The 278,375-nt window shown below is 40.8% G+C and overlaps 9 protein-coding genes across 16 annotated transcripts; 5 read left to right on the forward strand and 4 right to left on the reverse strand.

The window, feature by feature from the left end:
• Positions 1-2,950: 2,950 nt before the first annotated feature.
• On the reverse strand, positions 2,951-64,460 carry SLC66A2 (solute carrier family 66 member 2). 2 transcript variants are annotated; one of them, XM_056482889.1, is made up of 6 exons: positions 64,362-64,460; positions 63,688-64,043; positions 54,633-54,766; positions 50,393-50,446; positions 25,141-25,357; positions 2,951-5,668 (listed from the first exon to the last, which is right to left on the reverse strand). In XM_056482889.1, exons 2-6 carry the CDS (start codon positions 63,888-63,890, stop codon positions 5,461-5,463), a joined length of 816 nt encoding a protein of 271 aa, XP_056338864.1. In that variant the 5' UTR covers positions 63,891-64,043; positions 64,362-64,460; the 3' UTR covers positions 2,951-5,460. The 2 variants fall into 2 exon arrangements, with proteins under 2 accessions (XP_056338864.1, XP_056338865.1); XM_056482890.1 differs by lacking the exon at positions 50,393-50,446.
• A 10,859-nt stretch (positions 64,461-75,319) lies between these two features.
• Positions 75,320-77,993, forward strand: HSBP1L1 (heat shock factor binding protein 1 like 1). Its single transcript, XM_056482894.1, has 3 exons — positions 75,320-75,478; positions 75,566-75,632; positions 76,593-77,993. The coding sequence occupies exons 1-3, from the start codon at positions 75,434-75,436 to the stop codon at positions 76,703-76,705; spliced, it is 225 nt and encodes a 74-aa protein (XP_056338869.1). The 5' UTR covers positions 75,320-75,433; the 3' UTR covers positions 76,706-77,993.
• Positions 77,994-79,725: 1,732 nt separating this feature from the next.
• On the reverse strand, positions 79,726-88,299 carry TXNL4A (thioredoxin like 4A). 2 transcript variants are annotated; one of them, XM_056482892.1, is made up of 4 exons: positions 88,199-88,299; positions 87,915-88,088; positions 81,143-81,246; positions 79,726-80,461 (listed from the first exon to the last, which is right to left on the reverse strand). In XM_056482892.1, the coding sequence occupies exons 2-4, from the start codon at positions 88,065-88,067 to the stop codon at positions 80,290-80,292; spliced, it is 429 nt and encodes a 142-aa protein (XP_056338867.1). In that variant the 5' UTR covers positions 88,068-88,088; positions 88,199-88,299; the 3' UTR covers positions 79,726-80,289. The 2 variants fall into 2 exon arrangements, with proteins under 2 accessions (XP_056338867.1, XP_056338868.1); XM_056482893.1 differs by lacking the exon at positions 88,199-88,299 and adding an exon at positions 86,628-86,705 and having other exon boundaries at positions 87,915-88,002.
• LOC130248862 (glyoxylate/hydroxypyruvate reductase B-like) lies at positions 88,254-103,349 on the forward strand. Its single transcript, XM_056482891.1, has 9 exons — positions 88,254-88,379; positions 89,996-90,231; positions 92,292-92,676; positions 93,886-94,057; positions 94,495-94,673; positions 99,603-99,777; positions 101,796-101,974; positions 102,150-102,246; positions 102,966-103,349. The coding sequence occupies exons 1-9, from the start codon at positions 88,268-88,270 to the stop codon at positions 103,120-103,122; spliced, it is 1,692 nt and encodes a 563-aa protein (XP_056338866.1). The 5' UTR covers positions 88,254-88,267; the 3' UTR covers positions 103,123-103,349.
• A 3,664-nt stretch (positions 103,350-107,013) lies between these two features.
• Positions 107,014-112,258, forward strand: LOC130250170 (probable 2-ketogluconate reductase). Of its 3 annotated transcripts, none has more exons than XM_056485603.1 (7): positions 107,014-107,118; positions 107,518-107,569; positions 108,619-109,003; positions 109,741-109,912; positions 110,867-111,045; positions 111,525-111,621; positions 111,990-112,258. In XM_056485603.1, the coding sequence occupies exons 3-7, from the start codon at positions 108,622-108,624 to the stop codon at positions 112,141-112,143; spliced, it is 984 nt and encodes a 327-aa protein (XP_056341578.1). In that variant the 5' UTR covers positions 107,014-107,118; positions 107,518-107,569; positions 108,619-108,621; the 3' UTR covers positions 112,144-112,258. The 3 variants fall into 3 exon arrangements, with proteins under 3 accessions (XP_056341578.1, XP_056341577.1, XP_056341579.1); XM_056485602.1 differs by having other exon boundaries at positions 107,095-107,118; positions 107,502-107,569; XM_056485604.1 differs by lacking the exon at positions 107,014-107,118 and adding an exon at positions 107,136-107,310.
• Positions 112,259-112,669: 411 nt separating this feature from the next.
• On the forward strand, positions 112,670-120,023 carry RBFA (ribosome binding factor A). 2 transcript variants are annotated; one of them, XM_056485363.1, is made up of 7 exons: positions 112,670-112,836; positions 113,760-113,802; positions 114,371-114,547; positions 115,810-115,922; positions 116,585-116,669; positions 118,291-118,358; positions 119,304-120,023. In XM_056485363.1, the coding sequence occupies exons 1-7, from the start codon at positions 112,727-112,729 to the stop codon at positions 119,722-119,724; spliced, it is 1,017 nt and encodes a 338-aa protein (XP_056341338.1). In that variant the 5' UTR covers positions 112,670-112,726; the 3' UTR covers positions 119,725-120,023. The 2 variants fall into 2 exon arrangements, with proteins under 2 accessions (XP_056341338.1, XP_056341339.1); XM_056485364.1 differs by lacking the exon at positions 113,760-113,802 and having other exon boundaries at positions 112,748-112,836.
• A 15,078-nt stretch (positions 120,024-135,101) lies between these two features.
• Positions 135,102-154,644, forward strand: ADNP2 (ADNP homeobox 2). 3 transcript variants are annotated; one of them, XM_056484798.1, is made up of 5 exons: positions 135,102-135,226; positions 140,118-140,275; positions 142,644-142,763; positions 146,703-146,792; positions 149,349-154,644. In XM_056484798.1, the coding sequence occupies exons 3-5, from the start codon at positions 142,656-142,658 to the stop codon at positions 152,316-152,318; spliced, it is 3,168 nt and encodes a 1,055-aa protein (XP_056340773.1). In that variant the 5' UTR covers positions 135,102-135,226; positions 140,118-140,275; positions 142,644-142,655; the 3' UTR covers positions 152,319-154,644. The 3 variants fall into 3 exon arrangements, with proteins under 3 accessions (XP_056340773.1, XP_056340775.1, XP_056340774.1); XM_056484800.1 differs by having other exon boundaries at positions 140,118-140,271; XM_056484799.1 differs by lacking the exon at positions 135,102-135,226 and adding an exon at positions 137,934-138,019.
• Positions 154,645-167,435: 12,791 nt separating this feature from the next.
• Positions 167,436-211,027, reverse strand: RECK (reversion inducing cysteine rich protein with kazal motifs). The gene is made up of 21 exons (XM_056484488.1): positions 210,845-211,027; positions 208,734-208,792; positions 205,287-205,361; positions 203,184-203,220; positions 196,711-196,796; positions 195,241-195,288; positions 186,191-186,224; positions 185,171-185,368; positions 184,485-184,752; positions 182,878-183,057; positions 181,730-181,942; positions 180,798-180,934; positions 180,182-180,322; positions 178,539-178,727; positions 176,863-176,985; positions 176,213-176,384; positions 173,981-174,173; positions 172,629-172,839; positions 170,720-170,793; positions 169,656-169,811; positions 167,436-168,692 (listed from the first exon to the last, which is right to left on the reverse strand). Exons 1-21 carry the CDS (start codon positions 210,921-210,923, stop codon positions 168,474-168,476), a joined length of 2,892 nt encoding a protein of 963 aa, XP_056340463.1. The 5' UTR covers positions 210,924-211,027; the 3' UTR covers positions 167,436-168,473.
• A 21,471-nt stretch (positions 211,028-232,498) lies between these two features.
• On the reverse strand, positions 232,499-266,891 carry TGFBR1 (transforming growth factor beta receptor 1). The gene is made up of 9 exons (XM_056484301.1): positions 266,668-266,891; positions 259,452-259,712; positions 258,846-259,088; positions 252,761-252,991; positions 245,610-245,777; positions 244,943-245,099; positions 238,928-239,052; positions 238,188-238,318; positions 232,499-236,871 (listed from the first exon to the last, which is right to left on the reverse strand). The coding sequence occupies exons 1-9, from the start codon at positions 266,771-266,773 to the stop codon at positions 236,746-236,748; spliced, it is 1,548 nt and encodes a 515-aa protein (XP_056340276.1). The 5' UTR covers positions 266,774-266,891; the 3' UTR covers positions 232,499-236,745.
• Between the last annotated feature and the right edge of the window lie 11,484 nt (positions 266,892-278,375).

Genomic DNA, 278,375 nt, shown 5'->3' on the forward strand with positions numbered 1-278,375 from the left:
AGAATGCATCTCCTCAAGGTGGGGAAGCCCACAAACTGCAAGCACCCTTACCCTACTGCTAGAACAGCCACGTTGGAATGGATATCCGTGCAGAACACAGAGTTTCACACTTGCAGTGCTAGCAAATAACCACAAATCAATGCAGCTTTTGGCCTTGCAGCATGAAAAAAACAGTGCTGGGACAGCAAACTGCAGCTCAGCAGCTGTGTAGAAAAACAGACTGATGACACCATATTATTGCTGTTCTCCATCAAGTTGCTATTGTCCTACAATAGTGAGTTCTTTGTATTTTTCAAAAGGCACATAATTAATTCCAGCACACGCAGAGTTTTAATAAAGTGACAAAACCCACTCATTTTGTCTCCTAGTCAAAGCCTGGCTTTTAATAAAGTTTCATTTCATCTATTTGGATGACAGATGAGGAAACAAATATAAACCAGGAACCTTTTAAACAAATTATTTTTGGAAGCTGTATGAAGTTGTGATGCACACATTGCCAGACATAAAAGACACTCGGAGGAGAACAAATTTCACCCAGGGCAGCTGTTGTTATGAGTGATGCTTGCTACTTTTGATCAGCTGCTGGAGAATGTTGATTTTGTTGTGTATGGTATTTGGGGTTTTTTGTGCAGCACAGAGATGATTTTAAGGCCATCTATCTCTAACTATAATAAATGCCACACTGCTGTCTGCAGGCACATCAGTGCCAGCAGGTAGTTATGCCTGTTTCTTTGAACAACTAAGTGCTTCATGATTGTAGCACATTAGTTTTGCCTCAAGGAAAAAGAAAAAAAGAAAAGGAAAAAATATTCCTCTCTCTCATATGGGATAAAGATTCTATACACGTGAGCAAAGCCACATCTTCTACATGTCCACCTTGGTGGAAGCATGCATGGATCCTACAAATCCTGGCAGCTGGCAACACTAGTCATGAAGACCCTAACTTAGGAGAGTTAAGGATGTGTTAACTGGTAAAGAGACAGAGTTAAAGGCAATGGCACAAACGCAACTGCAGCTCATACAGAGCATTTGCACAGCCACCTCCTCCTGCACAGCAGCCTCAGTGAAGAAAAAGCAGTAATGCAAAGAAAAATGTGATGCTGGTGCCACCTCAGCTGTAAGCCAGACAGAGGCTGCTGTCCCACTCTGCTGAGGCCAGAACAGGCTATGGCAGCCTCACAGCAGATGCCTCAGGGGGCAAAGCACCCTTGGCCTTCCCCTTGGCACCTACAAGCCACAGCCTTAGAGGACTGTGAAGCCTTGGTGTGGGAGAAGACCCAGGCACGTGGAAGGGCTGATGGGTCGAGAAATCCAGGGTGGTGTTGCTGGTCCATGTGCAGCTGAGCAAAGCCCCTCAGTGCCCCAGCCAGCACCTACCAGAGCCAAGTGCACGTAAGCACAGAAGGGGAGGAGCAGGAGGGGGTCTGAAATGCTGTGTTTGCTGTCAGTGCATTTCTAGATGCTGACATCCACTTGGGACTGGCTGCTTTACAAGGCTGTTTACAGGAAGGCCTGCCCCTGCCCCAGGGTGAACATCACATTATGTTCTAGTCCCCATCTTTTATTTACTGCTGTTGGCACAGGTATCCAGGCAGTGTTTATTTACTGGCACACTGTTGACTTGATGTCTTCTTTCTTAAGAAAGCCTCCAACAAAGCTACAGTTGTCAGTCAGGTCCTTGAAGCCTGCTTGGCTCTCAAGCCTAAGGTTCACAATCAGATTTAACAAACAGAACCTGTGGGCCAGTTTTCACTTAATACCCAGTACCAAATGTGAGATTTATTTTATGTCTTAAAATGTTTTTAATTGCACCTAAGGGCATGTATCTCAAACAACTAACCATGACATTTCTCCCTCCATGGAGCCACAGTGCAGACACTGCCTGCCATGCACAGCAGAGGGAGAGGCCTGGGGGAGCACTGCACCAGCCAGCAGGGCTGCTGCCCTGGCTGCTGCAGCACCCAGAAGTTTGGGTTCCCCATTGCTGCCTTTGGGGCCAGCCCCACCATTGGCCTCCCCACAGTGAATGCCAAAGCAGCAGCCAGTGACACCAGCACTGTCTGGGAGAGAAGGTGCAGCACTGCAAGTACTGAGCAGGCTTGGCTGCTATGAGACCTGCTTGGCTCTCCCCTGCCAACAGACTGCAACAGAGCAGGCAGGGTTTACTCCCCACCCTCACATTCCTCCTCCTTTCCCACCCACTTTGCTGATTTACCTACCTTTACCTTCATTTTTGGAATATCACCCTTCAGCCCCTTATTTGACCAAGCTCAGTCTCCCCCATGTCTCTTCCTGCCCCTTCCAGCCCTCTCTCCTCCCCAGCTCCCCTTCTGCAGCTCCAGCAGTCACTGCACACAGCAATAGCAAACCACCTCTCCATGCCAGAGCAGCCCAACACCCCAGATCAGCAGCCTGGCAGGATCCAGGAGGTGCACAGTGGCTGCAAGGCTGCTCCTGACAGTCCTGGCTTGTTTTCCCATCCGGAACGAACAGGGAGGGTGGCCAAGACTTCTCTTGGGGCAGCAGCTGGCCAAGAGATGACAGACTCAGTGTCCTCATCTTCTGTGCAGAGGCTGCCAAGAGCACATCCCTCATCTGTGTCCCATCTTCAAACTCAAGTCTGCAGTCTGCATGACACAGAGTTCTTTTAAAGCAACATAGTAATCTGTTAGTAATTTGGCTTTTACTGTGAGCACTGCAAACACAAACAAGTCATGTGGTCTCGATGGGTAAGTTTACCCTGGTATGTATGGAAGAGCAGGGGACAGAAATCCAAAATACCTACTGTGCATCATGACTTCAGGACAATTTATTCCTTGTGCTTACTCACTCATCAGAAGGAAAAACCATGCTGGTTATTCATATTCAACAACACTCCTGACAAGATGATTTATAATAAGAGCTAAGAGCAATGCATTTTGTACCTGAACAAAACAAAGCAACACTGCAATTTATATATAATAGGTAATTTTTATTAAAAAAAACATTGCAACTGACAGAAAAAATAAAGTCCATGAAATGTGCCATACATTCAAAGAGATGGATTTAAAGTAAGCAATTTCTTACTCTCTGAGGTGATCATTGAAACAGATACTTCCTGACAATTAGAGAACAAAACAAAAGTTCTGTAACACTTTGTCCCTAAAGTACCTTGCAAGAAGTTCTAGAATTCCTGGCCAAGAGTCCTACTTGCTAAATGCCACATACAGAAGATGACTCGGACGTGGTTTCACTGGCTTCTCTTCCAGCATTTGCTGCTCTGGTGTAAATGAGACTGGTCTGCACAGCTGGTTTAGGTACTGATGACAGACTCAAGAATCCACCCAATGAAGAATCCCAAAAGGAAAAAACCAGTAATTGTTTTATCCTAGTAATATCTGTAGGTCAAAGCCAAAGAGGTGGCCAAATGTGTGCACTCCCAGGTGAAGCTATAACATACAAAAGTATGTTTCTAACGAACCATTAATTTCTTACATCCCTGTTTTGCAGAATATTAGAAAAAGACCACCAAATACAAAAATCTTACCATTACAAGTTATTAAAAAAACCCCTTCAGACCATTAAAACACACAAGAAAGTGTTTGATTCCAAACAGTAGAAATACAATCCTCATTAAAGCAGCATACCAGAGAAGCCAGTTGTTAAGTTTTCCAATTAAAAAAGACAAGAGCCCAGATGTTCTCGTAACACAACCAGAACACTGGAGAAAAGAGAGGAACAAAACATTCATAGTCTGCCATGCTGAGTACATTGTCTTTGTAAGGTCACTTCAGGCTAGAAGGGTATGGTATCAAACACAGAGTGTGGAGTCAGTGCCTGGGCACAGTGTGATTCCCCTCCACTGGACAGTTTGTCACCAATGAAGACACTCCAGACTCAAATCGTGAGGTTCCCACAGAAAGCATGGTAGGGGAAGTATCTGATTTACACACTGAAGTTATCAAACCTCAGACTTGCTGCCACTAGGAAAACAAGCTCTTGGGCTATTCTTACAGAAGAAAATATCCTGAAAAATCTGTCCAACACCTTGGCTGTGGTCAGACAGGACTCACCCAACAGAGGGAGGAAGCCCCATGAAGGAAGCAGCACAGGCAGAGCTGTTCCTGGGACCAAGGGCCTTGCTACAGCCTCCTCACATCACCTGGGGCAGTTTCATGACAGCAGTGTCACAACAGGAGCCCAGGGGCTTGGTCACAGCAGCAGCTGCACAGCACAGACAGAGCATGGTGACCAGTGCTGGCTAACAGCCTTTAGAGACAACATCTGCATAAACTCTGCTCTTTCAGCTTTCTCAGCCCCTCTCAGTACAGGCTGCTGATTCTTCTAAAAGAGAAGAATCTCTTCTTTAAGAGCCTAAAAGTTTACAACAGTAAAAGGAAAACATGGACTCCTTCCTTGTTGGGCCAAACGCCCCAAAACATAACCTGGTTCTTATTTGGCATTGAACAACATGAATACGAATCTCAGCCTCAACAAATCAAGCTGTCCTACTGGTCCTACTCCAGGGGATACAGCTTTGTCTCTGTCTCAGACTTTTTCATTTCTGAGCCAATAAAAGTGGACCTGCTTCTATCTTTGTGGCTCAGTCACCATCTAGAAATACTTGCCTGGCAATACTGGCAGCACCCATCTGCTGGCCCCTTGGGAAAGACACCATACCCTACAGCACAGCTCTGTCCCATGCACTGCAGGGACACTGCTGCCCCCCAAGTGCAGGGCAGGCTGTTCCCACACTCCATAGCTTCAAAGCACAACTACCTAAGTTCCCTGCAGTCTCCTGCTGCCTCCTCCTTTTGCCTGGATGCTTAACTGGCTGTGCCAGCTCTCAACGTGACTCCAGCACCATCATCTCTCCTCCATGTGTCCTCCTGCAGCAGGGATGAACACCTGCTCCCTCTTTAGCTTTACAGCCTCTGTGGCTGGCTCATTTCTGGCTGCTCACCTCTTTGCAGGGCCTCCCACCCCCACCTTCTCTCATCTTATAGAGAAAAGAGAAAGCTCCTGGATTTGCTCTTCAATACTTCTTCCTCCATCATGGAGATACTGAATGCTAGTATATGCCACAAACTTCCCACCAATATACAGACTTTATATTTTATAAATAGGTAGAAGTTTCAGACAAAATATCCTATAATTTCTGTGGTGTAACATTTTTAAATATCATTAAAAACACAAACCATCCAGCCCTTGTGATTAAATATACAAACATTTGTGAATTAATAAGGCTCATAGGTACATATGCAAAAATAAAGTGCCCCTCCCCCCACCAAGAAACAGTTCTGTACAGCTAAGTCTGAAAACAGAGCAAGTTATTTAACACAGAACCTCCCTAGCTGGACATGCAGCTGTATTTTCCATCCTCATTTCTGCTTTCAGCTTGGCAACACAGGAGTATTTACAAGTGGAAGAAGAGATGCCATGGCTGACTCTGCTGACCAGCAACCTGCCCAGCCAAGTTCCTCACAGGGCCTTGGTGCTGGCTGGGTGTGCAGTGTGGGACACGGGCTTCTGAGGGTAGTGGCTGTACAAGTAAACCTGCAACAGGATGGCAATGTCCACAAATACCTGCAGGAGTCCACAGATGGAGAACTGGAAAGGGGCCTGATTCAGGATGAAGTAAACAGTCTTGAACGTGTCCCCACTGGTCCACATCAGCACCATCTTGATGCTAAAAGACAGAAAAAAGGGAAGCATTTACTGAAAAGAACCTGGCTTTGGATTAGAGCTGCTGTGCCAGGGGATCCCACCTAGTGCAGCAAGGATTTATACCCAGCAGTGGGCTGGGACTGCCCTTGACAGGAGCAGGCAGCATGCCTGTCCCAGACAGCAGCACTGGACTTGGAAGGGAGGATCAAATTCTCCGTTCCACACACTGCAGCACTCTTATCTCAGCAATTACAGCTCTGAACACCTGTGGCTAGGAGGGTATCCAACATTTTAAAATATCCAGTTAAGACATTTGACTCAGTGGTGCTCTGTAAACATGACTGCCACATGCTGACAGCATTGACCATAAACCAAAGTAAAACAGTGCATGGAAAAGAACAGCAGTTATTCCTTGTGTGTGCCATTCTGTGCTCATGCAAGGTAAAGTAACACACAGATTGGTCTCCCATGCACGCACACTTTTAGCATCTGCTGAAACAAACAAAACAGGTAAAAGAAACCCCTCCTTACTGCAGAAAATGTATAACCAAAAAAAGCAGACAGACAGATTGTCCAGTAATACAGAAAGAGGAGAAATTACATGCCTGCAGCTGTTACTGGAAGGATGAACAGCACTAGGGATTTTATCAAGGACACAGATCAAGAGCAATGCTCAGAGTTCTTTTCAATAATCAAACTTGCTTTCATCTCGCTCTTCTGCTGAGCATTCCTTGTCCTGTAGTCCAACTCCTGCTTCCCCACATCAGGAGAAACTCCGGGGAACAGAAGCAAGTTCTTCAAACATACCAAATTATTTTCAGTGTCCTCAACAAAATGTGAACAACCAAACCTGGAAGGCTGTTTCTGAGCTTCATGCACTTTATCAGGAGAGCTTTTTAAGCAGCTGGATAAGCAGCAGTGGACAAAAGCTTTGTAGTTCACAGTATGAACGCTGCACGTGATTTGCCATAATTACAAGCAATTTACGTTTTGCCAGCACGGACTCCAATTCATCACACACAGCCAGGCCCATGCAGCAGGGCATTTGCTGACTTCATGTGCATTTTTCAAACACTCAGGCAGGAGCTCACAGGGTTTGTGTTTTGGGCACAAGAGCACACACAGTGCCACTGCAAGCCAAATGCTGCAGCCCACTCTTTCCCCACATGGGAAGGGTGGCCAAGAGCATCAGTCTGTGCAGCCCCATCACACTGTGGAAACAGGAGCCTTTTGTAATGCTGGTCATGTGGCCCACAGCACAAAACAGGTCTGCAATCAGGACCTTCCACAGAATCTCTGTGGAACTGCAAGCAAGGATATGGGGTTGAGTGAGCAGTCATTTCCCACCCAAGGTCATTGTAAAAATGTAAATAAATAATCAGAGAAAGAAAACAACTGCTGAACTCTACACATAATTTGTGCTTGGTGCAAACAGCCTCCACCACCTGCCCTGTGTACGTTCCCAGTCACACCAAGTTACCTTACATCACACTTACAGGACATTTGTAGATACAGGTGGTGGTCAGAATTGACTGAGATTTTAATTAGGAGGGCAATAAACTCTGAGGGTAATAAAACTGGCACCTTGCTTGCTGGCAGACAATATTTCTCCTCCTTTGACTTTAATGTATTGTGTTTGCTGGGCAACTGATGACAATTTAATTGTGAATCTGTCCTGGCGTGGCTAGGCACCCTCACTAAAAGCACATGCTCAACCAGGCTGATCAAACTAACTGCTCACTCTTGATAGAAGAGCAATTCAGGGATACCAGGAGATAGCTGAATAGGAATTTAACAAATATCCTTAATACAAAGGGTATTTGCCACTGTTTCAATGGAGAAAGCCAGCTGGGTTGTTCAAGTGACCTTACAGTGCACTGCAGTTGTGGAGAAGAAAATACAGAGTCAGAAGATGTACAGCCTACAGAAGAGTTAACGCCCTCAAAGAAAGAATAAACAATCACTGAGGGAAAACTTAAGGACACCTGCAGTTCAGCAGCACCACAGGAGCCAAGCACACCTCTAGCTGTGTCACATGCTGTGCCAAGTTTGCCAGAGCAAGTCTGTGTTTTGCTAGGAAGCCACCTGTGAACTCAACAGTCTGCAACACCGGCTGGAAAACTTGGTGCATGTTCTGCCAGCCTCTGCATGTTCCAGAGCCTGCACTTCAGCTCATACATCTGACACTCTAGGACATCATCATCATGCCTGGAGTTCTCACTAGGACATGACAATCCTCCACACACACAAAAATCTTAACTTGTCCTTGACAAAAATGATCTTAAAAAATGCTACAAGTAATTTAAAGAGCTAGTGCCACTGGTCTGTGTACTAAAAAATCCTTCTCTGTCCAGTAGCTTGGACAAAGCACCAGAGAAAACCTGCAAATCACCAAGGTACAACAAAAATAAAATACAGAAAACACTTGACATCCCACAACACTCAGTCCTGCAGATGCACCAAGGTTCTCAGGCTGATGCAAAGTAGTGACTGTGGGAGTGCTGGCTGCCCTCCCAGAGGAGAGGCTGGGACTGGACAAAAGGAGCACATCCAGCAGAGACCAAAAGGTGCATGGAGTAATCACAAGGAACTTAGCAAGGAAATGGGGACAGTGTCATGCAAGAGATGAGAAAGGCAATGCAGGGCTACAGAGGAAAGCAAAGGAGACAGCAGAGGAGCCAATAAGTTGGTCAGATAAGAAGAGGATAGAAAAAAGAGACTGGAACAGGACAGGAAATTACAGGAATGGAAGAGAACTGGAAACTTCCTACACGAGTCCTTGAAAATGACCAGCAGACAGTTTGTGTGGCAGGGTTTTGGTACCAGGGCCCAGGGAGGCAGGCTACAAAGTGACTTCTGTAAGAAACTGCCAGAAGCTTCCCCTAAATCCAAGAGAGCCAATGCCAGCTGGCTCCAAGATGGACCTGCCACTGGCAAAGGCTGAGCCCATCAATGACAGTGGTAGCACCTCTGGGATAATGTATTTAAGAAGGGGGAAAAAACTGCTGCACTACACAGCAGCCAGGTGAGAGAAGTGAGAACATGTGAGTGGAACAGCCCTGCAGACACCAAGGTCAGTGAGAAGGAGGCACTGGTACAGAGATTTCCCTGCAGCCCACGGTGAAGCAGCTGTATCCCTGCAGCCCATGGAGGTCCATGGGGGAGCAGAGATCCACCTGCAGTATGTGAAGGAACCCACCCTGGAGCAGGTGGGTGCCCAAAGGAGGTTGTGACCCCAAGGGAAGCCTGTGCTGGAGCAGATCCCTGGCAGGACCTGTGGGTCCATGGAGAGTGCAGCCCAAAGCAGCAAAGCTGGAGCAGCTTTCTGTCAGGATTTGTGACCCCTGGGAGGACCCAGGATGGAGCAATCCACTCCTGAATGACTGTACACCATGGAAAGGACACATGGGGACCCACACTGGAGCAGTTCATGAGGAACTGCATACCATGGGAAGGACTCACATTGAAGAAGTTCAGGAAGCACTGTCTCCCTGGGAAGAATCCCAAATGGAGTAGGGAAAGAGCATGAAAAGGACAGAGCAGCAAAAACAACATGTGATGGAACTGACTGCAGCCCTCATTCCTTGTCCCTCTGTGCCATTTGTGGAGAGAATGTAGAAAAGATAAAATAAAATTGAGCTTGGGAAGAAGGGAGAGGTCTGGGGAAGCTGTTTTAAGATTTGGGTTTATTTCTCATTATTGTACTCTGTTTTTGATTGGCAAGAAATTAAATTAATTTCCTTCAGTGGAGTCTGTTTTGCCTGTGATGGTAACTGGTGAGTGATCTCCCTGTCCTTATCTCGACCTGTGAGCCTTTCATCGTATTTTTCTCTCCTTCCTGTCCAGCTGAGGAGCAGGAGCAGTAGAGTGATGTGGCATTAGCCAACACCAATCCACCATGAGGGCAAAGCTAGGGAATGAGCAAAGAGGTGTGTGCTGGCCCAGGACCCCCATCTCACCACTCCAAGCACCCCGAAATGCCCCCAGCACCCTCTCTAAGTCAGCACGTGTCTCACTCCTCCAGTGCCCACTCCAGGGAGGGGAAAAGCTACAACTGCTGTTGGCTCTCCCCACCTCAAGCAGCACTGTTTGCACACACAGCCTCAAAGTTTCAGCTTGCTGAGAAACCTATTGAGTGTCCCTGTGGCACCCTGGGGAAAACAGAGCTGACCCTGCCCCTACTACCACACCACAGGCCTGAGATGGGCTGGATGAAACTTACACCATCAACACAGCTTCTGTCAAGTCCCAGTTTCCAGATTCTCAATGCAATGGTGATGGTCCTCCCCCTGATGTGGGATTTGCAATTCTCTGTCCTTGCTGCATATGCAGATGTCACCGCAGATGCAGCGGTGTGTGTATGACTGTGAGGGATGGATGGCATGGACACACTGTCACTGTTCTCATATCTTCCAGCTATTGTGTCACTTCAGGGTGCCACATGGCACAGAAAAGCCAGTTTTTGTCTGCAGCTTCTCAACTTTACCCAGTCACCTGGGGAAGAGAGGTAATTCTTATATTTATTCTTACTTTTGGGGTAGACAAGAAAAACACCATTCTAGCTTGGGCAGATAGCTGCCCCTTACGTGCCCTGGTGGAGAAAAGAACAGTGTCTGTGAAAAAGGGAGCATTTTATTGCCCAAAAGAAATGGAAATTTTCAATTGGTTGTGGAGAAGAAAGAACAAAAAGGGGAGAGTACACTTAAGCCCTTGCTCCACTGCTCTATTGTATTTGCTGAGAGTCATTAGCTTGGAAAAGACCTCCAAGATCACTGAGTTCAACCATTAGCCTAAACTCAGCCACTCATGCCAAGTCCACCACTAAACCACCTTAAATAGTGCATGTGCACATCTTTTAAATATCTCCATATTCAGATGGATGTAAACCAGCACTCTCAGGTGAGGGTTCTGCTGCAGATCTCTCCAGCCACTCTTTCCCAAGCCTGTAGCTGGGGCTTGTTGTAACCCGAGTCCAGGACCCAGCATTTGGTCTTGGTGATGCTCATACAACCAACCTCAGCCCATGGATCTGCACCTTTGCCATGTGAGCTGGTAGATCACAGACTCTGGTGCAGCAGTCTGATCCTTGGCTTCACAGTGCAAGAGAAAATGCTGCACTGCTAAGGCAGAGGAGGCTTTGCTACAATAGGCAGTCAGGGCTCACCATCTACACTGCCTGAGACTGGAAAGCACGGCACAAAGAGGATGCGTGCAGCAAAAATTTCCCAGACTATCTCACAAAGACCAACTTCACACTCCATCTTCCTGCTATGTGCAAAGTCACACAAGCCAAGCTGTTCTGTGCAGCACTGGCTACAAAGCAAAGCAGGACTTAGGAGTAAATATTTTTTTCCCCAAAATAGCCCAGAGCTAAGCTGGGGAGATGCAGAAGGCAGTAAATGCTCACCTTGTTGATATGGAGGATATGCTCTAGGAGGACAGCACAACTGCTCTTAGCACAAATGAGCAAGCAGGTTAGGGGTGAGCAGTGCCAGAGAGCAACCTGGGGATGCAGAAATAAACAAATGGCAGCGTTTGTCTGTGTGACAACAGAGATGCCAACCAGAGAGGCAGGAACTGCATTCAAGTAGCTGGAATTGCCAGAGGCTGAGGCAGACTTGTGGTAAAAATAGCACTTCCCAGTAATGTACATCAGCACCAGTATCCAATGACAACAAACCTCCTAAAAAGCAAGCACCTTCCTCACAGCTGAGGAGTTGTTAATGTAGTAACAGTGTCAAGTCTGCATAAATTGCAAATGACCACAAAGAGGAAAAGCTGGTATTTTTCCAACTGTTTTCAAAATCTGAAAGAGCATTTACTTATTCTGCTGCTGGAATTAATTCTCAGAGATACACCAGCCCTTCTGATCAGACACCAGACTAGGGGTGGGTTGCTAAATGATGGCTTTCAATATGGTAATATGAAAATGCCCTACGGTGCTGTTGTTCTCTACCACTGATAGCAGATTTCATAAACAAGCTGTACCCCTCTTCATTTGCTAAATAAATAAATTACATGCTGGAAAACAGCAATCACTTTTCTCATGGAAAAAGTTGCTTCTTTCAGGTTCCCTGTATGTTGTATATTAATCATGAAGTGACAGCAACTAGAGGTAAAAAACAGGTATGAGTAACATGGTATCTGCAGTCAGCCAACAAATCTTAATTTTTATAGAATTATTTCTGCAATTATTTAGATGCAGAAAGAGCTACACTCAAAAAAAAGGAAAAAAAAAAAAAAACCCAAACCACATTCTCTTGCTTCTTTCTTGGAACTATACTAGGGGCTAAGTAATTTACAAAACAATTCTATTTGCCAGACATTCAGGTTCTATCTGCTTTATCCAGGACTAATACTATTCTAATCAAAGCTTTTCAGCATCTTCATTCCTTCTGTGCAAAAACTGGCTGCAACAGTCTCAAGCCTCTGATTTTCCCTTGGAATCTTTGCACACTCTGCCCAACATTAGTCACTTGTGGATCATTACACCTTCCTTCTTCCTTCATCTGAAAAAACAAAAACTACCAAAAAGAAGGATCTGGTAAAAGAACATGAGATGTGAAGCCCCCTCTTCCATTCCCTGTCTGTTCCCAGTATGTCTTAGCACTGTTGCATCCCTCCATCCAAACAGCAGCAGGGCTGCAGAGAAGCAGTTTGCAGAACACGGGCTGGGACCGAGCACAAAACATGCAGGAGGAAAAAGACACAGCAGTCCTCGCTTCCTGTTTGCACTGCAGATTTTCTCACACTGATGTTATGACTCTGCATGTTTGTAGGTTAACACACAAACCCAAAAATACCCTGCACACTGGAAGACACTGAGAGAATCAGACATTAGACGGTGACTTCCATTGAAAAATCCTGCAGTGGTTGCAGCAGACGTTTCAGCACAAATAGCAACAGGAGGTACGTGTTGCCCTGATGTAATTACATCCTGCTACAGTCAAAAACCGAGGGCTAACTGTGCTCAGACACTCAATGAACTCAAAACTTCTAAGTTATGTTTGATATGAGAAAAAAAGAATATAATTTATTGACCTATACATATGTAAAGAAGAGAAATTAGCCCAGACTATTTGCTCAAGATTCAGTGGAAGTTGTCCATGACTTCCACACATCATGGCCCCACATCATGGCCAACTTCCCCACATCTTGGCCACAGGTTTTGCTAAATCAGAAAATCTGATTGGACTGCCACAGTTTTAGACATTTCTTCATATATTAGCACTTGACATTCATACTTGTTAAAACACAGTGATAAACCTTTGAATGACGGGATACAAAAGCAGAATAAAGTAATTTAAAAGCTGACAATATAGTATTTCATTCAGGAATGAAGTCCACACAGAAGCAGCCTGTCAAGTGAGTATTTTCAACATTGCATTTGGTTTTGGGAAGTGAGGAAGAAGGTACAGAAGGTATCTCTCCAGCAACCTTTTAAGCTGCTACCTCCCACAAGCCATTTGCACAGGAATGTCTGGGAGAGAAAGCAGATTCAGTTGTAACATCCTGACTTTGGAAAACTTTCAGCTCCCATTTGCAGCTCCAAAATAGGCTACTTGAAAAAGACAGCAAGCATCCCTAACACTGCACTTCAATCAGAGGCTGGCCTGCCTACAGCAGTGAAACACAGACCAGAAAACATGAAACACGAATGCCATGTTATTTTTAACACTGCACAAAACAAACAAAAATTAATAAATAGAGCACTTGTTTCTAACAAAATGCCATATGGCTTAACAAAAAAAGGAGTCCTCCTCATGTTAACCAAATCGTTTAGCCTGCCAAAAACTATTAAAGGGAAAAGAAGTAAAAGAAAACACACGGATCAGATATCCAAAATGTCTGAAGTTTGAAAACATGGAAACTAAGTGTGCATACCCTAAGACAGGTCCTTCTGTGTGAACAAGCAAAGATCTTGTTTTAAATATTGCACAACCAGCTGGGAATCCAAGCATGAAACTGCTCACCAGTCCTACGTGCCCTGCTTGGTGTGGGTGCCTTACCTCACTTCTCAACAATTCCTCTCAGGCTGAAGCAGCACTGACCATCTCCAGAGAAAGACATTTGTCCAGCCCCACATTACTAGCAGGAGTTAAGAGGAGCATGCACCAAGAGAGATCCAGTATTTATTTTGGACCTCTGTAACCAAGCTGAAGCAATTGAGTTAAAGCCATATCCACAAGCAATTGATACCACAGTCAGCTGCAATCCAAGAGCAAATTATCTGAAAGTTCCTGTGATCTTCAAGGACTGTACTCATCAATGAGGAAAGATGAAATGCAGGATTTCACTCTGAAACACCATCAGGCAAACAAACCCAGAAAGGTGCTGCCAAACAAAAAAGTTGCACAGAAAAACAAGGTAAATGGGTATTGTCACTTTTTTTTACACGACTGTTTTCTAAACGTCCAGGAATGACAGTGTCAGGCATTTTGATCCCATGTAGCTTATCCAGCCAAAAGCCAGTATTTGTTAGAACATGTCTATGAAAGGACAGTCAAGAGGAGACTACAAGACACGCTGCACAGGCCAGTAGGTAGTTCAGGATCACTAACATGGCCTCCAACTATGCCAGGCAGCTGTACCTAAAGTCCAGTCTGTAGGGGTCCAGAAACTGGTAATTCTTAACACCTACAAAGTACTTCTGGTACTCTATAACTTGTGCAGACAGAAGGGCAGCAGGTCTTAAACAGCACAAAAAACTCTAAGTTCTGTGAAGCAGGTGTGAAAATAAATCTCCTCCGTGGATCAGAGGAGAGATTTGAGCCACAATTGACACCAATGCCCTTTCTGCAGGAGACATGGATGCCAGCCAGACTGCAAAGCTCAGGTCTGCTTAGACATGTGTCATGAACACAGATCAGACAGGCTCTGTTTCTGCTGCTGGTGAATTGGGAAGCTTGAGACCTGCTGCCACAGCAGGGACCAGATTTCCACTGGTGTTAGGGCAGAAAATCACGTCCTGCACCTCTCGCAATAACCGCAGTCAGCTGCCAACGCACACGGTACTGTCAGTGCAATGAGAATGGTGCAGAGAACACCTCAATTACACCATCCTGCAACATCTCACTCATGAAGTTGTTCTGGAGGATCTGTCCCTGGTTCCCTGTCTCTCACCTCCCACTCACGGCATTGCAGTTGGTGGAGCTGCAGGCACAGCTGCTGGCTCATGCCGCTCTAGATGCTCTGCTGCTGCCCACCTTCTCTCCAGCCACTTGGCACAGCCCACCCTGGGGCCCCACATCATGCACTGAAAGGTGGGTGATAAAAGGGCTTGCTGCCATGCAAGGGCACGAGAATTCCTTCCCTTGACTTGCTTCCCTGCAGGGTGAGCTGGCCTGCCACGTCCCAGTAGTTGCAGCCTGCCCACTGCCAGGAGGGACGTCGCTGCTATGTCCGGCAAGGCCAGTGCCAAGAAGTAGCAACATAATGTCCCTGTGCAACACCATTCAGTGTATTTCCTGCTCCAGTTCTAAATAACTTGGGACAAATTAAATTTGAAATGTAATAAAAACACGTGAGGGAACAGATGTTTGCTTCAGCACAGCTGTGTATCCCAAGGCTCAAAGCAATGCTTTTAAATCTTCCTTTCTTTCTGCCCTAGACAACCAAGAGATCATCAGACTCTTCATCCAACTCGAGGTAATTTGAGCACATTTTCCCTTCATCTTCATATGGTAACAAGTACATAGCTTGAGCACACTTCTAGTATTCTACTTCAGTAGCTGAATTACCTGTTTGGTTAACATACACAAAGTAACAGTCCCAGCTGTAGTTTCCTTGTTCTAGATGACTGGAGTTCACTTGTCTTCAAAGCCAGCATCCACAAGGACAAAATCTAATGATGTTGCAGTCATTACTTTTCATGAATAATCACATCCTTCAGTTAATAAAAATGCTTCTCACATTCTAGGAAAACACTGAGGAAATTAAAACCCCAAACACTAGTGGGTAAAATAAGAGTGATCACTCAGGGACAAAGTCCAGATTACTGTCTGGAAATTACAGATATTTGCAAGAACAGAGCCTGCATTCTCCTCCAAAACACCTTAGCACTGTAAGGAAATAATGGCAGACCAGGCAGTGTTAGGTCAATGCCTGGACTCAGCAGAGGTTTCTTCCAGCCTTATTGATTCTATGAAATAACCTCTTGAAAGCTCTATATGAAGGTATGCCACTACCTAATTCATCTGAAATGCCAGGTTTTTCCCTTTCCTTGCACATGCTCATGTGCACACAGAGATGCAGAAGTGAAGTTACTGATGACAGTGACACACCATAAACCTCTGTGCTGCTTCTCAAAGCAAAGCCCAGTGGGAAGCAAAGCTGTGCTTTGTCAGCAGGTGCCACCACAAACCAACCCTTTCTGAGCCACTTCCCATATTGCCACTGACCCACGGTGGCTGCAGTGCTTTGAAGCCCTGCTGTAGGCAGAACTGAATGCTGCAGGGAGGAAATAAAAACATCATGATCACATCCCACATCCAGTAGCATGAAACAGATCATCAAATTTCAGCCCAAGTACGGTTTTTGCAGTTCAAAAAAGATAGATATCCTCCAGCCTATCTTCATTCCCAAACTCTTGCCATCTGCTGCCTTGTACACTATGAATCCTGTTTTAGGAAATTCTCTAATACAAGACTTAGTATCTGACAGGACAAGGCTTCCACAGCTACCCTGAAAGCTTGTCTGACAATGCCAAGACATTTGGCTAGGCATGTAATTCCCTTATGTGATGTAGACATGTATCATTCCTAGCCATCCTCCCCAGAACAAATTAAAACTCTGCCTTTCAACCTTGTTGAAACAGGTTTTTCTGCTATAAGATTTTTTTTCTTTCTACATTCCACTCAAGAATACTATGAGCACTTCCCCCCATCTCAGTTTTTGTGCACATCAGTCAGTATGTCAGTCTCTGCACTTCCCACTCCTCTTCTGTTTGCTTGTCCCTGTGTGTCTGAGGTGCAGGGGACCAAACACACCATTACAGGTCAAAGCTGAAACAGAAAATCTCTGTAGTCAACCCACTCACATCTCCCTGACTCCTATTCTCTACCCAGTTCTTCTTAGTAGTCTTCCTGGACCACACTGCAAAGTCACTTCCTGAGCTAAGGTCCTTTGATCTATTTCTTTCTGCTGTTCTGGCTTATCTGTTAACTACTTAAATTACTCACCACTCTGCTGACTTTACAGATCTTCATCACAGTCAGTATTACCATTATGGCTGTTTGCATTCTTGCATCTCAACCTACACTTCTTTAAACTCAAATCTCAGTTTACTTCCATTCTATATTTCTAATTCTACTCAGCCCTACTGCACTGAGGGACAAAGCTCTGCAACCACATAAGTAGGTAACCCACTTACACAACTGGCTGTGGTGAACTCTAATAAACAATACAGGTGCTGGAATGTCAATACTTGAAGTACATTTGTTCCTAAATTTATTGGGTAACAGAGGAAGACAACATTTTTAGAAAACTTTAATCTCTCAGGTATCTTCATGACACACTTAATTCCCCCCTTTTGTATCTTGACCTGACCTGATCTATGCTAAATATCTTGCATGACACTTCCTTGCCAGAGGAGGATGGAGCACCTAAACTTGATAGAATGGTTTTGTAACAGAAGTACAATAAATTTTCTCTTGTAATTCAAATTCTCAGGGCACAGAAAAAACCACCTACTGAGAGAGCACTCATTAAACATGCCAGCAGAGCTTTATTCCTATTACTGTACAGAAGCCTTGAACTATTTGTAAAAGATGAATGGTTTTGGTTTGAAGTAATTTGCTTTGAATTTGCTTTTTGAACTGAGGGGATGAGGTGCCAGGGGAAGAGAAATGAAAAAAAGGTTCAATATGAGCAAGAACTTTAGCAGTCCACACTGTGCTGCAACCTTGGAGATGCTTAAGGGAAGTGGATACTGCTGCTCAGGCTCTCAGAAGCACTGCAAGGCTGAGGGAAGGAAGGTCTCCCTCCTGGATTTTTCCACCTGTCCCTTCCTTCAATTCTGAAATTCTCAGAAGTGTTGAGTGTACAGGGCACAAGGCCTGTCTTTGGAGTTTCATACTGTGCTGCTGCAGGTCTTGAGAGAACAGCTCTGGGGCAACACAGCAGGCAAGCACAGAAGTGACTGCAGTGCTGACCCAGCACAGCAACCCACAGGCCACAGATCTACAGAGAATCAAGCAGAAAGTGCAGGCCCTTGAACCTGGGGTATCGATCACAGGTCTGCTTCAAATGAAAAGAGGCTCTGGAGAAAAGAAACCAGTTAATTCCTAGGATCAGAAGAAAAGTTTCAGTCCATCTGTTCACATGCTGACAGGACTCTGCCCTCATGCCGAGTGCACTGAGACCAAGTCTGTTTATTTTCCTGATGTAGTAACACTTTCAAGGGAGAAGAAATCAGAAACCTTCTGAGGACTACAGACTACTTTCTTTAATCTCTTAGCCTTAAAACAGGCAGATTTGGGAAGGGAATCTGATGTTCCTGTTGCTTAATAGAGCTACAAATGAAAAGGTGAAGAGAGAACACAAGCTGTTTGTAGTAAGCCTTACAGTTACACAAAAACCCCATCCATCCAGTCATGAAAATTGTTCACTGATTATTATGCAAACCTGGATGTGTATGCAGAGTCCAGAAATGAAAAACCTTGGAATATTTTACATAAAAGTCATGATAAAGGACAATAGCAACCAGCTGATCAGTGCCACGAGCAGAAGAGGAAATGTCAGCAAAGCAAAACAATCGAACAAGTAAAACTTCCCCAGAAAACTATGAATGCTGGCCACAGAAGCAATAACAACATTTGCTGTAGGCCCACAAAGAAAACCAAGGATCTAAGTAAAGAAGAGCATTTACACAGACAAAAGAATACAATCACAGAACTACAGTAAATTATATGTATAGTGTAAAATAGGTTATTTGTAAGCACAGTGACAGTTCTGATTATCTTAGTGCAATAGGAAAGGCAGCAAAACTAAGAAATGAACTATATACAACCCTAACTACAAACCACTTTTAAGTATAGCTAATAATTTAATTTTACATTTACCCAATGTAGTTCTGGGTCATGCTTAAGACCTGGATTTCTCTATTTTCCAGGGTCCCAGATTTAACTTTTAGGTCCTAACTACTCCCTTGAAAACTACTTTTTCTTTCATAACTTAGTCCCTATGATTGTCTGCACAATGCTTTATGCAATGAAAACCTACTTCTTAGTTGGGTCAGATGATTTGAATCCACAAAATTATACTGGGGGGGTTTTATTTGTTTGTTTTAATTTAATGGCCCTCACTTCCCATATCCCTCTTCCATGTTCTCTGTTTTGTCTGTTTAATATATAAAGCAGCTGATATTTTAAGAGTAACAGAAGACTCTGTTTAATCAGCACCTGGAGGGTACAATGCCAAAGCCTGTGGGAAACAGTTCTCTCTCTATTCAGCATCTTCCTTGGTGTTAGCTCTGAGACACAATTAACTCCTAACTCAGGTCTCCACTGTGCTGGTCAGTGCTGCTTTGTGCACGTGGCATACTCAGGAAAGGAAATCTTTCACACAGACATCCATTATCCCTACTCCTATTTCTTTGATTTTGCTCTCATCCATGCAATTTCTGAGTGAGAAACAGGCGCTGAAGAGAAAAAAAAGTAGCATTCAATACAGCCATTGCCTGCATCATTCTCTTTTAACTTCCCTTCTTTTTAGCACTTTTTAAGTTAGTTTCCAGTTAATTTCTCTTACTTCTTTACTAAGCCTCCCCAAAAAAGCACAGATACATAAAGAAGTTGTCATAAGAGATATGAATTGCCTCCCTTTTTAATGGAACTAATTTTTTTCTGAAGAAGCTAATACATAATTGGTGCCTGAGCAGAAACATCCACAAGTCCTGCTACCTTCCTCTAGCACAGGGTTTTGTTCTCTTTTAAATAGCATAAAGGAAGGAACTCAAACTTACTCCGAAGGAAGTAACTCAATGAAGCTGTTTTATTTATTCACAAATAAAAACTTCCCTCAGGCTAAAAAAATCCCAAGAAACCACAGGAGTAGCACTTTTAGAACACTTACTCAATCTCCTGAAATCTGAACACTCACTAAAGGAAGTGTCCAGACATTGGTTAGCCAGTCCTGAATAAAGCCTTCTACATCTGTTCATTACAACTGGTTAATACAATACCGGCAGAAAAACATAGCAGTGTTCATTAATATTCACAGTGTTTAAATAAATCCAGGATTTGCCTCTGGGACAAACACTGTTCTCAGAAGTCAAAAGTTTATCCTGAATAATGATATAAAGAGCTGCATGTCTCATAAAGGAAAAAGCTATAGATGAGTATTCAATAAAAGCAACCAAAAGTAACATTTATCTCTCTAAGAAATACTGTCTTCTAGTATTTTTAATATTACCTATAAAGGAGAAAAGTAAATAATATACTAAATATCTATAGATATTGGAATAATTTAGTAGAAATTATTCCTTTCATACCTCTTTATATCACACTCATTTCACTGGATACATCTCAGACAAACACTTACTCATAACTAGCTCACAGCTGCAGCATACCTCATAAGACATTTCTGAATGAAAAAGCTTCTTTTAATTTGCAGTTCTTGACTCCAGCAACTGACTCAATAAACACCAATTGTTTCTCCTTCAGTAATTTGTGCTTTTTAAAACAGGATAATCACTGTGACTGACCCAGCACTACCACAGGAGGGACTAAATTAACATTTTTCTTTCACAGCACAATAACCCAGTTGAATGAAATCCTGAGATTATCCTCATTCAGCCTTTTCAGACTAGATTTCTCAAGACAGTCTCCACTGATTGTGTTGGCTGTCTCCAGACAGGGAAATTCTGTGCCCCCGACCCCATGTCAGCCAAACACAACATTAAAAGTCGTGCAGAAAGGAAGTTCCTTCCAAGCAGACTGAAAGCTGTCCAAGAGCAAGAAGACAGACCTGGGAAGCTGCTTGCAGAGGGACAACACAGATTTTCCCTGGCTGTGTCCTTCTGACCGTGCAGCTGCACATGCAGCCCTGAGCCAGGCACAGCAAGGGCCAGGGTGCAAGGGTGCAGCCAGGGAAGAGACAACACTGCCTATCAGGACCTCAACTACTGCTGCAAAACGACCTTGCTTTATTGATCCCCATTTCCAAGCTTACAACTGATGGACACATTTGGGTATCCAATGGACTGTGGCTTCTGAGATTTCAAGATATGCAGCCCAGACCAGTCCTACTACCAGACCTCTTTCTTGGACCTGGGAAGATTGTGCCAAGCAGTAGCTCTGACTGAAAAGAAATTGCTTCTCTAAGGGGTTTGAGCAGCAGCTGGCAATCAAAAAGGGTTACTGTCAGGTGATTTTGAGAAGCCTTTGCAAAATACTTCCAATGAAGGGCAGTTATTTTTTTCTGGAGTAGGGCAGCAGACAGGAATGCAATACTGTCCTGGAGCAAATCAAACCTCGTGCAGTCCCAAGGTGAACATGGTCCTTGGGTAGGACCACACACCTACAACTTGGTCATAGACATTACAGAGGAACGCCCTCCATCCTCCTCCTCTGCTGGAGAGAGGTCACATGGGATTATGAGGAGAGCATAGTAACAGCTCTCCCCACACCTACACAAAAGCACACACTGCCCCCCTACAGGAACTCCACAAAAGCTGTTGTCCACACAAGGATGCAATTCTCCCAATGCACTGACCTTTGTGTGCAGTAGTGTTGCTACCAGATCCAGAGCCAACCTTCCTGCCCTTTCCACTGCCTCCTGTTGAACACCACCTTTCCTCACAAATACAGTTTATTGGAAAGAGAAAGTGACTGGGAGGCAACTATCCTAGAAGGAGTGGGGACGTGAAGACAAATGACAGAGTAAGTTCCTGACTGTATGGTTTTTGTCACAAAACAAAAGAACTTAATAATACAAGGAGCATCAGATCCCAACTGTAGCATTCAGCAGCTCTGACTCCTAAAAGGTGATAGAGAGGAGGTGTTCTGGATGTCAAATCTTGAAATATTTTACCACATGGGGATGAACAAATCTTTTAATGTCATATTGCCTTTTTTCCTCAACTACTCTGAAGCTTTTGTCCTTTTTCTAACATAATAATTTATAATTCTAATCCACCCCAATAATTAAAGCAACTAAATTACTCTTTTCCTAGGTGACCTGACAGAGCTAGTTTAGTTCTTGAAAAGAATGGAAACTAAGTGAATATTTCTTTGATAGGTATTAACACAATTCATTACAAAGCATTTCTGTCAAGTTTAGTACCATAATTTATACAACTACTACTCTACTATTTAGGTTTGCAACCATGCAGAAGCACTTAAACACTTAAAGAGAGCTTCAAGTTTCCATAAAGTATGCATTCCAAAAGTAATCAGGTGAATTGTCAAAGAGAACATGATGAAAATTTCTGTTGCTTTGACTAGCTCACTTGTTTACTTAATCATAGGAAAATTTCCACCCATCAATCATCAGCCCCAAGGACATACTATACTATCTTCACTTCACAAAAGCTGTTACTCAGCATGCATCTGCTTTTGACTTTTATTGTTTCCATTTCTTTCCAACTTCTCCTTTGGTGTCTGTTCTGTCGGAACAGAGGTGGAAGCTGCAGGACCTAGTAGTAATAATCTTACAAAAAGAAGGAAAATGAAAACTTAATAAGATGTGAGGAGCTCTATCCAGCAGAACAGAGGTATCAAAGAACCAGCAGACTCATTCTCAGGAGCACTACAAAGCACATAACTGTGATTCCTTCACTCCATGTAGAGCCATGCTCTATTACAATAAACATAATGGTCTAAGCTGCAGATGCCCTCTGGACATTTACCTCAGACACAGAGGACATCTTCAGTAGGGGACTTTTCAGGCAGTAGCAAATAGAAACACAAGGGTGATATGATAGGACCCTTCCTACAACAAACTCTGAAAGGGTATGCTGGCTGCCACTGCAGCCACCTCTCCCATTTAGCTCTCTCATGGCCCCTGGTCTCCAAGTTTGTTTATTGGGAAATGACTGCTGCATTTCTTTTTCAACAGTTAACCTTTTTGAAAGGACTTGTTTGCTAAATAGAATTAATGTATCAGCTGCTCTGTCCCAGTTCAGAGACAGATGCATGTTACAGCTTTTTTCAGCCAAGCCATGAGGACCTGTGAACAACCACTTCTCTGGCAGTAGTAAAGGCTGTTATCTTTATCAGGGACACACACTGCACTCCTGCACTGGGTGACAGAATTACTGTGGTTTAAGAAGTTACCACCTCCAACCAAGATGTGATGATTGATCAAAAGGTCACTATATAGAACAGCTTAATACTCACTGCTCTCTCCATTAAGCTTAAAGTTACAGAGACACTAGAAACTCATCTCTTTTTCTCTGCCACTGAGGCTTGCTAAGAGCATGGCTGGCAGCCAGCCATTCTGGCCCAGATCCCCAGTGCAATTGCTTCCAACGGTGTAACCATCCACACATCCACATGGCTATTTCTGCCCTGAGCTTTAAATAACTGCACAGAGCAGTGGCAATCAGCTAACCTGGGCATCAGCCAGCCCTCACCTGGTAAACACCCGTGCAAGTAGGCTGACTGCACTGTTACACACTCCCTTCAGTGTTTCCATGACTGAGGTCTCTTCTTGATATGCTCTTAGAGAAGTGGGCACAGGAAGGAAAGTTCAGAGGAAGTATTTCCAACAGCTCCTTCAACAGAAGGCAACACACTGGCAGAAGTCACTCACTCTCACAGGAGGAACAGCCCAGTAAATGCCTAGAGAACACCCAGTCAATTTAGGTTTGCATGGTACTACAACATTGCATGGTACATTGCATGGTACCTGCAACATATATAAAACCACAATTTAACCTGAAAAAAAGAAAGAGCACCAACATGTGTATAAATGTTCTTCCACTGCAGTACAGCAGCACGAAGTTGTGCATTACCTCATCAGTGCCCAGACCTATCACTCTCCAATGCCACACAACTGCTTCAAGAGTGGAACCAGAGAGGGTGGCTATGCTTGACCTGGTTCTGTTCCATGGCAAGAAACATGAGTTTTTACACTATTTTCTCTTGACTAAGCCCATCACTCTTCTACCAAGCAGTCTTGGATGAGAATTCTGAAATTCTATGCTTAGCAGTTTACAAAGAATAAAGGGTTCTTTTTAATTCTTTTGCTAATACCACACACAAGAAATAGAAAAACTGAAATGTCCCCCAGAATGAGTTAAGGAAAAGTAAAACACTACCAGTGGCCATCATTAATATGATTATGATTCATAGATGAAAAATAGAAAAGTCAAACCAGAGCACAAAAAAGGTCTATTAGATAAGCTGCCTTCTGCATATCACAGGTACAGAATTTTCCAAGACAGTGGGTGCATGAAAAATACCCCAATATTTTGAAAGCAAATCCTGACTCATTCCATTCCAAAGGGGCTCCCAATCAGAAAATGCCTGAAGCATCAATGGAAATTTCTGAACATTTCAACATTTTAAGTTAGAAAAGGTCTCAGAGCAGCCAGTATAAGCATGCTCAAGCCAAACAAGTAAAGGGAACAGTGTGAACAGAGGACAGAATTGCTTTGGTTTGAGGGTGGCATGGTTAACTATTTTCACCAAAGTAAAAATTATCCCAGCAAATTTTAAAAGGAATGCAGAGAAGCCATAATGAAAGAATGAAAGAGAAGATAGAGTCACAAATAATAGCAGCACTCTGTGAACTGAATTTGCTGCTGTATTGTTTCCACAGACCAGTGCACTGATGCACCACAGTGAAGATTTCCTGTCTCAAAAAGCTTCACAAGTTGCCTTTGTAAACTTAGTGCTACCATTTGAGTTATCCAATAAACAGTGTGAAAAGATGATCTGATTTAATGACTCAAGAGTGGGCACAAGATTAAAGTTTTCTGTCCCACATTTTTACAGTCATGACTGTAAAAGCTGCATCAGAGCTTTCATAAATGTCAGTTTCAAGCTCTGACACAAAAATAAATATATATGTCATTTGCTACAAATGTAGTAATGGATTATGAAGAAGTGATGAGCAGATATGTGAGAAAAAGCTAATTATATGAGTTACACTGATAGTTAAAGGCTGCAGGCTCAAAATATTTTCATCCTCTCTATTACTTTTGATATGTAAGATTTCTTTATATCATTTCTAAGTACCAGTGTAGCACAGCCTGAGTACTGCAACATGTTGCTAATGGCAACAGAAGTGGTTTCACATGTTTATTTCACTAGAACACGTTTCACCTTGGAACTCCCCAGCTGGACTTGGATAACAGGTCAGACTTTACAGGTGTCACGGAATTCCCACTGCCTTCAGAAAGTCTACTCTGATTGCTGCTGTGTTTTCAAGTAAAAATTGCAGAGATGACACTGCCCTTCCTGGACAGCATCCCCACACTGCAGAGACAGCCCTCAGAGGCACACAGACAAGCATGTGTTTGTGTTTGATGCGGGACAAGCAGCGTACCTCATTCCCTCAGTCGATCTGTTCTGGTAGTTGCGGTACAGCTGGGGGACGCCCAGCATGGCCTCGGTGAACACAGCAAGGAAGCCCAGCGTTTCCACAAACAGGGAGGAGTCCAGCCACAGGTAAGTGATGTAACCAGTCACACCAGTGAAGGTGAGCACACACTGCACGTAGTCTGTAAACTTGCTCCAATGCCAAAAGTAGTTCAAGTCAAAATCTGCAACAGAACAGGAATTCAAGAAGAATGAAATATGTTTCCCCAGCTAGCTCAATCAGGGTGGAACTGAGAACTGGGAAGCATGAGGGAGCCACAGGCTTTGGTGGAAGGGGTTAGCAGAAAATGAGGGATAGGATTAAAAAAATTAAAAAGAAACGATCAAACAAACACACACATTCGCACAATCACCTCCCTCCCCCCCAAAAAAAATCCCCACAAAAACAACAAGAAAAATAAAGAATAGTCCTGATTTCAAAAACATTTTTTGGGGAATGATCAATAAAGAAATGAGAAAACAAAGGCTTGCAAGCCAACAAAGTATTTACAAAGATAACTTTTCAAAAGAAAGCATTTCAAAAATACCTTCCTGTATCAAACATGAAGGACTCTGGATACTGCTCTAGTGAGATTGGCATAGGAAAAACCTTCCAGTACTAATAAAAGGCCCCCCAAGCACCGTGGTGCAAGTGTTCTTTCCCTTAGGTCATTATCTCTGCCTTCCAAGTGCCTCAATCCAAGCTGCTTAGAAGGCCACCTGAAGTCCACAGTTCCCAGGGGCAGTGCAGCTGCCTGTGGTGAAGGACAAGATGCCAGTGCAGCTGCTACAGTTTTACTGAGACAGGTACAAGACTGAGGCAAGATTCTCCCTGGAAAAAAGCCTCTCACAGACATCACCACTTTCACTCCCAGGACAAAACTTTGCTCTGCCTTTGACAGCACCAAGGTGTGCAGGTTGAGCGCTCATTTCTGCATCTGTCACAACAAAACGCACAGCCACAAAACACAATATCTCTTCTTGAGGGAAGGAGAGAAGGAAGGAACCAACCATGGCATTTGCTTGGCACAATAACAGTGTATCACTGGAAGACACATAACTGTCTTACTGATGAATAATAAAATACACAAGCCCACAGTGATTGACCATATAGCAATGTAACAAATTAATTTTTAACAAAAATGCTACAATAACTGTTCGTTAGCAGGTGCTGTTCTTGCCTTCCTTTCATAGAAGCACCTACTTCATACCAGCTGAACTCTGAACTACCAAGGTGATGAACTACTGTCCTAACAAGGATATTACAATCAGCCCAAAGCCACAGCACATCATGAGAAGATTTCTGTTGCTGCCACTTCAGAAGCAGTCAGAAAGCTACAGAAATAGTCCCACTGCTAACTCAAGCAAGGAAGATATCAACCTCCATTGACTAACACTAACAGAAAATTCAGTGAGATGGGGATATAAGCACTTAGCTGCCTCAAGATACATACACACACTTAGTAATAGTTATATTTTCTGCATCTTTTCATATCAATAACAGTCTGGTCCTCAGACACCCTTTATGAACTATTCTCTTCTTAGTACTTGGCAACCCACACCTTAGGATACCTCCTGACTGCAACCCAGCTGAATTATTTTATTTTGCCACCCAAAGAGGAAGGCACAACTGGCCTTTAACCTGCAGCATTATCAGCCATCACCCAGAACTGAATTAAATTACCTGGGGCAAAACCACAGTCAATGTAAATGTTGACTTTCAGCATTTTATGGTAGTGGCTCCTCACTCTCAAAATTCAGGGACACAAGACTAAATAATAGACCCAGTGCTGGCACAGCCCAAACCACGTGAGCCTCGTGCATTTCTTCTTGTGAAGGCTTCCCTTTTTGCAAATGAATGGTCCATGGCCCTTTATTCATTAAACCTTCCTAACAGCTCTCACATCTGCCCTATACACATTGTATTTTTCCTCCTGTGTTCTCCACATGCTCAAGGATCCTTTATAAAACACCTATTCCTGGACAACAAATCCTAATTTCCCAAGTTCATTTTGATAACAGAAATCAAAGAACTAAAACTACATGGAAGAAGTAGTTTAGGAAATTCATGAAACCAAAAAAGTCAACATCCCCACAGCTATCATGAGGCAAGCAACAAAATCCATGCAACCATACAAACTCTTAGTATAGATGAGAAAAACACTGTGTGAAACAGGATTTCAGCTGAAGCAGGAGAACTAATTACTAGCACAGAGATTCTCTTTTGCTCAAAACTATCATGATGCTAGATAATCTCCATTTCACTGCAGTAGTTTATAAGTTCTAAGTTTTCTTGGTAATATAGTTAAGAAAGAAGGGAAGAAGGAAAGAGAAAACAAAAGATATAAGAGCAATCATAACCTTGGGTAATAGTTTTGCAGAAAAACATCTGAATTACTGTAAAAACAACCCAATATATAATCAGTAATTGCTCTACTTAACAGATGTACTCTCCAGATGCAGAAATCTATTTTAGGACACTACACATCACCACACTCTGCATTACCAAAAAAAAAAAAAAACAGTAGAGAATTACACACCTGACTTTCCATAAGGGTTGTACTTTATTTAGCCCTTATTTGAACGGCTAAAATGTTTTGCCACATGATTGCTTCTTTTTAACCAAGGCTAAAGTTTATTTTCTTTGACAAATGGCTTCAAAAATTCAGAGGGAAAAAAGTCACACACCCATCATGTCAAAATCTGGAAATAAACTGTGACTCATTTTTCCAAGTGGCTCCCTTCTCAAGGGGGGTCGAAACACATTAGTTCTGTAATGGGATATTTTTTCAAGAAAAAAATGTTGATTCTGCTGAATACAGAGACAGGTATATGAAAAAAAATCTTTTAAATGCTTAAAAAAATATGTCGTTTTCAAAACAGAACTAAATTAATGTGTGGGCAAACCAGTCCTATCCCAAGAAGATAGGCAGAGGACACCAGTCAGTGCCCCAGACCATGTCACCTGAGAACAGAACAAAGTTACACATATTATTGCAAACATTATTCATGTTTGAAGAAAAGCATGAATAATAAGTATCTCATTGGGATTTTTGCTCCCCCATCATCTCTTTTCCTTAGAAGGACAAAACAAGAAATCCACTGTACCACCATTTACTTCTAGCAAACATCTTAAATGTGGATGCATATCTTTCTGCTCCCTGAAATGGAAAGGCACTGCCTGTGCAGCTTACTCCATTCTGCCCAGTGAGAAATCCCTGACTTGGGCTTGTAACCACACTCAGCTGATGCAGTTCAAGCAGTAACTCCCAGTCACTAACATCCTGTGTGGATCAGAATTGGCATTACTGTGGTGAAAGGTACTGTATTTTATTACCCATGGCTGAGCTCTTTAAACCACTCAGTGAGCTGAATTTTAAGTATGTTAATCCATTGATAGATGAGAGATTTATGTTGGAAAATCCTATTAATGCTGGGGGAAGGAGCAGCTCACTAGGTTTTGTGCACTGACTGGAGAAAGCTACACAGCTTGAGGGTGAAGAAGGATGAGATTAAAAGACCTCCTCTGGGAGGCATTTTGCATGTCAGATATGAAAAATGTAAAGCAGGCAGAGACAGCATTGTAAATAACAATGGTTATTACCAGTCGGGCCAAAATGCAAGTAGTAAATTCAAGATTCTGGTGTGGGATAGACGCCAAGTGACACAAAGAAGAGTCCACAGTATCAACTTTCAAGTGAGGATGACACAGAGGTCCAAACAGTTACATTATTTTTAGTCAAGAAACATTTTATACCAAGCCAGTTACCATGCTAGTTCCTTTTGGGAAAGTGAAGCAAAGACTTTGACATGCTAAAAATTATTTACTGTAGCTCTCAATTTCTCTTACTAGTTGCATCTTATTTTGTGCCTTGACCTTTCTAATTCTGTACCTACATCCTTGCACTACACTCACTTACATTTGTCCTTAGACATTTGACCCAGCTCCTCCTTTTTGATTGGTTCCTTCCTAGTTTTGAGGTCAAGGAAAAGCTTGCAATTTCCACTGCGGGTCTTGGCATTTGAGCCCTTTGAAAGCTTTGAAAAGGAAATAAACTCTTTTCTTCTTAGAAAGGCTGCTGGTTTTACCCTCTCTCCCACTCCTTATGCAAGCCACTACATCACAGTCACTCACCCAAAACTGACTCCCATAATTAAACTCTTGACCTCCTGTATGAAAAATACTGCTCACTAACTCCTAAGAGCATGCAGAGCAGACATTCTCTACCCCTGAGTGCCCTTCTAAACACATGACTCAGTAGTTAATCCTTCTACCCCTTGGTACACAGCTAACTCTTATGTTTTGTGAGACTGTGGTGCTCACAAAGGACATCCAATTTCCATCATCTGGCTGTGGGCCACAGTGCCTGCCCACCTGACCTGTTCCTGCCACACGATCAAAGGAGTTCAGCCCGAGCAGTCAGATGTCCAACACCTCCCTCAACAACACTGCAATCCAAAATCTGGCTTAGATACTGTGGAAGAGCCTGATAACAGCAATATATCCAACCTGGAGCAGTTACAAAATGCAGTCATGGCTGGGAATTATTTCAGGTTATTATGCACGGTCTGTTTCCTGTAAAATGTACACACTTTGAAGATGCAGGAGCCACAACCTGCAACTGTCTGTGCTGCCTGTGGGTCTCAGCCACTGGGCTACAGTACAACACTCTCCCCCTCATTTGCTCTTCAGAACTCGTGGTCTTTGCTGTAAAAGGGGTTCAGCTCTGAGCTGCAGGCAAATATGATGCTGCTCCTTATCCCAGCTCAGCAACAAGGGCAACTCTTTGGACAGCTGGAAGATGCAGACTTGTATCCCCAGGCTGACAAGAGAAATTAACTCAGACCTCTCACACTTCCAATGAGTGCTCTAAGCTACACACAGGTCCTACACTCAGCAGTGGCATCTTAAAAATAAATTTTGCCACATTCTCTAAAGAGGACTTGCAAGGCACCTGCCACTGCTGGGCCCAGGCAGTGGATTCTGAAAAGGAGACTTTTACACTTACAGTTCTTCAGCTGCAGCAAATCCTCAGACATTTGCCTCAGGCATTATCTGTCTCCCTAGCAATCCTGACTTCAGCTCCCTCATCTAAAAACAGCAGCAGGATTGCAGGGAAGCATGCTGGCTAGCACTCCTCACCTTGCTCATTCTGAGCAGCTCCCAGTCAGAACCTGGGTTTCTCTATGCTCTGTTCTGAATACCCCACAGGGCACCCAGGAAGTAACTGGGGTGACAAGGGCAGTAAGACTATGCATGACTGTCACTGGGTGATCCAAAACTTTTTTTCTCACTCTCATCATCCACATATCCAGCTAGGCACTTCCCCCTTTCCTTCCAGAAAGAAGAAAGGAAGGAGCATTACAGACAGACAGTGAGAAATGATACATTTAGATTTTCTTTCCTCCTTTTTTAAGAACTGACAGAAACCTGCAAATGCTGTCTGAAGCCAGCATTTCTTTTACACTCACTAGGACTGAGAAAAGACTTGTTATTTTTCACCCATGTTACAAAAGAGAAGAAAGGAGAGCTGAGCACAAAAAACTTCTGGCTCTAATACAAACCACTGTCTTTTTGAAAGGACATCATCTATAAACAGACAGTGCACTTCATTCCTTCAGGCCCATGACCTAGGAATTTCTCAAACTCTGAGCTACTTTTACATATCTGCTCAACCCTGTCACTGCACTACTTCAGCATCTCTCAAACATTCCCTTCTATCTGGTCTTCACACTGACCTGTACCCAAACATTGTTACTTTTTCCTCCCCAGCCCATGCAAGATGGGAGCAAAACATTCTGGAGGGTCTTGAACCTCTTCTGAAAGTATCAACCCAGCCTATACCAAACAAATCACTCTCTTCCAATGAAATCCATTTTTGACATACGTCCCTTGGGTCATACAGTGCCTTCTCTTGGCCACATCTAGACTAATGTCAAGTCACTAAAGCCACTCCTTTTCATATCTGACTCTCACTAAAGGCCCAGCATGAATCCTCTAGTCAACAAAAAGATTTTCATGTGAGAAGGGGAAAATGTCAAATCTTAATCGCAAAGAGAAAAGCTGAAAGTCTGACCCACACACACCTTGAAGATTCACACTTTTGTTTTTAAAGAACTTTTGTTTCAAAAAGCTCAGTGGAGCTTCCAATACTTGATGGTGGACAGAACACCTGAGATTAGAAGTTCAAGTCTGATGAAACCTCTACACCAACATTATCCCTATCTCTCTTCAGTAATCTTTTCTAGTTTGAAGGCAAGTACTTGCCTTGGTTTTCTTTGCCTTATATTATGTAGCTTCACAGTCTTCTAAAATCTTCTATACTGGGTCTCTGTTTTGTCACATCAGGTTAGTATTTTTTCCCTCCCATCAGGATTATTACCCACTCTTCTTCCTCCTCCTCAGAAACGCTACACATAAGTGGGTTGACATTTTTTCAGCATTATCCTGCCCATCCAGGGCTTCTCACTCATATTCCACACTGTCCTCCAGCACACACCTACAAGCATCAGCAATTGCTCTATCCCTTTGGGTTCTGCAGGGTCCACTCTGCCTCCTCACCAAAGGTAATTAGCAATTGCACAGTTAAGAAACACATGAGTTACAATTACTTCAGAAAAATCTGACACAAATGCACTAGTACATATGAAAAAGTCAAATACCTTGCCTTTCCCATTAATGTGCTATTTCCCTGATTTTACAGCCTTTGGTTTAAGGGAACTTTTGAATACCACTTAGCACAGTGGTCCTCACCAGAGATGATTAGCAATAGCACCTATCTTGACCATTTTGTGACATTTAAAGAGCAGCAATTTAGAAGTTACAATTTATTCTGAAAGTTTTACCCCTGCTGCTAACAACATGCATGACAATAGGAATGAAAAGCTAAATCAAAATATTCATACCCTGGGCACCTTCTGTGTAGCTGACAGCCTTTGCTGTGCTATCTGCAGTGTAATTTGCTTTGTACATAGCTTCAATTTATGGGAGTCTCACAGTGAAGAAGAAAAAAAAAATTTAGAGAAAAATGCAGTTACATAAACCCACAAAATTAGGTTGACCTTTAACTCATCTTTGAGAATTTCCACTGTCTTACAAAAGGATGAAGAATTGTTTACATCAGTTGTGCTGCACTGATACCAGCCCTGTCAACACTTTAATTTGTGTGTTTATACCTAAATATGCCTGCATACATATACATGCCTCCTCTCACAGCACTGCTGATGTTATAAGCATGAAAAAGAAAGCAAAATTACTGAAGCAGGCAGGGGAGAACAAAGAATTTTCATTGTAATACAGAGGAAGCTTTAGCAAGTGTGGTATCTGTGAACAAGGTTCTAACTGTTTGGCTCATAAATTGCTGGTGAATGCCAGCTGAGCTGGGAAATCTTCATGGAGCAGCTCAGCTCAGCCATCTCTGAACATCACTGCAGAATGATTGTAACCAACCTGGGAGCAGCCAGAAACAAACTCCTTCCCCCATCCCTCCAACAAAAAATGTGCAGAAGACTAGTCTGGACTTCTCTTCCAAAGCAAGGACATTTCTTGGGGTTCTCCAGATGGAAGATGCTTCTGAGGTAATCTTGAAGCAAGTACACATGCAACACCATACCACTGTATCTTGTGCAACATATGCTAACCGAATTCTTTGCTTCCCAAGTCCAGCTGAGAGAAAGCACTGGGTCTCTACTTCTGGTGTACTAGTAGGCCACAGTAAGATTAGGAGAAGAAAAAGAGACAACAACCACTACACACACGTGCCAATACTGCCACAAGGGCAGGGCACTTAACTTAATGCTAGATATATCTAAATCAAGAGCACTATATTTCCCCTGTAAAGACTGGTGTCCCCAGTAGCATCACTACTGCAACTCCCTCCTGTGTTACTACTACTCTTGCCTGTTCAGTGTAGTTCAGTATAGTCTCTCCTTTCTATTCCAATGTATTGACTGTTCTTCTCAGTCACTGTGTCCATGATATTGTTTCAACAGTAGGCAAAAGCAGCAATTAGCTGATTTACAACCAGTGAAGGAAAACAGCCTAGTAACTTGGCAGATCATGGGGCTTGGAAAGCCACTGGAATAAGACAGCTGTGGCCCAAAGGATTCAGTGCTACAGAAATATGACCTGTATTTGGAAGGTGGAGTGAAAACAGCATGAACAGCTTTAGAAGCCACGTGACTCAGAATGAGTATGGACTTCAGGAGGAAATCCTTCCCTAAAGTTGCAGCAGTGGCAGTGAAATGGGAAGCCCAGGGAATGTCACAGCAGAGTTTTGATGACTCTGGGCAGCCTCTGCTTTCACTGCAAATACTCCTGATTCTACTCACCTCCTACACTAGGAGCATCAAAAACCCCAGAGCAAGTCAAACTGAAGAAGTGCCCCAACCCATCTCTCACAAGCAGTGAAGTCAGGCCTTTGCTCCCAACTGTACCAACAATGGAGGCGGAAGGTAAGAGATAAGCTCCCTCTTCTTTTGGCCAGATCCGCCTTCCTATGCTAACTATAGAAAAAGACTTCTTTTTCTGACAGCAAGATAAGCAGGGATGATGAGAATGTCACAGCAAGGAGAACATGTAGTACCAAGTTTCTATTTTTACAGTAATTTTAACAATATTTTACACTATCATCTGCAGAGTTTATCGAAGATATCACCCACAGCTCTAGCAGGCAGTACCAAAGGCCTCCAAAAAAGGCTAAAATGGAGTAAGTTGAGCACTGCAGAGCAGGCAGCCTTGACTCTAAAATTCTTGTAGTTGGGAGTTACAAATTCCATATGAAAACAGTTTAATTTATTTTGAATAGTACTGAAACTTATTCTGTGCAGTTTAAGTCTCAGAAGATAGAGACTACTGTAATTTTAGAAACAATATGCCCTTTCTCATTTAAAGACTGTAATTAAAGAAATGAATAAAAGTTCTTCTAAACATTACAAAACCAAGCTGTGCATTAGACCAGATGCAGTTTGACTCGGATGCCACCATGCCAGAGATTACAATGCCAGGTTGCATGTATAATGCAGCAAGTTACTCCTAGAAACTCCGGAAGTAACTGCCAGGTAAGACTTTACCACCTTCTGAACTGCAGAATCTCCATGCCTGCAGTGTCCCCTCACAACCATTAAACCAAAACTCATTCTATTTACAACAAGTCTGCACAAATCTAAATTACTGTATACAGACACCAAACAGCAGGAATTTCCACTGCACTAGCAGAAGCAATTTACAGGATGGGAGACAAGCAGAGAGTTTCACTTGAATCTTACAGACTGCCTTACTGATTACAGCAACTGGAACAGCTAAGTGAGACAGAGCTTCCCTGAAACAGAATTTCCCCTTCACCTTCTCAGCTGTTTAGTCTGACCAGAGATAAATCCCTGTTTTGAGAAGAGCAGTGTTTTTTATGTAAGGTGCACTTCCGAATACCACATTTTCTGAATGCCTTGTGCCTGCAGATCAGTGCTCCGAAGCTAACAAACCTTCACGACAGAACAAAAGACAAAATCAACAAATGTTGATTTAAGTTAGTGGCTCTGTTATGAAGAGTTTGGTGGTGACATAGGTGTGCATTCACAAATTGTTCACATTTCAAAGCAGAAGTTTAAGCTCCTCTTATCCCCCTCAATCTCTAACAGGATAATTCTTTAGCTCCCTGAAGCATTTCCCACTGAAGCAAAAAATTGTGTGCTTTTTTCTGTCTTTTTTTTTTAAGATTTTACATACACTAAAAAAGAACAAGCCTGCATTTTAAGCAAGATTGGTTCACTTATTTGGTTCAAAACATAATCCCACAAACTGTTCTGTCAGTACAAGTGAGGGAGCAAGAATGAGTGGGGGAAAAAGAGGATCAAGAATATCTTCAGCATTGCTGCTAAGCATCCTGGCACCCAGTCATTGCTGAAGGCAAAAGACTTTGTCTATTATGCCCCTTTTACTTTTAAAAAGGACAACAAAACCCTCCAAACCAAAACAGGGAGAAGAGAGTGCACTGGAAGTGTTCACCAGAGAGATGACTTTGCCACTACAGGGCGCCAACCTTCTATCCCTGGCCAAGTGATTCTGGGATTTGCCCTCCACTGCTGTTGGCCCTTTCACATTGTGTACTCAGGAGTGCAAGGGATGTGGAGAATGATGACAAGTGAACCATAAACAATGAGCTGCAAACAACAATCCTATCCACAAAATCCTCATTACATTTCTGAGTTCTGCTGTGAAGAAATAGTGAATTTCTTAAGAGTGATCAGCTCTTTAACATCTACTGTACACAGAAATTAAATGAGGAATTTGTGTACAAGACTATTTTAAGCCATTTCCATATTAAGTTTGCTCTATTCCCTAAGTGCAGTTACTTGTTCTACTACAACCTACTCTCAACAGGGGGTGAAGAAAGGCATTACAGAGTAATAACATCTCTGAAGATACAGTAAAAAATCTAAAGCAAAAGACATTTTCTTAAAATAACTGCTGATTTTTACATGCCAAGGGGTGCAAAGGCAAGAAAGAGCAGCAGTGGAAAACACTGACACAAGCAAGGAGTCACTACAAGTTTGCCAGGTTTGTGTAAATGGACAAAAAAAATGGGGGTGATGGTAAGAAGATAATTTCAAGACCAGCAACTGTTTTTTTTCCAAAGGCTATTCAAACTGGAGTTAAGGAGGGGAAAAAATTTACCTAGCAACAGCTGCAGTTCGTGACACTTACACAGCAACCTACTAAAAAGCCACTTTAAGAAAGGAGAGGATGGTATCATTTTTATTATCATAGAGATAAATTTAAACATTAGCTACATGTACTGCACACACAAAAAAACCACAGCAAACTTGCAAGCTCTACTGAAGTGTGTATAACACCAAAGCAGTCTATGTATTTTAGAAACAGCAGCACTGGTCCTGATTTTGATGGGAAAAAAATTCTGACACTCATACCTTACACAAAGAAACAGAAATGTTCTGAATATCTAAAATGTTCTATCTCCCAAATTATTTTCAGACTTCTGAGTTGCAATGGGTAATAGTAAAAAAGACAGCTTTAAGCAGCTTTTAAAAATATAAAAAATGTTTCCATGAAATACTCAGGATTTGTCTTCTTTTCACAGATTTCTATTTCTCCATGGAATCGGTCAGGATGAACAAGACCCTTTTTTGTAAACGTATTATGCAAGTAAAAATAAATGTGTCAGAACTGATTTCTGGGATTTGGATACTTTCCTCCACCCATGGGAGGGGACATAGGATCCTGATGCAGAGATGTAATGCATACTGATCACAGAGCAGAGCAAAGAGAAAGTAGGGCACATAATAAATGCATCTGAAAGGAGACCTTCATAAGTTCAGGAATAACGATGGAATAGTTGTTCCCTCCACATGGAGGGAAACACTGTTCACTAGTAATCCAAGTGTTTGGAGGGAGGCTGTGTACACCCTGCTCCTCACCATATACTCACAATTCACCAAAAAATAACACCTTTGCTGCTGCTGATTTGAGACAATGGAGGAAGCAGCTTCTCAAGGAGCTAAGTTACATCCTTTCTTTCCAACCTCACTCAGTGTTATGTCACCTCCTCCTACAGACAGACTGCACACCATTCTCTTAGTTACAACATAACATTCTGAAGCTAAAAACATTTGCTCTGAAGCATAAAACAAACTCAAATTTTGAAATGTGATTATGCACCCTTCTGATGAGGCCTATATTTGCCAGCCTATTAACATCATTTAGATCATTACTGCATAGTTTTAACGAGTCAAATATCACATCTGAAGGATTACTGGCTGGTGCACTAGAGCCTGAGCTTAGAAGGCTTTGCCTCCTTCTCCAAGAACAATTTTTCTACTTTTCAGTTTTGCTTAGTAAAAATATCTCATTTATTCTAACAACAAGAAACTGATTGGAGCTGAGTAACATCTGCTTTATTCTCGTGTCTTTGAATAGTGACTGAGAGTATAAAAGAATGAGACAAAAAAGAGTAAATTAATTTTACTAAAAATCTATCTGAAAACAATATCCACTTCATTTGTTTTTTTTAAAAAGAAACATTTCTACAAAATGAACCTTCAGAACAAACACTGCGGTTCATTTACCTTTTTGTCATTTAAATTAAGTCATTTTCTACTTCTATTTTGAATCAATTTTCAACCCAAACAGCTTGCTATAAGTTACAAGTAAAAGTAAGGCAATATTTGACCATTTAATTAATTTTTAAGATGATAAAAAGTGCAATTTAAATGGATCATTACTAAAATACAGTTATTCCATTTACATGTATCACCACATAAACCAAACTTTCTTTAGTAAAGACATAAAATAATTTATTTTATTCCCATATTTCTTGCTTGGTAATTTAAATCATTGTTTGCAAGGGAAGCTCCAACACTAACCTTCCATTCCACAAAAAACCTCTACAGTGTAAGATTTCCTCATCAGCTTTAATGAAGTAGAGTATTTGGAAGTGAAAAGGAGATGGTTTGGGCCTTTAAACAGGAGCAACTGCTGGTGTTGTGGGACAAGAATGAAGTGAATTCAGGAACTGGTATGACCTACAAAATAATCCTTCCACCTTATTTCTGTCGGTTACTTGACACAATGTCCTGTACAACTCTCCAGCAGAGAGCTTTTACAGGGCTAAAAGAATTCTGGGGCAGAGACAGACACAAACTAAATGGGTAATGAGGGCTAAACAGAGCCAACTACATGCACCTTCCTGTGGTGGCAACAGAGGATCAAGAAAACACAGGAAAGCAAGAGCACCTAAGCCCCCTGCCCTAATTCATCCTTGCTTAGCATTCACATGGGATACAGAGTACCTAGATTCTACTCCTTCATTTTCCTGCTTCAGAGATGGGATATAAAACAGAATTTCCTCCGTCATCTCTCAAAAGCAAACAGACAAGGGAGAGTGGCTAAGATCTCTCTTCTCTCTCACTTGAAACATCCTCCTAGAGCTTGAAAATCCGTTTCCAATGAACCTTTGGTGCATTACTGCTTGCAAAGTGGGAATGTGGAGTGGGGAGAAAATGGCAATCTTTTCAGAAAATAAAGCTATCACAAATTTTTAGTCCAAAATGGTCAGTGCACTGCATTACAGGCTAAAAGCATGACATTTGTGTCAAAATAGAAAAAGGTTTATTTTGTTTTCCATTGATAGAGCAACAAAAATGGCAAAGCACTGATGTTCCCGTGAAAAGTGCCTTTCCATCTCCAGCATAAGGAAATGTCTTGTTAAAATGGCATTATTTATAAGACCTTCAGAAGCACTGATTTATTAAATATATTCCCTATTTCTAGCTTACTAGAAACCAGTAACTTCATATTCCCAGTGATATCTAAATAATTAAATAAAGCTAATAAAACACATAGGACATAAAATGTAATGAAAAAATCCATCAGGCTGTGTTCAACAATCACATTGTACCTTGAGCATGACCTCCACGTACAGTTCATAGAGCAAATTGCAACAGCTTAGACATCCAATGTCACACCTGCCCCGTGCAGTACTTTAATTGGGACCAAGTGAATGTTGCCACACAGCCCAGCACTTCAGGTCACCTTGTTGTCCATTCCTCCCACTGCATGCAGCAGTGGGTATGGTTATCTCAGAGGGCTCATTTCCAACAGAAGGCCCTAACATATCCAACGAGCAGCTTTCCCAACATCTGCCTTTCCTAGGGAGTATGGTTAGAGAGTCAGCATCAGAAATTGAGTGCAAGCTATGCCCCATCTCTTGTACATGACAGAACTTTAATATTGGCAGGTGTTGACTCTGTTGATTCCATACCACTTACCTAAGTGCAAAGATAAGGTTCTTTAAAAACTCTACAACATCTGGATGTCCCAGAATCTATAACAAGATCGTAAAATGCGCTGCAGCCAGAAGTTTTCTCCCTAGCAAGCTGTCTAGACAATCCATTATGTCTGAGCAGGCAGCACTGGGCAACAGTGCTTCTTTAAGCACACACCATGCCAGCCAGTGCTACAAGCCACTTAGGAAACTAAAAAAGCAAGCTATCAGTGTATCTGTGCTAACAATTAAAACCCTTCAGTCTCAAAGTTTATTCTGAAGTCTGTGGGGAGTTGAATCACACTTTAAAAATTTCTTCTTTTGCACTGAACTAGCAATTTGGCCATCATCTAGTTAAATCATTTCTCTTCTCACTTTTTTGCTTACAGAAACTGAAAGAGAGCTGGCAGACAGCAAAGCAGGACATCACCATGAAAGCCAGGTAAGTGTCACCGTGGCTCTAAGCACACCTCTTGCCTTCTTGCATTAATAGTGCTTTAATGTGCTTTCACTGGTGAGGTCTGCCCCCTAGAGCTCCTCAGTCCTGCTAGCAACTGAGGGAGTGGAGTACCCAGGAAAAGGAAAGCAGCAGTTTGGGACTACCTAAATTTACACAAGATTATACAAGATAATCATAATTCATGTGGGGATGTTGAGGGTGCAGGCTGATGTCTTTGCAAGGCTAGTCCATCGTCTCTGTAAGATCATGGTACTGGGAGAGATCTTCTATTACTAGGGACAGGAGGAAGGAAAGATTAAAAAAAAAAAAAAAAAAAAAAAATCACACCTATATGCAAGGAGGAGACCAGGGAAGTACAGGCCAGTCAGGATAACCTCATCCCTGGGATGGTTATGGAAGAAGTCCTCATAGAAGTCACTTCAAAACAGAGGAAGAATAAGAAAGTGACCAGGATAGCCCACGTGGCTCTACCAAGCACAAACTACAACTGACAACCTGACCTATGAGATGACAACCTTCCAGTGTCTGAAGGGAGCCTACCAGGAACTGGAAAGGGACTCTTCAGCAGGTCTAGTGATAGGACAAGGAGTAATGGGTACAGACTGAAAGAGGGGAAACTTAGGAGAAGTATTAGGAAGAAATTTTTTACTGTGAGGGTGGTAAGACACTGGAACAGGCTACCCAGGCAGACTGTGGATGCCCCAAACCTGGCAAGTGTGCAAGGCCAGGCTGGGTAAGGCCTTGAGCAACCTGGTCTAGTGGGAACATCCTGCTCATGGTGGCAGGACTGGGACTAGATGGTCTTTAAGCTCCATTCCAACCCCCTAACATTCTAAGAATTCCTGGTTTTAAGAGCAAGAGGAGAGTAGTAGGTTTTGCCTCCAACAAAGCTGCTGACAGTCTCCTGAACTATCTTTATTAACAAATTACTGATTGGGTAGTGGACAATAAAAAAGGCAGAAAATTGGCTGGATCATCAGGCTCAAAATTTCTCTCAAAAGAAAAACATGCAATTTATGACCAGTTACAAGGCAACCCACAGTAATTAATTCTAGAGCCAATGTTCTTCAATATCTTTTATTAACAATCTGGATGGTTGTGAGTTCATGAATACTAAATTAGGGAGAGTAAGCAATAAACAACCTCATTCCAATGGGATGCAGAAGGACCGATGCCAATCTCCTTTCTGCTGACCAGTGACAGGACCCCAGGAAACAGCACAGAGTTGTGTCAGGGGAGGTTCAGTGTTGATATTAAGTTAAGGTTCTTATTCCAAAGGGTGGTGGGGCATCTCTGAAAAGTGGTCACAGCACCAAGCCTGACAGAGTACAAGAAGTGTTTGGATAAGACCCTCAGAGTCACAGTGTGATTCCTGGGGCTCCCCCCTACAGGGCCAGGAGTTGGACTTCAATGATCCTTGTAGATCCCATCCAACCTAGGATATTGTATGATGACAGCACTGCTATTCAAAGGGATCTTACTGTGAGGATATGGGCTGACAGGAATGAAGTTCAGGGTTACTGTGCAGCTGGGAAGGAGTAACCATACCCCACAATACTGGTGCAGTACCTGGGGGTGCAGGTTGGCAGATGTTGAGCAGCTGAGCCAGCAGTGCCTAGGTGGCCCAGGTGAAGGAATTTAGAAGATTAGGTGTTGTGATTAGGCACATGGTTGAGTGATGGATTTGGCAACGCTGGGTTTACAGCCAGACTTGATGATCTTAAGGACCTTTTCCAACCTAAATAATTTTATGATTCTATAAATGAGCCCAGGGGTGGGCCACCAAGATGATTAAAGGGCACCAAGATGATTCAGGTATATGGTGTACCTGAAGAGGCTAACAGGACCCATTCAGCTGCTGCCTGCAGCTATCTAAGGGGGAAGTGGATCATGGAAGCAGGCTCTTCTTGAAGGCATTGGGAGACAGGACAGGAGATAACAGACACGAGTTACAAGGGAAATTCCAATTAGACAGAAAAAGAACTTTATCATCATGAAGACAGCCACTGGCACAGGTAGCCAGAGAGGTTGTGGAATCTCCACCTCTGGAGATACAACTCATCTGGACAGGGCTCTGAGTAACCTCATTTAACTGGACCTGCTTAAAGCAGGGAACTGGATCAAATAACTCCAGAAGTCCCTTCCAAACCAAATTTAAAGAATGAAGTTCATCATTCATATCTAGATATGACCAAGTATACAACAGCATGTGACAAGCTCCAGAAGTAGGCAACTGCAAAAGCTTTTGAACTCCACCAAACCAAAGCAGCCTGCTTCACTGTACACACGCTCCCTGATGTGAAGGGTGAGCAGACAAACTAGCCGTTTGAACATTTAGATGTTTCATTGCTGATATTATTAAAGCACTTAATTATTCGGGCTCCCACCAAGAAGGAAAAGATTTTTTAAAAAATCTTTGTTTATTCACTATTTCCACAGCCCTGGGAGCAAGCTCAGCTTCCTCTCTGAGGTTCCAGTTGAGTGGATCAGTAGACAAGTTTTGAAAACCCCAGAGCACCCTCATGTGGCTAGATGTTGCTAGAAGTTCTCCTTCCTCCATCTAAATTATGTGAGGCACAAGCAAAATACACATTTTATTCACAGGTTTATCTCCCCACCACACCACCAACTGGGCATGGTTCTTATGCCATAAATAATATTCCTGATGCTACACAGCTCTTCCAACAGAGCCTGTTTCAAGCCTCTTCTTCTCCCCAGAGCAGAGCTGGGTGACAGGCCTGCTGGATGGCTGGTTAGAGGCAGCAGCAGCCAGAGCAGGCAACCTGAGCAGCACACTCCAAAAACACCGTGCTGAACCTTTCTCATGTGAAATTTCTTGGTAGCAGATAGACTTTTTCTTTTCCCCCACTCTTTTTTTTTTGTTGTTTTAAAATAAAGACAGGCTGGGAGAACAGCAGCCACACTGCTTCTTTCCAGCTCTCCCAACCACTGCAGTGTGCTCCTCGTGCTGGACAGCAAAGGAAAGGCCCTGACACTGCACACACCTCTCTCACCCCACCTAACCCGTGCCTGCCTGTCCATCCCCTTTCTCCTTGTAAGCTTTTGGAACAGGCATGGGCTCTTCACACGCTACATTTAGCCTGGCAGATCCTCTTAAACTATAAACACTAACACTGTAAACTGCATTAAGAAGTTCATAAAACAACAGCCTAGCCACATTTTCATGTCAAAGCCATTCAAAAGCAGCAGGGAGGCTGGTGTAAAGAAAAGGTCAAAAGGCTTAGGTCCAAACATACTGCTCTACCACCAAGTAACATCTTACTGAAACGACTCTAACTCAGAAGAGATTGTACGAGTCTGTGGTTGGCTATTTCCCTACTGTCTGTAAGCTGGAAACATAAGAGGAACTAAATGATAATTTTAAAATGCAGTAGCAGCAAAAACAGAACACTGTCCTCCAGGTTCCCTGCCCTGATAACAAGCAAACACAGGCAATACCTTCTCGACTCCCTGTTTTAGGGATATGTATATTGTTTGATTACCACCAATGACAGAAGCCAAATGAATTAACATGTTATACAAAATATTACAAAGCTAATACAGAGGAAATTACAAATACTTTATTTACAATCCCACAATAGTTTGGATCAGAAAAGCCTTCTGCAGAACATCTAGTCCACTCTGTCCAACGGTAGCCTGTTAAAAATTTAAAAACTGAGGACATTTCACTTTATGAAGTAGTACTTTGAACCTTGCTGATTAAGAATGGGTAAATTTTTAAACTGTGAAGAAGAACCAGTCTGACCAGAAGTTACTGTATGCACTACAATAAAATATAAGCAAAATGTTATTGTCCACATTACACAAGATCAGAATAACCCCTTCAGTCCATAAGGCTTCAGAGGATTCAGTTTAATAACTAAAAGAAGTTGCAGGTGGCAGCTCCAATTTCTCAAGAGTTTTGAAAGAGTACTTTTTACAATACAGCTCTCAAAGCACAGGAATGCAACTGCATTTATCACTGAATGCAAAATACTTCATATAGTGTATCAACTCTGCCGATGCAAAACACATGGCTAATATGAAACAACCACTAGTCACCATCTCCCACATTCAAACTAAGGAGAGAAACATTACTGGCCAGATAAGGTTTTCATTGTCAAAGGTTCCACCTCTGATCTCTGAGTGAAGCCCAAAAGATGAAAGTTTTTTTGCAAAGTTGCTGAACAAGAAGTCTAGAAACTAAAATTTATCAATAGTTATCAAAAAAATATAGACTCTAGAACTGTTGGCTTCACTGCCTGCCATTCTCCATCCCACAGGCAACCATGATCTGACAGGTGGCAACTATTCTTCCTGCTTAACTGCTGCAACTGATACACAAGTTAAACTTGAGAGAAAAGCAGCTTCCAAACTGGAAGGAGTTTGAATCTAACTGCTTCTATTTCAGACCTGCACAAGAACTTGCACAGCTCAAAACACTTTTTCCCCAAGTTGTCTGTTAAAGGACATTACCTCTGCCTACCACTTCTAGCTTCATCTTACATTAAGATAAAATATCTACATTACAAAACAAACTCCAAAATCAGTAGGAACCTGTTCAACCATCATCTTACTAACCAAAATTCTGGAGAAAAGGTCTTAGTGTTACCACCCAAATAAGACCTCTATCCTGTGAGTAATGCTACCTACATAAAGAAAACAGGAGGTCAGCAACCAAAAAAGCTATTTACCTGGCAGATACATTTTCAGATAACTGGCAGACCCAGTAAGAATTCACTATGAAGCATGCTGACTAAACATAAGACTTCAACTTGAGAAGGAGGACCCATGTGCTAGCATGAAGTAACAGGTGCTCCACAGCTCTCATACACTACTAAACCAGAAAGTAGAATTGAGACAGGAGAGGAGTCCTTGGCATTTCTTGGACTGAGAAAACACTGCAAGTGTTTTAGGTTTTTTTTATATAACCACATTTCATCACCTTACCTTTCTCCAAGAGGCAACTGAAGCATCTGTATTTAGGTAACACAGGCCTGTGACAGCAGGCACCCTATCAAGCATGCCTGAGAATCCTGCCCTGTTCTGGAGATAATCAAATCACAGCAGAGCCTACCTGTGCTGGCTCACATTCATCAAGTGATCACAGAAAGTGAGGAGGAAGAAGAAGGGATGTCTGAAATTCTGGACTCTATCTTCATGTTGTCCCATGATGAATTCCTACTTCCCTAAAAATGTCTGAACATTTGCTGGCCGATGAAAAGTAGAGAATTAAATCCTTATTTTGCTTTGCCTGTACACATAGCTTTTGCTTCAGCTATTAAAGTATCTTTACCTCAACCCAGGAGTTCTCACTTCTAGCCTTCTGAGTCTCCCCTCCCACCCACTGCAGGGGAGTGAGTAGGCAGCTCTGCTGGAAAGAGCTGTGTGCCAGGGTGAGCCCAAAACACAGGATTATTGCTTAACTACAACTACTGATAAGTCTGCAGGTCATGAATGGAGCAATACATGTGAGATCAGTTTAAGACATGAATCCTACTGCCTCATACTCTACATATCACTCAAGCAGGTAACGTCAGTCTCTTAGTTCAGCCATGCACCCCATGAAAAGAAAGACCCTTAGGTTTTCTAAAGGTGACCACCTTAACTCTCATGCAGAGCCACCACCTGTCTGTCAGACCTAAATCTGCTACATGCCATGCATTACAAGAGTGATTTTGTCCACCTGGATTCCTCACCATTTCATCTCCAAGTCTGTGGATCCCCCCCTCCCCTTGCTCCTCCCTCCAGAGAGCCACATGAGCCAGTTGCCTCTAGCATAGGGAAATGGGAAAATAAAAGAAAATTCATTCCTGACCACTGTGGTCAGGAATGTGCTTTCACAGCACTCAGGTGGGCAGGAAACAGATTGGCCTCATGCCTCCACCTCACTGCAGTAGGTGTGTGTATTTCTGGATCTCTCACCTTAAGGAAACTGCAAACTGCCAGAGGCAGGGATCATAGCTGCTCAAAGACCTCAACAATCATTCTTTGCATTTCTCCCTTCCCAGCTGTCTTTTGTGAAAGGAAAAGGTCTCTCTGGAATACAGAATTTAAACTCATCCTTCCCTTTTATACCTTCTGAATAATACCAGATAAGCCTGCAAAAAGGTATGCCCTCCTACTGAACCACTTCCAACATTTTCAACAGGACAGAAAAGGCCACAGAACTTTTATTTTGAGACCAATTAGCCTGAGGGGCTAAAGAAAGATTTACACTGAATAGAACTTCAAAGCCTGAAAGAGAGTATCAACTGGGAAACATAAAACTGGTCCCAGAAAACAGACTGATCCAAACACATTTTTCTCACATTTTCTGAAAGAAAATTATTTTAGTGTTGAACTTGGAATGGTTCAGAACAAATTCCCTATGAAAATAAAGGAACAAGTTTTTAAATGAAACTATTCAATCTCTCTGTGCCTGTAATTAAAAAAAAAAAGTTCTGTTTGATCTGTTCAGTATATCAACAATTTCTAAGCTCCTTTTTAAAAAATTCAATAGTGTCCTATTTGGACTGAATTATTCTGAAATGCTTGAATAGTAAGTAACTTAGACCTCCAGCACAGCACCATACCTGTAAAGATAAATTATTTTCCAGACTTGTGTCGGTCTCATTTGCAACATCAACTCAAAAGGAACCAAAATTATGTATTAAAAACGACACCATTTGCCACTTAAGTATTTACTTAAAACAAATTTAAAATTGCTCCTACATCCTTATAATCTCCATTTCTTACTCTGTTTTGTCTCCTGAAAGGTCTCAAAATTGATGCAGAGAAAGACATGGGGAAATAACTGTGCCCATCATATACAGAATTATAACCAAAATATCAATGCAGACAGGTGCCATTTTCTCAGGCAAAGTAGACCTGAATTCTTCAACAACTAGAACTCCATTAGTAATTTTTTTTTTAAAATCCTTTTTATAAAATTTTAAAAATCAACAAACAAACCACAAAACTAAACAAAGCAAAACAAGCAAAAAAATATCCCTTTGGCATCTTATTTTGTCACAGACATGCCATTACAATCCTTTCTCATGGACACCCTCCCCAAAATATGAACAAAAGCACTCTGAAATTATATAATGAGGATGCATATAATCCTGGGGAGGAGAGATCAAAATCCTTCCACAAGCACTTGCACGTTCAGTTATGCACAGACAGAGGTGGTGACAGCCCAGCAACAACTCTGCTCTCGTGGTTCCAGCTGTACAGGGAATTCAACTACTGGGCAGCACGGTGCAGGAGTCAAGCACTTCCAGTGAAACCCAGGTGCTGCCCACAGCCAGCAAAGTTGTGTCTCTGCTGTGTCTCCAGCATCTCCTCAGGGTGATGGGGCTGGATACAGAAGCACACTGTGCTGTTACCTACAGAGCACTCCTGGAAAAACACAGCGCCCGTCCACAAGCTGTGCAGGATGCCCGGCTGAACACAAACAGACCAAACACTGAACAGAAGTCAGAGAGCTGATTAAATAAAGTTTACATCCTTCATGGCACATGTAATGTAGCAGTGCTGTTCTAGAATATGTCAACACTCTGGTGGTGTTGAACAGCACAAGCCAACTGATGCCCTGACCTAACTAAAGAGCACAAACAAAAGGAGAGGTGGAAGTGTGAGTTATTCACCAGGCTGTCACACTGCAGTGGAAACTGTGCAGCAGATGCCTGCACCTGCTAAATTCACATTACTATCTTCTCTCATTATTATGCAGACATAAGTCTGAAGTCAACTATACACATATTTTACATTTTTCCCCATGTTTAGTAGTTTAAAATATTTTGCAACAGGTATTTGACAAATATAAGTTCTTGTTGTTTCATTACCACCAGTTTTTATTACTCATGTTATAAAATTTAATTTTATTTGATGAGTTTTTGTTGAGTTAAAGCCAAGGTTCAGGATTCAGTAATACAGCAAGTTTTAAAACCGTCTTCAGAGAGGGAAGGAAATCCCAGAAATGTCTTTCAAAACGTTTATCTGTCTACTTAAAAGGAAAAAAAAAACCCAACAAGTCCCATCCAATTTGAGGCTCATCTGCCACACACTGAAACCACTCTGAACAACTTTAACAATTCAGGCTTTTTGGAGCAAAGTAGCACTTTGTTACTTCTTTAGTGATTTTGTTACCCCAACAGTCTCCAACACTCGCAGGGCTCAAAATATATTTATGGTATTTGTATTTTAGGAAAACAGATTAATACACGTATTCACCTTTGTTCTAAATCATCTCATCAACAAGATGAGAAGCAGAAAAAGAAACAAGAAACAAGCAAAAACCCAAATTTCAACTCAACAGCAGCTTGCTCAGTCTCAGCAGTTGCCATGCTACCAGGCACTAGGTAGAACTACATACCTGAATCAGAAAACAAAGGAAATAAAGCAGTAATCCTTCAGAACTGGAGCTACTTCTTTTAATCTTTCCTTCACCAAGCAAAAAAAAGTAAAATTATTTTATTTCTGTACGGAATGAAAAAACTCTACACCCTGGGGCCAACCTTACTGTAAATTTTTTAGGTCACTCAAACTGCAGTAAGCTTCCCCCACACTCTCAACTCTCTCCCAGTACTGACTGATAAAAAGTCACTTTTCAGAGTCACATGACAGAGATAAAAGCTTTTTCAGATAACATGTGGAAAAACAGTGGCATTAAGTGGTTTCTTGAACTACTGACAATAAAACCTAAAAGCAATCTTAGGGAGCTCAGCAGGAGTTCAGTACCTATTCAAGAAGATGTACCAAACAAATGCCTCTGTTTTTATCTAACAAGTTCACTTAAAACTCATTGGTAGCCCTGTACATTTTCAGATTAATTGTTCAACAGCTCTATATCGAGATAGCTTTCATAGGTCATCTTCAATTACAAACATCATTTACTACATGATCATAAAAATAAAATAACACACTAATTTCTGAAGCCTAAAAATATATCGAAAAAGTTTTACACAGAAGTTTTACTCAAAAATACTTGAAGGAAATTTTTTTTAAAATTCATTCTTCTTGAGCAGAAGTTCTAATTAAAACTCATTAAAGGACATAATGAGAATGCACAAGCACATGAAAGCACGACAAATATTCCCCTCAGCTAATCTCTAAGTGAGCTTCCCCAGAGCTGTAGCAAAACACAGCACTGCAGGGCACAGATCAGTTAAGCTCTCTATAAATTGAATATGACATAAGCTGTGACACACAGCACCATGCACCCCACTCCTCACACCACCATCACATACTTCTGTATGCACATTACACACAAACAGCTCAAAACAGTTCTAATTTCTTTATAGCAGTGAGAATTGCCATATTTTAAATTTGCCCACCCAGTCTTTAAACTTCTGAAGTGTGTAAGGCTGTCTTGTTCCTTAGCAATAATCCAATTCTTCCTGTTTTGCTAAGCAACTCCAAAACAAACATCAAATAATACCTATTAACCAAATGTCTCAGACTTAGATCAGCTGCATTAAGATGTGTGGTGCTTTATTACACATCTTTTTAAACTATTAAACTACCAACAAATGACTTTTAAACCAAATAGGCAAGGAAAAAAATTGATTGAAATAAGTAAAAGGTCACATTAAGTTACTTATTTCTGTTTAATTTTAACTATTTGAAGCTGACAACTGTTTCTAGCTCTGGCACTGTAAATAAAGCACTTCTGAAAACTAGTAAAGGACAACAGGAACACAGGTACAAGGAAGACAGAACTGCTTAAACATTACATTCCAATGGTTAGTGTTGCAAGCCAGTGAGAATGATCACACAAACTAGAGTTAAAGACAAACAGAAAAAAAAATAGTTCGATACCAAATCCAGAAAAAAATAATATTTTGAAAATAGAAAAGGAAAAGGTGCTTTGCAAAATACTGGTATCAGACAAAAAAAAAAAAATGGATAAATTTCCCAAAGCATGGATTTTGCCCCTAAACCTGAAAGGGGAGATCCAGAAGATGAATCATTAAAACAGAGTCTTATTTAAAAAGCACTCAGGTTAATATCACACTTGGGCAGTTTCTCAGAGCTAACTGCAGCCTGATTAACTGTGTGTTGAGAAACACAGAGACTCTCCTTTTGCTGCAAAAATGTTCTTCTGTGCTGTGGATATTGCCATTTGATCCCTCATTAACTCAAGAACTGCAACAGAACACAACTGGTACCAATGGCAGATTCTGAATCAGTTCAGTTCAAACCAGTCTAAAAGTTTACTCTGGGGAACTTCTGTGTCAGCATTCATTTCTTTGATGTGATAGCCCAACTAATTTAAACCAAAATTACAATTACTTGACTAAAACAAGTCATTCCAAACTATTAAGAGTGCAAAAAAATACTACAAGGCTGGTTTGCACCTAGTATTTCCTGTTTCTTAGATAACTTAAACAATATAGATTCCAACTCTGAAACTTAAGATTGGAAGCTCTCACCTTGGGCATTACTAACTCCCAAATAACAATTCTAAGGCTGCTCTATAATGAAAAAGAGGAATATTCACAAGGATGCAGGCACTTTGCTTGAGTATCAAGTGTTGTGTGAAATTTCTTATCTAGCATTCTGCACACTGCTGAAAGGTACCTTCTGAATATTTCATTCTTTCCTCCAGCATTATAGCTGAAAAAGGACAACTGATTCTGAAGAGGTGGATCTCTGTATCATGTATTACTTTGTTTTTCCAGCTTGGGGAAGGAGTAAGGAAGATATCCTTGAGACACACAGTGTGGTCAAATCAACTGCCTTCAAAGAACTGGTTCCAGAAATAGAGCTGAAAGCATCTTTTCCTCTTTTCCATGGAAGTTAAAAGTGGGCAGGTGAAAAATTAAAGAAAATAAAATCAGACACCAGGTTTTAGTATGTCAAGAAAAGGTAATGCAAACATTCTCTATAGAAATGATCATGCAATCATTTCCAAAAATGATCACAAAAAGTAGCAATTCATGAAATACGTAGTTAAGGGGACAACTTCATGCAGAATGGGTTTGTACAGTACATACCCAGATAGGATCTCTTGGGAGGTGCTTTGATTTCTTCATCCTTACTATCTGCAGCTACATAAAAAAAGAGTTGAACGGGGAAAAAAAAAAAAGAAAGGAAAGACAAACAGACTTTTATGATTAAATGCAACAGTGGTTATTTGAGTTACAGTTTAGTCAGTTAGTACATTTTATTCATTAAAAAAATAAAAGCCAGACCAAAACATGCCAGAAATTGTAGTCCCCATGCTTTCTATAAGGCTCCCACCCCACAATGTTAAGATAGGACTGAGCAGTAGGAAGTCTCAGAACAGTCTCAGTGCACAACCCAACAGCAGTGTAACTATGAGGGGGAAATAAAGGCTTAAAAACCAGTGAAACAGACAGCTTGATTCTTACTTTAGACTACATAAACTCTAACTTTTCATGATCAGAGAAAACAAGCTGTTACCTCATCAACACTAGGTGTGTGGATATATATGTATAAAAAGCTGAGACAGTAGTTCCCTTGCCTCTGGTGGAAAATGCTGTTCAAAAACACTGTCAGAAAGCCCTGCATCAAGGAGAGAACAGACCTCAACTGCAACCACACTGCATGCTAAACCTTTTTCACTCTAACCTGCCTCTTCCAGTTGAAAACTGTATATTACACAAGAGATTTCCAGTGCCAAAACCAAATCTCTTCAAAGGATCAGTGTGCTATAGTAAGATACAAGTTATAAAGTAGATTAAGCCAACCAGCAAAACTGGATGAATGACAAGAGGAAATACTCTTCACGTAAAAACACAGGAGCCCATGTTCTACTTGTGAAGCCTGGGCTGCACAAGTAAGGAGAGATGTCCAAGTCTCCTTTCAACAAATGCTCTCCACTGGTTTTCAGCATAGTTCATACATTCAGGGGGCTCAAAATCTGTCACAATGACTTGGGCATTGTTAGAATCTTTGTTGGCAAGAGGTGGGAGGTTAATTTGAGGAAAGAAAAAGAAGGTTCCACATAGAGTGTCTGTCTCTCCAAGAACATGATGAGACTGCTCTGGCCCACCAACATTCCCAAAAGTAACCAGATGTTTTCAGCTGTCCATATCTGTGACCACCTTGCTTCAACCACCTCTTAGTTTTTGAGTAAAGACATAGTACATGCACATTTTGTACTTCAATTTTCAGCTCTTTAGCATGGTAGCACCATCATGCCACAAAATACTACAATAATTTGAACAACAACAACAAAATTAACAAGAAGTCTGGCCCTTTCTGTACCGAGCCAACAATGCAGTGTCCATATGGCTGCACAGATACAACTTTAACACTTGGGAACTAATATGGAAAACTATTGTTACCACGACAATGGTACCAGGAGATCTGCATTAGAACAGTTAAAATGCAGTGAGGTTAAATAAAGGATAAAAGATAAGAACCTATTGGTCATGCCTGCTGATTTCACCTGAAGACTCCTTCATGTAGTTCTCAAGGCATTCATATGCAGGGGAGAGAACTGTCTTATCACTGGAGGTTTTAAAATCAAATTGGGGTATTTGCTGGTTTTGTATTTTGCCTGGTTTGGGTGCTGGCTTTTCCCAATCTGAATTGTTAAAAACAGGCTACACAATCCAAGTTTAAAAAAAACAGTAATAGAACAGTAGGATATATGAAGAGCACTTGCTCCATTTTCAATTGGTATGTACTGAAGGATAAAGTCTGTGTACTCAAAACAAAAAAATTAGAGAAGGCAGCAAGAGCACAAGATGGGTTGCACCACTTTCACCTTAATTTCATTTTTAAATACTAAAAGGGAACGGGAGAAATCCCACAATTGAGAAATAACTGTGGGAAGGGGAAAAAGTCAAGAAAACTCACATAATCTTTTCAAGTTCTCTATACATACAGTCTAAAAAAAATACCCAAACATTAGTAGAAAATCTAGGGAGACTGCATTTCTCACGCTATGATAGTTACCCAACAAATCAAAGTCGATGCAAATTGACTGAATGGCTTTATATGTTCTGAATAGTTACTGACATTTGGGGTATTTTAAGCCAGTAATACCACAAAACAGGCCAAAGAATACAGAACAAGCTTGTCAGGATTTGAAGAGATTGCTTCTTAATGCTTTCAAGATAGGAAGCAGATTCCTTCTGAACTAGTTATTACTTAAGGGACCTAATCTGTGAGAAAAATAAAAACAAAAGGAAAAAAGGCAATTCCCACATAACTGAAAACACACAGGTAAACGTATACTTATGCTACTTGGAAGAAATATCACATTTAACAATAATATAAGAAAACAGCAAACTCCCTTCCACTGAAATATTCTAGTCTTTCTAAATATTTTGGATTATTTTGCCAAAACATTCAAAGGGAGGATAGAAAAGAAAAACGTTCACAATGAAGACCAGTCATGCTGATAAATAATAATTCTATTATCATACAGAAATGGTGCACCTTCCCTCAGGATTCTGCAAGGTTAACCAAAAACAATGACTTCAAACCTAGCTCTTCACTGTTCCAGTAAGTCATAAGGAAAGAAAGTAAGTACACAGATTTATCAGCTTGCCTAGATCACCATAAAACTTTAGAGATAAGATTAGGTATATGATTAGAAACACAGTTCTCACTCCAACTCATACTGTGTTTGAAACTTATCATTCTGTCCAGCTTGAAAGGAGCTTTGTATGCATCTGCATGTTTATTCTGAGTCATCATACAGTTGTCCTTCAAAAATCAATCCCATGTAAGAAAAATATACCAACTACTCTCAGTGTTTGTGGGAGGATGTAAGCCTTTTGATGAAAACAAATAATTAAGGACCATAAGTAGGTCAAAATCAGTCTCTCTAGCAAATTCCATATGACAAACTGAGTTTTAGGAAAAAGGAATAAATAACAAAATGCAGCCTCAAAGAGTTTCTGTCATCTGTTAAGGGAAGGACTGATTACCCCTTAGAAGACTATGTCTTTCAGGGAGAGTTGCTTTAAGAGCACTATATATTAAACTGAAGAGTCTCCTTTTTCTGTCCAAAGGTTACTGAAGGAGCCTGCAAGTGTGCATGTGTAAACGGGCACACAAGAACAACTTCCTCTGAGAAAGGGCAAACAGAGAAACCTCTCAGTCACTCCACAAAATGCTATACAAACAGCAGGAGGAAGAAAGCACACCTGCCCCTCCCAAACGCTTCCTGAATTTTACCTGCTGCTAAATCTGGCTGAAAGTACTTTTTAAGTTGTTCATCCTGCCATACTGAAAACCCCTGTGAACACAGTAGCTTGTGTTTTGAAGCTGAAGTGCAGCTTCTCTTCCACATGAATTCACTTACCTGGATAGTTTCTCACTACACTCTACAATGAGCAGGAATGGAAATAGCTTCCTTAGCTCTTAGAGAAATTACCCTACTGCACAGCCAGGAACTGCTGTATCTGGAATTGGATCAGACCCTCAATTATTAGAGAGTGTGGAAGAGAACAGATGGAGAGAATAAATTATACATCCTTAATGGCAAAACAACTGACAGAAAGCTGACAGTGTTAATTCTGCTCCTGTTGGTAATAAGCTGTTACATAAAATGTTGTAAGTCAAAGTCAACACAGAGAAACAAAAACCTACCCACCTCACATTTCTTATCAGCAGGGAAATAAGCAAGGACACTGCACAAAGACTGAACATTTTATTAAACAGAGAATAATAGTATGGCCCAACTGAAATTATCCAAATTAACAAAATTAACCAAAATAAAAAATATGGGAAAATTCCCATAAATCCCAACTAATCCCACACTAAAGCCAAAGGAAATGGCACACAAAAAGAAATTTTGCAACTATGATAAGAAGCACCTGTTTTTTTGATAGTCAGTAACATGTAAATAGAAAATTATTACCTACAAAAGCAAATATTTGCAATTACAACACTTAGATAATAATGTAAGATCATAACTAAGAACTTGGTAAAAAGCACAGCTGAAGAAAATAACTTCTTATTCCAGACAAGATGTTTAAAAAAATCCAGGCTAGCACAATAGCACAACAACCAACTCTATGTTCAAAATGTGGTGTGAAATATTAGGGAGAACTCCAATTTCTAGATTGAAGCAAGACCTGTCTGAAATAAAATTTCAGCTGTATATTTTTATCTGGAAAATAAGTAGCTTAAAAAAAGTTCAGAAAGCGCTGCAGTGGGGAGACTGGACTGTAAGACAGAACTTTTGTACTAAGTAGAGCACACCATACTTTAAGAAATATTTATCCTAAAAAGATAATTCCCATCACTGACCTGCAAAAGAGCGGCGTTTCACGTTCAGCTCATTGGACACACGAACTTCAGTGCACAGTTTCAGCATCAGTAACATTGTAATGATCATGATAATGCTCTGCCACAAAAGAGGGGATTCAAAACGCCTTCCAAACCTAAAAAAAGGAAAAGAAAGTAAGTAAAACGCCTGGAAAAGGAAATGCTATCAGTAACAGGTACAGAGGGCTGAGGAAATCAGTCACCAGACAGACCTAATTGCAAACAGTAGCTCAGAGTAGAAGTACCTTATTTCAACATCCAGTGGACTGATCCTAGAGATGCTGAAGAGAGAAACTTAAGTTTTTGCTTCAAAAGCCAGCAGCAAACTCATTGTTTTGAAAGGAGAATCACATTCATTAAGCAGTAATTTGGTACAGAGAGACCAGAGTTATGCCACATTAACACCAGTTATGTGTGCTCTCCACACATACACTCCAAAGATTCCACATGGACTTCTCTGCAAAACTTCTCTCTCAACTTTTCATTTTTAAATTAAGTCCTAAAAACAACAGCACTTGCTCTATGAAGAAATAAATATCCACAGCCCCGTCTAAACATCCAAGTGGAAAAGCCAGGTCCACAGAAAATTTTAATTAAAAAATTTAAGAAATTTTTGTCTTATTTGGACCAAGATTGAGGGAAGGAAGTACAGATGACGTGTCATAGGAGCTCCTGAGTACTTCCTTCACACAATAGAGAGGGTGAACTTGGACTGTGGCCAGTCTTGACTGAAGAGCTCATCTTAGGTGACTGCACAAGATTCTGCAGTAGGAAAAGGAGAACCCTTCAGTGGAGATCAGTAATGCTTCAAGGTCCTCTTCCTACATTACTTGATGAAAGCTCAGCAATCCCCACCACACACTCAGTAAGTGCATGAAGGGTAAAAGTGGAAGCTTATCATGTACAGCCCTCAAAGCACATTGCATTTACAACAGGAAGGTGACACACACACCACAGTGAGCTGCTGCTTCTGTGCTCAGTTGTGCCAGGTTTTATGTCTTGAAGACAGATGCTGAGGAAGTGATTTGGTCAGAACATATTGCTGTGCTCCCCAGGGTCCCCTGCCTGTACCAAAAGGCACACAGGTTTTCTAACAGCACAGTTACTAAGGTTAGTCTTTGACCACATCATGCTGACTGAGTCCCAAGCCTCACAGGCATAGCAATTATTGCCCTCTTCTTGACAGTTCCTGTTTTACAGCACCCTGGCAAAATGGAATTTGTTATGCTTGGGCTACTTTGATGGCCGAGCTCCATGCTAGTAAAAACCAGCCAGGTTCACCATCATGCTGCCTCACACTACTGTTTCCACTGCAGCCATTTCAGCAGAGAGAGATTTTTTGTTAGGAGTCAGCTAACAAGGAACAGGAGAGAGACTGGAAAGTCCTTGACTAGCTTCCTTGGAAATCCTGTGCAGAAGAGCCAAGCAGCCCACATTAATGAAAACAGCCAAGTATTTCCTGCCTAAAGGCATACAGCTGGGGAAAAGTACAACCCCTTGAGCCTCCACACTACTGCCAGAGGGCCCAGCAGTAACTACTGCAGGAATATCAGGTCTGCGACCTTTAGTCCCCCACTTCTTTCTTACTGTAACAAATTTGGAGAACACTGTGAGGAAGGAAATAAAGAACACAGCTGATAAGTATAATCATAGGCAGCGTGTGCTCTGAATAAAGCTTTGCACTAGTTCAAAATGGAGGGGAAAAGAACAAAAGTTTGGCCTAGCCTATGCCCCAGGCTCACGATTCCAGAGCTCATTCAGCCCGTGTTGCTGACTGTGGCTAAGTTCCCCTCATCTACTGGAACTCAATACTGTCATATCTGCCTCTTACTCAGGGATGAGAAAAAAATATGGGAAAGACTTACTGAGAATTACAGATCAGTTAACTATAAACCAGTTTACATCAGGTTTAGAAAAACCATCTCAAATTGCAAATGTATTTGCATTTAAAAATACAGTAATGCATTTAAGAGGGGCTGAGCTAGCAGCACAAGTTAGAAGCTATTATGACAGTAAATCCAGCCACAGGTCACTGCAAGGTTAGTTTCTCCCTGCTGATGAGATTATTGGTGATTCACTAATGGGTGCCTCACAAAAATACTGCTTGCAGTATAAATACCCACTCACTACAAATACAAATAAGCATAGGCACCTGCTTGTCTGATCACAACAATTTGTCAGGAGATTCAAGTATTGCTGCAGACCCTCTACCCTAAACACTAGGTAGGAAAAAAAGTAAAACAAAGCTCACCACACAGAAGAGAGTTAAAATGGAAATTTAAAAATTCTTATGGGAACTTCAAACAATGCAAACCACTTGTAGGGCTTTTCACAACCATCCAGTCAAAGACAACAAAGGTTATACAACAAAACATACTCATGTGAAATGTATCTTCCCAAACACCAAACCCCAGAATGAGTCTTGCAGGCAACACAACCCACTAAACTAGATCAGATCAGGAAAACAAACAGCTGCCATGGAGGCCAAGAGGCAGAGCAAACTACACCACATGGATTATACCACACTACCTGGGCAGCAAGACTGAAGGGAATACCACTGTCAAGGACCACTCTTGGGTTCTTGAAGCTGTAAAAGTAAAGCCAGAACACTCATTTTGCTCAGGATCACGGACACAAGCACCACCCCAAGCTGCTTACCCTACTTTACACTGCTATCAGAGCCTGCCAAAGCAACACTAATCCAGTTTAAGGCTCCTCAGCCAGCTTCAGCCAGGGGCACTATGGGATGTAAGCCCTGCAGGGGGAGTGTGCCATTCCATGTTCTGTTTCCTTTCTGCCTCACAGACATTATTCCTGTCTCTGTGTAAGCAGGAGCCAGGAGAGCAGGAACACTAAGGTAATTAGAGCACCTTATGAGAGAAAGATTAAGAGCCTTAGGGTACAAGAACCAGCTTGCAGAAAAGATCAGCTTTGAAGTCCTGGGGGTGAGGGGTCACCATGTTATTCCACATTTTCATCCCATAACTGCAATGTTGTGTAACCAAGTGAACAGTGACACTTGCAGAATTCAAGGAACTAAGACTTCATATGTCAGACTACAAAGAGACAAAGAGCTTTTCCACTGTTTACTTCATTTGTAAAAACAAAAGAACCCTTTATTTCCTGTACTAGTCAAATACGCAAATAAAAGCGGGGAGTGGCTTACATGTTATTAGTGTTTCCACAGCCTTCAAATGACTAATGCATGTTCAGGGTGATGAAGACAAGAGAAGTGCACATTCAAGCCAGAGAAGAGACTAACTAGTTATTGAGAAAACTATGTAATTCCATTGGTACAATTCAATTCTGCAATAACCCTGCTATTCCAGTCCTTAGCCTATTTGAAACAGCAAATGCTGATTGCGAAAAAGAAGCCTATGCCAGACCAAACATAAAAAGGTTTGCTTATATAAAAGCTTTTCCTAAGACATTTTTTAAAAGAAAATGACTGCTTTTGGTGCAGCCAGATCACCATCACCCTGACCACTGTTTCCTCCCACACTCCTGGATGCTGTTACAGCTTTCATCTGCTGTCTGCTTTTCAGCTCTTTGGGAAGTTACAGATTCTAGGCAAAATGGAAAGCACACAGGATACACCACACACTACCAGGATCATGACAGACAACCCAGGGTAGCAGCATGACAGCTGTCCTGAAAGTCATCCCAATTACAGAATTGAACCTGAAGGATTTAAGCAGGAAGAAGAAACAAACCAGTTTTGCAAAAGGATCTTTTGACACAAGGCTCCTCTTGACATGTAAACTTCCAAGACTTTATGCATCATTCCAAACCAAGCTCCTCACTTGGGCATACAAAATTCTACTGTACTTTCTACACAAAAAAAGTAGCTCATCTTATCCCTGCTCTCTGGCACATACACAAAGGAGGAGGAATTGCATAACACTTTCGCTCTCAATATCTGAGCAAGATTCCACCAGCAGGCCATCTCTCACACAAGGCAATCTCTCAAAGTTGTAGTCATTCTGTCAGCTTGATTCATAGCATCATCCCACATTCCACACATGGTAAAGCTGGCAAGACCCATTTTAGTAACAGAAGCCTTAAAAACACAAGTTTCTCTTTCTCACACTAAGTCCTTCAGACATCACTGCTTTGCTTCCCGAAGCCACAGCAATACCAGACAGAAGAGATCTGGTCCACAAGTGCCACCATAGGTATTAACAGCATAATAAATACCTAGGAATCTACCCCTGACAAGAGCAAGTTCACCATTTCTCTATAAATTGCCTCCAGCTTCACACTTGAGTCTCTAAACCTCTACTCTTAAACAGGCAGCTTATTTCATTGACTCCAGCACAGAGAAATCCCAGTGCTATTGATATTGCTGTTTTAAGATTTTTTGTTTCAGGTCAACTGATGTGGAATTGGTAGAGGGTTACCTTTGCTCAAAAACAACACAGTTCATGGTCTCCATCCTGTCCCTAGTTGTCAGAACTTGTTCCCACAGTTTTCCTTAAGGCAACTACTCTGTGAGAACAACTCCAAAACTGGATGGTTTTATTTTCTGGTTTTGGATTTCTGTGGCACTGCTGTATGAGTTTTAGGACAGTGTTCCACAGAATTCCAGCTCAAAACCTTTGGAAAGAACTTTGTCTTCTTGGAAAATATACAAACCCTATTACATAACCACATCCCATTTACAAAACGTAAAACTGGAAAAAAAAATCCCAAAAAACTTCTGGGCGTAGCAAGCAACATAAGTACTTTTGGCTGTACAGTCAAGATTATATATAAAAATGTCTACATTGATTTCTAAGAAATCTATAGTTTCTTTCCCTCTAGCTATTTACTTTCATTTCAATATTAGAAGAAACTGTAATTTATCTCTTCATAAGCTCTGCTTTAAAAAAGAAAGGGCAAAGAGAGAGAGGGGGAAGAGAGAGAGAACGCACAAGTAAGTTTTTCTGCATCCTCCACCCCCAACCAATTACACAACTCTCAGCCGCCTTCTCATTCCTGCTCTCCATCATGACAATGCAAAGCTACTCAGCTGGCAGCCTGCAGGCCACAGGAACCCAGGAGAGGTGTGCACCTTGGTCTAGTGCCACTGGGAACTCTGGAGCCACCCCACAACTTCAAAACAGCCTGGGACAGCTTAAACAGATAATTAATCACCTCAAAGCTCAGGGTATCCCTTGAGCACAAACACAGAGCTAACTCAAGAATGTATAATAAGACATAAGGCACAGCTATCAAAAATGGTAATGAAGTGTTTAATTAAAAATGCAGAGGGAAGAAAATTGCTATCAGGTTTTTTTTTTTGAGCAGGTCATACACTTTCACATGCACCAGAATTACAAAGGCCTGGAGTTCTGCACTGCCTCTCAATGTCTATCCACAGTGCAGACTTTCCCTAGGCTGACCAGTCCAGAAAAACAATGACCTGTGGGGCTGGAGAAGACAGGCAGGAAAAACAGTACTGACAATGGCAGGACTAAACAAAGGAGCAGCTGATGCAGCCATAAATCATATCCTGCACCTATACTGGCACCCCAAAATAAATACTGATTTGATGTGTTAGATAAAATTGTAACAATAGCTTACTACAAAATGTAAAGTTAAATTGGTATCAAATCTACTACAGCACAAAATCTGCTCTTCACACTGGTATACAGTTGTTCTAAATCCCTTGTGTTAGAAGCACAAACTGCCTACTTTTCAATTTATTTTAGGAATCCTCTTTAAAAGGGCCAAAGACTTAAACATGGACAAACTTTTAGTTTCTTTTTTCTAAACAAAAGCCATGCATGCATAAATAAAGTGAAGTAGAACCACTCCCATTGCTATTCATACCCTGTCTTCATTCTTCCAGACCAATCTTTCCCCAATATTTTTACACAAAGTTCTGGCACATTGCTGGAACACAGCCAGGCCAAACACACATAAATGAAAGCAGAAACATCTCTTTAAAGATGACATTTTGAGACATTTTGTGAAAGAGAAGCAATCTCTTCAAAGATGATATTTTGAGGCATTGTGTGAAAGAGAAACATGAAAAATGGATACTGTGCTACTGTCATCACCAGCAAACTAAAACTTCTTTGGGCACACCTTGAAATTAAGTGATTAGATGTAAGAAAGTCAAGGAGGCTTGACTCATTCAAAAGATGGCTTTCCACTGCAGACAGTGTAATCAGACAATAAGAATTTGTGAGAACAAGTAAGTGGAAACAGGATTGTTATCCTTGATCTCAGGAGTACTTTGTTCATTGGCTACTGTCACAGTGCAATCCACCCACTGAAATTCTATTGACACATAAAACATGCCAAGATTAGGAAGCAAATACTCTGTTTGGAGGGGAGATGAAAGGTAAAATTTAACCTGCTGCAAAACCAGACATTAAACCAAGAAAGGATAATCTCTGAAATAACCAAGTACAGTTAAAGGAACCTGTGGAATCTGTCATTCCACAAAGAGAATGTGAGGGAATTACCCCCTTAGCTGAGGAGAAGGAAGTATAATAAAGCCATAAGGGAAAGGTGGGAGGACTGGGTCTGTTACAAGTTACACAAATACAGAAACACCAGCACTACCCAAGAGCAAAAATACAGAGGCATAAAAGGTATAACAGGCGGGAACAGTCTGGCCTTGTGAGCTGCAAATTCAATATGTGAAATTTCAGGGAAAACCTGTAAGTAACAAGAGACACAAATTATAGAAATGTCTTTGAAGTTAAAAACAAAACTAACAAGCAAAAAACAACAGACACATCAGCCATCCTAGAAAATAATTAAGTCCTGAAAAGCAACACTATTAAAACTTTAAAGTTTTTAAGGCCTAGCAATTTAAGTACTAATTTTTGGGTCAGGGTAGAGGAGAAGTCCTGGAAAAATGACTCTGGCTCAAATCACGTGCTTAATAATCAGAGGTAATGAAGAGAAACCAAACGAAACCAGGAGCTACATGGCAATAAAATTTTCAGAAGAGAGACTTGGAGTAATACTGGGTTTCCTAAAGGGAAGGAGATGTCAACTGATACTTGGGGAAAAAAATTATATACAGAACAAAATTACTCGCAGGAACAGTTCTGTCCCGGCACCAGAATGGATTAAATTGTTTAATAATTTTAAAACAAAAAAAATAAAACCTCCTAATTTCCTCCAAAGACTATTACATATACAATTAAAATAATTCTGCTGTTAATGTCATTATCGAGAGCACTGGGTCCCAGCAATGCATCAGCCATAGGTGACATTAACCAAATAATGCAAAAATTAAATTGCCAAGTTGCTCTATGAGTGCATTTTAGCCATGTTCACAGAAATCACAGGCTCTTGCTCTATGCTCTTCCTTAATCATCCAGATGCCAAATGCCTCAATGCTGTTTTCATTACTTAGTGGTGCTTATAACTAAGTAAGGGATGCCTAATTTTTTAGGCAGACAAGCAAAATATTCTCTCCCAGGAACACAGAATTATCATTACGCAAGTACTCCTCTGTCTTCCAGTTCAGCAGAACTAGAAAGAGACAATTCATTGCAAGTACAGACAGAAAGGTTTCTGCAGGCTTCTGTGTGAAGCTATTCCATGCCAAGCTCCAAGGTGACCAGAGCCTACAAAGTGCTTATATGTGTTAGGAAGTGATATTATTATGTGGCTTAACCACTCACAGTAAAACAATTACATACTCCTATTTGCATTCTCTCTCTTTCGAGGTATTAACAAACCTTTCAACACTGACAAAAATTATAACTTTTCATTACTTGCAGTACTTTCACATATATCTTAACTAACCTAAAATCAATCCAAATTAAAGATCTTTCAGTTATTCCATAGTCTGAGTCCCACTTAACAGATGCACTCACCTGAGTTACCTAGAAACTGCCAGCATCTCCATTTAGGTGTGAGTCATTTCTATATTTTAGCTACCTCCAGTAAAACCAAATATCAGACTATTTCTCTAAAACTGTCAGCTCAGGCCTTCCACTTTTCCTCCTCCTGCCAGTCCCTCCACTTCCCTCCTGCTCTCTGCTTTCTCCATATACTTCTCCCCAGGAAAACATAGTTCCAATGCAACAAGTAGCTGTGATCTAGTGATTGCTCTTGTTTGACTGCCAACTTGTGGTACCAGGAAAGGGTCTCTTGCTTTCCACTCCAGCACAGCACTTACAAATTGCATCTTGCTGTAGCAGAACCCAGGAAGCCATTACCCTGAGTCAGAGGAGGTTTCTTTAAAAAGAAACTGGAAACCAACAAACGGATGCAGCCTGTTACCTATCCGCTCTTCATGGACTAAAAGCATTATTTGGTCATCAAAACAGTATCACAGAATAACTGTCCTTAGTTGCAGTAATTGCCCAGACCATTTAATCTTTAGTTTCCCAAGTACATTCTCAGTGGTGTAGCATCTATATAATCAGAAGTAACGAACAAGACATTAATAACATTGATTCACAGAAATCATGCCCTAATAACATTTTCTTTGTCCAGCAGCACAAGACCTAAATATAGAAATAAACTTGCCCTTAAGTATTGGAAGTGGTGTTGAAAGCAAAAGAAATTTCCTTTTGAAAGGCAGCACATCATTTCCTTGCTTATCCAAGAGTGAAAATTGTCATCTGTAATGGTGCATGAAGATCTATAGGTGAACCCTCTCTGAAGTCAGCTGGCAAGAATATATGGCAAGCGTTCCAGTGACGTTAATGCCAACTAGACACTAGAATAAGTGTGTGGTGCAGAGGCTTTCACTCTGAAAACAGAAGTTTAGGAGCACGAGAAATGTAAAAGCAAGAAAAAAAAGACCTGACTTTGCATAAACCTCTTTACCAACAAGTTAAAAAGTTTCATCTTGGAAATCAGAGTGCTGATAATTAGATCTGGCAAGGGGAACAGACCACGCTCCCCAGCCCAGTTCCTTCTTAATAGACTCGCACACTGATGGAAAGACAGCATTTAGATCTCCAAGAGAAAGGAAAACGCACGTAAAACATTATTTCGTCAAAAATTCCAATCAAAGCCTTACAGCCAGCAAGCAAGCACGAACCTTTAGAGGCGAGCAGAAACACAGCCAACTTACCAAAAAAGTATCCGCAGAATGTTTGCCACCAGCAGCACCAGGCAGACGTAGCTGGAGAAGCCGTCGGCGTTCTGGGTGCGCCGAATGTCCCGGTACTGGGGGATGTAGGGCACGACGCCGCCGAACACCATGGCCCCCGCGGCGCCCCACGACACCAGCTGCTGCATGGGCACCAGCAGCCACTCCAGCCCGCCCGGCTCCATGCCGGGGGCGAGCGGGGAGGCGCTGAGGCCGGGGGCCGCCCTCAGGCTGAGGGTGCCCGGCCGCAGCGCTCCGGCCGCGGCGGCTCTAGCCACGGGCGGGCTGCGGGCCGGCGTGCGGCACCATGGCTGCGCCCTCTGCGGCGGGGCCCGCACCTGGGGAGAGGGACGGGGCGTGAGCGCGGCTCCGCCGAGGGCGGCTCCGGCCGCTGGCGAGCCCGGACCACCGCCCTGCCGCGGGCGGGTCGGGGCCGCCCCCGCTGCCGCCTCAGCCCCCGCCCGAGCCGCGGTGCCGGCGCTCCCCGGGGGGAGCCGCGCCGCTCCATCGTTGAGCGGCCGGGCAGGGCGCGGACACGCGGCTCCGCCGCCACCCCCGCCCGGCCCCCGGGTCGTGTCTCCGAGGGGCTTCTCCGCCCCCCTCGCCCACCCGCGCTCTCCCCGCCCCGCCGACAGGCACGGCCGCCCGCCCCGCACCTGCTCCCCGAGCTCCGGCCGCCGCCGCCTCCATCCCCCGGCGCCGCTCCGCGGCGGGCAGCGGCGGCCGGGGCGGCCCGTGACGCACCGCCAGCGGCCCGCCCGCCAATGAGCGCCGGGGCCGCCCCTTCCTCCGGCGGGGAGCGGCGGCGCGGGGCCGGGCCCCTTCCTCGCTTTCCTCGCTTTCCTCGCTTTCCTCGCTTCCCACCGCGCTGCCGCCCGCGGGCCGTACCGGGACGCGGCGGGCGGTACCGGGACGCGGCGGGCGGCTCGGGTATGGAGGGGGTTCGGCTCCCCCGGGCGCACCTGGGTGCCTTCTCCTGATCAGCTGCGCTGAGCTGCCGCCCTGGGTCCTGCTCCTTTGGAATTCCCCTGGAATTCCGTCATGCCTCATGGACAAGGGAGGCATGGAGACAAGGGAGTTTTTAAACTGCAAGGGAGGAGATTTATATTAGGTATTGGGAAGAAAGTCTTTTCTGTGAGGGTGGTGAGGCACTGGCTGCCCAGAGAAGCTGTGGCTGTGCCGTCCCTGCAAGTGTTCCAAGGACAATGAGCAACCTGGTCTAGTGTAAATGTCCACGCAGGGAGGTTGGTACTAGGTGGTCTTTAAGGTCCTTTCCAAGCCAAGCCATTCTGTGAGTTCTGTGGCTCTCTGAATTGCTGTGGCTGGGAAGGGAAAATGTTCGTCTTCTACCCAAAGTAGCGCAGACCCAAAGTGTCCGGGCAGTCTCTACTGCTGCTTGCACTGGGCCAGCAGTGCTGCACACAGGTGTTCTGTGGAGAATGATAGCATGGGCACTGCATCCACCTCCTCCAGCCACGCTTTCCAGGATGGATCATCCACCGTGCGTCCAAGTGACTGCTGTCCTCAGAGCTTGTTCCTTGGGCTCCCCATAGTGCTGCCCCAGCCATGCTTCCTTCTACCCCTGCTGCTCACCCAACAGGTAGGAAATGAGATGGGTTTTCCTGCATCTGAGTGATGTATTATTTTGTGTCCTGTAGCAGCAACTGCAAATGTTTTTTGTGAGTCTTAAAGGGTAAAAAAAGCTGAATTAAAAATAGAAATGTCTGTTTTGGGACTTCAGAAACCTTTTGTGTACTTCCTGCATAGCAGCACCTTGCTCAACTGCAACCATTTCTTCCACTGGCCAATTCTTGCAGCACATGAACCTGCACATTACCTCAGAATGTATTTGTCAAAGACATTCTTGGAGTACCATCACACAAACATCCAAAACAGCCTCCTATATAGATCAGGTGACCAGGGATAACATTGGGACTTTCCTACAAGGAAGTAGCAGCTGTGCTATTTGAACAAAGCTCTATTCCATTACACAGACTTGATAGTTTGATTGCTGAAGTTAAAAATACATAGTAGGTGTTTTGAATTCTGATTTTTGGATGAGGGTTCTGAAGTTCCTGATTTCATCACATCTGACTCACTCAGAGAGACTATAACAATCCAGTTATTTAAAACATTTTATTATTTAATGGCTCATATTTCATATATCACTTGTGCCAACTTCTTTACATGCTTTCCTTGGAGCCCTTAGCACATTATTTTTTTATAAGCACAATGGTCTAAACAAACCTCTAGCTGAAAATAGGAGTAGCCCAGATTAGAAAGCCTTTTTTAATGTAAATTTCATAAGTATTTTGAGAAATCATGAAGAAATTATCTTGAGAAAATAGGTATTTTGAAGTAATGGTTACCTAAGTAGAAGAAACTGCCCAAGCTGGCACCAGATCTCCAGATTAGCTTCAAGAATTATTCCAGGATGCTCTTAAGTCTATGCAATAACTAATTATATACAATATTAAGATTCTAAAATACTCAGCTGGAAACAGACAACTGCCTAAACTTAGGTTTTTCTCCCTTACTTGAAATGGGAAAAGTAAAAACTACTAATTACAGCATGCTGCTGTGTGAACACAATTCAGTTCTGGTCGTTGAAAAACATCCTAGTTGTTCAGGAGTTAATCCATGGGTGTAAGCTAAGCTGGCCAGTGACACCAGACACTGAGTAGGAGGAGGAATGACAGGTTGGCTGAACTCCTGGGGCTGAGCAGCTGCCAGCATCAGGGAGGGACCCTTCAGGTCTCAGGATATTCTAAAACTTCAGGGTTTTTTGGTTGTGGTACCATCCTGAGGTGCTTGCTGCCTCTGGCATAGCATCCTGCCTGGCAGAGAACATCCAACCACAGCAGACCCAGCAAGATTCCAGTAGGAAAGTGTGCTGGAAGAAATTTATCTAAACATGGGGTGATAACAGGTGATTGGAGAGAGTCTTGCATCATCAAGGAAAAGTTCCACAACCTGCAGGTCTGAGTGCAGTCACACAAGAATGAGCCTTGTGAGGCTTCATATCAAAGCAGATTTTTTTCTCTGGGAGATAGTAACTGAGAGGGAGCTCAGAAGGACCTCTCTCTTGGTGTAAAAGTAGAGCCCACCCTAGAAACAATACTGCTTCACTGCCAGAAAGTAATCCTGTTTCATGTGATGAGAAAAAGAACAGGTGCATTTATGTTTTCACACAAACCGGCAAAATTCCCCCATTAGGGAAAAAAAACCTACTCTATTAGCTGGAACTACATTACCTGTTCAGAAAACACAAGCAGACAAAGTTTCACACCAGATCTTTGAAGACTAAATTAATCTTTTTAGGACATCTGCTGTAGGAGAATTGAAATTGATTATGTGAAGTTATGAACTGGCTTCCAGCAGTTAACATTTTGGTGACAACATAGTCCCCAAACTTCCAAATATAACGAGAATTTTGATTTCTTTTAGATTAAGAAATCTGATAAGAAATGTTCCTGTAGTATCTTTAGATATGGTTTAAGCAAGCTGAAAATGGTGAACAGACACAGGATGTTTTCAAAGAACTTTTAACTTTAATGTTGGTAGAGGTAGTAAAAATTACTGTTTAAGGTTTAGTTTTTGCAAGTAGGTCCACTGCCTTTAAAAAAAGTAAGCAGAGCCCCATTTCTGCAATTGGCTCCATATGGCCATATTCCTATCAGGATGACACTGGGACCAACAGGACACAGGAATGAACCACCCAATGGACCAGTTCCATGACAAGTCTTAGCCACCTCTGCAGTTTTTCACAGGAGGAGGAGGAGGACAGCTGTTGGAACTTCACTTGTTCTGTAACTTCACAGTTACTGCAGTAGCAAAAATAGCAGATTGCTGCAAGTCTCCCAACCAGTCTGTTGTTCTGCCAATTGATTTTGAAAGATGAGTATTAAAACTATTTCATATTCTACATTAGAGAAATGCTGTTGCACAGAAGCAAGCATATGAAGTCCCTTCAACACCCTGCTAAAGTGCAGATAAGCTCTTAAGTTACTTCTTGAACACGCTGCACAATAAAAGGATAAAGTGAATCCCTGTGGTAGCCAAATTCCTTTCAATTATCACATTATATATCTCATTCTACAACTACAGCCATGGGAAGATTAAAAAGAAATATTCACTGAACTGTTCATAAAACAAGTGAATGGGTCTTAAGTGTCTTGAAATTGACCTTTCCTACCATAATGTATTATCACTAAATCAGTTGTCCTCTCCATTTTTAATTTTTTTTTTAAAGCAACGCTGCTGCAACTGGTGGCAGAAGCTACCTCCTGGCCTCTCCTAACATTGGTGAGCCCATTTTGGCAGCTGATGGACAAAATCAAGCCAGCATTAATAGGAGACCCAGGAGTTTTATTGCACATCTTCACCACTCTTCCTTTATCCTCTGCCCTGATCTTTGCAAACAGAACAGTGAATGAGTGGAACAGTCACCTGCATGCACAAGAATACCCTCTGCACTTCCAAGGAGGAGCTCTGACAAACATGCCCAAGCCTAGAAACCCATCCCTGGGCAGTAGTCATGTGTTTGGCACTGGGGAGCAGGAACCAGGACCATGGAGGCTGGTGATTAGACTCCTCTCTATATTTGGACTGCTACTATCTCCACAGACAAATGGAGAAAAAGCCCTAAAGCAAACATGTCAGAGCAGGAATCAGCCTGACAACTGGCAAAGATACATGAACCCCTCTTCAAACCATTACAGCTTTGTAAACAATGGGCAAAGTTCAGAGTGGGGAACTAAACAAACAGCAGTCCTGGTTCATTTTCTTACCTGAGTAAGCAGCTGATGCCTGGATGCAGGACTGCTTAACCCACAGCCTGCTCTTCTGTCAAACAGGTCCAGTTGGCTGCAATTATTTCTTCCCCACCTGCTCTTGGGATGCCTTTGGTCTGTCCTATGGGCTCAAGGTCACCTCAGCAGTTGGCTGCAGCAGAGGAATCCATAGGCAGCACCCAATCCTGCATATCCTTGCCTATGTCCAACACTGCAGCCAGACGTTCCCACCTTGACATCCCTCAGGAGTGGAGCTGCTTTCTCTCAAGAAAATATGTAATAGAGGAACATCTCCACAGATGGGAACTGCACAGTGTGCAGAAAGTACCATGCAGGCTCCATTCATTGCTGGTCCAATGCATGCTGCCCATCATCAGAAGGGACAGATTCCTGTTTTTATTCCATCTTACTAAAATGGCTGTTTTATTAAGCTGGTTTTTGTTGGACCTTTCTTGACATCATGCAGAAGGAGCTCTGCACTATCTCCCTCTCTCATGCACTTCACTCCTCCCTGGGGCAAAAACTCACTAATTACAGGATCAGTTGTGTTCTACAAGAAGCTGCTGCTACCAGGGAGTGAGCTGGGAGAGGAGTGTGGTGGGTTGATCTTAGGCAGCAGTGAAGCCCCCACTGCCATGTGCTCACTCTCTCCTTCCTGCAGGATGAGGCATAGAATCAGCAGGGTGAAGTCATGGGAAAAATACCTGTGGGTTGATACAGAAATCTTGTAGTGAATAAAAAGAACACAAATAAGTGATGCAAAGGCAGCCACTCACCACCTCCCACTAACAGACCAGCGCTGCCCAGCCAGTCTCCGAGCAACAGCTACTTTGGAAGAAACTTCCTGCCTGCAGCCTGCTTTTATTGCTGAGTGTGATGCTGTTGGTCCAGCGTGTCCCTTTTATCACCTGGGGCAGCTGTCCTGGCTATTTCCCCTCTCAGCCCATTTGCTGGGGTGGAGGGGAGGGCAGAGTGAGAAACAGAGGTGGCCTTCATGGTGAGGAACTATGGCTCAGTGAAAGCTAAAACACTGGTGTGCTGCCTGTGCTGTTTTGGTCACAAACACAGCATCATATGGGTCACTGTGGAAAAAGCTGACTCCACCTTAGCCAGAGCCAACACAGGGCATGAAATGCAATTTGGGAGATCCTCAAGCTGGCTTTATCACTGAACCAGTGAGGGTGCAAGTGCAGTGTCCAAAGTGTCAGGAGAGCTATCCCTAGCCTGCTCTGACTCATTTTCTCTCTGCTGTGGAATAAATAAGAAGCAGAGAGAAAAAAGAAAAATGACAGAGAAATTATAGCTTCATCATGATTCAAAATACCACCAGGTGACCTGGAGTCAGTAGCATTACAGCACCCAAACTGTTCTTTCTTTCTCTGTTCTAGAACAAGGACAAAGTGCTCCTGATGGTATTTACACACTGTAGCACACACCTGGCTTGTTTCTGTTAGATAACCTCAACATCTCTGGTACACTTAAAAACAGGACAAAACTAAATTTATGCCCTCCTTACCATGATAAGAGTGCAGAATGGGGGGAAAAAAACCTCAAAGACTAACTTTATTGCAAGAGTAATACTTGAGTCGAGGATAATTTAGACAAGACAGACGCAAACACTGCAGACTGATTTTTTCTGAAACCCCAAGGAGCTGCAGTTACACTTTCTTTTGATTAATACAGCAGCTATTCCAGAGAGAAAATTAACATCCTCATGTGTCCTCTGAGCTGCTCTGGCCAGCCAAAAAGTGGGAGCAGCCTTGGGGGCCCATGCCACTGCACCTCTTCCTCAGCTGTGGAAAGCCAAACCTCTGGTGCTCTTTGCTCAGCTGACACTTGTGCTACCTGTGCTGGCAATGCCCCTTGGCACCCTCTGGCCCCTCTAACCCTTTGTCATTTCAGATGCCTTTTGCCAGGCATGCTTGGAATATGCACCCAAATGTCTCCTGCTGGCAAACACAATGTGGAACACTAAAGGAAGCTGAGGTGGGAGGGCCTCCTGCATTACCCAAGCTGCATGAAATATCTGTCATAACTCTTAGCACCTCCCCTCTGCCACAAATGTCTCACAGAAGAAGCAGGCAGGCCACTGCCAGTCAAGGTTTCAGTCTTAAGAGCATATTTGCAAATGATCTTTGTCTCAGGTGAAAAAGGGCAAGCTTTTTCTCCCAACAGAAAAAAAGCCAAAGAATCAGATTACCATACTCCTGGCTTTTTTTATTACTGTCATTGCTCACTGACTCACATCCTGCTGCTAGACCATGTGTCCTACACCCAATGTTCCCCAGTGTTATTACCCGTATTTGCCCAAATCTATTAATGTTTTATGCAACCATACTAAGTGCTTTCTACTAATTCAAGGTGAATTTAAACTCCCTGTACCAGGGAAACGCTCCAGTTGCCTCCTCTGGGAAAAACTCTGTCTGAAGCTGCAAGGAAACATTAGCATAACTGCAGTTTGGTCACAAGAAACTTTACCCACAGTTCTTTACACCTTCTGGAAATGCAAAATGGGCATTTTCCAATGAACCACTCCCTCTTTCACCCAGCTTCCAGCCTCTTCAGCAGAGGCTCTCTTTATCAAATATTTTAGAAAAATACTCTTTCCATCATGCACGGCAGCACGTGCCACGTTCAGTATCTGTGCACAAAATACACATTCTGCTGTGGACCACGAGGTCCCTGGAAGAGAGCTACACCAGGCTGTGGGATCTGGACATGTGAGGTCAGCTGCCTGCCTGTGGTTTGAACACAGCCTCCAGGTGCAGTGCCAGGCATGCCAGAGAACACAGAGCCTGCTCCCTCTCCCATCAGGCACATCCTGCAGCCTTTCAGGAGGTGAAATGCGTGGTGAATATTCCTTCACCCTCACTATCCAAAGACAACAGAACAAGGATGGAGCAGAAAAAAGCATGGGAAGCAACATCTCTTACCAGCCATGTTCGAGAGACATAGCTGGAGATTTCTGGATCACCACACAATAATTCAGTAAACAGCAGCTGGGTGGGTGATTTCACAGAGCCTGGGATTACACACAGCTCTTCACAGAGCCGAAGGATGCCACCACCACCCACCACACCAGCCTCCACAGTCACCTTTCTGCTGCTCCCGCATTTATCCCAGTGCAATACACCTACAGGGAAAATTACACCGTGTTCTGTTACAGCTACTTAGCAATACATGATGTCCATAGCACACGCTGAACATCTGATCAAGATTATCCTTAACCCCTGTCAGTTTTCTTTCTGAATAAACTTGCAGAAAGGGGCTGACTGAAAAATTTCACAATAAGGGGATTTGTGAGCGGCAGTCCCAAAACAGTCCCCTTTTATAAAAGGCAGAGCACGTCCATCAGGGATCAGGTTTCCCAACGGCTGGAGTTACCCTTTTCTCTTCAAAGATACTGAACCTGAAATTTGAACCATGAGCAAACACCCAGGCTTTTAATATTCACCTCAAATGACTTTGTCTTTGAAAGGAGCACCAGCTGTCAGACACCACTGACCCGAATGCCTTTTCCCCTGCCTGAGGCATTTGCATTTCACTAACCACGTCTTTCCGTGCTTTTAAATAACAACTTGTTGGTCTACTGATGTTACCATATGAAAGAAAAGCGATGCCTTCACCAGGAAGTACTCCAGTGGAGCAAGCTTTCAGTGACTTGCATTATGCTGAATCAAAAGATGGGGTAGATGTTAACGTTTGCTACAAGAACCATCAGCACCACTTGGGATTGCTGCATATAAAAGCTGATGACCTAGCAAAGCCAGGGTGTTTTTTCTGCACATTGTGTCCCTCTGAATCACGACTGCAAAGTGACTGCAAAGTGACACAAGAGAAGCTACCGGAGAGGGAAGGACCAAGCACAGCATGACTCAAAGACCCAGCCCAACAATTTGTTAGCAAAAATACCATGATTGTGGTGCAAGCACTAACTTGTACCAAGCCCTTTTCTCTTCAGAGAAAACTTTTACTATTGACTATGCCTCTGCCAGGAAGAAAAAAAAGCAAACCCACACAATTTGCAGTGCCATTTGCATGCTGCCTTCTGATCTGCAGCCAAACAAGCTGCCTGTTGACCCAGGAGCACTTGGACTAAATTTCCTGTTTTCTTTCTCACCACACATGTAATATTCAGCTTTTCTTTGAGATGTCCTCTCTCTGACCTCACCTCCATTCCAAAGCAACCCTGAGCCAGACATACTTGGAGCATGTGACCAGAGGATTCTGGTATATAAAAGTATATAAAGGTATATAAAGGTATATAAAACCTTATTTGTCAGCAAAGAGAAGGGAAAGAGACTCAATGTAACATCCAAAGAGCAAGAGTAATGCATTTCTACAACAGCTCTTCTATCTCCCCACAACATGGGCTTCACAGCATGTCAGTGAACTTGGAACTTAGAGTTTATAAATTGTTAAACATGCTTCTATGTCCTGACTTCTCCTTCCAGCAGTGGAGGGACTGGAATTTCCCTAGGAAAGAGCAAGGGAAATATGCTTTGGATACCATTTCAGTGCACACTGTGAGGAGTTCACAGCACAGGTCTGCAATACTGAAATAGGATGGAAGCAGATGGCACCTCAGCCTTGAGGTCACCCTGTTTTTTATTTTTACTTCATATTCTTCATACCAAAAAGACATATATAGACTGAAAGTGACTGAAGTCTAAGCTTTTTACTGAAATAAAGTAGCATATTATTTTGGCATGGAAAAATAATTTATGTTGTCAAATCTCTTTTGCTCCTTTCTCAAACCTCCTCAGGACCTGTTTTTGTATTCACTGCCAAAATGAACTTCTTGTTATCCTTTTAGTAAATTAAGCATTCTTATTGCAGAAAATACTATTATAAGCACAGTAGTTTACTGATTTTCAGCTAGCCTTCTGCTTTTGAAATAAAACCGAAGGGTCTTTGCTCAGCTTCCCTTAGCTCATGGGTGCATGCCCAACATGGACTATGCTTTTAAAATATGGCTCATCTTACATCCCCAAATTTCAGACCCTGGAAATGTATGCAATAGCCTAATTCTGAACTTCTAAGCCCTCTAAAGAGGGAAAGAGACTAGAGGACATCACAGCAAAACCAAACATTCTAGTTCTATTATAACTAAATTAATTGTTAAGCAAAGTTTGTTTGGTCTTGCCATTTGTCTTTTCTATTTGTGGCCTTTCTGAACTTTGAAACTTTTCCATGACCACTTTTAGCTTTAAAGACACTTCCATTTTTATTGCATAAACCCAGCTGTGCACTATTGGCCTAATTCAGCTCCAGATCTGAACTAAGAGGGCCACTCTTGTCAGCTGCTGAGCCCACAAAGTAAAAGAACCAGACCTCTGAAGGGGGAAATGTATGGTGAAATATTTTTCAGGCTCTTTCACACTTTCAATTGCCTGTCCCTCATTGCTGTGCCAGCTGGATACTATATGTTTTTGTTGTTTTGACCACATGACCTATCTCACGAAAATGGGGAGCTAGTTAAGACAGCCTTTATTAAGTCATGCATGTTTTCAGTTGAACTCTAACCCAGCCATTGCTAAAATGTGGCACTACAAAGATGTAGTGGGGTTCCTGCAAATTGGTTGGCTTATAATGCTTGCTCTCCTGCATTTCCAGCTGGTTCCTTACCCTTGCAAGCTCTTCACTACAAATAGGGCTCTGTGGCTTTGTTCAAGATAACTGGGCACAAGCATACAGAGCCATTTGACAGCCTCTGGGGGAAAATACTGCTGCGTGAGAGAGAAGCTTTTGTAGCTTTTCTGGAAGGAGGGAAAGCCAGGAAGACTATGGCTGTTACCAGAAGTAAAAATGCAAAATACTACAGCTCTACTACCTAGCTGTAAAGGAAAGATTTGTTATTGACAAATAAACAGGTGAGAAGCACCAGTTGTTCCTTAGTACTTAAGCAACAGAACAAAAAGGCTGTATGGTTGAAGCTAGTGGCTACATACAAAAGCAAACTCTATCTATGTGCATAATATTGTTCAAATTGTTTTACTTGGAGGCTTTCTAGAGCAGTAACACTGCTAGAACACTCAAGCTTTGCAAAATTGCTTGATTTTTCTTTTTACAATGAGGAGAACCTGCAAGTGTGGGAAGATAAGGCTGTACGGAGAAGCCACAATTATGGGAAGCAAGTAGCAATGCAGAGGTTGTCCTTGATGCTACAATTTCACCTCAGAGATTAACACACCCTATCAAATGAGGTTGGGAAGGTCAAGAAGTAAAACAATTAAGTTTATTAAGCAAGAGTCTAAGTGGTAGGCTTACAGCAAGTCATTCCTAACTCAGAAATTTCTTGCAGATGAAGACACATATTTGGCATATCTAGCATATGTAATTACTCTAAGTTATCGACTAAGGTAATTTATTGCCCTACAGTGATATGCTCCTAACCATACAGACAGAGCAAACTGAAAACATCTTCATTTACATCAGGCAACAGTCCAGCATCCAGAAGGAAGACACCTCTGTAATAGCTGCACCAGGAGCTTTTCACACTCTGCAGCCCAAAAGCCAGGGATGACCCAGATGCTGCTGCTGCAAGAGGCACCGTGCGACTCTTGCCGATGTCTTTGGTGTTGTCTCGTCCGACACTGCAGCGCAAGCAACTTCAACCACCACCGTGTTTTTTAACCACTCCATCTCACAAACCTAGTTACACGGGGGAAAGGAGGCGATCCTTAAAAAAAAATAAAAAATTGTAAGACCTCTTAGGATCAAACCTCGGCATCCTTATTTAGTTAGTGCCGCGAAAATGACGATTTCTCCGGCAAATAAAGGGCTGGTAGTTGATTCCCTGTCGCCCCGCGGAGCGCTGCGGGCGGGGCCGTGCGCTCGCTGCCCGCCCCGCCGCGCCCGCGGAGGAGGGAGGAGGGTCGGGGACGGGATCGGGATCGGGATCGGAGCCGGAGCCGGAGCCGGAGCCGGAGCCGATGGCGGCCGCCGTCCCTCCGGGAGCCGTGGAGCTGCCGCAGCTGGTGAGCGGGGCCGGCTCCGGAGTGGGGTCGGGCTGGGTGCCCCGGCTGCTTTCCCTGTGTTTATTTCATCTTTCCCCACCCCTGCAGGCGGAGAATCTGCTGTGCCGACTGCAGGAGAATTTTCAGGCTCTGACGGAAAAGTTAACGCTGAGAAATATCCTCTTTGGAGCGTGGGGTACCCGCGGCTGGATTTCGGGTCCCGTGGCTGGGGCCCCCTGCGCGCTGATGGGTGCGGGGGGGTCTTGGCTTCTAGCAGGATGGGCTTCTTGTTTAAACATAAAATCAGCGTGGAGTGAGTGACGTGGGTACACAGCTATGACGTAAAGGCACCTGACTTCCCCCCTCCCTCCCCCAGCCTGTTTATATATATCTTTTTCTAGGCAGGAAAGCCTAAAAAAAAAGCTTCACTACAAGTAGCAAGATAGTCTCTGTGCAGCAATTCTGGCTTTCAAGTAAAATAAGCATCAAATTATGTGTGAAGATTTTGAAGATTTTCTGAAGGTGCATTTTAAAAAGCATCCATCTCCAAAAATGCAACTCAAACGAGCCACAGTATAAAAGCAGCTGTTGGGTTGATCATGACAAGATGAGCCCTCAAAAGGAGAAAATCAGACCTGAGGGGCTCTGAGTTTTCTTATTACGTATACTTACAGAAACTACCTCTTCTTTCTCAACTGTTTTTTTTTTTTTTTTGTTTTTTTTTTTTTTTTTTTTTTTTTTTGTGTTCTATTTTTTTTTTCCAGAAACTGTAAAACTTTCAGGAAGCAGCTGCTTCCTGAATAATGTTTGGATAGCACTCACTTTGTAATTGTGTAGGTTAACTGTATAGCATCGCCTAAAACAGTTCCTCAGAAAGAAAACAATATCTTACACAGTTCACTCATGAATATTTGCAAAGGCTTGTGGTACTAAGAATTTGAATGCTTATCTGTTGTAAGATTGGGTAGTGTTCTAACAATGCCACCTTCTGCATGCTTCATCTTGCATTAAATGTGAACAAGTAAAAGGCTGACACAGCTGGAAGAAGGCTGCTTGTTCTTCTTACAGAAGAAAAAAAAACAACACTAAAACTGTGTAACTCTTCTTTATAAATAAGTTGTCTTTAACTTTTTACTGGAAGAAATGGGCGAGCGCATCAACGACCTTGAGAAGCGTGTTGCTGACCTGATGACAGAGGCTGGGGTAGAAAGCAGCGATGAAGAGTTGGGAGTAAAGACATTTACTTAAGATTTTCTATGTTTTATACATTTCCACTTAAGTTTCGAGTGATGGATGAGTAATGGTGTTTACATATTTAGTATACCTGCATTTTCTTGGATTTGAAAGTGGACTTCTTTAAAACATATTTAATATACCGTGGAAATTTTTTTTCGCCAAGAGCCAATGAATGTGACCACTTTCACAAAAGAAAATCTGCATCTTGCTGCCTCTGTTCCACCTGAGTGCCATATACAAGGGGCTAGTGCTAACTCACCCAATGTGCAAACCGAGGCTGTCCATTCATAGTGAAATGTGTGTGGCTTGAAGTACTCCTGCCCCTCATTCCCATCCCTCAAACCTAGCTGAGGATTCTCACTGGCATAAATTTATGTACTTCTGCTTTTAAACCTGCTACAGCTTCCCAGTATGGCTTGGAGCACACCCCAAACACAGCAGTAAATTACAGTCAATCACTTTATAATATAAAATCATGCTACATTTCAGGATTGTGTTCTGGATTTTATATCCATCTCTTGCAAATGCCAACCCCCTCCCTGATGGATGCCTGATTTTGTGTTTAGTATTTATGAGGCAACACTACTTCTGTGTTCTGTGGATGCAAGTGATGTTGTCTTCCTGTTACTGCACATTTCCTGATTCAAATTCAGATACATCAATTTTGTCATTGGAACTTCTTACCCAGTGAAAGAAAGCAATGTCTGTAAATATTCTGAAGTAATTTAGATATCTGTTCATTCTGATGCCTTTTGCACAAGGTACGCAGTAATTATCAGAAATGCAGAAAGGCAATCCACAAAGATGTCTTTAACTGTACAGAGATCTTCCTATCTCCGTGCTGAATCACGTTCATGAATAAATCACTAACCTACTTATTCACTGTATCTTTGCAGCACTGAAATGAGGATGTGTTCGAGGAAGATTAAAGAAAGAACAGCATAGCACTGACTCCGAGATTTTACAGTCAGGTGTCACACTGACAAAAAATGTTAAGGGAAAACAAATGTGTTTGAATCATGTCATAAAAGAATCTTGAAAAAAAAAAATTAAACTATTCCCCCAGGAAAAAAATAGAAAGCTGTTTGTTCATCTAAGTGGGGCACTGTATTTCCTGAAGCTGAAAAAGAAGTGTTAGTTTCAGAGAGGTCAAAGCCACTATTTTGGATAGAAAACTATATCCTATAATGTGAACTTATCCAATCACAAATGTTTTCAATGTATTTTAATATTAAAATAATATTTGTTGTCTTTTTAGCTTATATGTTCTTAGAATAAACCATTCTGTACTAAAAAGAAATGGCAGTATTTTTAGGCTACAACTGCATGGTTGTTGCTCATTGCACATGCCCACCCAAAGCTGTGCACACCAGTGCAGGTAACATCACCCAGGAATTAATATTGTGACAATTTCAGTTCTTTAACGTTAGCTGTTTTGATGAAAACAGTTTATTTACAGACCTGGAAATAGATGAGGAATTCCAGTTACCAAGCATGTCCAGAAGAAGAAATTGGTAGCCAGAAAACAGGACATCTGCACTAACTTTAAGGTGGTTGTACAAAAAAACATTAGTACTCTTTGCAGAGAAGATTTAGTTTGAAATATAATAGGAATCTTTTACCATAACTGAAACCAGAAACTGAAGCATTGCCAGGTTAACAGAATACCTCAGCTAATGAGGGCAAAATGCTTCTATTACAGCTTTAATTAATATCAAGAAATCATTCTAATTAATGTTTTAATCAGTGTAGACTTGCACGTACTGTCAGACTGGGGGAGGGGAAGTTGGTACGCTGGAGGACAGGGTGGGGAAATCGGCCGACAGGACCTTGCTGAAGTTCAAAATGTCAAGCTGGGCAGGTGTGAGGGGCTGGCTGGCACTGCTTTGCAGGAAAGGGAACTGGTGGAAAGGCTGACTGAGCGAGCAGGGTGCCCAGGCTGCAGCAGGTCACTGGTCACTATTAGCACAGGCAGGGCCAGCAAGGCGCTTCCCTCCCTTCCCCTTGACGGGAGACCACACCCACAATACTGTCAGTCTGGGGGCTCCCCAGTTCAAGGGATGCAGTGGTGTGAGGGAGGTAAAACAGAACCACCAAGATATGGTGGAGTACAGCAGATACAAGGTTTTTTGCTGCCAACCACTACCCCATGGCAGAGCACAGGGAACAGACACTTGTTGAAAGTGCCGTACACCAGGGTTACTCGACACAAGCTGAAACATGAAAACTCCAGCTGGCTGCAAGGAACAGAGTTTTCAACTATGAAGGTGCTCAAACAGCAGAACAGGCCTTCCAGAAAGACTGAGGAATCTCCATCCTTAGAGAACAAGGCTGGAAGACACCTTGAAGATCATCTAGTCCAACCAACATACTCAACACTGGACATAATCCTGGGCAACCTGACCATGTGGAACCTACTATGACTGGGGGCTGACAGTCCCTTCCAACACAAGTGATTCCAAAATCAATAACCACTCTAAACCAGACTAACTTCAGCAGAAATTGAGACCCTTTTGCTTTACTTCCTTCACACTTTCTAAATCCCCTACAACATGCTTGGTAGTAGAAGTAAATTCTTTATCTTTTAACAAACTGGATTTCTTCTTTCTGGAGAAAGGAGCTAGACCGGTTTGGGTTTAATTAATCCTGTAAATATGCATGTATCAGTTTATAAAACAAACCCCCAGACAACATCAACTCCATTACCATAAAAGTTGTCAGAAATGCAAATGGCAATTTCAAAAGCTATGCCACAGTGGAATCCAATCCAAGTCTCCCAAGTACATGTGCATGATGGTATTCCAAAAGACAAACTGGAGGTACAGTGACAGCACGGCCTGTGGTTTCCTCAGCTGCTGTCTGCAGCTAGCTCCAGAACTGCAGTTATGCTTTGACACTGCAAAATTCACCAAGTAATTCGAAGTTTCAGCGCACAACCACTGTGGAAAAAGAGTCTGGCACCACAAGTCCAGCTGATGGGAGTGTGGTGGTGAGCAAAGTCACAGGAGGTGTTTTCTCTGAGTTCTGCTAAATATTAATAAATGCACCTTGGTGCTTTATTCCCGTTTTTAGTGGATACAGAAGACTAATATGATACACAAGGAAATCCTGACAAAAGTAAGAAGTCTTCAACATTACAGATTTGCATCCAATTACACCTGTTTTCATTCTCAAATTTAATTAGCTGAATAAAATTAAGGTGGGTAAGTGGTACTCACTTTATTATTTTTAAAAAACTATAGTATAGTTTTCCCAGGTATTTGTGTAATAAAAGCAAACAAAACCAGTTGAAATGTTTTTCTGCACACAGGCTTTTTGTGTACAAAAATATGTAATACCAAAATGACAACAAAGGAGAAAGTCTTTAAAAAAGAAAAGCCCAAAATTCAGCTGTAGTATTACAGCTGTCAAGACAGTTCCAGGCTTTGAGTCTTCTACTTCTCAAACAGAATACAAATCTTTTAAATAACTCAAATTATGCCCAAAATTCAAAGACTTGTAGGGTTTTCTCTTTTAATATACATATATGTACACACATACACAGAAATAAATTTAAGTGGACATAGAATTATGAAAAAAGGCAGCCCAAAGAAACATCAATATCTGTATTTAGTGGAATAATCTTTCGGCGATACCACCAAACCTCGACCTTTGCGGGCTCCTCTATAAACAGTTTCTATAATGTCAATCATCTCCTGTTTATCTTCCATGGCCCAGTTGATCTTGTTGTTATTACCTGTACCTAAATCAATCATGATGTGTTTGTTCCTTTAAAGAGGAAGAACAAAAAACCAAGTTATTTTGGTATTATAATTCAGACAGAAATCTTAAGACCCCCCCAAAAATGCTTTGTAGGATCAAAGGAAGTCCATATAACATAAAAAGGCTTGCAAAACAAGCCTTAAAGGAAGAGTACCCACCCCCTCACTCAAACTGACATTCTACTGCCAATTTTTAAAGCAATAAGGACTCCAAACATGCCTCAAGATGGCTACTGAATGCAATTATCCTTATTGTTTGTATTTCTTTCCCACTACTGTCTCTCTCCAGAGAGACTTCCGTGCTTGTCAGTAGAACATTTTATCTCATCAATGTAGAAACCTTGACTCCAAAAACACCTGATTACTTTTGACTTGTCTTGAAAGCAAGTTTGGCAAGTTTGACTGCTGTATTACTACAGTATTTTCTACAGGAAGCTTGAGATTTAATACTAAGAAAAATGGATAATAAACCCAGTTTTTACTATCACTAATTTGCACTCTGTTATTAAACACTGTTCCCAGGGTAATTGGAAAACAAGCATTTTCTTATAAAATCAGTTTACTCTTCTGCAGAGCAATGTAAACATAAGCATCACTGTGCTATTATGCCTTTGGAAATAATCTGCTGAGACACTGTATTTGACAAACACAAAGTTTAACTGAGTTACATTTCAGGACCATCACATACCTGAAGAAAAACATGACGGTACAGGGATCGTACAACTCGTACATCTTGTTGAAGTCTGGTACTTCAGTGATGTCCACAAGATAAATAACAGCAAAGTTTTTAACCTAAACAGAAGGAAACAGGAAATACAAAAGCAATATATCTATTACCAATTAAAAGACATAAGCTTTCATTACTGGAATATTTATTTTCCAAATTATTAAGTCATAAAATCAGAAAAAACAGCCTTGCTTTTATTGTTAACCACAACAACCAATTAACATGGAAAATATTTTTCAGTATAGCCAAGCAGCTCATTTCACATCCAGTGTCAACTGCAAAGATACTATGCTAATCAATCTGGATGTTGTTGCTAAATCAAGATCCAGAGAAACAAGTGCCCTTTATATAGAACTGAGAACTCACAGCGACATGCAGAGCTCTAAACAACTAGAATAACTGCTTTGTGCAAGCCAAGCTGACACATTTTGCCTCTGTCATCAGCTGCTTATAAACTTCAGACTATTAATGATCTACAATGCCCTGGTGCCTGCCTCCAAGCATTTTTCCCCCTCTATAACATCCAATTTGTCTAACAAGACTCATTAAATGAAAAGGAAACTTATGATTTTATTTAAAAACTAGTAACTTTTTTGAGAGGTGCAAAGCTAAAATTTAAAAGTGTAATTGCTAAAGAAATAAGACCTTGATAAGAAACTATTGTCTGGACAATTCTGGTAAAACTGGCTTTCATATTGCAGAGTTACTCAAAAATAATCCCTCCCCTCTAGTGTCACAGTAAATGCCTTCATTCCTGTAACAAAACCATATCACATTTTTGTTTCCTAGATGTAGCATACTTGTAATTAGGTGGAATTAGGAGAAGTTTTGGTTTCTAAACTTAGCTCATAAGTGCAATTAACACAGTCACACACGTTACATTCTAAGGCAGAAGTCACCCAAACTACACAAACATTTAACTGTAAGGAATATTATCAAATCCTCATGTACTACACAGGAGTGCATAATTGTGCCTCCTCATCCTCAGTTACCTGCTAACACAATTTTGGTCCCTCCCATTCAACTGCCCAGAATTACCAGCCTGAGGTTAACGCACATGGTCTAAAATCTATGACAAACTCGCTGTTCATGACAGTGATTCCCACTTGTTAATTTTCCTATCAAAAGTCTGGAAATGCTATTATGAGTATAATATCTTATACTCACAGAGCAAGATTAGATTGTATGAGAAAAATATGATGTATTGTGTAGCCTATACGTAGACATCCTAGCAGGCACTTTACTCATAAAGTATGAAGATGTTTATTTACAGAAAAAACCCCAGAAGTGCAGAGCAAATAAATTTTTATGAATTTCTGCCTCAAGACAGTTTCAAAATTGTAAAAAATAGTCGCACTTCAAGAATGTAAGTAAGTATTACCAGCAAAGAAAGTAAAATCTCTTCTAGAGTGAAACAGCATTTAAAGTTTTTACTGTGCGTTTATGGGGAGCCAGTTAGAGTCCTAGATTCAGTCAATATTCTAATGAAAACATCCCATTTAAGCCATGTTCTAATTCAGGCAAGAGGTAAAGCCTTGTACACTAAAACAGTCATAATATCAAGCCCTCTGAAGGGATCCTTCACACCCATTTCAATTTTACATTAAAGATTTCTAAGAACATTAATGGGATGTTCAGAGGTAACACAATTTAGCTGAGAAGTGACTGAAGCTACTCCCTGGTGAGCCCAGCAGGCAAAAGGCAGTTGTGGGGGTTTTGGTCCTTTTTTCACAAAACAAAACAACTGAGGAGCCATTTTCATTTTATCCTATCATTACTTTTTCCACCATGCTGGCACTTCTAGCATCAGCAGCACACCTTCACTGTGAAGGGAAATTCCTACAACACGTTCAGAAATTTAGACAGAGCAAACCATCTTTGAATAACTACTTAATTTGGAGATTGGAAAATTATTTAAAGGTAAAGCTAGCATTAACAAAACATTCTTAGGACCTGTTTTGTTTGGTGAAAGATTAGTCCAAGGAGATTTACATGGTGCACCAGAACACCACTCCAAAAGCACTCCTAAAGCAAAATTTTACTTCCCAGAACTCTGTACTCCAGATACTACTGGAACAAAAAAACCTTTTAAAGTTAGTTTGACATTATATGCATTTAATTTAGTTGAGCTGTTGCAGAACCAGAAATGCTTGTCACTAGCAGTGATCATCAACAGCCTACGATTTCACACAAGAGAAACAGAATATACAAGTCTTAATTTGTTATATAAATCTTACTAAAAAGGACTGAATCACTCAAATCACCTTTGCACAGCACATGTGCAAGTTATCACCAGAATCCAAGCATCCAAGACATTAATTAAATTTTTCTTCTCTCTCATCTACTTTTATAGAAGTGAAATTGATGACAATCTTGCCTGCTGAAAAGTTCATATTAAGTCTGAAGCAGACCTTAAAGCTGGACTCAAATTTGAATTGAAAACTTTGTAAGTGGCTCTGTTCTTTACCCTTTGCATTCCTAATTTCAAATTTGGCAAGATCACCACTCCAAAAGGAGTTAGCTTGCAAGCATATTGCTTTGTTGAGTTTGGACACTGGCTGCCAAGGATAGCAGCAGGAGATTGGGATTCATGCCTAAAGAGGGATCAGATAAACACATGGAGAGGGTGATGCAGAACTGCAGTGGCCTATTTAATGTTTAGGGGCTGGGCAATGTAATGTGCCAGGCTGGGCAAGCTTGTCACCAAGAGGCATTTTATTTCAACAGGAGACAAGCCTTGCAGAGACTCCAATGTCTCTTTTTGCACAGTATTGAGCATTTTCAGAGCCTGAAGAAGCAGTTCCTGTCTCAGACACAATACTGGAGCCAAGACAGCAGCAGCACAGAGCAGCATCTGAGCTGGCTTCACACACAGCCAGCTCTCATTCACAAAGCTTTAGCTTAGGCTTGGATTTAAGCAAAAGCAATGCAAGTTTTTATGGATTTAGACTGTGCATGGATGTGCATGGTTTGTGGAGACAAACCAAAGGTTGACCTCTCCCTGTTGGGACATGAATCCATTGCTCAGACAGAGCTTCAGTCCAAAACCTGCATTCCGGTACAAAACCAGCTTTGCCACCCTGTCAAGGCAATGGTTACTAACAAGTTCTCTTTCTGACTTGTGGGTTCTAACTGAGCATACAGTATGGACACCTCAGAGCAAGAATAAAATACAACTCTAAACAAGCAAACCCCACCAAATACAAGCAGTTGCAGTAGCTACAGGGGAGACTACAATGAGTTTGTTAATATAAACCAAAATTTTACTGTACAGACAATATGAAAAAAACTTGTAGTATTTTAGAAGTTGAACACATAATAACACAAGTTTATTCTGAAAATGCTTAACCTCATAACATACACTAAACACAGTAAATCTGTTGCAGTAAGCCAACTGCTTTCTTAAGAAAAACAAAACCAAAACTCTAGTGAGAGACCTCCTTCTGGGCAGCACCTCACTCACAGCTAAAGAGAAAAGCATTTTCAGAGACAGATATTGCTATTTCTGACACTTGACTTCCCCTGTGTGTCTTTCAATTCAAAACTTTCTCTGCCTTACCAGGCTACTGGAGCTGCTGTTCATGGGGACAGGGTAGAGTAGGAAACCTAAGTCAAACAGCAGCATGGATTCAAAATGGTTTTACTTGCTTTCACAGGCTGGGCTTCAATTTTGCTGATTTTCCCCCTTCTCTCCAATGATGGTAGCTTCATAAATCAGCCCAATCAATCTACATTGCTGAACAATTTTCTACATGAACACCATTTCTACATTTGCATGTAGAAAACCCAGAAGGACATCACTGCCTGACCACAGTTACAGGCTGTTCTAATACTTCACAGAACTGGATCTGCCTGAGGACTGCTAGGAAATCCTTTAACTGAATGGCTCAAGACTATAGAGCAGAGCAATCTATAGGACTTTTAAGATCAGGTAAAGATTCTGTATCCAGTCTTCATGAAGATCACACACTTTGCTAGTGAACAGGAAACACAGATGTAGGAAAAATCATATGCCATGGGAATCATTTGTCCTCTGAAGTCCTCCCTGACTTCCTTAATTAACAATATCCTCCTGAAAAATAAATCAATTCACTCCTACAACATGGAAGTGACACAGAAATATGATTAGTGACTAGGATGAATGACAAAAATAATGAAATTTCTTGACATTTCTGTCAGACGTAAATAATACTCCTTTTTTTTTAGTTGTTAAGATTTCAGCTGCCTTTGAAAAGCAAACCTTACAGCCCAAATACCTAAGGAAATCTGAAACAAGATCCAAGATTCCATCTTCTCATCTTCCTAATCAGCTTCTAGACAGTGTTTTTTCTCTTTAGAAGAACAGAACTTTATGGACAAGAAACACAGAAAAAAAAAATAAAGGAACTGAGTAGCTCTTGCAACAAATGAATTGAAGGTGGCTGGCAGACTTGCATTACTGAACTGAACAGAGCAAGTACAAACTCAAAAGTTTGTACAGGCAATATTTATTTGAATTTTTTTTCTTGTTAACTATGCTGTAAGTTTAGGTGATAAATTTATAGGGGAGAAGAAAAAGACATTGTACTGCCAAGAGCAGCACCTACAGGTAATAATTCTGGAAACTACAGACATCAGTAAAAGGATTACCTTTGCTCAGCTTTTAATTACAAACACCAGTAGTTAAAATGCCTTTTTTTGTAGCTACCCACCTTCTTTTCCTCTCTCACTTTTCATGTAATCTTAGCAGAAATGCAGAGGCACAACTATTGTTTGAGGAAAAGCCACAGCTATTCACACTTTTGATTATGGTTAAATAAACGCACAACATATGAAAAATCATCCCTAAAATCACAGTGATCCAGTACAACAGTTATCTAATTTACACTATTCAGTCATAGATAAATAATTTCTTAAACAAGGTGTATTAAGTTAGGAAACTAATCCCTGTTATTTCAGGGGATAGGTTTTTATAATTATGAGTTTCCTTTAAAGAAAAGAAAGAAGTGCATTTTTAGAAAAGGTCTATAAGACAAAATTTGTGAAACTCAATTCTTGCTTCAACCAATGTTTGACTGAAAACCTGACAAAGAAAAAATAATCTAACATCTTACAATTATGATTTAACATTCAATGAAAACTTGCTTGTTTTTCACCTAACTAGGGAAAAAACTGCAAGTGGAGTACATTTCAGTGAAATTAATCTACTTTGAACTTTCACACAGAATTCTAGTTTCTTTTTCCACTAAAGAGGATTCAAACTGGAAAAAAACCCTTGCTCTCCTATCATAAAGTCCCCAGACAAATACTACTGCTACCCAAAAACATGCTGCAGTCTAAAAGAATATTGCACCAGGGTAACAAATATAAAATAGGGCCACATTGTCTGTAGCCTGCAATTATAGCATGCTAACATTCTGTATTATTCTCTAGAATAAACACCTGTACAATTGGAACTTTTACTCACTCTTTAAAACAGCAGAGATCCAAACATGGCTTGTAAGCAAGAGGATGAGGTAGGATCTCCCCCTTTAATTTGCCATTTCTGCAGAGGGAGATTTTTAAATAAGAAGTTACTTGGTTCTTTCTTCCCCAGTCACCTCTAGCTGCCACAGCAGGTCTGCCAAATTGCCAAGCATCCTGCCACAAGTCCATACTAACAGCATCTGAGCATCACACTCCCACCAGGCTGAATACAAAACAACTGAATTAAAACATGTCACAACCATTACCACATTCTAATACATTCTTAACCCCTGGCTGTGGGTATAGGTATCTAATTGTGGGGATTTTCAAGACACAGGTTATTAAAAAAAAACTTTAGAACACAAAGTAAATTAATAACTACTCTATATCAAGTTATGTAAAGACTTTTGTATGAAGGCAGAAAAGTTGTGAAAGCCCCATTCCTGGAAGTGCTCAAAGCCAGGCTGGATGGGACCCTGAGCAACCTGGTCCAGTGTAGGATACAGCAGGAGAGTTGGACTGAGATAGTCTTTAAGGCCCCTTCCAACCCAAACCATTCTATGATTTCTATGATAGATGGCACCTTTTCCTACCCAAGTCAACATTTCTGATTCAGATTTTTTTTCTTCTTTCTTCATGTGGTTCAGCTAAAGAGCTGTCAATATTCTACAATCACTTTGCAAAACCTTTAGCTAATACGTGAAAAAGTAAATTATAACTGACTGTATTCTAACAATGCAAGTCTTCCTATTTATGTATCTTTCTTAAACAAGTGACCAGCTGTTGGTAATCATTCAGTTTCCATCCGAAAACAGCTGTGGAGTTTGGCTCTTGAAATTTAATTCAGTCCATGAAATTCAGTGGAATGCTACTGGTCTCCACATATAACATCACTGACAGATTAATCAGAATTATATCAATGACAGACTAATCAACACCACCCCGCACATTTTTAGCACCTCACCATTACTAAGAGCCAAAATGAAAGCAACTTTTCAAGTTATTCAGAGGGAAACCTGAAGGTTTTACTGGAGCCGCAGCAGCCCTACCAGCGAGCATTGTTTCTGCCCGAATGCCGACGCCCGGTCACTGACGGGTTTTTAGCAGGCAGCAACCTCGACTTCCGAACAGCTGCTATGAGCTTTTCATCCCCCGTGGAAGTGACACCACACTAAGTGACACCTCCTAAACCCGGGATAGCTCTGCAGGACCCGCTATAAGCTGCCCCAGGCTCCAAGCAATCCATGGGGAACGCCGAGCTCAGAGCGAGCACAAAGCTCCTCTTTACCTTCTCGGCGATGCTGTACAGCACCTCGTCCATCTTCATGCACGTGGGGTCCCAGTCGTGCCCGAAGCGGATGACCACCACCCGGTCCTCCTCCGACAGGATGGCCTGGTCCACCTGCCACCCGTTGTGCAAGTGCGGCAGCATGTACGACATCCTGGCGGCCGGCTGGCGAGCCTGCGGGACGGCAGCGATGATGGCCCCGGAGCCGACAGCCCGCCGCGCCTGCCCTCCCCCTCCCCGGGCCCACCCGGCCCGCCCATGCCCGCGGCCCGTGCCCGGCGCACCCCGCGGGCGTCCTCCCCTCACAGACACGAGCGGCGGCGGCGGCGGGAACCGGAACGGCGGAACCGGAAATGGCGGGCACGGGGATATCCGCGCTTCCGGCGGCGCGGGGCGGGGCGGGGCGGGGCGGCCGCCATTCCCGGCGGGAGGAGAGCCCGGCAGGGAGCCGCGTCCCGCCCGCAGGTGGGATGTGCAGCGGTGCCGCGGGGGGGATGGAGCAGAGGCGATCCGAGCCCAGATCCCCGACCGGCTGCTGCTGGCCGCCCTGATGTTAGCACATTACCCGCGCCTCCGTGATTTGCTCAAGGAGATGTGCTCAGGGGAGCTGTGGATGCCTCATTCCTGGGAGGGTTCAGGGCCAGGTTGGATGGGGCTCTGAGCATGGTTTAGCGAATGGTGTCCCTGCCCGTGGTTGGATCCAGATGATCTTTACGGTCCCTTCCAGCCCAGCCATTCTGTGATTCTGTGCTGTTGCGTCTCCTGCTTGTGGAAGGGTTTTTCAGTGTGTTCACCCACAGCAATGACAATTTTCATGCGCCAGCACCAGGCACGACCCGCCCCCGCTGTGGCAGCTGCTCTGCCCAGCCACTGCCGGGCTCGCACTGCGTTCCATGAGCTCTCCCATCGCTCTGGGCGAGCGTTCCATGGAAGTGGCCAGCAGCGAAACCAGCACATTGCAGCGCTGCGTTCCCTTGGCAGAGGCCATCCCAGACCAATCTGCTTCCTTAACTCCACAGCAGACGCCCATTTAAAAGGTTAGCTTGCAGCAAGCAGGAAGAAAAAACATCGTTTCCACCGTAAAAATCCCACACAAGCTGCAGTTTGGGCCGTGGGGAGCAACGTGAATTTGTGGCGAATGGCTTTGCCCCACAGTTGCTGAGCTCTCCAAAATCTTTCCGAGCTTTATGGCGTTTTTGGAACATCCGGCGGTAGGAGAGGGAGGGAAAGGAGAGGCAGCCCGGTGTGAGTGCGGGCAAGAGCAGAGGCAGCGGGGACGGCGATCCCCGAGCCGCAGCTTCCCGGGAAGCGCCAGCCCCGGGCAGGGCAGGGTTAAGGAGCAGCAGCCCGGCCCCGACCCGCAGCTTCCCGGGAAGCGCCAGCCCCGGGCAGGGCAGGGTTAAGGAGCGGCGCTGGGCAGGAGCAGCAACCCGGCCCCGAGCAGGAGCCGTGAGCTCCCGGCCCTTCCCGCTGCCGCGGGATCAAGCCGGGAAAGGCACGGCGTCAGGGAGAAACCTGCCGTCTTAGTGCTTTGGGTGCTGTTCAGGTAATTAGTCTTCTTCTTTAGAGCTCTAAACTTAGTATGGGGAATTGATCCTGGATAACGCAGGCTGTTAACTTTAATTGAAAATTCAGCTAGAAAAAATTACGTAGGTTTATTTTGCTATGATTTGGTTTAGTCCAAGGTGATACAACAGTGCCAGCCAACAAATCTGCTAGTAAGGAGCGAGTCAAGCTCCACAGGTGAAATAAGGCCAGCTTCCATTAGCACTGGAGTTAATACTTACATGTAATCCTTCTTATTTGCCCCATTGTCTCAATCTAAGTCATATTTTCAAAGTTTTCTCTGAAATGCCAGGACCAGAACTTAGTACACTTACCTTACATCAATGATTTACATATAATTATGATTGTTAACCTACATTATAATTATGATTGTTAACCTACATGGAAGCATATATTCTTATTTAAATACAAAAGGAGAAGAGACAAAAAAAAAAAAAAAACAATTTAAAAAAAAGAAACTTAGTGCTATTGCAGATGTTACTAGTCCAAAACCAAAATTGTCATATCCTTGACAGGTGTTACATTTAGGAGACTGGACAAGACATCTGATAACTGGATAATTATGTTCAGGAGAAGAGGATCGTGTATGTTGAGAATTCTTACCTTAATGCTTGGCCAGTCAAATTTGCCTTACAGATTTAATCGTCCAGTTGCTTCTCACCGACGTTGCTGTCACAGAAGCCTGCTTTCCAAACAGAGATACAGGACACTCGCATATGCTGAAAGACAGGCAATAACTGCTGGGACCAAGGTTGGTATCTGGAGAGCCCCTTTCTTTCTGTGAGGTTCCTTTAAGTGTTTTTGTTTTGCTGTTGTCAGTGTGATTTTTAAGATTGTACCTGGGACGAGCAGAACACCGGTTTTGGACCAGCATTGCAGCTGATCCATGGATCACGTGTGCATCAAACACGGCTGGAGTGGTGGTGGGCTCAGCACGCCCACACTCATGAAAAGATCCATCAGCATGCCACTAGCCTGTCTCTAGTGCACCAGCTGGCTTGTTCATAGCTAGAGGCTTCCTCACAGGTCACCCTTCTGCTTGTGAAGTGTTGGAAGTGCTTCCAAAGTGAAAGCAAGTCTGGCTCTGCCCATCATGTGTGGTGTATTGTAAAGGGGTAGGAGGTGGTGAGGAAAGCAAATGGAGTCATACAGTGCTGCCTTACTGGCAGGTGCCAATCACTTGATCATGTCTGGTGCTCAGTTTTCCCTGCTTAACAGCATAAGGTTTAGCTACTGTCCAGGATTACCAGGTTCTGATCATTAATGAAGCTGGACAACTCCATCACAATATGATATCAATTCCTCTTTTATACTACCGTTCATTCTGGAACACAAATCCCAGTAATGTTGTGTGATTTTCTTAAGAAATGTGGACTACGTCTGGGGAAATTGGCACAGTTTTGACAACCACATGGGGATGACAACTTCAGCTGGTAAAAAATAATATGTATATAAAAACATGGTCTTCCTTTGCAATTAGGTTGCACTGTTCATCTCATTGCTTTGTTTGCTGCTGTTGAGAACCAGATGGTATTATCAGAGACATTGTGGTGAACTGCAGACCTGTCCTAGCATGGAGGCCCCTTCAAGCCCATGTACAGCAGCAGACTGAAACTGAGGCAGAAATGTACATCAAGGCCAAGAGAAGCCATCAGTACTAGTGCTGAGATTGTAACCATTTAATAGATGTGGTTGGGATAAGTCTGTGTTTGCTCAGGACAAGGGTAAATATGGTTGACAAAAACTTCCAATCTACATTGACACCTTTTTGTCACAGGTTTGAGCTCTGGTTACTCACAGAAGGCTTTTTGTGAGAGGAGTGAAGCAGCAGGACACAGCTGGCCAGCCCTGCCCAGAATACTGCTATGGAAAATTGTTCTGATTCAGATAGCACAGTTCTAGGAGATAGAATGGGATGGAGACTGAAAGTCAGTGGAGCACAGTAAAAGGAACTGTAGGAAATTAGGCACAGCTCTTAATAAGATATGAAGGAAATCTTCAGATACCGTTTTTGCCAATAGGAACTTCAATTAGGTGCTTGCATGTGGAGCCCCTGTCTTAGTACAGAGTGCATATGCAGGAATGTTGTAGAGAGGACTGGACTCAAAACTCTCAGGGCATAGGAAAGGTCTAGCATGAGGGACTGTGTTATCAGTGGTATCACCTCTAGTGGTCTTCCTCACTGGTTCAGCATATAGGCATGGGTGAGCTAAATTTTGCATGAGGTCAGTTCAGGTACAGATCTGAATGTTTAAAACACTGAAGGCAAGCAGTCTAACAGCTATCCAAGGGTGGCCCTTCATTCTGCAAATCTGTTAGACCTAAACCATCCCTGACAGATGTTTGTCAGACCCATCTGGGCCTCAGTGCCATCCTGCATTGCCTGTGGCTTCACCAACCATAACCAACAGGCAAGAAACTCCAAGTAAATTTCTAGCAGCCTCTGTTTTGTAACACTGCTTATAGAAAGGCATTGGTGAGTAAGCTACCAGAAAAGCTACTAGTTTTGTATGAAATCAATATTGATTCAGGACTAAAATGAAACTCTTTGGGAAGAACTGCTTGTAGGACTGGATTTGGATGTAAGAGTGTGGATATTCCTTGGTGTTATAGTCTAAATCATCACTTGGTAAAAGTACTTGGAAGTTGTCTGACATACCACGCTAGTGCCAAGTGGATTAAAAGCACTAATAAGTTCCATCAGTTTCCTGATTTATACATGTGAATTTAAATGATAACTTTTAAAGGAACATCATTGCTCCTTTCAGGGTGATCTAAACAGAGGAGTATTTTTCTATTTCCCTGTTGCAGGTCATGGCAGAAGGAGAGTTGCCAGCTGTTTTGATCCTGGATATAGGAGGAACTCATGGTGTGCTGGAAGACCTTGTAGCACTTTTGAAGAAACACTTTCAGCTTATCACCATGAAGGAATTTCTTGCAAACAAAGAAGAAGTGAGCAAAAAAATCCAATCTGTTTTTGTGTTTGAGCGCAGACCAACTATTGACCGTGAGCTTCTAGAAAGTCTGCCTAATTTAAAGGTAATTGGAAACTCTGGGGTTGGAGTGGATCACTTAGACTTGAAAATGATCTCAAGCTTTGGTGTAAAAGTGACCAACACCCCGCATGCTGTGGCAGACCCAACAGCAGACATAGGAATGGCCTTGATGCTGGCCTCAGCCAGAAGACTTGTGGAAGGTAATGCTTTAAATATCCTTGGTCCTAGTACTTCTTTGGGCATGCCTCACTTTTGCTGTGATAGAGATGACCTTTCTGAATCAATATTTGGGATGCTTTTACAGGGGTAGTTTTTCAGAGGCATCTACTTCTCCTATGTCTCACTTCTTTTTAGGGCAACAGTGACAAGAGTAAGGCTTTTGTCTAAATTATGTGCTTGAAAGTCTTGTGATATCCTACTTGAAATAATGTTTGGGGCTTAATTCTTCTCTGACTGTTCAATGGTTGGGTTGTTTATAGCTGTGAAAACTGAATACAGAGTGCATCAAAACTGAATGTGACCATTTACCATTTCCCCGTGAAAGAAGCATTAGAAGCTACAGGAAGGTGCAAAGCATTAGTGGCCACATCTCCTACTCCAGAGCAGTAACTAGTATTAAATTATTTTTCCTGCCTCTTGCATGAGTTTGTCTAAACCAATGCATTGTATTTCCTGAAGAGCATCAGAATTATTTTTGAAATAGATGATAATCCTCTTGACAAAGCAGTTCTAAGTTATACCACCAGCATTAGTTTGTGTCCCTAAAAGCAGGTTCTTTCCCCGCTTCCTTGCTACAAAATGGCTTTCTGGGGAAGGAAGGTGTCAGTAGAGACTTTCACAAGAAGCTGCCTCTGTCTGAAGGGATACGTGGCCTTTGTGTCACTGCTGCTCCATCCCTGAGCAGGAAATGACATCTCTTTCTCCATGATGTTTTCTCACTATTGCATCTTTTTGAACCTCAAGTTCTTTGTACAAAAGCTCACAGAGATTCTTGGCTGAGGTGGAATTTGAAAGCTTCACCCCTACTCAAGCAGTGAGGCTGCTTTGGGTTGTGATCCAGGAGAGATATGGAGAGATTTACCCCAGCTAAAAAAAAATCCTGAAGTCAATGCTTGCAGGGTGGCTTCACATCAGCTGTTTTTGAACTTCCAAGAAAACACACCAGCTGTGGAAGAGTTAATTCCGCAAGGAGTCATTCCTTCCAGCACAGTACCCAGCCAGGATCCCACTGTGTTACTGGCTTCAGGCCTGGGTGCAGGAATTTGCACCATCCAGGCCCTTATATAAACTGGTCAAAATCAGCAAGGGTGTTTTGTAAGGGGTGCTCCAGAGCCCCACTGCTGCTTTTCCTTCCCCCAGGCCTATGTTTATGGCTGATTTGTACCCATTCATCATGTATTTACATGCAGGCTGCCAGATTGCAGTGTCTCCAGACACAAAGTCCTTTGCTGTTGACTGGCTGGGAGTGGAAGTGAGCAGAGCAACGCTTGGGATCATTGGGATGGGCAGCATTGGATACAAAGTGGCTCAGAGAGCCAGAGCCTTCAACATGAGGATCCTTTACCATAACAGAAACCGGAGGTAAAGACATCTGGTTTCTGCATTTAATTGCCCAGGGGGCAGATGGAAGCCACAGCTCTGCTCTGTCCCCAGCCTTCTTATGCACTTGTGGCAGTTGTAAGCAGTGTGACAAGCAGAGTCTGACATCCTTCAGGCTTCTGACAGCATCAGGAGAGAAGAGTGGAGTTCGACTGCATCCCCAGCCTGTGTGCTTTGCTTTCACACATACATCACTCCTCCATTGTCCCACCACTCCTGTAGCCTCTTGCTCCCTCTAACCCACATCCTTTCTTGTGTCCATTCCACCATCTGTGCCTATCAGTGAATTATCCTTTACATTGATATCAAACCTCTCAGTTTCTGTGCTTTCTGGAACTCTCCTAGGGCTGATTGATTGATTGTTAAACTCAGTTAGAAATGGTTGTGTCAGTTTGGGGATGTGTACATTTTTCCTTCAGACGAAAGGAGGAGGAAGAGGCTGTTGGTGCCCACTACTGTGCAAAGATGAAAGACTTGCTGCAGCAATCTGACTTTGTTATGTTGGTTGTGAACCTGACTCCTGAGACTCACAAACTGATTGGGAAAAAGGAACTGGAGCTGATGAAACCCACAGCTACTCTTATCAACATCAGCCGAGGTAGGTGGATCTAAAATCATCATTTGTGGCTCCACACTTAAAGTTGTGTTTTGTCTGATTGTGTCAATATTCCCCTCTCCTACCTTAGTCTATGATATTCCTCTGTTGTTTGAGTCACGAAGTAGCTGGCAGTCTACAAATGGGTGACTTATGTGGATCATGTACTATGTCTTCAAAGGTCCTATGGAAATTAGGGATGCTTATTGGATGGTTGGTTCTCTTTAGCCTTAGAGACAGCAGGTTTTAATGGAAATACCTGAAAGGTTTATCATCAGTGAGGGAGAACAGGGTACAAGGGGAAACATTAACATTTGGAACAGCAGTGTAGAAAGGCAGCCTCACATGGGATAACTGATCTGTTGGTGCTGAACAAGCAGATGAGAGAGATTATCATTTCAGTAAACAAAGCAGAAATAAAAGAGTGGAAAGTTTGCAGAGATAAAATTGTTTTTCTGTAATAGTAAAGTGTCAAAATGAGGAAAAGACTGAAACTGGTCTCACCCCAGGAAAAACCTTATGCAGTGGACCATAATCATCATATAAGTAAAGATTAATAAATAAAATCTTTGGTTTGTTTGGTTAATGATTATTAAAAAGGCATTCTATTTTCTTAAAAGATGAAGAGCCTCTAGTTTTTCTCACTTGACCCTGGAGACCTTTTCCCCCTCACAGGTAAAAATGTGTTCTTTAACTCATCAGGGTATCAAGATTTCATTTCAATGCAGGTGGAGTTATTGATCAAGAAGCATTGGTAGAAGCTCTCCAGAATAAGGTTATTAGGGCTGCAGCTCTGGACGTGACATACCCTGAGCCTCTGCCAAGGTAAAGAAACTTGTTTCCCATTCTGTTAATCTGAAATGTTTTAAACTGTGTTCAAAGTCTGCTCATAATTTTTTATCTCCACAGGCAGACTAAGGGCAAAACCTCAGCCTGTCTTGCACAATCATAAATAAACAACAAGTTGCTCCCCTTTCCCACCTCTGTCAGTTCTTTGCCAGCCTGACTCATGGGCCAGGCAATGAGCGACATGGATGGAGAGGAAGAAGAAATGTGTAAGCAAGAGTCCCACAGCTTTGTGCTCGTTCTGTGCTTTGGTCTGAACGTGCCATTGCTGTTTCCCAAGGTTCAGTTCTTCACAGCTAGCATGGGGTAGCAGCAGAGTAAGTTCCCTGTGTAATGCATTCTGTTCTTTCTGTTTCTTGCAGGGATCATCCTTTATTAAAGCTGAATAACGTCATCATAACCCCGCACATTGGAACCGCAACAGTCCAAGCCATACATGCAATGGCAGAAGAAGCAATAAACAACATACTGGCTGTTCTCAATGGCCAACCCATTCCAAGTGAAGTGTTTCCCAAATGATGAGTGCCAGATGATGCCACCAAATCTCCTGTGTATGGAAAGGCACTATTTCTTACCACTTTTAAGCTGGAAAAAAGCAACCTGTTCCTGCACTGCTCATCATGATGCTGCAAAACTGTCAGACATGATCTGTTCTGTTACTCAAAATTCCCAAAAATAAAGTGAAACTAATAAAAGAGGTTTGTTTGATGATTTTATCTGAGCAGTTATGCATTTTGATATCTTCAGTCTATTTCAGTGAATACCAATGTTCTGATCCCAATTCTTGCTGCTACATAATCATAAGCAGGTGCACCCAACACTCTCAAATCCATTGAGGATGAATGAGCATTGATTCCCTGCAGAAATTTGATGTGTAAACAATTTTCAGCCAATATTCCAATATTCTGTTTTTATATGAAAACACTGAAGAAATGTTCTTTCAAATGATCATAGGTCTAAGGTTTTCTAATTTAAAAAGAGCCTGCTTCATCTACATGTTAAAGCAAAACCAATTGTTGAAAAAGTGTCTTTATTTTTCATGAGGGCATCCTTTGAAAACCAAAGTAAATTCCAAGAGATTTAGTTCCTCCATGCAGACAAAAATTATGCTTTTATCTTGACTAGCCATGAAAGAAAAGTAGAATTACTATTGAAATCACTGTTATGTGTGAGGGCATAACCTAAAGCAAAATTAGTGATCAGCCCTGACTTTCAGCCCAGGGCCAAACTTTTTCTTACATTCTGTTTCCTATTGGCAATCAACAAATTCAGAAAATTCAATGAAGTGGTGGTCACCTCCATGAAGTCAGGAATACTTTTCCATTTTTTTGCAGCATGGTCAGGATCCCTGAAGGGACAGTAAAAGGAAGTTCTAGACAGGACCAGAGTTGGACATTCTGTTGAAAGTAGTGAAATACTAACAAGCAACAGAATTGCTACAGGATTGCTATTCCAAGATGTTTAGCCCTTGAACACTCTCCCCACAGCTCTTCCCAAAATTGCTCTAGGAAATCAAGGTAGCTATAAACAGTCTGTCAAAAAAACCCATAATAACTATCAATTTACAGACGCTCTCGGGACCAAAACCAATGGCCAGGGATTCTGGAAAAAATCCAAACCGACCAATTTAGAGTGTGTATGTCCTTCTTGAAAACACTTACCTACATATATTATTTTGTTGTTTTGGTAATTGACCATAGCTCAGGATGAGGCTCTGCAGTCACTGGGGTCTCTTCAGGACAGATGGCTGCAAAAATCTCTGCAACGAAGCATTTAAAAATTAACCTGGTAACTCAAAGTTCATGATGAAGCTGTTCCATTTATTTTCATGACATAGATTTGGTCCAACATTTTTCTAAATTACTTAGACAAGGTACTTTGTGATTTCAGGGTAGCAAACGAGATTTATTGAACTATTCACTGCAGACTACTGATGATCTTAAACTAAGTAATTAATGAGAAGTGTTGTGTTTTGAGCACATTAGCAGTAATATGAAATCTTAGATCATGAGGACAGAACTTGTTCAGACTGATTATGTGAATACCTTGGTGGGGGAGCACCTGTGTGTATGAGTACAATTGGTAGCATATTTCAAAGAGCTGCTTGCCTGTCTTGGTTTTCTTATCTTCCTATGCGGGTTATAGGATCTCTTGACATAAATGTCATGAAACATGACATGGCTGTGATTATTATTTAAAATATCTGGAAATAATAGTATGTCTTTTTTTCTGACACTTTGTGTCTTTCTTCTTTGTGCAGATTATGGAAGAAGGAGAACTGCCTTGGCTTTTGGTAAATGAAATTGGTGGCATACGTGGGATACTGCATAGCCATGTGCCATTCCTGAAGAAGCATTTCCACCTCATCACCATGAAGGAATTTCTTGAAAACAGAAAGGATATTGGTAAAAAGGTTCAAGCAATTTATTTGTGGTGGCACAAACCAGTCATCAACAGAGAGCTCCTCCAGAGCCTGCCAAACTTGAAAGTGATTGCAAATTCCGGAGTGGGGATGGATCACCTGGATCTGAAGCTTGTAGCTAGCTTTGGTGTGAAGATGGCTAATGCTCCACGTGCTGTCTCCAGCACCACAGCAGATACTGGGATGGCTTTGCTGCTAGCATCTGCTAGAAGACTAGTGGAAGGTAACATCTCAATTCTTTGTGGCTTCTAAACATCATTCAATATTTACCTCCCATTAATTTGACTTTTCTTAGAGTTACCCGTTATGCACATTTTATTATTGTTTTATTATTTTATTTTATTTTCTTATTATAAATAATGTGAAAAATGTAAGTAAATGGGAAAAAAAGTGTGAAAATATAAGTATGTTGGCTTGGCAAACAGAATAATAGGTATTTTCATATATTTTATGTATTACAGGTATACTTAAATTATTACATTATACACAGACATACATAGTATATATTTCAACAAGGTATAAAAAAAAAGTGATGGTGTTACAGTGCTATGACCAAAAGTGGGGGATGCCAAAGATAGATGATCACTGAAGTCACAGGCTGGCAGAAGAAATTCATGTAGGATGCAACAGTGGGGCAGAACAAGATTCTATAGAGTCATGGAAGATCCTGAGTTGGAAGGGACCCACAAGGCTGATAGAGGCATGGGCATGTTCTTGGAGACTGAAATGGATTGGTGCAGAACTACTACTACTACTACTACTACTACAGCCTACTCCAGTTTTTGTTAATAGCATCCTTTCTAGTTTCATCAACAATTTTTATTGCTATTTTGCCAAATAGACTTATCCTTCACTTGGTTAGAATGCCTCCTTTTTCAAGAAAAAATTCTCCAGATTTATCCTTTTATATTTACCTGACTTTGACTTGTCATCTGTACCACAAAATTCCTAGAAACTCAAAGGGGATTTGTGTTCCTCTAAGTCTGTTTCTACCTCACAAAAGGCAGCTAGATTAAAAGGAAGATTAATTTCTTGTTCCCATCTATTTAAGCTATCCCTGGTGGCATTTCTGATAGCTCTGTCTTGACAGGACTGAGTTTTTTCCTGGGTATACCTTTTCTATCCTTCCACAATATTCTGCTGACTCTGTGTATATAAATGTATTTTGTGTATTGTAGAGCTTAGAGCTATCCAGAATTGTGCAGGTTTAACAAAAGGTAATTGCAGAAATTACCATGTTTTGATTTTAAAGAAGTCACATTTTTCTTTCCAAGGAGAGTGGCAGATGTGAAGAGGAAACCCAGCATCTGATGGTGTTCTCCACATGGCATCTTCAAACTCTGCATTGTTCTTGGCAATAATTATTTTGATTGTTAATGAGGAACTGGGCAATATTTTCATGAGTCTAAAGCAGTAAAAAAAAAAAAAAATTGGAGGGATTATATCCAAAGGCTTTTTGTAGTATGGTAAGAGTAAATTGCAATATCATATATACATGTAACAGGGAAAGATTATATATTAGGGAGTTACCTAGGAGATTACAAAATCATGTGTTTGTAACCATTAGAAGTGTGCTATAGTAGCACAACAAGTCCAGACTCTTTTGCCTTGTTGCTCCGTGTTGGACCCCATTCATTTCTCATATTTATGTGTTTTTCTTGCAGTCCATAACATTTCAATTTCTCCAAGTATGGAGAAGTACTGTGAAGTTGATATTCTGGGAGTTAAAGTTACTGGAGCTACGCTGGGGATCATTGGCATGGGCAGCATTGGGTATAAGATTGCTCTGAGAGCCAAAGCATTTGAAATGAACATTTTGTACCACAACAGGACACGGAGGTAAAGATATCTCTTGACCCTAATTGCAGCAGAAACTCTTCCAGATAGTCAGTATTTTCTTTTCAAGGTGATTACAGAGGCATCTCTGTCAGAGATATAGCAAGAAATGAAGGAATAGGGCCAAGATTAAATCAAAAGGAAAAAAAGAATATTTGCCTGAAATGAGTCCTGTAAAGAGTTACTGAGTGATTTAACACGTGGAAACTGATTGTAGGTTTTATATTAGAAATTTCAAGGTTTCCTGCAGAAAAATGGAAATCAAGCCGATACTTTTCTATGCTTATCACATTGTACTCTAGTGACATCAGAACTCTATTTGTTGTTTGTTTTTTCCCTATATTTTGAAGTTCAGGAGAGATATTTTTGAAACAGTGGTTGGAAACTAGGAAGCATATATATGGCACAATATGACTGAAAACTGTTCTTAAGTAAATCTTGTTTCTTCTCAAGCCAGTAGAAATTTTAACAAGTACTTAACTGGATTTTACTTTTTATTTCTAGCCCCTCCTAGCCTGTGTATCTGGGAATCTGAACCTTGTTAGACATTTAGCACAGGGGCTCTTCAGTTTAAAGTAAGCAAGACCCCCGTGAACAGCTCGAGGCCTTTGCAATCAGGCAAGATGCAGATAATGAGCAGAACTATTATTTACTGCTATAAACTATGACCTACCTGAGAGAACTTTACTCCTCTGTGACTGAAGGGAGAAGCTGCAGTCCTAGGATGTGGCCTTCAGGACTTTCAGGGATTTTCCCCATGAGTAGACTGCAGGAGGAGGGTCACTGCTATAGCTAGCTCTATCAAATCACGAGGGTGAATGAAGCCAGGAATTTTTAGCCATGCTTTGCATTCCTGTTTTTTTTGTCAGAAAAAGAGCTGAGCAAACTCACATTTAAAAGAAAGTACTCCTTAAGGTCTTTCAGAATTTCTTCAGAAACCACAAAAAAAAAAAAAAAAAAAAAAAGGTTTAAAAGGCACTAGTCCCTTTATTCTTTTTTTCCTGTGAGTATCATCCTTAACTCCCTCTGTTTAATAATTTTCAGTCTTTAATATTTGTGTAAGAGTGTTGTGATGCAGGACCAATGCAGTGCAACAGAAATGAAAAGCCTAAAGTATATTTAAAGTACATTTACACTTCCAGCTTGTGTGCTGAATCAAGATGCACTCTGCATGCTGCAAAACTGGCTGCAGTTCCAGTTTGTTCTTTTCCCACTTACTCTCTGGTCACTGATCTGGAAAAAAAAAATCAGTGAAGTGCATTTGTTGGGAGAGACATGGGTTAAAGTTACATTGCAGTTATTTTCTTAGCAAGACCTTTTATTTCTAGATTTGGGAGGAGATAACTTAAAGCCCTTCTCTTGCAGCCACAAGCAGAAGATTGTACACATGATCCCCTATCATTGCTTCTTTATTTCCCAAAGTTCAGACAGATAGATTTGCAAAGAACATGAGAAATGGCAAGTATTCTTCTGCACTGTGAAAACTTAAAACTAAAAATCTCTCTACTCTGGTAAGGTTTTCTGTTGAACACTTTGTCCTATGTAAGTCCTGGGGCAGCGAGGAGCCTGGCAAAGAGCTGCCTTGCTGATTTCAGTCATAAAAAAATGACAGGCTTACTGGAAGTGCCAACAGGATGAGGACCACTGCCATGCCCAGAGCATGTATGGCTGAGTTCTGATGAATACTACTCTTCTGGTTTGAGCAGTGACTGCATCCTTTGAGGTGCACAGGGGATCCTGGAGAACGGACTGTGTGCTGCCATCTGCTTCAGTGCTCAGCCTTAGTTCATCTGCAGACTTCATAAGAAGTCCTTGGGACCCTGCAGTGGAGTGTCTGAGAGGCAGACATGCAATCTATCCTGTGCTGTAGGGCTTGAAGCTTTCCAGAAGGATCTAAATGCTGAGCTGAGAGTAAAATCATCCTTGTTTGCCACCTGTTTGTGGATGTGATAATGAGATCCTTTCATTGTATACTGGTCATAAAATGTTTCCATGACTGAAATGCTTTTTTTTCCCACTAGGAAAGTGCCAGAGGAGCAAGCTGTTGGTGCCACTTACTGCAAAAAGATAGACAGCTTGCTCCAGCAGGCAGATTTTGTGATGCTGGTGGTGAGCCTGACACCTCAGACACACAAGCTGATCGGGAAAAGAGAGCTGGAGCTGATGAAACCCACAGCTACCCTCGTTAACATCAGCCGAGGTACCACCCAGACCCATTGGCTGGTCCAGCTCCTGCTGTGTTCCATGCAGCACCGTGCTGCATCCAGCACAGCTGGGGCACGTGCTCAGCATGGCAGAGATTCCTCCCTCTCCCCTCCCTTCTCTCTTCTCTCGTGTCCTGCAAGGTGCACTCAGACTCTCTTGTTCCACCCCAGGTGCAGTAGTTGACCAAGAGGCGCTGCTGGCGGCTCTGCAGACCGGTGTTATCAGGGCTGCAGCTTTGGATGTCACCTCCCCAGAGCCACTGCCCAGGTTGCCATCTCTGCTTGTTCCTGGGGAAGGATGGCTGAGCCCTGCTGAGGCCAGAGGCATCCCTGCAGCAGGCAGGAAGCTGGACCCCAGCCCCTGGCGTGTGTTTAGATATAAACTCAGTCCTTAGAATCTCTCTGTGAAGCTGAAGCAGTGCTTCACTTGCAAATTGCTTTATTAGAAAGTGCAGTTTGCCAGTTTTAATGGGTGGAAGCTCTTGAGGCCTAAGACCTGCTGCATAGCCCAGAGGTGTCCTTTCCCACAGGCTTCTTTCCACAACACAAGGCTGAAGAACTGCAAGCCTCTTGGGCCCAGAGACTACCTAGCTTCTCTAAAAAGACCACTCTGCCAGGATGGTGCCTTTTGGAGTTAACTGTGCTGGCTGCATTTTGGGTTCTGGGGAGTTTGGTCTTGTGCCTGTGTGCAAATAACTGCAGCTCAGACTATTGTGCAGGGTGAGTGTGTCAAGAGGGCTTAATCCTCTCTTCTGACATAGTTCAAATTGCTGCCTCATGGCAGAAGTGTGTTTCTGGAGAAAAGAGCTGCTATGAAGTCTTTGCATGTCCTGTTACAGTCCAAAATTACTTCAATATAGGTGGTCGGGTTCTCTGGGACTTGTAAGGTTGCATCAAATTAACTTTAAATACAGTACAAAAGCCAAAGTAAGACTCCTGTTTATTTAGATGAACAGCAATTGTTAACTCTTTTTTCTTTTCTTCCAGAGATCATCCATTGTTAAAATTAAAGAACGTCATTATAACACCTCACCTCGGCATTAAAACAGACAAGGCCACCTATAGGATAACAGAGGAAGCAGTGGAAAACATACTAGCAGCCCTGAATGGTCTCCCCCTACCCAGTGAAGTGCTGCCTAGCTGATGTGCAAAAGGACATCACACCTCTTTTTATTCTTCTCTTATCTTTTTATTCTTATCTTTCCCCTCCACATCAGCTCTAAAGATCTTTTTAAATACTAGAATGTCCATACACCTCACTAAAGCTTGCAAGGAAAGAATTTGCCATCTTCTCAGTTGTGTTTATATCCTTTCTGTTGTCTAACTCAAGTCCAAAAGACAAATAAACCAACTCACAAAGTGGCAGCGCTATACCTTTTGTTATCTAGAGTGACTTTATGAATAGTATGATTATTTATCAGTAAAATTCATAGCAGAGTAGCCATGAAGTGCAGCCAGGATTTTGCCTGGAGCGTTATGCATCTTTACAGTGCCTTTGTCTTCCAGGTGGTTGTTACCTCACTGGTTCTTGCTAAAATACACTTACTCCCATCACTTTAATGAATGATGATCTTTCCAACTCTTGCAGCTCCAGGAAACAAGACATTGCAGCTTTTCAGGCACAGCAAATTGGCTGTCAAGAATTTCAAGACTGCCCCAGGGATCTCCCTGCTCTCTGAGGTAGAGGTGCCCAGTACACCTTTCATTGTCTCATGTATAACCTTTAAAAAATAAGTTAAATTTATTTTAAAATAAAAGGCTAAGCAGTAAATTGCAGAGCTGAAAAACAAGATTACTATACTGTAAAATAGAAAAGAGAGAAAAATGCCTTTTTTTAGATTATTGTCCTAAAGCTGCAAAAAAGACACAAGGATTTTGCACATGCAAACTTTTCTCAAGAGGTGAAGAAGCAAACAAAATCAGATACAGTGCTTCACTTCTACTTAAACAATTGTACATGTTTGGCATTTGCTTGGAATTTTGGTCCTACATCTACAGATATTTCAAGAATCTGGGCTGATTAGTTTCAGAAATGCTCCCTGCCATTACAGTGCTTTAGAGGGGAAGACACATCTGCCTATCAGTCACTGGAGTGATGAGTTGGTTTACTCACAATAGATTCAATCAATTGAATACATTCCATCTCGATAACTGAAAGTGGATCAAAAATTGCAGTGGCCACATGAGAGATGATCCATTATAGTTCACTCCATTGATTCAGGTTTTTTAAATACTTTGATTTGCAAAAAGTACATGATCTGGAATAAAGTGCTGATATAGAAGTCTACTGGGAAAGCTGGCCTTACCTACAGCAACTGGACAGGCTGATACCAGGTAACACTTTATGATGGTTTATAGTCACTGAAAACACATGCTTCACTTGGTTTGGCCTTGCCTGAAACAACGAGCTTATGAATACAGATTTCCTGCCTCCGCTTTTTTTTTGTCCTACAAATCCTGTTCACACATAATACTGCCTTACAGAACTTAATGTACACATAGGAAATGTATGTCTTTATCCAGCTTCACCCTTAAGCTGGTCTGTACAACTGACCTGGGAGAATGTATGCATTACATTATACAAAAGTCTTTTAAGGTAATGCAATACTTCAAAAGCCTAATCCTGAGAAACAACTATTATGCAAGCACCTTATTAACACTGCAGGCATCAGCTCACCCTACAGGATTACATGGATACCAAGGGCAATATTTAATGATGGGGATGAAGTCCACAGACTGTGCAATGCCTCTCTCTACGTACCCACGGACCTCACTCATTTGACAGTGCTCTGTACAATGCTGGTAGATCAGATCCCTGTCTGTAAGAGAAAATCTGCACACAGCAATGATGTACACGCACTGTAATTCAGCTTAACACACTACATGGAGGTCTGTAAGGTTGTCTACAAACTAAATATACTTAGAACATGATAGCACTGGTGAAACTGACAGCTTATTTCACATATGATGCTTAACAGATACATCTTCTGTAGAGATGAATCAGCCCCTGACCAATTCTTGAAAGTCAGGTGTTCAAGTTGCACAAAACAGCTTTGAAAATATCCAATTCTCTCCACATCTAACCACATAACACACCCATTTATTGACAAAAATCCTGGATTTTTGCTTGGAGTAACATTCCTTTGACTGTTATTTTTTGGGCTCCTCTGACTAATTTCTCCTTCATTTTGTTCCTTCAAATTTGTGGATTTGATATACAAAGGCAAAAACTACTGTGTTTCCCTTCCAAAGGTTTTTCTTTACCTTCAAGACTAAAATGTGATAGGCCTCCTTCCTCAGACTTGTGTCTTTGAGAGGGACTTTACAAGGGTCCTTCGATCTCAGGTGAACAGTAAGTTAAAAGGTTACTCATTACATCTTATCACCAAAGCAGTTTGGGAACTTTTGATGGGAAAGAGGTAATGTGTAATCATTTAATGTTTGGGCTTTTTAAGGAAGAAAATGCAAGTAAACTTAACTAAGAATCCAGTTAACAGGCTGTAATTCCATATTGCAAGTTAATTAATTTTTGCTTTAAAGTTTAACTATTTGAACTTGAAATTAATGTAATCAACTGATACTCAAAAATCATCAAAAAAAAGGATAACAAGAGCAGTTTGTAGTTTTGTGTAATTGATATGAATTGTTATTATATTTTATTTTTAGTAGCAATTTTATAGAGGATTGGTGTTAAATGTGACTGTCTTCATGTTCAGCATATCAAAATGTTTTTGACAGAATTCAAGAAGACTAATCCAATTCTTTTGAAAAGCACTGCAGTAGTCAGGAGAGACATGGCAGCACCTATGGCTGGTTATTCCACAGTGCGAAAGCAGAAAGATCCCTGGATGCCCACAGCAGTGTCCTGACTCCTGGGCTGCTGTGACCCCAGAAGCCAGGCATCCTCCTCAGTGGATTATGGCCACCTGCACAGCACAGGGAATCACTTTAGCACAGCTTTTATGAACTGAGAACTGAAGCTCTACTTCCCACTCCCCTTCACTGGGTATGGAGATTGAGGGAGGTGATTCTTCCTCTCTACTCTGCTCTTGTGAGATCCCACCGGGAATGTTGTACCCAGCCCTGGGGTCCTCAGCACAAGAAAGACGTGGACCTACTGAAGTGGTCCAGAGAAGGCAACTAAGTTATCACAGGACTGGAACACCTGTGCTATGGAGAGAGAATGGGAGAGTTGGTGTTGTTCAGCTTGGAGAAGGGAAGGCTCAGATGAGACCTCATAGCAACCTTACAGTACCTAAAGGGGATCTGCAAGAGAGCTGGAGAGAAACTCTTCATGAGTAGTGGTAGGACAAGGGGAATGGCCTTAAACTGAGGGAGAGGAGGTTTAGATTAGGTAGTAGAATGGAGAAGATTAGGAAGAAATTGTCCTCTTTGAGGGTGATGAGGCACTGGCACAGGTTGTACAGAGACGCTGTGGATGCCCCATCCCTGGGATGTTCAAGACCAGGTTGGATTGGGCCCTGAGCAACCTGGTCTAGTGAAAGGTGTCCCTGCCTGTAGCAGAGGGTTTGGAAACAAATGAGCTTTAAGTTCCATTCCAATTGAAACCATTCTGTAATTCTATGATACAGACCAAGTCAGAAAAATTCTCCCACATTCTCAGCTGAAATTGGCACAGGACTGCCTGTGGCTGGGACAACATCTCAAGTGTCCAAGCACCTGAGCCTGCCCCAGCTGCTTAGCTCTCAGTTCCTAGGTCATATAGGTTGGAAAAGAAGTTCAAGTGACAGCAGAGGGAGCTGTCACTGGTGCCTGTCGGTCGGAGACAACTTCTCATCTTATGTTAATTCATGTGCACAGAGTGTCAAGACCAGCAGAAAGACCAGACCACTTGTGCTTTTCAAAGACAGTATGGAAAACACAGCACGCAGGACGTTAATGCAAAATCCCGAAACCACGAACAGCAGAAAGGGTTCTGCACCATGACACAATCCCTCGCGAGCTCGCGCTGCTCTCTGCCGGCTCCCGGAGGGATCGGGGCTCCCCTCCCGTGCCCTGGCGGCTCTCCTGGCCCCTTTCCTGCTCGCCGGCGGCCGCAAGGCGGGGTGCGGGCGGCCGGGCAGTGCCCGCCTCGCCGCCGGTGCCGCTCCGCCCCCGCCGTGCGGCTGCAGCGCCCGGGGTGAGTGCGAGCGGCGCCGCGGGACCCTCCGCTCTGCTGGCGGGACAGGGGACAGGGGGACAGGGCCCGAGCCCCACGGGGGAAGGCGGCCCCGGGGGCAGCACCGGGACTGCGGGGCGCGGCAGCTCCCGCGGGCTGGGAACGGGAGCGATCCAGTCCGTTCCCGGCCGTCCTGCGCTGCAGCTCCCTCCTGTAACTTCAGTGCCAGCCCCAGGCCCGCCGGGACAGCGGCGAGCGCTCAGCCCGCCCTGGGCAGGGAGGACTTGCCGGGAGCCGCGCTCCGGGCGGGAGGTCGGGAGGAAAGGGGGAGCGGGGCGGGAGCATTGCCTCGGGCTGAGGGGCGGCCTGGGGGGCTTGGGCTCGGCCTTAACCTGAGAGCACAGCCTTGGCTCTTTGCAGACTCACGGAGTGAAGAGCTGGCGAGGCACCGAAGGAGACTGAAGAAAGAACGGTAAACTTATGTTCATGCGTAACTCCAAAGTTCATAGTTGATAATTCATATCTCTGTTAGATTAAATGAGATTTTTACTGAGATAATCTCATCAATGATAATTGCTTAAATAATTGCAGAAGTGGCAGAATTTGCAGACTAAAAGATACCTTTCTACTCAAATGGCCACATTCTTCAAGTTATCAAGACTTTGGCTTTAAATATTGAACATTGAACAGGAGATGCCAGAACTTGGTATGCTGAGGGTAACTTGACTGAGTTCAAGTGACAAGGGGACAAACTCCAGCTGAAGTGATAGTAGAGATAGAGGCTCAAACAAGAACAACTACAGTTGCCCCAGTAGTGGAAAAAACCCAGTGCACATGGAAGTCAATGGGTCTGTATCATCAGTTACTAGGGGAGGAGGGAAAAGGATTCCATCAAGAAGCTGGTCCTTGAGAAAAGAAAATGCAGGAAGGAGTGAGGGAATTAAGACAGGAAGCAGAAACCACCCAGTCTAACCTCATCAGAGCTTTGAGACACGTGGAAAGATTACAGCCACCAGGTATGTGGAATGGAGCTGGCTGCTGCGATTTTGGCATAATGGGGCCCAAAGTCAGCAGGAAGATAGGGAAACCCAACAGCTATTCAGCTCTTGGGAACAAAATAAGGGAGGCCACCATGAGCCTATGGATGTAATCAAGATACCAACTATGTCTCCATCAGCTAACAAGAAGGAGACACTGGCTTTCCTAGGCTTTGGGGAAAGTGCATGTTCCAGGTTATTAATTCAGAATACACATTCTGAAATACATACACAGAAATAAAATACACATTCAGGAATGTTTTCTTTTCTTATTAACAAGATTATATAGAAATTGAACATCCTTCTGAATAACACAGGCAGAAACCAATACTTCTGCATGCGGGAGTGGTTATCTTTAGCCAAATCCTTCATCAAGTAGGGAAACAGCACGTAATTGAGCCACGTAATTTCCTGCTTTTAGGGAAAAAAAAGGTATAATGGATCACTTCAGACCATGTCCTTTTGATTCTCTTTGCTTTTGCAGGGCATGGAGGGTCAGGAACTGCCTTATGTGCTAGTTGACTCTATAGGAGAGAGGTATGGAGTATATGAAGACCATCTTGGATTTCTGAAGAAACGTTTTCATCTCATCACCATGAAAGAGTATCTTGAAAACAAGACATTTCTCAGCAAAAAGATCAGAGCTATCTATATGTGGTACCACAGACCAGCTATTAATGAAGAGCTGCTCCAGAGCTTGCCTAACTTGAAGGTGGTTGCAAGTTCTGGAGTGGGAATAGATCACTTGGACCTGAAACTCATCTCCAGCTATGGTGTGAAGGTGTCCAATACTCCATTTGCTGTTTCCACTGACACTGCAGACATGGGGATGGCTTTGTTGCTGGCATCTGCCAGGAGACTTGTGGAAGGTAATAACTTAAATGGTCTTAATCTTTTCATAGAAAAGATGACTTCTAGACATGCAGAAAATGTGTGCTGATGCAAAAGTAAACTTAAAACTAGAAATGCAGGAAATAGGGGGAAAGGAAGCAGTTAAGACAAATCTGTCTTGTTGACAATAACTGGCATTCTATTTCCAAACTGGTATATTGACAAGGTAGGGTTGTTCCTTCTTTGGACAGCTCTAAATTCAGGCCTCTTCTCCCTCAGCCCACAGCCACTTTTATTCATTGTACTTGTTCATTACAGTCTTGCTTTTCAAGTTATAATAGAAGGGGATTAAAAGAATGTATTTTCAAGGAGGCTTGAAGCCTGTTTTTGCCAAGCTGCTGTGTATCTGAGTCATTACAAACAAGCTGTCCAGAAATTTGCCCTCCATGCTCTGTGTTTCTTTTCCCTGCCAACCTTGGTGTATCTGCAAGGAAGCTGGGAACTGGATGGCCTTACTGCTGCTTTGGCCTTGCCTTTCTTGCCTCCTTTCTTGTCAAAGAGAGGCTGGGTATGCTTCTCTTCTGAGCAAGAAATTCAGTGTCAGCAGTCGTGTGCAGTGCAGCATTCCATACTTCTTGTCCAGAAACACGATGACAGTATATTACTGCTCCTGTGCTTCTGCCTTGTCCTAGGATAAAAAGTGGCAGGGTGGGGGAAAGTAACCAGATGCTGGAACATCCCTCACATTACATAATTCTTCTTTTGCTCTTCCAAGGCCATGAGATGGCAGTCTCCCCTGACACAGAGTATTTCCCTGCTGACTGGCTGGGGGTTGAGGTTTCTGGAGCAACCCTGGGGATCCTGGGGATGGGCACCATTGGCTACAAAGTGGCCGAAAGAGCCAAAGCCTTTGAAATGAAGATTTTGTACCACAACAGAAATCAGAGGTAAAGCTGGTTGCAGCTCCATGGCAACTCTATTTTGTTACTGCTTTTATGTGTTATCTGTACTTTTCACTGTGCTATCACTTTTTGCACTGCTCTTCATTTTAAGTGGAAAAGTTCCAAGATGGTCATTAATTTCCCAATTTATACAGAAAGCAAACCAGGAAGGAATGGGAGAGATATATCTCACTGTTCTCCCTGTTAGTTGGGGCTCCTGAGTTCTTCCTGCCATGGTGGTGATATTCCAACGGACTGGAAAGGAGAAAACTGAGAGGACTTAACTCCTGTGTTTTAGGTGAGGCAGGGATTCAGGCAGAGACATCTCACCTTTCCGGAACCATGTGACAATAAAGGGCCAGACTTGCCAGTCTGATGGCTGTCTTCTAGATGAGGTGTATGTGCCCTGTGCCCTGGTGCTTCCATCAGGCCCATTCCATTCTTCTCTTTTGTGGGAATTTGATGGGAGCCAGCCAAGCTCGTCCTGATACAGATCGAGTGCATCAGCATGTTGCAGTGAATCAGCACTGATGCACAGCACAATCAGGATGTTGCTGACATAGATTTGGGAGGATCTAACCCCTGCCCTGTCTTGTGTGTTTCCTCAGTGATTTTCACATTTCACTTACTTAAATTACTTGTTTTTCAAAAGACATCAGTCTTGCTTTTGGCTAGGAGAAGAATCCCCATTATAAGCAGAAATTGTGTCACAAATTCATTTGGTTTATCAATTATTCAGTGCGTTTACATGATATCCATGTCTTACTTTCCATCTCCACAGTATTGCACATATGTGTACAGTTCACTTGGTATTGTGGGAAATAGCTTGACCTTTGTCTTTACTAACTCCTTTGCACTACACAGCGAAGATAACAAAAAAATAAACATTTTCTCTACTGTTGACTTGATATTTCCCTTGTTTCTTGCTACTACAGTTTAATTTTGGGATTTTCCCTTCAGAAAAAAGGAAGAAGAAAGTGCTGTTGGAGCTGTTTACTGTAAGAAGATAGATGATTTGCTCCAGCAGTCAGATTTTGTGTTGCTGGCTGTGACCCTAACTCCACAGACACACAAACTCATTGGGAAGAGGGAGCTGGAGCTGATGAAACCCACTGCCACTCTTATTAATATCAGCAGAGGTAAGGTGCCGAATAAACAAAACTCCATTAAGGTTTGCTGGCATGACAAGTCCTGGGAAAACATCTAATGTAGAGTCTGTCCCTCTGAAATTTTCCGTAAATTTTCTGATTACTAGTTTATTTAGACACCCATTATCATATCTCAGTAAAACATTTAAGTGTTTCCATAATAATGAGAAAGTAGGTCTATGAAATGTTAGCGAGCTTGAAGTGTTAGAAGCCCATGTGTATTTATATATCTCCTACTTAAGCCTTTTATTTATTTAATGCAGTGTTGTTGCTCACACACCTCAGGGTGGCACAGCCTGCTCTGGTGCCTGGCACTCTGTTTCATGCTGCTAATTCCCTGGTGCACATACCCAAGCTTCCCCCTCCCACTCCACCACACTCTGCTGTTTGCCTGACCACAGTGCCCAAAAGAATGCTGAGAGGACAGTAAGGAACAGGAAAATAAACATATCCTTCTTACTGTGACTCAGGTCTGGTAGTGGACCAGGATGCTTTGGTGGAAGCCCTTCAAAACAAAGTTATTAAGGCAGCTGCTCTGGATGTGACATATCCTGAACCTTTGCCAAGGTAAGACACGTACTTAAATTAAATACAAAAGGGTTTATGTGTGATCTTCAAACTGAGTAAAATTTTGTGAGCATGTGAGAAGTTGCACAATTTTGTTAGTAGGAGTACATGAGGTATGTGCACTAGTTCTGCTGAAAACATGTCCCTAATCTTGTTCAAGCCAAATAAAATTCACACTCACTCATTTGGAGGATTTGTTGCATAAAGTCCCACCAAGCTAGACAGCACGTTGAACTCCTCTGAATATGCTTGGGTCATGCAATTAGGTTTTGTTTTATTTTTAATCATTATTTTCCCCAGCTGCCTGCAGGTGATGAAATAACAGATGAATGTGCTGTGAACGACTTGCATTTCTTTTCCTCTCCCAGGGATCACCCCTTGCTAAAGCTGAAGAATGTTGTAATAACTCCTCACATTGGAAGTGCCACCAAGAAGACACGCTGGGTTATGATGGAAGAAATGGCAGAAAGCATTGAGGCGGGCCTGGCGGGTCTTCCTGTCCCTCGTGAGGTGCTGCCCTAAGCAGCTGGCATTTAGGATTAATGCCCTCGGCGCAGAAACAGTAATTTGATCGCTTTTGGTGTAATTATCCCACAGTGTTATGCAGATAAAAGATATAAAGCACTTGTTTAATTTATTTAAATACCCACCAGCGGTTCTGTGTGGAAAACTTCAGTGTTTTGTCTTGATCTTCAATGCAAAACTCTAGAGCACAGAGTCTTGCCTCAGCTCATTTACTTTCCTCGCATCCCCTTACAACTGCCCGCCGATGCAGCAGCGAATTGAAGGACATGCAAATCGTGTCTTAGATTTACAATGGGGCTTGGACACGTAAATCGTGTCTTAGAGAGGCCGCCCGGCACATCCAAGAGCAGCTGGCAGCAATGCCGACCCTCGGCTGCGAGTTCGCTGCGCGGTCCGGAGCGCCCAGAGTGTGCCCGCACAGGCGCTGCGTGTGTGGAGCCCTGCCCAGCCTGAGAGAGAGAGCTCGGCCTCTCCTTCCCTCCCCGGGGCCGGCCGCGACACCTCCGTGCCGGCAGGGGGAGCCGCAGGGGAGCTGAGGCGGGATTTACCCGGGCCGGGCCGGGCCGGGGCTAGGGCAGCAATGTGGGCTGCCCGGGCGGCAGCGGTGCCGCGGTGCTGCCGGGCCCTGCGCAGCTCCGCAGCCCTGGGCGGCCCCAGGAACATGCTGCGGAAAATGCTCCGCAAGAATAAGTAGGTGCGGGGCTCTGCCGGGGCGGGCTGTGGGCGCCGGGGCAAGGGCGGTAAGGGAGGCTGTGGGGCTCGGGCGCTCCCGGTACCGCGGGGGGGAGAGAGACAACCACTCCATCTGAGCTGGTCAGCAGCCCAGGTGGCCAAGCAGGCCGATGGCCCCGGCCTCTATCAACAATAGTGTGTCCTGCAGGAGCAGGATCGTCCCTGTGTGCTCTGCGCACCTCGGGGCTGTGTCCAGTTCTGGGCCCCTCGGTACAGGAAAGACATTGAGGTGCTGGAGTGTGCCCAGTGAAGGGCAGCGGCGGAGGGTCTGGAGCACAAGTCCTGTGACGAGCAGCTGAGGGAGCTGCGAGTGTTGAGTCTGGAGAAAAGGGCGACCCAAGGGGGCCTTATCACTCTACAACAGCCTGAAAGTGTAAAGGGGGTCGGTCTCTTCTCCCAGGAATCAAGTAACAGGAGGAGAGAAAGTGGCCTCAAGTTAAGGGGCACTAAGGGGCATTTAAGATTGTATATTGAGAGAAATCTCTTCGCTGGAAGTATGGTCAAGCAGTATAATAGTATCCCCGGGAAAGTGGGTAATTACTGTCCCTGGAAGTGTTCAGAAAACCGAAGTGGTGCTTAAGAGACATGGTTTAGTGCTGAACTGTCAGTGCTGGGTTAATAGTGGGACTTGATGATCTTAGCCCTATGATCGAACCTTAATGATTCTGTGAATGTAAAGAAACCTGAGAGCTGTTCTTTTCCACCCCCTTGCTGTCTCTGAGCAGCTTCAGCTGTGGATGGGAAGCATTGTTCCCCACACCCCAGGAGGAGAGCTACTTGCACGAAAACCTGGGTGTTGTGGTGTGCTTTCAGGCAGGTAGAATCTTTATTTCTCTGAGCTGCTGAAAGATAAGGCTGATTTCCTTTCCTTTTCCCAAAAGAAAGAAGTTCTGGTATGACAGCCCTACCCTGGGATCACAAACGGTGAGTGTGAGCTCTTACAACAGTGTGTTTATTTGTGCCAGGAGGAGCAGACTTGTGTTTCTGCCACTGATTCTAACTTTGAAGCATTTTCTGGTGGAGAAATAGCGAGATTTTCTGAACAAACAGTAGGGTTCTGACTGTGACAGGATTGCCATTTGGCTTCCCATGGCTGTTTCGTCTTCTGTGCTGATCTTTCATCCTTGCTAGCGTCAATGCTCTCTTGCACACTTCTGAGTACTGATCCAGATTAAAACTTTTATGAGCTTAGTTTAATTAAATTTTTTTAATGTTTGTTTTTTCAAACAAGCAAAGCTTTTCAGTAATGCATGCTCTGAGAAAACAGATCTGTAGAGCTTCATACCTTAAAAGAACTTTAGAAACTTTGACTGTAGTAGATTTTGTGAGCAGTATTCCTTATTGAAACACTTAATATGTAGGCCCTATATAAAGACATCAGAGCTGCAATAATGAAATAAGAGCATACTTAGTAATGTGCATAAAACTGTATATAGTTGCCTGATACAAGTGTGTAATCACTGTTAAATGTGTTGCCTGTTTCTTTTTAAAGTTGTATAAACCAACCAAGCTGGACTTTTTAATGAAAAATGATCTGACAAAAACGAGGAAAGAAGATAACATGCGCTGCAAAGTCTTGAATGGTCTTATTCATAAAGCTGTGTTAGAGATGGCGACTACCTGTGAAGTCAGTCAAGAATTTTATGATCTCAAGCTGGAAATCTGCAAGGCAAGTGCCAAAGCTACATTGTGCTGAGCCACTCTGATTACATTGTGAGGTTGGCATGGAGGTGCCAAAGGAGCTCCCCTGGGTGTTGTGATGTGTGCAAGGGGAGTTTTGCTGCATTGCTTCTGATGTGGCAGAGTGCAGCAAGATCAGGCTCTGGAGTACACATGAGCAGAGCTTTGCCACTGTAGTACCTGGCTTAGGCTTTGCTACCCTAATGCAAATGCAACTCAGGCCACTTAAATGGTGATTCTCCTGATATGACTTTTTCTTTCTGTTATTCAGACATAAACTCTTTGTCTTGCCCTTTCAGAAGGAGGAGCTTGGTTTTACCAAAATAAGTGTGTCTTTTCAAGAGTCTGTTCTTCTTGCAGCTGTGTGAGAATTGGTACCTCCTTGTGTCACTCATCAGCAATGTTACTGGCAGAAGAACTAAGTGATGCATGAATTACTTCAAAAAAAAGGGCAAACCTAAGAAAATGTCATTGTCAAGCCAGATCTGAAAAAGAATTGAGATTTGTACATAATTGTGTCATAATTTGTGGATTTGAAAGGAGTGTTAGAGCTCTGATACAGGAACTACGTCTGTCTCCACATTCTTGTTTATTGTCTGCAGTTTTTATCTTCTACATTTGCTGCTCTGTAAAGATTCAATTAATTAAAGATTAAGTGTTTGGTTTAAAAGCTTGGTGGACTTAGCTTTGCTATTAGAAGCATGGAGAAAAATGGTACCTCATAGCTGCATCTATGACAAAAGGTTTGTGATTCATGACTGAAATAGATGTTTTTGCCATCTGAATTAATTATTTTGTCAGAAAAGTGTTCAAAATTGCAAGGGCAAGATGAGTCTTTGGGTTCTATATGTGCAATATCCTTTGCAGAGTATTCCTATCTCTAGGGCTTTGAGGATTGCTTGTTTCAGATGACATGACTGCATATAAAAATGCTGGCTGGTGTGGCACAGTGCTTTCAGGAGGCATTGCTGTAAATTAAACAACTGTAACATAAGAGAGGGAAAGAAACAGCCTTCTTCCCAATACATCACAGATTTTATAGCTGCACGGTGTTTGTGCTGCACTGGGACATGGCTGGGGGTAGATCAGTCCTGATATACTCATGATCTGAATCTGGTCTGATATCATTACTTCTGCTATCAAAAAAAGATTTCTAGCAAGCTTTCTGCAATCCATCACAGACTTGGTTGTATACAGGTGAAATGTGTATGTATATACATAATTTTAAAGACAGATTTGCCTTTTTTATAGGTGTCCCTGTCATCCAACTTTTCAGCGTGTCGTGTATACTGGAACCCTGCTTCCGCTGTGGAGAAGGAAAGTTACATTGAAAGTGTGCTGCAAAAGAGTGCTCCACGTATCCGGTACTGCTGTGGGACAGACAGGCCACTTCCTAAATCCAGAGCCATTTCCTAGGTGTTTCTGACAGTCTAGACCTGACCTGTTGGCATCCTTTAAGTTTTTAGATACTTGGAGTGGAGCATCTCCTGTGATGAGCCTCACAGGGAAGGGTGGCTGTGTCAGAGCAGCTGTGTGATCTGCTGGAGCACAGCTGGCTCATTTGGCTGCTGTGCTTTCCCAGGGCAGGAGTGGGCTGAGCAGAAAGCAAGAGGAGTGTGGGTGAGATCTCACTCTAGTGTCCTGGTGATGGTGGCTGGACAGGCTGTGCAGGACAGTAGCCCAGAACGGGATGCTGCACAAAGGACTGACACCTGCAAGGATCTCCTTGCAGATTCACTGTGCAGTTCTGATTGCTAGGGATTATTTGGGCCTCCAGAAGGGATGACTCTTATTACAGAAATTCTTCACAATACTGACACCAAAAAACCCCCAAAATTAAGAATGTTACCATCTATTTTGATGCTTTTGCCCATTTTTTCCAACCTGAATAGCTCCTCATCAGACTGAAAATTTTGCAAGCCATATCTTTAAATGTACAGTACTGCTGGATTTCATTTAACACCTTTTACTTGTCCTGGAGATGCTATACTGATACTCATGCTGGTGAATGCTGTGTTTTTGCCAGGTATCTTCTGAAGAGTCAGCAGATTGTAGGAAATGTACCCCCAGTAGTATTTATAAAAGACAAAGAAGCTGCAGCTGTAAAAGAGGTAAAGCTAATCTTTGACTCAATGTACAAATATAGTCACTTAGGAGAGAGCTGATCATTTAGTTGCTTTACCAGTTCACATTAAAAATCGGTTTTTCTCTATAGCTGCAAAAATCATTTTAACAAATAATCCTGGGTAAAATTGATGCCTATATAATATGTAGAAGAATTGTAGGCAGTATCATTAGGCCAGTGAAGAAATTAAAAAAATACAAATTACCATTTTAAGGAATAATACAGGGTTGCCTGGTATATATGATTATAGAAATGAGGTTGGAGGAGCTGTTTTCCACATTTTAAATGTTATGTGCTTTTAAGATTCAATTGAATAACCAGTGGGGTTTTGTTAATTTTTTTTTTCCCATATCTTTTTCCATCTGTGAATTGTTAAAATGTTTGTAGGGAAGTGCAAATCTTTGCATAGGGGATGTAGGCTTATTCATACTACATTTTTTCCTTAACTTTTAAAATTGTCTTTACTATTTCATGTTTCCTGTCAAGCTGTTGATGATTTGAACTAGTTGACATATTACTAGAATACTGATGTTTCCTAGGAATTTGCTGTCATTGAGACTGTGAAATGAGATCTCTAAAATAGTGAGATTTCCAGAAAAGAAACATGACACTAATGAGTAGAATTTTATGAGAAATGTTTCCTCGAGCTGTTGATGTGAAGTTGAAAAGAACAGGTTCATGTTTCTGTGCCCTGAAGCACCTTGTTATTTATAATAGTGTTACTGTTACAGCCAATTACTGTTAGACCCTTAGGGGCTTCTGCTGTGTGCATGAGCAGAGCTGGAAGAGATAAAAAGAATTTCAGATTCTCTAGAAATGCAGTGTACTGCTTGAACTTTCTGTGATCAGAAAAATTCTAAGTTTCACAGCAAACAAGTAAAAGCCCTCTTTATATCTCTTCTGTCAGGAAATGACAGTGGGGAGCAGATAGATGGATCATTTTCTCTCACTTCACAGTTCATCAGGTTTATGTCAATCACAGATTCAAATAACAAGCTGAACTTGGTTTTTAAGTATTGTAAGTAAGGGAAAAACATCCAGTTAAACTCTTAGAATAATACAATGTTTTGGAAGGGAATTAATGTAAAGAAAGGCTGAAATTAAATTTCAAACAAGAGAAAATTTTCACAATTATGTATTGTCTGTAAGCACTGCATATAATAGATTTTAGCATTTACTGTTTAGAGGCCATGTTAAAAGGTATTTGGGAACTCCATAGTTGCTTGTAAGAGAAATGCAAACTTGCACAAAGGGAGAAGATAAGTGTAAGGATGTTATGGAAAAGGATTTGCAAGACTGGGATAAGAAAAAATAAACCAAAAAATATGTAGGTCAGACAATCCCTAGCCAAGGGTTCATAAAGCACATAAGGCAAAAAACTGCGTAGGAGTCTCTGGATCCACTATTTGACAAAAACATCCCAGCCAAGAAGTATAAGCACTTCCATGTAAAAGAAGGAAAAGGCTGTTTTGAACTGGTTTTGCTAAATATTGCAGACATAGAAAAGAACATATTTGCTGTTGGATACTTGTCTGTTTCTTGTGTAGATGAGAATAAAGTAGATTTAAACAGGATCTTTAATATGTGTTCCCTTCCTGTGTTTATAGGTCGAGGACTTACTGGCAATTGCTGATTTTGGACCTCCAGAAGAAGAAACATATCAAAATGATTCAAGGTGGGTCTTTTTGGTTCAGAACTCTGTGAGTGTCCGTTTTCATCTCTGCTGACCCGATACTTGTTATGGTATTAATATCTTCCTTTTATGAGGGAAATACATGTAGAATTTCTAAGATTTCAAGACTTGATGTGTTGATGATAACCAAAATTTTAAAAATGCTCTGCAGCAGTAATACTTGTTTCTTGCTGGTAATTGTCTCATGAGGATGAAAAGTGCATTTACCAGTACTGCTTTACTTGTCCACTTTTTTCTGATGTAAGTTTGGTTTGTTATGCTTGGATTGCAAATTTACTGACAAATCTTCCTAAATTCATTTAACTTTCTTCTGTGAGGGATTTTTAGCCATTGAGAGATAGGGCTGAACAACCTATTGGAATAGTGGCTCTGTGGACTGGATGCTCTCAAAGCCAGCAGCGTTTGCACCAGTGTGCTGCCATCTGTTGGTAGAATTCTGGTACATTCTGTGCCTCAGCATCTCACAGGATGGTCCATCAGGTGCGGATCACAAATAGCTTCCTGTGGGAAGTCATTCCTGTGACAGATTTCCCAAAGGGCGCCTAACACCTTCCTCTGTGTCTTGGGGAAATAGGCAAGTCCAGCATAAGGTTTGCATTGCTCTGGTGTGTTTTGGGCACAGGCTGCTGCTTCTCACTTGGAAGAGCTGGGAGAAGTCTTGAGTTCCTTGGGGCTCCCAGATCCAGTGCTCACCTATGTACACTTTTTCCCAGAGGCAAGCAGTTTCATCTGGCATGTTGTTGCTTTATTGGCTTTCTCCCATTAAATCTGTTGACACAGACTGTCCTTGGACACATGATATGGAGGTATCTCTTCCTTTGAAACATTGGGAACACAGGGCCTGTGTTGTTGCCTGTTCAAGTTGTCAAAAATAGAAATATATGTGGGGGAAAAAATCCAAGCCAATATTTGTTTTCTTTCCCACAGTAAACTCTTTCCTTCAACAACTCAATCTTCAGATTCACCCATGCGGCTTAATCTGTTTGGTATTGATCATGAACTGCTGAATAAACAGATAATGGACTATAAAAAAATGAAAGCATCAAGACATACAGAAAACATTGCCTGGACAGAGAAGCAGCAGCAGCTTTCTAAGATTCAAAAGAAAATGAAAAAGAAAAAAGCAAGGAATCCTCCTGATGATGATGATGACATTCTGCCACAGAAACACTTACTGGACAGTTGCAAAGCTGATTACTGGGATGATAACACTGAATCAGCCTCAGACTATGAGCTGCAGGATGAATTACTGGAAGAGGTGAATGAATGGGAGGTGGATGATGACAAAACTTCAAGTCAGTCTACTGGTAAACTGAATGAAGTGAAAAAGCCACTCCCTTCAAAATGAAGGCTGCCAATAACAAAAAAAAAAAAAATTGGACTGCCATAGCTGAAATATTAATTTTGTACAACATACTTACCACTTCCTTGTTCACACTAATAGATTTGTCATGTGAGCAGGTTTGCTAGCACAAAGTATGTCAGAAACCTGCCATTCTGTTAAGCAGCTTTCAAGCTGCTGCAGTTGAAGGACTTTCAACCAGAGAGCAGTTTCATAATGATAAAATATACCTATTGCAGCACTGAGTTAAAACTTCTTGAAGTTGTGTTGATTATTTCCAATAAAATTATGGTTTCTATATTGCAGTATTTCTTTCAAATATTATTACTACTTTTTTAGTGACCTGTATTAAAGTTACAACTAAGTGATGGTGCCTGTTATTCTGATACCAGGAAGAGGGATGCAAAATAATGACAGTGGTGTTCAGCTTCATCACACAGAGATGAGGACAGGGTCTTCTCTTGAGGACTGGTTTTAATGGGAGAACACTTTCTACAAGAATTTGAAACTCATTGAAATGATGGCAAATAAAGTTACAGCCCTGAAAGAAAATAAATTTATAGTTGTGTAAGGGGAACTACAATCAGAAAAAGAATGGAGAACTGCTTATCCATTGGGTAAAATCAGGCAAAATGTTGACTTAGAAAATGTATTAACAACTTGAAAAGCAGAGAAAGAGCAGCAGGGAAGAATGTCCCAGAAACAGATTTGAAAATGAATAGGGAATCATATAAAAGGTGAGAATAAAGCTTTCTGACCCAAAGCACATAAAAATGATAGCATGAGTGTATAAAGTCATAAGACTGCAAGCTTCAAAGAAATTACAATGAACAAGATAGTAAAAGAGAATTCTACCAGAAATACATAAAATTGAATTCCAATAGTTAATGGGAGAGGCTAAAGAAAGTCAACACACAGGAGGTTGCCCTACAATATAGCAGAATTACAGAATGGTTGGGTTGGAAGAGACCTTAAAGGTCATCTAGACCCAAGCCCCTGGCCATGGGCCAGGGACAACTTTCACTGGACCAGGTTGCTCAGAGCCCCATTCAACCTGATCTTGAACACTTCCAGGGATGGGGCATCCTGGACAAACTTCTTTGGACAACCTGTGCTAATGCCTCACCACCCTGACAGAACAATTTATTCCTCATATTCAATCTAAATCTCTCTTTTTAAATTTAGGACTTGTCCTATCACTACACTGCAATCATTAGTCATAGTCAATGCAGATGCATAAAAAAAAAGTCCAGTTGAAATAATTTAGTATCCTGTAATAAGGTCACCTGGCCAACAGATGAAGGGAAAGTGGTGGATGTAATTTTCTTGTGTTTTTAAAGGCTTTTGGTACTGTACCTCACAGCATCCTTTGGGACAAATTTTCCAGCTGTGGGATGAGTGGGTTCATGGTGTACTGGGTGAAGATCTGGCTGAAGGGCAGAGCTGCCTGGGCAGCCCAGGGGGCAAACCATGGTCTGGGATGGATCAAACACAGCTTCACCAGCCCCTTCAAATAAGGGATTATCCTGCTGTACTTGGTGTTGGTGTGGCCTCATCCTGAGTGTTGTGTGTGCTTCTGGGCCCCACAGTTTCAAAAGGATGTGAAGGTCCCTGAATGCATCCAGAGGAAGACACCAAAGCTGTGGAAGGGGCTGGCAGGGTGTCCTGTGAGGAGCAGCACAGGACTAGGATTTTCTTGTTTGGAGAGAAGGAGGCTGAGGGGCAAGCTCACTGGTCTCTACAACTTTCTGGGGCAAGGAAGGGGAAAAGGTCCTTCTTTTCCCAGGGACCTAGTGCTAGGTCATATGGGAATGGCTCAAAGCTATGTCCCTCAGAAGAGGTTCAGACTTGACATGAGGAAGCATTTCTTTACCTAGTGGGTGATCAAACTCTGGAACAGGTCCCTGAGAGAGGAGGTCAATCCCCCAAACCTGTCAGTATTTAAAAGATATTTGGATAACACGCTTAATACCGTATTTTTATTTTGGTCAGCCCTGAAGTAGTCAGCCCTTACAACTCAGCTCTAATTCAATTTTATTTGATCCAATTTGATTTGATTTGATTTGGCTCTTGTTGCTACCTCCTCCTTTCCTTACCACTGGATACTCAGGATATCTTTGATGACATTTCTTCCTAGCCCTGCACTAGAAGATAGGATGAAATATGCAATTGTGTCCCAGCCTGGGCATTGGCTCTGTCACTTTGTAGGAAGGAGGCATTGTACCTTTTCATGTGGATCACCTCAAGAGCATTTGATCACCTGAACACATTTGCAAAAAGCACATGGAAACTGTATTTTTTGAAAGTATTCTGTGTTTATCCAGTTTAGCTGGGCTTCCATGGGATGGCCAACCCCCCACATCTCTGACACTTTGATCAGAGATCCAGGCTTTAAGATCAATCCCTCAGTCAGGAGCAGGAGGTGCTTCAGAACTAAATGGTTACAAACTGTTTGATGTGAGCAATACATGTTCATTTGCCTGTGATTTTTTTTCCCTCATTGTACTCAACTGTAGAAATACATGAGCCATTTCCCTTGGAAAAACCTGTTAAAACACAAGACCCAGAAAACAACAGTGCTCCATAGAGCTGAGGTCCATCAGCCCCAAAATGCTGTCTCTAAAGTGGCCAGCCATCAGTGTCTACAGGAGAGCCCATGGTCAGTGCAGGTCTTCTGCCAGATCGTGGCTGTGCTTATGGGCAGCCCTCCCCTCTCCACCCCCTCTCCTGCCCAGGGCTCCGGGGACATGGTCCAGCTGAGCCTGACTGATGCTGTAGGTGTGTCTGACACTGCAGAGAGCTGCTCTCCTGGACAGAGCACTCAGACGTGGGTCATAGATTGTCATGCAGAACTCTGGGCATAACATAGCAGAACTATTCTATTCTATTCTATTCTATTCTATTCTATTCTATTCTATTCTATTCTATTCTATTCTATTCTATTCTATTCTATTCTATTCTACTCTATTCTATTCTATTCTATTCTATTCTATTCTATTCTATTCTATTCTATTCTATTCTATTCTATTCTATTCTATTCTAATTCTATTCTATTCTATTCTATTCTATTCTATTCCATTCCATTCCATTCCATTCCATTCCATTCCATTCCATTCCATTCCATTCCATTCCATTCCATTCCATTCCCTACACTCACCATGAGTCAAATAACAGTGAGACTGTTATTTGCCTGAAATACCAAGGCTTTTTCATCTTCAAAAATATGTCCAAGGACACAAATGTGAAAGATTACCACGGGAAATGGTATTTTGATTTTATAACTGAATTTAAGTTACGTAATTTTTTTGTTTGTTTTTATGAATCTGCTTCATAGACAGTGCTTGCAAGCATTAACACAATGCACATGTAGCCAGGAGTAGGCTGGTGGATTCTTCCTTTGAAGAATGAAGATTGAAAAAACATCCCTTGCAGTCTAGCAATGAAAAGCTACAGAGGCACAGAGACCAACAGCAGGAATATAGGCAAAGCAGTCCCTGTTTCCTTCAGAGTGAGGAATGAGAAAAATGAGAATTGGTACTGACCACATACAAAAGAAGAAAGCAAAGAGGTATGTGGCACCGTGGGATGTTATCCAAAGTAGGACCCACATCGATGACAAGCACACTTTCTGCCTTCCAAAATGTGCTCCACTGTGCCTCTTGGCCAAGGATGAACCAAATGTGCTCTTGTGCCTGCCCCACACTTGTATTGTACTCTGGAAGAGCTGAAAAATGGCAGTAGGCCATTTGGCATCCAAACCTCTGGATGGGGCAGCAAGCCTGGAGCCTTTCTAAGCAAGGAAGGAAACTTCCAAGGCTGTTCACCAGAAACAAGAACCTTTTGGAAAATGGAGTGATGTGAAGAGCTCACTGTTACTCCAAGCCTGCAGCAGGCAAAGGAGTCAGAGGGAGCCAGGGCAGCAATAGTGCCTGGGAAGTGCAAGGGCAGCAGGGGCTGTGCTCAGTGCTGCAGACAAAGGCAAAAAAACTGCTAGAGACACTAGCCCACCATGGGGGGAAAAAAGCCTTCCTCCCTTCAGCTGCAGGCCATCTTCCAGATGCATGGGCAGCCTGGAAGAAAGGGACTGGAGACCCCTGAACAGTGGTCATGCTTGATGCTGAAGGGGAAGGCAAAAAGCCCCATAGACCAGTGCCAATCTGCACTGGGGAAAACTCCTTCCTGATCTCGGTGCTAGCAACTGGCAACTCCCTGAGTGTGTGAGCAAGACCTGCCTCCTCAATGTACAGACTGGTCACTTCTCCTTGGACATTCCCAAGCCTTGTTCTCCCTCAATCTGAAGCCATCACTACACTTTTGGCTCAAAAGCCAAAATGTAACCAAATATATTCCATTGGCTGGAATGAACAGTGCCAAGAGACCACTTTGGAAAAAACACAGGCTTTGAAAAACAAGGAGGATGAGGTGGGGTGGAAAGGCTGGTTATTTTCAGACATAGAACATTTGGATCCGTGCCCAAAGCACAATCAGGCAAAATTCCAAAATGTAAAACAGCCCATTGTTGCTATCACCCTCACATCCCCCTTTCCCACTGAATCTAAGCTGCCCAGTTGGCTGTGTTTATATGGGATCCATCCCCAGGGTAAAGCTTTCAAAGCTCCTTGGTGACTTAAATCTTTTTGAAAGTTATTTGTGCACCTCCATTCATGGTAAGCCTGGTAAGTCTCTTCTTCCTTTAGGATTCAGTTTTTTGAGCCTTGAAAAGAGGAAGGAATTTACTATGCTTGTAACTTTCTATGTTGGTGCCAAAATGGATATGTACATTCAGACTGTGCAAATAAGGTTGTGGTGACATGAGAGGTGAAAGATAGGGTTTTGGTTTCCTCTGTGTGAACTTTGCAGAGGCATAGAAAGCATGCATGGTTTCCTCACCATTCTTCCCAATACACCAAGAGATATTTGCTACTGTACTGTTGATGGTGAGGTTTTCCTTTTGGAAAGAAGAAGTGAATTGGTTTGTGCTGTTAACTATAATTTTTCCTTGCACTTCAGTAGCTTTTTTCCTTCCTTGGACCTCAACCTTGCTATCTTTTTGAAAGTGATGACAGCTCTCTCAGCTGTTGTCTTGCCTTGCTAGTTGTGTTCTTATTCCATAGGCCCTCCATGCCCTTACTCTGCTGCTTCAGTCTTTGTTTGCCTTCACCTCAGATGGAATTTCTTCTACATGAACCTGAGGAATGAGAAATGTCCACAGTATAGCTGACTTTTCACCAGGACTTTGCAAAATGTGTGCCTTTCCTACAAAAATGTCTTGCCTGACACACAAGAATGCATTGTACTATTTTTTTATGTTTGAGTGACTCTTGTCATACATACCTTTGTTACGGATTGGTGTAGAATTTTCTCATTTTGATTTTAAAAGTATAGGTTGGAAAAATATAGAGCAAATGCTCAGTGAGTGGTGGTCACACCTAGGAGGCAGGTAGCTTTTGGGATGGAGATGATTCTTGGTGTTATCATGAGCAAATGCCATCTACAGAACAGAATTTTACCATAAAATCAAGCAATTGCTAGTTCAGCAACCAATATATCTCTTGTGTGGCAGATGCTCTGTGGTTGTTTAGCTGTAGGGCACCATTTAGTTCCATACTGGCAGTGATTTACAACTGAGCCTGCCTGTAGTTTCTCCACTCTGCTCCACCCTCCACTCTATTTCTTCTAAGGTCAGCTCAGAAGCTCCCCAGTGCTGCCAAAATCTAAAGCTGCAGGCTATGTTTGCCTGGGGAAGATTCCTTACATGCCAACCACATTCCACCCTGGAAGTTTCCTTACCATTACAACCTCTCTTAGGATGTGGATATAACTTCAGTTTCAATGATTTTTCTCCAGTAATTCTAGTATTAATTTCACACTGCATGACCTGTTCATGCCTCCAGCAACATTTGCCTACTCCCATTTTTTCAGGTTGGAGCAGAAATCCATGTCTAGTCACTTTAGTAATGCATGTCTCCTCCTAGGAAAGGAAATGCCCGCAGTCAAAATTAACTTAACTTCCATTTTAGATGTTTCCTTGGAGAAAGTGCCAGCCACTGAGAAAGCTCCAAGAGGTGAAACACTGGTGGGTCAGTGTGATGCAGTTTATGGCACTGCTGCCTGTGGGGATAAGCTTTACTCTCCAGGACTGTGAATAAAGGCCACAAAATTCTTAAACAAATCCTGTCAGAATTTGGTAAAGAGGAAGGCTGTTGCTGATTGTGCTTTTGTAAGGATGTGACTGGCAAGATAACCATTCAACCCCAAAAGGCCATTGTTTCTCTTTAAGAGTCCCTACACACCTATAAGATAGCTGCCAAAAAGGACTTAATTTTTTTCTTTTTGTCCATCTGAAACCACATGAGATTGTCAATATGGTAAAATTACTGATGGTATTAATATACAGAGGAATTTCATTGTCTGGGTTTTTAAAAATTGATAAACTGTGCCTAAAGGGGGCTAAAGAGAGCTGGAGGAGAGCTTTCTACAAGGGCATGTAGTGAAAGTACAAGAGGAAATGGCTTTAAAGTGACAGAGAGTAGGCTGAGATTAGATATTAGGAAGGAATTCCTTACTGTGAGGGTGGTGAGACAGTAGAACATGTTTCCCAGGTATGTGGATGCCCCATTCCTGTGAATGTTAGTTATGCATAGAAACAAAGTGTAACTTAAGGCTTGAAGAATGTCCAAAATAACAGACAAAAAAATTAGTAGTAAAAGAATGTGGAAATAAAGGGCATAGTAATCAATAAATTAAACTGAGAGCTTGAGGGTGTAAATTCAGAAGGTTGAAACTTTGTGACCTTTATGGTGGGGCAGTGCAGGTTTAATGGTTACAGAGACTCCAAGAAGGTAGATTTAGATTAGATATTAGGAAGAAATTCTTAACTGTGAGGGTGGTGAGGCACTGGTGTAGGTTTTCCAGAGAAGCTGTGGATGCCCCATCCCTAGAAATGTTCAAGGCTGGGTTGGATGGGGCTTTAAGCAATTGCCCTGCCCATGGGAGAAGGTTTGGAATGAGATGATCTTAAAGGTCCCTTTTAATCCAAACTGTTTTGTGATTTTATATATATATATATATATATGCATGTATGTATGTATGTATGTATGTATGTATGTATGTATGTATGTGTTGAGTTTATGCACTTTGTAACCAATAACTAATAACACTCCAAAAATCCAAATCAAGACAGGAGAGTGGCTGTTGAACCAATTATTTACACAAAGTCACAAAGGGTCTCACTAACAGGGCAAATGTTAGTGAGAAGAAGCTTCTCTTGGCTCAGTAGATGATAGAGATACTTAAAAGTCAGTATCAGTAAACATGTTTGTGTTATCTAGAAAAAATACCTTATTTTTCTTCACCCTTTCCTATGCTATCTGACCCCTGTACCAAAACTGTTCCGTGTTCCACAAGACAGTGAATAGTTATTCCAGCATGGAAGATTGTGGACAAACATTATCTGTCTCTAGTCTTCAGCATTTTTGTTTAGGAAAAGATGTTGGAAAGGGAGACAGGCAAATTACAAGAGTGCTTACAAAGCTGAAAAATAAAATTATTCTTTATTTCTCTTTAAAAGGTCTGGGTTAAATACAGCTTCTAAGTAATTAAAATTTCTAAAATTTAGTTTCTCTCTTGGTACACAGTCCTTGTATAATTTTTTTTTTCTATGAACAAGAGTAAACCTCAGTGAAAAAACAGTCTGCCTGCTTAATTGCTTGGAATAACAGTGCTGCATTATTGCTGAGAGGTGCTAGCAGAGGTGGTACTTCTGGGCAGGCTGATTATTTCTATGCCACTGACTACACCATCCAAATGTGTGCCAGACTGGACACATGTTTTGCACACGACTGTTCTCTGAACTGGTTCATACTAGCAGAGTCAAATTTGAAAGACAGTTTATAGTTATAGACAGCCTGCTTGTTTCATGACCCAGCTGACAATGCAAGAAATATTTTAGATCCATAATGACATTTTGCATATTGAACTAATAGTGATAAGAGCCTACGTAACCTGAAAACATGAGTTTCTGTTCATAGATTTGGCATTCTTAATTTTGAAGAATTTCTGGTCCTTCATCCAATGTTGTAGCTCTGGTACAAATAACAAGTGGCCCCTCAAAATTTGGTTGTTTTCCCCAATGATCTTCTGCAGCCAGGAAACACCTGGTACCATGATAGTTCCTCCACAAAGCACACTTTCCTTCCAGTTCCCCATGCAGCTGAGTGTAAGAACATGCCCCTCCCAGCCCAACTCCCCACACTTTATATAGCAGGCATGACATTGTATGGTCTGGAATATCCCTTTGGCCAATTTGGGTCAGCTGTCCTGGCCATGCTCCCTCCCAGGTTCTTGTGCAGCTTCTCACTGGCAGAGCACAGGAACCTGAAAACCCTGGCTCAGGGTAAGCACTGCAGAGCAACAACTGAGCCATCAGTGTGTTACCAACATCAGTCTCACATTGAATCCAAGCCCACAGCATTGTACTGGTTACTAGGAAGAAAATTAACTCAATCCCATCCCAGATGAAACCAGGACAAAGAGCAATGCCCTACAAACCCCAGATGTGGAGAAAGCAATGAGGGATTCTCTTACCTTATCAAAGACATTGGAACACAATGGTAAATACTGTTGGTAAGAAAGCCATATCTTATTAGATATCCATCTATTCCCAAAAATAAACCCTCCTGTTTAAACTATGTCTCATGCTCATCTAGGCTTTTTCTCATTCAGGATATTGATATCCCTTTTTTGACTGGGAATCAGCCAGAACAGTCCTTTAGCCCAGATATCCTCAACATGAACTTCCCTGACACTATTATCTCAGTGGTGGCTGTTCAAGCAACTGTACCAGCCACTTTGGGACTGGCAGTTTTGGTACCTGCTTGAAAACACAACTTTGATATTGGATTAATCTTAGAAAAAGGTAGAGAGTCTTTTAATAGATGTGAAGCATAGTTCCTTTAAAGGAGAAGTCCCTAGGCAGCTACATAGGATGAGAATTCTAGAGAACTGTGAGGAGGCTGAACAAATGATATGTCTGGAGGACTTTCATGGTAGTAGCTTCAAACACATTCCTGGTTTTAAAAACAGGAACAGATCTAGGCTCTTCACAATCACCCCTAGGAGCTGTGTTTTGGAGTAATGCTTCCTAATCATCACCATGCTGCTCCTCCTTTGCTGGCACTGAATCCAATTGGATCTGTTCAGCTGTGTTCAGGTAAATTTCACAAAAAAAAAACATTTCCCCCACTTTTCTTGAACACTTTTTTGTCAGCTGTGAGTCTGCTACTGTCTGCAACCTTTACAATTTTCCTGAGATTCCAGCAGCCTTCATCTGGACCTGTATAGCCAAACCAGTGTGTGGGAAACTGTCACAGTAAGATAAAATGAAGATCCTAATCTTGATAAGGCAGTCCCGGAACATCATCTAAATCAGCCTCTCCATCAAGCTTCTTTTCAAGCAATACTTTGAATTTGAAGAAAAAAAAAATGGTATGCACCTAAATTATTCAAAATTTGCTTTGAGATATTGATGAAATCAATCAATTCCTTTTCTAGCCCACATATTTTTAGCCATAAATTTAATCCTTCATAACATGTAAGGTAAATCTTTCTGTCCACGTTAGGAATATGTCAAGACAAGGCATCTGAAAGGTTGCAAAATGGAATAATCTCTTGACTTGGATTTATATGTCAGCTTTTGAAGAGGGAGAAGCACCACAACTGTTTTTTCACCTACCCAGCTGAAGAATCTATTTCCAAGAACAAGTCTGCCAGTCATCAGGGGTGGGCACTGGCCAGGCTGTTTAGAGAATTTGCAGTGACTTAACAGAAAGTGACCTTTATCTCTGGAGGTTTGGTTTGGTTTGGTTTGGTTTGGTTTGGTTTGGTTTGGTTTGGTCTGTTTTTTTTCACAGTAAATCTCTGTATCCAATACAAGTTAAGGGATTGTTCAGGGTGTTATATAGCTAAAGCACTCTTATTTTAAATGTCTGTTCTCTTATGCAATGGCCAAAGGATCTTCAACCCCAGATATATTCAAATGGGACTATTGTGTTTTTAAAAACGAACTTATAACTTTTTGAGTGACCATAAACAGCATATTTAATGAATGTGTTAATTATTTTGGACTTAGAGCTGTTACTTTTCAAAGAATAGGAAAATTCCTTTATGTGTGAATAGCACAAGTCAAACATTTAAATATTCACTTAACTATCTCAAGTATGTGTGCAGCAAGCTGGCTGGAAAAAAGAGGCTTTAATTTATTTCCTAGAACTCAAAACCATTGTGCAAGGTCAATCAGTCCTTCTCAGGTGCAAAGTCAGTCCTTCTCAGATTTAGCTGCAATACATTGATTTTACACCTGGCCAATGAGAAGGCATGTTATTTGTTTGGTTAGGTAATTGAAAAAAACTCCACTTAACGTTAAATCTAGTGACAACAAGCTGTTAATTACTCTTGTATAGGTTACCCTGCAGCTCTGTTAGACATCGATTGTTTTATGTTTTATCTCATCTCCCATCAAATGCCCAGCAGGGGAAGCTGAGCCAAGATAGGGTAATCCAATATTGCCTGTCCTTAAAGAATACATTCTGAATACTGTGATTATATGAATGAATACATACATGAGCTACATTTATTCTCAGAATTTGATAAACAGTATTTCTGAATAAAGAAGAATACTTCATATGTAATATGTACATAATTCAGAAAGAAGCTATATGAAGCTTTCTTGGAATGCCTGCCTGATGGGGAACATAAGAGAAAGGATGAGTAAGTGAACAGGAATCTGCATGTGTAAGTACTTATTTGTCACACAAATCACATGTGACATCTAGCACTAGAGGAAAGTTATTTCCTGGTAAAACTTGAACAAGGAAAAAGCAGAGGTGAGAAAAATACAGCTTATTCTTTTGATATCTTCTCTAGTTTGATAAAGTCTAAAATAATGTAGAAACATTGAAGTTCTAGTGGATTTAATCAGCCTTATTAGCCCTACTGTGTGAACCAAATGTGCACTCCTACAGAGTTAGTCATCTACCTTTGTTGTTGGTAGACATACACCTCTGTACTTCCAGAACAACCTATGGAAAATTGGATCAAACTTGAAGAGATGTTTAGCATTAAAAGGACAAAGATTTACAACACCTGTTAAAACTGCTTTTAAATTCCTCTTCTAGAAATATAGAACATCTGAAAAGAAAACATCAGAATTGTATGTGCAAAGTGTTGGCAAAAGCATTGGTGATTCATTTTTTCTAACATTTTCTTGTGAAATTATGAAAAGTAGATAGAATTGTATTTTCCAATGGAATGCTTACAGTAGAATATTTGCACCTACAAAGGAGCAGATTTTCTCCTTTACTATTATGTTACAGATGTTATGGTTTTTTAAAAAAAATCAGAGATATTTAATCTCTCTAGACATGCTCTTTTCAAATTTGGCTAAAATGCTTCAATGTAATTGAAACTGAAAATTTCCCAATGATATTTGAAATTCAATATACTAAAAATTACTTTGAATAATTTTGAGTGCCAATTAGTGTCAGAGATCCTAATTAGTGGAAGGACTTGGAAAGATTATTCATTCTTTTCTAGTTATCGTTCCTTCTTAACTTGTCTGAATTAGTTCCTTTCTACAAGATAAACTGGATTTTTAAGATCCATCTTTCCTTCAGTCAAATAATCACATAGTTTAACAGCAATTTTAAGTCTAATTTTTTGTGGTAAAACCATCTTGATAAACATTGTTTTGGTTAGTAAAAAATATGGCATTGCTTCAGCCAGAATCACAAGTATTTGAGATAAACTTTTTCTCTGGGAATCTTTACATTTTTCTCATATAAAAATATGCTTTTTGTAACTAATACAGCTTTTTGAATGTGGTTACTTTTCACATAACTTCTGCTAGCCTGGCATTGTTCTTTGCCTTTTCTTTATGTTTTAATTCTTTGTTTCCTTTTCTTCTAGAAGTTCCTCCTTTAATGATGAAATCTTGTTTGAAAAGCTATGACATTCAGTAAGAATCTCTAGACTTCAGTAGAATTTGAGAATGCCTCCTGCAGAGAGCAGAAGAGTGGGGTTGCAATGGGAGGCTTGGCACATGGCTCCTTTGGAAACTCTTCCAAGGTCCTCTGTTTCTCTATGATCATGGCAACACTACAACAAGCAATGAAACACCTTTTTCTGGAAAATTAAACATATGGAAAGGAAGACTTTGCAACTTCTGCTTGTTGGGAAAAGAGAGTGTAAAGTAATTACATTAATCCTTAAACATCTAGAATAGGCCAGTGTTCATCAGGCAGTTTTAAAGATGATCACTGAGACTGGTATATGCTGTAGCATCTTCTCCAAAAGCAAGAGGACATTACATTAATATAAGCTGATGTAGAAAACATGCTGGAGAGTTGAAGGGAAAAAATATTGGCTGCAAATCCCTGTAAAAAGACAGAGCTTCCCTCCAGCCTCCTGCACTTCCTCAAAAGAGTCATCTAAGTCAGTACTGGTTTGGGATCTTACTCTGGGAGGTGGAAGGCAGCTATGGAAGTTAATTCTCCTGACTCCCCTATAGACTGTGAGGAGCCCCTTTTGCCAGCCCAGCTGTTGGCTGTACACCTGCAGGTGGGTGATCTTTGCTCTGCTGTTCTGCTTGGAGACATCTAAGGGGAAGAGCTGAAACTGTGAATTTCACACACAGGAAGGAGAGGACAGGGCTAAGGCACTCACAATCACTGTGACCTGCCAAAGCACTCTCTTGCTGTTGTCACTTCCTCCAGACCTGAACTGCCCCATGGTATAAGCAAAAATATTACTTAATATGTTACTGTTAAATGTAACCTGCTAAGGTACCTAAACAAATATTTAACTCTCTTATGACAGCAAAGTTACATTCACCAAATTTCTTGATGTCATCTAGTTGGAGAAGTACTAATCTTCAAATGCATTCCCAAAGAAAATGACTAATCCATTGAATTTGATTGATCAAATTATTTTTATCTAAGAAAACCTGATTTTTTACTTTTTTACTCTTCTTCACATGGTGTGTTTCTGGCTTCTCTTCACTTTGTTGTCCCCAAGCCCACTTATTTTTATGAGCAAAGTTATTGTTGACTTGCAGGGAAAGTGAACACATACATTGCTCCTCCCTCTTAACCTGATCCATTTTTAATCTTCCAAATCCTCTTCTTGAATCGATTTTGCATGTTGCTGTCCTTCTTGTTGTTTTTTGGTGTTTGTTTGTTTGTTTGCTTGTTTGTTTTACCGCCTGCTAGAAAGCACTTTTGGTTGACCTCAAAAGTCATCTGGACAGGACCCTGGGCAACTGTCTCCAGGTGGCCCTGCTTGGGAATGTGGGGTTGGACCAGATACCCTCCTGAGGTCCTTTCCCACCTCAAGAATCCCGGGGTTCTGTGAAAATGAGGACATGTCCCACAGCTTTGCTGGAATGTTCAGCCATGAAAGACCCTTTCACAAACGTTTTCTTTCAACCTCTTGCTTAATCTCTAACACATCCGTTGTTTGAAACACTTTGCAATTATTGGGTCTGCAGCAGTGGAAGTCTAATGTTGCTGATTATGTGGGAGCCATTGGGCATTTCTATGTGGGCAGAGCCATGTTCAGTTATTATTTATTTTATGAATTATTAGGCAGAAGTATCTTTATTTTAAATGCTACATTTAAACTAAGTGGGACATATCCCTCCTTACAGTGTGTAGTAGCAATTTTTTGTAATGTGGTCCTATATCTACTATGGATAGCTTATTTTTCATGGATGGCTACCCCTTTTTCTGTAAATACTTTTACCTACAACCTTACTGTGTACACACTGGTGCTGAAAGTACATGGCTAAGGAACTTATTAATAGGAAAAAAAAAGTAACTAATTGCATTTCAATGTATTTATTAGACTGATGACTACAAAGATAAATAAATTTCCTGGCCACTGCTGAAAAAAACAAAAAAAAGAATACTTTTCTGCCAAAGTGAATGTTTGATTTGTATTACTTTTTGAGAAGATACCAGTCAGTTTGCTGCAGTGGCCTTCACAGGTGTTGAGTGCCCTGGCCAACACATTGACCTGCGTGTGAGCTGTGTGTAGACCAACAGTGAAATTGTACAGCTGCCCAGGCCCATTGCAAAATCGCCCTTGGCTTCAATTGATGAGTGTCTCACTCACATGGTGAACACTTTGGGAATCTCTAGTTGAAGTCATCGGTTTGTGAAGCCATTGGGAATGGCCTGAGCAAAACCAGGTTGGCCTTGTGGGGAAGACGGAGAGCTGTGCCAGGAAGGTGGTAGGGATGCAGGGAGAACTTCCCAATGTGCCAAGGATGGGATCCAGCATGGTCCTAGATGGTCTCTTGCCATGGCTGGCCTCCTGCCAGCTCTGGTGGCAGAGCCACACCAGGGGTCTTGGCAGGGGAGAGCCACCCATCCTGCTGCTGTGGCCTCTTGTCCTGGTCCTTGTGGTGTGGCTGCTGCCTGCCCACACAAGGGATTGGCCATGAATCTTGTGTCCACCAGAAACCATCTGCCATCGCGGGAGGAGCAAGAACTGCATTAGCGGACAGACATGGAGATGGCTGGTAGACAGGGCTTGCAGCGATGTGTCTTCCATCACACCTCAGAGCCTTTCAGGGCCATGGGTGTGGCAGTGCCACGCTCCTGATGGTGTCACCAGAAGGGTTCAGTGCCCGGGCCCTGCTCCACGCCCCTGCCGGCCCGGCTCCGCCATGGCACCAAGGGTGTGAGCCCCGCCCACAGGAGCGCGGCCAATGGGGAGCCTTCCCGCCAGGCCTCGCCTCGCCCCATTGGCCAGCAGGGGTGGGCGGGGCCTCCAGAGGGCAGCAGATGCAAATGAGCCTCCACCCATCAGCCCATGCTTCCCAGGGCTGGATGGTCACGTGGCAACCTCACGTGATGGCCATGGTGTCATCAGGCTCCTCCCTGATGTGACGTCACAGCTCTCGCGAGAGCGCTCAGTGCTGCCCCTTAGAGGTGTGAAGGGGCACAAGTGGGCCCCAAACTTGGCCACGCCCCCAAAACGAGGCCCCGCCCTCATCCCCGCCCATTCCATCCTGGGAGCCAATGGGAGCGCCGGACAGGTCTCTCCCCATTGGCTGGCCGCCCGCCATGCAAATGAGCCTCGACGTCACTTCCTCTGGCAGATCGAGCGCCATTTTCTCTTTCTGGCGGTTGATGCGGCGCGGGCGGCGGGCGCTGAGGGAGGCGCGCGCGGGGCGAGGCGCGCGCGGGGCCCCGGCCATGCCGTCGCTGCCCCGGGGCGCGCACTGAGCGCGGCTGCCGGGCCGGGCCGGGAGGCGGGGCCGCGGGGCGGGGCCGCGGCAGCGGCGGGGATAGCGGCGCGGGCAGAGCCGGAGCCGCGGGTGGCGGCGGTGCGGGAGCGCGGCGGGCGGCGGCGGCCGCAGGAGGAGGAGCGGGAGCGAGAGCGGGAGGAGGAGGAGGAGGAGGAGGAGCGGCGGCAGCGGCGGGGGCTCCCCCTGCAGCCCGGCCGGGTACGTGCGGCGGGGCGGGGCGCGGGGGGCTGCGCGCTTTGGGCGCGGCGGGAGCTGCGAGCTCGGAGCGGGCGGGCGGGACGGGACGGGGCCGGCGGGGTCCCTCGGGCGCGGCGTGTTACGGGGATCGCTCCCGCTGCCTCGCCGCGAGCAGCTCGTTATCCCCGCGCCTTACCACCGCGCCTCATCACCGCGCTTCTGGCGTGTTGGTTATTGAATTCCAGGCGCACTTCTGCGGTGGGGTGTCTGAGGAACCCGCTTAATAGCTTGCCTTAGGGTCTGCGGATGAGCGATTTTAATTACTTTTGTTGAATTGTTTTGATTTAAAGGAGTTTGCGGCAGACTGTAGCATGGGCAGGAATGGCACTCGTGCAGAGCCAGCGCTTCATCACTCCTTAGTGGCATCATTTAATGGGATGAAAAATCACGTTAAATATCCTTGTGGTGCCTCAGCAGTGCACACGTTTAGAAAAAAACGTTTATGAATAATGTAAACAAACACAACCCACACAATGCAAGCCGTGATTCGTGCGCTTGCTTTGTGGTCGAGAGCAGGTAATGGGGAGTTCCAGTTGTCCTGGTTTGTGAATGGAATAAAAGACACGTGTGCGGTTCAGAGTCCTGTGCTGTCGAAGTTATGAACAAGTCACTTTCAGCTGATAAAGTTCTGATGAGTAAATTACTGGGGAGGAATTGATTGCTTCCCTCAACAATTTTCTGTCAACAAAAATCTGTGTTTGCAAAAAACAGTTGTAAAGAGCTGTAATGAAATATTTTAAAAGACTCTTGGGATATTGAATCCATATTCTAAAAGTCCTAGTGCTCCTTTTAATAAACTTTCTCTTTAATTTTGGTCAAAAAGGAATTTATTTAGCACAATGTTTAGAGGAACTGGGTGAGAAATAAATATATGATAAACTGTAGTAAGATCTATTGTAAGGTATACTGTATATCACAAGCTGTAATAATATCTGTGGTTTGTTTCATGGAAGTTTAGTAAAAAAAAACATCCCCCACAAATTACAGCAAATCTTTAGAGACAACTAAGAGTGCATACAGTTTTGTTATACCTTATGTTTTTACATTGGGAATGCCTGGATTTGGGCTAAGTCTTGCTAAGTGCTGGTGAAGCTGGTTTGTGTATGAACACTTTAGTTCTTCTGGAACCTGTTGCACAGCCCTGTTTTTTTTTTTTTCTTCAGTTCTGTCCCCTTTCTGATTTATTAATGTTTTGGGTGATCTGTGCTGTGGACTGCTGTGTGCATTTGTAGAGTGCAAAGTCTTGGGGGTCACATCAAGCTGATGAATGCAGTGGTACTTTTTCCTGGAATTGCTGCCCTCGGGGTGTGACTCTTCCTCACATACACGTGGAGCTGACACATCCTGCAGGATTTGAGTGGACTCCATGCAGATGCTTGCATCACCTAGGATAAATTTGCATCCTCCTGCGTTCAGTTTCTGGCCAGTGCCTGAAAGGGACTCACAAGGGAGTCAAAGCATTGTGTGAGTTAGTACTTTAGGGAGGCTCCATGAGTTTAAATGGTGGTGTTGTGTCCCTTTGTCTCTTCTCAGCAGTCTTGGATAATAGGGACTTGGTTGTGTCTCAATGAACCATCACAATAGTGACTTAAGCCACAGTAGCTGAATGCCAGATTTAGTGCTCTAAATTTGCTTTGATTTGTTAGGTAAGATGCAGGTTGTTGTGCTGCATCTTCATCTCTATCATCACATACCTTACTGCTCTTCATTGTGCTAGCAGCTGTTGAGTGATGGTTGTCTTGGTGTTGGGCAGGATGACCTTTTTAGCAGGTATGTGATTTATAGCCATAAAAAGAGCAGAATTATTGTGACTCTAAAGGAACTATGATTTGAAATACCCAGAGGCTTCTGATATAGCTAGACGAAGAAGAGTTAAATTTTTTTCTTGCTTGAGATTTCTATGAAGCTGCTCTTGGATAAAAATTTGAATATAAGGGGATAAAGAGGAACTACTTTGTTGGCCAGAGCTGCTCTCCATAAGGTGTATTAGAATATATTTTATATTACAACAAATTAAACAGTGAACAAGAATAGCATCCATTCTAATCAATTGACTTTTTCTTTAGGAAGCTTTCTTTTCTCTCCCTCCATAGATTGGATAAGTGTTGATGGTGCTTATCTTGGAAATTCTGTTGATGATGACATACTTGTAAATCCAGTTAGGTCTCTTTCAGAAGGCAGAGGTAAGAGTCCAGGAAATGGAACTGACCATGTTATGTGTGGCAGATACCCAGATGTGACTTCCCAGGGGGCTTTTAAGCTTATCAGAAACAAAACAAAATTGATGAGGGTAAAATTTGGTATGGCCAAACCAAACTTGCATTCTTCTAGGCAGTTTCTTCCTACTGCTCTCTGCCATCCAATGTTCTTGTTCCTTGGATTCTTAGAAGTAGATCACATACTTCCATTCCACTTTCAGGAATGAAACAGTTTTTGTTGTTTTCTGAACTAATACTGAACTGTCAACTTCTAATGATTTTACTATAATGAAAATAATTCTTTTTTTGGTGTTTGTCAGTTCTGATAACTGCTGAAATACAAGCTGGTAAACAAACCTTTCAAAATACTCCAACCCAAATGTTCCAAACCTATAAACTTTTATAGAGGTCCTGTAAAAGTTGCAAACCTTTTAAAAAGACCAAAGTCTTTATAAAAATCTCTTCCTCAGTTACTAATGACAGTTACTGGATAAAAGTTACAAAAACTAGGAATGATTCCATTTCCAAGTCGGTTACTATGAAAGGACAAAGTTCTGTAAGTATTTTATAATTTCCCTGCTCAAAGTGGTTCTTTAAGCAACAGACCAGTGAAGGCCAACCTTGCTTCTGTACAGATTCTCTGGTGTCTAAAATGTTTACATCAGGGCCATTTTCTCTTTGGATCTTCTAACATGCCTCTTTTCCTGGAAACTCTAGAAATGTCTGATTATCTAGTTCACTGGATTTTGCTAGAGGTATTTACATGCCCATTGAAGGCACAGATGTGCATCTTCCTTGTGCCAGCTCCATACCAACTCCATTTTAATTTGCTTGCAAATGCCTACTTCCTGTAGGAACACAAACAAAAGAGGTGTGGATTTCATGTAAGGAAAAAAAGCTCTTAATGTGAACACAGTCTGTCCCTGGAGGAGGTTGCCCAGAGAGGCTGCCTCTCAATGTTCCTTCCAAGGTGAATGAGAATGGTTCTACGAAGTAGTAGTAATTTTGTGATGACTTCTTGCTTTGAAGAGGTGCAGTGTTAGTGGTTTTGCTCTTTTTTTTTAATGCAGAAAAAACGGTAATAAAAGGTACTTACTTTGTAAACTGGTCTTTTACTACTAAGATACTGTGCAGACTGTTAGCTTGTCTTTTAGGCTAGTCTTAAAATACTGCGGTATTGCTGGAAGGCAAGAGTTTTGTTTGTGATCTTTGAAAAGCCAGATGTAGTTAGTTGGTTGTTAGAATAACAAATAAAGCTCCACTGTGTATATCATTCAGATGTTATCTGAACAAGCAACAAATGCAGGAATGGCCTGATGGCTTAAGTGCCTGAGCAAGAGTTGAATGGCCTTCTTAGAACTGAACTTGAGACATCAGTTGCTAAAATTATTCTTTTATTTTGCTAAATTTGTTCTGTGTATGAAATAGCACTGAGTCTGAAAACTCAGGTTTTCTAGAAACAATAATTAAAAGCAGTGAAGAATAAATTTTTGTCTTTTAGATAGGCAGCATAGTAAAATGATCAAGACTCTTGGTAACCCTAGTCCAGTTTTACTGTAGTCTTTTCATGATGAATTTGCTGGTTAAGAATGGAATGTGGACCTCTGAATGCATGGAACCAAAGTGCAGACTGAAGTTTGAAATATGTCCAAGATACAAGAAAAATAAATTATTAGTATGAAGATGTGGATGATAAACAGCATAATAATCAAGGAATTAAACTGAAGGCTTGAGGGAATAAGCTTAGAAGATTCATCTTTTGTGAGGTTTAATGCATAGAGAGGCTCCAAGAGGGTAGATTTAGATTAGATATTAGGAAGAAATTCTTAACTGTGGGAGTGATGAGGCACTGGCAGAAGTTTTCCAGAGAAGCTGTGCATGTCCCATCCCTAGAAATGCTCAAGGCTGGGTTGGATGGGACTTTGAGCAGCCCGGTCTAGTGGGAGGTGTCTCTGCCCAAGGGAGGTGCTCTGGAACTAGATGATGTTTAAGGTCCATTCCAACCTAAACCATTCTGTGATTCTGGTGTGAGATCCTTTCAAATCCTTACTCCCAAGAGGGTTGTTTAAATACCTAATGAATCACATTGCACATGATTGCACATGGTGACCTTTGGATTAAAGACCAGCTGCTTGAAAACAGGAAAATAATTTATATTCAAGTTTTTTTTCTGTTATTGTGGGTATTTTGGTGTTTTCTTCTTTCTTCTGGATTAATAATTTCAGGATGATTGCTGGTTAAGAATACTGTTGAGGTTACATAAGTGTTGCATACTACACCCCTTGTAGATGGTTTCCTGTTTGTGAGCTAGACATGTCTCAACAAATGCCTGCTTCACCTTCTTCAGTAGCATCAGTTGGAAGACTGAGATGGGGGAACTGTTTCCAGTGGAGCCTAATGTGTTGAACCACATTTCCTACTGGCTGATCTGGGCATGGTGGTGTCCAGTCAGCTCTGTTGTTACCCACACTGGACTGTGAGGTTGATGTGGATAACCTGCCCTCATAGAGGGACTGATCTTAAGGCTTTAACTAGAGACTCTGCAAATTCCTGGTGGACTTCACTTGGAAAAGAGTATTTTATGTCAAATTTTTGCTCATTGTGTTTTAAGAGAATGCCAGACCAGTTACTGTGATTTATTCCATTTTGTATAGGTTCCTGTTCTACATCCACCCAAATGGTATCAGAATATCTTCTGGACTTGATGATAAAAAGCATTAGAAAACAAGACTAGCGTCCGTCAAATGGGGTTCCATCTCCATTTCTCTCTACACGCCTTTCCTTTCAGGGGAAAAGAAGTGAAGAATAGTATGTGAGTTGTTTGAATTTTAATTCTAAATCCCTTAATTGTATGTTTTGTACATAAATAAAGGTTTGGGGGGCTTACATACAGACTAGAACATATTTTAATATGATTTGGGGTTTTTTTTGCTTTTTTTGAGGCTTAGCCTGCAGCGGGTGTCTTACATGCAAGGGGATTTTGTAACTATTTGCATGAAAGTCTTATTTCTAAGTTGAGATTTCATGTTGGCAGGGAGCTTGCTTTATTGGTAAAGTACAGCTTTTCAAGATACTTGAGACTGTGCTGAAGTACTGTTTGGGAATTTCCTTTATTTCTATTTTTTTTCCTTTTCCTGTTCAAGCATGTCCTCGATGGGTGAATTGTTTAGCAATAAGGACTTAAGATGCTGTAAACGCTCCTGGATCCTCTGTCAGCTATTTAAGCACCAAATACTGGAAAAGCTTCCAGTGACCTTTTTCAGCACAGGCTTAGGGTTAAGTTTTGCAATCTGTGTCCATTGCAGTTTATTAAAGCTCAGTCTAAATTGCACCTTGCTGTACTCTAGGAAGGAGTTGACAAAGGTTGACATACCTCTAAAGCTGGGCCCATGGGGATACCTTACAAGTTTACAAAAGTAGAAACTTCTGCATGAAATCTAGATTTTATCAGCAGTCATATTTTAAGCATGTACATGCGTGACAGCAAACAAAATTATTGAAGAGACTTTTCATCTTGATGCTAATGTTCAAGGTGAATTCTCCTTCCTAAATGATAGGATAGTAATTTTCTGAATAGAACTTAAAAAAATTCTGGTGTTCCTTGTTCTTTTACAAAAAACCCTACAAAACCGGTGTTCCTGCCATGTAAATAAAAGGAGATCTGAAAGAAAAATTTGGAATTTTCTGTAGATACAAGAAATATAAATACTTGCTCCCCAGTTAAATTCTGTTTCCTTTAAAATCAGTCACATGATCTACTGGGAAATATTAATGAACCCACTTTTTTGGCTTGAGGATTTTGGGCTTTCATATTTAAAAAATGGCATCCTGCCTATATCAGCAGTAGTGTGTCCAGCAGGACTGAGTCCAGAGTATTCCTCTGGCTTCCCTGGGAGGTTTAAGACCCCCCTGGTGGGGTCCCCAAAGACCCTGGAATGAGACCCAGGTGTCTCAGGGGCTGGATTTAGCTGCTTGGAACAATTTACCCACATTGAGAGAAGAAATGCAAGCCGCAAAAATAAATAGAGTGTAAATTAGACTGTTAGAATGTAGAATAAGTAGATTTCTAGAATGTTTGTGATAAGGGACACATAGCCAACATGGAGAATTTGGGGCGTGGATATTTATTCCTCCTTCTTCTCCGTGTCATCCATACTGGGTGACATGCTGGCACTTTCAGATTGGATGGGGATAAAGCTGGACCATGTTATAAGACTGAAGTGTATTGGGAGTCAAGTGTAAATACCTAGTATGTAATTTAGACTGTAAAAGATAAGTCCTGCCTTTCTCAGGCAGATTCTGCCCTGGATGTCTGGCGAGCAGGCTGCTGTCAGCTGGACAAAGCATTCCTGAGATAAGGAAGAATAAACAACCATGAAAACCTCTAAGAACAGCCTCCTGCAGTCTCTCATCTTTGGGCATCGGAAAGAGCTGGGTTCCAGACCACCTGCATGTCCTCCAGAGGTGATCTCAGGTCTAAGGAGACACCTTGGGTTGTGACAGGGCAGTGGTCAGCCCTGTACTTGGCACTGATGAGGCCTCACCTGGAGTGCTGTGTCCAGTTTTGTGCTCCTCAACACAGGAAAGGCATTGAGAAACTGGAGTGAGCTCAGAGAAGGGCAGTGAAGCTGCAAAGGGTCTGGAACACAAGTCTAGTGAGGAGCAGCTGAGGGAGCTGGGGGTGTTTATTCTGGAGAAAATGAGGCTTAGGGAAGACCTCATCATTCCCTACAACTGTCTGAAAGGAGGGTGCAGCCAGGTGGGGGTTGGTCTGTTTCCCCAAGTAACAAGTGACAGGACAAGAGCAAATTGCTCCAGGGGAGGTTTAAATTGGATATTAGGAAAAACTTCTTCAAAGGGTTGCCAAGCACTAGAATGGGCTGATGTAGTTCAGTCCCCATTCTTGGAGGTATTTAAAAGACAGGAGGTATAGTGATGAGAGGCATGGTTAATGGTGCATTGTGTTGGGTTAATGTTTGGACTCGATGATATTAGAGGTCTTTTCTAACCTAAATATTTCTGTTCTATGACTTTTCAGATTTTAGTTCTTATTTTAACACTGTTAAATGCAAGTGCCTGTGTTCAAGTATTTCATCCCTTTTTTAGTTATTTTTTTATTTTTCCTCTTATTTTTTTAGTTTTTTTTTTATTTCTTCATTGTAGTGTTTTTATTCCCTCAGGAAAAGTGCAAAATGTTTCAAATTCCTGTTCAAAACCTTGATAATATAAGGAAGGCTCGAAAAAAGGTGAAGGACATTCTTGCAGATCTTGGGCGGGACAGCTGCAGGGAATTGTTGAAGGTAAAGCTTTCAATTATTTTAAAATCTCAAGCAGATGAGGGCTTGAGTCTTCTCAGATAGATCCCCATCACATGTTAAGGGCAAACCTCTGAAGGGGGACATACATATCATCAGCGTTTCGGAAAATGGATAAGCCTTTAAACTTTGTGTCCGGTGAGAAATACCAAAATGGTCTTACTGAGCTGTAGTCTGCATCTTAAAAAGTATATGCAGATGTGCTGGGGCGATTAAGAGAAACCCAGTACCACTGTTGCCATTTTAGAAGAAAATTCTGTGCATCAGTCAGGAAGAATGCCCACCATCAGATTGGCAAGCCTAATACCAGAAAAGGTGCAAACACAGCAATGTAACTCAATTTCTTAACAACAGTGTATTTCTGTGAGCTGGTGTGCAGGCTTTTTTGGCTGTTGAGTATATATATACACCTTGACATTGGAAGAGGTTGATTGCTTCTTTATGGCAGTAGTAAAGTAGGTTTAACACTGTAAGGGTGCTGTTGTGTCTTTTGTGGTGGTTTCTTTCTGCAATTCTCTAACTGATTGGAAAAAAAAATTGTTTAAGGCTACATGCATTACTGATTTTGGAACTGATTTTGCAGTTGAACGGTGTTGTATATATCTAAATGTTGTAATAGCTCAAGGAAAATTGTAATGTTTAGTAATTTCCATTTACTTGCTGTTTTATTTTGTTAATATTGTTCTGTAATCACACTTCTAACTCAGAAGCTGAGTTTGTCTTGACCATTTGAAGTAGGAATATTTTGATGGTGACAGGTTTTTACTGTGAAATTGTTTGTGGTCTCTGATTGTTGCATGGACTTCAATGGTAAATAGGTAATAAGTTGCTTTGTATTTGGTTGGGTTTCTGGGGCATCATATAATGTGTGTTTAGTTGGTTTTGCTTCATTTTTAATAACTGCTGGTGGTGGGAAACCCAGTAAATATTTACACTGTGGAAAAACCGCTGTGAGATTTGGGCCAAAAAATGCCATATTAGGTTTTTTTTTTTGCAAATAATTCTCCCTTGACCAAGTTCATAACTTCAGTTTGTTTTTCCCAGGTAATCTGGGGCTGGTTTTGGTGCAACTTTAACAGTAGGGAGAATGATTTCTATAGCTTGATTTGTACTTGGTTCATATGATGATGGTATTTCTTTCTGGTAGTATGAGATATGTGAGGTTTTAATAAAACTTAGAAGGGCCTGAGATTGAAAGGACCTTGAAGACCATCTAGTGAGAAGTACCTAAGCTTTGTTTTCTCAAATATAGAGATTGATTTCTGGACTCTTTGTGAAGGGGCTGGACAATGTAAGAAATGAATTCAAATATGATATGCTACAAACATGACCTGCATCTGGTCTTAAAATTGGTCTTGCACCCTTTAATAAGGCATGATAATGGACAATAGTCTGTGAGGAAGATGAAGGAATATCATGTATGACTAGTATATCTCTGTAGCTTAGAGACTAAATAGATTAGTTTTTAGGCTAATTGATCTCTGCTAGGAAGAAAACATAAGCATTTTGGCTGGAGTACTAGAAGAAGGGGAGAAACGTTTATACGGGCAGATAGGGACAGGACAAGGGGCAGCAATGTTTTAAACTGAAAGAGCTTAGGTTTAAGATTAGATGTGAGGTTAGATGTTAGGAAGAAATTCTTTATTCAGAGGTTGCAGAGGCAGTGGCACAGTTGCCCAGAGGAGCTGTGGATGTCCCATCCCTGGCAGTATATAGGGTCAGGTTGTATGGGGCCCTGGACAACCTGGTTTAGTGAATGGCATCCCTGACCATGACAGGGGGCAGGAACCAGATGATCTGTAGGGTCCTTCCAACCTAAGCTGTTCTATGATTCTATTCTAAGATTCTGTGTCTTCCTTTGAACTTTCAGCTTTTTATGTTTTTGTTGAGGGAAACAGTGATAGTTTTAATACTGAAGGGAAAACAGTTCTTAGTTTCAAAATGCTTTTCTCTTCAACTTGAAAATAGCTATTATGCATCAGGATTACTCAGACTTCTCAGGGGGCTTTGTTCCTTTCTTGTTACCTTCCCCTTCTCCTGTTTTCATCCTCTCCTGAAAGTGAGAAGTGTGGGAAGGGTGTAACTGTTTAGTGGATCTCTGTCTAAAGCAAGTGTTCACAACAGCCATTTGCATCCCTGACTAATTTTATTGATAAGAATGGTTATATTTGTTAGTGGTTACTCCTCAGTAGGAAATAGCTGTTTCAGCAAAATTATCTCTACTAATTATGTGTACTTGGCTTTTGGGAATCTGGTGTTTAAGCGTAGGAGCCTGTCTCTCAAACCAAATCAGAACGTGTTTCAGATAAGCCATAAAATTTAAGAAACCTCTTTTTGACAGTGTGTAATTCACTCTTCAGCATGTTAGGCTGAAAAAGTTTTAGTGAATCTCAAGTCATTGTATTTTCTCTATCATAAATAGTTCTTTAAAGTTCTGGGATTGCTCTTGTCCATGCAAGAGTTTTTTCTAAAGTTCCTGTTGGTGGTGTTTTTTTTAAGTTTGGTTGAAGGGCAAATAAATGACTCATTCAGTGTCTAGGTGTTGATTAGATTGCAAAGGATTTGTTTATTGTTGCCCTGAGCTTTTCTGGATTCTCTTTGAGCATACTTGATGGTTGAAAAGGTAGACAGCGTATATCAAACTCAACTGCTGTCTTTTTCTAAATTCTTGAGTAATGAAGTTAAAATCAAATTATCACTGGCATGATGTTCTGGCTTACTGTAATCTGCTGAACACATAGGAATGCTCATATTTGCATGGTGCAAATGGACAAGAGCCTAGTGCAGACAGCCTGCATTAAGTAGGAATCTGTATTTGATTGTTGAAGCTTTGATTCTCCTTGTTGCTGACTATATTCAGCGTTGCTGCAAATTTTAACATAACACAAACTGTTAGATTTAGGAATTCCAATCCTTTTGTAAGGTCATCTGATCTTAAGAGTTATTTGTTATCCGCTTCTTCTATTGCAGTGGGTTTGGTGCAGAGATGGAAATCATACCTTCTCTAAGTATCTGCAGTTTTGAGTGAAGAGGGATTTGTGAAAGGGAAGAATGTGAGGGGAGAAGAGATGCAAGTTTTTAATGGGTAAAGCCTGGATTTGTTGCCTGTGTTTCATCCAAGGCATTCTGGTGTGCTGTTGAATCTATTTTAGAGTCTTCAGAACTGCCTGGTGAACAGGAATCTAGTTCAGGTTTTTCTGGGTTTTTTTCTTCCATTAAGTTTGTGTCTAAATTTGTGTGGGTCTCAGAAATCTTGAGATGAACTTAGTATTTTTAGGATAGTATCTGGCTTTGGCTTGAAGGAAGTGAAATGCCCTGATAGGATTAGTTAAAATAAGGCTGTAAGGACATTTGCTTTCCCTGACACAGTTGTTACAGACACAGTAATATTGCTGCTTTAACAGCTTTGGGAAAAGCAGCTCTTGGAATTGAGCTTCTGTGAATGTCTTTTGTTTTTCCAAATTGAAAGTATAACATTGCTATGCAGATTTAATACTAAGACCTGTTGCAGAATAAATGGTGGTGGTCAGTTAATGCATGGAAGTAAGCAATGAAATATTACCAGTGAAGAAGAAGGAAGGTAGAGGGGGAAAATACTTTAAGTGTTCACTGTGAACTTGGCTGGAAGCAGTGGAATTCAAGTGTAAATATTTTCACTCCCTATATTATTTTCAGTGACTGTGAAATGTTCAGAATTCCTACTCTATTACCAGGCAGTCATATGAACAAATATTTGAGGTAAAATAAATCAAAGATGGCCAAAGAAATAATTTCTTTGAACGCAGTTTTGAGACTTGTAAGTCATCCTCTCTTTGTGTGGGTTTCTCTTTTTTATTTTTCCTAATTTCCTGTTGAGAATTTTTTAATATTCATAATGGACTGCAAAAGCCTTGTTTTAATTTCTTGTTTTTATTTTACTTTTAGAATCTTAAAAGCTTTGAGGCAGGTGAAAACTACTTTTGGAACACTTCATGGAGTGATGTCTCTCCTTGGGAGCCTGTGGGCAGAAGAAAGGTATGTACGTTTGTATTCTGGGTAAAAGTGTTGTGTGGAGTTGCTGAATTTCACAGCTTTTAGTTCTGCATAGCTTCACTGTACAAGAAAGGCAAGGTAGAAGTGAATAATTCTATAATTGTATATAGTAGCAAGTTTCTAAGATGCTGTGTATAGAGAAGAGGAGTATGTCCAGAAAGAAAGGTAGACTTGTCAGTCTTGGTGAAGAGTCTTGGGGCCCCTCACTGTCTCCTTACAGAAGAGCTGTCAATGAAATTCAGTGTGGAGCTGGTAACACGTTGCTGTGGAACAGATTTGCCAAACTGTGTCTTTTAGATACTAACCTTGTTCCTATCCATTTTCTTGAAACTATTTTGGTTTATTAATGTATGTCATTCACATATCATGCTGCCTTGATTAGGGAGGAAAGAAGTTGGTCCTTCAGGATGTTCTAATCCAAAGTTGTTGCCATAAGTGGAAAGTTGTTTCCTCCTGTAAACTCAGTAGGCTGGAGAAGATGCTGTGTAAGTGAAGTTGGTAGTTTCTGCTGTTTGTGCTATTTTTAGGGAGACATTAACAATTCTGGAAGAACTTTGGTTTTTGGAGTCTGCCCTGTCTTTCTGCATGATTCTTGGTTGTGGGGAATGTGAGACTAGAAAACAGGAAGTGTTCCCTATGTTCTGGGGTAGACTCTCTGAAGGAGAACTGAGTTTACCACAATGTCTCTAATAAGCCTTCTTTTGGATTCCATTTTTACAGTTTTAAGGTTTTTTAAGGTTGTGTTGGTCAATCTCCAAAATGCTTTGTTTTTCCTAAGTGGCTTGTAATTCTTATTTTGTCAAGTTTTCTATAATACTGGCATGCCATTGGTAGACTGTGGTGGCACTTGTGAACAGAAAAAGCAGATGAGTATGCAAGGACCACATGCTGCCAGAATGGTTTTTAAAGTGTTGGTTTGGAAGAGCTCTGTTTCATACATAGAATATCAAAACAGCATATTTCCTCATGCTTCTGTTCTGCTGAAAGAGAATTGTTTGAAATATTTTCTTTGTCATTTTACTCCTTCAGAAGTAGTGAGGCATATCTTCTAGTAATGTTCCGTGTGCTTCATTAGTTCATTAATGTCATGGCCTTTCTCCAGGCAGGATACTTGATTGATGCATCTCTTGATTTGCTTTGTTGCTGTTTACTAGCAGCTGAGATCAGACACCTAAAGAGTATACATGGAAGATAATTCAGTGATACCTTGGCAGTGTGCTTCTTCAGCAGCCTTAACCAGCCAGTGGCATTGTCTGACACAGTCTTTTGAATTTGGAGCTTAGCTTTTGGTTATCATCAGGAGACTCTCCTAGTACTGCTATAGATGGCAGTCTGGGCTGTCTGTTGTCTGTAGATGACTGACTGTAACATGCATGGATATGTGATGTGAAAAAAAACACCTGCATGTGCTGTGTTACTGTTCTTCATGGTGTGTCAGTGAGATGGATGCTGTAGTGGCAGAACAGCTTGTTCCCTTTGGGCTCTGTTTCATGAGGGCAGAAATCAGTGAGGTGAAAACTTGTCTGAGGGAACAGACAGATTGCACTAGATTTTTGAGAGTACAGATTTGTCGCATGGATGTTGCATGTGACATGGCATGGGTGATTCTGTAGTTTTTGGCCAGGGTTAACTTCCTAGGAAGTTGATCAGAAAAAATGGCTGATGGGGCTACCATGTTTTCATTAAGAAATATAATGTTCATGTGGATATTAAAAGCAGTGCTGTCATGTGACATATAACTGAGGGAGCAAACCACTGCTTAATGCAAGACAGATATGTTCTTAAGCAGTTAAAATACTTCCCTAGGTGTATGAATGTATATGCTCTATACTGAGCATTTTTGAGGAAATTCCCTAAAAAATTACTATGATGTGATAGCCAGTATGCGTGAGTTAATATAAATTGCATGTATGAGTTAATACATCACGTTTTATCATAAAAAGGGGGTTTTACATATTTCTATTATTATTATTTTTGCTCCAAAAGAAAGTTCTTAAAAAAATCAGTTGTTTATGGCTTTGCTGGGAAGGTACTTCTGGAGAGTTTTCAGTGAAATATAGGCTGTTGAAATACAGAAAAAAAATCCCTGCCTGTTCTGTCTTTTCTCTTTTTGTCCAGTAGATAGGAGCTGGCCCTGAACTAAATAAAGCTTTAAAAGTGTCATATTAAAAGGGCTGCTATTCCTAATTCTTAAGGCTTGACCTCTGTGTAAGGTGGGGGATACAAATTCTTCCTGGCTTGTTCTGTGATTCCTATATTTAAAAACAGGTAGGCTTCAGAATTACTTCTTGTGAACCAGGGTAGAAGTAAACTCATAAGGTTTCTTAGTAAATTATAATAAAACAAAAAAGGCACAAATATTTCTCCCTTTAAGTATGTCATCTTTAAATCTTCTTTTCAAAACCAGAAGAAACTGAGAAAGTACATGTTATATACATCCAGTGAAGGCGTTTTTGACAGGTGATAGTGCAGATTTAAACAGATAACAGTGGAGTAGGAGCTGGCAGATTCTAAGTGGATGTTTTCTTTTGTTTGCAGAGATACAGAACAAAGCCGTACTGCTGTACCTTATGCAAGTTCTCGTCCAAATTGCTTACTTCTTTCAAGAATCATTTGCATCGTTGCCACGAGGATGAAGTGGACCAAGAGATGGTGGTTTCTTGCCCAAAATGTCCATTTTCTTCTCATCCCAAAGTAGTGGGAGAGCACATCTGGATGTTTCATTCATCTAATAAACGAATACAGAACTACACAGTCAGCATTTTGGGTGGCATGAAACAATTTAGGAGTGACATCATAAATTTCACGTGTCTAAAATGTCAATTCACAGACACCTTGTATTACAATATGAAGAAACATGTGCTGATTAACCATTTTAAAAACTTACTAAGTGCATATTTCGGTGAAAAATTTGATGAAATTACATCAGGTTCAGTTGAGTTCTACTGTAAAAAATGTAATGCTCCTGCTAACAACCCAGATTCTTTGATGTTCCATATCTTGACAGCTGAAACACACAGAGACCTGGAGAACAAACTTCGATCTCTGATTTCAGAACACATTAAGAAACCCGGACTTGCGAAACAAGCGTCTATTGCTCCAAAGCTTGTCCCTGGTGTAGCAGCAGCTGCTCCATCTGCAGGGCCTGCTGCCGTCCCAAAAGGTTCTGTGACAGCTCCAGCTTGCATCAAGGTTGCTCTTCCACAGAGCAGTCAAAACCAGAGCATGGTGCAGACACAAGCAGTTCAGAACACAGTCGGACCAGTGACTGTCCCAAGTGCCTCTGGCAGCCTCCCACAAACCACCTGTGCTCCTGCTGCTACGTCCTCACATGTCACTCTTGTGCCCAGCAATCCTCCCGTGGCTCAGATCAACCTTGGCATTCAGCCGTCGCCTTCGCAGCCCGTCATTGTTTCCCATGGGCTTCCTCTGAACCATTCTGTTGGGACCATCAATAATACTGTGACCCCTGCAGTTCTTCCTCTTAATCAGCCTGTCAGGCCTGGGCTCTTCCCTGTGAATCAACCCGCTGGTACTATAAACAGTCCAGTCTCAGCTGGAACGCTCCCTGCTACTCAACCCGTCGGCCCTGTAAATCAGCCGGTTGCACCAGGAGTCCTCCCTGTGAATCAGCCAGTGGCTCCAGCAATTCTGTCTGTCGGCCAGTCACTCGGGAGCATGAACAGACCCATTGATCCCAGGGTCCTTCCTGTGACGCAGACAGTGGGGTCGGGTCTTCTCCAGCTTAACCAGCCTGTTGCCCCCGGGGTGGTTCCTGTCAGACCGCCTGTTGGACCTGGGTTCCTTCAGCTTAATCAACCTGTTGCACCTGCAGTTATCCCAGTCAATCAGCCAGTTCAGCCTCCAGTTTCTCAAAGCGCAGCGTTTTTGACTGCAGGCTCTCTGCTGAGGCAGTTGATTCCCACTGGCAAGCAGGTTAATGGGATACCTACTTTCACGCTGGCCCCCGTCTCAGTTACTCTGCCTGTACCTCCCGGTGGTGGAGTAACAACTGTGACGCCTCCGCAGGTGCCCATCCAGCTCATGCAGTCGGGGTCAGTGGCCCAGCTCTCCCAGTCGCCGGCCAATGCTCCCTCTCCTCCCCTCCTCCTGACCTCTGAGAATGTATCCTTACAGGCCTCCCCGCCTGCTCCTGAAACAAGCCAAGCTGTCAGACAGGCCAAGCAGTGGAAGACTTGTCCTGTTTGCAATGAGCTTTTCCCGTCAAATGTTTACGAGGTGCACATGGAGGTGGCCCACAAACAACATGAAGTCAAAGTAGAACCCCCAGATCCTCACAAACTTGCAGCTTGCGCATCCTTTCTGAGGATGACAGAAAAGGCGATCTGGTGTTTCGCTTGTAAATGTTTTCTCTGTGAGGAAGAGCTCATGAAGCACATCTTCATGCATGGCTTATCTTGCTTGTTTTGCACAGGTACTTTCTATGACTTAAAAAGCCTCGTGGAGCACAACAAAACTGCACACAATGGGAAAAAGCAGTTGCATCCGTGGTACAGGAACAGAGGAGTTGAGCTATGTGATGATGCGCAGGGTGGCTTTGTGTTTCCACACTTTGATTTCAATACAGTGCTACCAGATGAAGACATGGGTGAAAGAGAAGTACATATGGCAGTGCTTGTTGGAATATATTCAACGCTTCTTGTCCCTATTTACATCAAAGTGAAACCTCAGACAGCACAAGCGAACAGGAGATGCACCAGAAAAATGTTCACCTGTCCTTTTTGCTTAGGTACGTTTGCTGGTAGAGAAACCTATGAAAAGCATTTGAAAGAGAGGCATCATATAATGCCAACTGTGCATACGATTTTAAAGTCTCCTGCTTTCAAGTGCATCCACTGTTGTGGTGTGTACACTGGAAATATGACTCTGACAGCTATCGCTGTACACTTGCTCCGTTGTAGAAGTGCTCCCAAAGACACCAACTCGAGCCTGAAGATGGAGCTTGAGCGTACTGAGAGGAAAGAGCTGCTCTTTGTGAATGGTGAGAAGCATCTTTCTGTGGTACTGAAAAGAAAGCAATCAGATCCCTGCATTGTTGCAGAAGACCAAAGGAATAAGGAACAGCAGCCTCTGAGCTTAAGTACTGGCATAGCTCTGTCTCCAGACAATGAAGTGAAATCAGGGGTAGTGCCTTTAAAACGACAGAAGATTAGGACTGAGATGAGGAAGCTTCCTTCTAGTGAGGATCTCCGCTTTCTAGCAGTAGATCCTAATCAGTATGATCACAATTCATATGAGGCGCAGAAACAGTTTTTGTCAGACTACTTTCACAAGAGGCCATATCCCTCTAAAAAAGAGGTGGAATTACTTTCCTTGCTGCTATGTGCGTGGAAAATTGATGTTGCATCATTCTTTGGAAAAATGAGGAATAGATGCTTAAAGGCGATAAAGCATCATAAACCGTCTGTGCTAATGGGTTTCAGTGTGTCTGAACTAAAAAACATTAAGCACAGTTTAAATTTAAAAGATGGACCATTGGATATGTAACACAGCTTTTTGATCCATAATTGCATACTTACAATTTAGCAGTTTATTATATTATTTGTTTTAACATGCAGACTGGCCTGTTCAAGGGTGCAGTAATACAAAGAGTATCATTCACTTGTGACTGTTATTATGAAAGGCACACATAGTTGTGTATTTTAAAAGCTAAAACCTTCAGACTTCTGGAATTTGTTTTAGCTTTGTATCTTCCCTGGGAATAGTATTGTGGGGTGGTTTTTTTTTTGGTTTTTTTGTTTTTTTTTTTTTTTTTTTTTTTTTTTGGTTTTTTTTTTTTTTTTTTTTTTTTTTTGTTTTTAGTTTTTTGTTTTGTTTTGTTCCACTTCCATTTCTTTTTCTTCCCCTCCAGGCTCCCATTATATTTTTTATATCACCATGTAAAACCCTTGTCCTTGTTGAAACCAAATTTTATTTTATTTTTCTGCAGTGTCATCTTTTCTAAGTAATGAGATGTGTAATGTTGGTTAAAATAACAAGATGGACTATGTGAAAAATATGAATTTGTTTATTTGTATTTTTAAGTCCTGATATTTTGGACCTATTTCTGGTTTATCTACTGAAGAAGTGATTGCGGCCATTACATCCATTGCCCCTTCAAATTCCCAGTGCACTGGTAGCAGTGAAATACATGGCATTGTGGTTTTTTCCTCAGTCAGAATACCTGTTAAGCCAGTTCAGTCGAGTGATCTGTAGTTCCTGCTGAGTATTCACATGGTAAGGACTGAGGGCCTTTTGGGTGCCCATTGAAGTGTTACAGTGAACTGACTTGAAATGGTTGTGTTATCTGTTAAATAGATCTAGCTAACCAGAAGTGTTTATCCTGTTCATTTGGTGCTGAAGCCTGGTTGTTTACCTATTGTTCAAAGCTTGACAGCAGCATTTATTTAATTTTCTTTTCAAAAAGCTGCTTTGGAGAGTGTCAAATTGCTTTGATACGTGGAGTATATGACCTGTGCACATCACTTATGTGTAGAAGCCCTGTCCAAATATCTCCCAAATCTGGTGAAAAATCAGATTTTAAATTGCTTTTTCAGGAGGTAGTAACTGAGCAAAGCCTGCTCCCCAGTAAATTAGATCCCTGTCTTGAAGTCCCTTGGGTCAGAACCTGGATGATTTGGTAGCATCAAGACTGTAAACTGTTGAGTACCCGAGCCAATGATATTCATGTAGTGATTGGTTCTTGTTGGCCTGTAGAGAGCATCACCATAGTATAAAACCCAAACAGCAGTCTTCCCTTCAGCATGGACTGCCATCTGTGTCAGATTACAGAAGAGCTGTTGGGAAGGTTCTCCTAAGCTGAAGCACAAACTGGTGGCCACAGAGGCCATGATGAGTACTGTCCTTTCTGGATATGCTCGTTTTCATCTGGCTTGTTAAGGAGTGCTACCAATACCAACAGCCAGTTATGTAATGAATGACTTGTAAGGTGCATTGGTTTTATTTCCTCTTTTTCATCCTCCTCTCTCCACCCTCCTTTCTAAGAAGAAAAAAAATAGAGTTCACTTGTGCCAGTGTTAGAAGGAAAGGGTGATGTGCCCAAGCTTATTTCTGTTTTTTAAGGTAGCAAGTAGACTTTGGGCCTGTGCCATAGTTTCTAAAGCAGATACAGAATGTTTTATTGCTGTTTCTGAAATGGTGTGACATTTTTAGCAGAATTTGATTAATTCCTGCCTGAGATTCTATAAGGGGTTTGGAGTTATATTTTGGGTAAAATCTTAATATTTTCATATTGATTGCGTCAAAGAGTTTTAATGTGTATGTTACATACAGTTAGAGAGAACCTGCTATTTGGAAAAACCTAGTAAATTAACAGCAGTGTTAAACAAACATAAACAGTAATTTATGGTATCACCCCAAAAAGTGATTAAGAAACAGTGTGTTCTTATAGTCGCATAATAGCTCATTAAAAATTAAAAAAATAAAATGTACTTGGCCGTAGCACACAGTTCATGAAACCTGTTCAGAGGGCTTTGAGTGAGGAAGAGGGATGTTCTCTAAAAGTCCTGAAATGTAGACACTTGTTCTTGCAGCCTCTGCCCTTTAAGCCCTGTCATTGAGTCTCCAGCCTGGGGGAATTTGGCAGTGTGCATCTGGGGAAGGCTTGCCTTGAATGGGGAAAGACTGTAGAGAGAACTACATGGCTGGGGGGAGCTGGGAAGTCATTTCATGGTTCATCCATGCTTGGGGCACCAAGAGAACAATCCAGTCTTACCAGAGTTTTCCTACATAGTGTCCAGTGTTGATGTTAAACATTTTATTTATTGGATTTTGATTTCACAATTTCAAATAAACCAGATTTTTAACTTAGAGGTGTGTGTGTAAATGATTGCCTATTCATCCTCTTTCCTCTTCTAATACATTCAGAGAACTTTATGTGAACATTTCTTTTGGTGCAAAATGGTTGTTGACAGAGACAAGAGGGAAGTAAGAGAAGCTAAGACGTAAAATAGGATGGAGATGCTCCAGGTAGGTCTTAGTGCATTATAGTAATTATGTATTATCTCAAATATTGATAGCTGCGTTTTTTCCTAGAGATTGATATTCCTAAATCTTGGTACTAACTTGCTATCACTAAATGCTTATGCTCTTGTTAAGAGGGTACTGTAGAAATACAAACCAGATGAACTTTGAAATGTGAAAGTGGTGACTGAGAATGCAGTATGGTCGTGGTTTTCAGGAAGGCTTAGCTCGAAAACAGCCAACTTAAAAATCAGTGGCTTTATCTAAATCAGGCTTTTTGCTGTAGGATTCTCCCGGGAGTGAAGTCATTTGGGTAGAAATGTTAGTCAGGAAAGACGCTGCTGCCCCTGCCTCGGGCTCTGCACGTAATTGCCTCTCTGGCACTTCTCCAAGGACAGAGCCTCACACTGGTGGGATATGGGAATGGGAAAGCCGTGGAGCTGCCCTCTGCAACAGACTTTACCAATACAACTCCTTGAAGCATGCCAAGGGAGCTCTAGTCCACTGTGAAAGAAGCCCAGTTGGGAAGAATGCTGTTGGCTTGCAGAATGGTTCTTGCAAGTACTTGTTTCATATGGGACTGAAAAAGCCCCAAATCTGTATTCTGCTTCTGGTATACATTGGTCTGGAGAGGTGTCTCTGTTTGAGCAGTAATACTTCGTTGTGGTGCCTTGAGTATTGTGCTTGTGAAATAGTGTGATAATTACTTGAATATGTAGTAGGAAGGATTATTATTATTACTATTATTATATTGGTAATGTTTCTATATACACTTGTGCTGGGAGTTAAGTGAATATTGTTTAGTAAACTGTCATTTTGGTAAACTGTCAATAACCAGACTTTTTTCCCTTCTGCGTTTAAAATTCAGAAAGCCTCAGATGCTTATTCAGGTAGTTGTTGAATATAGTTTTGGGTTCTCAACAAAATCACCTATAAAGCTATAGTTCTACTGCAGCTGGCTGTGCCATTTTCAAACATATTTCTCAAACTTGAAAACTTGATTGTGGACACCTTTTTGTGGGAAATTACTGATACATGGAAAAAAAAAAACCAAACTTGCAATCTATTAGCAAGGAGGATGCCCCCCCCTCAAAAAAAAAAGACCCTCAAAACCAAATAAAAACAAGCCAAATAAACCCCCCACAAACCATTACCAAACCCAAAACCTTAAGAAAATGGAAACATTCATGGCTTTTTTAAAAAGTCAGGAGACCTTTGACTCCTCTGCAGCGTGCATGTGAAAAGGACGAATTGAGTATTCATGTATGAAGGAAGGCTTTGCGGTGCTGCATTTAAAGTCTTTAACACCTCACTTCAGTGCCTATTGTCTCATTCCATGTCTCATTGTGGCTGTTGAGCTCTGACAAGCAGCCTGCGGCTGTGACCATTCCTCTTGGGTGCAGATCCCAAAACGCGTGTGACATTGTTCCTTTTGCTCGGCACTTGCCCGTTTTAACATACTGAGTGCAAGGGGGTGTGTGCCCGTCCTCAAGTCCACACCAACTTCTGTACATCAAGGTTTTACCTAGTAGTATGTTTCAGAGCAGTTTTTAACGGACTGAAAAGTAGAAATCTCAGGAATCTTTGCAGGTATCTTACTTTATTTTGTCTGCATGTCCATGAAGCAGAAGTGAGAGCAGTTCCCTGGCAGTTTCCAGTCTCTGCTGAGACGTGGAAGATGCTCTCCTGTGGACTGGGCTCGTTAGCTGTGCTGTCACACAAGGTAAATACACCAGCAGCGTCACCTTTTAGAATAGGTGGTGCAGAAAGGATGCTGTTGGAGCCTCTGTGAAATAGTAACTTTGGCACTTTTTCATATACTGTGGAATTACTTCCAGGTCACAAAGAACAAGTGCCCATTGGAACTTAATTTAATAAGTAATTTGGATATCATGGATACAATGTTATCCATCTGCTGGAGGACTGACGTCATACACTGCTGGAGAGCGAGGGCTGAACTGCGAGTTTCCCAGAGCTCTTTGTGTCCTCTCCTGATCTGGTGAAATAATTAAGTCTGTCAGGGCATTACTCAACCCAAACCAGGTAGTTACTTTTGAAGGCACTGTCAGGCTGCTGTGCATGTGGACATCTGTGTGCTCAAGTTCTGTCTGATTGATGCTGTGGTGGCTGCACAGGATCTTCAGCAGAGCAGAAGGCGTGAGGTGGGCTGGTCAGCAGTGATCCTGCAGTGCTGTTTTGTTAACAGAGATGGCACAGCTGAATCTGATTTGTCTTCTCATGCTTGTTTCATAGAATTATAAAATGGTTTGGTCTGGAAGGGACCTTAAAGACCATCTAGTTTCAATCCCCTGCTGTAGACAGGGATGCCTTCCACTACATCAGGCTGCTCAGACCCCCATCCAACTTGGCCTTCAGTGTTTTCAGGGATGGGGCATCCGCAGCTTCTCTGGGCAACCTGTTCCAGTCTCACCACCTTCACAGTAAAGAACTTTCTCCTGATACCTAATCTCTTTCAGTTTGAATCCATTCCCCCTTGTTCTGTCACTACATGCCCTTTTAAAAGGTCCTTCTGCATCATCCTTTCCACTCCCTTCAGGTACTGGAAGGTACAGGTACACCCATAAGCTTTCTCCAAACTGAACACTCTTCTCAGCCTTTCCTTGTAGAAGAGGTGCTACATCCCTCTGATCATTTTGGTGACCCTCTGCATTTTGGAGTAAGAGTTCATTTTAAGGTAGCTGTATGGACTGATCTTATTAATGTTATTAATGCTGTGAAAAGTGTAAATCTACTAACCTAACTTGTTAATGGAGGAAAAGCTGCTGGGTGGCATTAGTGCAGAGAAGAATTGTATGTGAAGAACTTGGGAGCTGGGACTTCATACAACAGCACCATGATTTATAAAAGTGTGGATAAAGGTTAGATCCACCCAGCCACTGCTGCACAAGGCCGGGGAGCCTTGGTGCAGATGGAGCTGTGCCTTCAGTGTGGGATGGTGCAGAGCCAGGCTGGGGTCAGGGCTGTGGGATTGAGAAGGATCGAGTGTGACTGGGGCAGGAACCAGCTTTGGGCTGAACTTCAGCTCGGGAAGGTGCATCAGGTGGCTGCTCTGGGCATGAAGGGGCTGCCACCCACTGATGCAGCCCAGTGCTGGGCAGGCTCTGTAGGAGCCTGCAAAGTCCTGCAAAAATGCATGTCCTGGGAGCAGACTGAAAGCCCAGCTAACAAGGGTGGGACTCCTGCTGGGTCAGGGCGTGGAATGGTATTTGGAAACAGAGTGGCAGCTTCCTGTTAGACACTGCCCCAGGGATGGCTGCTGTAGGTGAATTCCCAAAACACCTCCCTGTGAGGGCACTGGCCGTGCCTCACAATCTGCAGTTCCTTTGTAAAACCTGGATTTTGCCAAACACGGCTTTGACCAGGTCTCTGCAGGAGTGAGGAGTGTGAAGAGGATCTGGGATCCCTGGATGCTGGGGTGCTGTGGGAGTGGGAATGGGGGAGCCTCTCCAGAGCCCTTCTGAGCATGAGACCAAGATGTTGCTGCTGCACAAAGGGAGTCTTGGACAGAGCAAAGTATCCGAGTGACACATTGCCACTGGATTCTTGTGATCTCACAAGTGACACTTCTGCCACTGGATTCTTCAGATGCCATTTTTGTTCTTTAGCAGATGAATTAGAAAGCTTGGACTGAAGGCTTTCTAATAAAAATTGTTCAACTAAGAAATAAAATGTCAAATATTTAAAAAATAAAGTATTTTTTAAATAACACAGATATAAAAAAATTGCTGTTCTGAATGCTTTCATTTTGGAGAGGAGGAGGGAACCAGAACAACCACCAGCAGCAGCAATAATGACCTCTTAATTAGTGCAAGGCTCTTGGGGAAACAGAGCTTAGCAAAATGATGTATTAATAGGAAAAAAAGGACATTTTCTCAGAGCAGATGCTTCCTATTGTTTCTGCTGCCTTAAGGCACGTGTTCCTCTGGGACAGTGAGGTCAATTGTCATAGAAATACCCAAAAATCTGCAATTTGTGTATCTTCTCTGTCTTGTTTTGGAGTAGGTGGGAGAGAAATTAGCTGGCAGGTTTCTGTTACTTGCATAAAACTTTTCTGTAGTGCTACTCCATGGTTGAGCATTGTTAGATCTGCTTGTGGTTTTGCTGGAGTATTTGTATCATGCTGAGAAACACAGATTTCTCTTTGGGAAATCTGCAGCCATAAAACCTGTAAATACAGTGACATTCCTATTAGAAGATGTTTAGCTGGTGGGGCCAGTTCCCTATTCTCTCTGTGGGTGGGAGGAGGTGGATTCTTAAGGATATAGGAGGGCAAAAATTTAAACAGGCAGCTTTAGACTAAGGAATTCACAAACCATTTAAACAGACCCAGCCAAGGGCAGAGGGATAAGTTGTGCTTGGAAAAAAACTGTGTAGGTGAGAAGTCCTGAGAAGGGGATAAACCCTGCAGAGGGGGTTACTGGGTTTTGCCCTTCATTTTTTTTTTCTTTTTTTTTTATATCCTTTCATCCATCCTTCTAATTAAAAAGATTCTATTTTCTTATTCTCCTTTGTACGATAAGTCACCTGCAAGGGAGAAGCAGAGCATTGGGGTAAGGTATCCACTCAAGGCTCAACCCAGCATCAATTTACCTCCTTTTTCTTTTACATGGGAGACAAGACACCTTGTGGCTGGGTGGTTGCACATCAAGCAAACCAGTTTTACTCTAACTGGAGAGGGGGCAGCTGGGTCCTGTCCTTGTCCTGGATCCTCGCTGGTTTTCCAGGTCCTCCCCTTGTGGATGCCACATTAAAAATGGTGCTGACATCTGCTGGTTGTTGATCAGATATTAATGCACTCTTTTGCTTTTCCCTCCTCTTCTGAACTAAGACAATAATGCTGAATTTGTGATAATTTCAGGTCTGCATGAGAGTTCTTTGAACAATCGGGGTTTTCTTAAAAAAAAATCTTGAAAATACTCACTTTTTGTTCCGAAGCACTGAAACCTTGGGAGTGTGTCTGTATCTGATTCATTCCTGAAGTGAATGAACTTTTTGGATTGCTGGTGACAAAAATTATAGTTGTGGATTTGACTCATTAACATGCCAACTGCTCAATACATCCATACTTGTCCTTGATGTCAGGTATCCTTCTCAGCTGGATAGTTACATCCTTGGGCACCCCTGAGTATGTTTTGGTAGGATCTGCAGGAAGAAATAAATTTACACAGAGCAAGAGAGATTTAAGCCCGTGTAGATTTGATCTTGATAATGAAGTGGCACAGAGAATAGACCTGAATTTGCAGGAAAGTGTTAGCTTTAAACAAAAACAACTGAAAAATAAAAATCCCAAGGCGGCTGCATTCCTTCTAAATCAAAAGCAGCTGAAATGTAATTCCCCTTGTGCTGTGATGCCACCTACGGGATTTCGGTGGGGAACACAGCCCTGACCACAGCGTTTGGATTTTTAATCTTAGGGCTGAAGGTTTATTTTGAAACCACAAGAGCGTGATGTCCTCCTGAGTCTATCAAAACCAATGTTTCCCACTCTGTACTTTCTGTATTGAATTTCAGGAAAGCTGAATTCCTTCTCAGAAACTTTGGTGAGTTGCTGTCAGCAATTACAGACCAGAGCCCAACACCTCACACACTTCCTGTCCACAGAGGCATTTCTAAAGTGCTTAGTGTATGCTAGATCTGCCTTGTAAGGAACCCATCAGAGTGATACAATCCGTGCAATCCGAGTTTCTGCAGTGATTTTGAACCTGTGAAATTGATACGTGTTTTGGAGAGCAGAGGATTTCTGTGTTAAAAGATTAGCATTTGGAGGCCATAATTAATTGCAAACTTCAAAAAATAGATCTGAAACTGTAATGCAACTAGTCTTAAACTCTAGACAAATGACCTGAGTGCTAAACATTCAAAGTAGAAACATCTGAGTTATGTCTGTGAGTCTTTTGCTAACCTGTATATTTTGGGCAAGACCTTTCTTTTCACAACACAGAAAAGGCCATAATATATGAGAGAAGATATGTACTCTTTAGGAAAAAGCAATAATGTATGTAATAATAATAATAACAATATGGGTAATAATGTATGGAATGCATTTTCAACTTGCTTTTTTATTTTCAAACACAGAGCGTTGTCACTAAATTGTGGGTTGAATCCCCAAGTAAAGCACAGAGCTCTCATTCAGGCCAGGAGGGCTGCTGGATCTTTTATCCTGATTGGGAAGGACTGGACAAATTCCACCCTCTTGCTCAGTGATTTCCCTTTTTTTTCAAGGGCATCAAGTACCTGCCTGGTGGATACAGCACAGTGCTGTGGGATGGCTGCAGGTGGGTTTCATGCACAGAGTAAAGCATTTAAAAGATGTTTGATGTTTATTATGAGTAGATACAAGAGGAATTTTTTTTTCCCCCTCAGTGAGAACAAACAGGCACTGGAATAATCTCTACAGGGAAGAAAGTTGTGGATTCCCCAACACTGGACACTTTTCAGGGTGAGCTGGACTGGGTTCTGGGCTATCTTTACACTGGGCTTTTGCCAAGTAAGGTTGGACCAGATGAAGTCTGAGGTTCCCTCCAACCTGGTGTTCTGTGATGCTGTGATAATGTGTTGCTGCAATGGAATTGTTGATCTGGAATCAAGTTGCAGATAGAAAATATGTAGTGGAATTCAAATTCAAATACTGGAAATGACCACATTTAAAAAAATGCAAGGTAAGTGAGGAGATCAGCAAAATATTAGCATGTATTATGGTACTTTTCAGCTACTCAGAGCTTTATTACAGAATTACAGCACTGTTAATGTGGGAAGAGGCAGAGCCACCCAGAGCCCAGGGCAGTGTCCCATCATGTGTTGAATATCTTCAAGGATGGAAAATACCTTTGGCCTCTCTGGGCAACCTGTGCCAAGGGCTGTTTTAACCAATCTCACAGTAAAAGAGATGTTCTGATGAAATTTGAGGTTTATCATTTGTGTCCACTGCCTCTTGCCCTGCCAGCAGGATCTGCCTTTCCTAACATGTCTAGATAAAGAATGAGTCCTTGGAAACCAGCTTCTGCCAGTAACAAAGTAGTTAAAAGTCTGCTGCAGCAGGCAGAGAAAATGTGTCCAAGATCAGCAGGAACTGCACATCCGTTTACTTAGAATAAATGTTCCTGTGATGTTCTGCTAGGAAACTTCTCCTCTGCTGTTAAAAACCAGAGCATCAAAGGATGTCACAGTTGCTACATCTGTGCTGCCAACACCTTTATGGATCAGTTCATGGCTGATGGGCAGCCCTGCTGGACAAGGGAAACGGGTGAACCATTCAGTTTGGGAAGCTTGGCACTGAGAATGAGGACTGAACAATTTTTTTATTGGAGAGTGTGATCCAGTGATATTACATCAGTCTGCTTATAATTGTGGTATTTGCTGTTTATTTACTCATTGAGTGTGAGTGTGCTGCTTCTGACTGTGTCACAGAAAATGAACACCAGGTGTGATGGGTCATGGGTGGCACACCAGAGCAAGAAGGGCCACAGCAAGGGTTAACATTGTGTGCTGCTGTGCTGCACACACCCTCCGTGCAGCAACAGGGATGTGAAAAGTTCAAAGAGCATTTCCAGGCTCTGGCCCTTGCTCACACCCATGTTTGCCTCTGAAGTGTTTTAAACAGCTGCCAAGAGAAACTTCTCCACATGAGCACAACAGATGCTTGTTACCCAATTGTAACCAAGCCTTTGCATATTTTTCAGTGTGCTTAAACCGGACTAAAAATCCTTCTCAGAGTAATGAACATCCCAGTTCCACGTGTCCCTGTTGTGACAGTCTGGACTGTGTTAGCTGCTCTGCCATCCCAAGTGGTGACCTGGGAGAAGGTGGCTGTGCCACCTCCCAGAGCAGGGCTGGAAGTCTGTGCTGAGGTTGTTTGTGATGGCACATCCTTATTACATCACTTGTGGATGGAAATAGTTCCCATCTCTCTTTTCTGCTAGACTCTATGATAAACATTCTGTTTTATGGTTTTGTTCCTCTGACTCTGCCTGTGCAGTTTCCCCTGCTGAAACCTTCCAAAGCCAGAAAGGATAATATTATATATTTAATTTTTTCCACTTTGGAAATGTGTATTTGTATTTCTCACATCCCCTTTGACTCATCTGGGCCTTGAATGAGGTCCCAAAGCTGTGGTGCAGGGACACAGTAAGTCCTGCATTATGGGTATGAACAGCCCTTCAGAAAGTACTGCAGCCACGGGATGCTGACCCAGAGTTTACACTGCCACTTCAAGCCTGTTAAAGCAGCAAAATGCACACCCTGCCATACTCAACACATGCACAGGGAATGTGTGTGTGGCAGCATTTGTTTTCCAGCATGGAAGCCAGACAGGCTGCTTGTTGTATCTTGTTTTCTGGCCAAGACGTGTCCCTGCTTCTGATCTGGATGGAGCTGGTGGTGCCCACAGCCACTGCTGATGACAACACAGCACAGCCTTGCTGACAGAGCTCTGCATGGAATTAGTGGCTGCAGATATTTAAACTTCCCTTGTTATGCCAGAGCCCCCAAACGTGATGCAGTGGTTGGGGTTCAATTCCACTTGGAAGCTGCTTTTAGTGCCCTGAGCAGGAGGGAGCAGAGTGAAAAGACCAGAGGGAACTGAGAGGAAAACGAGCTGCTGCAGCTGAGTGCACCTGAGAATGAAACCAAAGTTACCTTTTTAACCTTTTTGCATGCTTATAGCCAGAGAACACCACATATAAATTATGTAATAAGTCAGTGTGGTCCTGCATCTTTGATTGTCATCCATACTTGAAATTCAAACATTATATTAACCCCTCATATTTGGATTCTTTACTAAAATAAATTGCTAAATTCTCTACAATGGCCAAATATGCTCTTCCTGAAGAGGCTGATATGGAGCCTGATACACAGCACTGTGATATAAATATGTTTATATGCATATATATGTGAATATTTGTGTGTATATATGTGCATATGAATATATCTTTATTTATATTTACTGAATGTTGCTCTTGCTGTTGCAGCTTAAAACTTGTCTAAAAAGCAAATTTATACACCAAACAGTAGTAACAACTCATCCTTCTTCCACTGTCAGCAATCAGTGCAGAATTGCAGAACACCAAGCTGAAGAGCAGGCTTTAATTTGGATCCTGCCACATGAGCACTGATGAGAGCTTCTGTTCTGCTGTATATCATAACCCACTGATGGAATCATTTAACCCCCCAGGAGTGTTCAGCAGTGCTGCAGAGGAATGCTGGCTTAGAAGGAGAGTCAGAACTGGATAACACAGATTGGAAAGCTTTGTATGAATTGTAGCTCGTGCTGAGAACTGAGCACAAAGAAGCAAATTGAGAAACCTTGCCAAGCACAACAGAAGGCATTTGCAAAAACACAGGGATGGCTCTTTACAGCAAGAAGCTATGGAATTATGAAGAGTGTCAGAATTATAGAGGCATCAACACCCTTTGGATCAGGTGACTCTCCTTACTGGACCTGGCCAAATGAAGCAGGATCCAGCTTTGAGGAAGGCAAATCAGAGACTACTCTGGGGGAAGAACAGATTTATTCTTTCAAGAAATGACTGAGATCTAATTATCAGTTATCTGTTAATACAAGTTTGAAAGTAATTTATAGGTTCACAGATGTGTTTTTTATATATATGTATACATACATACGTATATACACACCTGTAAACAGAATTGTTCTCATATATATGATGATCTAATGAAAAATTTAAGGTTAACAACCTTTCTTTATGTAAGTAATGGTAGGATTACTGCACTGTTTCAGAAATTATTGCATCTCCAAGGAAGGCTGTCCATTATTTTTTATTCTCTTTTATGTCCTAGGAACTGAAGGGCAAAAAAAAATCCTTTTACAAGAACTTTTACTTAGATATTTCACTTGTCTCACAAGATCCTCTGGTTCAACCTTTTGGTTCATTTAGCACCATGTCCAGTTGCATCTTGAAAACTTCCATTTGGGGGGGACTCCATCATGTCCCTGGAGAGTTTATTCCAGGGATTTGTTGTTATCATTGTAAAAAACAGTCTTTCTTATATTGAGATGAAATGCTCACACTTTTTCTCATTAAGCAGTGCATGTACAAAGTCCATTAAAAGTAAGAAAGGCTTTGGGGAATTGATGTTTCCCCAGTTTTCAAAGTTTTCCTTTGCTGCCAATGTTGGTTATACACAATTGACCTTTCATAATGCCAATATTGGTAGCACTGAATTTGTATAGAATTATAGCTTCAAATATAACTGAAACCTTGAGCTTCATGGCATTAATTAGCAAAAGCTGATGTACTACTTAATGCCAGAAGCATATCCTTTTGGCTGTAGTAGTAACTGGAGACAAACCAACCTGCTAGGGCTTGGAAACATTTTTCTCACACAGTTTTTGTTTGTTTATGGGCTATGACTCTTTTTGGCTTATGAAATGGGCTCTGCAAAAGTTTGCAGCCCAGAGAGGGCTGGGGGAGAGCACAGAACAAGCAGTGCCTGCACGCCTATGGAAGGCAGAATGCCTTAGCAGTGGTAGCAGCAGCCACTCTTAGGAGGTGACAGAGTCACCTGCAGTTGTCACCTTCATTACTGCTCCACATGGAGCAGCTGGAGCCACTGTCCCACTGCATAAAAGCACCAGTTCAAAGAACTTGCAGGAAGTTGCAATCAGGTCTTGCACAACCCTGGCAGAGAAATCTTTTTTCCCCTCATTGCTCAATTTTTGGGATTCACTTGACTATAGGGCGACCTTCAGTCCCTGACTATACAGTCCCAACTTCAAATATAAAACTTATATAAAAACTTTATAATATACAGATATATATTAGATAAATATAAAACTTTATAATATATTATAAAACTTAGGCCACAGTCTTGCAGAGCATTTATATATCATGTAAATGTTCCCAGGGCTTCCTAGGAATAGAGATGGTGGGGACAAGTTCTGATGTATTCTTTGTTATGTGTCAAAGGAAGAGCTGGAGAAGTGTCATGAGCTCAGTAGAGATGTATAAATAACATTTAACCTTTGGATCAAGGGACACACATGGAAATCTCCCAGTGATGACACTGGGTAAAGCACCATAAAAGCAGAGCATGGGAGAGGAGCAGGGCTGTGCAGTGCCACTGTAGTTCTGCAGTTCCAGGTGTGATTTTGTGCCCATTTAGAACTAGCTGTTCCTCACCACTGAGATTCAGATGCCAGCTCCTGCTGGACTCAGAACTCAGCCAGAAATCTCTTGCCTTTACTTGCTCTGGTGTTTGTCCCTGTGGCTGATCCTCTCCTGGGGGTGTACGAAGTGGCATCTCCTCTTCCATGCCACCCTGCTGGGAAGAGCCAAATGAAACCAACTGAGAGAGGATGGTGGCATCTCTCTGGAGCCAGTTATTGCCAATGCTGGCTTTCAGCAGAGAAGTGAATAATGTTTTGTAAATGTTTCATCTGGGTCCTGTTATAAAAGCAACAAACAGGCTTGCACTGCTTTGAAGTGTGCTTGTGCTGTCTCCATTCCTTTTAAGTGAGCCCAGATTTCCACACAGATGGTGACAGAAGATCATTAGCAGGTTTATGGATAACTCCTCTGGAACCTGTACCAGATTTGTCCCCCTCAGGTTCAAATTTCCTAAGTTGCAATTAAGACTGGGCTTGGTTTCTTCTATTTTTTATCCCAGTTCAACTGAATTCAAAACCCACAAGTAAATAGTCTCTCCATTCCTTTGAGGTAGTCCAAGGTCTTGAGAAAACCTAGAAAATACTTATGTGCTTTTGTTCATCCAGAAAAAAGAGCACAAACCCTGTACACTCTGAATTTTGTTCCAGAGTTTAGGATTCTGTGAAATCTCATTGGTTCTGTACATATTTAACAGAACCTGTCAAAAGCTTCACTCTTTTCTAGCAAGCAGTGGACACTGACATATAAATTACAGAACCACAGAATCTCTGGGCTTAAATTCTGCTCCTCCCAGATTAATGGCACAAATTGAGGCAACTTTTTTGTTGTAATTTCTCATCAAAGAAAATTTCCACAGACATATAAAAGTAAATTCACTGTATATTCTATTCCACTGAAAGTATGTTTTTAAAGCTCCAAGTTTTCCAGTGTAGTGTGCATATATATATATATATATATATATATATGTATATGTATATATTATTTTTTCCTTAAGACAGTTATAATTCCTTTATTTTTAGCAGGCATCAGATTTGCTTCAGCTAAATGCTAAGCAAACTAACAGGCTACACATTGAAGACATATTTGCTAATGATTTGGAAAAAAGAAACAATCTGAATTGTTTGAAGTTTCTGGGGCTATCATCTGAGCCATTTCAGTTCAAAAAGCTTTTCAAAAATGCATCCATTCTATTTCTGTGTCCAAGTCTAAAGAATCCACATAACTTTCAGAAACAGATGGATTATCAACATACTCAAGTTTTTTGTATCAAGGCTTGGATAATTATGTGCATGAGTGTACCTCAAGGTATTTGGCAAGAACACTTTCACCTCTGAGACCCCCTTGACATCTATTTGGGAACATTATCTGTGTGAGTCATGCATTCATCTAAGTGCAGCTAGTTTTAAGTGCTTATTTTGAGAGAGAAAGAAAAAATTCTACATATATATATGTAGTGTTGCTGACTCCATAAAATTACATGCATTCTACACAAGGACACAAGACACAAGTGTTTATTAAAATAAAAAGCTTTAATGCTTTTGCATTTAAAAGATTTAGCAGAAAATAATTGCTACAAACATGCTACAACATACATGTTCAAAAAGTTTTCAGTGCTTTCTTTCAAAGTTCAGCATTTTGGCAAAAATAAGTTTTTCTGTATATACTTCAAAACTTGGCTATCATAATACTGATATAAAATACTTCATGTAGTGTAAATTCAGGTGCATAAAATACAATAAGTAATAAAACATACTGTTTGTATAAACATTTAAAGTATAAATTTCATTAGATAACATGCAAATACTGCAATATTTTAAATGGCACTTAAATATAGATACTGAGATTCTTTATAATTTTGCATCCAATATGAGATTCTGAAATGTACAAAACTATAAAAAGAACACATCTCTTCACTGAAGTCAGGTACTAGCATAGAGCTTGATTGTCATTTTACAAGCAGTGAGCCCAAAGTACTGCAAGTCCTTCACTAGTCCAAGGAAAGATGTCTACTGAGACAGGCCCAGGGCTAGTTAGTTTCCTTCATAATAAAATATGAAAGCATATTTACATGAGAATAAACTCTTAAATTTTTGGTAAGGTAATTAAGTAGCAGCAATCTGTTTCTTCCAAAAATGATGTTTAAAATAGGTGCATGCTTTTGTTGTCACTGATATGCATCAGAATAACAAAATTAGCATTCTTCAGTAAACTCAAAACACTGTTTAGTTCATTGCTGAAAAACCCCTATAAGATCTCTTCTCCTCAAAACCATAAATCCATAATGTCAGAACCTTCCAGAGCATATTTATGTTTCCAAGATCCATGGAAAACAATCTAATTGTGCTGAAACAGTCATCTGACTAGTTATGGATAAGAGAATCATCTTTTCACATTATTCAAATACTTTCAGTCCTTCATTGAAAAATGTAAGTCCATCAAATCTTGCACGTTTTTTGTTTTCTGCTTCAGTGATCAACAGCTCCAAATGTCCTTCACAATCCAAATGCCACACTGCTCATGCATATTTCCCAAGCAGTTACATGTAGTGTCTCAGTGCTGATGGCAAGCTGAAGAGAAGGCTTATGAACAGGGAGTGCAGAGCAGGCACCACTTGAGCAGAAGCAGAAGAAATGCTAAAGGAAACTTGCACTTGAGATGCAATCAGAGCTGACAGTGGCACGTGTGATGCTAATGTTGGGCTGTCTGAATTGATCAGGGACTCAATCTTTTCTGCTTCTTTATTGCAGGCTTCAATCTAGAGGGAGAAAAAAGAGTTGTTATTTCTCTTCTTAGCATGTAAAATGCCAATGCAAAAATATTCCCATCAGCACATAAGATTTAGATAATTTTGGGGAGATCAGAGGTCTCATTGTAGACTTTGGAACTAAGAAAACTCCTGTGGAAGGCCTGAGTAGTACAAAAGGAAAAGCAAAAAAGCTATATACAAGTTATCATGGGGTGATGTGTTTTGAATGTTCAAAGAAAAATGCCCACAATGAAGTATCACTAAAGAAAGTGCCTCTAAATCTGAGGACTTCCTCCCTGATTGACCAACTTACTTCCTTGAAGTCTTCAACGGTGGAAAAATCAAAATTTTCTCCTTCCTAGGATTTTTCTTCCAAAGCAGAAAAAACTGGTTTTGTTTATGGGGAAGGGGGAAAAGAATGGAAGTAATAGAACCTGAGAAATCACAGGTTTCCATTCCCCCACTGACATGACAATATTAATGAAATTCTGTAAGGAAATTAATTTTTTCCACTTCACTTTCTTACTGCACCCCAGAAAGGAATTTAGTAATAAGTCTCTTTAAAAACATTGGAAGCTGCCTCTGGTGAAGTTTAAACTTGATAAGCTTAACATCTGGAGATCCAAAGCTTTGAAAGTTGAGGGGTGTCTAGCTCAGCAATGGGTGCCACCAATGAGGTACCCAGTGGTGGCCTCTGATTTCTGAGTCCTCCTCCCCCCAGGAATCTGACAGCACCTGCTGCAGATGGAGTGAGAGCTCACCAGGCTGGCAAGACTTTCCTTCCTAAGTCCTGGTAACATTTTGGGGTATTTCAGCTAGAGAAGGAGACAGAAGTTGGAGCTGAGTTGGACCTAACAGAGCATGAACAATCAAATTACACACAGTGTATTTGCCTGAGAAACAAGCACCATCCTACATGCACAAAAGTGAAGCAAACCCATGCTGGGTAAATAAAAGAATAACATAATCTACCTGCAATGGTTTGGGGTTCTGATCCACAGGAATGATGAGAATCACAATTTCTGATTCTATGCTTAAGTATCCAAACACATCACACTGTGGCACTGACACATGCAGGCGGATTTTCTCAAGTATGTCAAGTACTGTTATCGGCTTTTTATTCGTCACCTGGAAAAAACAAAGAACTCTGCTGTTCTGATGATGTGACATTATGAAAAATTCTCCTCCTCAGTTTTAATAACATCATGTCATGCCAGAAAATGTGTTTCAGCCATTGAACTACTCAGTTCTAAACTCTAGTCTCAATGCTAGCAAAAGAGCTAAAGGATTCAATGCTTCTAAAACACCACTCTAAGAAATGATTCACTAATTCTAAAAAAACAAATCAAACAAATCAAGCAAATCAAGGAAGGAAGGAAGGACGAAAGGAAGGAAGGAAGGATCTTATATTAACCATGGTTTTGATATGTGTTTTTCTCCACCTTCATGGTTAATGTGTCTATGTAGCACGTACCCCAAAATAATGTAAATGGTTATCTGTTACAGTGGTTTGTGATCCCACACTGGAAACAAGAGGCAGAGCAGCCCTGGATTTATAGAACTGTCTAGTAATTGAAGCAGTTTTTTTTCACATGAACCAGCTGTCTGAACTAAAAGAGGCAGACATTAAAATCCAGGTATTAGGGTGTTTAGTAGGTGAGAGTAGTTATCACCAACTACATGAATGAGACCAATATATTTCTTTAACTAGAAAGCGTTTTGCTAACAGAAACAAAATTTCTGACAGGAAAGCAGAAGATTCATAGATGCTGTTCTATGTAATTTGCACGATTACAAGTCATAAAAACTGCAGACCTGAGTCTGCTTGTTTGTGCCTACTCTAATTCTGTTTTGCTTCACATTGTGATTCAATTTATGACTCAGATAAAGAAATAATGGAAAGTATAAGCAACATAAGGAAAAAAAACCCCAACAACCAGAACTAATAACTAAACAAGTTAACCTTTCAGGAGGAAGTGCACCATAACTTGACTTTTCATATACCATTTAACATTAAGCATGATTGAACTGTTTACCCTTGCAAAATTATCCAGCTTGTCTTTGTCATATAAGATTCTCAGCATTCCAGCACATAGTGGACAGCAGGCTCCTATGTGAATGAAAGAAATCTCAGTAATAAAAACAAGTAGTCTTTTCACTTTTAAGTAAGCAAGAGTCTATCTGAATATTAATTAAAATAATGCAAATAGCAAAATTACCAAAGTAAATGTTTCAATTTGACAGCAGAATTGCACATTTCTAATATTTTTTTTAACACTGAAAGCATTTATAATGCAAAATCAGTCACCTTTCAACACACATTTACCACTATCAGCCTGAAGCAACAAGATCAATTTTAATTCAAGATTCTTGATTACTGTAAACTAAAAATTGGAGGCACTGTGTGTACCACAAGTCAAGATTTTTATGGATGCATGCATATCAACTACAGAAATGATGGGTTTCGAGAGTTGATATAACTAGGACATGACAGAAGCATTTAGGCACATTGCAAGCATTAATTTCTGCAGTTACACCATGATGGAGCTTAAAATCTGTAGATAACAAGGAAGAAAAAATGCTTGTCTGACAGATGTATTTCTCCTACTGTTTTTCCTCACCATGTCAGAAACCAAAGGGATAATATTTCAACTTTCTATCCATGCCTATGTATTAAATCCACTGTCCAACTTATATGCAATTTACAGTGACATTTACAGTACTAAATGTTATTACAAAGCACGAAAACCCTTGTTCAAAGGGGGCAAAGAAGGAGAAAAATGAGTAATTAGTTTTAAGAACAGAGCTCTTCTTGCTCTGTGTATGACCTGTGATTAGTTGTTATTTCATAAAGGAAGCACTTGTGAAAACAGTAAAAAACTGATTCAAACCAGCAAACTGCAGAACTACTCCTGCTATCTTCCACAGTACTGTGAATACATATGGTATTTTACTCTGTCTTCTAATTAAGTACCATCTTTGCCCTTCTGGGAACCCTATGCTGATGACAGCTCAGCATTCCACTGTGGTATCTGTGCTGCCACTTCCGAAAAATTGCTCACTGGATTCCTAGAAGCATCCTACCCTGGACGCCACAGACCTCATTTGTTTCTCCCAAACCCATCCCAGCTGCCAGTCTCTAAAAGACTGAAGGAGCATGCCTCCTAAAGCCAAGGCCTTCCAGTTCAGGTTTACTCATCTGAGTCCTGACTTGTTCTAGCCCTAAGCAGAGTCATTATGATGTCTGTTAATATAACATGTTAAAGCCTAAGTTTTTGTCTTGGCTTGCAAATCAGGATGTAACCAAAAGTATGCTATCATCATGTGTTAAAACTGGGGGGGCAGTGTTCTTTATCTTTTCCACAGCCCATCCTTCCTCCAGGGAGATATCTTCTGTTAATGGGCCATTATTGAGTCCCACTGTATGACTGATAAAATTACATCATCCCATTGGGAGGTGCTCCAGCCAGGGGGAAGAGCCAAGCTTTTCCTACCTAGATAAAAACTGAGATTTGGAACACCAGAGCAACCTTTTCCCACTGGATTCCAGAGGAAACCCAGACCTTTCTACATCATCACTGGACCTTCAGAGGAAAACTGCACCCTTCTACAGAACCACTGTTTCAACAGAACTGCGAATGTCACTGCAGGAGGATGCAGCCACCATTTAATGGGACTGCTACCAACTCCCTGACTGACTGACAGGGTGTCAGGTTGTATTCTGACTCTGTCAGTGTTTTTTTTTTACTATATTTTTTAAAATTTAAATTTTCCCAGCAAAGAACTGTTATTCCTATTCCCACATCTTTGCCTGAGAGCTCCTTAATTTCAAAACTGTAATAATTTGGAGGGAGGGGGTTTACATTCTCCATTTCGAGAGAGGCTGCTGCCTTTCTCAGCAGACACCTGTCCTTCAGGACAGTCTGTCTACCCCCAGAGCCCCACCTGGCGCGAGGACGGGCTGGCAGCCGGCGGCGGAGAGCTGGGGGCAGCGGACGAAGGCGCACTCGGAGTGGGAGCCGCGGTCGGCGGGCGCGCCCACGGCCTGGCAGTGCCCGCGGTAGTCCACGGCCACGCGCTGGGCGTAGGCGGCGCACACGCTGCCGTACGTCTCCCCGTTGTGCCCGCACACCGGCTCCGGCGACCTGCAGAAGGGCTGGAGCACACGGCAACGCCCGCCACGTCAGCCCAACAAACTCGTGGGAATTCACCGCTAATACTGCCAAACCTCCAAAAGGCAGGAAACCCAGAGGAAACAGCCTGCCGGGTTATGAACGGGCCATAAATGAAAAGTGAAGCACTTCAAGAAGGTGACAGAGTCTGGGAAACGCACAGTAAAACGTATTTCAGAAACCAACAACTTTTGTTCTGTGCTAATGCTCAAATAAAGTGACCTTATTTCAATTAACCTATTAAATCGATTAAAATCATTATAATTTCACTATACCTTAAAATAGTCTTTTAATAAAATTAATTTGCAAACAACTCATTAGTAATTTATTAATTCATCTTAGTGTGGTTTTGCGTGCTTGAAATTTAGTGTGCATGCATGTGTATTTCTAACACATTATTGCATATTTTTACATATCAACTAATTACCCATATTACTTATATTTGTATTATTGTAAGGTGACAGAAGTAGCTTGTCTAATACCATTGTAGAGAGCAGTGGGATGCAAAAATTAAACGAAATTTTAATCCTTCTCAAGGATTAATATGAAGACTAATCCAATGCAGACTAACTAGAAAATTATTACAGACTGCCTGGTCTGTAAATAGATCCTGAGAAATGAACCTGGTAAACCTGGGGCACAATCACACAAAAAGCTAAAGACTTTCTATGACTGAGCATTATTTTATATTTCAACAAGTTAAAATTGGTAAGAACTAGCACTCAAGTAAGAATTAGCATTTAAGTAACAAAGGAAGTGCACTAATTGCTGCAAACACACCTTAACATGTAAGCTTTAACAGCATATATAGGAAGATATGAATATCAAGAGTATTACCCCCAAGAAAGCATAAGTAGAGCTTTTCATTGGCTTTGAGACAACTGTTAACTAAAGCAGAGAAACACTTGACAAAATTCTGAAGATTGTGAGATTATTTTTTATACTAGTTAAATTTTTAAATTACTACTTTCTATTAGAACATTTTATAAGCTACAAATCCCAAAATCAATACTTAAAAAAGACCCAAACAAGCAAACAATATTGAAAAAAAGAAAAATAAAAATTGTTAAGTTGAGCACCAAGGAACAAAGAAATTTGATACTTATTGCTAGAACCACTTCCTACCTGGCATGGTCCTCGGTATGCCAAACTTTTTCCTTTTTGGTACAAAGTACACAAGTTAGTGTATTCCACATTGTCTGTGTCACAAACAGGATCCCGTGTCTGGTCACAATTTAACTGCCTTGGCACACATTCATGCTGGCTGCATTCAAACTTCTCAAAACTGGTCAAGCAAACTTGTTTCTTTGGGATGCATCTGCAGAAAGTCATAACAATTTCATGTCATGTCATGGGATTTTTTTTAAGTCTCAAAATACTGAGGGAAACTACTTTCAGTGACATTTTCTCCAGTACTTTAGAGCTAACTGTGATTCAGCAGAGCTGCAGGAAATACAAGTGATAAAACACTCTGAATAGCCCGTGTCAGGTCTCACCACAAACCCAGAACAGTTTCACACCATGTTTACTCAATGTATGTCAACACAACTACAGTTTCCACTAACATTTATCTTTTACCAAGTATTTTTCAATAGATTATTGACAAAGGCTTAGATAAACTTCTTACCTACTCCCATACTTCATCTTGTAAATGAATATTTAAGAACAGCTAGGCTAGAGAAAACATGGAAACAGCAAGAAGAAAAGATTCTATTGCAGAGGTCTAGTCTCACCCTTCTCTGAGAAAGGGGAGAAAACAAGCCCTATAGTATTATATGGTTTCAATTACAAATATCTAACTGGATTCTAGCTTTGCAGGTTCAGAATTGTATGACATCCCATCTAGAGGATGACTGCAAACAAACAGAAAAACCTCATATTTACACTTTTTTGGCATCCATTCCTCTGTAGCCTTCACAGATAAGTACAGACTGAGAAACAGCACAAATTCTTTCCCCTTTGTATTAAACATGTATCTTCCATGATCTTCTCTGCAAAACATTTGGCATGGGTCCTGCAAGGCATCCCTCTGCTAGAGAAATGCCAGCCAATGCAGTCTGCTGAACAGGCTGATGAAAGCTCTCATGGCCTCTCTGGACAATCCCCTGCTTCCATAAATTACAGCAGTGCTGCCACCACTGCATAATGCACAATGTATCCTTATTCTCTCTGAGTGCTCTCTGAGTGCTGTTCTCCCATGCATTACAGACATGCCTTTGATAACAGGGAAGGCTTGGAAATTCTGAGATTTAAACATTTCACAAGTGGAATTCCAAGTGCATCACGGGCATTTCCAGATGAGCATGTTCAAGCATGTTAATGTAGTTCAAGCTATATTATCAAACTGACCCAGAAAAATGTGTACAGTCCTTTACTGAAACTACAAGTTGAGGTTCTAAGCAAAATGGTGTTTTGAAAAACTGGAAAGCCTCTATGTACTCTCCAAATTTCCAACATAAAAAGTAAAAGATGTTTATCCACAATGCAGCTTGGAAATTCCAATTTTGCATACCATTATGGCTGTAACAGATACAAAACTACAGTGTTTTCTCAGTATTTTTATGCATCGTGGCATTTTAAGAGCAAAAAAAGGAAAAAAACACCAAAATTGCTACAATCAACTTTAATGAAAGCACAATATTACACAACTTATTTTGATGGCTTTCTTTCAAAACAGAAAAATGCACTAATTCAAAGAAGACTGCAGCATTGCACAACACTGAGAAAATTGAAGACAGAGACCAATATTGTGAGCCGCAGACTTTGATCTCTGTAAGAAAGGTCAGATTTTTTTTGCCTGACACTGGTACAAAGCATATTTTTGTTTTAATATATTTGTCTGTGCAGATTTTGCTTTTCTTGATATTGAAAAGGCAGAGATTATACAGACATAGTTTTCACTATGATTTCAGTCTAAGAAAAAAAAAAGACAATTGATATTTTCCTATTTTAGAAACAAAAAGCACAGATTACTGACTGAATAAGACTGACTCCAAGACTTGAGTTCAGATGTGGGTCTTCTTTGTAAACTAGTAAAAGAAGGTGTGAAACAAAGTAGTAAAATGACAGTTATTGCCATTTTGACAAAATCTGATCCTCCTACTTTCTCAAGTCTAAACTCAGATCTGCATAATTAATTTGACATAGCACTACAAAAATGGAACCAAGAACTGGCAGTTATTACAGTCCAATACTACTAACTATAATAAATAACAAGCAGCTACTTCAAACAGTTATTTTTATTGGAATAACCCCGAAGTAGATTGTTACAATATACAGCACATTCAAAGAACACGTAAATCTGCTTTATGAGTGGAGGAAGCCAAAGAAAAGCTGAAAAACATGTTCTGCTTTTACCTTTGATTTTTATTACAAGGGTTTGGGTTGCAAGGATCCTTGGAGATACACGATCCAAACTCAAACTGGTTGTCCTGGAGCCCAACGCAGCGAGCTATGCAGGCGCTGGGATACGTGCGCCCGTTCTGGCCACACACTGGGACAAACTGGTCCACACAGTTACAGGGCAGACCTGCAAGAGCAACACACAGAACAGGGGCTGGTGCACACTCATTTTTCATGGCACAAGACACACAAGGCATCACTGAGGCGTCTCTGCCTTCAGCCCTTTCCTCCCACCTATCATTTAGCAATGCTAAATGCACACAGGCAAATAGAAGGAGCAGGAAGGGAAGTTTGTGTCCTGCCTCTTTGCTCATTCTACTCAGCTTTCACCATTTCTCCTCTAAATTCTTTATCTCTCATCCCTAGTGCACCCTGTCTCTATTTATTTTTACATATTGCTTGAGGTTTTATTTTTCAGTATTGATTTTCTTTTCTAAAGTATGTGCTTTTACTGCAGTGCTGGGTGGACGTGAGAAAAAGAAAAATAAAAAAAGTGTAATAAAAAATTATTGTGTGTTTTCTAATAATACTGTAGAAAGAATTTAGTTGATAAATCTCTGATCTAAAAGTACTCAACTTACAGTTTTCATGGTTTGGAAAGTTACCTGTAAACTTCCGGCGTTCATCCTCTGAGCTGTGCTCAGTTAGGCACTGACGTGTGGAACAAATCAAGTTCCCAGCAAAACAGGAACAGACATTGCAATCTATATTAAAGGATGCTCCATGGCCTTAAAATAAATTAAGCAAATACATACAATTAATGCAAATACACCAGAAGACTACATATTCATTTGAAGTACATAGATATTACATTCTTACTGTTTCTGTAATTTCTCTTTTCAGTACCTTTTCTCACTGAAATTTCCATCCTTTTTTTTTTTTTACAAGAGATTTCAAGTTTTGCTTTATTCACTAAAAGTCTGTTCACATGTGGTTTTGATTCATCACTTAGCCACATAAGCAAGCACTTTGTCCTTTCAAAGTCTGTATAAATCAGGTTTTCTGTTTGTTTGCTTTTTTTTAAGAACAATAAATTCTCGCTAGCAAGTTTCATGTTTTCTTCAAGGTACAGCTTTTGTAAAGACACATTCTTCTAAATTAAATTTACATAAGACTCCTAAACTTTTAGCCTCACACCTAAAGCACAACTTGTGCTTGCCAAGAGATAAAAGTGCCAATGCTTCGTTCCAACCTTCACTGGATTGGAATGCATTTTACAATTTCACACCTGAATCTAAGAATCAAACTGCAGAGTTTAGGGATTTTTCTTCAATTTAGCAACTCCAGTTTGGTTTTCTGAACTGTCCATATGACTGCCCTTCACTGTGATGTATGTTGTGTATCAAATCAATTCATGTTGATGACAGACTCTGATCTATCCATAACCAAACTGGTTATCAAAGACTACCAATAAATACACAGCTCTAGAGGAAAACATAAGAGTAATTGTTCCTTACAAAGTAAGGCAAGTCCCTCTAATCTCTTTTCAAAGGGTTGAGATTGAGAATTAGATTTTTTAAGGAAGTATTACACAGGCATGAGGAAACCCCTCAGCACTGGAGCAATTCAGAAGAGGTGCTCAGAGACAAATGAGGGCAGAACAAGATGATGGGAGAGAAAGCCTCTGTAGCACAAAAAGCTCTCCTTACACCACAGTACTACTCAAAGGACCATAGAATTTGCCAGCAGGAAAGAAGAAAAGCTTAGAAGGTAATGCTAAACACAGGATCTCAGGTGATTCTTCAGAGTACTTCAGTTAGGATCCACCTGAGAACTGTGCAGAGCCATTATCTTTCACTGTCAAAGCAGTGCTCACAGCAACCTGTCCTCATCAGTGATCATTTCACTGGCTGGAGGCAACTCTCAACATAAAAAACCCAAGCATCATCCAAAACATTCAGAGTTGTTTTCTTCACAGAGAATGATTTTACAAAACACAGTTCAGATTTTATGTCTAAACCCTGGCTTTTTACAACTGGCATATAAACCAATTAAATACAGTTACTGCAAAATATTTACATGGTGACCATAAACTTTTAATTCTTTGCTTTCAACGCATCATCTAACAAATTTGGAACCTAGTAATTTTTATATTTTATTACATAATACCTAGAGCCTTAATCACCACAAAAACTTCATGAGTCACTAAGGCAAAAGAGCTGTCTGGTTTTGGAGTTGTGGTAGTTTGTTTGTTTTTAAATGGACAGCACTTACTGAATACCTACAGCTACACATACTGTTATGGTTACCAGGACAAGTGAGGGCTGTACACTGTACTTACTTTTCCTTTGTCCTCCAACAATACATGATTTCTGGAGGTCAACACAATGCATTTCCATACAGTTCTCCAGCAACCCACTGTGTCCACAGGTACAAATCTTGTAACACCCAACATCTCCAGCTGAGGATGGAACTTGGATAAGTGTACCTTGTCGGACAATAAAATCAGAGGCTTCTCCCAGTTTGCAGCCTGCATACAAGGAAAATTTTAGCTCAAAAGCAGCAAACACATGGGCAAGTACCACTACTGAAATGAATTACTACACTGACTTGTGGTAAAAACATAAGGTGTTCTTGAGCAGCCTTACTCTTGGCCTTAAATTCACCCATTTCACAGAGGCAACAAATAGCAAATATAGAAGACAGGTACTTGAGACAAAGTTCTGAAGTACCTGTGAAGATGTTACTTCTGAGAAATAGACCTGAAATTACAATAATTCTCAAGTATTTTAGTTTCCCAGCTCTGTAGTGTATGAAGCATGTCAGATGACAAATACTACACATACTTCACTCTCTCCAATGAAGAATTTCAGTTAAAGGGTCTCACAAGCAAAGCTCAGTCATTTCCCCTCTCTTCTCTACTTGGATCTCTTAAGTGAGCACTGAAGGATTCTTACAAGTAGATGTGAATAGGGGAGAAAGGGAGAAAAAGCAGGAAAAGTGGATTTAAAAATAAAGAATGGAAAAGAAAAGCATGGAAAAGAAAAGAAAAGCATGGAAAGGGAAAGGGAAAGAAAGGGAAGGGAAGGGAAGGGAAGGGAAGGGAAGGGAAGGGAAGGGAAGGGAAGGGAAGGGAAGGGAAGGGAAGGGAAGGGAAGGGAAGGAAAGGAAAGGAAAGGAAAGGAAAGGAAAGGAAAGGAAAGGAAAGGAAAGGAAAGGAAAGGAAAGGAAAGGAAAGGAAAGGAAAGGAAAGGAAAGGAAAGGAAAGGAAAGGAAAGGAAAGGAAAGGAAAGGAAAGGAAAGGAAAGGAAAGGAAAGGAAAGGAAAGGAAAGGAAAGGAAAGGAAAGGAAAGGAAAGGAAAGGAAAGGAAAGGAAAGGGTTTTAAAAATTTCAAGGAAAAATAATAAAATAATTACTAGATTGAAATAACCCTACTAGGGGTGAACTGCAACAAAGCCCCTGAAACTTTCAGCCAATAAAAAGACTTAATTAAAACATAAAAGTCACTTTCCAACCTTCAGTGCAAGCAAAATGTCTCTTCAAAAGCTCTGGGTGTGCTTGTTTTCAGATGACTTTAAATTACTTTTGCAGCATGTGAAGACAATACAATCTTAGAGTAATAAGGCTCAGCTTTCCAGGAAAACAAAAATATTTGCAAGGGTCATAGAAGCATAACCCAAACAATGTCCCTAGGGTCAGACAAAGAATGAGCTGAAGTTTATCCTCACTTTTACAAGAACACAAGTAGAGCAGATATATGAGTGAAGCAAAATCCAGCTTTCCTCTTTTAAATTGTTAACTTTATTTCAGGGACTAAACTGTTCCTCCCCAGGCTGGAGGCAATAGTGAGTGAGCAGCTGTGGGGTGCTCAGGTGCCAGCTGGGTTAAACCATGGCACAGCAATTCACCTTAAAACCTTCAACAATGTTTTAATGACACATTTACCAGCAAAATTCAGTGAAGAGAAGCCTGAAAAACCTTACCTGGCACACACAAATATGGAAGACACAGCTCTCCAGCTTGACATCCTTTTCTATTTACTTCACAGAGCTGATTAGCTGCACATGGGTTTGGATTACATGGATGTGTGACATCTTCTACAATGTTGCCTAAAGAACTTGGGCCTGAAAACAGAATATACATCATCTACACTGATTTACATGAGGTTTATTTTTCTTCAGCAATGCATGGCACTTCTTAAGTCAAGTAAAATAATATTTTTGACAATTCTGTGATCTTTTTTAACTTTAATTGTAGATGTAGAAGCTTGATATGACCATGTAGTTAAATTATTTCAATAGTTTAGTCCTCAGTCCTGGAAATAATGACCCAGATGATTCTTCACATGCAAAATGTATTTCCTTTATCTTGTCTGCCCCATAATTTTTTTGTCACATATGCCCAATACAAGAAGGAATAGAAGCAATGAACTATGGCAACTTGAAAATTCCAATTTTCTCTAACAAACACTAAATAAAATGTCTCAAATTCAAAAGAATTTCCTTTAAAATAAATAATGAAGATTATTAAAAGTAATGACAAGAAGTATCACAGTATCCTGTTTTTCTAATTTTTCTGCATGGGTATGTTAGTACTTACTCAGGTAAGTATCCAAGGGAATACAGTTCTCCAAGTCATCTGTTGGAGATAAGAGCTCACAAATACTCTCAGCTGAGTGGCCTTCAGGGAATTTATTATGATCTCCACACTTCTTCAGTATTTCCACACAATCTGATCTACAGATAAATAAAGAGACAGAACTTCATGAAGACTACTTGAAGAAAAAAGGGCTTACAGGAAAAAGATTTCATCCTATGTTATTCCCTTCCTTAAATCCACAACTTTCCCACTGTGGCTCACAGCAGAGTGTTTATATATACATATATATATATATACACATGCTACATTTTATATATATGCTACATTTTACATAGGAGGGAGGAACAAATTTGTGACACAAAGACAGAAAGTACTGCTTGTACTATTCCTCTTTGATCTTAGTGATCTTCATTTCCTAAGGCATCATATGCAAGCATCTTCCAAGACCAAGCATTTCCTTCATTTACTAATGTCTAGTAAGGAACTCTACCTCTCTACCTGCACTATTAATTGCTCTTTTTTCTACTCATTCACCTACTTTCAAAACTTATTAAAAAAAAAAACAAAACAAAACAAAACAACAACTTATTATTTTTCAGACCTTTCTGTCAGCTGAAAGTCATCAGTAAACCAAAACCAAAACAAGAGGAAAGGTTTAAGACACCATGGAGAGCCAAAAAGATCCCTCAATAAATCTCTTAGTTCTTTCACTTTACAATGCAAGCATATACATCCATCTCATTAACAGGCAAATATCTTCATTTACAGTGATGGAGATTTGAGCAATGGCAACCATGCAATTTCATATTCCTTCCATGTTTGCCTTGCCATGTCTTCCTAGCATAGCAAACATAGTCCTACAGCTTTTTAGTTTTCATGAAAATCCTTAGTAAAACCTCTAAAATGGATTTTGTTTTCCCCACAGTACTTACTTGCAGATAATACTTCCTCTAGATTTGCTGTGACAAGGTTTAATCTGCAGGGAGCAGGCAATTGCCTTCCACATTTCTGGTTGGCATTTTTTAATATCAAGCACAGGAATATTTATGAATGGCATCTTAATACTCCCTTTTTCCCACAGCTTCATGTCATTCATGGCTCCCTGGTCTGACTGAGTATTGCAGCTTCTAAAAAGTTCTGTTGGTCTTAAAAGGAAAAGGTAAAATATAGCATGTATTAAAGAAAAAGAAAGCACCACACATTATTTTTATCACCATAAGAACTTTACATCCTTCACATGGCTTGCTTTTTGTGGTATACAAGCAATTAATCCCTCCCACAGTTAAGCAAGATCAGAATCAATTTGAAATCTGTCTTTAAGGAAGAAAAGGTCTTTAAGACACAAGGCTGAAACTCCCTTCTCACCTCTCTCTTAGATCAAATATCACTTTAATATTTCTCACCTCAAGTTGGCTTAAGAGAAAATATCTTAGATAGCCCAAATAACTATGTAAATTGTTTCTTGATGAATCACTAATGCAAACTGATTTATTATTTATATTTAGCCAGGTTTGGGATTCTCCTACTCATATAACACTCATGCCACTACACATTATTTAAAAAACCAAACAAAACCAAAAAAGCCAGTGATCTCTAATAGCTAAGAAAATTTAGGGATTTTTAAACTCTAACCTCACAATTACTTTCAGATACCATTTTAAATAATTTTGTCCTACAGAGTACAAACTCACAGAAACATCTCTGCAAAAAAGGAATTTTGAAAATGTAACATGTAAATTTAACAAGCACTTTTACCTTATTTATAATATACAACATTCCAGTAACCATGACTTACTTGTCTATGTAGTAAGACAGAGGAATACGCAGAGGTAATACACTGTGACATTTTATGAGTTCACGGGTTGACTTTTATTCTTGTAAGTTTTATTACATCTGTTGCTAAATACATTTCCAAAAGTTCATTCTAAAGAAAAACTACTTATTTTCAAACTAACTAAAACCATATTTGCAGAAAGAAAGCTACATACAATCTCAAAGTAAGTCTTAAAAACATTTCATTTTATTTTTGAAATCAAAGCATAGGAATTCCTTTATAAAATATTCAGTGTCTCTCTCCTACCTGTTATTAAAATTAGTGCAGTAAGTAAGATTTCTACAGCCCAGCTGACAAGGTTCTCGTACATCTGCTAAACAGGTCAACATGGAAACTTCAACTGCATTATACTCACAAAAGCGATCAAATTCTTGCCAGCTCTGTGAATTGCCCCAGCTCGTGCTATAAAGTTTAGTGCAGAGCTCTCTGAAAACAAAAAAGAAATAGAGATGAAGAAAATAAGATTGGAAGAACAACAGCCATTCAGATGTAGCCCATCACTTCTTTGCTGCTCACAACAGCCTCTGTTTGCAGAGGATTGTGTTAGAGCCCACAAAGCCTGCAAGGGTACCCAAACGTAGTGCTCAAAGCAAATAACCCATTTTGCTCAAGAATGCCAGCACATCTTTAAGCTAGTAAGACTGAAATACTTCAGGATGTAAAACTGCAATATCCAATAAAAATGTAACAGCTGAAAACCTGAACTTGCAATTTTGAGATGAAAACTATCCCAGCTAATTTTACTGTTAATAAATCTAAGTTGACATCACAATGAACAACTTCTAATCCCATCCTTCAGCTTCAAATCACACTTTCTCCTCCCACAGAAATGACTGTCAAGCAAAATACATTCCTTCTTTCGCCCTGATGTTTGAAGCAGAGGATACTGTTTGCTGCTTTTGTTTGAGATGTTTCCTGGTGTCAGCAACACCCAGCTCACTTTGTTCACAGCAATGTCCTACAAACTACAACTGCTCCCAACCCAAGGTATGGAACTTCACTGTACTTTTAGATCTCCTGCCTACTGAAAATTTGATAGAAGGTTCCATTTTAGAACTCTTCCTCAAAGCAAGGAACTAAAAGACACTTTATTAACTATCTTACACTAGGATGTTCTAAGAAATAATGTAACTCCAGGGCTCTACTACTAAACTCATTAAAGATCCTGCTGCATTCATGACATGTTGTTACTGGAAACTTTGATATAAAAGGAAGTAACAGCTCAAAAATGTTTGTCACTTATTCAGACACATTTATGCATTTAAAATGCAATCATCACAGAAAACCACCCAAGACTAAAAATGCCTCAATAATTTGCAAGCATGCAGCACTTTGCTGAAAACCCTTGTTTTCCTAAATGTCAGAATAGTTAGTTCCCTTATTTAATTACTAAATAACCTAAGTTATTTTTCACTGACAAAAACCAGAAGAGCATCAAGAAAGGAATTCTACCAAGGTTTTAACATGAAGCAACCAAGCACTTGAGATTTTGTGGAGGTGATTGTCCTTTTGTCTCTCTTTAGCATCTTGTTAAGATCTCTTAATCAGAAGTTGCAATATTGGCTATTATGACCACAAGTCTGGTACAACTTTCATTAACTTACAGTGTCTGCTATAATAACCCAGTGCTAAATGTGAGAAAAGGTTGATTCCTCTTATAAAGTATATTTTGAGATACAAAGTGGACAGGATAGATTACCTAACAGATTACTACCTGGTTACCTGAACATGTATTTTTTCTAACAATTCCAGAACTTCCTATTTGATGTACACAGCAAGACTCAGAAAAAGGCTGGAATCAAGACAAATTCCTAAGTACTTTCACAACTGGAAATGAGGTTAGAGATACTGACCTACATGTGGAAGAATTTGCTTTAGAACAGCAATGGAGCTTAGCCCCATCGAGGCCTGTTGAAGGTGGGGGGTGCACAGTGACTCCTGGGTGAACAGATCGTGAGCTCTCCAGAAAACATTGCCAAAGTGGGTCCTGAGGGAGAGGCATGGTTTTACAGCCTTCTATAAGTCCATCAACAATTTCAAGCTCTGTTTTCATTGACATTAGAATTCTTTTACAAGCAGCCTGACACGCATAGTCTTCTGCTCTATCACAGCAATACAAACCTGTTAACAAAATAGTTAACAGTCAAGCACAAAACAACATTAAAGATGCACAACATAAAAGCCCTGAAAAATAAAAGTGCTGTAAGGTGCCCTCCTCTCCTCCAGAGAATCTCAAATAACATTGCTTCTCCTAAATAGATACAGAATCAACTTTGGAAAAAAAAACCAAAGAGCCAGTATGTAAAAATGAAAAGCAAATAAAGGTTAATAATTCACCTAAACCCAAAAGTTAACATCATATAAATTCATCTAATGATTGCACCTAAGCCCAAAAGTTATTCCCATATAAATTCACATGATAGCAATACAATTGATAAGACAGACTTCTACAATAATATGTTTCATATAAAACGTACATGAAGTGCATTTTTCAGGATCTTCTATAACTTTGAGTGAGAAAGGATTTCCTTGTACTTACTGTCTGTAGGGTTTCTCATTGGATAGGACTGTGTGTAGTTATTCACGCAGTGTATAAGCTGAGGGCTGATAGATGCACAGTAATTCTCAACTGCTTTGATTTGTGATGGGCCAGGAGAGGAGTCTGTCCGAAAAATTGCTTGGCAATACTCGCGGCAGTTGGTGTGGTGACCTGCGTAACTGCAACACACTGACCCCACTGGGGAGGCAAACAAACAAACAAACAACAGAAAATCTACGGGCTCCTACGCAGAGAAACGAGATGAGCATGTCTGTGTAACACACAAGGATGCTCAAGGAAACAACAACAACAACAAAAGAAATTCTATGCTCTATTGGAATATCTCTGTCTACAGAATGACTGGAAATATCTGTAACTAGCCAAACGACATTTGTTTGTCTGGCAGGAGAAAAAAGTCAGTGCTAAAGCTGCCTTGAACTCAAGTTCAAGACATGAGCAAGCCAGCTGAATCTCATTGTCAGCTGTTTTGTTCTTGTTTTAGATAACCAGACATGTCCAATATTTGAATTATCAGAGAAATATGACTAATAAACAAATAAATGTAAGAGTAGTATCATTCAAAAAACCCAGACAGATGGTATTGGTGATTCAGATGTTTTTGCTATGTTATTAAATACATATAGTAGTTTTTAAGAACAACTTCTACTAGAATTAATTCTGAAACACTGTTTTCATTTTATATAAACAGATATGAGGCAACAAAACACTTGCAGGCTTCTTCAAAATTTCAGCTACACATTTAATTTTGCTACTTAACACATATCAAATGAACAAGCAGAAGACAGAAAAGACAAATACAGATACACAAATAAAAACCAATATTAATTATACAAATAGCCAAATCTCTTTATTACTTGACAATTTATTCATGTCTTTCACTTATGTAGGTCTGAACTCCACATGTTTGTGTTTAGGTTCACCCACAGAATTTCTTATAGTTTAGAGAAAAAAGGAATTATATAAAAGCAAAACAAAATAAACTATTCATTATATACTTACTTTCATTTCTGTTAATACAACTAAAGAGAGCATTCTGAAATCAAAACAAAAGCAGTGTTACAAGCCAGAAAACTTGAAATAAATATTTAAGTATCCAGTCATTTGTTATAATGAGCTAATAAACCTTTGGCATTATTTGCTTCAATTAGATTAGATTAAAACAAAAACACTATACAAACAGTGAAACCGGGAAACTAAGAGATCAAGGATCACTCATAATAAAATAGATAAATATTCAAGCAAACAAGTAAATTGGAAGACTTTCCTGAACTAACTTAGAGTAAACTGCTATAATAGGGTGTCCCAAGATGTTGGGATTTTTTTTTTTAAGAACAATAATTTTAAAGATTCTATGTAGAAAAAAGAATTCTGCACAGATGGATACATGCATGTAGTAAATCTCAACAAGATAACTCCATGACAATGTACCACAAAAGCTAAATCATGCAACCAACTCCCTCGAAATGCAGCTGAAAGGCACAGCTGGGGGATGAACATCTTAAATATCAGGAGAGAAACACACACACCCTGCTGCTTTGCTCCACAGGTCTCTAATCTGCAGACTAGTCATGGGATGGTTTGGTTTGGAAGGGACCTTAAAGCCCATCTAGTCACAGAGGGACAGGGACACCTTCACTATCCCAGGGAGCTCAGAGCCTCATCCAACCTGGCCTTGAACACTTCCAGGGATGGGCCATCCACAGCTTCTCTGGGCAGCCTGTGCCAGTGCCTCACCACCCTCTTCATAAAAAAATTTCTTCCTTGTATCTAGTTTGAAACTACCCTCTCTAAGTTTACAAGCAGTAACCCTTGCCCTATCATAGCAAGCCCTGTCAAAATGTTTATTCCCAGCTTTCTTGTAGGCCCTCTTTGGGCACCAGAAAGTGCTATAAGGTCTCCTGGGATCCTTTCCTTCTCCAGACTGAACCACTCCAGCTCTCTCTCAGCCTGTCTCCTCAGACATGCTCCATCAGTCTTTGTGGCTCTCCTCTGGACTCATTCCAACAGGTCTGCATCTTTCCTGTGCTGAAGATTCCACACCTGGATGTAGCACTCCAGGTGGGTCTCATCAGAGCAGAGCAGAGGGGCAGAATCCTCTTCCTCATGACTACTGAACTCTTGCAAAAAACCCACAGTCTTCCCCACACTGAATAAGCACATTTCCCATTAAAAAAATTAGATACTGCATATAAGCTGTCTGGAATTCTATGGAAAGATGAAGTCATGAGGCTGAAATTCCAAAACGTAGTTGCCAGTTATCAAAGACTAATATTATATGATTGTGAGAAAAGAGAAATTGGAACTTCCTCCATATCTAACCTCTACAATATCTAACCTCTGTCAGAACACCAGATTATAAAACACATCAAATACATCAATACAGTGACAAAATACAATCCCCATCTTCATAAAAATTTTGATCTTGACATTTCCCCTGTCCCTATAATTAAGCAAATTTGTATTTCACACAGAAGAGAGTATCTAGAGAAGAAAACAGAAACACCATCAGACTGACTTGAAATCATGTGGGATTAAAGTCTTGCTTCTATACAGGAGAGCACCAGATGTGCTACTACCTCTAAGACAAGGAAGAGAGTTCAAAATGCAGACCTAGTTCAAGCCCAGTAGTTCACCAGATTCTTCATCTATCTTAGTTACTAGTTATTCACTGCATTGCAGAGAAGTGGGTGTCCCAAATAATCTTGGGGCTATTTTTGTGCAGATCTGTACTGCTGCAAACAGATGAAAATGCAATGTTAGGAATTAACTTGATGATTTTATTTTTCCTTTTGTCTTAGATATTGTTCCGTGTGCAGGAATTTGTTTTTCATTCATATTTGCTACTTGCTTTCTTCTGAACACAAGATTTTAAACAGGACAGTCCCAATACTGTAATGAGCAGCACCAAATTCCTTCTGTTAACACTCAGAAATTAATTTAAACCTTGGGTAAGTCATGGCAGACGTGGCAACAAAAGACCCTAAGAGAACAAACACAAATCTAACTTGAAAGTGTAAGTTATTTTTCCACAAACAGCAACTATTTATAATTCTAGTGATCACAAATAAAGACACAAGATCTATTGGTATGCCTCACACAAAAATTGAAAGATCTGCCTTACATAAAACAAAGCCCCAAATCTCATAAAGTAGCAATTCCACCATTCCATTTTCAGGCCAAAAATATCCTCTACAGTATTTCAGATCTTTTCTCCCAAAAGCATGGATACTGCATTATTTCTCTCTGATTAAGATGAATTTGCAGCAACATTCTTCATCCTAGCAGCACATTTTCATCTGATTAACTTTAGATTTTCTTCTTTCCTACACACAAACCAAATCCTGTTACCCATCCATCTATGTGACACAGATGAGGGACAAGACAATTAATGGAGAAAGAACACAGAGGTGGGGCCACCATCCTACATCTGTAAAGGACAGATTTATACTGTTGCCTAAAGGCTCATGACATTTTTGTAGCACCATATATCCTTCACTTTGGATGCCAGGCAAAGGTTACCAGAAAGGCCCTTTTTAAATGTGGCCACCTGGTTTCTTTGGGACCTGCCACACACAACAACACTCTGCCCCTAAACTGACTGTCCTCAGAAGCTGCTGAAATTTGACTTCCCCAGAGCCACCCTGCATGGAGCACTGGAAGGTGGCACACAAACCAGCCAGGTAGAATGAACACTGTAACTTTATTAATTAATACACTGGGATAGCAGAGGCTGCTGGAAAGTCTAAAGTCTACCTGCCATGGTTATACCAAGTACTTGACCACACTGTTAGCACAATCAATACTTAGAATCATACTCTAATGCTGCAATAAACTCAGATTAAAATTGTCATGTTATTTAGAAGCTGAATGATACAAAACAAGTCATTCTAAAGTAGTTAATGGATAATAGTGTCACTTGCCCTGCTCAGAGAAAACAAAAGAAAGGATAACGTTGAGAAGATTATGGTATCTACTAATATTCCTCTTCTAAATAAGGGGTCAAGCTGAGACAAAATTATCTTTTCAGAGCAATTTCACACTCCAATTTTATACAGGCAGGAAATCCTTGCCTAATAATACATCTTCTTTCTGTATTTTGAAACTGCGGTTCCACAGACTGTAATCACTGTAATAATCCTCACATTTCTGTTAAGAGGAGATAGTCTGGCTTCCCTGTCCCTGCTCCCAGCTGTATAGCCTTGTGTATGCCCTTACACCATCACCTTGCCATGGCCTGATCTTTCTCACTAACCCTGATGAAAACTCATTTTTCTCATCCCCTAGGATTTAAGCCAGCGATATCAACATGTATAATACTACATTAGAACAGAACAGAACAAGCCTTTTTTAGATACCATCTTTTAGAAGGACCTGTCAGATGCCAGAGGGAGAGTAAGGCAAGGAGGGGGAAGGAATATGTGTGGAAAAATGGCAGCTGCAGAAAGGCACAGGAAGAACTTCAGTTGCACTGAGTTGTTACATCAACTCACCATATTCCACAAAACTGCATCTGTAGCCACCACAAAACACAATGCTAGTATTCTAAAGGGTGCTGACTCTGTGTTTTGGGTAACTTAATTTTATGTGTATGTGTATGTCCCTCACTCATGTGAGTGGTATAGCTACAGAGATATGAGATAATCTTAAAAAAAAGATTAAAAATTAGTGTCTAATTACCTGTTCCTAAATAAAGCTATTTAACAGCATGAAACAGTCAGTCTGATTTGAATTACTAACTGCAACTTCTTTTCAGAACACAAGGTTCATGTCCATCTCTACTAAATTAGCACTCATAGAAGTCACCAGCTTTTTTGCCCACTCAAGGTTTCTTCTGAATCTTTGAGTGAACTGGCAGCGAAGAAAGACACAGAAAATAAAGCAAAAGGTAAAAGATAGATATAGGTAAGGAAAAACAAAACCAAACAAAATAAAAACCAAAAAAGGAGAAAAGCATATTCTCTTTATAATTAAGTTACCAAGATTTGGGAAAATGATGGTACAAAGGCAATATTGTGTACACACACAGCCTGATGCTCCATTTTTAACTTGTGCTGAATACTAAACAAGGTGAACAAAGAAAAATTTCTAAACCACAAACACAATGATTTGTTTTACTTGTGCACAAGTCCCATCTTTCAGACTTCCCTTTTTTTAAAGCCAGGTGTTTCCAAGGCTGGTGATCAAAGGCAGTGAGACTACAAGCAGAAGGAGTGGAAAGTGGCAAGCAGACACCGGCAACGCAACCACGCACACCTTAAAGCAAAGACTCTCAAAGATTTCTTTTTGGTGTTATGGAATTTGAAAAAGACTACTGAGGTTTATGCAGCAGAAAATATTTTTCAGTCCTCCTCACCAGAACCCCCCTGAAGGAAGATTTTAGCCAGTACTGCAGGACCTAACTGGTTTCGCTCTTTTTGGAGCTCATCAGCTGCAGGTAACGGCTCAAACCCAAAAATGCACACACCCCAACACAAACAGAGCAGAACATTTTGCTGAAGGAAGAAGCCCTCTGCATTGTGAGCCATGCTTTCATATTGTAAGCACATTCTTTCTAAATGGCTGCCTCTTGTGTCTTGAATGAAAAGCGACAGTGAAGCCATTGTTTCACACCAGAAATTAAGAGTATTTTGCAAAAAAACCCACAAAAATTATTTTTCTCCCTAAAAATTATCATCAATATTCTACTAACTTCAGAGGAAAAATAAGTTCAGTACTATTGCCCTGGGCAAGCTAACCATGACAAATATTGAATCTACATCCTATCAAATTAAGGTCATCTTAATTTATAATTATTACCTACACTTAACAAATACAATAGTAAAATGCTTAACTCTGCAGTTAAGCACAGAAAAGAAAACCCTCTTGATCTCTCCTTGACTTCATTTAATCTTTGAATTTACTGAGAGAAGATAAAAGTCAGAAGCATACTAAGGTTTAGTGGAATCAGCTGAAGTGTCAAATGATGCTGAACATCTGTTAAAAACTTTAAAAACTTGCAGTAATAAACAAGTAAGGTCAAGATTTTCCTCTATTATGTAAACCAGTAAAGAATTGAGAACACTTGCACAGTGAGGTAGTGCAAAATTACTGGAACTCAAATTTTGGCAAGATCATTGAGTGCTCTATCAACCTTCTTTGAACAGCAGAGAATAGAGACAAAAAGCACCAGCAGATGACAATAACATGATCTACAATGTGTAGTGTATGGTCAGATTCCATCCTGATTTCATTAAGCAGTACTTCCAGAGGCCACACACAGTCCTGTGCCTTAGGAGTTCATTAAAACTGTTTAGGAACCTTTAGCTAAACAATGTCCTAAACAGTTCCTTGAGTTATTATCTATTGTCTCGGAGTAATCCACACAAACAATTAGATAAGAGCTAAAAACTGATGACTGCATTTTTCAGCAGGGGTAATTAGTAGCCAGCATTCACTAAAATCTCAGCAAAAAGCAGGATCATACAACCTTAGAAGAATAAAAACCAACCAATACCATAACAGAGTGAATACTTTTCTGAATCCCCATTAAAGCACTTAAAGCTGCAAGCACTGCATTTTAAGTTTCTGTGTTTAAAAACTGTGAAGCACCAAAGTGAGATTAGGCTAAAGAGTGCTCAAATCTGTGATAGCAAAACTGCTTTTAAACAGTCCAGGGATATCAAAAGTATTCATTACTGAGCAGCAAAGTAGTTTTAAGAGCAGAGGCTAAATAAGTGGTGACATTTTCAGCTGCATTTCAATTGCTTGGGAGATGTTAATATAGTGCTCAGCTACAGTAAAGCTCTCACAGTGTCAATTACCTAGAGAAGTTTTAATGTCTTATTTGGAACACATGAAGAAAAAACTGCAGTTCTTAATATTTAGAGAGGTGAACTCACAATATGCAGTGCACAGACTCAAGAGCTGCAACCTAATGCAAATTTAGTGCTACCCTTTCCATGCACAGAAGAAAGAAAAGGGATCTTAAACACAGCAATAAAGCCTTTACAGCTTATTTTAAGATTAATGAAGTATTTTAAGTAGCTCCTCCAAGCATGTATTCCATGTGGTCTTTTAAAAAATGAACCCCCAATTTACACAAAAGTTTTAAAAATACGAACATCAGAAAATCCTACATACAATCCATACCATCTCCACTTCATTTTTCTTCTTCCTTTGACTATTACCTACCTTTTTTTTAGAGGAAGATGAACAGGATAGCAGAAAGCTGGAAGAAGTAGTGAAAGATAAAAGAACTAAGGTGCACAGAACTAGAGGAAAAATGAAGACGACAAAATGAGTATCTGAGAAGCAGAAGATGGAAAAAAGGACTATTAGAACAAAACCTTCAAAAGAAGGCAAATAAAATATCTTTTAGTAACACTCAAAAATACTGGGTAAGTAGTGTTAAATTTATTAATTTCTGTATGCAGTGCTACTTGAAAATAAAAATTGTTTAACAAGACATGCCATCTTCAAAGCACTGATAAAAAGTGAGTATCTTATTCCAACAGAATACTTTTCTAAAATGTGTAAAATCTCTAAATTAAAATAAACATAAATATTTACAGTAAAAGTAATGCAGAAAAATATGATCAGCAGAAAAAGTATCTTTGATTAATCTTGTGAAAAGTTGGCACAACATTGCTGAAGTTATTCTGCTACTGCACAACCCAAGACTCTAGTCAGTGACTTCAAACTTGGTGACACCTTCTGCATGGAGTTTGGCTTTTTTCACAGCACTGAGCCCTATGCCTTACCTCTGAAGATTTACCTCCTTCTTCACCCTCTCTAACTTAGTGGGAGGCTGAAGGGTAACTCACAAAGTTGTTTCCCTAATCTCAAAAGATTACAGAAGTGCACTATGCACAGTTTAGACTATTCTAAGCAGCTTGGGGAAATTCTCTGGGAAATCCTTATGTGAGTGAGCTAAGTAATTTAAATAGGCTGGCAAGGTGTGAGAGTGTTTACAAAAAAGGGAATTATATTTTACATCCTTAATTCATCTAGTTTTACTTTTATGTCGTGTACTTAATTATTAAATACCTCAGCAACAGACTTGAGAGCTGATTACCAAGCACTATGATCTATACTGCAAACTAATTTTCTAACTGGATCCTGACTTTTATCAAAGTACAAATTTTAAATGCAAAACCAAACACAGTATGTATGACATTTTATTTATGTGATGCACATGCTATTTGTGATCTCATGTCACCTCTTCCAGTTTGAAGTAGCCATTCCTTCCCCAGTTCAGTGCTTCCCCAGCCAACTCCATGAATGCAAAGTACAGTACAGGACACAGAAGCTACTCACAGGAGCAGGACTCATACACCAAAGCAGCAAGAACAATGTTTGGGGTGTTGTTGTTGTTTTTTTTTTTTTTTTTTTTTTTTTTTTTTTTTTTTTTTTTTTTTTTTGTTTTGTTTTGTTTTGTTTTGTTTTGTTTGTTTGTTTTTTTAAATGAGAAATAATGATAGGGTATGGGAAACTGCAGGCTCCCTCCAAAATTTTTATTTGGAATCTTTAATCTTACACATAACTTCCCTGAATTTTATACAGCCAATAAGCCTCCTAAGAGCATTTCAAGTATTATTTTCCATGAGCACCTGTAAGCTTGGATACACATGAAAAATCATTGTCATGCAGAATTCTATCATAACTGAACACCTAGCACCTCAGATACCTAATTTCTGTCCCTGACACATTGTTTGTATCTACTACCTAGTCCTCATTAAAAAAAGTTCTTTCCTTCTTCCCTAATTGGAAAACTGGTTCCTTCTATTATGATTTTTCCCCCTTTCCTTCTATTTTAGCCTTGCACAGATAGCAAGCATTAAAGTTTTCTGTACAATAGCAGCAAGACCACTCTTGATTAAGAGTGAGAGGCCCAGTTTTCAAAATTCCAGACAGAAACTGGAGCAGTAAATAAGATGACTGTGACCATTTTGAAGCCATTCTTTATTCTCTTACCTTTCCTCTCCCGCTCTCCTTCAACCCATACTGGCCAACCACCTACAGCAATGCAGAAACCCAGAAAAAAAAGAAGGAAACAGACCAGCATAATAGAGGAGAAGTCTGCAGATGTTGACAGTATAGCATTTTACAGCATGAAAGGAGACAGAACTACTTAAAATGAAAATCCATTTTTAAGAGAACAAGCTATGGCAATTTCAACTCATGCTAACTTCCATAGTGAAGAGTCTAGGAAAATACTCTGTAGATTGTTTAGATAAAAGGATGAAAGGGAAAATAAATTTAAAAAAAGTAATTCAGTGCTTCCTGGAAAAAAAGAACAAACCAGGAAAGCTGCTCCACTTCTGCCCAAATCAAAAGAATGGAAAATTGTCTGATATCCTGAACTGTTGATTATGAGCAGAACTGATGCAGGACTACCTCATTTAGGGCAGAAGGAAATGAGATGAAAGGGGGTGGGAAGAATCTGGCTTCTAATTAAGACAAAGATCAAAAGAAAAGCAGTCCTTGCAGAATGGCAGTTCTACACACCGTGTTAAAATGAACATAGGTAAGGCCAGATTTCTGAAGATATCCTGATGATTAATTCTATTAGCAAAACAGTAAAAATAACTGCAAGCATCAACAGTTTCACTAATGCTACAAAAAATTATGCATTTGAAATTATTTATATTCAGATGGGATACTTAAGGCTGTTTTTTTCTGAGTTTATTTCTTTAGGTCACTTTTAAACTGACTCTCACTGTCCAAGCTGAAAGGTTTCTGACAGATTGAATGATCACAATGAAATGCTGACTTTGAGCAAAATTCCTATGAAATAAACTTTTTGGAAATTTAATTTATAAGTTGCAACTTTTTCATTTAAATTAAGGTATATGCAAATCTAAAAAATCCAAAACATTTTTACAGAAAATGATTATACTTTTATAAAAAACTGTAGAGAGATAATTACATTCACAGGAATACAAGCACATTCAGAAATACAGCTATAAAAAGACTCAACTTTCCCTCTTCTACAGGATATTTATACAGAACTTATAAAACAATTGATATAAAAGTTGACATTTTTTTTTCAGAGACACATAAAAACATACCTCATATTCCTTCCTGCAGACCTTTAAAACATCACTTTTTGCAGATGCCTGAAAGACAAGATACATTACTCCATTTGTAGTAGAAAATAATAAAATCATATTGCAAAATAAAGACAGTTCTACTTTTAAATTAACTGCAATAACAATGGATTAATGATTTATTCAAATTTTTCCTTAAGAACCTAAAGAATCCATGTAAAGCTTTAAGATAAAAAAGCAGATGCCATGACTGTTAATATGACATTTAATGAAAGCCCAAACCCTCATATTTCTGCACCAAGTTAGTTGATAGTGGAGGCACACAAAGCACCTTTGGTTTTGTGAAAGGTTTGCCAGATTGCAAAATACAGGAAGCATTTAAGAAATGGAAGAGCTTGAGCATAAAGGTCTCCCCATTTTCCCTGCTAATTTATCCCTTGTGTGTCGCTTTCCACTCTCCTCCCTCTTGTGTGTTCAGTTCTATGGTTCCTATTGTGAAAGTGAGTTGCAGAAATTCTCCCTTCAAACTGCAGATCCCTTTGCTCTATACAAAATCTCATGCTCCTTTTTCATATGAAAGATATTCAAAACTGTAATAACTACTAACATGTTACTTCCCACTCCACTAATTTAAAACACTTGGATAGAGCCTGACCTCGGACCTATTATATCACTGCCTTCAAAGTGACTTCAAAATCCCCTCAAGCTTCAAGGATCAAAATTAAAATCCAAATATTTCCCATTATCCCTAATATTTGGCAGGTATTTAGATTTTAGTATAAATGGAAAAAAAAATAGTAAATGTTTTAACCAGAGTCTGCTAAAGTTCAAAATATAGCTAAGATTCTGAAACAAGAGTCTCCAATCAAAAAATATAACATCTGATTTAGAGAATAATGATAAATGATGTAACAGTCATAAGATTAAATTAATAGAATTTAATAACACTGCAATAAACAGAAATGTCTTTATCAGGTCTGGAATGCACTTAAGCATTAGGACATATTTGAAAACATGGCTAAAAAATGCATTTGAGAATAAACACACATCTTATTTTCTGAAGATCAAAAGTACCCAGTTTGTTTACTCACTCCTCATCTCACTCCCACACTACTCTGTACTCACTGCTCATCTCTTGTCACATAGTTTTTAAACTCTGTGCTTTTGGGTGAAAGTAGAATTTTTTTTTTTGTTATGACAGCAGTTTGCAGCAGGCTGCTTGGTCAAGATTAAGACTACACAGGCAACATTCACAAATGTGAATATTAAGTGTACCTGTGCTCCACAAATGAATTATAAGGATGAAGATAAACACAAATATTCTCCTAGATTTTGAAGACATTTTTAAAGCCACGTCACCTTTCACTCAATGTTATTTTAAAGTAACAACTTTAGTGTAAAGACTGTGACAAAAAAAGCAAAATTAAGTTTAGCATAACCCAGAGAGCAGCAGAATGAGTCTGGGCTCAGCCAGCAGGGTGAAAGCCTTACCTGCTTGCACGCCTGCCGACACTCCACAGCGATAGCCAGCTCACAGCAGCCTAAACCAACCCACCCGTCCGACTTCTTCAGAACTCCTTGGGAAATAAGATGACAGACTTTAATCACAGTAGAAAGAGAAATATGCCACCATATTCCCTTTTCTCTAGTTTTCAAATTTGATAATCCTGTTCTCATTCTAGAAGCCTATGTACAGATTACATTTTTACTGGAATTCCAAACCAACTTTAAGCAAAAAACACAAGTCTGTTTTCACAAATGCTGAAATTAATAACGTACCTTCACACACTGAGGTTAAAACTGCTTTATGCAAATTGCTTTATATGTTCAATAGAAATATTAGATTTTGATAATCTATCTAATCTGAAATACAATACAACAAAAAACATCAGCAAAAAAATCTCCTTAAAACTGAGAACACCATCTCTAACAGATACATCTGTTTTTTTGTTTCAATAGCACATTTCTCTACCAACTTTGCCAATGCAGAAATTGTTCTGTGTTCTTTCTCCAAACTTCCTGTGGTATTTTTGGTCTGGATGGAGTTAAATTGCTTCAGCTGAGCTGGCATGGGGCTGTGTTTTGGACTTCTGATTAAAACAGTGTCGATAACTCAGGGATGTCATCAGCATCCAGGCCTTTTCTGTTTTCCATAGGGACTCACAAGTAGGCTGGCAGTGCACAGGAGGTCAGGTGGGGACACTGCCAAGACACTGAGCCCAGCAGATATTCCATACCACATGGCCCCACGCTCAGCCATAAAAGCTGGGAGTTGAGGATGGCAGGAGCTGCCCCTGTTTGGGACCAGCTGGGCATCAGTTGGTTGATGGTGAGCAATTATTTTCTTTTGCATCACTAGTTTTTCTTGGGTTTGGGTTTTTTCCTCCTTTCTTTCTTGTTTTTACTTCCATTCTTAAATTATAAACTGTCTTTATCCCAACCCATGGGTTTTCTCACTGTTGCCCTCTGATTCTCCCCTCCCACTGATGGGAGAATGAGCAAACACTGTGTGGTAATAGCAGCCTACTGGGGTTAATCCACAACATTTCCTCTCTCATTTATCTCCCCAGCAATGTGGTTTCATAGCTAGAACTATCTCCAAGAGAAGTTTCCTATCTCCCTGTTCTTAATCCATTTATTTCACTGTTTGCATTATCCTCATTTCTAACCATAAAGTTATACAGAAATATGATAAGAAGGAAATTCCTGCTATAAGTTGTTTAATCCTCTTAATTTATTAATAAACACAGATTTTCTAATGTTTTCCAAACACCAGAAATAAAATAAAAGAATGCATTCCTGTATCTATTTCTCATGTAACTTTAAAGACAGAAATAAAGGAAGCCCAGCAGCTGTGACAAACTTGTTACAATCTTTTTCTTAGGACAGGAGGTAGAATTATTTAACTCAAATGAATGACTCATTTTTGTTACGAATATTTAAAAAATACAGCAGTACTTTATTACATACATTAGTTATATTCTTTATGCAGAAATAAAAAAGCAGAAAGCAGAAGAATCAACAACTTAATTTTAAAAAATGCTCGTAAGTCTAGTGGAAATGCCTATTTAGAAAAGCCACATGGGATGTTCAGCTTTAAAAAAGGGAAGTGAAAAGCTAGGTGTGAGATCTTAAATTTAAATGCTAAGAAAACACTTGGAAAAAAAGTGTTGGAGAAAAGTAATAAAAAATAATTGCAATCAATGGAAAACAACAGCCAACTGGAATTTGTCATGAAGAAAATTGCCTTTAAAATACACTTGGTCAGCTTTACAAACACAGGTGGCATAGAAAGTCCCACCAGCATCTGTCTTTAATGACATTCCAATGGGTAAATTAAGAACATGCACTAATGGCAAATTTATAAAGGAGGAGCAAAATCTTCACAAAGCAAAATTAACACAGTCACTGTGGAAATTAAAATATAACTTAAAAGCTTAATGTTTGACAGAAGTAAGGTAGCAGCATTGCTCAGCAGGTGGAGGGAACAGAGGGGCAAAGGTGTACAGCAGCTTCTGCCAGTGTCAGTGTGACCATCTGAATGTTTCAGACCCTCAGTTGCAGGCACTGCAGGCACAAGATCCATAGGTCTTTCCAGAGACACTCAAAATCCTCTGGACATCTATTCAGAGCCTCAGCTTTCCAATTCACACTGGTTCAAAGCAGCTGTGAAGGTCATGAAAAACTGCAAGTACAGCTCACACAGGAGTGTAGAAATAGTTTTTCAGAGGTTGAGCATCTTTTTGACAGTGTCAAAATTAGCTGTTTGCAATCAGTTTTCAAGAATCTGGAACTTAGGTTTCACTACATATCTACAGTTAATTGCCAAATCAACCACTCACTATGCTCTGTTTTAGGCATAAAATAACACATCTGTCATTTCTGCATAAATTCCTATGTGGGGATTCCTTTCAATCAGAACAGTAATGTTTGGTAGAACATTTATTAGTAGGATTGATAACATAAGGCATAAGCAACCTAAAAAACATCAAAGACACATCATGTGCAACATGAAAAAAAGATTTCCAGAAATCTATGCTGCAATAACTAGCTGTAACCAGGAGAAACACATGGTAAATACAGCTGGACAGCTTCAGAGGCAGTGTCACCACTGAGCAGTCACCACTGAGTAATCAGGCACCCATATTTTGTGCAATACAGGGCCTGTGGTTTCAGACATACTGGAACTAAACTAAATGGTGATAAAAGAACGAAGCAAGCTACAAAAACATGCCAAATTAAGGACTGATAATTTTCAGCTGTTGTTAATGTTCTCTTGGCAAGTGGCCCTCTCTCCAGGTTATATACAGCCAGCAGACAAGCTTGTGAATAAATGGATGTCACACTCTCAAGAACCACTGAACTTCAATCTTAATACAGTAACTGGTAAATTAATTTTATCATTAATGTAGTTGTGTGCATTCTAGATGAAAGTACACCTTCAGTGCAAATTGACTGGAGCCTATAATGATGATAATTCATCAAATTCATCTATTCCTGAGCCATAACAAGTCATCTAGTTGCCCTCATATATGCTCCAGGTCCTTAATCAACTTACAGTGGCTCTTTGCTGAATTTGCTCGTGAGTGTTCATAGTCTTCTTGTCCAAAATGCTCAGAACTGGACACAGTATCCCTGCTGTGGTCTCACCACTGCTGAGCAGAGGGGAAGGATCAGCTCCCTTAATCTGCTGGCAACATTTTCACTGATGCAGTCTGGATGCTGTTGGTCTTTGTTACAAGGGCACAATGCTGGATCATGTTCCACTTGCTGGTCACCAGGATTCCCAGGTACGTTTCTACCAAGCTGCTTTCCAGGTGGCCAGCCTCCTGTGTGCTGTGGAGTGTGGGGCCTTTTCCAGGTGCAGGACTTTGCATTTCCTTCTCTGGAATTTCATGAAGTTCCTGTATGCCTATTCCTGTGGTTAACCAACATCCCTGCGAATGGCAGCCCAACCATCTGGTCTAGCAACCTCTCCTTTCACTTCTGCATCATTGGCAGATAGACTGAGGGTCAACTCTATCCCATCATTAACAAAGATGTTAAATAGGACTAGACCCAGCATCAACCCTACAGCTGCACTCTGTGATGCTGACCAAACCTTCTGGCACAGCAATTGGGCCAGTTTTTACTTCACCTCCACTGCTCGCTTATCCAGCTCACACTTCATCAGATTCTCTATAAGCAAGTCATAAAAAGTAGGGACAAAATCCTTACTGAAGCTGAGATAGACAACATGCACTGCTTTCCCCTCATCCAAAAAGGCAGTAATCTCATCATAGAGGGTTATCAGGTTGGTTAAGCACAGTTTTCTCCTTCATATATCCATGCTGACTATAAACTATCACCTTCTTGTCCTCGATGCATCTGGAAATTGTTTACAGGAAGATTTGCTCTGTTACCTTCCCACGGTTTGAGGTGAAACTGTGGAAGCCTAGACTTCCTTAGATCCTCCCTGCCCTTTCTACAGGCAGGAGGAACTTGCTTTCTCCCCTTCTTCACAGTCCTGAGCATCCCCTCTCAATACCTAACCCTATCTTCCTCCAGCATGCACAAGTCTTCCTTGCTCTGGACTTGACGACTGATCTCAGGGACCTGCCATTCCTGCAGGTTCATTTCACCAGTAAAGACTGAGGCAAAGAAGACCACAGACTACTTAGTGCCATTTGTCACCAGGTTTCCTGCCTCATTCAGCACCAGGCTCTCATTTTCACCAGTCTTCTTTTTCTAGTTGCTCAAGAAGCTTTCTGGCTGCCCATCACACAATTCACCAGAATCAACTCCTGACAGGCTCTGGCTTTTCTAACCCCACCATGCATTAAGTGGAGCTTGGATAAGGTGATCCTTGAAAATCAAGCAGCTCTCTTGGACCCTCCTTTTCTCCAGGGCATGGGATTCTTCTGCCTGCACACCTGCTGTGGGAGCCTTCCAGCTGTGTCCCTGTGACTCCAGTAGGATGGAAGCTGGGTAACTGCACACAGGTTTCTAACCAATAAGACAGAAAGTCTGTTTGCAAGTACAGGAATCATCAGTTTGCCTCAGAGGCCTGGTGGAGGAACAGGAAGGAGGAGGGGAGTCCGAGCAGATGCTGTGAAACTGTTATAGCCTCCTCTTTCCTCACTCCCACTTTTCCAAATGTAGCATTTTAATTTCAAAGCATTTTAATTTTCTAATTTCAAACTTTTAGAAATTACACATGGTACAACGGACTTTTTAAGCCTGATTTCATCTATTCTTGATCTCTCCTTTTAACATTACAGCCATATCTTGTGATTTATGCTTTAACTTTCTAAGCTGGTTTTGCATTTACTGACTTTTGGTGAAGAGGGAAAGAGTGAGGAAATATGATAACATGCCTCTATGATAGCATATTTAAGAAGAGGAAACCATGGGAAGCTCTCTTTCTGCCCTTGTGACCTTAGCAGATCCTGCTAAGGATAATCCTGGCACCTATGCAGCCTGGACCGTGTGAGAGCAGTGAGAAGCATGGCAAGCAATTCCCCAATGCAAAGCTTGGACAAAATAAACTTTTCAGCACTGCCAGAGCTCTATAAAAACTTTTCAATTAATAGAACTTGGGAACAAATGAACCTACCGACACCAATTCTCTCCTGAGTCAGAGAAAAGGAAAAAGTGAGGACACGTGAGGAGAACAACATGGTGACACCAAGGACGATGCAAAGGAGGGAGGGGGAGAAGGAATTGCTCCAAGACTGGGAGCTGAGATTCTTCAGCAAGCCATGGTGAGGACTGTAATACAACATAGTCCTATACAATACAACAACCTGTTCCCTGTAATTCATGAAGTGCATTGGGGATGCAGCACTCACCCACAGCCCATGAGAAAAAGGCACTTGTGCTGGAGCATGCAGATTCTGAAAAGCTGTGAATGGGTGAGAGGCTTGAACAGAGAGAGAGGAAGAGGACCCTTGCTTTTATACTCTAGAACAGCTCATCCTTAAAAACTGCACTCCATAAGCTAAATGGCCCACAAAAAAGCAGTTGTGGGAAGACTGCAAGCTGTGGGAGGGACTTCACATTGCAAGCAGGTTCCGGGCAGACCGTTAGCTGTTAAAATTAAAACCATGCTGGAAAAGTTCACAGAGAACTGTTTGCTATAGGAAAGAGCCCATGGCATAGCAAAAGAGATTCTTCTCCCTAAGAGAACGGAAGAAAGATCTTAAGTGACAAACTGACTAAAAATCCCATGTTTTGTCTCCCTGTGCTGTGGCTGGGAAGAAAAAAACACAGCGGTGGGGAGGGGAAAGCTGTTCTAAAGGTTTATTTTACTTCTCATTATCCTCTTTATATTCTGTTAATATTTTTTTTTTCTTTATACCTTTTAAAATTTTGAGCCTGCTATGCCCTTAAAGTGTTTTTTCCTAATCATTATCTCACCCCATGAGTTTGCTTAACTATAGCAGAAGAAAATGAATAAACGATTTCTCGTGGGTGCACTGGCGTTTGGCCAGCTTCAACCTGCCACACTTTCTAAATCCACCTGTACCAAGAAGTTTGGTTCATCATCTGAGCCCCTGAACTTAAATTGTTTGCTTAATTCTTATTATCTCCCTGTATTACTCTGTTTTTGTTCAAATCATGCTGCACGTAAAGTTGTAATTATCAACCATTTTGTAGACCAGGCTAAGGTGTAACAAGGCCAAAAAACCCAAAAAATCTTGAAAAGAAAGAAATGCTGATATTTCCTGGATTTGTCACAGAAGAACATGTTTAATTATACAAATATATTAAACGCTTTTTAACTAGGAAAAGAAAACTATTAATAAAATGCACAAGTTACTCATTATATACTAGAGAAAACTAAACACCACACAGTTTATATCAGATGCATAATGGAAGTTAAATTATCATGAAATCTATTGGGTGCAGGTGGCAGACACAACATCAAAATACACAGAGGGTGAAAAAGCAGCATGATTCAATGGCCAACTGGTGTTTCTTACCTGGCAAAGAAGAATTTATACAACCCCATACTTCTCTCTGAAAAGTAAAAATGCAATTAAGCAAAAGCAAGTCTACAGAATAAGAGAGTCTAGCAGACTCAAACCAGCAATTTCAGCAATTTTTCACTGGGTTTTAAATATCTGACTGGAAGAATTCCTATGTTTAAACATCTTTTAAAGAAGTGCTTTGATAGAAGTTGAGTACTATTTCCTTCAATGAGAGGGCTGCTATGCACACACTAAGGAATCAATAGCAGCATTCTTGCAGATGCAGAACCTAATGTAGTTACCTGGAATACACAAGCTAGTCAACTCTCTCCATCAGTGTTCACAGAACTAAACTGCAACTTAAAGAAGAAGATTTGTCTAGGACTAAGACCTGTGGAGAAGCTTATTGCCCTAGCCTTCCTTTCCACCAGCTTAAAAATACCCTAAACACACATAACCACACAGAAAACAAAATTTAAAAAGGGTTTCAATCACACTGACAGAGGAACCCATATTGTCACACAATGACACATCTATCATCACAGGAATCAATGACTTTCCAAAGTTGCAGTGGATCTGCATTTAATGATCTAACACTGTTCTCTGTATCTACAGAAGTATTCCACTTAGGCAAGAGCCAAAAAAGATGGTAAAGAGCTACTACTTCTACAAGTTCCACGAGTTCCATTCCTTTGACTCAATTGACATTCTTTATTTTATGAGGAGGTAAATGGTTGTATTTCATGATTTTTAGGCTCTTTTCCAACCTAAATGCACCTATGATTCTAAAAAAAAAAAAAACCAAAAAAAAAACCCCTCTTGTGTTAACAGTTACTTTTCAAATTAATATCAGGCAAAACCCTTTCTATATTACTTGAAAGGATATACACAACACAATGTCTGTAACCAGTGCTCAAGCATATTGACCATCTGATTAAATTCAAACCTATCTGCTCATCTGTGAACTGGCATCAGAACACCTGTCCAACAAGAGAAGAGATACCTGAGAACAGCAAATATAGTGTTGAGTTGAATGGTTAACTATTTTATGTATCTAGATATTAACAGTTCAGTGATATTAATTTAAGATCCACACTGGACAGCTGACTTATCATTTATAAAGATAGTAACTGGGAGTGATTTTTATAACTCCCAGTTACTATCTCTATAAATTACAAGTCATTTTCCCCTGTTCAGATAATCTCCAGACCTGTCTTATCAGAAGCACTTCTCAGCTATACAGATAAGATTCTACTCATCTTATCAAGGAATGAAAAATAAAGAAAACCAGTACCAAACCAAAAGCTATTCATCACTATGATAGGTTTTCATGCCAAGTTTTACCAGGAGCTGTCTATAACCTTCTGAGACCTTAGAGTTATTGACTCCCAGAAACAAAAAACTGAAGGAACTTTGACACACAGAAGGAAAGGATCTATAAGCGAATATAATTTTGTGAAGTTGCTTATTAAATGTTATTCCCAGATTTACTACTCCCACTCATTGCCCACTTCAGCTGAGCATATGTCCAGGCTTGCTGCAAACAGTATTGATACTGTTCAGAAGTAACAGAAATCACCAGAAGCAATCAGGCTTTTCTGACTGCAAAAGGGTGCCAAGAGGTAAGACTCTAAAATTTACAATCTGAATGACCATACTTATCTATTCCCTGATTAGATCATGCTTACAAGAGGAAGCAGATCACACTCTATTTTTTTGGTGAAACTGAAGAACTTTAGTGACACTACAGAACTTGAAGGAAACCATTTCTCTTACTTATCCAATAAAAGCATTACCTCAGTTTCTTAGATAAGGCCACAGACAATTTGGTGCAGCTATCAGGGCCTTCTTGTCTTAGCCCAAGACCTCATGGCTTTGTGCCATACAGATGTGGAAACATATGATACAATTCAAGTCACTATCATTAACATTCAAGTGACAATCACACAGCACAAACTTTTACAACATAGATAAGATTTTCATTGCATTTTATAGCTTATACATGCCAACTTATTGCAAGTAATATAATTTATGATGGCTTTAGAAAACAAAACAAAACCAAACCTTACTTTGAGGTTCAAATCTCATTTGGAGAGCTTTTCTAGCAAGCCTTACCATTGATTCTGGACAATACTCAGGTGCTCGCTGCAGTAAGTGCTTCAAACGGGAGTCACTCTTAGAAGACAAAATCTGTTAGAAACAAAACACACCTTTGAACACAGAGAATGTAATGGCACATCAAACACTTTTTTCAATTGATTTAACTGTTCTTAGTTTTTCTAATATCTACTCTTTGATAACTTTGCCTTACCGTATGAACAGAAACAAAATTTAAGATTTCCTTCAATGCATAATTTTACAGATATGTTTCACTTTTTATCAGAGAAGTAATTTTTTCTGTTTAGAAGAGAATGAGAATTTCCTCCTCAAACATCTCAATCAAAAAGTTTATACTGAATATGGAAGGGCAATGTTAACAAGAGGATTTCTGCTGCACATATCAAAATACTATACAACTCTGTTTTCTTAATTAACCTTCTGCTACATGTTACACGACTTTAAGCAATTAAACTTAAAAAAAACCCTGAAACAAGTAATTTCTGTGGAACAAGGTAGAACAAAAGGGAGACAAGTTAAAGAGACAATCAAAACTAAGAGGGAAATGCTCAATACCCACAGGCAAGCTGAACACCAGGAGCTCGCTAGACTGGATAGAACACTGAGGATGTTGAAGATATTGTTCCTTTAGCAGTCTAATTAAGTTTTAGTTATAAATTAAAACAAGAAACTGTTCAACAAGAGGAATGGAAACAGATGTATTAATGTGTGCTATGAAACTGGAAGTGATATAACTGAAACAGATGAATTTCAGAGGGAAAAGTATATTACAGTTCTATTCTAAGTTTATTCAATTCTAACACAATAAACTATCAGTTCTATTCTAACATGAGAAACTTATTGAAGGAAAATCAAGAGAACACCAGCACTTGTTTCAGAAACGAGAGCAGAAAAAGAAATGCATTAGTATTTTGACTCTTCTAAGGTCAGAGAATAGTAAAATAATTCAGGTTGGAAGGGTTCTCAGAAGATCATTTATTTCAACCTCGTGCTCAAAGAAGGGTCAACTATGAGACCAGACCACGGTGTCCACCTGCTTATTCTTTCCATCTGCCCAGATCCCTGTGGATGACAGACCTGCCATTAACATTATCAACACTTCCTTTCTGCTTCATATGGCCTGAAAACTCAATGAGTCACTTTGTCCAGCTGGTTAACAAAGATGTTAAACAGGACAGCTACCAGGGCAGACACCTTTGGTATTCCACTTCTTATTCATCTGGAGGCAAAGTAGGACCCACTAACCTCTATCTTTGAGCCTGATTTTACAACCAGTTTTTTACTCATCTAATTATTCATTCCTCAAACCCATGAGATCCTAAAATGGATACAAATACATTGAGGGCATTAATGTTTAAAAACTGCTACAGACGACACAAATTATATCCACGCCTTTCCCCTCATCCAGAAATCCAGCGTAATTATCAAACCAGGCTGGACAGGAGTGATTTACTGACACTAAATCACATGCTGCCTTCAGCAACAGCTTCATATTTTTCCTTCTTCAGCCTCTAACCACTGCCATAAAATGTCTTGCTGCCCTTGACATCCTCTGTGAGTCTCAATTCCAGCTGAGCTTTCTCTTTCCCTATATAAACTTACCAGCCTTGGCATAAGGTCTAAATTCCTTTTGTAAAACATCTCCCTGCTTCTACACTCTCTATACCACACCTTTTCTGCACCAAAGCTTGTTCATGACTTCTCTCTTTATCTGAATCTGATTCTTGGAAAATTAAGGTGTTTTCCTGGGAGCAGGGGTGGACTGTCTTTATTCTTGGAGGAGGATATGGATAGAGTCCTCTGGAATGGTATACAGATGAATGCTGCCAGGAAACTTATCACTGTGAAACTTCTCAGAAATAAATTCAGGAAAAAATAGTCAATTAAAGAAAGACAGGCCAGGAAACTTCCTCCTGTCAGCTGCACAAAACAGTTATGTTACAGAAGATGAAAACCAGTAAAATAACAGCAGACAGCTCCTTCAGTCAGCCTGCTGGACTGTATCACAGGATCACACAGAAAATGATGCCACCAGCCTGATGTGGGGTAGCCATGCTAGCTCCTCATAGAATACTCTGAGGGGCAGCAGTCCTGCTTCTGACTTGTTCTAGACCTCTCACCACTAAGAATCTGTATATGCTCATTATCTGAGATCATCCAGATGAGGCCAGATCAGAGTATCTTACAAAACCCACAGAAAACTATGTAATAATTAGAACCAGTGCTGCAGAATTGGGATGGAATTTGACAGTAAAAAGCTGGAGGCCTTTCATGACGAGCCAACAGGAATTCACATGATAAGCTGGAAACTTCAAACCAATGAAACACAAGAAAGAAATGGAGAGATTATTCCAAATGCCATATCAATGCAGCTACTACATTCAACATTTTTTAAAATATAGGAATGGATATCTTTCACTTATATCCAGGTTCAAACACAGTATTTAAGACAGAGTGCCACACTTTTTTTAATAATGCCATGCATAGTTTTGCTTATCTGTATTCAAAGAGATAAACTTATGCTGGAAGGGTTGTAAGAATTATCATAGGAATTGAGAGAATATCTTATGCAAAGAGACTGCAAGACTTTTCCTTTTTTGGCCTAGCAATATGAAAGCTGAAAGAAGATTTGGTTGTATTCTCAAGATATACCAGGCAGGGAAAAGTGCAATTTAAAGTAAAAGTTTTGTTAGTTCAATCAGAGATAAATATAAACTTAATCATAACCAGCTTTATTACACAAACAGCCCCAAAGTGAGCAATGAGAACAAGAAAAGAGGGCAGGTATGATCTAAGAACACAGCTTTAATATTAAAATTGTGTCTACATCTATGTAAGTTTTATCAATGTAAAATTCTTATATAGATAAATAAATGTAATACACACAGACACAAAGCTGTACAAATTACTACCCACAGGTACAAACCTGAATGTAAGTTATGAAAAAATACTTTCCACACTTGAATTCAGAACAAACAAACTTAAGAATAGAGTAAGTGAGCAGATTTTTGCTGCATTCCCAGAGCCATATATCATAGTGAGATGCTTCGTGAACAAACAAGAACTGGAAGGACGAAAGAATAATACCAGCATCTTGTTCTTCAGTTTCAACTCCCCAGAACTTAGAAACACATAAGATTCATAAATTCTGTGAAATACCTTCACCCCTCTCATTTCCCAACGTGCTTATCACTTCTTGACCAAACTGTGGCCTCAGGTTGGTATTTCTATTTCTCCTCAACTTCAGCAGAACCCATTTCCCAGTACAAAAGGAAAGAGGACTGTGGTTTTAAAACCTCTAAGTTCTCATTTCAATACCATTACATCTCAGTATTCACACAGAGCCTCCAGACAGAGACTTTAGCTTACAAACTTAATGTTGCTACATCACTGTCTAAAGGCACAGTTTCAACTCTGATGGAGTTAAATTCAAAACAAACTTACCTGTTCACAGACATCACGGCACATTAAATTGTCTTTTGCATGGTAACAACAAGACAAGCCTATGGGAAAGCAGGGAGAGGGAAAAAGATATTTAAAAGCTTTGAAACACTTAGCCATCACTTCTGAACACAAGTACACACTTGATGTTTTATCAGGACAATTTTCTGGCCCACAGATGACCGTGGGAAACTTTCCTTCCCAAAAGGCAAAAAATGAACAAGAGAAAGTTTTGTTCTAAAAATTATGAAGATTCTTACAAGAAGTCTCACAGTTACCCCTGAACACTCACTGCCACCAAAATGAGATTCTCACTCCCTTTCTGCCTCCAGTAACATTTCTGCTACTTAACTCAAGGAAAACTTTAAAAAAAAGGAATATATATGAAAAAGTAAACAAAAAACCCACCAAAAATCTCTCTAGAGAATATGTGCCTTTGTAAATTGAATCATCTCAGGGAATCTGAAAAGTGCAAGAATCAGTTAGGAACAGGTGGTGAGGGAAATCAGACCAGGGGCCTCTTTTCACATAACTGCTCACTGAACTCTGTGTTCTAAAACCTTGGAACAAAACTGTAAATTGTTTCACTAGTGATGGATGATTAAGACTGGATTTGCCTGACTGGATGGAAGTCATAGAGCAAACACAGATATGAACACATCAAAGCTTCAAGCAGCATTTTTAGCATTATACTCTACTGTGCTTTGACCCCCTACCATTCAAACATTTTGTTCATTCGTGGGTAAGCTTGGGAAATATAAAATTAATTGAACAGTGCATTAATAACCATTTTCATCCTCACTTTCCCGTGTTTGGACCAGTGTTTTAGAAAACAGACAGATGTGTCCTTCAAAGCTTTTACTTCCACACAAAGGATAATTTAATGATTACAGATTTCTGCTGAGCTGCATCTGAACTATGTATCACACTGGTACAACAAAAATAAAAGTAATTTTCAAAACACTTTACTAGGCAGATTTTGACTGAAGGAAAAGAAGAAACTTGGGCATGAATTACTTGCAGTATTAGTAGGTTTATGAATGGAAAGCTGGGCCAGAATATGTCATATTTAATTCCATTAGCTTTTTACTGTCTCCCTCCTAAAACTAAGCCTCACTAGAAACCAAAACTACAGCACAACAATGAAATGCCTGTAAATGCCTTAGTGACTGCAGTCTTCTGCTTTAAAGTATTATATGTTTTGTATATTCCACTCCTATGAAAACGTCACCTATGTATTAAAAGGTGTTTTAATACACCTTTGTTTTCCAATATCTGTCTTGTGCAGCCTTCTTTTTCCATCACTCTCTTCTGGTCCTGCCAGGAAGTTATAGACACATAGATTCCTGGAATGGTTCGGGTTGGAAGAGACCTTAAAGATGATGTAGCTCACGGGCAGGGACACCTTCCACTAGAGCAGATTGCTTAGAGCCCCATCCAGCCTGGTTTGAACACATTCAGGAATGGAATCCGGGAATCCTGGACATGACTGGCATTCCGGGCTGCGAGCACGCATTGCCAAGACACACAGCTCCAAAGCGGGGAGCTGTTTTACCACTATCCTTCCCTTTATCAAACTTCTTGCCCTCACTGTTTAAAATAGTCGATACGTAGTTCGACAGCACTCTTCCACTGAAAACAAGGAATACGAGCCCTGAACACGCAGCCTGTTCTGACACTGCAGTCCGGGCAGGTTTTACCCATTCCCGGGAATTCACCCGCAGCAGGGTGACAGCCGCAGGCACGCATCCCGAGCCCGGAGCCGCTGGGATGGACGCGGCGCTCCGTGCCCGTGGCGCTGCCGGGCGGGACGCGGGGATCGGCGGCCGTGGAAGCGCCTCTCCCGGCTCCGGAGCCGCCGCAGGGATGGATCCCCGCGGGCGCTCTCCCTCCCGGGGAGCCGGGCAGGCAGCGCTGTCGCTGCCGGGGCGCGGGGCAGGTGCGGGGCGCCGTCCCCGCTGTCCCCCGGCTCCCGCATCCCGGCCCGACCGCGGCCGGACAGCAGAGTCCCGCGGCGCCGCATCCCCGCGGGCGACGCCGCCCCTGCGCCATGTTGTGGAGAGGGACCCGCGGAGCCGCCTCCCCCCACAGCCTCCCCCGCGGCCGCTACTCACCGCCCGCCGCGGGGCACAACAGCGGCGTCGCCGCCAGGCACAGCAGGGCCCAGGGCCACCGAGCGGCCGCCGCCGCCATGGCCGGGTCTCGAACCCGCGCCGCGACCCCCGCCCGCCGCACGGGACGGACAGACGGACGGACGGAGCGACGGGCGGGTCTGCCGCCGGCAGCGCCCCCTCCCTCCCCACGCCGCCGTCCGCCGCGCCCATTGGCTGAGCTCCGCCACGCTCCGCCCCATTGGCTGAGCCGCCGCCCGGCCCCGCCCCATTGGCTGAGCGGCCCCGCCGGGCTCCGTCCCATTGGCTGAGCGGCCCCGCCACGCTCCGCCCCATTGGCTGAGCCGCCGCCCGGCCCCGCCCCATTGGCTGAGCGGCCCCGCCGCGCTGCGCCCCATTGGCTGAGCCGCCCCGCCAGGCCCCGCCCCTGCCAGGCCGCCGCGGACATTCCAGCGGGAGCCGAGCTGGGCCCTCCGCTTCCTCCTCTTCTTCCTCCTCCTCCTCCTCCTCCTCCTCCTCCTCGTCCTCCTCCTCCTCCTCCTCCTCCTCCTCCTCCGCACCCGTGCTGTGCTGCTTCCTTCCCCCCGCCCCATGGAGCGGCAGGACCATGCCCTGAGGGAGGATTCGGGCTCAGTCTGAAAAGAGGACTAAGGAGAGGAGAAGGAGGCGCAGACTCGGTTGAATTAGTTTATTTCTATTTATATGTAGTATTTGAATTTTTAACGTAATTCTAGACGTCACTTTTGCAGCATTGCAGTACTCAAAGGGGGCTTATGAGGAGGAGGGAGAGTGACTTCTTATCTAGGCCAATAGACAGGACAAGGGAGAATAGTTTTAAACTGAGAGAGGAGGTGTTTAGATCAGATATTGGGAAGAAATTCTTTACTCAGAGGGTGATGCATTACTGGCACAGGTTTCCCAGGGAAGCTGTGGATGCCCCATTCCTGGCAGTGTTCAAGGACAGGTTGGATGGGGCTCTGAACAACCTGATCCAGTGAAAAGTGTCTCTGCCTGTGGCAGGGGGTTTGGAAACAGACAGTCTTCGAGCTCCTTCCCAACACAACCATTCTGTGATTTCTATGACGGTAAGGCAACTTTATAGCAATGTTTTCTGCATCCTTCATGATCATCAACTCATGCCCTAACATCTCAACTAAACCATGGCACCAAGTGCCACATCCAGTCTTTTTTAAACACATCCACGGATGGTGACTCCACCACCGCCCCAGGCAAAGCATTCCAGTACTTTAATCCCTCTTTCCATGAAAGACTTTTTCCTAATATCCAGCCTGTATCTCCCCTGGCACAGGTTGAAACTGTGTCCTCTTGTTCTGTCAGTGGCTACCTCGTTAAGTTGCTGCTCATTTCTTACTGCTTGTGTGACTGTTTTGCCTTGGTCATTCCAAGATGAACGGATCAGCTTCTGACAACTTCAGGCTTTTTGGATGAGCACCTTAGCATCCCACTATCAGATTTTCTGGCAATAGTAAAACAGGAAAGTTTTTAATTTTAAAATACTAATTTTGATTCAGTATCCCACAAACTGCTTTTCCTCCTTCTCCAAAGACAAGCTACCATGCTGTTAATGACTTCATGGTCTTACATAGCCTGGAGAATCTGTAGAAACCCTTTAATTCAAATATCAAGTTTTAAATGGTCCAAAAAACAAGCCAATGCAATACAGCAGAACACTCCAATAAGCTGAAAAAGTTTTCTCTCTCTAAAGAGATTAAGGTGTATTACTTCTTTGTCTACCAAGGACAAAAAAACCCAAAAAACCAAAACCAGTATATTTAGTTGTATTTTAATTTGAAGTCTTTTATTGCTATAATTGTGAATTCATAAAAGTTAAAAGTCACAACTGTAACCTGATTGCACAAAAATCTTTTCACACCGGGACAGAAATGATGCTGGTATGTAAGTGAGGTTATATGTCAGTTAAATAGCTGGGCTTTCCTTCCACGATCCAAGACCAGCTTCTGCTAATTTTCTATTTTGGGACTTAAAATTCATGGCGAGCCCACGAGGTGGCAGCAGATCCCAAAGGAAGATTAGCCCTGTGGCTGAAATTTTGGGCTGGTTTAGTTTCTCTGAAAATACCGGGGGCCTGAACAGTTTAGATGCATTTTTCCCAGATATTCGAAATGGTTTAAGCTGGCTTGATTTTGGATGAGGGTGAACTGCTGTGCATCCCTGTTCCCCCGAGTGCCACTTATGTGCCAAGTCATTAGAAGCAGTAATTTTTCCCCCAGAAAAAGATGCAGGTAGGTCTGACAATTCATTGTCACTCTAAGTCACCTTGTCAGTTCTAGATGAAATATTTCAGACCACTGAAGTGTTTCCTTCACTTTAAAGCAGCAAACTGAACTTTGAAATAATATAAGCTTCTAAAATTTGGCTTTCTGCAAGGGTGATATGAAGTTTAAACTACTTGTTCTAGAAAATAGACTTTTGTCCTGGGGAGTTTGGATACTGAATCTGCTGTCTACTGTTTTCCAGTAAAACCACGTGCATCCACCTTTTCAAAGCAGCATCCATTTGAAATAGATTCCTACCCAGTATTTAAGAATGAGAAGTGGAATTCTGGGACTTGAAGTAATTAAATGCCTCAGTGTAAAGCAGTTTGCTCCAAATATGCTGGCAGCATAATTTTAAAGTCTGGTGGTAAGACAGGAACGGTTCTTCAAATGTTATGGTGTTTTTGGCTGCTCCTGTCAACTGCTAAGGGAAAAGGAATATTTTATTTTGTATGTTGTATTTCTTGTTGCCTAAAATATAATAATGTCTACTCATCCAGCTACACTTTTTGTATTACCTTGAGTGATTAGTTCATTATATTTTGTGCTGAGTAACATTTGATCCTGCCTTCTTATCCTAAAAATTGCTGAATTGCTCCATAGTTTATGTTGAAGTCTCCCTCAGTGACAGGTGAAGATTCTGATACAGCCACTGTCTGAGTTACCAGTCCAAAACCACATTCTACTGAAAGAGATCTGACATGATGAGGATCCTCTCAGAAAGTAAAATGATGCCACATTTTTCTTAAGTCTAAATTGTCAATGTGGCAAATCTCTGTGTGTTTCAGCAGAGTACTTTGTGGACCAAAAAAAGTGTCCTATATTTGAATGCTACACATTGTATCTCATTTGAGATTTGCAGTGTTTCTTTGCTGTAATTCTCAGGGTGTCTACACCTTGCAATTGGAAAGGTGCTTGCACTATTTGTGAACTTACTCTAATTAGCATTAATTTGCCTAATCTGTGTATCAACAACTAGATACCTGCATGATAAGCCAGTGCCAGATTCCTGGTGTGAGCTGAATCGTTTTCCTGTGCTGGGGCTTGCTCAGTTTCATCTCCAGGTTGGAAGCAAGGCAGGGCTTTACAGCTGCCTCGGATGTCTCCAGGCAAACTGAGGGGAACTGTGGGACCAGTCCTGGGGCTGTCCCTAACAAGCTGCTAGCTAGTAAGTGAGGCTGTTGCCTGTTTCTTTGGGCTAAACATGGATTTCCACAACAAAGCCTCTTTCAAAGGGATTTTTTTTCTTAAACAGCAAACCACCTTGTTCAAGCAAAGCTTAGTGACTTTATTTTCTCTGTTAGATCTCAGCCAGAATTTTCTACCTGACTTTCCAAATACTTATTATGAATAAGAAAGATTATTTTCAAATTACTTCTTCTTTTTTTCTTTTTTAACCCAGAAAGCGGTGGCTGCTGTAACACACATCAGAAGCAGTGTGCATTTATGCTGATAAAGAATGCTGTATATAAAGCAACACAGATGTGAAATTAAAGCCAATTAAAGATGTACATTAATGCCAAATACAATGTCTGCAATTAATTTTGAGCAAGTTGAACATGTGGTGCGTATTAGAGTTCATAAAATCTTGCCATAGGCAAATAATTAATGTTGCACACATCAAGTCTGGAAGGATAGCCAACTGAAAGTGATTAAATAATTGAAGACTATAGAATTAATTAAGATTTGCTGTAAAGGTAATGAAGAAGATTCTGTCATCATCAGTGACCATAAGTAAATAAAGTATTCTATTGTCTTAGAAAGGAATTTAAAATGGATCTTATGTTTGCTCAGAGACAGTTTTGATGTTCATAAAGGTACTGTAAGAAATCTGGCTCTGCTCCACATGGCATAACTTTTCTCAGCAGAGCAAAGCACCTGAAACTAAAGTTACCCATCACTCTAAACGCTCCTGAAATCAGCCACAGGATTAGAGCTGCATCTGCTTCTCTTCAAAGGAGAATGCTGAGTGAAGTAAAATACACTTCTTGGTGACAGAACTTGTGAAGTGGATAATTTAAAACCAGGTTGTGCACGGATGGGAGCATCAAGAACATTCATTCTCTTGGACAGAGAAGAGCTTCATCGGTGAAGTGTAATTACCATGTCCTTCCATGCTAAAGAAAGTGATGCTAAAAATAATGGCCAAAGAAATCACTAAGATACATATCTGCTATTTGGCCAGATGCTTCTTGCTCTCTATGGTGCTTTGTATGCTCTACAGTCTCTGTGCTGTGTACTCTTTATAATGGAAATATGTATTAATAGATCTGTATCCATTTGCTGCCTTCAAGACCACTGCATGAGGGACAGGGTTGCTAGAAAGTGTCTGGAGTATCTTCATGTGAAAGACTCTCTAATTGGACAGATAATTTAAAAACAATTTCTAGAATAACATTGAGGGATTGGTAGAAGAAAAAAAAAAAAAGTTGATTTTCAGTTTGATAAATTGGAAATTAGGGGAATTACACTGGCAGATCCTGGAGTTTGGGAATGTGGGGAAAGAGTGTTTCAAATGGAATCATGTTCAGTCCAGTCAAATCCTTCAACCATCCTAATGATCTAAATCTGAATCTAAACTCAAGCCTGGCACACCTGCACTGTAGCAGAGATGGGCTGTGCTTATGCCAGTTGAAATCCAGTCTTCTTGCTGGCCTTGGCTCACCATCCAAGGGGACAAATAACAGCATTTAGCTGGTAATGACACATCCATGTGTCATCTGTGTCTTTGGATACAGATAAAATGGATATTCATTTTGCTTTTCAACTCAGGCTTCTGTAGCAGCAGTGCATCTGCCAGCATTTCATAAGTATGGGCTGGAGATAGAAAAGGATGTGTTGAAGAACACTGAGAATGCCATATGGAAATTCTTCTGTGGATTATCCCACTGAATCACCTAGTTGTGTATAGGATTAGTTACTTCTCCATATGGTGTTTAAAGACCAAATTGCTGCTGGAATGTTTTCCAAAGGTTATTTTTATGCTTTTCTGTAGTATGGATTTGTGTTAAAAATTGCATCATAACCTGCACCTACAGTGAGATGCTTCAAAGAATTCAAAGAGACTTATTCATTTTACTCCATGTTTTAGCAGCTATAAATCTCTCTCAATTAATAATCTTTGAAGGACTGTATATAATTCATTCACTGCTACACATTTATTTCCATATGAACACAGTCTGCAAGGTTTGCAGAAAGGGATGTGGGCGGAATGAAATAATTTATGCTGCTAATTGACAATTGTGCAGTTGCTTCTACTTTCAAATAGAAAAAAAAAATCAATGTAGACTGGCAGGTTAAATAAAAAAGGAAAGGGAAGGCATAAAATTCAATTTTTTGCAACCAGTTTGTGTCATACTATTTAAATAAGTCTTTGTTAAACTTGCTAAAACTAATCAGTTTAGCTACAATGAAATTGTTTTATTCTTGCTATTCCATAAATTAGCTATCAAGTTCTGTCAAGATGACATTGTAATTACTTTAATTACAGATCAGTGCCTATTCCCACTTGTACCTATGCTTGAGTGACATGAGCGAATTAGAGTAGAACTTTGGTAGTATGCATTAATCCTGAATACTTCTCAAAATGCTTTAATAAAAATATTGAAAGGTGCCTTATGTAGCTGTTTGTAATAAAAATATATAGAAATATGCATAATTTACATATTAAGAGCAAAGGAAATTATTTAGAGAGCTCTGATGCCTTTGCTAGGAAATGAGAAGCAATGTGTCTGAAAAGGATGGAGAGAGGGAGCTGTGCACGGGGACAAAGCATTGGGGTAGTGAGAGCAAGAGCTGTATAAATAAACATAAAATTAAAATTGAAATTGACTGCTTGGAAGCACTGCACACACTTCATGCTTCAGCATGCTTCAGACACTTCTTCCTACATAGCTTTGCTGGTGGATTCCATCCTCCAAAGCTCAGCTCCTCCAGTGGAACAGAGGCAGATGACATCCCAGACAAAAGCTGTGAGCCCCTCATCCTTCTGTGTGGCCATGCTCTTCTCATGGAAAGCCTGAGAATAAGCAGCTTCTCAAAAATGTAATGAAGCCTATCACATGGCATCTTAAAAGGACAAAATTAGGGAGTAGCTTGATTTAAAAGTGTTCTTACTAGTGCCAAAAAGGAAAATCAAGTAATAATTTACTGATGTCACAAATTAAATGATGTCCTTTATGCATATCTGTATACCTTACATGCACTCTTTGTTATATTTTAATTCAGTAGGCAGCACATATGGAAGATACATTAATGAAATGAAACCTGGGGAAGGGGGATATGTTATTAAGTGTGCTTTATCAAGCTGTACTTACATCTTGTACATTTAGACATGCCTGAGCATTTTCAAAAACTGAATCAACATTTTATCTTTAAAACCATTTACAGGGTCTGAAAGCTGTCTGGTGTGTTTTTGCTGTTCTGTACCTCCTAGATTTGAAGATATGGGAAAAATAGTGAAACATAATCCTAAGTGGTGCTCTAAATTCTTCTGTGATTCCTAAAGAAAAAGCTGTCTTTAAATGAAAGTGTATTTATAGCAGTGAGAAATGGAGTTTCATGATGGAACAGAACAGAATGTGCAAGTGCAGCAGAGGGTGAAACCTTGATGTAATGACCAAGGTATAATGGACCTTAAGTGTAATAGTAGCCACCTGTTTGCACACGAGCAGCCCCTTTTATCTCCTTTCCCCTCTCTTTTCCTATGCTTGTTCTTTCCCTTCCTCCCTTTCCCCACCTTTAGTTCCTCAGCTAAATGTGCTGTGTCAAGTCCAGCCAGAAGCCAGATGCAGAGAACCTCTCCAGCAGCAGGACCATCAGCAGGGACTCACAGCTGGACAGCAAGGCTGATGGCTTTCCTGGGGCAGCTTTGGGACAAGGGCTTCATTCCTCTTACTGGGCTACAGGGATTCCCCACCCTGCGTCTGTGCTTCTTGTATTTGTGGGGATGAACTGTTCCTCGCATCAGCCAATAAGAAAACCAGGACACATAACCAGGTAGCTGTCTCTGCTTCACCAGCCTTGTGGTAAACTAGGCTGAGGTCCTCTTCTTTGTAAAGGACATGGGGGATTGTATAATTCTGCCAAGAAACAAAAATGGGGAAAAAATAAATTATCATACGTATTAAAAGCCACTCAGAATACAACTTGAAGGACATATACAACGATGGAAGTAAAACAAGTTAAGAAGACTCTCAATAAACAGAAAAACCCAACAGATGAAAGCAGACCACATGCCTAGAACTAGTACACTTGCAGGGATTTTGCATTCCTTAACCTTCCTCTTGCATTCCCTGAATTTTTCCATAAGGGGCATGTTATCAGTCATGTATCCCTGTGCAGCTTCTGCATACCTTATCTAAGAGAAAAACATGATGTGTTAAAAACAGCATGAGATTTGAAGATACTATTTTTACCAAAGATCTAAAGGCTCCATCTTGCTCCTAAAAAGATGCAAAACTGCAAACAAAGCAAACTCCTTATTTCCAGAATGCACCAAGGGCATGTTTCCAGGTACAGTGCAGGTAAGAGAACAGAGCACTCAGGCACATGGATTTTCTGGCTGGTGAAGTTAATATTTGTTATTTTTATCCTGTTTATTATTGTGACAAAACAGTTTTTGTTTTAGTAGTGCAATTCTAGTATTGCTACTAAGTCACTAGAGCACTGACACATTGGCAAGGTATCCCCAGTTCTACTTACAGATTTAGAAAAAACTCTAATTTTCCTTTTTCTTTTTGACTCGCCATTACTTAATGTTCTTGTCACTGCTTGTAGAATAAGAGCAAATGCTCACATGCCAATGTGCTCATGTGCATTAAAGCCATCAGCCAAAATTGAGTTGACCAGAAGTTTTGCCAGGTACCATTTTGTGCCAAGTCTAGGATTGTTTCCAACTTCTGATCAGTTCTTTGTCCAGGAATGTGTAAATGCAGGGCCTAAAATTCAGGTACTTCAAAATGAAAGTTTAATTAATGTAGATTTGAAGTTAGCGTTATCATATTCAATTGACCAGTATTGTCTATTTAATAACAAATCGGGGACATAGAAAGGCTGAAGTGCTACAGCAAAGCAGAAATGCTCTCACAAGAAGTGGCAGATTATTTCATCTGTGTTAATTAAACCTTGACATTATCACAGAATGATTTGGGCTGAAAAGAACCGTAAGGATTATCTAGCTCCAATTCCCAAATTAATAGAAGTAATTAATTCCAAACTGTTGAAAGTAATTAATTCCAAACTTCTAGAAGTTGATAGGTATCTGACTGTATCACTCAGTGAGAAAAAGTGAGACAAGTAGAATATTGCCTTCTGTTCAAGGTAGGTTGTTCATCACAGGAAATAAAACATCTGAAGCAATGTTGGGACTTGGTGTTATTTTGGCAGCTTGTGAAGGATTGGGAATGTACTGAAAGACTGGAATGGTGGCAGTGATTCTTTTCAAGAGGAGCAAAGGAAAGAAATAAGAATTTTTATACCAATTATTTTATTTTGATTGTTTTGGGAAAAAAAAAGTCCACCCTGAATGAGTCATCCACCACTGTTTTTGAGTAGCACTGTGACAGCAAGGAAGAGTCAACAAGTATTTTGTTGCAGACAGGTTGTGGCAAACAGGTTATTTTCCTTCACAAGAACAGAGGCAAGGAAAATTTGGGTTAGACATAAAAAAAATCTTCCTAAAGATAAGGCTAGTGAAGTATTGGAATGTATTGCCTAGGGGAGTTGTAGAATATCCACCAGAAATAATCTGGCAAATAGTCAGAAACAGTCTATGCAAATGTTTACCAAACACATGGATATGGCTTCTCTCCCTTGGGAGGAGTGTGAAAGCTTTGATGATTTCCAGAATCTTTTTCAGGCCTTTTTTCCCCCCTGAATCTCCACATAGTCCTACAGGCTTTATCCTACAGGATTTATAAGGGGCCTTCACAGACAGGGCACAGACTGCTCTAAGGGGTTTTTGGGCATCTGAAGTGCTCATGGACAAACCTGGAGCAGCTGGAAGCCCCCTTCTTCTGGCTGGTCCTTTGCCAGCGACCACCTGTAAGTGTGTGCTGGAAGAGAAACCTAACAAATGGAGCTGCTGAGATTTTTCAGCCTTTCTGTGGATTAAAACCCTAAAGTTTTATTTTCAGCCTCAGAATAAGACCTGATTGCCTCAAAACATGGCACAAACAAAGCTGTTTTGTCTCTAGGAAATGGTCCTCATTTGAGAACATTTTCTAAATGTCAAGACTCATCTCCCACTTTCAAAAGCTCCTAGTTCAAGCTCCTTATTGTCTCTCCAATTTTCTGTGTGACAGCTTCTTGTATTTTAAGATACAGTAGAAACAAATTTGGATTACATATCATAGGTGTTATGGCCTCAAAAGCTTCCAAGGAGACAGAAATTGAGGATGTTTTTACTTCACTTACCATTGTATTTGCAGGAGAAATTCAGTTTGCTCTTGCCTTGGGCAGGCTCCCCAGTTGCTGCAGTGCTGTATCCACAACCACTGCATCATACTCCTGATACCATCACTCTGCTCCATGAGGGTTTTTCTCAAGAAGAGCTAATGAAAACAGTCTGTTCTAGTAATCAGACCCAGAGGAATTAGAGATACTATGAAAGAAGTGAGAAATAACAGTGTAGAATTAATTCCAAGAAAATTAATTATATATCTCTTCCTTTCTCTGTTGCTACTGCAGATGCTTGAGTGTATGACTGATGACAGTAAATCTTGGCAAAATCTGTGCTTTGAGTAAAGTATAGTTACAGAGCTATTTTCTTCACAAGAACATATAGCAGAGGTCTGAGAAAGCACAGTGCAGAAAATATCTAGCTAAATAAAATTACCTCAGTCCCAAAAAACATAATATAATTAGCTTTCCACACTTAGTAGTTCATGTGCTTTAATGTAGAACATTGCAAATTTAAATAATACTCATTTTCCACCTTATATTAATTATTTTAAGCAACTGTTAAACTGCTTAAATTATTAAAATAATTTTGTAATAATTTAAATTATCCTTAAAATGATTATTCAATGATTTTATTATGTGATCTTAAATCTCAAGAGGGGAAAATCAGGAAGCTTTTGAAAAAGCATTATGAATAAAGGCAGTTTAGATGAAGAGCCTTTATTAGTTACTGAGGAGTTATCCTTGCTAGGTTTCTGCCTTGTTTCTGCATCATGGTTTTTATAATCACCTCAGCCATCAGCACTTGTAATTAAAAAAGCTATATTTTTTTGGGAAGTACAATGCAACAGAACAGACATTAAGGATTTCATCACAGTGTTTTTATCCAATTTAGCCTTTTCTATGTACAAATGAGTGAATCATGAGCCATGCCAATTGAGAGGTATTAGAGTTAAGGAAGTAGGACTTTTGATGAGATTGCTTTGTTATTCCTGAAACTATTCCTATAAATACCATATAGTGTTTTGTACACAACATGGGATGTCCAATAAATGCTACATATTCCTCACAGCAGATTTATTAACTTCAAGAAGAACAGTTTTTTTTAATTCAGAATTTGTCATTAAAGGGATTATTTTTCAAACAATAAACATTCCTTACTGAGGTCAGCAATGCAGTGGCACAATTAATGAAGATTTTTTAAAGTTTTTATTTTTTAATGCCTATGTGCTGTTGCTGGTTTACCCTCTGATCCAAATATTTTAATATGTGGATATACAAGACCACTTGCAACAAAAAGTAAAAAATTTAAACAGCTATAAATTATCAACTGCATGTAGTAAAACAGTGACTCCTTTTTGTAGTAGTAATGTTGAATTTCTTGATGTCATGTCTGATGCAATGAAACCTAAAAGAAAAAGGAAATTCTTCTCATTAACTTGTCTTACTATGCTTGCATTTGAAAATAATTTGGTATATCAGGAGTGGATCAGTAAATCTATCAATAAGGCCACTAATTCCAGTGTATAAGAAAAAAAAAATCAAAACACATTCCTTGTTCCTTGTCAAATGATCCTATTTCTGCCAATGACTCATTGATCAGTAAGAATTGTATTCTATGAAATCAGTTCCTTCTGGGTCTTACTGTAAAGAGCATTTTCTGTTTCAGCAACTGTGTTGTTTTAGCTCCAGCCAGCAGCCAAGCCCTACACAGCCACTTACTCACTCCCCCACCAGCAGCACTGGGAGAGACTTGGAAGGGTAAAAGCTGGAAAACTCGTGGGTTGGAATGAAGACAGTTAAAAAGCAAAAGCCATGCACACAAGCAAAGCAAAACAAGGAATTGATTCACTGCTTCCCATGGGCAGGCAGGTGTTCTGCCATCCCTGGAGAGCAGGGCCCTGTCACATGGAGCAAGTTGGGAATGCAAACACCATCACTCCAAATGTCCCCTCCTTCCTCCTTCCTCCCTCCACTTTATTTAGTGACCATGATGTCATGTCTGGAATATCCCTCTGGTCAGGTGGGCTCACTTGTCCTGGCTGGGTCTCCTCCCAAGCATTCCTTGCCAGTGTGGCAGTATGAAAGCAGAAAAGGCCTTGGCTTTGTGCAAGTCCTGTGCAGCAATAACAAAAATATCTCTGTATTATCAACTCTGTGCTCAGCACAAATCTAAAACACAGTCCCATAACAGCCACTGTGAAGAAGATGAACTCTACCCTAGTCAAAACCAGCACAAGGATTTATTAAGTAAAATTGGGTTTTATTAGGATTTAAGTAAATGAATAAACTGTGCAAATAATATTAGACAGATTTGTAATGGGCACTCTTCTCCTCTTCCATAACATATAAGGTAACCTGAATGTTTGTTGTTTTAATTTGAAAAAAGGAAATTAAAAGCCTCTGTATCATATCACATGTTCTCTCCTAACCTCTCCTTAAGCAACAGCAAGCAAAACCAGAGATAACCATCTGAAAAGATACAGGCCTGTAAGAAAAAAATGTTTCAAAGCCATATAATTCTGATACTTCAAAAGTTCTTTTCTCTATCAAAATTTTCAAGTAAATTATAAACCTGAACAAAAATGAAGTACAAGTTTACTCCCTTTCCCCCCTAGAAAGAGCCTTAAAAAGATGTGACTAAGATTTTCTCATTAAGAGATAAATATCTGAAAAGTCAGCCCTTTTAACTTGGAACTAATGATACCAGGATACACTCACGTTGAAGTAGTATGGCACTAAAAATACAAGCTCCTTTAAATTAGGAATTTTTGGCTCTCTTGTAGAAAAGAAACTCACAGCAACATTCTTCACTTGCCACTGAGCTTTCCAGCTTCTGCATTGTGACCTCTTCTTAAAAAAGAAAAAAAAAAAAAAAAAAGGGAAAAAAAGTGTTTAATAGTGACATGTATTTCTTTTCATGCCAGAGCGCATTTTAACTAGATTTGTTTTAAGGACTTTGGTTACTATTGTCAACAGTTTTTTAGCATTTATAATAAGATTAAAGGGAGGAGATATTGTCAGGATTTTAAAGTGAGTGCTCTGGACAGTAGATCATCTGGCTGCAGCATTGCAATGGGTTTTTGTAAACAAATTCACTGCTGTTCAATTCTTAAGAAACAACATCTCTCTGATGCCTAAAACAAAATTGTTTAAATGTTTAGTTTTGGGGAAGAGTAAGACTCATAAGAAATACAGTTCCACTCTCAGTTGAAAGATTTATTGCTATCTTTTGTCTTTGATCTTCAGCATGGAAAGTAGAGCTGGCAAATGTTTTTTCTCATTCCCTCTCTTCAAACAGTGCTGATCTTATCCAAAATACATAATTCAATTGCAGCAGAATAATTAATTAAAGTTGCAGGAAATATTATGGTTGTTTTGGTACCATACATAGGCAGATCACTAAAAGCAGCTGAGTAACTATCAAATCCAATCTTCCTTTCAGCAGAGTAAAAGTATCAAAGTATTTAAAGGCAGAATGATCTCACATAATAAGATTTGTAAAATTTATGAATTCAGGTGTGAATGCTTCAGAAGTATAATGTAAGTTTTGACAAAGTGTTTTGATTTGATGCTTTTACATTATTTCTGTAAGACATGATTAACTCTCAACCTACCTACATCTATTAGTGCAGTAAAAATAGCAGTGCTGAGCCACTTCCTGAGGTGCAAGAACAATCCTACAATTCCTAAATGTGGGGGGAGATTTTTTCCCCCAGTTAAAACAAAGAAATCATTGAAATAAGAAGCAGCCTTTAAAATTCTTGTCTGGCAGTAATATAAAGAAAATCTTATTTTCCAAAAATCAACTAGATTTTGCTGTGAGTATTAAATGCAATATTTAGAAAATAAATACCTTATTTTAGAGTTCAGCTTTAATGTGTATGTATAATTGATGCATTTGAGTTTGATCCATTTTGTGGCAGGCTTTGACAGCCAAAAATGACAGAATTAGCAGTGCTACAATAGGGCTTATGACAAATAAGAAAAGTGTCAGCAGTGGATTGTATTGTATCACACACAGAAATAAAAGAAAGCATATGGTCCTTTTCCATGCTGGCTTTTACTTCACCTAGCTTAAATTTCCTCCAGGTCCATAGAGGTATTGAAGTTTGTAGAAGCTTGAGGATTTATTGCAAAGGAATTAATTGCCTCTGGTTGCAGCTAACCATGGAGCAGCCACATAAAACAGAGACAGACATTACATAGCAGCCTGTCTTGTTTCTTCTAGGTACCTGCAAGAATCTACCTACATGATTGTCAAGCTCATGACTTTGAAACTAAGGAAACAGAAGAAATGAGGACAGAGGCAACAAATAAACGTTGCCTGAACATGGCAGTCATAGAAGAAAATGTAAATTGTGCCAATCTTTGACTATGTACATTAACAGAAAATGCCAGGTATTGCCAGGAGAATAAAGGCATTTAACAAAAAAAAAAAAAAAAAAGGGAAAAATTTAGTCACAACTTGATTTATTGTTTGATTCAGTGAGTCATTCTTGTCTATAAAGTTTTAAATTTATCAGTAAATAAGACACATACAAAACCAAGTGTGGGAGATGCCAAACTTCAACCTTGTATAGTTCAATAAAGAACTAGACTGAGACTAATAAAAATATTTTACAAGGAATGAATGCTTGTTATCACCTGCACTGAATGGTTCTGTGTCTTTGTAGATAAGAGTTTTTTTTTTGGCAAGGAAATATCCCATTTAGATCTAAATAGCACAGTCAGTTGTAATAAAACCAGAATTGAAATACTGAAAAACCTCAAGAGCATGAAGACAATAAATCATACTGCAGCCATGGCAAAGTGCTTGCTGTATCCAGACAGATTTGTAATTACACAACAAACATATGGAAAGGAGTTTCATATTTATTAGTGTGTGTATTAATTACATTGACAAGAATAATAGAAAATAAAACATCTGTATCTTGAAAATAGGGGCTTTTCACAGTTCCTCCAATTATGATGGTGGTCATAACAAAATGCAACAGCCTGATTTATGGAGAATGCAGTTCCTGCACACCATTTCTCCACTGGAGCAGGAGAGGACTGTGCCGTAAACCCATGGGAAACACCAGTGGTGAGAGGCCTCCTGGCAGAACAAGCTTCCCCTTCCCAAGAGATCCAAGTGTAGCTTTGCTAATTGCAGCCATGATATGACCATGCATGCACAAAACCACACCTGAATGGAAACCCACTTTTTCCAGCCAGGAACACACAAATGTTGCAGTGGGGGGTCTGGAATCATTAGCAATGCTGGAATTTTCTTGACTGCAGACCCTACATACAGAGAGGGTCCTCACATTCCCTGACACACTGCTTGGCTATGCTTTCACTGTGCATTTGTCCCACATGAATTAACGTGGTCCTTTCCTGAGTAGCTGTGGGGCTAACCAGAGAGTGCAGTGAGAGGCTAAAACACAGGCTGTGGCTGCAGACAGAAAGGTTAAAGTGTCCAGCTTTACTTGCTACAAGATAAAGTTATCTGTGGTTTGCTGTGAAAGCAAGGGAAGAAGCTTCATCACAGACCAGGATGCCAAAGCTCACTGCTTTTTCTGGCTCCCATAAGCCATCTGCAAGATGCCTTTCACAGAAAGGAATAATCTGGGATAACTTTTCCCCCACATTCACATCAGAAATGTAATCTACTACATCAGTCTCATCCAGTTTGTTCTATGTCCTTTCACTATAGATGTCTGATAGATAAAAAGTCATGGCTTTCCTCCTAGATACAGAGCATGTTCTCCCTCAGTGGCTAGTTTCACTCTTTTCTGTACTGGGGAGCTGTACTTTCTGTGTATCTCAGTGTTCCAACTGTCCAGATTACAACAAGCCATGTTTTTGCATGGTTTTGTTGCTATAGTTCAAAGCCCATATGGAAACAAACTGATTCTGGGCTAATTTTCTGTATGAAAGACCAAAAATTACAGTACAGACCTACTTGTGCTATCTTCAACATCACTTTCAAGATAGGATGTGTCAGCAAAATTCTGTCTAGCACCTCCTCGTATGCACAGATGGCATGAGAACTGTAGTGATACAGCTTTGTTTCTTTCTTTCTCACTTTCTTAGCCTTGAATTTTCATCTTTGATTTGTCATATCCATGTCTTTTGAATTTTTGTTGCATCAGATCGTGTTTGTGTGCTTGCAGAGCCATTTCTTTATTAGACCTTTATAAATACCTGTCTTACATTCCTTGCTATGACAATTTTCCCTCTGTAATTATTTTTAGCTTCTCAGATGACTCCCAAGCCTTCCTTAAGGAAGATAGATGAGTCTTTTTATCAGGGTGTGTGTTTCACTGTGAATACATGGGTATTTGTCTGCTTGAGGGGAGATACTTGACCAGGTAAAAAGCCACTAATCCACACTAAATTGTGCCTAAGCAACATCAAGTTTGGAAAACTATCTCACCTCCTATCTTCTCTGTGATCACCTCTGACTTCAGATAAACCTTCCTCACTTTTTAGGAAATTTTCTAATGCATTTCTTTGAGAAGGGCCTGACATAAAATCTTTACTTAAGAATCAGCTTTGGTTCCTTCCCTCAATCCTACAAAGTTTGAGAAAACTGAGATAAGCAATGTCCCATGAGCCTGATCACCTTTTTCAGGCCCACAATCACATACTCTGCAAGGACTTAGGAAGTAGTTCCTACTTCCCAAATGTCAGGATTCATCTAGGGAGACAGTTTGAAAGAGGCTGACAGGGAGCCAGAAAAAGCACACAGGTCTGTATTTGAGGGATTGATTCATAACCTAATCAGTCACTCAGAAGTAAAACATCTGTAATAATTTATGAAGTTCCTGTACTCCAGCTTAGACATGGTAAACAGGTCACTGGAGAGATGACACCTTCCTGAACTTTGGCCTATATACATCACCTCCAGTTGTGATCAAGACTTTAAGGAGAAAAAAACCACATCCCCTCCAGTCCCCAGTGACCAGACCCCTGCCAGAACAGTTCTGCCTCAGGAATCCGTCTCACAGAGCCAGTCTTGGAAGCTCCTGAAACACCACTGCTGCTTCAGAAGCGTGTCTTTGCCTTGACAAAGCTAACTTTTCCAGTACCACTTAGATAGGGCATGTGGCTGAAATTAAAACCCTCAAGAGTGCAGAAAAAATCTTCAAATTTATTCTAAATCTCTTCACTTCCTGATCAAATATGAATCTTCAGGAGCTCAGGCACCATGAGTAAGTATTGTCATAACCCAGGACTGTATTAACCTCTAAATGAGACATTCAAATCAATCCAGATCTATAAATATTCCAATTTCTCATAAGTTTTATATTTATCCCAGGATGTAGCTGCCTTAGTAATCATGTCTAACAGATGGACACTGAAGGAAACATGTTGGTATATATTGAAGCTAACGAGCTTCAAAGTGACATCACTGGTCTTTTGATTTGATTCTATTTTTGCCTCTATCTTTTTGGTTTTCCAAAGGGCTGTTGTAAACAAAGAATTCTTTAAAGCATATATTTTAAGAATTCTAACCAGAACAGCTTCCAATCTTTTTACAGTTAAAATAGGGATAACGTGGTAATGATCCTTTCACCCCAGATAAGACTGAGTGATCTCTAGTTTTCTCCCTCCTTCCTTTTCCACCTAAGCAATTTCATTAAAGGAATTTTATCTAGCTTGAGTTCAAATATTTTCTGGCATGCTATCATAAACCAATACAGAGGCCTACTTCTGTAAGTCACCCCATGAATCTTGCAACCACATCTTATTTAGAACAGAAAATTATAAAGAAGGAATAGAGCATTACAGTTTGCTGTATTTTACTGTACACTTTAGGACTGCTTTGTTTGTAAAAACCTAGGAGAGGTTTTGAACATTAAGGATACTGGAGTCAGTCCATATCAATGGAGACATTTATTCTGCAAACTTCAAGCAGACAACAGACACGTTTCATCCTGTAAATCTGGAGGAGTAAGGGGCCAAAGCAAAAGCAGAACAACCACGTGTGAAGTATTCTGTGTGCAGGGGTGCACAAGTAAGGGAGCTCATACCAAGAGAGATCTGTGAGAATTCTTCTCCTCTCATCCACAATCATGGCAGGACTTCAAGGAGGGGGAGACCCACTGCTGGGTAAAATTTCTCAGTGATGTCTCCAGTAAAGAGCCAGGCTGTACAAAAAGCAAGAAAACCTTGAGAAATTGCAGAGAAAAAGAACCTGTTCAAATGTATTAAACCAAATCAACTGCCTCCAGCTTTTCAAGTGGCTTTCTGACATGGAGCAGGAAATGGAACTGTGGGGATACAGAGAGAACTGAGTGCCAGTAATTCAGCACACACGATGGCAGGCAGAATTTTGCATTAGCTAAAACAGAGGGGTGAAGTGAGCAAGAGAGCAAGATGAGTGCTGGAATTGTCTTTCTCCATACTACAATACTAAATACACACAAAATGCAACACAGAAATACCAAGATAATTATTCCCAACAGAGAAGATCCACTGGATGAAAAAAATCCCCAAGCTGTCATTCAACTTCTTAAAATGAGTGGCATGATGTGAAAAACATTGATATATAAACATTTATCAGTTGAACCACATATTAAATAAGTTTCTTTAACTTCATCCAGGTTTCAAATGGTCTAAAGGAAACATCTGTTCTTAATTTGACAGGTATCAAATATACTGCTTTTAGCATATATTATTTCTTCTTAAAACAATTTAAAGGTATTTTCAGTTGCTGAATGAAACATCAGTGAAAGAGGAAAGAACAAAACACATCTGGCCACATGAAACTGCAAAAAAAAAGGCTGCAGCAACACATCATTAGGAAGGAAGAAATCATTAAGAGCCTAACCATTGCTTTTGTGCTAGAACTCAAAGACTAGTAGAACGATGGGCAGAGACATGTTACTTTCCTGGAACTTTATTTTAAAATGGCTTAGCTGTTTGTACAGTTACACTGATATTTTCTGTATGCAAACACTCAGGTAAATTTTACCATATGAGTTTCCTTGAGTATTGTACTTCAAGCCTCCTGCAACTGCAGCAACAGTAAAGGCAGCAAAGCATCCACATCTCCTTCTCAAGCATCCTCTTAACTGAAGAACCAGAAGAGATGGACTTCAGGAGAGAGGCTGTGTGCATACTGCACATACTGACAACACAGCCTGAAGAAGTTAAAAAAGAAATGTTGCAATATGTTCTTTGCAACATTCCCTTCTTCTTCTTGAAGTTCACAGAATCACAGAACTGTTAGGGTTGAAAGGGACCTCTGAAAAATCTCCTAGTCCAACCCCCTTGCCAAGACAGGGTCACCTAGAGCAGGTTACACAGGAATGTGTCCAGGTGGGTTGTCTCCAGGAGTGTCTCCAGTGAGGGAGAAGTTCAATACAGCACAGAGGGTTTTGAGAAAGAGCTGTGCTTACCTGCTCTACCAGCAATGATACCAGGCTTAGGAGGCTGCATGCCTGTGATGAGCCTCAGCACAAAGAGCTGAGAAAAAAGAGATGGAAATTTGCAATTCAACATTATTATGGCAGCAAAGAGACCAACAGTCCATGGACCTGTCAGACCTGTATAGATGGAAATGAGGGTGTCTGTAAGGTCAACCAATACAAAAAATTAAAGCCTTCTATCATCTAGCGTGAGCAAGAGTTATCTGTGCAAAAAAACGCATAGGCAAAACATTTTCCTGAGCAGAGGTAAGAAAAAGGTAGCTCACTTTCATGGAAAATTGTCCAGAGAGGTTCAGGAACTGAATCCCACCGACCCTTCTGGTAACAGCAACAGAAAACTCTCTTCATGGAAGGAGGTGTAGGTCAGAGAGTCCAAGCCACAGGAGGGCAATAACAAAAGAAAGCACAGCTTGATTGCACTCTTTGGAAACGTGCAATTCTGTGGTATCACAGAATTCTTGCCATTCTTTACCCCATTCCTGTACTAATTAGGAATCTGAACAGTGGCACTACACATACGTGTTTCCCGTGCCCATAGCGTAGAAGGGAATGGGAAAATTTCATAAATGCAAATTAGCACCTGGGGATGTCCAGAGCAACAGGTAAGTTATTGCAACAGACTCAACTTGGTTTTTGTCTCCAGCTCTTGTTTTATACCTTAAGACTGTAACTTACTGCCTTTGCTTTCTAGGTTTTAAGATACTTAATTTAATACTGCAATAAAGATGTTTTTCTAGTCCCTGTGGGTAGGTGACCAATGTCAAGAATCAAACAGTGATGCCCAGTTGGTGTGCTCAGACCCAGAACTGAGTTTCTCAGGCAGGAAGGGATTTAAAAATAAAAGAAGATGCTGTGCTGGGCACAGACAGACTGACATACTGACTAGTCTGCTATTTATAGAAGATCCACCCTTTTTATCTTCTTATTCCTCTATTTTCCCATGCTCACTCCTCTCCAGGTCACCTCTCCCTTTCCCTGTCCTTTTTCCCTTCACTATGCATTCCACAAGTCCTGCATCCTCCTTAGATTTAAAGGTGTCCTTCTAGCTTATTCACCCTCATTTAAAAACCTACATAAATATATTTGATATTACATAAAGTTGAGTATCACATGCCTGATTCTTGAACTGCTTACACAGTCTGCTACCGGCAGGTAGATCTCATTTTCCTAATTGAGCTAATTAGAAACACATCTTGAGGATGCCAACTCTTCATTAGAAGAGTGAGAACTCTTCTAATACCATTAAACACTGCAATATTCCATAGGAACTTATCAGTATGGTTTGCTCCGGCTTTTTTTTTTTTCCTTCTTCTCAAGAGAGGTAATGATTTCAGGTATCATTTCACCTCAGAGACTGGAGATTTAAATCTTATTTTCAAGAAACTCTGAAGATTTATAGAGGTGTGGGTTTCTTGAGTACTACTGGATTTGCAGTCAGGCAAGCTGACAAAGGAGATGCTGTGCCAATGTTTCTTATTTTTTCCAACCTGGACTTGGGAAAAACTCCAGCCACTCCACGACAGAAGTTTGAGACCCAAAACCCCAGCAGCCCATCATGGTAAGGGGAGTTGCAGTGTGAGATTCCTGTAAACCTTTACCAGCAAAACAATGAACACTGTTAGGTCCAGCTAAAACATTATGGCTTAGCTGGATAGATAAAAAAGGCTTGCAAGAGCACTGAGTGAGAGATTTGGAATTTCTGATTTCCTATTTAAAAGTAATCTATTTTCTACCAGGACCACTTGTATGCTACACTATACTGGGTATATAACTGTACATCAACTACCAATGTCACAAAAATTGAGAAAAGGAAATTTGTGGTACTCACCTGGTACTGCATAGAAGTGGTTTATTTATATATTCTTTAGTTATGCATTATATATTCTTTAGATATGCAGTTTGAAAGGAATGCAGTATTTGACATAGCCAGAGGCTTTCTCTGGACACCTTATGGCTTCCCATTGTGGAGAAAGTTTGCTAGAAGAAGCAATTTTTGGTAATTCTGTCTGAGCCAGCACTGAAGGATTAATCTAAACTTATGTGAGGGCAATATGTTCTATTTTTGTTGTGTCTAAATCTCCACTTTCCAGAAATGTAACACAAGACTGAAACTGAGTTTTGTACATAAACAATCCGCTCCAACACAAGCTGATTTTACTTTCAGTTCTGGGGTGCACTGAGGTGCTGAGCTGCTTAAGCAGACTAAAATAGACTAAGTGTTCTTTCTATGCAAATATAAATGTAGAGAGGGAACAATTTGTCATTACTAATTTTGTCCAAGAGATGAGAGATAGCAGCAATGTTCTTATACCAACATTACTGTAGGAGGCAAGAAAGGCATGCACTTTATCATTATGTACATAGCACAGATGAGATGGATTGCCTTGGCAGTAGCAAATCTTTTTAGCATTTTTGTACTAGAAGAAATTCATTCTGAGGAACGGAATTCACAGTAAACCCACATTTTAGCAGATAGGAATATCACACACAAACCTGTATCTACCTGCAACTTCTTGTTCTGAAAGACAACTCACGCATTTTGAAAAAAGTTATTTATTTTCACTGCTTTAATCTCTCTACTGTAGTGTTAGCACTTAACATAAGTATCCACTCTTCTACTGTCCTATTTACAATCCATTGAAATGTATACTCTACAAATACAATACATATTTTCAGAAATGTAAGGGAAATGCACAATTTGGTAAGGTTTAAAAAAGTGACACTCATCTGTACAGGATCCTCAAATCATCAAAAAAGTAAAATTTACAAGGCAGTATCCACACAGCTATGTAAGGGCAGGTGCTACAGTGACAAAGCAGCAAACTTGCTAATACAATAAAATACAGAAAATAAAGTGTTTTGGGGCACCAGATAATACACTTAGTACCACTGAAGTCGTAAATTTAGTAATACCCATATTTCTAGAAACATGTAACTGCAAACCTGGAGAACATTCTGAAAAATATTAAACATTATATACACATGAGGTAAATGTACCTTGGTCTTTTAAGAGGTAATTTGAGTTTAAAGCAACAGATATGGTTAAGGGGTTTTTTTGTTTGCTTGTTTTTGAAACAAAATGATTAACACCTTGCAATCATTTCAATGGCACAATATAAACAAGGAGCTAACTAAAAGGTGAGTTTCATGGCAATCACACTCAGAGCCATTACTGAAAAAATAAAATAGCCTCTTACTTCATTTGACACCTTCATGTCCCCATACAGTCAATCCCAACGTCTTTACTTATATACAAAGTCTTTCTTAGGATTACAAGCAGAACCATTGGAGGGTGACAGTGTGTCATACTTGGAGAGTCTGCTTGAGAAACATCCCAGAATTCCAGCTTTTAAGGTTGGAAGGTCCCTGAAGAATTCCAGCATTTCAAAAATGACATTTCAGGCTTTTCAGCATCAGACCATTTCCAATGCTCCTTGTTCTCCATGTTCATATGCAGCTGGTCACAAGTCTGTAAACCAAACTGAGGCTTCAATGCTACTAAAATGTAAAGTTGATTAAATAAAAAAAACTTAAGTGAATGTATAATGCATGTAATATTTACAATAAACATTTGCATCAGTATTAATCAGAAACTGTTTTGGTATATACTTGAAATGATACAAAATTAATATTTTGAATGCTAAAATATTTTGGTCCCCCTGGATTTCCAAGAGCAGATCTGGTGATATTACAATCTTAATTTAAAAAATACTTATGTGTACCTGTGTCCATATATATAAGATATGATCTTACACAGGTAGCACTTAAAGTTACATAATATATACAGACACAGCCTTTGTAAAAGGTGTTCAGTTCATATAATGGAAAAGAAGAACAAAGCTTGAAGTTGTGGTGTCAGAACTGAGGATACATATAGCTCTATTCAGAATTTTCCTGTTCTGCAGTCCAATAGGAATGATAACTGTACTGAAATACTGTTCCATATGTTATACACTGTGTCAAGCATCCTTCTGTGCTTTGTTTTTGCAGGCTTCTGTTACAAAGCTAAATTTTGAACAAAGAAAGAACAGTTGCTAGCAATTCAGGAGAATGAAGATTTGCAGGTGGTTGAGACAATATAACACAGTTATATTATTGACAGAATCATCTGTGTGCCATGATGCTGCTCAGCTGCTGTACATCCTCTTTGAAATGCAACAGAACTGTTCCATATATTTTAGGAAATTAAATGTTATGCTGGTAAGGTTTTGTGGGTGCTAAAAAAGCCACTAAAAATTACTTGACGAATTATTCTGCAAGCTCTCCTGTTATCACCAAAATTACTACAGAAATGTGAGGCAGGCCAGTAGCCTGATATTTCTGAAGTAGGAACTGTACCATTTGTATCTGGTAAGGACCCCAGGACAGCTATGAAACTGTGATATGTAACAAAGTTACAAAACAAAATTTAAATTGCTGACTAGGAAGCTTTGAAATTGGCATGGATAGCCTGACCTATTTTCACGATGACCTGTTTTCTTTAAGTATCTGTACAGATACATGGAACATGCTAGAGAGGCTGCCAAGTAGACAGGCTTGGGCGTTGCATTATATTCAAACACTTTTTTTTGAACAGTCAGTTGAAAAACTCTGGGGTGCACAACTGTCCATGTGCACAATGGCATAGTTTATTTAAAATACCTACATGAAGTAATTTTTAATCCAGCTTTGATTGACAGAGGCCTGAAGCACATAAGCCTGACTTCTCAGATAATGCCAAACAAACATAAGCGTGACAGCTGTACGTATGTTTAAGCCTAATTGTTTTCTAAGAACTCCTCTTATTTCTCCCTTTTCTCCTGGATACTGTCTTCCAATCTGAATAAACTCCTCCATTTTGTTGTTGAAAAAAAGCATTTCATTATTCATTATTTGCAGTTCGGCCTCTGAAAGTGTGTAATTCTGACATCATTAAAACTTATCTCCAAGCAAGCAGTAAGAATATGGAAATACACAAAAATTAAGTGTTAAGGCTTTTCTTGGGTAAGGCTTGTGTCACCTATGCAGCCTCTTCTTCCAGGGCCTCATTCCTCTTCCTGCTTTAGCTGCCACACATCACAGACCATGGCACAGAACCTGCTGCCAGCAGCCACCCTGCCACTGCTACCTTCTTGGTAACAAACTCTCAGTGGGCTCTGTGCTGATGGATGGAAAGGAAGCTAAGTTAAAGGCTGCATAATGGGATGGGTACTGAGGTGCTCTGAAGAGTGGCAGGTTAGGCAGCATATTAATTACCAGGCATATTTACATTCTGAAATGCTACTGTTTGTTTTGCGCACTAATGAAACAAAAGGTCAACCAGACTCTTCCTAAAATTGCAATTAAAAAACATATCCCAGTAACAGCAGGTTTTTGTGGTACATCTGGGCAGGAATCAATTTGATTTCTAAACAAGTTTGTGAAAATGTTATGATGCTCTTAAAACTCAAGGAAATCTTGACTAAAGCCATGCATATTCTTCTGTGTTCTTATGACAACACAAGCCACCATAAGCTTTGTTCTTCTAACAATGAAGAGGATTGCTGGAATCCCCTGATATTTGTATCCAAAGACCTGCAGCTCACCACCTTCTCTAGCTCACCACTTTGTGTATGAGGCACACACAACATACATGCACATAAAATTTAAAAGCAGCTTAGAACTGTCTAGTACAAAAGCCCAAATAACTTTTCTCTAATGACACGTGAATTTAAACCTTGTATAATTGCAAATATTGTTCTTTGCGCCTTAAGACTCGGCAGAACAGCACAGAAAATATGCTTTTCATACTTATTTAATGAAGCAAAATCTTCCTTAACATTTTACTTTTCTTGCTACTTTTCTGAAGCGGATAGGTACTTCAAGCATTCTAGAAGTACCAATTGATTTAAAAAAAATCTTATATATAATTATGACTCGTAACTTGACAATTACAAAATATGACAGTGAATTTACCAGCCTACACTATTTAGAACTCCTGCAGTGGTTTCAAGAGTCAGATTTTGGTAAAATTGAAGATATTCCATCAATTATGTACTCACTGTTGCAATGAGTAAGACTTAGATCTTAGCTAGGCAAAGGAATAACTTAACTTGTATTTTTGAAACCAAAAGTACCATAGGCTTTGTACATCCCTACTATTTTGCATTAAAAGACTCAAAAGTGGCACTTACTGGTGTAATACAATCTATTTTGAAGGCAATGTAGTGTTCCGAAAAAGTGGAAAAAACCCAGTAATCATGTATAAAGTATAGTTGCATAAGTCATGTTCCCACAACTGAATGAGGTCGATTTGTAAGTCAAGGTAAGAGTTCAAAAGATGCACTACCTTATCAGCTAGCAAGGTATACTCCAATAGTACACTCACAATCTGAATCAAGGAATTGAGACAGTGGTTCAGAGTAATCAATGTACCAGGCAGGAATAAAGTTGCTTTAAGAGCCATCAATGCACTGCAGAACAATATAGTGAACCAGTTTCATTTTAGAAGTGACCTCCTACTTTTAGCACAGTTAATTAGCACAGACCAGCTATCAACTTCCCAAATAAAAAATTATAGATTAACAAAGCTAGAGTACATGATGCTTTGTAAGTAACCTGGGAAAGAGGTTCATAGTGCACAGAAAGACCCAACACAACTGTTTAGCACATCCACAAAAATCCTAACAAGTGACGTTCCTATGAAGTACTAAAAGGCAGCAATATCCTTCTGTTCCCCCAGTGAGGTAGAACAATTAACCTTCTTAACACGCCACTCTGGTGCAGATAGGGATTTTTACAGTGTTCTTCGGTAGCAAATCCAGGATTACATCTTGATCCCCTCCTGTTGACTAAGTTGTGATAATGTTTTCTTAATGCGCAAAGCTGTCAGCCGAGCGGCTCCGTTGGCATACCAGCATTCCCGCATAATTTTTGCCATCACTCGCAACGCCTGCAAAGGAAACACAAGTCATTATATGCACTGCTGTTCCAGTGTAGCCCATGCAACTGCTGCTCTGGCATTTCTGAAGTCCACTACTGCATGGGAGAGTGTGCTGTTTTAAAAAAAAAATTTAAAAAAAAAATCTTTATTTACAGCAAGTAAAACTCTCTAAAACACTGTAAAGCAAACCTGGGATTTTTCAGTAGAATTTTGGCTCATGAAAAGAACATTTTAATGAAAAATTAGTAGCTTGTCTGCAACTGTGTTCTGAATTTTCACACCAGATAAAAATACACTCTTTAATTGTGCCTGCAGTTAAGGAATTACTTCAATGCATAACAATTAAGTTCATGAGCTGTCTTCTTCAAATTGAAGCTCTGCAAGGATTCTAAAAATTTTTGAAGTCTTTTAATCCTCCAAACAACCATTCTTTGAAATCTGAGTGCTTCTATGTGTTATTTGTAACAAAGCAAATATAAAAAATGGCAGATGAAATAAAGTTACAGCTCTACATTCCAAAATACCACAGAAGCTATATTAGTCATTTCAATCCCCATAGCTTCCTGTCTCCCAGTTTGTGGGTGCATTCATCACCTCTCTCCCTTTCCTGTGTGCTCTTGCCTGACTCTTTATCTCAGCCATGCATTCATTCCATGTGTGCCACAACCCAGGTTCCCTCCTCTATCCAAAGCACTTCACCCTTATCAGTACCCCACTGTAGCTGCTCCTGCACTGGCTGTAGCCCTTGCTGGGCTCCCAGACCAGTGCTGTGGAATATTCCCTCTGACCACTTTGGGTCAGCTGTCCCAGCTCTTCTCCCTCTCATGCTCTTGTCCACCCCCAACCTACTCGAGAAATGGAGAATGCCTTGAAGCTGAGCAAGCACTGTTCAGCAGCAGCTAAACCATCAGGCTGCTATCAGACTGTTTTGGTCACAAATCCAAAACACAGCATTGTGCAGCCTGCTATAAAGGACATTGACTCAGTCCTGGCCAGACACAGTACAATTTATTTGCAATGCTGCTTCCTGCATAATGTAATTCAGACCAGCTCTAATTTGTATTAGCATCATTATGCTTCACAGGAAGAGATCCTAGAATCCTCCATGCAGAGTTAGTTATTAACTTCTATGAAATTACATTTAAATACTTATGTATAACCAAGGAACAATGCTTTTAATAAAACCATAAGGATTAGAACGAAATTAATTAAGTTCTCCTAAAAGCAGCTCTTCTCCCTTGAACAATAAGCATGATTTTTAAGCCACTGAAATCACTAAAAGCTCTAGTGTCCATTAAAGCAGCTTTAGAAAGGTTAGTTAATACCTCACAGCTCTGCCATCTGTTTGGAATATTGGGCCTTAGCTTCTGTTCACACACAACTTTCCTCATTTCTTCAACAGAAGGGTCTGAAGGAACGAGGTCATAGTATGGCAACTGGTAATCTTCGTGGATTCCTGTAACAGATTGAAAACAGCTTTATTTTAACTAACACTGGATTACATATTCTTCACTTTTGACTGTGTTCCTTATCAGTACCCTACCAGTTTTTGCTTTTCATTTTAAAAAATTACATCACAGTGACTGACAAATAAATAAACAAAAATCCTTAACCATACCTTAGGAGTGTTCACATTACCCTTGAAGGCTACATCAAATCTTTCATATGCTATACTAAAACCATAGTGCTTCAGAGCACACTATAACAGCATGCTTCATTTTAAATGAGGTATAGATTTATCTGAACACATTGTAGCTAGGTATTACAGTGTTTGCCCCTTGCTCACAAGAGTATTAAATTTCACCATTTTCTCCCCTCTATGTAAATATTTAGAAAAAAAAATTAAAATAGACAAGAATATTTCCTATTTTCTTCAATAAGTATGGTTTGTCAGTCTAGAAAGAGGTTGAATAGGCCAGTTATCATTTACAGGATTAACAATTAATAAAGTCTGAGATGGACTGGCTATTACTTTGCACTGTTTTTTGAGCAAACTATTTTCAGAACCTGAATAAGTTCCTTATAGTTCCTTAATATGTCCCATTTTGTAAAGATTGCCACATACCACCAATTGAACACCGCCGAGCTATTTCCCAAAACACTAATCCCATTGCATAGATGTCTGCTCGTTTGAATGACTCAAAATGTTTCATGTTTATGGAATCATCTAGAACTTCAGGAGCCATGTACCTGTGTGGAAAAAAAAATAAATTCATAAACACTTAAGAGTAGAAAAAATTCAGCACTACTGATAAGCTTGAATACAAAATAATGTATTTTTGTGGAAAAGGAGATAAACAAAAATCTGCTTCATTAAGGTTATTCAGTCAGACAATTCAATGTAAACGGAAAAGTAAATTCAGAGAAAGAAGTAGAGAAATAGGGGGAATAAGTAAAATGTGAAGTAGTGAACAACTAGAGTCATAAACCTGATAGGCAAGCCACAACCAAGAGAGTGACAAAGACTGAAAGTCTCCAGCTCCTCACTGACAGGCTATTAAGAAACTCCAGGCATGACTTTATAGAGGTGCAGTGTGGATGTTGTGACTGCTAACAGGAGGGAAACAAGAACACCACGAGGATTGAGGATATTGAAGGAAGGCCTGTCCAGTGATGCAATGCTTATCAAGAGATATGCTTATCAGGAGAAAGGGAACAGAAGTTTGTCAACAGACAGAAAAGGGTAGCAAAGGGGCCAGCTGCATAACAGGTTGCCAGTCTGCACATCCTCACCACTGTATCCTATTTTATTAAATCCTAACTACTCTGTGCAAACTCACTCTCAAGCCTACATTCACTTGTTCTCTAAGAACTGTATGACAGCAACTGGAGGCAGGAATGAGTCTGTTCAGGTCTAGCAACTGGAGCAGCACAAGGGATGAAGCTGAAACTAGAGAGAAGGAGGTGCTCAACATCAGTAGCTGGAAGGGGAACTGCTGGTCCTAGGAGCACGTCTGCAGGTGGTAAAAGCACATATCTGGAGCTACTGTGGGGGGACCACACAGTAGTGATTCTGTGAATGAATTCTGGGCCAGCAGCTGTAGTCTGCCAGAAAGTAAAGGAAACCCTACTGCCAGCAACTGGAGCAAATGAGTGTGTCTGCTTCAGCTACTGAAATAAGACCATGGATCACAGGCTTCATAGTCACAGCCTACATTTACCAGCTACAGGGGAGAAAAGGGATGAGAAAAACAGAGTAAGGGTCTCAGCACCAGCAGCTGGAGTGGGAGTCACAGCTTGTAAGGTCTGCGTGCCACCTGCTGGGCTGGGCCAGAAGGTTTGCATTTCCCCAACCCTTCACAGCTGATGTGCAGGGCTGTAATTCACTAACAACCTTCAAGCTGGTCTAGCCAGCACCCAGGGAGCCCAGGCAGGGATATTTGCCAGGGCAAGGGCCCATGCTGCTATTTGAGGGAATCTGCACCTAAGAGTGCATACAAATACATCAGCTGTTTGCTGCTGTGCATTAACCCACCTGGGGAGTACAAGATCCACAGAGCACAGGAAAGGGCATTAGACACAGCAAGCCTCAGGTGGATGGTTGAGGGGCTCAAAAATGTGCATGGATTTGTGAGGCTGCAGAAGGGAGTACGTACTTTCACTAACAAAGTTCAATCCTGATCAGCTGAGGAGAGGGAAGGAGACTTGGCTGTCTATAGCTATGTTTTATACAAGTTCTGACAGTGTTCTATGTGGGTGTTGAAGACAGCACATGGTGCATAGCAATCTGTATAATCAGCCCTGTCATACTGTATATGTCTGTGCATGACTGGTTGGATCTCAAGGAAGAAAGCAGCAGCCACATCCACGGGCCTCAGATGAGCAGAGCCCCAGCCCTTTGGAACACACCAGGTGGGCTCCAGAGGTCACACAAGAGGAAGCCCCAGCTCCCATAATCTGACAAATTATAGCAGGGACTTAGAACATCCCCTAACAAGCCTGAGGCAGGAATAGACAAGAAGTGCTGGTTAAGAAACCAATGCTGATAATTTCTTGAGAACAAAAGGCCCCCAATCATAGTATCTGATTCTTCATCATACAGTCAACAAATCCCACCCTAAACCATGCTTTCTAAAAAATTAATAAATCCTTAGTGAGTTACAAATTAACAGCAGTGCTCATTAATTTGATCTACCCATATTTCTAGCAAGAAAAAAACTGTAACAAACTTTCCTCTAAGAAACATGGCCTGAAAACCAATTATGGCATCCAGGTGGTTGTTACCTTGTTTAGTAAGTCTGACATATCAGTGTGCAGCCAGAACCCTAACCCTCTAACCCCAATCCTTACTGCAAGAGCTACTGACAGCAGCATCCCCACTGGCTGCTAGAAAGAATCAATGTTATTTGCTACATGAGATCAACATCGGTGGTAGCAACACTCTCTCATTCTGCTAGGGTTCTGGCAGCTAAATCCAGCATGTGATGTTTAGCAGAGTTCAGTGTGTTTCCACATCACTGCCCCAGCAGTCTCAAGCTGACATATCAATGAAGCAGGCCAACAGTAGCACTTGGGCTTTGAAGAGCAGTGTTGACTGGCAAAAGCAACATGTGCAGATTAATGGAGTGGAATACTGTGCCAGGAAATAGCTCTACCTCTGGAACAGCCACAGAAGCCTAGACACAGTATCATTTAACCAACAGCATACCAGGATTTTCTTTTCCAGTACCAGGCATGGTAGGCAGAATACAAGACACACTACTTAAAAGACATTTCAGGACTATCACACCTCTCAGAACTCCCTTAAGACATTACTGTGTCTTACAGATATTACATAGATACAAGGAAGCAAGACCTATCAAGATAAGTAAAAAAAAAAAATGTAACCAATAGTTGCATATGTTCTGAACTACCCAGAACTTCAACAAAGTTTGTTGAGATGAGAATTCTCCTAAGGCGTACAAATTCCTCACAAGTAATAAACACAGCACCAGCAGAGGACAACTGTCTGAAGATGAGTGTAAGATTTACTTTGACAGTATTCATTGACTGGAAGTAGACTATTAAGTATTGTTGCAAACAGTATATGGACAAGGCCCAAATTGTTCGGGTCCATCCATATAAAAAATGTTTCAATCAAGAATGCAAGATTGTGGCTTTAATGCTCTCCAAGGATTCTGCATTACTGGATACTCTTATGGTACCTCATGGGCTTTACACTGTCAGTGATTATCTTGGAGCCCAGCAGAAAGAATATTTGTTCTATCTTAAAGTGGCATGACAATGGAAAGAGTGATAGACCTGATAAAAACAAACTAGAAATCCAACCATGGTGCAAGATGTCAGACAGAAATACTAAACAAGCTGTAAAGGAGATTGTCTCAACTTCTGTGAACCATCCAGAGAGCAAGGCTTTTAACGTGAAAGATCATAAGAGGCCTGAATGTGGCAAAAAATCCCCTTCCTCCCATGTGAGTTCCATTGGCAGACCTCTTACCATGGTCCTCCGTCAGTGCATTTAGATTGGCTTTGGCTTCCCTGACACAGAAAGGTGAATGGCTGCAGAGAGATTATTGCTGGAACAAGAGGCAAAAGGCAAGGAGGGTCATGTAGTGAGGTCAGCAGCTCAGCCATTTCATGGCTGTTAGACAAAAGGGAGAGAAGTAGGCATCTGCTTGTCAGCTTGTGTCGGAAATGCATTGCTTGGCAGAAGCAGTGTCTTAGATGCCGGAGACAGCAACTCTGTAACAGAGTAACTCTGACTCGCTGAGCAAGGTCTGCAGCTCAGTATCCTCCAAGAACAAAATGATAAGTCTACAAAGAAGGGTACAAAGTATGTTGAGCACAGTCTTGTCAAACTTTGCATGCCTGCTGACCGCTTTTTCCCATCTCTTTTAGTCCATAAGCTCAGTACTAATTCTTTAAATTTCTTGTACAACAATAGGGAGCTTTGTGTCATCAAACAGAGCCACAAACAACATGTTGAGTGGCATTTCCCTTCATCAAGCCTATACTCTACAAGGTAGAATTCTGCCCATATTTTGTTTAGGTAAACTTCAGAGAAGCACCAATGGTAAGAATTTGCTGCCAAACTTCTTTTGAAACACAACCTATTTGAACTATTAAAAGTAACAGCTGAACCACACTTCTAAAAATAATAGAAGGAGAATGAGGGTTTTTTTTACTTGCCTCAGGGAGTGAGAGAGGGATTCTATTTCCTTCTCAGTTTAAAGCTCAAGTTCCCTGCTTTATGTTGCAGGCTGAGCTGTGAAAGCACACAGTTCACCCCTCTGGTAAAGCTAAGCCTCTGAACAGAAAAGAATAAAGTCAGAAAATTCAGTCAGAAAGAAGGATCATCAATTTGACTCAACACCTTGATCACTCACACAAGAGTAAGTCTACTTGCTCCCTAGACACACATTTTTACAACAACCATTAGAAAAACAGACTTCACCAAGTTTCCCTGAACTTGTCCGCAGAACTTCCATGTGCAGAAGAGGTACCAGCAGTGGCAGTGGGAGTTAAAACTGTCACTGAACAGGTAAGACTTGAACTGTAGTATGAAAAATTAATCAGAGGTACAGAGTTACTTACCTAAGAATGCACAAGAGGAAGGGTCTCTGCCTTTTACAAGAATGAGCAATTTTCAGAGAGGTAGAAATGACTAATGTCTTTAAAAGGGGAAACAGATTTAGCTCTCCTGCTGCCCACAGCAGCAAGCAAGAGTTGCTACAGCTTTACCCTTGTGAAGAAGCATAAGGCAGATGAACAAGCAATTTAATAATGCCTATGCATGAAAAGATCTGGTAAGTGGGATCTGCAAACAGCTGAAAGGATGCTTTCTCCAACAACTAGACTAAAGAAAGTAACTGATTTGTACATAATTTTTCTTTGGATGTAGGTGTGGTAGAAATTTCAAAATCACACGTGGCATGTACCCTGCACGCCACTAAATTTGCAATGACAAATTCCCACGTAAGCATGCTGTTTACTGGAGACTTTGAGAAGGAATAGTACTCAGTACCTTATAATCTAGGAGTTGTTCAGAAAATAAATCTTATCTGACCATTTGTGTGGTACTTTTAAAACTGGCAAAGGACTAGTACAGCAGAGCTCTAGAACAAAGGAACTTCAGCAATACAAGTGTCAGTAAAACAAATTTTCAGTATACATTCTAGAAGCTTTAGCTAACTTAGTCTTACAATAACATTTAAGGGTTTTTTCCCCTTCCAAAAAGACACAGCTCAAGGGGCATCTTAGTTCACTGTAAAACACCAACCAACCTCCCACCCCACAGTACAACTTACTAAAAGGATATCTATAAAAAAACCTATAGGCATCAGAAGAATGAAAAGTTTCCCACATCCAAAATGCTTGTTGTGGTTCACTGTTAGTGCTCCTATCTCTGTATGCTGTATAGCTGCATGGATTACTAAGGGAAATTTATTTATAGCTTCCAGTTATTATTGCCTGAAAGTTCACCAGTGATAAATGACTGACAGTAAGTTTTATTGCACTTGTGCTGACTAACTTAAACAGCTCTGAATTCTTCTGATGGAAAGGAACACCTGTATTTCCAAACTCAGAAAAAGCTTTTAGGAGAGACTATATTGACTCACTCACTTAAGATTCTATTTATGCATTAGATGACAAAGATGATTGTTTTAACTTCTTGCATTTCTCTCAAAAATGTGATTCCAAGACAGCCCTTGTCCAAGACTCTGTGCCTTGTGTGCTCTACCAGACAGGCTTCACGCTGAAAACCACAGCTTTTTACTGTCAATATCCTGTCTTGCACTCCTGATTGGGCTGCAAGTAACAGTTCCATGCAACACATGGCAAGAAGAAGAAAGAAAGAACACTGAAGTCTCTAAAATAGTCAGTCATGAAGTCTCTTAATTGTTTGAATACATCTTTGTGCCCTAGAATACTTAGCAAGTTTTCACTATGCCAACATTGAACGCGCTTTTTAAGTGCCTACCATCTAACTAAAATACCAGCTGGCAAGGAAGTGCCTAAGAACTCTGCCATTACATTTTCCTGCTGCTTATATTTCTATCAACACACATTTATATGGCACAAGAAAAACCAAAGCATTTTATAATAGAAGTTGCCTGACACATCACATAAATGATTTTACCTTTTTGTTCCCACTCTGTGGTTTGGAGCAATGTCAATTGTGTCTGTAGCTGAATCGTGCCTAACTGCCAATCCCAAGTCTGCAATGCAGCATGTTCCATTCTTTTTCACCAATATGTTTTTTGATTTTAAATCTCTGTGGGCAATTGCTGGTTTGCCTGTAAATTAAAAAAAGTAGAAGTTTTAAAAAAAAACTCCCAAACCAACCTGCTTTTATTCTAAGCCTGGTGCAAAATTTTTCTTGAAGCTACAGAATTCCTTCCAGTTTCGACACTATGTGCATCAGGGTATGTTCTGAAATCATTCATTGTAGATTGTCTGGCTGTTCAGGAAAGTGCCTTTCATGTTTACTGTATTACACCACTCTTGCTCCTTTCCCTCTTCCAGCAAATATTTATTGCACACACATCCTACTCAGACTTTGTCTCAACTCAAAGTTAAGAAGATGCTACATGCACCACTACTTGGTGCCTTTTAACAGGTGTTTTGTAGGAAAGATTGTTACATCACAATACCAGAGAAAGGAAGGCAAAAAGCCTTTCAAATTTAAAAGTTCTATTACTCTGTAATGGTTTCCAAATGGGAGTGAGCTACTTATGTGTCATTAAAAAAACCCCAAAAAACCAACCAGTATTATCAATGTGACAAGGAGAATAATTTTAGATTACCTTGTGTGCCAACAATTTCCATGTGCAGATGAGCAAGACCACTGGCAGTGGACAAAGCTAATTTTATCATTCCTTCCACTGTTACTGTATATCTGTTCAGGTAATCAAAGAGTGATCCATGCTCGTGATAATCTGACACTAACCACAGCTGAGTCCATGTACCATTGTCTGGAAAATAAAACTGGCATGAATACCACACATACACACACAAACTACAAATAAACAATATGTTCCACTTTTATACAATGCTTATGAAATACAAATTATGGTCTGCAAGTAACCTCTGTAAATTAGACCCTTACTTTTAGACTCTGAGACTCTTCTATCCTTGTAACATTTAAATGCCTCTGCAAGGGCTGGTAATACCATGGGAGAGTTTCTGAGCTTAGTGAGTATTCTTGTATTTAAACTAAAACATAGATCATAGAAAATTGATGTCACTACAATTCTGAGGTGTATATTCAGGGTATTAGCCAGGCTTTGCCTTTCCCTAGGTTTCCTGCTAGAGAGGGGGCACAGGGAACAGTGCTGAATGCATGACACAAAACTAATCCCATTGCTATCAGTCTAGCACAATACTGTCCAGGCTAACCATTTAAAAAACCAAAACAAACAACACAAAAAAACCATGTTTCAAACTTTGCTCCCTAATTCCTTCAGTCTTCCCTAACCTATCTGCCCTCAGCCTGGGAGACAATTCCCACAGTGGATTTTTGCTCCTGGAGTAGAAACTTACAAGCAACAATCAGACACAAAGTTAAATGCCACATCTGATGACCTCTAAATTGCTGGCCAAAATTGAGGTTTCCAGGAGGCACAAGGGTAAAGAAAGCAAAAAAGCACTGAGGAAATCAGTTTGCTGTATGACTTTTGATTGAACTATGGCAAACAAGATGGGCCACAATAGACTTCTAGATATCCCAAGGCATACAAATTATATATAAGAACTTAATTGTTCCCATTATTAAAGTAGTAAACACAAAAGACATTGAAGTTTAAGCCACAGAAAGACTATCAAAGGAATGCAAATCAAGAGAGGAGCAAAAGTATTTTTTACCTTAGAAGTAGAAATATACCCAGGAAAGAACAATCCTACCACCAAAAGGTTTTCCAATTTCTTTGTGTTATTAAAGCACCTCTCCTGTGACAGACTTGAAAAGTGTTTTTATAGCCAGCTACTTTTACAGAAGTCTTTCATCTCTTTAGAAGAGCAGTTATCCCACAAAAGATATCACCTGGACTCCTATCCAGAATTGAGAATATTTGGCACAAGTCAAAGAGATGACTCATTATGTGATAGTTCCTAAAGGTTGCTCAAGAATTAAATATGAAGAACATGAAAAAGGGAGGAAAGTTCAGAACTTACTTCCTATCATAAACATAGCAAGATTTTTTTACTTTCTAAAGAGCACACTTGTCCAGAGAAGCCAGAAGCACAAAATGCCTGCTCTATAGATTGACAGACACTACCTTTATAGAAACACTTGTGCTTATCTTTAACTTGACACTTTGATGGGGGTGGGAAAACTTGCAAACATCCCTTTTAATTGGATATTTTTAAGGAAGCCAGTGATGCCATAAAAAAATCTAAAAATAAAAGATAAAAATAAAAATCGCACCAAAATTAAAAGGCCTCCAAATACTTCAGAGTAGGAAAAAGACTAATACACATTCAAACAATTCTCATAACAGAAACAGAACTCTGGCTCACTTCATTTACAGAATAGTCTCAACCAAGTCATTTAAACAGGCAAAAAAGAAAAAAAAAAATCACCCATATATTCCAATCTGTACAAGATTGCAGCTACTGCAGCTACTGTTGCTGCAGGAAGTCTTATGTCCACACAAGGCACATGTAAGTTCGTAAGTTTTGTTTTTTTAAAAAGGAATAAGAAAATAAAAGATATGTTTTTTAAAAAAACTTCAATTATTTTCATGTTAGGACTGCTGCATCTCTTGCTACTTGGCAATATCAAGCATCCAATATCCAAACTCATAGAACTCAGCATACCATTAAATGTGACTTTTTCCAAAGAGAATGATGGTCTCTGAAGAATCAATCCAACAGTATTGGCTTCACTAAATCAGTCTTACAGAACCATCAGAAACAGGTATGAATTCACAGGCACAGAAAAGATGCTCTTAAATACACAGTCAGAGAGCTCCAAAGAGCTGCTGAAATTCCAAGTAAACTAACCTTAGCACGTGAGAATATTTTCTTCACTCAGTTTATTCTACTACTTCATCAGTTATGACCCTACATTGCCTGAAATAATCCTCTCCTGGGAATTAACATCATACACACTCATTGCTTTGTCTTTTATTGAGTCTCTTCTCCTGTTTCTTAGGAGTGGGATACCTCAGCAGGTGTCTGTACTAGACACCTACCTGTAAGGAGGGAAATAAAACTAATTTTAATCAGTTTACCAGACCTATTGTGTTTAAACAGATCTATAAAAGGTCAGTTTCTGAAGAATTATCACAGCTTTGATTCAAGACTATGGTGCCCTTCTCCCCCTCTTACCACTATGCTTCCTTCTAAGAGGGGAACATGCTGCTGGTTACAGACCCTTCTATTCCTTTTTATCTTGTGTATTACCTGCAAGTTTTAATACTTAAGTTCTACCTTCCTTCCAAAGAAGAAATATAAGCTGGGCTTACCATCCAGTCCAAGAAGAACCACGATTCTTTCCTATTATATGCCCTATTTGCAACCCTTCAACCAGATTTTGAGAAGAGACAGTGCTACATCCAAACCTAAATGAATAACATTAATTACAGGCAAGCTGAAATGCAGCAATAGGTCCAGTGTCCAGCTATCAGAAGGGATCTACTAAATTTCCCTGCCTTGCTATATTTGAAAAGCTACACATTTGTTTAGCACTCTAAGCAGAACACATTACAATAAACTTAAGTCTTATTATTCTGTTGACATTACTAATAATTAACCTGACCCTGAGTATTTTTGGCTGCACAATAAACAGCATCTGCCACAAAGCTTTCGATCACAGAATTTGCATTACCAGGTAGGAAAAAGGAACTACACTCATTAGTAATTACATACAGTAGCCCAGCTTTCCATGATTAGGTAATCTAATTTAGTTTATATACACATAATGATCAAGAATCTCAAACAATTTCAGAATAATCAAGAAAACCCACAAAACATTTACATGCACTATTAGAAATATATTTAAGAGATTATTTATGGTCATTTCAGCTATTTCAAGAGACCTGAAAGTATTTTATTCCACCAAGATCACTTGGAAGTAAAAGATTTTCATTTTTAACTCTAAAAAATACTGAAATTCTGAGAAAGGAAGCTTTCAGATTTGTTGTCAGGAGACTGATTACAGTTTGGGAGAAACATTAAACATTCTCAAGCAAAATCCATCTTAGTAGAGCTGATTCATTAAGAAAGTAATTTATACAATTGGAATATCAAATATATAATCAAGTTTCAATTAAAATTCAATTGACTGGAATCACTTAAGTAAATTTTTTTTCACATCAACACTACCACAACAAAAATGTTTTCTGTGGTGCTGTGTAACAGTGTTTCAAAGCAGAGATTTAGCCATTTTTAGCACACAGATAATGTCATATTAAAAAAAAAAAAACCAAAAAAACCAACAGCAAAAAAGATCATATTCAGATAGGACCTACAACTAGAAATCTCTTAGAAATGAGATATTCAGGGAGATGGCACTTTTGTCAGTGACTGGAGCATGACTGGTGTCTTGCTAGCATAAAGGCTTGACTCTATCCCATTGACACAGTCATCTGGCTAAACGATGAAAAGCACTTGAGCTGTGCAGGCTCCTTCTTCTCAGGCTAAAGCCAGAGCTTCAAAGAGAATAACTTCTCAAGAGGCAGGAATTCTGCTCATTTCTTTGCGGCATATTGTTTAACATCACTTTTGGGGATCTACCTATCATGAGAGCTATTCTGATTGAACCAAACTATCATATAGGGAAGTGCAGCTTTCAGTTAAGGGAAAGGAATGGAGAAGTCAAGGTGTTTTAGTGCATTAAGTTATCTGGAAGTGTGCAGTGCAAGACTTCACCTTATTGTAATTTGCCTACAGACAAATGCCAGCTAATGCAGATAAACGTTTAGTATGGTAAGCCACAGTTGCTGACACTACACTTTTGCTACTAGTACAGATAAGTAGCTCCTGATACACTTCACCTTCAAGTAACTGGGTTAGAAAGAACTAAACAAAAAAACATGCACCAAATAATCTGTGTATTTAGATGGTCCAACACAAGACAACACATGGCCCTGAAAGTAACTTCCCTGACCTAGCAGCATTTGGAAGTTCGTGCATACTTGCTCTGCAAAGAGCTACCCAGAACACAAAAGTGCCTGTCAGGCAGACCACAACTGCAGTTAAACTAATTCATTGCTTTGCAGCCTTAGCTGCAGAACCTACTTCCCAGGAGATTACAGGATGGAAGACAGATTGGACCAGTTCCTGTAGCTTCCTGAACATGATGAAATAGAAGAAAAGAAGAAGAATGTGCCATTAAGGCACATGGACTGACTGAACAGTGTAGTAGAAAAAAGGAGTGAAGACAGTAGTTCAGACACAAGCTCTAATCTAAACACACACCCTCTTACCCAAAGGAATCCCTTCTACCAATTTTACACTAAATAGCCAGACAGAAGTTCCTCAGCAGTTGTGAAAAACTACAGTTGTGGTAAGAGGAAAGACCTTACTAATGCCCTCAGCAGCAGCAAGAACTGAAGCACAGCTCTTTTACTAGTCCTCTGCTAATTTTAAAATTACTAGTACACTCCTGTATCTCTGCAGTACCTCAGACACAGATTCTTGAAGTCTAATGACTTTGTGCTTTCCAGCTAGGCTGTGGTAACTCCTGAATAGATTCAAAAGTCAGCCCTACAGAGAAATGGATGAAAACCTTCCACAGGTATTACTACTGTGAATAATTACATAATCTTGCACTTGGCACCACATAACACTCAGCAGTTAGCACCAGCATCTAAAATGAAGGACTGCTCCTTAAGCCATTGGAACACTTAGGTGTTCTTAAGCCATTGGTCTCTGAAAAGAGGAGGTGTATCACAGCATGGCTTTAGAGTACCACGATAGTGCACCTGCTAAACTGGGAGAACTACACCCATAATGGTCCCTCTATGTTCTCCTGTTTAATAGGACACAGGTGGCCTGAAGTATTCTAAACAAGAATTGAAGCATTAACCTCCTCCAATATTCAGGACTGAATTCCTAGCCCAGGGAGCAATTGGAGTGTACATATTTCCTCACTGAGAGAATGTAAAAGGTTATACTACAAACTAATTCTGAACTGATAGGTTAAAAATAACAGATTTCTACATTTGCTCAGACAGCAATACTGTTAGAGAACACAGTCAAGAATAGGGGCATTTTCAAAAGACATTTTTACCTATTTTTCAAAAACCAGACACCAACTAATTCTCAATAAAGTAGAAGAGTCTTACCCTGAAGACCTAAAACCTCAAATAATGCCGCGACCTGATTATCAGTTAAGGATTTATTATTTGTACGTAAAGCATATGAAGAGAAAAACCAGAAACAATTTATATCACATTATATTATATTACAAGGAAACTAGAGATCACCTAGTCAAATGCTACAGCATCTGCAACACAAATCAGCAAGCAAGAAATTATTTTTACAACCCAGCCATTTAGGAAACCTTCCTCATACCTCCTCTTCACAGCAGTCAAACGTATTTTTAGGACAAACTACCCGGAGATTTAATGCAAAATGAGACACTGGTATACTTAACCACAGATGGATTTTGTGAAAAAAGTTACAACTAAGGTATTGCAATATATCCTTTATGCTTTTAAATGAGAAATAGAAGCTAAATCTTCTGCAGAGATGGCTCCTCATTTATAGCTTTAATGCAGCTGATCTAATTTTAAACCCAGGCTCCAGATACTCCTCTAGTCCAACCAGAGCAAACTCAAGCTCTTGCAGGTGCTGGTAATACCAAACGCAATTCTAGGCATGAAAATAAGAGTTTCTAATGGGAAGCATAGTAAGCTGCAGGAAAAAGTTGCTTGGTATGGTGTTGACCTGCAAGCTCTTGGACGATAAGTTGCACAAACATCTGATAGGAGCAAGTTAACTTAGACAGCCCTTTCCTGGAGAAGTATTCTGCACAATCCCTTGGATTTTGTTCCAATTCTACAGATTTATACAGCAACTTGAAATTTTGAAATTCATCTAATGGTGATTAAAAAGAATTTTACAAACATACTTGGCCCTTACTAAAACCATTTAGAAATTTCCCACAGAACTGAGAGCCTTCAAAAATTTAGCACATTGTGTGTATTATTGACTCCTCCCTAATGGGACAGAATTTTCTGTTAATGGTTTCTTCAGAAAGAAGTCAAATTACATTTGTGGTGAAACACCCAATTTCAGATGAAAATAACTGAACAAAACAGCATCTTAATATCTTAGCTCTCTTTAATGAAGAGAATTTAAAACTTGGTTTTGTTAGATTCTTGTATCTTTACTGCAATTGCAGGAAAGCGCAAGAAACTTTAGTCTGACCCAAATCACAACAAATCAAAGTTGAAAAAATGGTTCATCTTACTGGATGATTAAAGGCTAATTAGGAGAGCTTCAGGAAGCGGGTATAGTTTTTTTTACTACTAGAAAAAAAAATATTAATTCAATTTTTGCAATTTATTTTCTAACTGGACTTCTAAAAGAATAATGTCTCATAACTCAGCCTTAAGAATAAATCCTCTACCTCCTACTTTGTATCAAGACAACAGGATTAGACATGATCTCTTTCAGTCCCACACATCTATATTATTAGACTATGAGGTAATGACAGGTACAAGTATTCAGCAGATGTATGGGCTCACAGGATAAGGCATCTCCTTTTTGATACCAAAGCATTTTAAACAAATTCAAACAAAGCATATTCTTCAGGAAAAACCCACAATGTACTTTTCCTTCATTAAAGCTTCAAAAAGCATGCCAAATACTGAACTGCTCCAATAATAAAACTATTTTTGCTGCTCTTAAATGGATCCTCACAATTTTTTTTTCCCTTCATGTACTGTCTATTCTGTCACTCTGACTAGGTGTAGAATCAGCAAAATGAATTCATAGTGTCACCAACCTTTGTTGTCTGCAGCTATAAATCCAAGAATGTTTTCATGGCGTAGCATAACTGTCTGATAAATTTCTGCTTCTCGAAACCATGACCGTTCCTCTCTTGAAGAGAAGATCTTCACAGCAACTTCTTCTCCTCTCCATTTCCCCCGCCAGACTTCTCCAAAACGACCCTTACCAATGCTTTCTTGAAGGACTATAGTTCTTGCAATTGTTCTTTGCACCAGTAAAGGCAAACCTAAAAAGAAGATTTTACATTAACCTTAAATATCACTCTACAGAATTAGCACTTATCCTACATACTAAATATGAGATCCTATTTCTATTAGGGTATTTCTCTTAGAATGCTCATATACTCTCTAAGATTTTAACTGCTTGTTGAGAACTACTAGCAAGCACATAGGTGCCTTCACCCTTAAAAGGCCAGCTTAACAAGTACCCAAGGCAATTATGCTACAAACTACTTCTATGGCTATCAACAGCACAACACAAACTTCCTTTCATTTTGGAATGCTGCTACTTGCTGATCCATAAAGTTTTATTTAAATGAAAAAAGAAGCAATGATGAGGCAGTCAGGACCAGGTTTAGGGTTTATTTTTGGTTGCTTGTTAGTGATGAATGTGAGTTTCTTTAATTTTGGAAAAAGGATCTGCCCATAACTCTCCTGGCAAAGCAGCTTAAGAGCATTTTTGCTACTGATTAATTTACTTGGCTTATCACCAGATAATCCATTTCTGAGTTAGATAAACTACACTTATCACCAACACTGACTGCTGAAAATCCACACTCATCCAAGTATGCCAATAGCCTCTCAGTAATCCAGAATCATTGTAAAATAGGAAAACGTCCTTGTAATGCAAACTCCCTGCTTTACAGGCCATTCTTGTGCACCTCACTGTAATCATAATTGAGAAAAACGTTTACATTGATGAAAGTCTTATAGCTTTGTAGGATGTACATGCTTTCAACACAGAACACATCTTTGCTATGCTTCAGTAATTTTATACAACAAGCAGCACTGGCATCCCTCAACCAGGCTGGGTTTTTGTTTATTTTAAATCTTTCCTGTTGTAAGTCCAGGGCTTGTCACTGGATTTCACACTGATACTACACTGCAGGATGAAAGCATCAGCCAGGTTATCTGCTTATGATAAGCTCTTTTGGTATAGGATTATTTAATTTAAAACAAACACTTTACAAAGTAATCTATTATTCTATAATCACTGTTCCAATGGCTGACAGAACACCTGCATTTCCTTATGTTATAGAAAATAAATCCCAACTAATTGCTCAGATAATTAATTCTTGTCCACCTCTGGACATTCTTTGCTATCAGCAGCACCAGAATATCTAATTTGGTTGGCAGCATTGTCATGCTTGTGTCTCAGTCTGAGAAGAGCAAATTAAAACACTGCAGGGCTCAGAAGAGCTCCTCAAAAATTCTAGACCTATAGGAATTTTCTGCATGGTCCATGCTGACAGCCACAAGATGACAGGAAGGAAAAAAAATGTACACCATACCAGCAATTTAATCATTATCAGGTGCTGTAATAATTTCTACTGAGAAAGTTAAACCTTTTGCCCAAATTATAGAGCTCTTCTGTGAAGTCTAACCTTCATTCTTTATGGACAAACTTTCGAAATGCAGAAGAGGCCAGATTAGAACAACCACAGGACCAAACTCAACCCTGAAAACATCAAATTTGACTTCATTGGTGAGAAAAAGTTTCTTCCTTAGAATTTATGCACTACTGCAAAATCTATAAGCAAATGTCAAATATAAGCTGTTTTTGTGTACCCGAAATGGGTGATAGGCCATACAGTTGTATCAGAAAACTGTTTGTATATTCCCATTTTCAGATGCATTGTTCTCAACTTGCTGCACCTTTTATAGACATCTCTCCTTGTTTAAAAAATATGTCCAAGGATATCAGCTATCTGCTAAACATATACTAACCTCTAAACCTCCTAGACAAAGCATTGCAATTTCACATTACAAACTCCCATCCATCACATTAACATATCACTGTAGGATAAAAATCCTACTGTGATCTACTTCCTCCCATATTTATTTTTACAATTTTTAGAAGATTCAACTTGCTTCTGTTTGTCTGAAACTAATCTCTCTTACTACTGCCTCCAGAAGATTGGAATCCATATTTATCTTGCAATCAAAAAAATTCATTACAGACTTTCTGTTGCAACTGAGCAATTTCCTTGTTTTGCTAGAGGAGAAACATAGCCCTGTATCATCAGGAACTTTAGCAACTGCTGTACTATAAACCAGACTGCCTGAAAAGCAGCTCCCAGGAGATAGCTACAGACTCAGCCTTGCACATACACATTTGGCCCAATTGTACTTCAAGCTCTTGGATACACCTTCTTTTAACTGTGCATGAAAAATGATAGCCAAATGTTTGCCAAATGGGAGAATAAGAAAATTTGAGCCCATATTAAATTCAACAGCAACTCAATGTTTGACACCTTGCAATTACCCATGGTCATCCAGTTTATTCCTGAAACCTTCATTATTATTTTCTTATACCATAAACTATCCTCAAGCCTTCCAAAAGTCTAAAAAAAAAAAAAAAAAAAAAAAAAAGCTCATTTTCTTTTCGATATCTTAAGTGTACTCTGATTAGTTTAGTGACTTTCCAATCCAATGCATAAAGAATTTGTAACTAAATAGGATAATTCAGGAATTAAGTTCTAGAGCACTGCAGTTAGCCAACAAAAGCAGCTGCTAGAATTTTATTCTTGTTCATAAGTCTCCGTCCAGAAGACTTCCTCTGATGAGTAAAAAAAAAAATAAAATCCATGAACTGTGAAAAATCTTGTTCCCTTCAAGCTTGTATGAATTGCAAAATAGTTTTTAGGGAGCTTTACATTCACTTCAACTGACTAAACGTTGCACTGATTTCTGTGACCCTTTAGATTTCTAAATAGCTTAAGTTCCTGCTGGAATTCACCCACCAATACCATCCAAGGCTTCTCCCCCATTGTAGGCAATTCTTCCTACTCCCTTGTAACTAAGTGACTTCGTAATTTGTGAGTTAAGACAGTAACAGATGGGCATCTCCATCTGTCTATACAATATGCAGTTGATATTTAGAGATCTGCATCATGATCTGAAAATCATTCTCAGCTCCAAGAGACTTTGAAACCCTTCTCTTAGAAGCTGTAGCCTCACCAGAAGGATCTATTTTAGATATCTCATTAATTCCTTTCATGGAGTATCTCCTTATTTCAGGTCTTGTTCGTCATGGAACAACATGGCAACACTAACGTAAGTCAGGACCAAATAATTAACAGCAGATTACCATTCATCATTGCAGAAAATGAATCCTACTCCCTTTTAGTCTGAATAGGAAGCTCATTTTTAGAGTTCTCATTATTTCTGTTTTATATACTTCTCATCAGAGAATACTGAAACAACAAAATTGGTAGAATAATTTTTATTTTATTATGAGCTCTTCTGGTCTCTCAGCATGAGTTTTAGAGCAGAACATGGCTTTTGGGGCACTAAACACTTCGACTAAACTAAACACTTCCTTAGCTCTGCCTCTTGGGCCTGGATTTTATTTTTATTTTGCCTGTTCTATACATTTCCATTGTGTTTTGGCAACCTCTTGTCCCAACACCATCGCTTTCAGACAGTTCAGTTTCTGACAGGGTTAAGCACTGTTTTAACTAGCAGCTCTGACTTCTCTTCCTTTGGAGACCCTTTTCTTTACCCCTACTTTATTCCATGAAGGTACAGTCTTCTCAACTTTAAATGTGCTGTACCCAAAGTCTGGATTAAAATACACATTTCAACAAGATTCAAATGCTGCAGGCATACTTCAGGACACTGTGAATTTGTAGTCATTGACAAGTTTTGAGACAAAGTGACACAAGTCATTGCAAACACACACCCTGCCAAAAGTACAGAAAGTAAGTACCTGAAGCATCTCCTATTTCACTGTCATAACCAAAGTGAAGCAGAGAACACTAAATAAGGATAATACTCATCTTAGAAACAGCTCAACAACATGGAACCCACTGCAGCTGAAGTTAAAAGATCCCTTTTAAGGAAACTTCCAGCCTTGTTTTACAGCCTTTCAAGCATAAAAGTAAGTTAGTGAAGAGGCTTCCTTAGGGATAAGTCAAATTCAACCGCATTTGCTGGGTTTGTTCCTTGGATGCACTCATCAGTAACCATAGTAGGTCAGGTGCTCTGGGAGTCTAGACCAGCCTGAGTGCTATGAATTCAGCTGTGAAAACTTAGCAATACCCGAGCATGCTCCTTTTACTTAAAGGGTAATTTGCAAACAGGCAAGGGAAGAGTCAGTAGTTTCTAGCCACGTACTCCAGAGGAAGAATTGTAAGTTACTTCTAACTTGGATTCTCTGCTTTTCAAGAGCTTATTTTGAAGGACTACTTCAGTTTTCAAACAAAAAGAGAGGTTCAGAATCATCACAGGCAAGGAGGCCAGAAGAAAAATGAAGGATTACTCCTGATAATGAATGAAAAGACCAATTGACAACTAAGTTTGAATTTCAATTAGAATTCTTTTCAGCCTTCCTTAGGAAAAGTCTAGATCTGCAGACATTAGGTAGAGAGTTTTACACTACTAATAGTGGAACAATTATACATGTATATAAAATCTTTCTGTATTCCAAGATAAGTAAATCTGACTCCTCTGTATTACCTATATCTCTGACTACTGCATACTCCTCCTAGAACAAACATAACTGAAGGTCTAAGTCCAGCATTTGCTTTTATCAAGCTCTAACCCAATATATTGGAAGTTCTATTAATCACTTTCATTATCTGACTTAGTTACTCTTGTTAATAAATGAGAAAAATTTATATGAACACAAATTACTAAAACTACTCTTATCAGGATGAAGTCTTCTTGGACACACAAAAGCTTTCTCAGCTGAAACATAACAATCTGCACACCTAGAGCAAGTTCACCTTCTTTAGGAGGATACGACTAAAATGAATTTTTGGTCTAGATTGTAAACATGTTCAGCAAGTCACAATAATTTTATTTGACAAAGCAATGGACTCTAAACAATTTTACCAGTTACTGCCCTTGGGAAAAAAAACCACAACCTAGATGCCTGGATTTTGTTGTTTTAGATTTTCAATTTCTGAGAAAATAAAAGATACAGTAGTTGAGAATCAAACACCAGTATTTCTTCATAAAAAGTGTTATGAAAGGCCATGGATGTCTCAACACATATGTTTGCAAGCAGTAGGAATAATTTTCAGTATTAAATTATTTAAATTTTATATAGTAGAAGGTTGGTAAAAGGTTGCAGTACACAATTTGATCTCTCCTTCCTCAACATTGAGGAAAGATCAATTAATTTATGCAATTATTTGCCTGCCACATCATCCCCTAGCAACACCTATTAAACCACATTTCTATGACACAGACCACCATAATCCTATAAGCAATTAATGGTCAGAGTTACAATAGCAGAGACTATATGCAGTGAACAGACTAATGCCTCATCTTCCCAGAGCAACACCTCTTCAAGTCAGAATTAAAACAAAAAATCATGAAATCAAGGGTCAAACATGGCCTGCATATTGCAACCATTCTATACACAGAAATATCTTCTGTAAGGAAAGAACTGACTAAAATATTAACTCAGAATATTCTTCATACACCCATAGCTACATCTATAAAATAAGTTTCAATTTAAAGCTAAAAAATACCCTTCACAAAATTATCTAAACATCATAGAAGATGGCTGTTTAGATAGGCTGTATAGAACAAAAAGGTAAACGACAGCCTTACAGAACACAGAACATTTACAATATATGACTGTCATATTCCCTGCATTATATAATTTACATAAATCAGGCTACTTTGAGAATGAGAAGGAATAGCAGCAAAAACTCAGTGTTTCTTTTATTTCACTTATTTCTGCACACTGAATTTTCACTAATGTTGACTGAATGTACATGGAAGTTGTTTTTCTAGTATATTCTCTGGTGAAGTATAAATTTAAGCAGATCTGACAATACTAAGAAAAACAGATATCTTACAAGGCTGTTAAGCACAGAGCAATTACTACTAGAAGTGCCATATTACCTGACCCAGAACCTGAAGTTGTCATGTCATAGATTAAATCCTTTAAAGTGGTTCCTTCTGATATAAAGGGACGATCCAATGAAGGGTCTTCTTCGCTTGGCACACGATGATGAATTACAGTACGATTATGACAAAGGTATAGAATCAACATCAGTGAAATGCAGACAAAGCACACAGGTCCAGCAATGACAGCAGCCAGTTCCACAGGTCCTAGGTTAGAAGCTGGTTTTCCTGCAGTAGGGCCTGAGAGTTAAAATAACAAAATGGTAAAGCCATTAATTTCCTTTTATTCTACTAAACTTGTAGCATCCCACAGCAATATTCAAATTATTTTAAAGCAGTGACTTTTTTGAGAAACAAAGTAAGTACTACAAAGGACAAAAGCAACATGCTTATTTACACTTTTCATTTAAGTCTTCAAAACTGTCTCTAACATCTCTATCCAGAAGATTATAACTATTGTTCAAGTATGAAATTGTCTTTATAGAATCTAAGGTATACTTTAGGCCTTTACCTACAAATTCTACTCTTACAGAATTTTGCTTTAAAAAATGAAAAAAACCCAAAAAACCAAAAACAAAAGAGCAAAAATCCCAACCCCCTTACCTGGCGTTGGAATGGGAAGTTCTACTTTATTGCAGAGAGGTGTGTTGCAGCAATGAGACACGGTGTGGACTCCATCTCTGGTGGAGGGGGAACAAACAAATGGCCTGTCTCGGGGAATCAGATCAATCTCTGCTATACACATACTGTTGCGCATTATTTTGTCTGCAGTTCGTGTTACTGAGGCAAAACATACTCCATCTGTCACACACGTAAAGTTGTCTTTTGTACATAGCTGGCAGTAGCACTCTAATTCTTTTTTTTCTGAGGAAAAGAAATTAATGTTAGTATTGGTTCATGTTCCGAGTTGAGAAACAATTTGAATGACTAAAGAAATACAAATTCAAAATGCTGGGAGGCCTTTTTGGTTACAAACACAGGACAGCAATGCTAAAAAAGCCAACACTACAAGGCTTTTTAGTGGGACAAAAAAACTGGGTGATGAGCAGAAGAAAGCAAAATTTAAGCCTGAAGTAATCTCTCCTTGCACAATAATTAATTAAAAGACAAAGGCTAAAATCCTAGCTGTTCCTCCAGGTAAAGGAGCACCACTACAGGTGGAGTTCCTCCTACAAAGATCAAAACTTTTGAAAGCAACACTGCATGCAAGTCTGCTATTTTCAAACCAAATAAAAACAATGCCATTTTTTTTTTACAATAACCACAGGTAGAGCTTGAGTAAGTGACAAATGGGATGCTGTTGGTTACCCAAGAGATTAATATGTTATGCATTACTTGATGGTTTCCATTTTGTGCCAAAAGGGCAAATACCAGCTTAATCCTCATTAAAAACCAAACCCTGCATGATCCTTTCACAGAAACAGAATGTGGTTTAGACTTGTTATTTATGAAGCCACAGGAAAACGCTGTCTTACATTACTGGAGGTGGTGATTTACTAAAGCTATCGATTGCACTAGTAAAGGAAAGGGCATAGGGAGGGAAGCAGGAATGACAGACTAATCACCCCTAAGATGATCAGGTTTCATTCTTCACATTGCAGAAGTTCTTGGAGAAGGAAGACTACTACTTCTAACTTCTTTCTGCACTCCTTCCTGCATTTACAGCACCAAAGCCACGTAAAAAATGGTGCAGGAGCAACAATAAAAGTATCAATACATCTTGAGTCCACTTGTTCAACTGTGAAGAGTAAAATCTGGCCTAGAACTTGTGTACATGCACAAAGAAACATTAAAATACAGAAACTTAGACCAATTTAAAAATCTTAAACATTTATGATCAAAACAAAAAAATGTTCTGAGCCATAAAATTAGTCTCTTTCAAGGCTACATACAAGAACTCACACCAAAAGGATGAGGATTAATAGGTGGCAATCAAAAGGTTCCCCAAATCTGAAATCTGGCATTTCACTTAAATTCAAGAGTTTAATATAACCACACAAATTGCCTTGGATTTTACAGCACTCTGTCACTGGATATCATGGCATTTAAATAAATAATCTAATCTCAAATATCTGTGTGTAATCTCAAACTTGGAATCCTGAAAAACATTCTCTTAAAACACCCCCTTCCCCCAAGATTTTGAATCAAACCAAATCAATGCCAATCATCTTCTACTATCACTGAAGAGATTTGATCAAATTCTTAGGACCCACTATGGAAAGATAACCCTGTTTCAGAGAGATTCACCAGAACACAGACCAGTCAGAAAAAAGGAGGAAAGAATACCCTACAAACAGGATTGCAAAATTATTTTTTACTATGAAGATTATTGATAAAAATAATTAGAAGATAGATGAAATGAGAACTGGCATTTAGGAAGGTAAATCTTAATAGCATCACTTTTTGCACACCTTTCCCTGCCCTATCAGGAAAGTAAGGAAAGTCTTATAATTGAGAGTTTAATGACAAGAAAATTTAACATTTATTTTCATGTTTTTTAATCTATTCAAACAATTAAAATTTTCCTAAAATATTTGCACACACCATTTATTTCAAATTCTAAAGTGAGCACACCTTTAGCTCATTCACCTCACCCATGACTTTTTCTATTTAAACAGTAATTGTGGCTCAGCACAACTGCACATGCATCTCAATGCCTACAGCAAGAGACAAATATTCAGTGAGATATCTACACTGAGTCACTGTGCAGAGGCCAAATTACTTGAAGTGAAAGATTAGATTTGGGTTGCCCTTGTTACACTTATTCATCTTCCTGGTCTTGTGAAGCTGTAGATATACACTGTTCCAACCATGACTAAAAGCATTTTGTGCCCTATCTTCCTCATTCACTTTGTTCCCACCTCTCTTTTGCTACAAAATTCCCACTTAGTGCCATTTGACAAAATTTACACTTTATTCTGGTTTGATGCCACTATCTTCTCATCTCCTGCCAAGACACAATTCACTGTCACACACAACAGAATTATTTCCTTGGCACAAATAAATCACTGCTTCCTTCTGAAGCTACTGTCCCCCTCCCATAAGAAGGGAAAACAATGCCTAATCAGCTGAATAGCAAAGCCTCTAGGAATACAGGTTTTTGCTGCTCTCTAGTGGACACAGTATTAAAAAAAACAAAACAAACACTCGTTAAAAATGCTTCAGCCCCCTTCCTTCTCTGGCCATTTAACAGTTCTTCATGCCTTTCAGCTCGAGCAGGTAACAGTAGAATTTCCATGTTTCAGCAAAAGGTAAACTAATTCAGCATCTTCGGAAACAATCCATCCAAAAGGTGAGCATATGGAATCGGAATATCGGAATTGCTCATGTCTCATTCTCCAGTTATCTGTGCATAAAGAACACAGACTACAACTACATGAACACATCATAGATGAGATTTAACATCATGAAGAGGAGATGTCAGTCATCAACTGCAGTAAAATCACTTCATTCCTATAAGGAAGTGTTTTCACTTATAACCGATATGAAAGAAAAAAAACCCCTCATATGGTTGTCCTCTCAGAGGTAGAATTTTTTGCTTTTTGTCCAAGCAGTCTCTGTTACTCCCCAAAGAAATGTTACAGAATTAAAAAAACTCAGACAGGAACCAGATCTCCAAGTTTTAATAAATACATAAATTTCTAGTATGGATTGATAATAGAAAGGGATGAGAAATTGACAACTCTGATGTAAGCTGATCTTCCAGAGTCAGTAATCTTTCAGGTAAAATGCATTTCAATGCATTTTGTAAACACCATTTAAATTTACTATCACTAAAAGCACTCTCAAAACTACCGAAGAAGAGAAAAAGCAGTTTTCAATCATGTCTGTCCATGGCAGAGAACTATTGTTTTTTTTTTAATTATTGCAACAGTTTTTTGATGGAACCACTATCCAAAGCTCCACTACCAACTAGTGAAAATTCACGTCTGTTTAAGCGATACAAGGTTGGGGAAATGACAGTACAAACAGCTAAACAAATGCACTGGAAGTCATACAGACATTCAAGGACATAGCCAAGAGCAGAAATTGGGTCAACACAGCAATGTAGTTCCTTGTGCATTGAATTTTGTCACTGCACTATTACCATTCTACATAGGTCATTCCTGCTTTTTGAGACTGACTAAACTAAAAAAAAAACTAGTGACAATGCTGTTGTGAAAGTGGGGGTGTGTGCATTATGACATGATCATCTCATACAAGTTATCAACAGCATATTTCTCATATCTCATACCACAAGATTAACCTCTTGTATTGAATACCATTACCTGTCTAGTTGCTCAGACTGAGTTTGACAGTTTTGCCTTTCCTTTACCAAGTCTCTCTTGCATCAATGTTGCAGCCTGGAAAGCCCCCAGTGAGGCTAAAACAAGTTGGCAGCACAAATGAAACCCTGAAATTATACAGCTTGATAAGACTTGAAATTAGACTTGAGCTGGCTCCCAGGAGCTCAGATATTGATACTATTACAAAATGTGAACAGGGAATTAAGTTCACTCCTGCCGCTTACCTTTTACAAGTGTACATCAAAACCTACTGAAACAGTCTCTTTTGTATCTGCTGTCTTTCTGAAGAAAGAAAATTGCAGGAAGACTGGTTTTTTAGTTACATAAACCCCTATGAATCACTATGGATGACATTTGTTTACATCCTGCATCATTACTTCAACCACACAGTTTAGTGCAGAACACCACCTTCGGCCAAAGAATTTTTAGTTGGAAATTGTAAGTTGAGACATCGTCTTCCAAAAGATGCTAACAAGGAGCAGTGCAGAAAATAAAACTTGTGAGGTGCTCTAAAAACCCTCAAACTGACATATTGTTACAAAAAAAAAAAAAAAAAAAAAAATTACATTATTAATATTTTATTTAATAATATATCTTTGCTTTACAAATTTAAAAAAGACAAGTAGTCTCAGCTTCCCAAAAGCAACATTTTGCTGAAAAAGACACTTCTCTTGTGATGTAGTAACTTCCTCCATGGAAAATAGAATCTTTGAAGAAAAAATTTCAGCAGAAAGTAGAACTTCATCAGAAGAGCAATCACAATTCTTGGTTCCATAAGATGCAGAGGATCAAGGAGCAAGGCTATGATGTGCAAGAGACAATAACAGATTTTTAGGGTTGTAATGCCCACTGGTAGTTTTTTTCCCTGTCCAATAAAACTTGCCAAAGGAAAAAAGCTTAATACATAACAGTGCAAATGTCAGCTTCTGAGTCTGTAATTCAGACAATCCCCTCAAACAATACACCTGACTCATCTCTGAACTCTTTTAGCTCAAGATACAAAAAGGTTTAGGTCTTAAAGTATCTGGGACATAGGTTCACTTTTTAAAACCACAATAGTTCATGACCTTCACTAACACATTCTTCTCACAAAGGCACTAATTAAGTTTCACTGTTGTGAAGTAACAGCACTGGGTATCAAGTTTACAGGAAAACTTTCATATACATTTCATTCATCTTCCAGTGCAAGCAGGAGGTTTTGTGATGCACTCAAGAAAAGAGAAACTATTTTATTAAGGCCCTACCCACAACTTGCAAGTAATGACAAAACCTCGTGTAAAATCCCAACTTCAAAAAAGTGATACTATATTCTCTGACACGTAGGTGTCAAAGGGCACTTTTAGTTTTCTTGCCATCTATCCAAAACACCACCCAGAGATAGTTCATGACTCTTAGAGCATGACAGCAGAAACAATTTGTTTCTGCTATCTTTGGTAGAAGAATATGCTTTAAAAAAAAAAAACAAACAAAAAACAACAAAACAAAAAACAAATCAACTGAAGAAAGCTAAAATTAAAAGCCCAGATAATAATTTTACAAGCATTATGAAAACAGAAAGATCTTTACTTGTGCTTTTAAGTTCATTCTACCATACTAATCAGATTGCTATCTTTATTGGCAGTTAGAAGCAATTGTCTGAATACAAGAGTTTCCAAGCAGTGACTCCCTAGAACTTCAGCCGACTAAAGACTATGGCCCTGCACAGTGAAAACCAGAAAGCTTGTTTTCAGACTCTGCCTTAAAAATTTAGGCTGTTCTACTGTTCAGCTAGCTGCTGGGATTCATTACATGCCTGACCTCTGTATAAACCAAGACGACTCAGTAACATCAGCATATTGCAGAACAGCCCCAGCACAGGCAACCAGAAAATGCCCAACTTCTGTCAACCCACAATAAGAACCAGCAGCCAAATCATACCTTGAACTACTTCATCAGCTTAAGACCACAATGTTCTGGCAAATTAACTGCCTTACCCACACCAGGGCCTCTGGACAAGTTATGGATCAGGAACTCTGGATTCCTCCCTGTTCCACTGAACAGACAGGATTTCTCTTTTTTTAAACAGAAGGTAGCATGCCACCACTTCCACCCTTAAGGTTTTGTATGGAAGCCTGTTGCCTTGTTTTCACACAAGGCTTTTAGACCTTAATTTCATGCCTCAGATTAAGGGAAAACTGTTGACTGATGGGAGGCATTAAAAGGGAAAAAGTTCAAAGCTCAAATTGAGCTAAAATTTCCTTCAACGTCTAAACTGAATGCGTTACATAAGAAAGCTTTAAATTACTAAAGCCTGCCGCACCTTTTCAAGAACACAAGAACAACCCCTGGGTAACTTTAGCTTATTTCACTGTTTCCGCATCAGAGATCTTGCATCGCCTTCAGTAAGAATATGGGTGATTAACTATATTTTAGTACACCAAGTTATGCTTTAAGTATATATATATTTTTTTTTCAGCATGAGTACCATTTAAGATTGAATTATGAACAGCATGGTATAGATCCAGACTGAGTGATGTCTCAAAGCTGTAGCTGAAGAAGTTGTGGTGCTTCTCCACTTCCTCTTTAAAACCCAAAACAATACACAATACGACTACAAGATAATTTAAGAAGTGAACTAATTACAAAATGCAGATTTCACCATATAACTTAGTATAGATGAAACTGAAGCCCACATTAGTTCGGGTAGGGTAACACCTGTATAACCCATTAGGCCATATGTCCCAAACTGAAGAACAACACACACATTTAAAAAAACAAAAAGAAAACTACCCAAATCTTGCATTTACGAATGCTGTTAAACACTCCTGCTTCATGCATTAGCTCTGCAACAGCACAGCTCTGATATCAAATCTCCTTTGCAAAAAAAGCACAGCTACAGAGGGCTGGAAGAACAGATCCATTTCGCTACACAATATTCACCCCAAGATTTAATTTCCACACGGGCGAGGATGTGTAGGACCGAAAGTTCACCTGTGCCCCAGCACGGCCACAGCAGCGCAGGGCGCTGCGGCGCGCAGCGGAGCGGGGGCAGCCCCTCGTCACCTCCGCGCCGTGGGACATTCAACACGTCCCCGCGCCGCCGGCGCCGCTGCCAGCGCCCTGCGCCGCCCTGGGGCTCCGGGACGGACGGGGGAAGCTCACCCAGCGGGAACTTCGCCTCCGCGGGCAAGGCCACACGCACCCACCCGCGCACACAGCGGGACACAAAGTTACCCCGGCAGACACCGCCCGACGCGCCGCGCGGCGGGGGCGAGGAAGTGCCGGCGGGGGCCGAGCGGAGCCCTCCCCGCCGCCGCTCCCGCCGAGCCGCCGCCGCCGCTCCCGGCCAACAAAGGGCCGAGCGGTCCCCGCCGGGCTCGGACACCGGGGGTGGGGGGGAGGTGACTCCGCCCCAGCCGGCCCCTCCGCCATGTTGTTGAAAGGAACCGGCGGGGACCCGCCGGCCCCCGCCGCTCTCCTCACCCACCCCCACACCCCCGCCCCGGGCGCCACCGCCGCGCCCGCTGCCTCCCTCCGCTCCCGCGCGCACTCACCGCCCGTCGCGGGGCCACCGCCCGCCGCGGGGCAGAGCAGCGCGGCCGCAGCCAGGCACAGCAGGGCCCAGGGACGCCGCCGCGGCCGCCGAGCGGCCACCGCCATGTCCCGGCCGCGACTGCCCGGAGCCGGGATCCGCCTCGCGCCCGCTCCGCCCGCCCGGGGACCGGCGCGGCGCTCGCGCTGCGTGCGCCCTCCCGGCCCGCTCCGGCCGCGAATGCCACCGACGCGGCGGCGGCGGCGCCGCCTGATTGGTCGGCGCGGGCCGGCCCCGCCCCCCGGCGGCCGCGGGCAGCCCCGACAACAACAGGCGGCGGGAGCGGGGCGCGACCCGCGCGGCCGGGGGCGGGGCGGCGGCGCCCCCTCACGGCGGGGCCGGGCCGGGCCGGGCCGGGGGTGTCCCGAAGGGAGAGCCGCCGCTCCGTCCCCGCGGCGCGGAGCCCGGAGGGACTCGGGCGGGGGGCTTGGAGCTTCCAGCCGAGGCGCTGCCAGCGGCGGGGAGGGACGCGCTGGCAGCTCTGCGGTGCGGAGCCTCGGGGGCACCGGCACCGCTGGAGGGCAAGTGCGGGAGCGTGTGGGCAGCTCTCGAGTTGCCTCCAGAGCGGGGGAAAGGAGCAGGAGCCGAGGAATTGCTGCTCTCGGGAGGTGCAGCGGAGGGCAGGGGGAGCGTGCGGAGCCCCGGGCCGTTCCCTGCGGGGCCGCAGCTCAGGGGCAGCGGCAGCTCCTTCTCCCTCTCCTGCTCCCGCTCCTTTTCCAGCTCCTTCTCCCGCTCCTTCCCCCGGCACGGCACAGCCCGGCCATCCCGGAGGGAAGGGTTTGACTCCCGCAGCGCTGAGCCCACAGGCTTTGTCCCCGCCAGGGAAGCGCGGTGCCAGGAGCCAGTGTAGCTGCCAGCTTATTGCACAGTGTGCGGGTAGCATCAGGAGTTAACTGCGAATCGGAAGCAAATTCCCATAGTCCAAATACCCGTCTGAGGTACACCTGGAATCTTGAAACCTGGAGCAACTAGGATGCGCCTCGCGAAGAAATTGAGGTTGTTACTTCTGTGTACGGCTTTATTGGCCTTGCATGGGTGGCAGAGCAGGAAGAGAGGCTCTCCTCTTCCCTCTCGGGATCAAGTAACCACTCTCCCAGCAGCTACCTGCTTGCTCTGGGAATCCACCCAAACCCCCAGCTCTGATATCTGTTGTGCCCATATGCTGAATCTGTTCAGAGTCTCGCACACGTTTTATACTCCCTTTGTTGCTTGTTTTGCACGCAGTGTGACCCTCCCATCACAGGCCAAGTCACGAACATCACAGGTAGATCACAGGTGTTTTTCCACGTTTCTTTCAGTCACTCTTGCAAGCCCCGTGTGCTGTCTCTGCTGGATGGTGCCTTCCCAGCTCACAGTGTTCAGGATGGCATTCTCCACATTTCCCAGCACGACGCTCACTGCCGTGGCACCCTGATCTCCTGCCTCCCTTCTACTAGCAGTTGTTCAGCCAACACTGCTTTTATAAAAATCTTGTTTCTCCTACAGTACACTTCACCTGGATAAGTATCTTGATAATATAATAGCCGAGTTCAAAGTGAAGTAAAAATTAGTAATTCATTCTCTTTCCCTTTCTCTCTGAACAACGATCAGTGTCATACATAAACACATCCTAGTTATATTTTCTCTTGCAAAATAACATTTTAATGACATACAGTTCGTGACAGATGTTGAACCAAATGTCTGGATTTGATATAGATTCATGCTGTAATGAACTACTGAAGCTGACAACACCAGGCAAACATGTTCTTAGTTATGCATATGTAGAATTACTTGCAAGGCTAATGCTCAAATAAATATATTAGCTTCAGAAAGAAACATCGAAGCACTCAGTTAAATTGCTCAAATCCCAAAACACCTTTTAAAATCATATAAAGCATTGAAACTGTAAGTTAAGGAAGTTCTATGCTCGGGGGAAAAATCCACTATTTATTTCCCCATTGCAGATCTCCTGGGTTTAGGGATGGGTCACAGACTATATCTCTGAATGAAGGCAGGGAGCAGTAAGTAGAGCATGGTGATTTTTTTTCAGGGCTCCAAGTTCAGCCCTATGGGGAACATTTTGAATTAACATTCTGAGTGACATTTGGCTGACAGACACAGAAAAAATAAAATAAATCAATAACTTGCAGGTAGCAACTTACCAGCTAAGATGGATTCAGGTCACTTCCACATAATGCCACTACAAAGGAAAATATTTTTTTGCCAGGCCTCACACTTCTTTCATATCATGCATGAGGTAAATACAGAAGAAATACCCTAAATTATGTCATCCCCAGTCCTGACCCCTGGGTACCTCTCTCTAATCCTGTGTACATTAGATTTAAAAGCTGAAGTAAATGTGGGCCAGAAGAAAAGCTACCGAAATGGGTTCTGCATGTCCAGAATCTCCCCTTTTCATGCTATGCTTCCATGTGTCCAGATTCTTAGGACTGCAGATTCTGGTCTTGATTAAGGTGGGGCCTAAGAACTTCTGATTATGATACAGACTTTTGATTTTCATTGGTCTCTGGTAGGCATTTGGGTCTTGTTGGCACCTTCCCCTGTTATCACTGTAAGATACATCCTGGTGTTTTTCCATTGTCTTTCTTCCCCTGTTACTTCTGCTATCAATTCCCCTTTTCCAATACTTGGATCTCCCCCTTCCTTCTTATGAAGGCATTTTCTTTTGGTGCAGCAGGGGGTTTGCTAATCTGGGCAGTACCTGGCATCTTTAGAAGAGCTCTAGGAGAGGTTCTTAGAGTCACTGCTGAGATGCAAAATAATTCATGTTACATGTCCTGTTTGGTGACCAAAAAATCTGCCTTTGTTTTTGCTATACAAAATGGAGCAGTTAAATAAAAATTACAAAATAAAAATGATGGCCTGATAATATTTAAATTGTTTGTTCCTCCCTATGTTGGCAAACAAATCGAATGCCAGTGCAAAGAAAATGAGATCTTGATTCCTGCATCTAATTATTTTTGTCCTTAAACATGCTACTTAGTCAAGTGAGGCTAAGTCAGACAATGACACAGTCAGTAAAACAGTTTCCAAGATATGCCTGTCTGTAAAGTGACATTTTGTTTAAGAAGAAAATAACTATTCTGTGATCGCAGATTCTTCAAAATTACAATAATTGCTTGGCCTTTTCATGCCAAAATAGCATGAAAAACAATTTCACTGTACCAATTTGCCAAGTTCAATAGAAAACAACACATGACCATTGTATGGTTATGACAATTTAACTGGATGAATTAAATACAATTTTATTTCCTGTAAAGGAATCCTTGAAAGCACTTCTTACCTACTGCAATCCTCAGTGCTTACTGAGGATAGAAATAATGTCATCAGTGGACATATATTTAGAAGAACAGGCAAATCCCCCACTTTGCCTAGCCTAATTTATCTAATAAACTAATGAATTTATGACATAATTATATTCCAATTATAGAAATATGTAACAAAAGTCATCATTTTTTAATGCAAGGTAGAACACAAACCGAGATGACACAGAAAATCCAAACGATCTGGATTTATGAGGTTTGTTTAAATAATCAAATTGGTTAGATAGATTTGAAAATCCTTGCTTTTTAGATTGAATAAATCAGGTTATTATACAGGGAATATCTGCAAGTTAAACACTGATTAATTTCTTTCTTCTGTACTAGAATGTGACAGTCATACACAAGTGCAGCACCCACAGGGAGAGAGAACGAACTAATTAATCTTTACCTAGTGCTACTTTTATTTTTTGCAAGAATTATTGCCAGTGTATGAACACTACTTATGCTTTTCTTTTCTGGAAGATGGAAAACAGAAGAATTGCACCTGCATTAATGTTTCAAATTTAACTCTGTACTGCAAAGCCTCCACAAAGTAAGAAATTACATAGTGCGTTGTAATAAAAGACATTTTGGAAAGGGGCAAGTGGTGAGATAGGCAATTATATAAAACAATTTGTTCTATAGGTTAATCTTTGAGAAAGGTGAAGGATATGAATGTTCTTGTATTAGAAACTGATGAAGTTCCAAAAATGGGCACAAATAAATACGAGGTTTTTTAGGTTTTAAAGTAAAAATATATGAAAGTGTAATAGGAAATAGTATTAATGGTGATGACTGAAAGTTTTATTAGTCTTTTGGTGTAAGAAGTACTGTGTCAGGGTGATAAAGAATCTGTCTCTTGCCAACAATATAGGCACAAGTAGTGGTAAAGCAATATAAAATGAAGGTGTTGCAAAAATTCAAATTTTAGAGTTTTCTCTCCATGGTAAGTAGCTAAATGTTATGCTTGTTTGTTTGGAAGAACTATTCAGTGCATCATGATATTTACAAATTACTTTCACCAAGGAACTCAGCAAGTGGAAAAGTACTGAATGTGTAACATTTACCAAAATAGAATAAGTTATTGAAAAAACCCCAACATTGCCCTCCCCACCTAGTCCTTGATTTTTCCAAGCAATTTTACTCAAACTGGGACAGAAAATATCAAAGTGCTTATTAGTGTGCAGTTTCTGTAAGTACACAAACCAGAAAGTTTAGCAAAGATCTGTGATCTTTCTAAATCAGAGACAAGAAAAGGAATCACTTTTTTTGAAGCCACTGCTTCATAAAACACTCAGAATTACTCATTTTATAACCCTTATAAAACATTGCCTGATTTGACTCATCACTGTTTCCAAAACTGAATACTGTGAGATCTTAGTTATTGAACACCCAGTTAACCATCTCCTTTAACTGAAGGCCAGTTAAAGCTTAAGGCATATGAAGCCCTTTTTGCTTTTAATTCACTGTGGAACACTTTATATCCCAGAGGTATGAGCTGGGCAGCCCAGCAATGCGCCACATCAGCCTGCAGCTGCTTGATCCCTGCAGCTAATACCTACCTTATTTCACAGATAATGGATTTGTGGACATGTCACAGTGTCCTAAGTTCTTTAAGCAGATCCCAGTGATGGCAATTAAACATCTTAAACTTGGTTTCATTCCAGCTTGTGGAGTCCATCAGCTTGCTGAGCTACTATATGTGACCTGATCCGACTTTGCTTGAAATCAGGTATGAACCATCAGAGAGTGTGGTGTTAACTGCAAGTCTCCTTACAGAGAGGCCTGATTTCTGCTGAAAGTAGGGAAGAAGTGTGTAGTCCAAGACATGCTGCTAAACACAGCTGTGACTAGGAAGACTGGGTAGCTTAGGGAGTGGTTGCCAGAAGCAAAAAAGCTGACATCAACCATGTCTGGAAATTACTTTAGAGTATTTGTCATTATTTGCTTGAAGGCATTACATTGCTGAGCTACTTCTGTAACTCTGGTAACCCTCAAACAGAAGGAACATCTCACCTTCAACTACAGCAAAGGATACATGTGTAGCTTGCCTCTGATTAAGAAAGGATATTTCTTTTCCTGGGGAGCTTTTACCTGCTTCGTCACTGCTCATTCCAATTTGATGGTGCAAGAAATAATTTATATCATTCTTCTTGGCAAGGAAAGTCATTTTCCTCCAGAGACTGGACTCAATTTTGTCTAGTGTGGGGAAGGAGCAGCACATGTAACCTACCAAAAGTTAACATCCTTCTGGCAATGTACAGATCATGAGGTTTTCCTATTGCAATTCTCTGTGTACCCATTAGCAGGCAGGCAACCTGTGGGCTTGACAAGCTTGATTTCTTCTTCCATGGGATAAAGGCTCACAGCAGACAAGAAATTTCCTAGAGTAGGAAGTGGGAATGGTGGTGACAAGTTGCTAAGACCTCAAAATTAGATTTGGAGATCTAGATCATAACTTGGATTAAATATCAGTTATCCTTAATTTTTTTTAAGTTAAGTTTTTAAATAAAACATTAATTTTTTTGTTAAAGCAACATTCTGTTCAGGAGAGTATAAACTCACAATAAAAAAAATAAAAAAGAAAGATACAAGAAAATAACCTAATAATTAAAATTAATAAAATAATATTTGATTCATGGCACTGATTTATTAATCCAACAAACTGCAAATGAGAGAAGAGACATGTCCTTCTGTCACATGCTATAGGAACTGCTGACTGTGCTGCAGCTTTTCTAGACTTGATGCATATTCCCCATCCACTCCCATTCTTCAGTGCATGTGGCTGTAGGTTGCCTGAGGTGATAGCATTAAACTTTCTGTCACAGTTCAGGTTATACAAGGTTGTTTCAAAATCCTGTTGCTGTAGTCTCTTTAAGCAGTATTTTCTGTAAGTTTTCACCTGTTCATTTGCAATCAATAGCTTGAATTTACCCTAAAGGTGCTGGACCTTGAGCAGTCCCAAGAAAATATGATGCAGTTTTTTTATAACATGTTCTAAAAAGTTGCTTTTTTTCCTTTAAATCAGGTAATGGAGTTTGCACCTACTCAGGAATAAAACTGAAGAAGAGAAAAATAGGCTAAAGATCTATTTGAATAAAATGACAAATTATGCAGTGATGAGAAAGATGGTGGAAGTAATTTGTGGAACTTTATTCTTTACCAATTCTTGATCTATTACATTTTTAACTCTTCTGCAAGAATATGTAGTTTTGAGATTGAGTAAGTCATTGGTTATTCCTACATTTCCAAGTGAGATTATTAAGAGGGAAGACTGGACCTATATAAAAATAATAATTCATGCTGTTTTCAGGTCGGAATTAGCATGAGAATTCTCCTGAATAACATTTTTCTGGTTGCAAATAACAATCACTTATTCACTCTGATTCTCAGAATTCTGTTTCTCTATTACAGCAGTCGTTTTCCATCAGCCATATCCCTTGAGTGTAATTCCAAAGGCTGACTTTTACCCAAGAAGTCTTAGTAGTCTGAATACTAGATTGCTGAAGAAACTATCTCTCTTGAGAATTTAAGCATGTTAAAATAAGATTCTAGATAAACTAATATCCTAGAACTTCTGCAATAGTAGTGTCAAAAATACTTTCATCACACCTGCTCAACACATTTACCTGTTGCATTGTCAGCAGTATTTATTGCCAAAAAACAAGTGAAACGTATTACTAATTTAAAAACAGGATAATATTAAGGAAAAAAAAAGCACATTTTAAATGAAGCTCAGGAACATGTCTGTCATGGCACTGGATTTTCTGCCAGCAAAATATTGGAAATTATGGTAGTAAGTATATATATTTATCTGATCTAAAGAACAGTAAAAGATAGGAAAGGAAAAGTCTTCTTTGGCAAGGAGATAATTTCAGTTCAACTAACTGATTGTGGGACTAATTTGCCAAAACTGATGACTGTATTTCAAGAGAGAAAATGAAGAGCCCAAAAAAATGTTCAAAATTCAGTAGGGCAAAAGACTAAAGTATCATTCTGCTGCAGTTTAGCTTTTTAGAGGAGGTTACTCCTTTTGTAGCTGTAGCTGAAGCCATGAGAAGTCCAGGTTTTCTTGAGAAGCTGAATGCTTTGTCTTTTTCCAGGATACATATTTTCTCAGAACTTTGCTGAAGGTCAAAGGGCTGTGTAAATATTACATTTTGGAGACTGGCTGAGGCACTTTTTAAAGCACAGTTTTGGTTTCCACTTGAATCAACTCTCAGAAATGGCTTGGCCCACAAACACACCAGAATTAGTTTGCCCTTACAGCCTGGCTAAGAGGAGACGCTTCCTAGCATTTGTAGGATAACTGTTATCTGAGAGGCTATGGGATTCTGCCCTCCCTGCTGCTGACACTTGCCCATATCTTATCCACAGGAACCAAATCAGACAGCAAAATCAGAAAGGAACAAGCATCTTTTAGTTTGCAGGGTGTTTTTGATATACTATGCTCTCTGTGGGGTTTCATGATTTTGAGGGTGGGCATAAGGAAGAATGCAGGACATGGAACACAAAAGTGTTTGTGTCTGATTGAACTGCTTTCAGTCTATTTTAGCCTGGTACTGCATGTTGATCTACTCCACACTATCTGTCACTTACTCTAAAATGGACCCATTTATGTGGAGCTTTTCCTCCTGAATGAATCAGGGACCGAATTTGCATTCCTTTGGGCACTTTTCTGTTGCCATAAACATGAGATCACCCTTTCTCTTGGGCCACACCATGCCTTAGTCATGCCTTGATGAGTAATCCTAGTTCTCTGGATACTGCTCTCCTGTGAGCAAAATGAGGAAGAAATCCTGTGAAAAGGAAACTGCCATAAACCACTTGAGCCTGAAATGCAGTGTGTATTTGAACATTGCTATCAAAACCTGTAAAGGAATAGGTTGGTCTCATCGGGTTCCTGTCATATTCTTTACTGTTCTAACTTTGTCCTGTAGTTAATTTCTCGGTATTCTTCCAAGTTGGCTTGAAAGGGACAATCACAGCTGCCACTGGACTTTATTCACAATAATGAAAGACACTGACATGTTTTCCCAGAAGCAGTGGAATAGTTGGGTTGTTACCCCATTCTTCTCTTGCTTATGAACTTGGACTAACTTTGAAGCAGGTTCTAATTTTGTAAGATAAAAGTCACTGCTCTACTTCTTATCTTGACCAGCCTTTGATTAAAATAGGTTAAAATAGGTTTCAGTAGTTTAGAAGTAACTTAATTTAGATGTTGGCAGCTAAAGTATCACTTTAGCCTTTTTACAGTTGAGTGCTTAAATTCTCTGCACAATGTAGAGAGAGATACTTAAAAATTAACAAAATATTTTGAAGCAAGGTTGCCTAAACTTCAATCTCTCCACATACTTAATAGATTCTATCTAGAATTGGGGTATTCCTGCAAAAGTATTCCTGGGAGCTGTTATATTTTAACACATTATTTGAATGGAAAATACAGGTTTAATGCCCAAGTGATTTGTGCTCACAGATCTTATTTTCAAGACTAAGGATATTTGGAGTGCTACTCAGGGTCTTTCCCACTGGAGCTACTTCAACAGCTCTGGATTCCTATCATGAGCTACAGGAAGATTCTTGATCTTTAGTAGCCTAGAGTGTCAATGGCAGAACAGCTGCCTATGGATGTCTTACCTGTGGCCAAGGAGAAATTGGGGGACCATGAATCTTGGACATGGATACATAAATACTTTTCATCACTGTGTTTGACATCTATCACATTCAATTGAGCTGCCCTTCACAACCAGCTCCTTCTAGTCCACTCTCCCTTTTATGGCTCTGACTGTAGCCAGTGTTATTTACTGCCTTCAGATTTGCTTTAATGGAACCTATACAGAGCTGATAATTCCATATCTCCTTCTAGTTTCTCATGCATAGAGTTCACCACAACTTCAGAATGTTATTATTCCTCCTTCCCAGTCCTTCTGACTTGCCTAACCCTGCTTTCTTCCCACCTCATGTCTTACTGAGTGTACCAGTACAACAGGATACAGCTGTGACTACTTGGATCCCTCCTCTACATTATTCATCACTTTTCCTGAGCTTTTCTCCTGGTGATGAGCAATTGAGTTTTTGTAAGAAAGATACTGTGGTTCAGTAACTTTGAGGGGAATGGGAAGTTTATTACCTGTCATTGTAAAGCACTCGATTGAGAACAGGACTTTGTTTGTGTGTGCCCAAGGCTTGCAGTGTCCTCTGATATATCATCAGTAGCTAGGCTGGGATAGTTGACTTTCTTTAAAAAAGCATGCACATTAGGAGGTGACTGAGTTAGATGCTGCTAATTTATCTTGCTTTTCTCCCCCAACCTTTTGTTCGTCAGAACAGAGATCTTCCATCAGGAGATAAATTTTGAGAGGCCCAGCTGCAAATTTATTCCAACTATGGTGGCAATTATCCCTATCCATCAGCTGGACACTTTCCTGACCTAACAGGAGAGAATCATGGCACATAATACCGACTTCTTGCCTTCTTAAAATGGAGGTGTAGACATCTGAGCACGCTGCTTCACCTTCAGTTTGTTTGCCTGCAATTTGAGAAGATTGAGCTTTGAAGTTAGCTTAGCTGTACTTTGAGCATGGAGTTGGATTAGATGACCCTCTGAGACTGTATCCAATCTAAATTATTCTACCATTCTAAGACATATCAAGCTACAGTAAAGCAAGGAGAGAGATAGTGAATAAACCTTTAACTATGAATCTCAATGAATTCTGGCTTTTAATAAGTTGGGTTTTTTTTTTTTTTTTTTTTTTTTACTTTTGAATAGCTGTCTGTATGCCTATTTCTGATTTTGGTGGATTAATGCATAGCATCAGTTTTGGCTGGATTTTAAGCCTTTACACAAATAACAGTCCTATGTCTGCTCTTTTGAATTTCTGTAAGTTTTATTTGGATCAAAATGGAGATTGAGATGGGAGTTCTGCATGACAAAAACCCTTAAAAATAATGGCCTCAAAGCTTAAGCTGTTCAGTGGTCTATGTTTTAATTACTCAGATCACTTCTGCCATAACAAATTTTAGTATGCTCTTCCAAACTCTTGAGCCAATTTTTCTGTACATTGTTTTTGGCTCTAGATACCTCAGCAAAAGAGGCAAACAATCTCAGCATATGTTTAAAAGACCTTGGCTACTGAGTGTATGATGTCAAAATTGATGTGTCTTCCTAACATAGACTACCTCCAAATTCTGGATGTTGAGATCAAGAAAGAAAATGTCCAAGATAAATTTGTGGTTTAAGAACAGCTTTGCTATAATGATAGAGAAACTTTGCCAAGTAGTAGTCTGGGAAAAAGCTGCTGAGAGCAAGTCACTTTCTTACTCTGTAGGCAGAACCAATGGCAATGAAATAGAGTAGTGAATACTTCTGAAGTAACCTGTTCACAGATGTACCCTAGAGACTCCCCAAATCCAGGTCAGAGCCCACTGGGTTATACCTTCTTGGAAGGTAACATGGACTTCAAAATAATGGGATCAAGACTGGAAGTTGCTTTGATGAAACTGATGAACAATTCCCAATTCACTCAGCTGAAAAAAGGAAAATGTAATATGACTTTGAGCTTGGTTTTAGCCAACATTACAATAAGAATTTAGTCAACACAGGAGTTCAAACACACAACTCACCCTACCCTAGTATGGTGTGGGATCAAGGGATGCTGTCTCACATTTCAAAGTATCAGGGAGGCTTCTTGTATGCTGGCTGAAAGGGTGGTGGGATGATTCTAGGAAATCCTGTTTGGTGTCTCAGGCAAACCTAAGCATTCTCTAGAGTCTGAAAAGTCACTGAGAGGATGCTGCTGGCCCTAGAATAGGAAGCTGTTCATTCTCTTAACAGGCAGGCTGTATCACAAACATGACGGCTGATATACCAGCTGGGGTAAAGAACACACACAAATGTCTTGTGTGTCTCCGATGTTAGAAACATCCCAGCCGTGTGAACAGTCAATCCATGCTCTAACCAATGTGCTCATTGGTGTTGAGGGAGGTGAGGATAATGGAATGGCCCAATGTATCCATATACAGCTTGAGAAGTACAACAATGGCTTTAGGAGGTGTCCTGAATGAACGCAGTCTGGACGTGGGGTTTACATGGATGAAGAAGGTTTGCAGGAGGAATGTACATTATTAAGTTTGGCAAAAAGACATGAAGAACCACTGATGTGTGTTCTGTGGGCATCAGACATGCATGTCCTGCAGTTCCTCTACAGGCTTTCAGTGGGATGAGGACTCCAGTTAACCCTGAGACCAAGCACAATGCTTAAGCACCTGTGAGTACAGTTAAATCTTTCTGTTCCAAAATAGGATGGCTCATTCAAACTGTCCACAAGAGTAGTTCTTAGCACATGCTATCCCTGCAAATCATCCCCTA

The sequence above is a fragment of the Oenanthe melanoleuca genome, chromosome 2, assembly GCF_029582105.1.
Source record: "Oenanthe melanoleuca isolate GR-GAL-2019-014 chromosome 2, OMel1.0, whole genome shotgun sequence".
Classification (NCBI taxonomy): domain Eukaryota; kingdom Metazoa; phylum Chordata; class Aves; order Passeriformes; family Muscicapidae; genus Oenanthe; species Oenanthe melanoleuca.

Coding starts and splice junctions, on each gene's coding strand:
- TXNL4A (XM_056482892.1), bottom strand. CDS start 88,067: ATGTCGTACATGCTGCCGCACTTGCACAACGGGTGGCAGGTGGACCAG. Junction 81,247..87,914: donor TGTACAGCATCGCCGAGAAG/GTAAAGAGGAGC, acceptor CCTTCTGTTTAG/GTTAAAAACTTTGCTGTTAT. Junction 80,462..81,142: donor ACCGTCATGTTTTTCTTCAG/GTATGTGATGGT, acceptor TCCTCTTTAAAG/GAACAAACACATCATGATTG.
- ADNP2 (XM_056484798.1), top strand. CDS start 142,656: ATGTTTCAAATTCCTGTTCAAAACCTTGATAATATAAGGAAGGCTCGA. Junction 142,764..146,702: donor GCTGCAGGGAATTGTTGAAG/GTAAAGCTTTCA, acceptor TTTTACTTTTAG/AATCTTAAAAGCTTTGAGGC. Junction 146,793..149,348: donor AGCCTGTGGGCAGAAGAAAG/GTATGTACGTTT, acceptor TTTTGTTTGCAG/AGATACAGAACAAAGCCGTA.
- LOC130248862 (XM_056482891.1), top strand. CDS start 88,268: ATGGCGGGCACGGGGATATCCGCGCTTCCGGCGGCGCGGGGCGGGGCG. Junction 90,232..92,291: donor CAATAACTGCTGGGACCAAG/GTTGGTATCTGG, acceptor TCCCTGTTGCAG/GTCATGGCAGAAGGAGAGTT. Junction 99,778..101,795: donor TACCACAACAGGACACGGAG/GTAAAGATATCT, acceptor TTTTCCCACTAG/GAAAGTGCCAGAGGAGCAAG.
- RBFA (XM_056485363.1), top strand. CDS start 112,727: ATGTGGGCTGCCCGGGCGGCAGCGGTGCCGCGGTGCTGCCGGGCCCTG. Junction 112,837..113,759: donor AAAATGCTCCGCAAGAATAA/GTAGGTGCGGGG, acceptor TTTTCCCAAAAG/AAAGAAGTTCTGGTATGACA. Junction 114,548..115,809: donor TCAAGCTGGAAATCTGCAAG/GCAAGTGCCAAA, acceptor CCTTTTTTATAG/GTGTCCCTGTCATCCAACTT.
- HSBP1L1 (XM_056482894.1), top strand. CDS start 75,434: ATGGCGGCCGCCGTCCCTCCGGGAGCCGTGGAGCTGCCGCAGCTG. Junction 75,479..75,565: donor CCGTGGAGCTGCCGCAGCTG/GTGAGCGGGGCC, acceptor CCACCCCTGCAG/GCGGAGAATCTGCTGTGCCG. Junction 75,633..76,592: donor GGAAAAGTTAACGCTGAGAA/ATATCCTCTTTG, acceptor TTAACTTTTTAC/TGGAAGAAATGGGCGAGCGC.
- SLC66A2 (XM_056482889.1), bottom strand. CDS start 63,890: ATGGAGCCGGGCGGGCTGGAGTGGCTGCTGGTGCCCATGCAGCAGCTG. Junction 25,358..50,392: donor TCCCAAGAGATCCTATCTGG/GTATGTACTGTA, acceptor GTTCTGTTGCAG/ATTTTGACTTGAACTACTTT. Junction 5,669..25,140: donor AGATCGACTGAGGGAATGAG/GTACGCTGCTTG, acceptor TCTGTCTTTTAG/CATCAAGATGGTGCTGATGT.
- RECK (XM_056484488.1), bottom strand. CDS start 210,923: ATGGCGGCGGCGGCCGCTCGGTGGCCCTGGGCCCTGCTGTGCCTGGCG. Junction 176,986..178,538: donor TGTTGGAGGACAAAGGAAAA/GTAAGTACAGTG, acceptor ATTTATTTTAAG/GCCATGGAGCATCCTTTAAT. Junction 172,840..173,980: donor CATACCGAGGACCATGCCAG/GTAGGAAGTGGT, acceptor CGTGTGCTCCAG/CCCTTCTGCAGGTCGCCGGA.
- TGFBR1 (XM_056484301.1), bottom strand. CDS start 266,773: ATGGCGGTGGCCGCTCGGCGGCCGCGGCGGCGTCCCTGGGCCCTGCTG. Junction 239,053..244,942: donor CACAGAGTGGGAACAAAAAG/GTAAAATCATTT, acceptor TTTTCCACACAG/GTACATGGCTCCTGAAGTTC. Junction 238,319..238,927: donor TCGGCGGTGTTCAATTGGTG/GTATGTGGCAAT, acceptor AATCTGTTACAG/GAATCCACGAAGATTACCAG.
- LOC130250170 (XM_056485603.1), top strand. CDS start 108,622: ATGGAGGGTCAGGAACTGCCTTATGTGCTAGTTGACTCTATAGGAGAG. Junction 109,004..109,740: donor TGCCAGGAGACTTGTGGAAG/GTAATAACTTAA, acceptor TGCTCTTCCAAG/GCCATGAGATGGCAGTCTCC. Junction 111,046..111,524: donor TCTTATTAATATCAGCAGAG/GTAAGGTGCCGA, acceptor ACTGTGACTCAG/GTCTGGTAGTGGACCAGGAT.